The following is a 288,358-nucleotide window of genomic DNA, read 5'->3' as shown; positions in this document are numbered from 1 at the left end:
ATACTCCCTGGAGACCACAGTCTAGTGGAAAACAGAAAGAATGAACCAAACACTTAAGAGACAACTCTCAAAGTTCTGTCGGGAAATTCAGCATAAATGGATAAGTGTTTTGCCAATTACCTTGACGAGAATTAGAATCACTCCATGAGTCAGGGAAGGAGTGAGTCCTTGTGAAATACTGTACGGGAAACTGTATCTGGCTAAAAGTGTAGAAACCCAAAGTAACCAAATGCATATTAAGGGAGAGGGAATGCTAGGAAATTATTCGCTGTCTCTCATGCACGTTTTATCACCCTTACACAGGTATCTTGATCAGTGAACTCCCTTGCCTCTGGATTCACCGGAGCACAACTTGCAAGCTGGAGATTCCATTTATATTCATACCTGGAAAGATGAGCCGCTGAGAGAAAAGTGGAAGGGGACCGACATTGTTCTGTTGACCACCTATACTACTGTGAAGGTAGAAGGAATCAGCTCTTGGATTCACTACCTGTGGGTCAAATCAGCCCGTCCTCCAGGACCTGAAGACGAGTGGAGAGCCGTTCCGGCATGACCATTAAAGATTGTACTGTTGTGCAATTGTATAGGAAAATGAAGGGTTACATATTTTTGTTTCTTTTCCAGATTGTCGGGTGAACTAAGTTTTCCCAAGGGTGGGATTAGTCAGAGGATGGGTGGGAAAATCTCCTAAAAATATTGTAAAATATTTTAAAAACTATTGTGTTTAACTGAGGGAATCTCTGTAGAAGTGTTCACACCAGTAGGAGTGAGTAGCAGGAGTACTGACTCCCCTGCAGCTTTTAAAAAGCTATACTATTATTAGAACTTTTAAAATTAAGATGAATTATGGCCAAATATATAATTGGGGAAAGACTATGTACTGACTTATGCAAAAAAATTAAGAAATAGAAACTCTCAGTAAATAATGATGACCAGAGCAGAGGACAATCCCTTTATAAAAGAAATAGAGAAAAAGGAATCAGAGGAAATACACTTTAGAAGGTCATTAAATGTAAGAATACTTTACAGGATATGTAAGACATATCCATAAGTCTCAAAGTGGGGATTTGTTGTCAAAAGAAAAGGGTTAACAGTCACAAAAATTCCAGATTTCACAACTACGTGGGCTTGTGCAGTTGATGAGTGGAGGGGTGAGGGTGTCACAGCTTGGTGGCACCAAATAATCTCAGAAAAAGAGAATAGGAGTCTTGAGATAGGAGAATGTTAAATATCTGCTTTCATATGTAAAGTTAGGAGTGATGTCATTTACTTTACTGCAGTTTCTTAATTGTTGTTATTTTGTATATAAGGCCCAGCTTATTTCTCAAAAGGTGTGCTAACTTTGTGGAGTTACCACCTAGCACCTGTAAGGGATGAGCCCCAAATGACTGTGCTGTGAGCCTGCCAAAGAGAATAAGGCCATGCCCCGAAAGAAGCCTCCAGAAATCCCAGGGCTGGTCATGGGGAGGGGCCTGGTGTCATTCCTCTTGACTGACTGGTGTCTCAACCACTGCTGGAGCTGGGGAGATAAAGGGTTCCAGAAGTCCAGGAACTGGGGCCAACATATAAGGGCACATCACGGTCTTTTGGTGAATAGCCCTGTCAGCAGGTCTGACACTGGATCCAGGATTGGTGATATCTCTCTCTCCCTCCCCCCCTGTCCCTGGTCATTTCTCTCTCTCTTTTTCTCTCTTCCTTAAAGATATCAAGCTCCCATAACACTGCATAGCTTAGGTAGACATAACTGCAAAAGGGCCAATGTTTATAAATATTTGTTCCTATTCAAGTTAATGTTTATGTTTGGACCTTGAGTGCTATTCCACCTTAATACACACTGAGGGAATTTGTGAACTTTAGTCACTTCCCCCTCCCCACAGGTGCGATATGACAGCACCCTTTTCTGTGCAGAACTGGAATTAAACAACTATCTAGACTCTGTGTGCTTTTCAGCTCTTTGCACACCAGGTAAAAGAACTCTGATTTTTGGAACAACATGCTTAGCATTCCAGGATGGTTATTATCAACCAAGGATATGCAGTTGTGAAAGGGACAAAAAGAGAGGTAGAATGTGTACGTTAAGGTATTTGGGAAAGGGGTCAATGGTAGTCAGGGCCTCACCTCACTTCCAGAACTTCTTCCAGTTCTGTTCCTCTCACAATAATGGAGAGCAAATTCATAGTAGACCTGATGCAGATAAGGGTTGTGATGTTAACTGGGGAATGAAGATCTTGCCTTACGAATGAAGGTCAAGAATGAACAGACTATAAGAAGATGCTGAAGAGAGTTCCTCACACTGCTTTGTACATGTTCTTTTAGAACACTGTATATTCCAGTCCCTCAGTCTCAGAAAGACTATCTTTCAACCACGAGCAGGGAAAGGCTTCAGGGACAAAGAATACATGGAGTCCATACACAAAACCACTGTCTTAGTTTGAAAGACAGGTGTCTGCAGAGGAAGGCAGGAGCCTCCCTTGAAATGGAAAAAAGCAGCCCCCTTCCCTCCAAATTATTATAATTTTGAAATTAAGGGGCCTTCAGGCAAAGATATAGGGAATAGGAATAACAGTTCTTTACTAATACGTATATATATATATATATATATATATATATATAACACAAGACAGGAAAAAAACAAACAACCCACTGGTTTACACTGACAGAGTCAGAAATACAACCTGACACCCTGTTAGGGTGGCAGTAGCAGTCCGATAAGACGATGGCTGCAGTCCTCCTGAAGCGATGGATGTAGTTCTGTGGAAGCAGCAATCAGGTAAAAGAGTCTGGTCTTCCTCCGAAGGTCCAGTGGTAGGTAGGTAGCTCTTGTCCTCTGGAACTCCAGTCGGGGGGAAAAACTCCTCTGGGAATCCAGTGGAAGAAGGCTGCTAGGGTGTTCGAGATCTCAGTTTTTATTTAGCATGGACTGCTTGGCTCCTTCCCCCCGGGGCAGAGCATCTCACAATGGGATGGGGAGTCGTGAGGCAGTTCCTTGCTGGGCCATTAACAGGAGATAGCCCAGGAGCGAGTTATCGATGGGTCAGGCGATAAGGCATTGTTGTGTCCATTAACAGAAGATAGTCCAGAGGGGGGAGGCAGGGAGCACCGCCCCACCTGGTCTCAACAGCTCCTGAAGATGGTAGTAGAATACTTTTTTGGGCACATTTTACACTGTAACCTAGGACAAGCAGCCTGCAGGAACTGGGAGCCTTCAGCCTAGAAGCAACATAACTGAGAGTCTCCTGGGAACGCAGCAGAAAGCTGCACAGGTGGGATCATCATGGTTACAGGGAAAAAGAAAAGGATAAGAAACTTCAGTGTATCTTTGAAAGCTAAAACTGTAGCTACTGAAAGGAACCAGCTTATTGAAAATGGAGACTTAGACGTTTCTTCATGCCACTCACAGAGCCCAAAGTATCATGGATGCTAAAATATAAGATTAGACAGACAATTTCAACGAAGGCAAAAGCAGTTAGAATATTCAAAGACACAGCATGAGGCTCACAAACCTCAATTCACGGATTGCTGAAAGCACACCTGGTCTTAGGCAATTCCTAAGATTCCTCTCGATGATTGGTTCTACTCGCTTCTGATGCAAATTAACACGCAGCCTCTGCTGTAGTCTTCTATTGTTCTCTTTTAAGTAGGTGGTATAATTTGGGTAGGTGGTCTGTGAGTCAGAGGTCTTGACCACTCCTCGAATTGACCATGTATGGTCAGGATCCTTAGCTCGTAGGCTCTTGGCTCGTACCTACTTCGGTCACGATTCACAGATTATACACAATGGGTACCATAATAAATCCTGTCTAGAGGACATCTTGGACTACAACATACTATCCTTGTTTCTAACCACTAACAGATTATTGGTTAATGAATACCTCAGGTCTGGAATTTTACAGCAATATGCTAGCAGCATTGGCAATACAGATTTTATTTTCTATTTGATCATTTATTCCATTTGAGACTTATTTTCCCAATATAATCATTAGTCTCTCCTACTAATATTCACTAATGAGAATTCTTGATATTTAAATCAAGATGGGAAAAGTAAGGTGACTTCTAAGCAGTATCCTAAAATCCTAAATCTGGTGATTTCTGCAACATTTCATATTTTTGTGTATATGAACTGATGTGTTTGCTAACCTGTTGGTGCACACGTGGAAGGAGCTATCCCCTGTGCTGCCCAGTGCTGTAATAAGGAATACCTGCTTAATAATACTTAGTTGTTTTTGAGTTTTCTTTGATTCAGTAGGAACAAGAGCATTTGAGCTCAAAAGGAAATCCAGTACCCCAATCATGTAAACAACTATCAAACCTCATTCAAATTCTATGTCCCTTCTTTACTTCTTCAGTTGTGTTCACTGCCAGAAGGTGGTATTTGTGTGCAAACAGATGTTTCTAATCATCCCCATTCAGTCTAGTTTGCTACCTGCAATCTAGACTCTGTAATATCACACTCATTTCCATGCAAGTGTAACCACAAAACAAGATTCTTGAATAACTGTCAGGATACCTTCTGCTTTTGTATTTTGGACAAAAGTGCTAATGGCCCTCACTCAAGCTATATAGCCACTTCCTCTGCAAGTGGTGAGCCAACAAATCAGATTTATTCAGAGGAAGAGAGAACACAAGCTTCCCATATAGGCAAGTTAGCTATCAGTGCTGTGTTTTGCTGCAATTAGATAATAAGACTAGAAAATGGAATAGTTTCTGTGTAAATTCATGTGAAAATGAGAAGATGTTCTGGTCAAAGCCTGAATTTTGGGGAACATCTCTGTGTGTCTGCTTGCAGTCATAGCTCTACTGCATGAGTTTCCTGGAGTCTCAGCAGGTAAAGCTTATTTTTACTATATGTTTCATTATGCATTGCGGTTTCTTCATTAGCTACCATGATACAGCAGAAGGGTCTCTGCCTGACTTGTGCTTGAAGAGAAGAAGCCCAGGTGCAAAAACAGTCTGTAGAGGAAAACAGAGTGACACAACAAGAAGAAAATATTAGATCATTTTTTTTGGTTCACATACTGAAATGATGCTCCACCTGAAATTCAGTTTTACCTTAACGTTTTCAACAAGACTTAGTGATGAAAAAGAGGTATCATCTGTTGTGCTGAAGTGATTTCAAAAACATTTTGTACAGGCAGCAAGCTACTGATCCATTTTTGTCATGCTGGATGGAAAACTAAGGATAATAGAGTTTTATCATAGAATCATAGAATCATTGACCTTTAAATGTCCCTTCCAACACAAACTATTCTATGATTTTATGATTCTATGATTCTATAGAGTGGTTTCAGTTGGAAGGGACCTTTAAAAGTCACCTAGTCTAACCCCGTGCAATAAGCAGGGACATCTTCAAATAGATCAGGTTGCTCAGAGCCCTGTCCAACCTGACCTTGAATTTCTCCAGGGATGGGGCATCTGCCACCTTTCTGGGCAACCTGTTCCAGTGTTTCACCACCCTCATTGTAAAAAATTCCTTCCTTTTGTCTAGTCTGAATCTACCCTCCTCTAGTTTACCCCTTGTCCTATCGCTACGGGCCCTATTAAAAAGTCTTCCCCCATTCTTCTTATAAGCCCCCTTACTTAAATTATTGAAAGACCACAATAAGATCTCTGTGGAGCCTTCTCTTCTCCAGGCTAAACAATCCCAACTCTCTCAGCCTTTCCTCATAGGAGGGGTCTTAGCCCTATCAGTTTAATACCTTTGATCATTTTCATTGCCTTTTTCTGTACCTGCTCCATGTCTTTCCTGTGCTGAGGAATCCAGAGCTGGACATAGCATTCTGGTTGGGGTCTCACCAGAGCAGAATAGAGGGTAGAATCACCTCGCTTGACTTGCTGGCCACGCTTCTTTTGACGCAGCCTAGGATATGGTTGGCTTTCTGGGCTGCAAGCACTCATTGCTGGCTCATGTCCAGCTTTTCATTCAACCATGCTCCCAAGTCCTCCACAGGGCTGTCTCAATCCTGCCACACCCCAGTCTGTATTGATACCATGGGTTGCAGGACCTTGCTGTTGGCTTTGTTTAACCTCATGAGGGTCACATATCCCTGCAAGGAGTTCCAAGGAATACGGAGGAGTACAAAGCTCAGCCTAAAATTATAGATGTCTGTTATGATCTGCGAAAGAACTCCACAATCAAAGTTGATTGTGAAGCAGGTATGTTTATTACAGCTCTGCAGCGCTGGATGCAGCAAGGCTCACATACCCTAAGGATGCTTGCACCCCCAGCCGTGGTAATTGCATCTTATTTAAAATAACGAAACTTACATATTTACATATTTATCCCTCTGTCCCTCTTCGGATGTAAATTAGATCTCCTCCCCCTTGCGCAGGCACAGTCTTCCCCTTCGGGGGGTCTTTTGGTGGTCTTGGGGAGGAAGTAAGAGTTCCTCGATAGTCTTCATCATGATTGTCCTTTTGAACCCACCCTCCAGAGGGTGCAGTTCAGCCACAGCTGGGCAGTGTCTTGTCCCAGGACCACAGCTCAAGGCAACGTCCCCCTCCGTGATCACGGTCTGCTGCACAAATACACTTCCTCCCCCATCCCCATCTTACCTGAAACAACGAAGCAGGCCTTCGAGTGATCAAGACCCTACTTGAGCACAATGAAGCAGGCCTTCAAGTGATAAAGACCCTACTTAAGCCCTGACAAGGGCAGGGGGGTTACACTCTTGTTTACCAAAGACAAGGCTAGCTAGCTAATATTGCAGAGACTAAAGCATATCACATATTTCAAAAAGAATATTTTCAGATATTTTCTACTTTCCCATATCAGTTATAGTTACAGAGCTATTGCCTGTCTTTGTCTCAACACCTTTCCAGGTTGAAACAATCTGTACTTAACGACTCTATTTAGGTACAGGCTACCAGTCCATTTAGACCACAAGCTGAACTGCTCACATAATTAATCCATAACTTCTTGGGGTACAGATAAGTACCCTAGCAAGAAGTCAGGTTGTTAAAACCTCTGGCAGCAGTAGTGATGAACAATGATGAATAGTCTGCTGCTGGCTAGATGATGCTATGTATCCATTGCCAAATAATAGGTTTTATGCAAGACCATGACACTAAAGGTCTGAGGTCTGAAACGTGAAGTAGGAGATCCTCAAACAAACCAAAAGCCACAAACTCAGCAGTGGCTACACTATGGATATTGGGAAATGCATATTGATTAGCAACTTCAACATAGTCCTAGTGACTCCAGAGGAGCTATTTGTTGACTTCTATCAAGGAGTGGCAGAATGAAGCCTCAACTAAATGAAGGTCTGTGGCAATTATTTTTTTCTGTGAACAATTTTACCATCTCTTTATATGATAAGATCACATTCGGAAATGCAGAAATTTTTTACAGGATTTTAGTGACAAAGCAGTTGTGTAGAAAGGGGCCTAATGCAACCACATGTAACAGTTAAAGAATGTCAATTAAGCAGGATGACAGAAGAGGTCCTGCCCAAAGCTTACTGAGGGGAATTCTCGGCCTGGGCTGTATTACTGAGACCAGAATAAATGATCGAAGTGTTTTCTTCAGTTTTTAAAAGCCTACGGAATATTTCCACATAAAAAAAATGTGCATATCTTAGCAAAAAAAAAATTACAAAGTGGGTTTACATACGGATATGTCATTAACATAAAAAATAAGCATATACTTCATATATATATCCAGCTTGAAACTGGATTACAATTACCTCTGAATTCTTTAGCAGCAGTGAGCTCTTTATGTCAGTCTTTCTTATTTCCCATCCAGTATATATCATTTTTCCTTTCATTTTGTTTTAAAAGACATCTCCTGGAAAGAGAGCAGCCTGAAAAATCAATCAAAAGGACTCTATCTTGTTGACAAAAGTTCAGATAGTGGCATACAATAACCCAAAGTCACAGGTTAGGGCTGGGCCAGCCACTAAGGAATGACAGATGCTCTCTATTAACCCCTCTCCCCTCCAAAAAGGGAAAGGGAGAGAGAACAAGGAGAGAGACTTTACGGTTTGGAAAAGAAAACTAAAACAGCTTTAATGAAACAATAACAATAAAAGAAAAGATAAGAGTAAGAATAAGGAAATAATGAAATATATACAATATGTACAAATATATACAAAATCAATACCGAATGCAACTCCCCCCACCCTGATGGTGATACGTCACCAGTGAGACTGCAGGGCTATCACTGGGGCAGTTCCAAGCTGGACACGGCAGCAGACAGGGACGGGATGCAGGAGCTGGACTCAGGCACTGGATTCAGGGATGCACAGATCAGGATCGACAAGAGAAGAACGGACAGAGTCCTCCTCAGATGTCACCCATTGAAGAAGAGAGACAGACCATCATGATCTCTCAGCTTTATACTGAATACGACATATATGGGATGGAATACTCAGTTGGTCAGGTTTGGGTCACCTGTCCAGTTCGCTCCTCCCTGCAGGTGCAACCTTTTACGTGCTTGCGACCCTTTTCACTTAGAGCATCCCAACATGGGGTACCAGATTTAGCAGTGACCTTGGTTGCTATAAGAACAAGTATAAACAAGGGCCTTTCTGCATCCCATTCCTTGGTACGAACTACAAACATCAGGCCTTATCACTGCTAGAAGCAGTCACTGTCTGGAAAAGCAGGCTGCTGTTTCAGAAAGTGCCGTTAGTTAGAGGAGACTTAACTGAAAATTTAAAGCACTAAAACAGAATTAGTTCTGGTTTAGCCCAAACCAGGACACCCAAGAAAGACAAAATTAAATACACAAGATGCCTATCAAATGCCATGATTCTCTGAAGACAGCCTGCTCCTGCATACCAAAAATCCCATAAGAATGTCAACATCTAAAAGTCTCTGTATGTCTCAGAAGTGAGTCCAACATGTTGGATCTCTTGAACATCTAAACCATACTCTTCCAAAAACTGTAATACATAAGAAAAAGTTCAAGCCAGCATGACAGTCCTTGGCAGGAGTGTCTCTTTTTTCAGGTTTTCTCCCTCTGGAAGACAAGCATTTAAATAGATGCTGGCACTCATTTTTTTAACAGGCAGACGATGAAAGTACTTGCAAAGAGTACAATCTCTTTTCGACCAGTGAGCTCAGGCTTTATACCAGTAGTGGGTGAAAACGCTTGCAAACAACTCCGTTTCCTAACAACTAAATCCAGGGTCTGAAACTGCATGTTCTCTAGTGGCTCGTTGTTTCCAAACTCTAAAATTTATCTGATCTCCTTTACTTGTCTTGCTGGAAGGATAGCCCTCTCAGTGACGTGGTCTGGAGACAGAACGTGGAGCTAATCATGAATCCTTGACAGGATAATATCCCCTGCAATTTGGACAGACTTAGCACACAGCAAGATGCAGTTTAGTCACATAGACATGATTTTTGGTAACATTGCTCAAACTCAGTCTGTTAAAGAAGGACCCCCATACTTGCTTTTGGATATTTAAAGCACACTGAGTTTTCTCAGTTGCAATACTCACAGTATGGGTCTGGTGCTAAAAGCTTCCTGTTAGCTGGAAGGATTTATATGTTGGAATATTATGAAACAAAATTCAGAGCTTCCAAACCCCCTTGCTTTCTAACACTCCTCAACGAAGTGGGAGGCTAGGTGTGGCTGGGTAAGGATTCTGAGACGAAAACTCAATAACAGAGTGTTATTAAGCAGGCATTCTTTATTGCAGTGCTGGGCGGCACTGGGGATTGTTCCACGATGAGTGCTCCACCAGAGGTGTTTCACAAAATTTAAGTACAGTTTACTCCATACATATTCAGTACTTTCCTAGAATTCATTAACGATCTTGGAACATGTATTTTTTTGTGACCCCTGATCTCATGCTTTACTTTTTTCCAAGTTCCTGTCATTTACATATCTTCCAGACATCAAAAGTCATTGTTCTTCCTTGGCACAAACACATGATTAAGTTCCCTATATCTTAACTGACTTCTGACAAACTATGTAAATTACAGACAGGGGAGTTTAAAACAACCAGGCCTGACAAGGTAAATGCAGGAGAATCTTAATCCTATCATTCCCCCCTTTTCTTTAAACTTTGTAAATTCTTTTAACATACTATCAAAATTTTCTGTGCAGAAGGTGAATAGCCTGAGAAAATATCCCACCAATGATGACCTGTATCACTTGCTATCTGGCTTGATAATTTTACTAATTTGTCCTTGGTGATTATTGTCTGTACTATGGCCTCAGTTAGGGTTTTATTTGTTTTCCTCAAATATTCCTCTAATTCTACGGTTTCTTTTAAAAATCCTATTTATTTTTTTCTAAAGAGAGGCTTGTATGACTTAGACTCAAGCCTTCAGGATACCAAAACATACTAGTTTGCTGCTCAGTATAGGCATAAAAGTATCCTCCTTTGTCATTCAGTTACAGTCCTATTGGTAGGAGCTGGCCTCCAGCTTGAACAATTACCACTTACGGTCTTACAGTTCTGATTTGCTGGGCACATAAAATCATCTTGTTTCTGAATTTTGGTAGCATTCACCCATCCTGACAATCCATGCAGGGGACCTGAATAACCTCCTCCTGTTAAGGGCCAGTTGGGGGGAAAAGGCAACTATTCCCATTCCCCACCCTAAAATTACACATACAATTGTTAACTTCATCTCTTAAACAGTCCCACGGAAGTTGGTCCAGTGACTTTGGGTCTCCATGGTGTTGGTGCTTTTTTAACTCTGGAGAAGTGGATCCATGTGGCAAATTTTTCAACCTTCACAGCAGTGTAGGTGGTTAGCAGCACTTTAAATGGTCTGATCCACTTCTCACCCAAGGGAGATCCGGAAATGCTCTTGATGTATACCCAAACTGTATGTTTGGTAAGCCATGTGGAATTTCCACATTATTCCCAAATATTTACTAACCTGTTGAACTACTTGAGATACAAAATGAGGTTCTCGATCCAAGGACATCATTTCGGGTACCCCAAATCTTGGAATAATTTCTGTTAGTAAGATCTTAGTACTTCCGTAGCCTTATTAGTTCTACAAGGAAAGGCTTCAGGCCATCCTGAAAAAGTGTCAGATGTGGTATTTGTGGTATCTGTATCCTCCTCTTCTAGGGAGTTTGAAAAAATCTATTTGCCACCGTTGGCCTGGTACATTCCCTTTTTGTATGTTCCCAAATTTAACTCTATTCTCTGTCTTTGGATTATTTCTTAAACATAGCACACACCTCTCGGTAACTGACTTGATTGTTGTCCTAGGTTACAGTGTAAAATGTGCCAAAAGGAAAAAAAAAAAAAAAAAGTATTCTATTACCATCTTCAGGAGCTGTTGAGACCAGGTGGGGCGGTGCTCCCTGCCTCCCCTCCTCTGGACTATTTTCTGTTACTGGGCACAACAATGCCTTATCGCCTGACCCATCGATAACCCGCTCCTGGACTATCTCCTGTTAATGGCCCATCAAGGAACTGCCTCAGGACTCCCCATCCCATTGTGAGATGCTCCGCCCGGGGGGGAAGGAGCCAAACAGTCCATGCCAAATAAAAACTGAGATTTCGAACACCCTAGCAGCCTTCTTCCACTGGATTCCCAGAGGAGCTTTTCCCCCCACTGGAGTTCCAGAGGACAAGAGCTACCTACCTACCACTGGACCTTCGGAGGAAGACCAGAGTCTTTTACCTGATTGCTGCTTCCACAGGACTACATCCATCACTTCAGGAGGACTGCAGCCATCATCTTATCGGACTGCTACTGCCACCCTAACAGGGTGTCAGGTTGTATTCCTGACTCTGTCAGTGTAAACCAGTGGTTGTTTGTTTTTCCCTGCCTTGTGTTTTATATATATATATATATATATATATTAGTAAAGAACTGTTATTCCTATTCCCCATATCTTTGCCTGAAGGCCCGTTAATTTCAAAATCATAATAATTTGGAGGGAAGGGGGTTGCACTTTCCATTTCAAGGGAGGCTCCTGCCTTCCTCCACAGACACCTGTCTTTCAAACCAAGACAATTGTCTGTAACATATTTCTGGCTACAATTTCTTGAGACAAAAAGGTGTATAAAGCCTCTGTTCCCCAGTGAGTTTTATCATGTTCTGACTTTACCAAATACCATAGAATATGAAAGGGAACTACTATTATCCCATCCTTAGTTTTAGCCCACCTTTGCTGGTCTGTTTATGCATCTAAATTCTTTATTAATTTTAAATCCTTGTCGTCGTCTTTACCTATTCTGGCAATGGCAAAGTTCTTTCGGGAATTAAACTTAATACTTTGCCTTGTTCTGCAGACTTCTTTGTCCCTCAGTCTGCCAACTTATTTCCCAATTGTCAGGCAGTATTACCTTTTTGATGTCCTCTGCAGTGCATAACAGCTACTGCAGTTAGTAACTGCATAGCACCTAACAATCTCAAAATAACATCTGCAAGTTTAATATGTTTTCCTTATGCAGTTAAAAGTACTCTTTCCTTCCAAATACCTCCATGGGCATGTACAACTCCAAAAGCATATTCAGAATCCTTCCAGATATTTATGCTTTTATCTTTTCCTAGCTCTAGGGCTCTAATCAGAACCCTAGAGCAAATTTCTGCCTGCTGAGCCAATGTTTCTTTGTGTAGGGACTTAGCCTCAACTACCTGTTCTTCCGCAGTTACTGCATACCCAGCCATCCTTTTCCCAATTTGAATGAAGCTGTTCCCATCCATATATAGGTTCCATTTGGCATCCTCTAATGGTTCTTCTTTCAAGTCCAGTCTGCTGGCATATACTGCTTCAGCTGTATCTATATAATCATGAACGGCCAATTCCTCATCCTGTTTTTCACTCAGGAAGGAAGCAGGTTAGTTATATTGGTAGGTAGAATTTCAACTTCATCTTGTTCTGTCAGAATAGCTTGGTACTTAAGGAACCTTGCAGGCAACAACCAGTGTCCACCCTTCTGTTCTAGGACAGTTGAAATGTTAGGACTGTGAATGTTTTAAGATCTGTAAGCATAGAAACCTCACCAGGTGATTGAGGTTTAGAAACCAGAGAAACTTGAAGCCTGTTATGCACCAGTGACGCTGTTTGAAAACCCCTTACTCCTCTTATTCTGATTTGAATATCAAGAATTCTAATTAGTAGATATTAGTAAGGATGACTAGTGATAATTTTAGGTAGATCAGTCTCAAATAGAATACATGATTAAATATAAAATAAAATCTGTATTGCTTATGCTGCTAGCATGCCTCTGTAAAATTCCAGACCTAAGGTACTCATTAACCAATAATCTCTTAGTGGTTAGAAACAAGGATGGTATGTTGTAGTCCAAGATGTCAGCTAGACAGGATTTATGATGGTACCCATTGTGTATAATCTTTGAATCATGACCAAAGTAGGTACGAGCCAAGAGCCTGTGAGCCAAAGACATGTTCCCTGACCATACATGGTCAATTCAAGGAGTGGTTGAGACCTCCGACTCATGGTCCACCTACCCAAATTTCACCACCTACTCAAAAGAGAACAACAGAAGACTACAACTGAGGCTGCGTGCTAATTTACATCAGAAGCGACAAAAGAAGAATCAATCATCGAGAGGATGAAATTAAATATGTACTGTATAAACTAAATATGTATGAATTTAATGTATAAATATTTGTTGATTGCAATGTGCAGGCGGGCATCTTTGGGAAGGATCCCATGTCCCCAGTGCACATCGTTATTAAAGGACATCTCTACTTATCTAACTTTGTGTAGATAAGTTTTCTTACCCACTGCAGATTTGCAACACTTGTAGTACGCCATCTTTTGGAGCCTCTGGTGTAGTCAGGGCCAGGCTCAAAGTTTCAATATAATCTTTGTCGGGTATTCTAAACTTGATGTCTCCTTCAAATGTAATTTCTGCATTTAACTGAGTTAACAAATCCCTTCCTAACAAGGGGTTTGGGGCCTCTGGCATATAAAGAAACCAGTGGTAACCTACATTCTTTCCAATCTTATAATTCAGGGATTTCAAAAAGAATGCCTTTTCAGATTGGCCCATGGCTCCTACTACCTTAATACTTTGGTCACTAAGGGGCAATAATGGTTGATTTAATACTAAGAATGTGGCTCCACTGTCTATCAGAAATTCTAAAGTAGCCCCCTTCTTCCCCAGCTGAATTTCTACCAAGGTTCTGCTGAGGGAGAATCCCCTGGTCCCCATCAATCCTCATTTACATTTTCAATTGCAAGAGGGTTTCTCCTGTTTCTCAGCTTTGGGCATTCTCTCTTCCAGTGGCCAAGTTGACTGCAATATGCATACTGGTCTTTCACAAGATAAGGATTACTATGAGGGATTCACACTTCTCCTGAAACCCTACTCCCCAGTCCAGGTCCCCCTGGTTTCTTGATGTTTTTCTGCCCCCTACTGACTTGTAACACAGCCACAGTGGCAGCTACAATTGTCCACCTCATCGCTTTTTCTTTTCTTTTCTCTAATTTTTTTTTCTCTTTTTCAGAACATCGGAAAGGTATGATGCTCTAGACATACAGAAATAGCAGTACTACAGCTAGGCTGAACTAGAAAAGAGTGCGAGTTTAAATGGGTAAATATTATCTAACCTATCGTCAAATCAGAGACTAAGTCTGATGACTTGGTAGTGCTACGATAACAGTAAAAAAATGTTTCCCAGTTGGCTTCCTGCAAGTCTGACTATGGATTCGAATTCATGGTTCTGAGCTATTGGGCAGAAGGACATAGGTCAGTTTAGCCAGCAGAAAAACTGCCAGACAACTCTTAGTCTCTGCTTTATTAATTTTTCAGCTAAAAAAATTATTTTGAAAATGTTTCTCGTTCTCTGATGTCCAATGTGTTGAAAGGAGATTTGCAATCCCAGATTATTACACCTGGTGTGTTCACAGCAGATGGCCATCTGGTTTCATTTTATAGCATATTTGTATTTTTTGAGTCCAGCTGGTGTTTTTCCTTCCAAAGTTACATAGAAACACCATCCTGAAATTTGAATTGTTGTTACATCACATTTCTAGATGCACTACAGTAGCTTTGCTATGTTCACAGACCTCTAGTGAAGTAGTTGCCCGAGGGTATTTGATTGAAGTTCATGGACCACATGGCACAGGAAGAAAATAAGGCCAAGTCACAGAGAACAGATTTTTGTATGTAATCATGTTCTTTGCCCCATTTCCACTCTAACTTTTTGAGAGCAGGTGTGTCCCATGACACCAGTCCCTTTTTAAAATCAGCACACTGAATACTGTTTTCTTGCAGATTAACTGAGAAACTAGGGACCTTGCCCTACCCTCTTTCCATCCCTGCCAAAAAGAATCCCCCTCTTTGTCAATAAAAGCTTCCACACAGTACATAACAGGATATTCCTCCCTGCTCTGGAGGGTATGCTGGGGGCCAAAGTTGGTTAACTGCAGTCACAGCTATAGCCTTCAAAGACAACTACTGGCAAAGCTGAACTTGATGCACCCCACAGGAACAGCACTAATAATAACAACGGGAAGAGCAATGAAAAACTTACAAGGGACAGCCCAACCCCATCAAAGAGCCTGCTGAACACAGTTCAGTCTCCTGAGGAATGTTTCTGTTGTAAGGGGTTAAACTGAAGTTTACGGCATTTACAGAAAATGAACCCCTGTCAAAAATGCTTGCACATTTTGCAATTATCAAACTGCATACCAAACCCAGGAGGATAAGCCTCACACGCAAAGAAGAAAGCACAGTATCTTGTAGAGGCGAGCTTCAGAGGGGGAGGTCTGTCCTAGAGGCGTTGTCTAAAGGCAGGGAGTCCTTTGTGTAGCCTTTGCAAATAACACTAGAGGTGGAGTTTACTAATGGAAGTAGTCTTGGCTACTGTGACCAACAGATAACCTCTCGACATTAGAAAGCGAGCTCAGCGAATGTAGGGGGGGAAGCTGTGTGTTTATCTCTAGATAAGACACCTCAGCCACATACTGGCTTCTGTGCCTACGATTGTACAGTTTAACAGTGAAAGAGAAGATACAGCAGTCCAAGAATTCACGGACAAAGCCAATGGCAGATCCTGACCACACTGTGCAATTCTGACCATTTCCACTTTACAGTGTAAGGTGGTCTATAAAGCAAAATACTAGCAGATACTTTCAATCTTACGCTGTAGCCAGAGCATCCAGGAGAGGCCATTTTATTTGTGGAACAACCACAGCCCATAAATGCTTTGTAAGGCTTAATCAAGATCCTACCCTCTGTGTTCTAGCAGCACATGCTGCAATCAGTGTACAGGAGAGAGCTTAATCTCCGCAGAGCCTTGGGGAAAACAGCACCGATTGCAGATTGCAAAATTCTCATCATGGGACAAAAGAAGGATGAGAATGAGTCTCATGACTCTCATGAGTGAGGGCATACACTACTCTGTGCCACTTGGTGTCTTTGTCTTAGTGCTAGGTGTGATAGCCATCCATAAGGAACTACTTGAAAGAAGAAGAAAAAAAGATGGGGTACCCAAGGAGCCCTCCATGTTAGTACCGACCGTCAGGAATGACCTATGATTTTACAGGTTCAGCAGATCCCAGAAGGAAGATCCATTTGATCAGCATTGGTGTCCTGGGGCTCCCACTGTAGTAATGTTATGTTTTCATTAAAGCTGAGTGTTGTGCCTCATCTGTGAGGGATCCACACCTGCCTTTTCCTTGTCACACTCCCTTTATGTATCAAAAGGACACAATAAGGTCTTCCCAGACCCTTCTTTCCTCCAGGCTGAACAACAAAAACACTCTCAGCCTTTCTTCATAGGAGAGGTCTTCCATCCCTTTGATCATTTTCATGGCCCTCCTCCGGGCCCACTCTAACAGGTCTGTTGCTGTACTCCAGATGGGGTCTCACGAAAGTGAAGTAGAGAGGAATAACTTCTTACCTACCCACCATGCTTCTTTTTATGCAGCCCAGGATATGATTGCCTTTCTAATTTTTCATCCACTGGTATTCCAAAGTCCTTCTCTCCAGGGCTGCTCTTAATCCATTCATCCCCAGTCTGTACTGATACTGGTGTTTGCTCTTACACAGGTACAAGACTCGCACTTAGCCTTGTTGAACTTCAGGACGTTCACATGGGCCCACTCCTCAAGCCCATCAAAGTTTCTATGGATGGCCTCCCTTCCTGCAAGCCTATCAACTGCACCACACAGCTTGGCGTCATCCGCAGACTTGCTGAGGTTGCACTTAACCTGACTGTTTGTGACATTAATAAAAATATTGAATGGCACCAGTTGAATACAGAACCTGAGGGACACCACTTGATCTTCATCTCCATGTGGGCATTGACTGCAACTCTTTGGATGTAGCCATTCAGTCAATTCTTTATCCATCTAACAGGCCATCCATCAAACCCATATCTCTCCAATTTAGAGGCAAGGATGTTGTTGTGTGGGACCATATCAAAGGCCTTACATAAGTCAACGTAGATGACATCACTTGCCCCTCCCTTACCACCAACATAGTCACTCCAGAATAGAAAGCCACCAGATTAGTCAGGCACGATTTGCCTTTGATGAAGCTATGATGGCTGTCTCTAATCATCTGCCTTCTTCCATATGTTTTGACATATGTTTTGACACAGCTTTCTGGAGTATTTGTTCCATGATCTTACCAGGCATGGAGGTGGGGCTGGCTGGTCAGTAATTCCCAGGGTCCTCTTTTTTACCCTTTTTAAAAGTGGGTGGCATTTTTCCCTTTTTTCCAGTTACTGGAGACTTCACCTGACTGCCATAACTTTTCAAATATGATGGACAGTGGCTTAGCAACTACATGTGCCATTCCCTCAGGACCCTGGGATGCATCTCAACAAGTCCCATGGTAGCAGGTACATCACTGCTAAATCAGAGGATGTATCAGATCAACCTTATAACCTTCTACAAGGGGATAATGTTTACCTTGACTTCAGTAAGGCTTTTGACACTCCCAATAGGTCCATAACTGCAGCTGATGAAGTATTGGCTAGATGAGCAGACACTGAGGTGTACTGAAAACTGGCCAGACACAGAAAACGGCAAAAAGTACAGCTGTGCTCTGCACATAGGCAGAGCAGACTAACTCCCTGCTGTTGTGAGCTAATTGTAAGTCTCTCTCTTTCTCCTCCCCAAAGCAGCAGAAAACTGTAAGTCATAGAGGCATCATATAGTCACACTGCCTGCCAAGTATACTCCTTTGCAATTTGTTGTCCTCAGAGTGAGCATGTATGCATCACTGAAATTACTGAACATACTGCAGCCGTGTCCAATAGTGCTAAGTACTGCATAGATATATAGAAGTGTGAAATTCCTGCCCATGGTCAATGGATCTAATAATAAAAATGGTGCTTAGCATCTATGTTAGAGAAGGCAATGTCCAAATAATGGGAAATTTGCATGTGAAAGAGATAGGAACTGGGTTTGCAATGGCATTGGCCCCATGATTTCAGGCCACCACTCATGAAGATGAAGTCAGATCCACCAAGTTTTCCCCCAGCTGGGGTCCTCCTCTGTACAGGAAGATGTGGAGTAGCAATTGTGAAGGACAGTCTGATTTTCCTGCCTTAAACAACCTGGTTTGCAGATTTTATGTATGTGTCTTGAACAAACTTGTTTTACAGTGCAAGCTTTATGTATTAGCCCTAAAAATGGCCTGCTTTGCAGTAAAGCCTACTCAAGGGAAGGAACAAGCCCTGAGAAGCTGAAGCGGTGCTCCCTCCTCAGAGATAAGAGGGTGAAGCAGTGTTCTCCTTCAGAAACTTTAGTTTGGGTGTTCGATAAAGGGGGGCTTCAGTTGGAGCAATCCCTTATCCAAATGGACAAACTGCAGAAGAGGGGTGTTTCTGGACTTGAGGAGGACCACTCCCTTACCTATAGCAGACTGAATCCCCTTGGAAACACAAAAATGTTGAATACTGCGCCTGCATCCTAATTAGCATGGAAAGTGAGAAGAGGATGGGATAATGTGAACAGGACTCATGAATATTAATGAAAGGGACAATAAAAATACCAATAATCCAGACATAGGTGTGCATCCACCACCGAAGAACCAAAGATCAGACCGGACCTGCAAGATATCACTGGACCCCGGGTGGTGATTTCTCTTTCTTTTTTCTTTCTTTCTTGCTTGCTTGATTTCTTTCTTGCTTGTTTGCTTGCTTTCTTGCTTTCTTTCTTTCTTGCTTGCTTGCTTGCTTGCTTTCTTGCTTTCCTTCTTTCTTACTTTCTTGCTTTCCTTCTTTCCTTCTTTTCTTTCCTTCCTTCCTTCTTTCCTTCTTTTCTTCCTTCTTTGCTTCCTTCTTTCTTTCCTTCTTTCCTTCTTTCTTTCCTTCTTTCTTTCTTTCTCTCTCTCTTTCTTTCTCTCTTTCTTTCTCTCTTTCTTTCTGCCTGCTCGCCTGCCTGCCTTCCTGCCTTCCTTCCTTCCTTTCCTTTCTTCCTTCCTTTCTTTCTCTTTTTTTACTCTTTTTTTTGGGGTTTCTTCTCTCTCCATATTATTTGATAGAATTAAAGAAAACCATACCTTTATCTGTTCTGTATTTCTGCTGAAAACAGTGTCAATAATACACGGATGTTTTAGTTATTGCTGAGCAGTGCTTACACAGTGTTGAGGCCTTTTCTGCTTCTCACACAACCCCACCAAGTAGGCTGAGGGTGTGCAAGAAGTTGGGAGGAAACATAGCCAGGACAGCTGACTCCAACTTTCCAAAGGGATATTGCATACCATAGGACATCATGCTCAGCAATAAAAAGCTGGCAGAAGAAGGAGGAAGGGCTGTGGCGGGGGGCGGGGGACGACAGGGGTAGATGTTCAGAGTTTGTCTTCCCAAGCAGTTCTTAGGTGTGATGGAGCCCTGCTTTCCTGGAGAATGCTGAACATCTCCCTGCCAACAGGAAGTAATGAATGAATTCCTTATTTTGCTTTGCTTGCATGGCAAAAGCAGCTTTTTTACCTATTAAACTATCTTTATCTCAACCCACAAGTTTTCTCACTTTTACTCTACGTATTCTCTCCTCCATCCTGCTGGAGGGAGTAAGCAACTGGCTGTGTGGTGCTTAGTTGCCTGCTGGGTTTAGACCTCTAGCTGAAAAACATAGTCAATTCATGCACACACTTTTTTTTTGCAGCATTAATGAGGCAGTTTTGCCAACACTCCTCCACTGACACTGACAGAGCAAACTATGCTCTTGCCACTCTGCTGCCTTCCTGGGAGCTGGAACGAAGTGCTGGCAGAAGTGTTAGCATACCAATAGCAATTGTAGTCCAGTTTGAGCCCTACATGGTTCTATGCACTGTCTTTGCAGCCTTGCCAGGAAAGAAAATCTTGTACGACATGTTGCACTGCAAGCAGTTCTACTTTAGAACCAGAACTTCAGAAGAATATCAGACTTCAGGATCCTTGCTTTTAACAGTGTGAATGAATCTAAGCAGTTGAGTAAGAAGTGTGACTGATTTTGTGTATGTCTGTTATGTTAGCAAATTAGATCAAAGTTATAGAGGACCCATACTCATTCCCTCATATTTTGCAGTTACAGCTGGTAATTGGACAAGGTGGGCCTGTGTCTGACTCAGCAGGGTAGCTCCCACACCTTTTTCTTCCTTCTGAAATCTCCCACAGCTAAGGCAGATGACCTCAATGGATCAATGTCAAATGTATTTTTCCATGTCAAAGCCAATTTCTAAATCTCTAAAAAATGATAAAAAGGGCATGAAAGCATGGACCATTAATCAGCAGTCTAGTCAGCGATGCTGTAAGAGCATTCTTGCAGTTCTGAGCCCTGTTCATGCATTTCTCAGCAAATCCCAAGTGCTTCCAAGAGACTTACAATTGACATCCTCTTTCTGGGCTGTACTATCCACGTGCTTATACACAGCATTGCCAACAGCTGGGTTTCTGTGCTGCACCGGACCAGGTTGTGGCAAAAGCCCTTCATGGCTGTTCTGAAGGTTTGAACATTGAGCAACCATGCTCCTGCAAGTTTCCACTGGATAGACGGGATCACAGCAGTAGCTGCAGGCTTTATAACATCTGTTAAATTATTTTGGGTTGTGCACAGAAAAGGCCATCCTGGATGGCTTTGTTTTTGAATGAACAATTATATAGAAAATGTAGACTCAGCTTATTTTGTCCTCAATGGTACTGCTCTTGTGTTCTTCTAGGACTTCTGTGGGTATATTAAACAGTACCATATACTCCTGAAGAATTTTTCTTGGAGAATTGTGGAATTGTCTTGTTGGTCATTTGCAAAGAGATCTGGAAAAATACTGATGGACCTCAGCACTGAAGTGGCTTAATTGAGTTTTGTGTCCTCACTCCAAATGTGAGGGTCACCAGCTTGCAATGAAGGTTCATTCTAGTTGAGGACCTAAGCCTCAGGCTCATCTGCTCGTCTCATATAGGATCACCCTTATCCTCAAAGGAAGCAGCTATGTACACGAAAAGGAGTGGAACAGCGATACAGCTGTGAGTATGAACCTGAATGTAGTAAGCAGCAAAGATTCAGCTGAATGGGACAAGGCAGTAAAGAAGCAGTGAACAAACTAGGACTGGAACATTTTGATGTTAACTCACCTCCCTGTGCTTCAACATAGCAGTGGCTACATTTAAAGTCTGGGAACACAAGTCCAGCATGCCAACAAAACGCATGAGGAGCAATGACAATGTCAGGAAAGAAAGACAGCTGGGTAATGTGGAGAGGACAAACCTTCCCAAGACAGCACCACACACCCTGGGAGCTCAGCCCCTTCCAGGGAGCTTGTGCAACTGCAAAGATGGTCCCCAGCACTGAATTCCAGGATGTCTCTGCTCCTCACTGCAAAAGCAAAGATAGTGGAAAAAAAGCTTTGCTGAAACAAAACTATTTTTCTGAAAAGCCTCCTTGTTTTGTCTGAAACACTGACTTAAGCATGTAAATTTATTGATACTTATTTCCCAAGTGCCTTGTTTGGAGCTTGGAAACAAGGGGAAAATTTGGGTTTGGGGTTTTTTTTTGGTTAAACACAGGAGCCAGCCCTGCAAAATGGAGGAGATTTGAAGGTGTTTACAGCAATGCAACCTGACAGAAAATTCTTTTCAATTCTTTTTTTTTACAATGTCTTATGCCCACTAACAGCAAGATAAAAATACCCTGGATTGAATTTGTTGCTGTATATGCTTCACCCAGGGTGCTTGCCACACTACCTTCTACTGTAATGGACTTTAGACCAATGTTTTAAGGGATAATAGCTTGCCTTATAATGCAGTAATGATGCAGAAATGGTCCTTGAGCGTGGTTCCCTTTAAGTGAAGCACAAAAGACACAGTAATTCAGGGAGTTTGCCTTGAGAGACTGCAAATGACTGTTTTACACACCAAAGTTAACAGATATTTTTCTCACCATACATAAACTGAAAGCATGATAGGAATAGTCCATAACGCTGCTTCCATTACACTCACAATACTAACATGAAGAAAACTTAAAGAATAGGAACATGCAAATGGAAAAGTGGAAAAAAGAGTAGGCAAGCACAGCCGTACCACTGTGAGGTTTAGTTGCATCCAGTTCTCAGTAAGACATTGCAAATCAGCTACTTACAGCTGCACTAAATACATTCCCAATCCCTTCCCCATTTGGCTTCTGACCATGACAGGATTTGGGATGCCTGGTAACTATTTTCAGGTAAGCTTCTTACTGAAGTATGAGGCAGGTTGTCCACATTCTGATGATTCAGGCACTTTGTTTAAGATTACAGAAGTGCCCCTAGACATACAGGAGGCTAACGGGGAAGGACTGATATAGTTTAATTCCCTTTTGGTGGATTGCTTCCAGAAAATAGAACTCAGCAGCTCTTTCTTTTTTTAGGATGAATTTCATAAAGATTCCTTCTCCATATCATTATTCTACAGATCTCTCTACCAAGTACTGTAGTCCCACATACATGTGGGAAACTCTCAATAATGGACACAGCTTTTAATCTGTCAGTTCTGTGGACAGGAGTTCAGTGGCAAGTTGTTCTTTTGAGATCTACAGTTATCAGTGGTTCAAACCAGCGTAATTTCTGAAAGCAGTGCTTATATCTGGCTCTGCAAATCCAGTGTGCTAAAAAGCATTGAGGGCTCCTTCATTTTGTCTATAAAGCACTGAGGGTTGGATGCACTGCCATTAGATTCCCACTGGCCTTATGAGAGAGTTACATTAGGCATCACTTCCACAAAGGGATTTTAAATACTTTGTACTGTTTGAGGGCACTGTGAAGGGCACTAACAAGATACTATTTCAACACAGAAGGACATTGGAAAGTTGAACACTAAAAAAAGACAGCTAAGTCATTTTCTTGGTCATGAAAGAGTAGTCAAAATGCAATGCTACTTCTTCATATATGGTGGCCTCAGATATAATCCTCAAGTGCTATACAAAATGTTCAGAGTGTTCAAAACAACGAAGAGAGAAACTTTTAGGACCAAAGGTACTGAAAAGGTCCCATTCATGAAAGCTCTTGCATCCCCACATAACATTACACTTGTAAGATGCATTGTTAATGTTCAATGAAGACAGAGAGGGCGAATGATGTCTGAAGATGGCATAGAAGAATGTGAAATATCAATGTGTAAGAGCAACAGAAAAACTGTGCTGCTATAGTTAACTCAGCATCTGTGAATAACAGAAATATGTTGCTTAATAATGAAGCATTTAGTAGAAATATGGTAACATTTTGCACTTTGGTGTTTGTCTCAAGATGTCAGAACTGGTTTAGAAAAAATGGCTTGCAACTTTGCCTCTGGGACAGGGACAGAGCCATTGTGGGATAACTTCAACTGCTGACTCTCATCTCTGGCTAGGTAGTAGTTTGGAGATGGCACTCTCAGCTAGTAGAAGCCAACACAGAAATTCAGAGTTATTCATGAGCACAGTGCTCTTCAGAACCAGGGTTTGCTTTAGCAGCACCCTTTTCCAAACACAAATGAAACAGAGCAGTATCTATCTGACATCTTCTGGGAAGGATTTTGCCAGTCCTGGCATTTGGTCCTGGCACAGGCCTTTCTCTCCTGGAAGGAAAATACCGTATGCAATGCTGTATAACATTGTAGAACATAAGTTCAACCGAGACCAGATTTTCCTGCCCCTTTGCAGGTAAATCCTTCCTCCCATGCAATAAGATGATAGCCAGCCTTTGGAAAAGAGCAGATGTAACCCCATCTAAAACTGTGGAGTCGTGAAGGAGGAGATAAAAACAGTGGAATTGAAACAATCCAAGTAATGGTTGACACCAACGTATGAAGCAACCCCAGATCACTAGCACAAATACTGTAACAGAGTAGAAAGGAAAAAACACAGCTTCTGAGAGGGCACTGCCAAGGACTCTACAAGGTAGAAATACTTGCTGGTGTGACAGCAGAAATCCAGATACCTCAAGGGCTACACATGCAGTATTCAGAAAATGCAAAGAAGATCTCATCTTAATAGAAAACTGAGATGGGGAAGTAGAGGAGGTTCCAAGAGAGAAAAAAAGGACACGAAAAACAACATAAATAAATTTTATACTGTCAGCCCAATAAACTTACAGGGTTAGAGAAACTTGTCCATTGTACATCACCAGCACAGCAAAATGTTCATCCTGACAGGATGAAGGATTGATGAGAACTCAGGCTACTGCTGTGTTATGAATGCAATGTAATAACCATCATAATGATCTGAAGAAAAGAGAAAGTGACAGTCTGATAGTTGTGGAGAAGCAAGACTCCGTATTGCCATAAGCTCAAAGCACATAAACGGAATTTTTGAAGAGCAGTCTACGTGGGAGATACACAGCACACTGGTCAGGGATTCAGAGCTGTTCAGATGACACAGGACAACCTTGTAGCAGAACAGAAAAACTAACATAATTTTATCCTTAAAAATAATATTAAAGCTCCTGCTGTGACTTGGATGATGAGAATACCACACACAGGGAAAGGAAACATTAAAGGGTCTATAAATGAATCTCTGGCTCCACAGCACAGTCAAGGGAGCTGTGCTTCTCATTTAAATGGAGATCTCTGATGGCGAATTTTTCTCTCTTGATGACATTTAATTTGAATTAGTCATCCAAGTGGGGATGAAACACCAGACAGGTAGAGTTGAAAGGAATAGGAAAGAGGACAGAAGTGAGGTGTTTGGATTTAGCTACATGCAAGTCATTAGTAACACCAGTGAGGGCTGTCGTGGTAGAATAAGCAGAAATCAAGCCAGGCTATGAAAAAAACAAGGCTATGTTGCTAAGCAGAGCCATGGAGAATGTGATAATATGCAGGGTTATCTCCAGAGCCAGAAACAGAAAACGGAAAGATGTCTGTGGTCTTATGGAGCAAGACCATGGCAAGTTGAAGAGAACATCTTCTGAAAGGAGGAGACAAATGGAGGTGTTGAGAAACACTGGAAGACAAGGAGAAAAATAATTTGACTAATATTCTTGGCACTGTAAATGCACACAGCTCTGCTGAATTCCCTGGAGCTTTAGTGATTTACACCAAATGAAGTGCCGGCCTAAAAATCAAAAAGTTTAGAGTGAACTTTTCATAATGTGGAGTGAGACATCTCCAAGTAACAAGGGAATAAAAGGCTGAAAGAAGGGAGAGGAGAGGAGAGGAGAGGAGAGGAGAGGAGAGGAGAGGAGAGGAGAGGAGAGGAGAGGAGAGGAGAGGAGAGGAGAGGAGAGGAGAGGAGAGGAGAGGAGAGGAGAGGAGAGGAGAGGAGAGGAGAGGAGAGGAGAGGAGAGGAGAGGAGAGGAGAGGAGAGGAGAGGAGAGGAGAGGAGAGGAGAGGAGAGGAGAGGAGAGGAGAGGAGAGGAGAGGAGAGGAGAGGAGAGGATTGAAAGCTGAGAATCAGATGAAGATTCTAGATTAAGACAGAGAAAGTGAGAATTTTCAAGGACATGAGAGGAACAGGATAGAAAACAACACAGAAAGGAAAAGCTGATGTAGTGGGTCTGTCTGAGCTGGAGACCTCATCATGCTGTGGTTTGTAGTGGTAGCTAGAAAGGTGTTGATAACACACCAGTGTTTTGACTACTGCTGAGCAGGGCTCACACGGCATCAAGACTGCCCCTCCAACATTTCCCCAGTAGGCTGGAGGTGGGCAAAATCTTGGGAGGGGACATAGACAGGACAGCTGACCCAAACCAACCAAAGGGATATTCCATACCATAGGACATCTGCTCAGCCATATAAGCTAGTGGAAAAGAGAAGGAAGGGGGGGAGTTAGTTTTTACATTTGTTGTCCAGAGCAACTGCTATGCATACTGAAGCCCTACAAAGCCCTTTCCTTTGCTTCCGTGTGCAGTCTTTGCTTTTGTTTTATTAAACTGTCCTTATCTTGACCCACATGCCTATTGTTACATTTTCTCTCCCCTGTCCAGCTGATGAGCGTGGGGGGAGTGATAGAGTGGCTTTGGTGGACACCTGGCATCCAGCCAGGGCCAACCCACTGCAGCTGATTAACATTAGTTATATCAATAGACTTGGCTTCATTAGCTGCACAAAGCACGGCACAAAATGAAGAAGGGAGTTCAAGTTTTTGCACTAAAATTATTTACACTATGAATGTGCAGCCAGTATGCGTGGCATGGAGGGAAGGGTGATGGAGGAAATTAACACTGCCTGATACTCTTCCAACAACACCAATTTGGGGGCAACTCTCTAGTGCCCAAACTGAGACAATTTCAAAGGTGTGATTTTCGAGTAGGTCACGTAGGCATTTTTTGAAAGTTGGGCACTGTGAATGTCTTTCTTCATGGGCTGATACTCCATCTTACTTTCAAAAAACAGCTGGGACCAGCAGCAATGGGAAGAGCAGCAGAGGCCATTCCTGAATCAAAGGATGAGGCAAAGATTCCCGGGGCAGCACACATCAGTCAGAGACACTGAATAAAACTTCTCCCGAAAGATGCAGTTCTCTCCACAAAGCAGTGTTTTGTTCTAATGAATGCTTGTTAAGGAAGGGCTTGCAAAGTTCTAGTCTAATTACTGGCCATGCTCCTTATAGCCCATGAAAGCTAACTCTGACTGTAAGAGTTTGTAAAACAAAGACCCAAAGAACACAGCACTGATTCCTGGTCTTGGCGATGTAAACAGTAGAAGTAAAGAATTGTCTTTAGGCCTGCACACAGAGTGATCGGTATGAAAAACAGCATCTTTCTTTACGCAAAGCAGCCAGTGGCTCTGTCACTATCAATCAATGGCTCTAACACCATGAACTTTACAGCAAAGACAATTGCATCTGCAGAGTGGAGTCACAATAGGTATCACAGTATATTTGGAAAGAATCCAGGACACTTTGAGGTGTGTTTCAGCAGTCAGTGAGAAGTAGGACCTTAGGAGGATTAGTCAGCTCCTCACATGCATACCAGTGTGCTGAAGAAATTATCACCCCCTCTGAGTGACAGAAACAGTTTGGACTGCAGCAACTCTTCTCATTAAAGACAGAGATCGAAGCTTCGGCCAGCATGTTCATCTGCACCTCTGTTGCTGAAGTGGTGTCAGCAGGTGGGAGAAGAGCCTAGCAGCCTACACTTAGATTTACTACCTGCTACAAAACGTTCTGAGTCACTCTTGTTTCAATCAGTTGTTGAAATTTAAGCAACCATTGGTTTTAGGGACTCCACAGAATATCCCCCATGCACCACTTTGAACACGTGTCTACATGCACATGCACATTGCACATGGACATTGCACAGACTGTGTGGTGGTCACTGAGGCAGGGGACTTGGCCCCTGTCCCTCTATTCCCCCTTTCCCTCGACTCCCCCTGCCTGGAGCATCATCATGAAGTTTAGACATTGCTTAAGGCTGATTCTAAGTGAAATTACCAGCTAGTCCCCTGTAGGCAGTGATTTTCATGCTTTAAATATGGATTAAAAACAAGCTTACCCAATTTTACACCTGATTAAAAAAAAAATCTACACTGGAGAAACACTTGGAGTAAAATATATTTTCCTTTGCCACACAACCATCTTCCATCTAACAGCAGCAGTAAGTAAGGATGAGACTTTCCAGTAGTCTCCTTCCTAGGCTGAGAAGGTGAAATTGTAGAGAAATTGTGGAGAGGCTGATGCGTGGAAGATTCGCCCTCCCTTTCTTATGCTTTCAAGTATGTTTGGATCTCTTGTCTTTAACATTTAGTGTGTGTGCTAAACTCATACAGAGCAAAGGGATCCTGTTTCTTTCCACTCTTCATATGATGGTGCCAGATTTAACTTTGTAGTGTCATATTAATTAGTGTCAGTTAAAAAATATTCAGTGTTCATGATAAACATTACATTTTATTAGCACTTGTACTCCCCCATTATTAACTTTACTACAGCTGATGGTCTAAATGTGAGAAGAGAGTGGCCCTATTCACATAAACAGTATGCTTAGAGACCATGTGCCTGCTGGTACCTCACAAGATCTCTCAGTGTTCTGGGACACAGTTATGCACAAGGCACCTGACTGGACCTCTCTTGTCTCAGACACATTGTCTCTACATGTTACTACATTTATCAGAACACACAGTATTTACATGTTGTAATAATACATACATGTATTTACAGTAATTTACATCAGTTTCCTCTTTCCCAGAAATTCATTTCACTCCTGGATAGGTTTTATGGAATTGTTCCAGGCAACAAGAAATGGAAATGTAGTCTTGACAGTAGGGCTTCCCAGTGCTGTTAAAATAACAAGAGGAATGGCATATTTCTCGTGGCTCTTCCTCATCTGACACTTTTTTTCAAAACAGAAGCACTCACAAAAGGAGCTGCAGGTCCTCTGCAATGTGGTTGACTGCAGGCTCAGGAATCTGTAGTACCCATGTGTTCTTCCTCCACTGGGTGTTCAGTCAGCCCTGTTCAAATCTTAAGTCCAGGACCCACGTCTCCAGTCACAGAGTGTCAAAGCCTGAGTTCTCAGATAAGCCTAGAAGAAATGGGCATCCAAGCTGACTCTTACCAATGCTGACTTTGTGTAACTCTGGCATTGGCTTCTCTGCAGGGTAAGCCACCTACTCTGCCTTAGATCATTATTTCAAGCACGAACAGAAGGTGCCATTGACTTGGAGAGTGACACAGGGTGATTAGATGTCCCCCATTTAGGTATGTAAATAGAACAGGTGAACACCATCTCATATATGAGGTGAATTTCAGGAGGTCCCACTTCTACTATGGAGATGAGACACGGACATGCTCACTTTCCCCATGCACAGTTCTAAGACAGTGGAGCCCTGAGAGGTACACAGGTCTGTAGAGAATACCTGGATACCAATGGCAGAAATAATAGCTTCAGTGTCATGATGCTGAGTGCACTAACTGCATCCTAGATGTTTGCCTGCCTGCACTGAAAGCTAGCTCTGGTGAGCTGTGTAATGTAGGAAAACCAATGTCTTTAAAAAGGGCAAGAAGGAGGACCCAGGAAACTATACGCCAGTCACCCGCACTTTGCATGGGAAGGTGATGGAACAGCTCATTCTGGCTGTTATCTCTAAGCATGTGAAGGAAAAGAAGATTATCAAGAGTAGTCAGCATGGATTCACCAAGGGTAAATCATGCTTGACCAACCTGATAGCCTTCTGTGATGGCATGACTGGCTGGGTGGATGAGGGGAGAGCAGTGGATGTTGTCTACCTCGACTTCAGCAATTTGTCCATTTTGACCCTGTCTCCCATCACATTCTCATAGGTAATCTTAAGAAGTGTGGGACAGATGAGTAGACAGTGAGGTGGATTGAGAACTGGCTGAAGGAGAGAGCTCAGAGGGTTGTGATCAGTGGCACTGAGTCTAGTTGGAGGCCTGTAACTAGTGGTGTTCCCCAGGGATCAGTTCTAGGTCGAGTCTTATTCAATACACTTATCACCTGGATGAAGGGATGGACGCACCCTCAGCAAGTTTGCTGATGATACGAAACTGGGAGGAGTGGCTGATACACCAGAAGGCTGTGCCGCCATTCAGCTAGATCTGGACAGGCTAGACAGTTGGGTGGAGAGGAACATAATGAGATTCAATAAGGGGAAGTGTAGGGTCCTACACCTGGGGAGGAATAACCCTGTAGACCAGTACAGGTTGGGGGTCGACCTCCTGGAGAGCAGCTCTGTGGAGAAGGACGTGGGAGTTGTGGTAGACAGCAAGTGGACCATGAGCCAGCAATGTGCCCTTGTGGCCAGAAAGGCCAATGCTTTCCTGGGGTGCAGAAAGAAGACTGTGGCCAGCAGGTCGAGGGAGGTTATCCTCTCCCTCTACTCTGCCCTGGTGAGGCCACATCTAGACTATTGTGTCCAGTTCTGGGCTCCCTGGTTCAAGAGAGACAGGGAACTACTGGAAAGAGTCCAGCAGAGGGCCATGAAGATGATTAGGGGACCATAGCACCTCTCTTATAAAGAAAGGCTGAGAGATCTGGGGCTCTTTAGCCTGGAGAAGGGAAGACTGAGAGGGCACCTTATCAATGCTTATAAATATCTAAAGGTTGGGTGTCAAGAGGATGGAGCCAGGCTCTTTTCAGTGGTGCTGAGTGACAGGACAAGAGGCAACGGGCATAAACTGGAGCACAGGAAGTTCCATCTGAACATGAGGAAAATTTTCTTTACTCTGAGGGTGGCAGAGCATTGGAACAGGCTGCCCAGAGAGGCTGTAGAGTCTCCTACTCTGGAGATATTCAAAACCCACCTGGACACGATCCCATGCAACCTGTGTTAGCAGAGGGGTTGGACTAGATGATCTTCAGCGGTCCCTTCCAACTCCTACCATTCCGTGGTTCTGTTATTCTGTAATCAGACCACTGTGGAAAGGAGGGATCTCCTTGCTGCTCTAGGAACCTACAGTTAGGCTGAGACTCTTACCTTTGGTCCTTGTCTAAGCTACATGGCAGCAATGGCCATGCCCAGTTAGTCACCTTGCTGACCCTGGCCCATTGATTTGAACTCCTGATTTGAAGTTACTGTCTTGTAATTACATGTTTGCCTGATCATCCCAGGACAGTGGCTGACCCTGGTAATTGCCTCCCAACATATGCTGCTTTCCTTGCAGTGGTATTATGTGAGTGTGTCACTGATTGGTGATCTCATTGTCTGGCAGTTGTGTGGTCCCTTTGGCTCCTGTCTCACCTTCCCTTGCTGGGCAGCCACTCTTGCTGCTTCATAGAATTATAGAATTATTTGTGTTGGAAGGGACCTTTAAAGGTCATCTAGTCCAACCCTGCCGCAATGAGCAGGAACATCTTCAACTAGATCAGAGCAAAGAAAAAGAAAAAGAAAGACCTCTTTTAATGCTTCATACTGCATTGTGATCCAAACCAACCTGGAGAGCATGTCTGAAAAGAAAGAAGAAAATAGGAAATATTTTTTCATAAGGTTTATCTTTTCCTTTCACATTTTGCTCAGTTCTAACAAAATGAAGAAGACAAAAGACCTAGCTTACCTCAGGGCAAGAGATTGCACTGCTCTGTGACCTCAGCTAAATTGTTTGGCTCTCCTGCCTCCTTGCATGTCACCGAAATCCCAAGGGTCTGTGAGAACAAGAGGGAAAAGTGAGTATAACCCCCTGCTTGATAAAGCTTTGGGCACTGTATTGCTATTCTTACCCTTTATATATAGACGGTGTAAGTGGAGGCCTTCCTTTCTCAGAGGTCTTCTACACATCTCAGTCTAGACAGTGGAGAAGATGCAGCACAGCCCAAGGATGCAGTTAAAACAGTCACAGGACAAATCCTTGTCTCTCAGGCATGTCCCAATAATGATCTATCCCAGCCAGTGGAGCTGCAGCGTTCAGAGCCAACGGCAGTGCAGCCTCACGTTTGCTTAGGCTAGGAAGGGCCCCACTGTGGCGTATCCATCCTGTGGAGCTGTTGCATAAGTAACAACAGCACAACAGACAGTGACAGAGTGGCTCAGCCGCTCCAGTACATTGAGCCCTTTGGTCGTGAGAGTGGGGGCAATTTGACCCTAAACCACCTGCTTATAAAGCTATCATAGGCTGCATCAAGTGTCTAAACAGGATGGCAACAAGTGGCTTTCATATCTGTCAGGGTCATCAATGAGACCCCTGAATATGCACATTCAGTTTGAAGAGCAAAGCTTTCGATGCAGCAACAGAATCCTCTCCTTTGCCCATGTGTACCCAGGTGACTCATATGCTACTACATGGGAGCATACCTTGTCTGATTGACAAGATTCTGAGGTTATGAGAGACAGCTGAGATCATATGCAGGAGTACATGTGAGCTAATAAAAAGAAGATGCAGACTGCAAGGGAGCCTAATTATTCCTAGACTCATTAACTACTTTTCCAGTGTTCTGCCTGATCTTAGTGTCTGCTGGCAGAGAAAAAAAGGCAACCTCTTCCCTTTCTGCCAACAGGAAGATAAATGTTCCCTATAGAGAGCTCTTTTGTTCTTTCTGGCCCTGTGAGGAAGAAAGGCTGGCAAACTCGTAAGAGACATTGCAATGAATGGGATCCCACCGCACAGCTTAGGTTATCTAGGGAGAACATAGACTGAGAATTTAAGCCCTCCTCCCACTATATGCCAGACCAAGTAGGGGAGAGGATATGTAGTCTGCTGTAAAGCCTGCATTTATATCCAAATTTACCTCCTTTCCCAAAGCTACACTTCCCATTTGCCAGCACACCACCTGGGCTTTTCCTGGGACTCAGCTTGTCCTTGTGTTTTGTGTAGCATGATCTTTTGTGTTCTCAGCCTTCTCTTACACCATTCTGGGTTACAGCAGCTCTAACTAGCCAGTTGAATGTAGGCAACCAGCTTTTTGCAGGTTTAACCACTGGGGATGATCAGCTGTCCTCTGCATCCAAAAAGCTCAGAAACTTCAGGGATGTCTCTGCACTTACGGAGAGCCTGACATAGCTGTAAGTTCACAAAGCTCATCTGAAAGATCTCCTTGCTAGAGACACTGCAGAGAGATTCCACATGGACCTGCACTCCCTGTGGGCAAAGGCAGCACTATTCACACTGGTGTGCTCTACTTAACAAAGATGCAATTGAAGCCTGCATACATGCCATGCACGACAAATTAAATAGCTATTGTTATTAGCCCATGTTGAAGCATGGCTGCAAGTGACTGGGGACTTTGGGCAAAATTCTTGCTGTATCTCCTTCCACATGTTGCATCATAGTGTATCAGAAATATATGTAGAATCAACAGAAGACCTCCAAGGACTTCTCTGAAAGCTATGTTTATATTTACTTATTCACTAACAGGGCTCCAGAGCCTGGTTAAAAGTTAAAAGAAATATTCAGTATGCAGTCTTGCACTGTGATCAATTTTCAATTTTTTATCAGAGAGTACCTTTAAATATTGTATGTTCCCAAAAGGACAGAAAGGTACAGAAATGGAGGGAGGAGTGAATAGCCATTTGATTAGGAACAGAGGGATTGTCAATCATAGTGACTGAAGTTCAGTTACAGAGGGAGAAGAAGGTAGGCTAGACTGATGCACTTTGAGCTATAGCATCAGCAGAACATTAGGACTATTTCTTGTCTAGGTAACAGAATTTACTGTCTGCCTTGTTTTATTTTTCACAGGCTTTGTGTGTACATGCCCATCAGCTGCACACTGAAGTAATTTCTCCTATCCCACAATGAAGATTCCTGAAGAAATAAAATCAGAAATTTAAAAAATGGTTTTGAATGACAGAAACTATCATGAGTAACTGTGTGGGTCTGAGGCACAGAGACAATTTACAAGATGTCTACAAAATGAGAACATTCAGAATTGTCAAGCTTTGATTCTCAGTGTCTCTGGAGGCTGCATTTCACTCTCAGGCATGTTTAGCAAGTAGTAAGAGAGATTACTCATTCATCCACTAAGATCAGAAAACACACCTACAGAGGCGCTGATTGCACCATGACATTTACTTCCTTTCTTGACAGATCTACACACTTCATTGATGCACAGGCATTTTTTTGCTTTCACATGCTGCATCAGCTTTGTGAAGACAGTCATTGAGAAGGGGTTCTGCCAAACAGAGAGTGAGGACTTGCTGCTCTAGGAACGGAGAACCTGCACTGAGCTTCCTTCTTTTCTCCAGTTAGACCCCGATATGCGAATACTCATTGGCATATATTCATGTGTACAGAGAAGAAAGCCTAGGATGAGGTGGCAAAGAGTGTTGTTGCTTATTTTACCTACTAGTCTTCGAAAGTTGTGTTATTTACAAACCAAAAAATACTCAATAGCAAAAGTAGATCAGATTTAGATACCAAGTAGATCACATTACTAGCACATATACATTTACTATGGAGTTGAATTAGGCAGAGTCAGAGGCATTTGTTCTTGTAAGCTTTTCAAAAACCTTTGAAATCTTGATGTGATAGAGTAGTTAAGATGAGCTCATCACCTTCTGGGACTGATGGGGAGATTCTCTAAGCAAATTCATTTCAGTGGGTTGATTTAAGTTCAGACTAAAGCTTCTGATGCTGTTTGGTGAATGGATATAATGGCATGTATGTGTTCTGGTTATATATATATATATATAAGTATATATAAGTACCAGCTGTCATGTGAACAAAGAAGATGATATTTGATTCTTGTTGTGTTTAGGAAGAAGGACTTTATATTACTTATAAATAAATAGGTAATAGCTGTTTTTATTGTACTCCTGTTGCAGAAATCAGCACATTTAGGATTTTAGGATACTGCTTAAAAATCCCCTTACTTTTCCCATCTTGATTTAAATATCAAGAATTCTAATTAGTGGATATTAGTAAAAAAGACTAATGATTATATCGGGAAAATAACTCTAAAATGGAATAAATGATCAAATATAAAATAAAATCTGTATTGCCAATGCTGCTGGCATACTCCTGTAAAATTCCAGACCTAAGGTATTCATTAACCAATAATTTCTTAGTGGTTAGAAACAAGGATAGTATGTTGTAGTCCAAGATGTCCTCTAGACAGGATTTATTATGGTATCCACCGTGTATAATCTTTGAATCATGACCAAAGTAGGTACGAGCCAAGAGCCTGTGAGCCAAGGACATGTTCCCTGACCATACATGGTCAACTCGAGGAGTGGTCGAGACCTCCGACTCACGGTCCACCTACCCAAATTAAGCTCCTACTCAAAAGAGAACAATAGAAGACTAAGACAGAGGCTGCACACTAATTTACATCAGAAGTGAGAGAAGAAGAACCAATCATTGAGAGGATGATAATACATATGCATTGTATAGACTAAATATGCATGAATTTAATATATAAATATTTGTTGATTGCAATGTGCAGGCGGACATCTTTGGGAAGGATCCCATGTCCCTGGTGCTCATAGTGCGCATCGTTAATAAAGGACATCTCTACTTATCTAACTTTGTGTAGATAAGTTTTTCTTACCCATGCAGATTTGCAACAGTTTTGGCGAGCCAGCCAGGAGCCTTGCAAGGGGACCGGATGAGATCAGGTTTGGATCGGACTCCAGCCAGCACCGAGAGCTTCTCAGGAAGAAACATCCTCCTTTCCTTAAAAAGCTCCTCGCAATTTTCCTCTGGATCAGGTAAGAAATTAGACACGTCCTATCTGTTTCTGGGTAAGCCTGCCTGTAAGACGGAGCAAAAGTTCCACATGGCTGGGGCTAGGGAATTCCTGTCTGTGGAAACCTAGACGCCATCCGGTATGACGGAGCAAAAGTTCCACAGGGTTGGCATTGGTAAAGGGGTTTGAGTCCCTGTCTGGTAAAGGGGTTTGAATCCCCGTCTGGAATACTGGTAAAGGTACCTTAATATAATATCATCATCAAGCTGCTGGTTTAATTGTTACTTTGATAGTATCATCTTTGTTGATGATTTATTGTGTATGTGTGTGAGTAATAATGGGCCCTTGCTAATTGTGGTTTGAATGAGACACAGCTCAGCTACGAAAGCGAGTGTGGAGCTTTGATCCGTGTTTCTGTTATCCCGCGAGGGGTGTAGCCGGAGATAAGTGACGCGAAAGAATGGTGTGTGTGTTGCAAATATTATACTATATGTGGATTTGTTCTTTTATCTAAGAGAAAAACCTGAGTGGCAAAAAAATGTGGGTTAACTGATTGAGTAATGACTCTCATGATAAAGGATAAAAAGGCTCAGGAGTGTTGCTCTGCATGTACTAAATTAAGTTTGTCTTAATCATTTAGCATTTAAGAAGGGGGGACAGATAGATACAGGTCCTGAACTAGATGTTGCTTCAACCGCCCTGGCAACTCCTACTAACCTCATATATCCCCCTGTCCCAGTACCTTCTTCTGAACATGAATCTGACCCTAGATCTGGCCATCCAATGGGGGAATTGTCCCGGGACACTGATTTAAGAGAAGGGGACCAGCCTCGTCCAGACAGTAGTGGAATAGAGGACAAGGAATATGAAATTGAACCCTCTTCACCAGTGTCCAGGAGAAATGGATATAGTACTCATTTAATAGCCCCTTAAGGTCAAGGGCTGGGAGGAAAAAAAAAAAAAAAGTTACGTTTTTAATAGATGCTGGAGCAATGTTCTCAATTTTGAAGACACAGAAAAGGAATGATAGGAACAAAACCAGCAAACAGTATTGGAACTACTGGAAAAGAGGAAACCTGGCCATTCTTACAACCCCTGGATTTGAAATTTGGAAATAAAACTGTTACACATGAATTTTTATATGTTCCAGAATGTCCGATACCCTTTACAGGAAGAGATCTGTCATCTAAACTAAATGCACAAATTGTTTTTGAAAATGGGGAACTGTTGTTAAAAGTACCTGAATCAAAGATAAGAGAAATTTTAGTGATACAGAAAAACCAAAGGTATACAAAATTCCCCAAAGTGAATTAAGCAGTAATCCTCATAGTATGGGAACCTGATATCCCACAAAAATCTAAATTGGCACAACCTGTAAAAATTGAATTAAAAGAAAGTGTGAGACCGGTAAGGATTAAAAAATATCCAATCAAACCTGAAGCAAAGAAGGAAATTAAAAAGTTAATTGACAAATTTTTGGAATACAAAATTTTAGATGAGTGTGAGTCAGAGCATAATACTCCTAATTTACCAGTACTGAAGCCTTCGGGCAACTATAGGTTAGTGCAGGATTTACGAGCTATAAACCAAATTGTAAAAGACATCCACCCAGTGGTGGCAAAGCCATACACTTTATTGACTGCCCTTAGAAAACATACCAGTGGTTTACAGTGCTTGATTTGAAAGATACTTTCTTTTGCATATCCCTGGAACAGGAAAGTTGTAAATTGTTTGCTTTTGAGTAGGAAAACCCACAGACAGGGCACAAAGTACAGTTAACTTGGACATGACTACCCCAAGGATTTAAAAACAGCCCAACGATCAGTAGCCAACTGGCAAAGGAACTGGAAATATGGACAAAGGAGAAATAGTGACTTCACAACCAGAACATCTACTCCTACACTATGTGGACAACATTCTGACAGCTACTGAAGAAAAGTCATCTTGTATCCAGGTAACCATTGAACTTTTAAATTTTCTGGGACTTAATGTGTATAAAGTGTCTAAGAAGAAAGCTGAGATAACAAGCCAAACAGCCATATACTTGGGTTTTGAGATTTCAAAGGGACAGAGAAAGTTGGGAATTGATCATAAAGAAGCAATCGGTGCCATTCGTGAACCTTGGACTATGCCTGAGTTAAGAGCGTTTTTGGGAATGGCTGGCTGGCGTCATCTCTGGATTATGAATTATGGACTGATAGCCAAATCCCTCTTGCGTGGGGTCCCTCGCAACAGCAAGCCTTCTGAAACCTTAAGTGCATACTAATGTCAGCACCAGCTTTAGAATTGCCTAATCTAACTAAAGACTTCCAATTGTTTGTCCAATTTGTTGCTCTGGGGGTCCAGACCCAAAGGATGAGAAGCTGGAAGAGGCCGGTGGAATATTTTGCCAAGCAACTGGACACAGTGAGTAAAAGATGGCCTGCTTGCTTGCAAGCAGTAGCAGAAGCTCAGAAACTCACTGTGAGAAGAGTCACTACGGTTTATGTCCCACATATGGTTATTACTATGCTGGAACAAAAGTGGGGCATTGGCTTTCCCCTAGTAGAATGATGAAATAGCAAGTAATTCTTACAAAACAAGATGATGTGATTTTGAAAACAACTTATCTTGTGAATCTGGCAGTTTTCTTAAGTGCTTCACAGGAGGGAGAGACCTGAGCACAACTGCATAGCGATTATTTGACACACATATTCCAGTCGAGAAGACCTAAAGGATGTCCCTTTTGAGAACCCTGAGTTGGAACTGTTCACAGATGCCAGTAGCTTTGTACAGAACGGAACTTGATGCACTGGATATGTGGTAACAACTGAAAATTCTGTGATAGAAGCAAATGCATTACTTAACACGACATCAGCTCAGAAGGCAGAACTGATTGCCTTAACACAGACATTGGAGCTAAGTAAAGAAAAGAAGGTAAACTTATGGACAGACTCAAAATATGCCTTTGGAGTGGTCCATGTCCATGGAGCCTTATGAAAAGAAAGAGGATTATTGTCCTCCCAGGAGGCAAATATAGAGCATCAAAAAGAAATAATACAATTGTTATTAGTGGTTCAAAAACTAGCCCAAGTAGCAATCATGCACTGTAAAACACATCAAACAGGAAACACAAAAATAGCCGAAGGGAATAGACTAGCAGATCAAGTTGCCAGGAATATAGCCCAAGGACGAGTATTACAGATAGCACTAATTCCCACCAGAACTGTAACGCTCCCTAAAGAATCTTCAAAATACTCAAAAGAAGATAAGAAATTAACTCAATTGTTAAATACAAAGAATAATCCGATTGTATAGAAAAAGATCCAAATAGGTAAATTGAAAACTGGGATACAACCTGGTGATTACTGGCAGATTGATTTTACTGAATTATCCAGATGTAGAAGGTATCGGTATGTTCTGGTTGGGGATAATACCTTTTCTGGATGGTCAGAGGCCTTTCCCTGCCATAAAAATCAAACTAAAGAAACAGTCAAGTGGCTTTTACAAGAAATAATTCCAAGGTTTGGGGTGCCCCTCAAGATATCATCAGCAAGGGAATCTTCAACTCCCTTACATGGAGTTGTTCTGTTTCTGGAATTCCTGCTTCCAGCCAGTTTAACCAGTTCTGCAGTTAAGGCTTCTTATGCACTGGGCCAGGTCATTCCTCTCTCACAAATGACCATTGCTGAGCAGTTACAATTTGAATTTCCCCTTCATAGCAAAAAACCTCCTTGCTTGATCTGGGAAATCAATCACATAGCCCCAGGCTCCTAAGGGTATGCAAGTGGTGTACATAGGCAACCACAGGGTATGTGTGGTAGTATAATATATTGCCTGCTATGACTTTCAGGTGTGTTAGACAGAAAACAAAAATTAGACTCAGCTGTCCAGTCAACATGTGGAGACAATTATGCAGCCAAGTGTGCAACAGCTTAAGTGTCCCATGCCTTACCCAACTTAACAGTTCTCCCTGTGAACAGTCCTATCTCTTTCATAAAATCATCTCCAAAGCAAGAGGCTTCCTATAGCTTGATCAAAGGAGGCAGGACAGGACTCTCTTTTTAGAGTCCATCACTAACTGCTGTGCTTCAGATATACTTTATATTGGAATTTCTCTTTGACTCAGGTGCCTTTCCCTCCTGGCCAGTACAGCTCTGCCATACCTCTCTCAGAATAGTAGATTTTCGGTACAGATTTGGTCAAACCAATGCCTTTTTGCCTGAGGCAGTTGGAATTACTGTCAACATGTTGCCTAAGTTATTGGTCTGCTTTTCCACTGAGCCTTTTCAAAGCCTCTCAGCTGGGTGGAAGAATGAGACACATTGCAGGACTCCAACTCGTTATTCAGTTACTAAAGTTATATATCAGTTACTAAAACACAATGTCATTTGTGATTTTATCAGCACTTCTTATGAGCAGCATAATTTGATAGTGGTTGGTGGGGAAAGAGATTAAATAGTTCCCACTGCTCAGATGTTTGTTAGAAGTCTTGATTTGCACCAATCTAGAGTGAGTGATACTGCAAGGCAAGGTGTTGTTATAACTTCATGACTACGGGTCTGCATGTAGCAGAACTGGGGAGGATGTATGCTTGTCAAAGGGTTTTTGTGACTGAAAACATAGCATATCCAGACAGTGAGGACCAAATACTCCCAATCATCAGCTTCCACTTATGGATCAATAAGCATACACATCCTCAGGGACTCTGAAGGCAGATTTCCTGTTCTGGTGATGCATAAGATATCAAAAGAGAGTCCAGAATGACTGCAATGGGCAGAAGATTTTTCACAAAGATGAAAGACCTTTGCTGAAATCAAAGAGAGGCTGAGAGTTGGCTGTGAGGATTGGAGAGGGGAGGACAACTCAATTGGTGTTTCACCTTTCCTGGTTTGTTATGCCAGGGAAGACACCAAACTCAGTGCCAATGTCTGCTACAGGGTCTGCCTCTCCAAACACGCTGTTCAGGAGAGAGAAAAGGCAAATTTTGTGGTCCTGAATTAACTGTGTTGGGAAAGGGTTGGTGCCTGGATCAGCTAAAATTCCTGCAGAAAGGTACTCATCCCATGAAACACCTGTGTGGCCAAGTCATCACAATGCATTAGTGCATTTTACCCCACTTTAAGGCCTAAGAGGCCTGACAGCAGCTGTTTGCAGTGAGCAGGGCCATGGGCATATGTAGACCATATGAGAGGGCAGAGAGACAGATCATCCCAGTGTGCAGTGGGTGGATGAGAGAGAAGGGATGAGGTCACCTGGCCATTTTATTTATTTCTGCAATATAGCCAAGAGATTCCTGAAGACAGGCCTGCCTTTGAAATTAGACCTTACTGGGTTGGGACCAAAGAACCTCACTTCTTTGTACTAGGCACTTTATGGAGAAAACCATGAGATCCACCAGGTGCATGAACCCACATGGTGTTTTGCATTAAACTAAGGCATGGGTAAGCAAGAGGGAAGGGCAAGGACTGGTGAATGCCTGAGCCACAACCTTGCCTGGGACAGGATCACAACTATGGTTCCCTGTTTAGGAACTTGGGTGAAAACCTAGCGTCAGCCTAAACATGACCAGCAGCACTTGCATTTCATTCCTTGTGTCTGCCATACAACAGAAAGATCTTGCCTGAATCCGGGGAAGAGGAAGGCCCCCAAACTCCCTCTGACCACAGATATGAGCAAGGATGCTGGCTGTAAGGTCAGGGTGATGTGCCCAAGATGACATAAGATGTCTGTAACCAAGCTAGGATGTAGATCCAAGTCTCCTAAGTCCAATCTAGTATGTACTTGATAATGTCTTCCATTCTACAAGCCTCACTATACCTCACTACCTGTAGGGAAGATTTAAGTGTCGTAAGCTTGATACTGGGACAAGATCCAGAATGAATCCAAACAGTCAGTGCTGCAAGAAGTAAAATTTTAGGAACTCCTCTACGGTTGGGTTGAATAAGCCACAGTCTAGAATTGCTGCTCTGTTGGATATGTCTCCTGTAGGCCAAGTAAATATGAGACTTGGTGTTGGGTTCTCAGAAGTTTCCAGTCACAATCTGCACCCCCACCATCCACGCCAATTCCTCTCTGCTACCATTCATTGATTTATGACATGGAGGAATATGGAGCCTGTGGTACTGTGATACTTGACAAACATTCTTGCACATTCTCTCTCCTTATGACCCCAGCAAGCCACTTAAACACCACCAAGGTGCATTTTTTCTATCTGCTCTCTTTCTGGTGCTATGTGAAGACCTGGTTCCCAATGAGAGACTTCAGGACCTGTGCAGCTTTGCTAAAAGGAGCTCTCTGAAGTGACTTATAAATGTACAAAGACCTCCTCTGGATAGGAGGAAGTACTGCAGAATTCTTTGTTTTGCAGCAGAAAAACGTGAAAAAGAGCCAGATGTCAAGGCTAGATCACACAGAGAGTGAGCGACCACATTTTTAACAGGCAATGTTCAGTTTTTTAGTTAGCTTCCAAAACATCTGGTGGTTTCTTTTGAAGCCTCCAAAATCAGATCAGGTGGTTTTCCTGAGAAAAACTGTAAGTCAAGTGATAGTCTAAAGGCCCAGTATCTTATCTGGAAGCCAAGCAGGAGGCCAGAACTGAGGTCTAAAGTGACTCCCTCTGGTTTGTGAATCTGCAATATGTCTTCACTGAATACTGGATGTTAATGTATTGTGTTGGCAAGTGCAGCTGAGGGGCAGAGCCATTTGCTCCTCTGATCAAACCTGCAGAGCTTTCTGGAGTTATGCATATGCAGTTCTGGCCATTTTCTTGGAAGAACTGCACATCAAGCCTAGCAATAATAGTATGTACTCCTGCTATGTGTATAGATGTGCATATACATATGCACATACACACACAAATACACACAGAAGCATATTTGGACAAAACAAATTCTGAATATGCAGAAACTTCATAAACTCTGAAAACTCATCTGTAAATAAGATGACAATCCTTTTTTCTCAAAAACAGCTTTTGCTTATGAGCAATCATGTACATTTCTAATTGGGACACAAATCCCACTGTGCTGATTGCTGCTTCATAGCTCATTAAAGATGGCCTGAGCAGACTAGTGCTGCTCCTTGCAAAATGTAAATTCCAAATTCACACTGCTGGCTAACTTAATCCTAAGAACCCTAATGCTTTTCATCCTTTCAGCACACAGAAGAACATCAATCATGTAAGTGACCACTGTTACAAGTTTCATTTTGAAGACGTAGGCTGATACTCCCCCTCCTTCTCCTTTCCTCCATTCTGGCCAAGAAACGTCAGATTCTGATTTACCAAAGAGAAACTGGAAGTCATTGAACAGTCCTCACATGACATTTTCATAAGTCTTCCAAGTGTCAGAAGCAGGACTGCATTTTAACTGTTGGAACATTAGAGGAGTAAAGCAGTCCAGATAACAGGAAAAGCTTTGTGAATGTATGTTTTGTACATTTGTGATAATTATAGACAAAAGATGACAAAAATACATTGCTTAATGCTTTGTGCTTAAATTAAGTTAAATTTCTTTAATGGCAAATTATCATCACTTAAAGCCCAGAAAAAAGTTTACAATAAATCTTGCATGCATTAGCACTGGTTCTATAAAACGTACAGATAGCACGATTAAAACCCCAGTTGATTTAAGAAATTAAAATCCTAGCCTTTCCTAGCCTTACTGAGAGCAGCAGGAACTCACGTGTGTGGGCACAGGAAAGCGTGAGTGCCCTTAGAATTAAAATTGAGAAGTCACAAATAATCACAATAAAATAATGTCTCAGACAAATGTATTTAGAATATGATTTAGAGCAAGTAAATTATTAATGCTTTAAACCACCTTCATTTCACCTCTAAAATATTTCTGTGAGTTTCTGTGCAGTCGATGGTGGGCTGCATATGCTTGCTGTTGAATTAAGCTTAAGGACATTTTCACAGCAGCAAACTGTAGAACTGACATCAGCAGCACCCTAGTGATTTACACTAATCAGTAATGTAAGGGCCTAGTTCAGAATTTTTGTTGTTAATTGGATTGTCTTCCATGGAAGGGAAGAAACTGCACAGAAAGAGTATCAATAAGATGTAAACTTGGTTCAAGCATTAGCCATAAGTGCTTACATTCTAGAAGTAAAATTAAAGCCAAAGACTGCTTAATGGACTATATATAAAAAATTCAGAATTTTACTTTCCTCCTTAAATAAGTAAGTAAAGGGGGGGAAGTAAATAGTAGATATATATTTAAAACAATATAAAATTATCTCATGTGGTTTATTCTGTTTTAACTTGTTCCTTGCCAGAAAGGTCTACAGAGGTCAGAACCCTGCTTAGCAAAGAACTGTTCCATTTACAAAGTAATTGTAGCTACACATGAAGTAACACACCACAAGAGAGTCAGTAATCAAAATTTGTGCTTATTGCAGGAAAATGCATAAAATTTAATATGCATAAACAGACATGGTGTAGAACTGAAGTAGCAACAGTTTTAACTGATATACAGAGCAAAGGAAAAATATTCTTTTTTATTGTCAGGGCTTACAGGCCTTAAAGTACACCTGAGAACACGAATCAGATCTTGCTAATTTGTTGAATCATCAATTTGGCCAAAATTTGCCCTGCAACGGAATCATCATATAGACACAGCTTACCTTCAAATTTGACGGCAAACAACTTTGAATAAAAGAATAAAATCACAAGCACACGCAAGTAGAAGTCTCAATTGAAAAAGAAATGCATGAGTAAAATTGAGCAGGTCAAAGGTTTACTGCATGTTAGTTCTTCCCTGAATCATCAAAATTAATGAAGAGGTAAATAAATCATGCTACAGAGAAACAGGTAAATTCAGATGCTATCAGGAAGATAGCTGCCTTGTGATACAGCAGTTCTCATCTCCCAGGTCTGAAGCCTATTCCCAATGTTATTTCCAGACAGGATGCAGTGCTATAAAATGATGGCAGACTGATCCCACAGCTTGTTTCTGTCATTTGCCTCTGGGGGCTTGCTGTCTCATATCAGGCCAGGTCCCCAGCAATCTTACCAATCAAGCAGCCAGGGAAATGCTTCTCTAATTATCCTGCAGGTCTGTATTATTTTGCTTCCTCTGAAGACGCATTCTTGGAGTTTTCTCTCCTCTGACTTTCGGGATATTGCTATTCAAACAGGGAAAACACCCTGCTTTGTGCTTGAAGGATGAACTTAATCAACAGGCAAACCTATGCTAATTTCCAGCAACTGCCAATGTAAGACACCCAACTCTCCGCAGTCATCAGTCCTGGAGTCCATAGCTAACCTATGCTCTTGAGTCAACAGCATGATATATACTTTGTTTTCAGAAGTGACCAGATCTTAACCAGTCAACTTCTGGTGATGGCAAGGGGACACTGACAATATAGTGACTCTTGAGACTGAAATCATCAGCTGATCACTGTCTTCCTGGAACACAACAGCTGTGGACTAAGTCATAGAATCATAGAACAGTTTCAGTTGGAAGAGACCTTAAAGATCATCGAGTCCAACCTTTGTCCTAACTCTATCAACACCACTAAACCATGTCCCTAAATACAACATCTACCTGTCTCTTAAACACTTCCAGGGATGGTGACTCCATCACCTCCCTGGGCAGGCTGTTCCAATGCCTGACAACCCTTCCAGTAAAGTAATACTTCCTAATATCCAGCCTGTCCTACAAAACCAGGATGCGAAACTAAGAAAATACAACTGATTTCTTTAGGGTTATGTGTCTTTGTTCTGCTTCATATTTTGTAGTGCCCTAGACATCGTCTCCCACATTTCCTGGGCACAGCAAAGGTAGACTGCCATCTGCCAAAAACAGAGGCCAAAATGGAGCCATGTACACATCCCCTCTCATGTCATACCTCTGCGTCCTAGGCTGTAGGAGCGGCCAGACACTAGTGTCAAGAAGCCACATGCAGAACCACATCGTAATCATCAGGTTTGCAAAACAGGGACACTGTCCCTGAGCTAACAGATGAACATTGAGGGCTTCCCTGATTGGAAGTTATTGGCTATCCTCAGCTCAGTTGGAATTGGGGGAAACAATTCACTACTCCTTGCTTGCTGTATTTATTTAAGCAGGAAAGGTATCCTGCCAGAAGAACACATGGCACAAACTCCCAACCTGTAGGTCCTACTGCAATTCAGGTTAGGTGAGCAGTGGTGAGGTTTCCTAAAGCTTACTGTAGACAGGCAAAACAAGCTCTAGTCTTTCTATGTATATAGATGTCTTTCTAGATCTTCTATGTCTTTCTATGTATGAGCGCTAGTGCAGTTCATTGTCCTAAAGGGTATGAGAGAGATGAAAAGCATAGTCAGGACCTTAAATTTTAGGGAAGCAAACTTCCAGCTCTTCAAGGAGTTAGTCAATAGGACTCCCTGGGAAATGGCCCTCAGGGACAAGGGAGCAGAGAAGAGCTGGCAGATCTTTAAGGACACTTTCCATAGAGTGCAAAAGCTCTCAATCCCCAGGTCTAAGAAAATAGGTAAGGAGGGCAAGAGACCAGCATGGCTGAGTTAAGACCTGCTTGTCAAACTAAAAGGCAAGATGGAATGGCACAGGCAGTGGAAGCAGGGACAGGTATCCTGGGAAGAGTACAGGGATATTGCCTGGTTGTGTAGAGACGAGGTCAGGAAGGCCAAGGCGCAGCTCGAGCTGATCTTGACAAGGAATGCAAAGAAAACCAAGAAGGGCTTCTACAGGTATGTAAACCAGAAAAGGAAGGTCAAAGAAAGTGTACCCCTGCCAATGAGCAGCAATGGCGAACTAGTAACAACAGACGAGGAGAAGGCTGAGGTTCTCAACAACTTTTTTGCCTCAGTTTTCACTGGCAACCTCTCTCCTCACAGCTCTCAAGTTAATGGCCCACGAGATAGGGACCAGAGAGACAAAGTCCCTCCCACCATAAGTGAAGACAAGGTTCGTGACCATCTGAGGAACCTGAACATACACAAGTCCATGGGACCTGATGAGATGCATCCCAGAGTCCTGAGGGAATCGGCTGATGCAGTTGCCAAGCCACTCTCCATGATATTTGAAAAGTCATGGCAGTCAGGTGAGGTTGCTACTGACTGGAAGAAAGAACACATTACGCCCATTTTTAAAAATGGTAGAAAGGAGGACCCTGGGAACTACCGACCTGTCAGCCTTACTTCTGTGCCTGGGAAGATCATGGAACAGAGCCTCCTACAAGATATGCTAAGGCACATGAAGGACAGAGAGGTGATTCAAGACAGTCAGCACAGCTTTACTAGGGGCAAGTCCTGCCTCACCAACCCAGTGGCTTTCTACAACGGAGTGACTGCATCAGTGGACAAGGGAAGAGCCACGCATGTTGTCTAGCTGGACTTTTGTGAGGCCTTTGACATGGTCCCCACAACATCCTTATCTCTAAACTGGAGAGATACAGGTTCAATGGGTGGACATTTCAGTGGATAAGGAATTGGCTGGATGCTTGCATCCAGAGAGTAGTGGTCAATGGCTCAATGTCCAGATGGAAAATGGTGACAAGTGGTGTCCCTCAGGGATCCGTACTGGGACCAGTGTTGTTTAATATCTTCATTAATGATATTGACAGTGGCATTGAGTGTACCCTCAGCAAGCTTGATGACACCAAGCTCGGTGGTGCAATTGATATGCCAGAGAGACGGGATGCCATCCAAAGGGACCTGGACAGGCTGGAGAGGTGGGCCCATGTGAACTTCATGAGGTTCAACAAGGCTAAGTGCAGGATCCTGCACCTGAGCTGGGGCAGCTGCTGGTATCGATACTGGCTGGGAGAGGACATGCTAGAGAGCAGCCCTGTGGAAAAAGACTTGCGGGTACTGGTTGGTGAAAAGTTGGAAATGAACCACCAATGCACAATTGCAGCCCAGAAGGCCAACCACATCCTGGGCTGTATCAAGAGAAGTGTGGCCAGCAGGTAGAGGGAGGTGATTCTGCTCCTCTACTCTGCCCTGGTAAGACCTCATCTGGAGTACTGCGTCCAGCACTGGAGCCCCCAACACAAGAAGGATGTGAACCTGTTAGAGAGGGTCCAGAGGAGGGCCACAAAAATGATCAGAGGGCCAGAGCACCTCTCCTGTGGAGACAGGCTGAGAGTTGGGGCTGTTCAGCCTGGAGAAAACAAGGCTCTGGAGGGACCTTATAGAGACCTTCCAATACCTGAAATGGGCCAATAAGAAGGCAGGCGAAGAACTGTTCACAAGGGTTTGTAGCGATAGGATGAGGGGTAATGGTTTTAAGCTAGGAAAGTGTAGATTTAGGTTGGACATCAGGAAAAATGTCTTTAATATGAGGGTGGTGGATCACTGGAACCGTTTGCCCAGAGAGGTAGGAAGCCCCATCCCTGGAAACATTCAAGGTCAGTCTTGATGGGGCTCCAAGCAACCTGACCTAGTAGAGATGTCCCAACTTGTTGTAGTGGGGTTGGACTAGATGACCTTCAGAGGTCCCTTCCAACCCAATACATTCTATGGTTCTATGTGGTATGGCAGTACTCTATCACCTTCTATTATCCCTGGCCACCTCTCCTCTGCCTTAGCCCCATCTCGGAATTTTCCCAGGACTCAACGTCATGCAGAAGACTGTATGACTTTCCAGAGCTTTATTGCTGCTTCTCCTCTTTCACACTATAATATTATTTCAAGCTGTTTTAAAGAATAGCCTGTCCTCCTGAGCTCTGTTTGAACGAGATTTCTTCTGGGAGTATGAGGCTTTGACAAGGGCTATAAACTCCGTCTAGTCCCTTTTCATCCTGGCCCATAATGACATGCTGTTGAATTCCGTTCATTATGTGTATATTTACATTAAATTACTGAAAATATTCCTCTGCACGAGTGAGTCTGTTAGTTTGTCAGATCATAGAATCAAACACATCTAGTCAGATAATGTTAAGAACTCTGTTAACTAGAAGTTATAGCAGACCCAAATCCTCCCATTCAGACACTAGAAAGGTGATTTTGGGGATCAGTATCTGGGCTGGACCCCAAATTTTTCAGCTGATCATTATTTCTGTAGTCAGATAGATGGAATTCTCAAACTTGGGCATACTTATCCTGGGAAATACAGATTCAGCTACAGGCCCACCCATCATGATCTCAGGCCACATGCTCTGCTGGTATAGACTGCACTACCTCCCTTGTGAGCTGGATTTCTTTTCCAAGTTCTTGATCCCACAAGCAGCCGAATGCTTCCTTGTCTCAGAGACAAGGGTGCTCAGCACTTCGGAGCACTGAGCCTTGGACTGACAAGCATGAATGATGAGCTCTGCAGCAAATTGTGCTTTACTCTTCCACTGGCAGGAAGGGGAGTCCGACGGGTGAAATTGTCCCTGGCAGCCAGTGACAGACATAGATCTCTGTGACTGTTCCCTGGCCTTCCTTTCTTTAATTTCAGAGCGTGTGACAATGAATAAAGAGCTTCACAAGAGGATTTCTTTACTACCCCTTCCTTAGACCTCAATCACTCTTGACAATTTCTTTCTCTTGCGTACTAACTTTGGCTGGGATGGAGTTCATTTTCTTTGTAGCAACTCATTTGGTGCTATGGTTTGGATCTGTGACCAAAAGTGTTGATAAATCAGGGATGTTTTAGTTATTGCTGAGCAGCACTTACACACTGTCAAGGCCTTTTCTGCTTTTCATACTTCCTGGGCAGCAAGCAGGCTGGGGGTGCACAGGAGATTGGCAGGGGAGACAGCTGGGACAGCTGACCCCAACTGACCAAAGTGATATTCCATACCATATGACATCACGCTCAGCAATAAAAAGCTGGAGGAAGAAAGAGGAAGGGAGGACACTAAGAGTTATGGCATTTTGTCTTCCCAAGTAAACACTAGGCTGACAGAGCCCTGCTTTCCTGGAGATGGCTGAACACCTGCCTGCCGATGAGAAGTAGTGAATGAATTGCTTATTTAGCTTTGCTTGTGTGCATGGCTCTTCTCAACCCATGAGTTTTCTCACTTGAACCCTTCTGATTCTCTTCCCCATCCTGCTGGGTGGGAGTGAGCAAGCAGCTGTCTGGGGTTTAGCTGCCTACTGGCATTAACCCATGACAAAGGGCCAACAAGAAGCTCTGGTCATTGTATCAGATATGGGGAGCATTCGAAAAAAAAACCCAGAAGTTACCACATCACATGGACCTACACTTTTTTGTGATGTTTCTAATTTTAACTTTTAAGTCAGCCCTGTGATTTCCAAGCAGATACCATGACTGTTGTCTGCAGCCAGTTGTGGAAATATTTTGACAGTCTTGCAAACCACTGGCCCCTGGCTCTTCAAGCAATTTCAAAGACGTTTTCCTGAGTAAAAACACAGGTCCAGACTGCAAAGCAGCATCTTCTTTTGCTTATGTTGGTGGAGAATGGCACACACTGTTCACACCTTTTTCATCCAGTTTTTTCAGTCCAATTCCTTCACCTCTGCAGAGTACCCCAAAATACAGCATGTGTGGCACAATTACTTGTTGAGCCTCAAGGCTTAGTATGAGTGTTAAAGAAATAATTCCACAAGTAGCTTCATACATCTGATTGGATTGCATACTCGGGACTGACTAAGAGAGGGCTTTGTAGGCCTGCTTGCCTACCTGTCATTACCTTTGTTCAAAAGTAAAAGATTTAGCTGGAAACGCTTAAGATGCCTGCATGACTCAGGCGTCGAAATCCTGTCCTAGCGATGATAAGGCCCAGATCTTCAAAGGCACACATGTGTGAAGCTGTCATAGATTTGAGCTGGAGTTAGGCACACTGGCTAGGGATTCAAAAGACGAATGCACAGCATCAAACTTCTGACCTTCAGCGATGTCACAGGACTTCGTGAAAATGGCATTTTCAAACTAAAAATGTAACTTGCTACTCCTCTTTTCCACGGTTATCTATTAGTTTTCAATATTTAAAAAATCTGTATAGAACACCCATTTCAGCAAAAATACAGTTAAATGTTTACCATCTCTAGAAATCAGACTTTAATGAGCTCTAACAAATGGAATTAATAATGTTAATCAACATATTTTATGTTTTTAAATAGATCAAAAATTCAAGGCATGATTAAACTATTTATAATAAAAGCCTGCAAAATGAACTGTGCTAAACTTTGGGAACTGGTCTTTGCAAGGCTCAGCATTGTCATCAGAAGTGCAGTCTACCACCACTGACCTTTCCTTTGGCCCTGTACAGAAGTACGTTGTCTGTCATCATGAGATTGCAGATGAGCTTTTTTTTCCTGTAAATGGTTAACCTTATTCATCTTACACGATGGACCTGCTTTGGATGTGAATAATGGTTTCCCCACGCCCCCGCCCTTTTTTTGAAAAGCTTACCAGTGTATGTTTTACGCTTTTGATTACAGTTGCATAAAACCTTACTTCTTCTGTTAAAAATATTAACTACATGGTGCAAAATATTTGCATCTTCTAATTCAGCAGAGATACTTTTACAGTTTCAATGAACACAGGATACATTTGTGGCAGAGAAACATAGTGACACTCCTATGTGTCACTCAGCTGGTTCAGCAAGCTATGCAAAATGTTCTGCATTCTCTATCACCTACACACACCTTACTAAGGAACAGCTGGTAGAATTTCCCTTGGCACTAGGTACAACCCATTCCCTATTTACTTCTGTTTCTGGCTTCTGCCATGTTTTAAATACCTGGTGGTGATTACAGAAGGACATTGCGCGGGCTTCTCCTTCCCCTCAACATGTAAAAAACTCTTGTGGATGCCTTTGGTGGAGCTCTGCATCTCCTTACATGGGAGTTTAGAGTTCAGTTTATGAAATGTTACTAAATGGGAGGCTGAATCAGAAATATTATCAGCATGAACACACCTATAGATAGGTGTATGCAAGGCCATCATATTCTTTCTTCTACTGTGGTCAGACTTTACCTAAAACCATTAAGCCTCATTTTCTTCATCAACAGAATAGAGACACCTTAGCCTGTGGATTATACCTTACAGGTGACTTTTGGAGGCACAATGTTATTTGTATGCACACTATAGTAAAAGAAATTAAGATCCTCAGTGGATGGCGGTTCACAACCACTTGTAGTTTATGATAAATGCAACCAATCAGCAAATCAATGGCTGGGATAAACCACAAATGTGTCTAACAGTGTGCTTGGTAAGCTGAAGGTTTGCCTCAAGCAACAAACAGTTATGAACTCCCAGTGTTACACAGGAGATCAGTTCTTAGAAGATGTGTTGCCAAAACTGGTCCAAAAAATACTGTTTTGGATGTATTACCACAGAATGCAACAGCAGGCTGCAAAGAGAAGAGAGGAGATTACTGCTTGAAGCAGTATTCTATCTGAGCGTAATGTCAACTGCAAGATCGCATCCTGGGTTGCTTCCTCATTTCATTAATAGTTACATTTATTCTCTCAACAGCTGAAGATGTTAATGGCTGAAGATCTGGTCTCTTTTAAAAAAGATATGAATGTTACAGTACTCATGCTGACATTATAGGCCTGGGAAAGCCACGTGCCATCTGTAGTAACTTGGAAGTTAGCAGGTTTAATGGTCTCCCATGACTGGTATTTGCTTTAACAGAATAATGTTTTGGCATTTTTTGCTCCCAAATTAGGGGCTAAGCACATTGCTAGACCACATTCTTGTGCTGCTGTACAGGGGAGGAGATGCAAAACACTTTCTTCTGGCAGCAATTGTACTGTGCTCCATAAATGGGAGGCAGCAAACATGGTTTTGCTTTCTCAGGTAAAGATGACAATGAAGCAAATACAGGTACATTCTCCAGACTGGTAATGAAGAGGATAAAGGGGAATGTGCCTTGCAGCTTAATTCCAACATTAATTCTGTAATTCTTACGAATTCTGTAATTCACAAGATACTGTCTTCCCTGTGGTGTGAAGGTAAGAAGCAGTCCCAGTCCTGCTTCTTGAGAGAAGTGGAAGGTAAGTAGCTTGCACTGTCCAAAAATACCATTCAAAGGGCAGAAAACATGTGAGAAAGAGAGGTGGCTCTTATGCAGTCACTATTTCCTTGGAGAGTTCTCTGAGAAGCCAGGTACTACAGAGTTTGCATGACAGAAAAGGATCAGCGGGAAAAAAATTCAAGTACAAAAAGGTACTGCCATGGATGTCTTCAGATAAGCATGTGGTTCCAAGTATGCGCTTGCTCTTCCATGCAAAGGTTCTGTGTTGAGACTCTGCAATATTTAAAGCACAGAAAGAAGGGAGGAGTGATTCAGGATTGAGCCTCTGTTCTCCAGGGCCAACAGCTTTGAGTACAACATTAGTGTTGCTGCCACATTTAATTCATACCTTTGTTATGTAGGTTGGAGGGTAAAAAGGGGGACTTAAACAGGTAGACAGCATGGTCATTAAGGGGCACCTCCAGCTCTCACGGAAAGAAGCAAAGAGAAGCACTGAGGCTAGTGAGCTTAAAGGAGGGCAAAGGAATTCCCTGGATAGAATTTGGTGCCTACCCATGTCACTTGCCTGATCAGAGTCATGCCACAGACCACTAGAAGCATCAAAAATAATTACATAAAAAGGTCAGGTCCAGGAAATTATTGTTAGAAATCAAATGGATGAGCTACCAACACCAGGCACATGCTGCAATTTATCAGTCAGCTGAATTTCCTATTCAGAACAGATTTTATTATAACTGCTTTTAACTCATGAGCATTGAGAAGATAAAATTGCTTCCATCTCATGTCTTTCCTTCCTGCTTTCACAGTCCCATGCAAAAGGTGGCTTGAATTGCCTATTAGGCTGTGAAGCATGAGGAAGTGTAGCTGGGAGTTTTGAAATGTGATTTTTCCTCTGTTGTTCCCCAGAGCCAGACCTTCAGTCCTTGAAAGAGAAACAGGTGAACAAGCCAGCTTGTAATTACTAAATTTTATTTTAAATCCAACAAGTAATTTTGGAGTCTAATCTCTCTTCTGGGCTACTGTGCAAGTGCACACAATGCACACAGCAGAATGCAGGGTAACAGAGGTGACCTTGACATCCTCTACTCTGTAGGCAACATTAGGTTTCTGGTGAGACCTGCAACAAACAAGGGGCTGCTCTCAGTCCTGCTAGCTTGGAGACTTTGGACCTTTCAATCAGCCTCACAGAGGCAGGTACTGAGACACTACATGCAAGATTTATCTCTCCGCAATGGCACAGTCTTGCAGCACTCAGGCAGTGGACAACAGAAAAATAGGTATTACTGACATGTGGTATACATTTAGGGTAGCTTCAGATGAGCTAAAATAAGAGCTCACTCTAATAATTTAAAGATTAATTATTTGCTCTGCTCATAACACAAGTCCTGTTCAGGTGTCTCAACAACAGCATAGAGTAAAACTGAGTAGAAGCCTATCTGTCACTACAGAGAGCAGCAGGTCACTTCAGCCATATAGACTATGAAATTCTGTTCAGTCAGTCCTCCACTCCTGTGGTGGAATTCGCAAGGGACAATATTATTTATTTTCAAGACATACTATGTCCTGTAATAACACGATCTCCAAAAATTCATCTGAAGCGCAAAAAAAAAAGTCCAGCATTGACAGCTCCATCACTTGGACAACGGAGAACTCTCTGCTGGAGATAGTATAATTTGTGCCAACATCAGAGGTTCTCTAGAGATGGGTGAAAGCACTGGAAGACTTTCCTGTCAAATTAGAATAGAATAGAACTGAACACAACAGAACAGTCTGATTGGAAGGGACCTACAATGATCAGCTAGCTAACTGCCTGACCACTTCAGGGCTGACCAAAAGTTAAAGCATATTAAGGGCATTGTCCAATTGCCTCTTAATCACTGACAGGCATGGGGCATTGACTACCACTCCAGGAAGCCTGTGCCAAGGTCTGACCACCCTTTTGGTAATGTTTTGTAATGTTAAGTCTGAACCTCTTCTGGTGCAGCTTTGAACCACTGCCACACATCCTGTCACTGGATACCAGGGAGAAGAGACTAGCACTTCCCTCCCCACTTCCCCTTTTATATATTGAAAGGCCACAATAAGGTCTCCCCACATCCTTCTCTTCTCCAGGCTTAACAACCCCAACACTCTCAGCCTTTCTTCAGAGGAGAGGTCCTCCAGCCCTCTGATCATTTTTGTGGCGCTCCTCCAGACCCACTCTTAACAGGTCCATGCCTTTCTTGTACCGAGGACAGGGCTGGATGCAGTACTACAGGTGAGGTCTCATGAGAGAGGAGTAGAGTGGGAGAATCACCTCCCTTGACCTGCTGGCCACACTTCTTTTTATGCAGCCCAGGATATGATTTGCTTTCTGGGCAGCAAGTGCACATTGCCTGCTCGTATACAAATTTTCATCTATCAGTGTCCCCTAAGCCCTTTTCAGCAGGGCTGTTTTCAATCCATTCATCCCCCAGTCTGTATTGATACTGGGGATCGCCCCCAATCAAGTGCAGGACCTTCTACTTGTTCCTGTTGAATTCCATGAGGTTTGCATGGGCTCACCTCTCAAGCCTGTCAAGGTCCCTCCGGATGGCATCCCTTCCCACAAGCATATCAACTGCACCACTCATCTTGGTGACATCCACAAACTTCCTGAGATTCCACTCAATCCTACTATGTCATTGATGAAGATATTAAATAGTATTGGTCCCAGTATGGACCCTTGAGGGACGCCACTCACTACCAGTTTCCTCATGGGTGTAAAGCCATTGACTGTTAAGTCTTTGGACACGGCCATCCAGTCAATTCCTTATCCATCTAACAGGCCATCCATCAAGTCTGTATCTCTCCAATGTTGTGTGGGACTGTAGCAAGAGTTTTACAGAAGTCCAGGTAGATGACATCTGTAGCTCTTCCACTGTCCACTGATGCAGTCACCCTATTGCAGAAGGCCACCAGATTAGTCAGGCTTGATTTGCCCCTGGTGAAGCCATGCTGGCTGTCTCTAATCACCTCCCTGTCTTCCATATTTCTTGACATATTTTCCTGGAGGATCTGCTCCATGATCTTATCGGGCACGGAAGTGAGGCCAACTGGTTGGTAATTCCCAGGTTGCTAATGGGTGGGATGTTTCTCTTTTTCCAATCACTAGAGACTTCACCTGACTGCCATGACTGATGGACAGTGGCTTGGCAACTACAACAGCCCATTCCCTCAGTACTCTGGGATGCATTTTGTCAGGTCCCATGGTCTTGTGTGTGTTCAGGTTCCTCAGGTGGTCTCAAATCTGATCGATGTGAGGGACTTCAGTCCCCCAGTCCCTGACTTGAGATTCAGGAGTTTACCAATGAAAACTAAGAGAAAAAAATTGTTTAGCACCTCAGCCTTTTCTGTGTCAGTTGTCACCAACACTCCTGTCTTATTTGTCAGGGGCTTACATCTTCTTTTGTCTTCTTTTTGTGGCCAACATACCTGCAGAAGCCCTTCTTATTATTCTGGTAACACTTCTCCTCTGGTTGGGCTATTACCTGGATTAAGAAATTATCTCCAACGCGATCCAGAGTCTCCTGGACTGCTTACAACTTGCTGTGCTACTTTTCCAGTGGATGTCAGGGTGATTGCAGTCCCCCAATAGGATCAGAGCCTGCAAACGTGATGCTTCCATTAGTTGAAGTAAGAGCACTTCGTTAACATCTTCCCCTTGATTAAGTGGCCTATAGTAAATACCAACCACAAAGTTTCCTTTGCTGGCTTGTTCCCCAATTTTTACCCACAAGCTCTCAACCTGTTCATCGCTCTTCTACAATGACATCTCTGTGCAATCAATCAATTTTTTTACATAGGTGGAAAACCCCTGCCCCTCCTTCCTTGCCTGTCCCTTCTGAAAATTTATACCCATTGATTGCAGGGCTCCAGTCATGCGATTCATCCTTCCACATTTCAGTGTCAGTGATTAGACCACAGCATTCTAGCTGCACAGTGGCTTCCAGCTCTTCCTGTTTGTTACCCATGCTGCATGCATTGGTACAGAGGCACTTCACCTGGACTATTAACTGTTTCACATTTTTAGATGAGCAAGCACTAATTCCTTTGAGCCATTTCACAGCTGTTTCACTGTTGGTTCCTAATACATCAGCAGGCCCTGGCTCCTCTTTGTTGCTCAAAACTCCATCCCCTTCCCTGCTAGACCCATTTAAAAGTTTATAAGTCTGGCCAGCTTGCTGGTAAAGACCCTTCTGCCCCACTTGATCAGGTGAATCCCAACAGACCCAACTTCCCAAAGGAAGATCCATGATCATAGAAACCAAAACCTTGAGTATGGCACCAGCCACACAGCCAGGCATTCACTTGACTGCTCCTTCCTGAACCCTTTCCTCTAACTGGGAGGATAGAGAATACTACCTGTGCTCCAAACCCTTTAACATTGCTGTGAGGGACATATAGTCCTCCTGCTTCTTTTGATCATTAGACCCTACATGGAATAGTAGGAGTAGGTGATAACCTAAAGGGTTCACCAGGCTCAGCAGCCTCTCGGTGACATTCTCTTACCTGACCCATGGGTCCCTGACTCACCAGCTGGTCCAACTTGGTGCTCAGTGCAGACACACAGCACTCACACACTTGTTCCACAGGCACTCTACACTCTCAGGTCCCCCCAAATACCAACACGGACCTTCTGCCTGCCTGATACCCCAGCCCAAACCCAAGGTCCCCCTGATTGCCAGCTGGTCCAGCTTGAAGATTGACAGTGAATACACCCTCCCTTACCATGTATGGCAGGTTTGACATCTACCCCTCCAGCAGCCAGCACCAGGCACACAGGCTGTGACCTGTGGCCCCGCTCCAGCTGCCAGTGCTGAGCCCCTCACTCACACCAGTCCCCTCAGCAGCTGGTTTTCAGGATACAACTGTTCCCACCCCAGTGGCTGAAGTCCCCCCTTGCTCCCATCACTGGCACTGAGGCCCCCCACTCACTCCAGTAGCCAACATCACAGGCCAGGGGTGCTTACGCTCCCAGCCTAACTCCTGCAGCTAGCACCCACACCTCTCACACTGGTCCCCCAGCAGCTGGCACTGAGTCCCTGCAGAACTCGCACGCATGGGGCAGAGAGTGAGATTACGCAGAGAGGTAGTTAAGAACAGACGGGACAGACTGCGGTGATCAGGCACAGGGCCCAGCCGGACAACTCTACTGACTGGCCAGTTTACAGGTGACTGGCCCCTTTCATACACTTGTCTGTCTACTCCACCTCTTTGGTCCTCCCTGCTCCCTCTTCCCCTGCACATTGCCTCATTGGGTGGCATAGTCCCACTGAGCCCCTCCTGCATCCTCAGGTTTGCAACCTTATCCGTGGCAAAGTTCCAGCTTTGCCTGCAGTTTCTTGATAGACCATTAGCTGCTATGACTGATCACGTTTCTTTCTGTAATGACAATTGCTCAGATTTTATGACTATGTTTTTCTCACTCCGTCTTTTTATCATGCCAATTTTGCAAGGTCCTTAATCAGATAATCTTACTGAAAAAGACCCCCAATAGTCTTACACTCCACATATCCTTACCAATTAGTGTGACTGACCATGTTTGTTCTCATCACTCATCACTGATTCTCTTATCATTTGCCAGTCAGGTTTCTGTCTTCGTATGTTCTGATTTACAGCTTCTTTGACAAGATACCCTTCAAGGAATGGACAATCTCTTTCCACATATCCTTCCACAGTGTTCTTCCTATATATTCCACTTTCCATACTTGCTCCATCTATCTTTCAATTCAAGCAGCAAAGCAGTGTGATTCAAAGGTCATTTTTCTGAAGAGCAGCAGATAGAATTACTCCATACAAAATAAGATTAGATTAATAACAATGTACTGTCCTATTATCCGCAGTAAAATCATGTATGCAAATGAGATGATTTCATCTTATAACCACTTCGCAGTTTGGAAAGGCCTACAAGCTTTCTTCTTGTGATCTCTTCAAGAAATGCTCAAAAAGAGAGATTTCCCTTGTTTTTCCTATGAGTAATTCAGGTCGTATGTAGTTTCAAAGACACTATGATCTTGTCTGGGCTTGACAAATTTGTCATATCATTTATCAGGTGGGTGGCCTGGATGTTGTAGTGGTAGTCTGGCTGATTTTACAGACTGTAACTACATCTTTCTTATTTAAAAAAAAAAACCAACCACCGAACAACCTGTTTAAGAATAGTATGAAGAAACAGGAAAAAACCCCACAGAAACATATTAATTACTGTATATTTCATTCACGTCAACTTTGAAATACTTGTCTGCAAGTACAACCAAGTGATAACATTTCCTAATAACTCCTCAGCCCACTCTAACACACATTACATTCATAAGCCTGTTACAAAGGATTATATCCCTTACGCACTGTCATAAGCTGAAACATATTTTCATCTCAAACTCAAGCTAAGGTTGTTCCAGGCCTGCTCAATATTTAGGATATAAGAAGTGGAAGGAAATGAGTCAAATATATAGCAATTGTATCTCACTGTGCTTCATCCTTTGAGAGGAAGCAGGTCTAACTTTCACTTCCAAGACAACTCTGCTGGCTAGAAAGGCAGGGCATGGTCCAGGCAGAACAGACATCTTTGAGACAGTTGGGAGATGAGCAAGAGGCAAGTGTCACTGTGATAACACGTAGAGTTAAGACTATGTGTTGCTTTAACGTATTTATTTGAGGGGCAAGCCATGGTTTGAGAAGGGTTCTTAAGAAAGCATGGACAGCTCTAGTTTGGTTGCCTTCCCAGCCTCCCAATTCTCTTGGCACTGTTGCCAAACGCTGTGCTCCCATTGTACTTTTGCCTACTGGTCAAGAGAGCTTGTCTGAGGTAGCCTCTCTACTTGTCTGTTGAGGTAGAAATCACTATTATTGTGCTTTGAGGCCACTAATCCAAAGAGCTTTGAATCTTGACTTCAGCATAGTTTTTCCACTGGTTTAAGCTGCCCTGTAGGCAATTGACTCCTTTGGCCCCTGCAGGTAAACGGAGAGCAGCAGCAGGGTGTGCACTCTGCTGCACCAGTGTAGGTGTCAGTATTACGCCAAAGCAGTCTCCCATAACTGGAGGTCACACTGGCCACTGTGTTTCTTTTTCTTATCAGTTTAGTTCCTTCAGGACAGTGAAGTCTGACAGGAAGGATGGTTCACCCCTTTATCTGAAGCAGAGACAGTGATGAATGGGAAGAGCTGTAAAATTTTCTCAAAAGGGTTTTGGCTTTGAACGCACATCAGAGAATAGGCACGGCCACCTTAGTAATTTTGCCTTTACGAGTGGTGATCTACTTTATCACTTCATGGTTATCGATGAACAGTTTTTAGTTCAGTGCTTCTGCTGTTCCTAGGCACTGTCAGGGAGGGCAGTGTTCCAAAGTGAAGTTTAACCAGAGGGAGACGGTATGTGTTCAGGCCTTGGGCACAGTGGAGGTTTAACTTCAATTTTTAATGAAACAATATACCAAGTATCACTGTTCTCAACACTGTACCACAGTAAGGGCCATGAGAATCATACCATACAACCGACTGTGGCAGACCATTTGGAGATACAGAAATCTAGACTCAAATTTTATGTTGGTTTTTAGGCAGAATTAGCTATGAGGTTGGAAGAAACAAGCATTCCTGGTCTGCAAAAGAGCTTGCACCAGTGTCAGATGTTCTTGTGATTGTCCTGACTCAAACCAGTGAGGTCTGAATTCACCTGAAGTGAAAAGAAGTCTACAATACTGAGTGCAGTAGTTTTCTGATCATTGCAGTATTTCAAGTCTGTAAACTTTAAAACAAAATAAAGGTCACAACACTGAAAAAGAAAATAAAGAATAAAAAACCTTGTTAAAACTTTTCCCTGGATCTGTTTGATGTAAACGATCAATGAGTTTAACTCTGGACATCCGTCTGTTTCTATTTAGAAAAATGAGTTAAGATATCAGTTATTTTAAAACGTAAAGAGAGAAAATCTTGCCTTTAAGTACCTGAAGACCTTAAGGAGGCCGGAAGAAGGTTTTCAGTACACTGCCAAAAGCTCATCTGTTTTCCAAATGTGGTAATTACCCTAATAAGGCATTAGGCTAAAGGTATTACATCTTCTCATCCCACTTGAGTTAAAAGACACTTGGAAAAAAATCTGAATCTAGCTTTTGTAATGATATTATCTTGAAAAGGCTTAATTTAAATTTAGAACCAACAGGAAAAAGGAACTCCTTACCTCCAGAAGTAAATGAAGTGCAATGCACCAGAACTGTCAGGTTATGTGTCTGCAAGACTGCTGATCCATACTGCATAGAAACAGCCTTCCTGAACTTCCAGATAGCCTGTAGTCTGGTGTGCATGTTAGACTAATAGATGAAGTGGCTTCAGACTGCAGAAATATCTTTTCTTTGCTTATTTCTGGAAGACAATCTAGGTGCAAAAAAGTTAAGAGACTGTTTTAGTTGAAGGACTGATGCTATTTTCACACCTTTTCCTGTTGTATAAAATCCTGTGACACAGGAACTCTGTGCCACAATACAGTCCTATGTAGTATCTTCAGAATGGGAGTAGTTTTAAAGCAACTTTCCCCTAGGAAATGAGTGGAAAATGAATCATCATACAGCAATAGTGGCTCTGTTAATGTCTTTCTGCCACCCGTGTATTGTAAGGAGCTTAATGCAGGGTGCATGTTCTGCCCTATAGCAGCAATCTGAACGAGGGGCAGACACCTTTGAAAGGTGAAGCCAAAGATGTGATAAGGAAGTACCTCAGACCCTTGTGTTCCACAAGATCACAAGATAGGAGCTGTTGAAGTTGTTTCCTGATTCAGGGCTGGAGACATAAGGGGTTAGCTCTGCGGAATTTAAGCAAACAAATTGAGAAAGGCTTTGAATGTCTATATAATTGCTGGGACACAAGAACCATATCAGCAGTAGGCTACAAGTTCCACAGGTGCTAGCCCTCTGGGGAGTCATGGCCACCTTTGCCCACTCTAGGTGAAAACCTCAATCAAATAACATGAAGGAGTGAGGGAAAAGGGTGGCACGGAAGGATAATGCTGGCAAAGGCACGATTTGCGGAAACCTTTCCCCACTCACATCATTGCATAGAAGGCAGCACTGTTGTAATGTGCAAAATGAAATACTCCAGCTGCACATTTAGCTCTCACAGAATTGTTATTCCATTGATGAAAGCAAACGCATCCCTCTAGGTATTAAATTTCGCTAAGTAGTGATTCTTCTTTGGTTATGTAGGTATCTATTTTCCCATTATTTTACTCTTCCTGAAAACCAAACCCAGCTGGATTGGCTTGGCAAACGCCACCGTTTACCTCAAGCCAAACACGCATGCACGCACCTACAAAGACATTCTCATTAAGAGAAACCCGTAGTTGCATTCCTGGCATCCTATCATGCAAATGAATTCGCTTGAATAATGCTTCTCTGACAACAAAACAATAAACCGTCATTCCCGGTTCACTGACATCTCTGATTTTTTTGCATAAACCGGCAGGCGCAGTTTGCCCCTGCACCGTAAACTGCCGGTATCGACCGTGCCCCGCTGATATCTTCCAAGCTGACGGCAAGGTGGGGCGGTCCCTGGTCCCCACACATGCTAAGTGCCTGCTCCGCCCGGGCACCCCTCACCGCCCGGCGCCGCCGGGGAAGAAAACACCGCCCTCCGTACCCGCAGCAGTCCCGCCCCACCCGAAGCCGCCTCTTCCGAGGCCTCCCTCTCCCGGGCCGCCTCTGCGCGCCGTCCTCACGCCACCTTGGGACGAACGCAGCCCCTGCCAATCGCCCGGCCGTCCAATCGATCGCGGTCTTCGGCGCCTCCCGCCGACGGCTCCTCTGCCGGAACACCGTGCCGCTTCGTTGGGCGCGAGGAGGGGAGCCGAGGGCGGGCGAGGGGTCCGCCGCGGGAAAGACGAAGCCCCTTGCCCACCACAGAGGCGAAGGGCCCACGGCTGCGCCCGTGCCCAGCGGCCCGCAGAGGCGGAACACGAGCCAGGGCGAGAATGATTCCGGGCTCTGCGCACAGGGTCTGCTCTGGGCGGGCCCAGACCCGCTGGGCTCCGGGAGGCCCGGCCGATCGCGGCGCGTGCCTCGCTCCCCCTCTCGCGCCCTGCCGAAGAGGCGGCGGGGGCACCGCCACAATAAAGTGCGTCTGGCTGCCGCGCCCGTGTGCTGTCCGTGGGTCGTCGCGTTCTGCGGCAGTGCTGTTGCGAGCGGGCTCAGGCGCACGGGAGGCGAGCGACCCTGGGTAGGCGCCGGGCAGCCGTCAGCGCACTCAGCGCTCCCGCCCGCTGGGCCGCTGGGGCCGGGCCGGGGCAGAGAAAGGGAGGAAGCAGGCGGAGAGACATCTTCCTTCTCGGCAGCGAACCGGCCGGTGGCGGTAGTTTCTCACCCGGAGCAGCCGGCACGGCTTGGCACCGGCCTCCGCTGCCCGGCTGTGCCCCAGTTGGAGGCTCCCCACGTCGCCCATGCCGCCCACGTGCTCCCGCTGGCGCTGACCGTCCCTCCCTTCCCACTGAGGGGTTCTTCTCAGGAAGGCGGGCGCCGCCAGCTGGCCGGAGAGGGTGGGCGATGCCCGTCGCGGCCCGCTCAGCGCCCCATGGGGCGCCGTCCGACCCCTGTTTCCTCACCCCCGCCCGCCGCCGGGAACGCGGCGCCGAGAGCGTCGACGAGCTGCTCCAGCCCCTGTGCCAGGTCAGCGATGCTGGCCGGCACGGCAGATGGGTGGCTTCTTCCGCCGCCCTCTTCCTGCCTTCCTTCTCCTCCACCCCTCCACCGCCCCCCGCCTCCTCCGCTGCCTCCTCCCCCGCTACCGAGGCGGCCGCCGCCGCTTCCACCTCCTCTTCAGCTGCCTGCCTCTTCCCGGCAATTTCCCGGACCCGCGCTCGTTCCCGCTCCGGCTTCCCCGGACTCGCCATGAGCAGCGGTGCTGCTCGCTTACCGCCGCCTCCCGCCCTCTGCCCGCCGCCGCCGCCCCTCCACGGGCCGAGCCTGCCGGAGTCGGGAGCGCGCAGCCACGGCCGGGGTAGCCTCGCTGGCCACGGCGCACCCCGCGCCGCCCCGGGTGCCCGAGGACCACCACCAGGTGAGCAGGAAAGGGGCTCTGGGGCAGGGGGAGTAGCTCTGGGTGTCCCACCCCCGCCTGGCAGCGCAGCCGACGCGCGGGGCCTCCAAGCGGTCTTCCGCAGCACCTGAAGTCGTGGCCACCCCGGGGGGTCCGTCCGCAGGTGGGGGGCGGGCAGCGGGATGGGACGGAGGATAAACTCCCGCCGGCCACAGCAGAGCAAGGCGACTCGCGGCGACTGCCCATAGGCCGTATGTCGCCCGGCCAGCCCCGGGGTGCCTGGTGCCGCCGGCGAGGCGATGGCGCTTTCCCCGCTAGTGGGTATGCCGCGTTGTGAAGCGTCGGCGGCCCGCGGTGCGGGGGCTGGGGATGTCGCCTCCGGTCGTTGTACCTCTGCCAGCGCGTCCCCGCAACCTCGTCTGTCGGCTTGTGCACAATCTCTGTCAGAGATTGTGCTGCGCTGGGAGTCGGTACTTACTCATTTTCGCGGTGGCGGTGGCCGCGTCTCATGCGAGGTGCCCTCGGCAACGCCGAGGCCTGGCCGGCCCTGCTTGCCGTCCCTCATCCCTGTAGCAGCCACCGGCCCGCAGCCTGCCCTCGGACTCCGCGGGGCGCCCGATGCGCCGCGCTCCGGAAAAGTTTTGAGAGGGGCGCGTGTCTATGTGCGTGTCCGTGTCCCTGAACCAGGCGCTGCCCCTCGCAGCGGGCTGCCAGTTATCAGTGGGAATCCACTGTTTACAGTGGCAAGTCACCTCAAGTTCTTGGGTGTAGCTCCAAAAGGCTTTGAAAGTCAGGCTGTCTTTGTGGGAAGCCCGGCTGACTGCCTTTGAGGCCCTCAACAGCTGCCCCTTAAACGTGTTTTTGAGTTTCCTGTTAGAAACAGCCTGCAGCAGGGTCCCTCTGAGGAACTGGTTTTGAGCATGTTGTTCACTTGTTCTGCAGCTACGATGTTTTAAGGACTGAGGTCCCAACACCTGGGCTGATGTACACACACAGAGCTGCTTCCAGGACTCCATTGGAGTTTGCCACATGCTTAAATTTAAACTAGTGCCTGTTTCAGGACTGGGGCCTTAATTTTTTTCCTAAGCTGTTTGTGAATGGCAGCAAGAATGAAACTGTTTATTTATATAAGAAGTTAGTTATTGGGAAGTGGTATGGGAGAAGGACAGGAAACACACTGTTCTTTGGGCCTAGAGGATGAAGAAATGAGATATCTTTTTTTCTCAGAATGGGTGTTCAGTAGTGCTCACGTCTTGGGGACTTGGATGATTTACAGGAGTCTGCAGTATGGGTGTTTATATTGATGGTAATCTGATCTGAAACGGACTAGATTTTATAGACACAATTTATTTCCTCTTGAAATTTGGGGGTGATGGCGTATGAAAGGACTATCATGTGGAAAGTTGAAGAAGAACTTGAATTTTTACCTTTGAATTGTATTACATAGCTCAAAAATAGCTTTTCCTATGCTGAGACCATGCAGCACATGGGGAAGAACAGTCTCTCCTGTCTAGCTATTTGGGCCTTCCAAATAAAATATATAGGAGAAAAACTTTCTTCCAATATAGGTAATATGGAAATGGAGATTTTATTATTTTATTTATTTTAGTATGCTACTGTTGGGAGGTAAAACCTTTTGTACTGCCCATGACTTGTAAAATCTTGTTGGAGAAAAGAACTGTAACCCTTATCATATAATGAATTCATCACAGGCCTAGTGTACAAAGACCTTACTGTTGGCTTAGGAAATGATGAGCTTTTGCTTCTCAGAAAGGGAAGGGGCTTTTTGGGTTTGTCTTGAAGATATGATGTACAATAGCACAGATCCTGTGCTTAATGGTAACTAGAATAGTCAGAACCAGTTTGCTCAAAAGCACTCTTGCAAATGCCCAAGATAAATCATTGTTTTACAACATAGCAGGTGAATGTTTGTTTTAGTCATGATCTCAAAAATATGTAAAATGTTTTCATGTAATATGATCTCTGATTCATCTTCTAATTTTGAGATAACATGTCATAATTTACAGATAAATCCAAGAGATTTCTAGATTGGGAATGAGAAATGTATTTTTTTTTCTCAAAAGGGAGGGACTGTTATTCTCACTTTCTGAAAGTCTACCTGTTTCATTAAAGTGTTTGGCACCAGAGGAAAAAAGTGGTGCACCGAACTCTGGCATCAGGGCTCAACTTGGATAGTTTTGCTGAGCATCCTCTTAGTCATGCTCTTGAAAGCAGTAGTCTCCTATTGGCAGTCCTAATATCTTAACTTTTGATAAAAAAACCTGTATTGTGATCTGGTCTTTGAGGGTCAGTAAAATTACTGTATTTTACGAGCAAGATTTACTATTTCTTTTGCCCCAGCAGAAAACCTTTCAGTGATGCCTTGTTCTTTTTTGTTGTTGTTGTTCTTTCTTCCTCCCAAACAGAAGGGAAAGTCTCTGGCTGTTAAATTAGTGAAAGAATATTGGGGTAGAAAATGCTACACTGAAGAGCTGATTCTTTGTTTCATTAAGGAAATTGATCCTGATCTTAAGAGGCACTTCACCTTCCATAAAGTACTGTGCCTCTGCTGGGGTACATGCATCTCCTCAGTGAAAAAGAGAAACCCAACCAGAAGCAAGATTGTCAGCTACAAAAAGAAAAGTGTGTCCATAAGTGGAATTTCTGAGACCTTTTCAGCTTCACTTTTTTTTTTAAGATCCGTATTAACATTTTGAAGTTTTCAGCATTTGGAAGGGAAAGATGGCTTTTGAAAGCTGCAGTGTACTTAAGATACTGGTGGGATGTCTATAGCTGGGGAAAGCAGCTTTTCTCTTCAACACATTTGTTATGCATATTAGCTTTTTGGATGTCATTTGGTAAACCTTGCGAAATTTAATTAATATTGCTTGCCCTCCTTATGTTGCAAAGTCTTTAGTTAGAATAACTTTAAAACTAGAGTTACTGTTTAAGATGCACATGAGGCTAAGTCCTATCAGAAAATTTTAAGAGGAGTAATGTGAGGTGCTTATTTAGGCAGATAACTAGTCTTTCGGTTTGGTGAGGCTGAAACTGCTGAGGAAAGGATCAGTGCCAGTTTTCAAACATACATGTAACTGCGGAATGTGAGGGGGTGGACTTCCTTGTAAAGATAATACTAATGTGTTGATCAAGTGCAGTAGAAAGCTGTTTGAATTCATAGTGATTCTGTCTGATGTTGTATATGCTAAGCAGTTGTAATATAAGTACTAAAACTCATTGTACGTTCATATCCGCAGATGTAAGCTTTTGTGCCTTTAGCAGTTGTGCATGGTTATACCGTCTATGAAAGGTATGTGTAGTTTTGTTCTCCAACTCAAAAGCAGTTACTGTGGCTTTACAGTGAGTGTCATGCTTAATTCTAGCATGCTTGGGGATAGACACAAGTTTTCTGATTTATGTCATGGTGATACCTTCACAGTTTTATAACCATGTAAAATAAAGCAAGATGGAAAGATTACTTCAGAACAAGTGAAGCACCTTCAGTATGTGGATGTTGCGATTGATTTTTAATAGATTAAAACCAAAGTAACAAACAAACCCTAAATCGGAAACTAATATTTCAGCACCTTTATTTTAATTAGGTTAAGGGATTCATAAGTAAAGAAGTTCATAAGTAAAGTAGTGGCTTGGTAGTACTTCTTGGTTAGAATTACCACAATATTGTGAACCTGTTACCACGTGTTTGTTGGGTAGAACTAACCTGTCTTGGACATTAGTTTGTAATTACCTTTAGTATCTCAGAATTATTTATTATAATGGTGTATTGGTTTTGCTAGTTTGGAGTTATAAAGGAAGATAGAAGGCTTTGTTTTTTACTTGAAGTAGTCATACTCTGAATAGATTCTAGTAATCATGGAATTAATGTTAGCAGACATTAAATGTTTGTTTCAAGAAGTTAGTTATAACAGTAATGAGTTGCATATTTATGGGATTAATTTGGGAAATAAATGCAAATTATAATGTGCAGATAATGTACATACGTTTTAAATCATTTTCTCTGACTATCACTTCATTTTTTTATTTCACTTCGACTTTCTCTGGCAAGTTATTATGTAGTGCTTATATGAACTGGAGACAGTAATTTTATGGCCTGCAATTGTTCTGTGCCATAAATGTACTGTATGAGGTTATTTTTGAAGGTATGCTTTTTAGATGCCAGCACCAACCAGCTCAAGGGAATGCTAGCAAATGTTGATGTTTCCCCCCCTGACATAAATATTTAAAGATTGTGTGAGACCGAGATAAATGTATTTTAAGGACAAATAATAAAATTAATATGCAGATCTTTTAATTGTAGTTCTTGCAGTATGAACAACTTTAGCCTTGCTTATACTGGCATACTTCAAATGTAAAATATGCAGGAGCACAGGAATGAAAAATTCCAAATTGTCTCTACAGTACAAATTTCAGTTTAATAATAGCAAAAATACCAAAGATAAGAATTTAATTTTGAAATACATGCTCTGCTTTGTAACATCTGCTTATGAAATAATCTGAATTATCCTTTTGGTCTATTCCATCAAGATACTACTTATTGTCAGTATCTGTTGATCTGAGCTGGATGACTACTGGAACTGATCGTGCAGCTGTCAGGACTCTAAGTTTGGGGGCTACACAAAAACATAATACAGAGCTGAAATGTACAAACCAAATCAATTGCCAGCTAAACTCACCCATCTTTTGTTAGTTACTGCTTTGGCTGCCTAGAAAATGGGGGAGGGGTTAATTTTCATCAAGAGGGAAGGTTAGATGTGAGTGTGTGTTGATTTTTCTAGAGGTGTCACTCCACAGGCATTAGTGAATATGGTATGGATTTGCAGCTGAAAAGTAATTTAGGTCTGATATCTTGTATAGTTTTTGGTTAGGGTTTGTTTGGTCTTGAAACTGATGGTCTCATCTCAGTTAAAGTATCTAATAACAGATAATTGATGATTCAATGCGCAGTACAGTCTCACTTCAAAGAAAAGGAATGTCACAGAAAATTATTGGTATACATATGTATGTGTATGTGCCTCTATTAGCTTTGTTTGTGCCCTACCAGTTCCCTCTTATGTCTGCATGATTTTTCTGTATTTAATGACAATGCTACAACATTTGCATTTTCATATCCATCTGAAGTTGGCATCCCAGGTGCATTATACGTGCTGTTTGAGCTTTGAGCTATTTCTTCCAAGATGAAAGTACTACAGAAAAAAAGTTAGGCAGCAGAGTGGATTTTGTACTCTCACTGCTTCACCAGTGCTTTCAGATGTGTATAGGGACTGAAACGTCAACGCTGTTCTCAAGATAGTTTGAGAAGTACGTTTGCCTTGTCGCAAAAGGGTTAAAATGAGAAACTACTTTAAAGAATATTAATAAACATGATTGTGAACATTGTAAATTCTTGGAAAAGCTATGCTCAATAAAAAATAGGGGTTTTTTTCTTGCTTTTTATATTTAGTTTTGCTGCTTATACAACCCTTTTTCACTCACAAATTATCTTGGAGAAATGAAATACACATGTGCACAGAATCTTTTTGACCCATGGTTTTTCCCCTGAGAAAGATAGGCTTTAGATCTTTTTCAACCGATAGCATTGCAGCTTTTTTCTTAGTTCTTACACCTCGGGTATTTTAAGTGGTCTCTCATATGACATCTGCTTCATATCAGAAGTTCAGATGGAGATGTGTCATCTAAACATAAGAGTTGTCAGTGTTAATGTGATGCAAGATGTGGGTGGGATAACAACAAGGTAGAGTACCAAAATGTCAGAGAGCACCTTATAAAGTTTGCAGTGGGAGCTCCCTTTGCATGAATGTTCTAATATGACAGTGCTGCTTTCTCCTACCTTTTATTTTCTGTGTTTTGCTTGTTTTGTTGTGGGGTTTTTTCGGTGCCTTTTTTTTTTTTTTTTTTTTTTTGTTAACACTCTCTGGTTGCATTCTTCTGTGCTTGTTCTAAACTACTTTTTTCTTCTTTTTTCTTCTTATTTGCATGTGAATTACAGTAAATGTTTGGTTGTTAGAATTCCATGAATAAGGAAAAGATTCTCGATTCTTGAGGGGAAAACCACTGTTGTTCTTGTGCTCTGGTGACTTAAAATAAAGCTTACTTCTGGAAGTTACTTGATGTGTAATGTAGAGCAATGAATACATGCTTTGCTTTATTTAGGGAAAGATGCAGAAAGTGGTTTTTGAAATAATAAGTCATGGGTATTTTCAGAAGTAATTTAAGCAAGCACCATGTACAGTGTTACTGTTTTCTGAGCTTCTCAAATGCACACACATGCTCCAAATGTTCATTCTTAATACACTCTTCCCTAGATCTTTCTTAGTTGACAGCCTGGCTTCTTAAGCTCCTGGGTTGCTGCTCCCTTTATCACTACCATTGTGTTTAGGTTGAACCTCTGCATCCTCCTGTCATGCAAGCCCTTTGCAGCTATGATGTATGGAAAAGTAACATCTGTGATTAGTCTGTTGGTAAAGTGCGTCAAGACGTTTCTCTAATTTCTCTTGTAATGACTGGGGTGATGCTTTCTGCATTGTCCAGCAGCTGATGTGGTTTTCCTGGACATGGGCTGTCATAATAACCAGCCTTCAGTGAAACATTGTAGTATTTCAGAGCTCAGAACTCTAAGCATTTGGGCTTGGTCACCAGTTTATGGGACAATCCCAAATGTGAAATGATAATCTTAAAAGGTGACATACTCCATCACTTTAATTGGAAAAAAAATCAGAAAAGCTTACTTATATCTTTAATTGTATTTTTGTTCTTTTGTATAATGTACACAACTGTGGCACAAGGGTGTGCAGCCAGTATCAAAAAGAACGTTACTTACACTATTAAAGGGTGTTTATGATTGTTTTTGATATCCCTTATGAATAAGGAAATTGAATTTTTTCCTGTAATACTACTGTTTGTGCTCCAGGGCACTTTTTTTTTTTTTTTCAGGAGGGCAGGAGGAAGGTTGTTAGTTGTGTTATGTATTTTCTGCCAGTTTGTATATTGAGCACTAAAGTATGAATTCTGTGAGTTTTATTAAAATACTTCATAATCAGCATGCCTGGAAAATTGCCTGTTAGGAAGACTGTCCGTAAATAGTCTAAAAATTGCTAAAAGCCATCCACGGTATTTGTTTGCATGACTTCTATTTGTATGAAAGCCTGGGGAGTGGCTGTTAAACCACAAAGTATAGCTAGTAACTTTATGTATATAGAACAGTTGGGTCTGTTGGAGAATACATGGAGCTGCATGAGTGCTGTATGATTGAATCTGGAGCAAGGAACTGCAACACACAGTTTGAAAACATCTGCTGTGTCTTTTTTTTTTCAGCACAGCTGAAAGTTATACCCTTTTTTATTTTTGCTGCTTTGCACCTGGCACATTTTCCGGTTCCAAAGTGAAAACATTGAGATTTACTTTTACAATCTGCCTGGGTTCTTGCTCTGCAAAGTTTTGGGTTTTAGTCACATGGATACTTCTTCTATTAAGAGCATGTGCGAATGGTTGCAGGATCTGAATTGTGGTGGTTTTTTGTTTCCCCTGCCTACAGGTTGACATTTTAAAGTGATTGTTTTGTTCCCCTTATAACTGTGTTTGCCTAATTTTTTAGAATGTGCAAGCTTTCTGTATAGATCTTCCGTGTGGCATCACTTTTTTCCTGTTTGTAAGTTGATAAGGTAGCAAGCCAAGCAGGAGTAAGCAGTAGCTTTTGGAAAGAATTTTTGTGCAGATTTAGTAGTAGGTTATTGAGCCTTTTGGGTCAGAAACCCAGGGAGTGTATGATCCTTGTGGTTTGTGTGTGGTCTTAAGCAAGATTATATAAAGTGTTTATGATATGACCTGAAATTGGTTTTGCAGATGATCTTGGAGGTTGGATACAGGTTAGACTTCTGAGCAGTTTCAGAAATCCCTTATGATTTTTAGAGGCTTGAGAGCGAAGGCTTTTAGCCACTGGTGTGACAAGTGTGTTCAAACTTAAGAAATCTGTGACTGCTTGTAAAGAAGTAGCAAACTGTGGTACATGCTGCAGTGTCGTATTTCATGAAAGTGGGAGTCGAGATATATTTGATATTGTTCTGTATAGGTGTCTGTTGAGTTGGACTGAAAAAGTAAGGGAAACACACCCAGAAAACTATTCCTTTCTTCATTAAAACTTAATTTCCTTTTTAAAACATTGTTAATCTCTTGTGCCTGTAGGGTCTTTCACTTGCTGACTGTGTAATATTTTGGTTGGTCGTCCATGGTGCTAAGCCATGGAAATATGTGTATAAATCCTTGTTTATATCAATAATCTGCAACAGGTTTGATTAATTAAATGTTAAATGCCTTTATTTTTCTTTTCATAATTTTAAATCAGTCTAGGGCTGGGAAAATTTGGTCATCCTGAGTGACCCTGTGTTAGGTAATTGACTTGGTTCTATTCCGAAACCCCCACTGGAGTACTCAGGAGAAGATGTTTAGTGAGTCTGTAAATTTGTAATATGCTGGTTAGCTCCTAGTCTGGAAAAATGGATATTCTTTTTTCTTTTTTTTTGAGGGAGGCCGAGGGCAGGGGGAGAGGAGGAGGAGATGGGACATAAATCTTATTGATCCTGCTTTTGTGCAATGAGATACAAAAAGTGCTTATAATGAAGAATTTGAATATTGAGGAAAAATAACTTAAAGGATTTGTTGCATTTTGGCTGTTTTTTTGTTTTGTTTTTTTTTTTTTTAAAAGGGCATAATGAAAATGAGGGATTAAGGAAGAGCTATGAAAATGGTAAATATGGTGAAGATGATATAACAGTGAATAGGATGGTGTTACCATACAAACTTGGGAAAAAAGCCTTCTATTCCTGGACAACATATCTCTTTGGTGGAATAGTGGTTCTCCAGTTAGTTCACAGATTACACCATACTGGCAGCCAGTCAGTATGCTGGGGGGCAGGTGTACTCTTCAGAGGGACCTTGGCAGCCTGGAAAATTGAGGACCTCATGGCATTCAAGAAAGGTGAATGCAAAGTCTTGCACTGGGGCAAAATAACTGTATGTGAAAGGTCAGGGTGGGAGCTGAATGGGTGGGTAGCAGCTCTGCTGAAAAGGCAGATGCTGACTTAGTGGAGTGAGCTTGCTTGAGGATACCAAGGTGATGTAGGGGCTGGAGCATGTGACCTGTGAGCAGAGGTGGAGGGAACTAGGGTTGCACAGTGCAGTGAAGAGATGGCTCAGGGGAGCTTGCAGTGCTCTCTGCCCTCATGGGAGGATGCAGAAAATGTAAGAGGCAGACTTTTGCATACTGGTAGGACAAGAGGCTGGGAATAGGACTCAGGCTGGAACACGTGAATTTCTGGTCAGATATTCAGAGGATTTTTTTCACCCTGGAGGAGGGCAAGCACTGGAGCAGAGAACTGGAGACATTATGGAATTTACAACTTTGGAGATAACTCAAAACTTAGCCAGACAAGATGCTGGATAGCCTGCTCTAAATTGGCCTGGTCTCGTCAGGGGGATTGGATTAAGTGACCTACAGCAGTCTCCCTCAACCTGAATAACTCTGTATGATGCTGTAGCGGACATGTTACCCTTGGCTTGGGGACGCCTGTTTCAGGCACTGTAAATAGAGAAGTGACCTGGGTTCTGCTAGGGTAGGGTTAATTGTCACAAGAAACTGGGAGGAGACACAGCCCGGATAACCAAACCAAACTAGCCGAGGGGTATTTAATACTGTACTGACATCATGCTTGGTATATAAGGGGGAAGCAGGCCGGTGGAGGGCCCAAGTGGTGAGCAGTGTTGTGTCTCTGGCTTTATGTATTATTTCGTTAGTATTATTGTTATTACTGTTGTTTTTTCTTTCCTTGCGTTGTTCTACCGATACCTCAGCCCAGAAGGTTTTACTTTTTTGTTCTGATTCTCCTCCGCATCCCACTGCCAAGGGTGGGGAGAAGTGAGCAAGTGGCCATGTGGTGCTTTGTTGCCAACTGGGCCTAAATCACAACAAGAATTAGCAGTAATTTGTGACAAGTTTAGTTGCAGGTGGTCAGAAGCGGTGGTGATAACTCGATTTGCTTAGGCATACAAGTGTCACCTCTGTCTTCTGAGATTTTTTTTTTTTAACCTTGATTTTTTTCACCATTCATCATATTAATATGCTTCCTCCCTGCACACCCAAAACCGCCTTTTGCAATGGGTATTTTTTGTATAAATGCTTTTGGGTAAAGCATCAGTAGCTGTTTGTATTTAAAGGAGTGTCGAAATCAGAGCTATGTTTCTGCCTCTCAACCCTTCTTCCAAATTAATTTACTTGCTGTTTTATGTACAAGCAGTCAGTTTTCTTCTGCCAGACAAAGATGTGTGTTTCAATTTTTATTTTTTTTCAGTCTTAGAAGTGTAGGGGGTGTTGAGCCTTGGTCTTTGCTGTCATACTTCGTACACTTTCTCAGAAGGTGCCAGATAAGTTAATTGAGAGATATGCTGTTCAATAATGGAAGGGTTTTTTCAGGCTTGTAGGGCATGTGAGTATAATATGTACAAATAAATACAAACATAGAAAATATTCACTGATGTATTTTCATCTTTTTCTGTTGGTGTTTACCTAACCAGTATTTATGGTGTGATAAGTCTACTAGAGCATAAATCTAGAGTATTTTTAAGGAAAAGTAGTACAAACAAGAATTCAGTCAGTAACGTGAAATATAAGCATAGCACAAAGTAGGCAAAGAGCAAAAACCTGTGGTATATGACTTCCTCAGTTTGCCTTCCCATGTAAATGTGAAGTTGGCATTCTATGTGAAGCCGTCACACTTGTTCTTTTAGTCCTGTTTCTGTGTAAATAGCTTCTGAGTTGAGAGAGGCTTTTTAATTTCTTAAAAAGAATTGTAAGAATCACTGGTTAAATAGCAGATAAATTAGTCTGCGACCTGAAGAAAACACTGTGAAGGGTGCTGATGCTGTCCTCTTTGGCTTACTGAGCCATGGACATAGGTAGTTTCTGGGCAGTTGGCCAGTGATTTGCTTCCAAACAGCTGCAGTGTATGGCCTGTCTTATCCTCCATTCTTTCTTGTGTCTCTGTATCAAGGACTAGGGAAACCAAAGGAGTTGCAGGGAAGGGGAATTGTAAAGACTGGGTTATTGTAGGCAGGGAATGTAAAAATACAGAACAAAAATCCATGAAAACCAGTTTTCATTAAATCTGCTGCTCATGTAACTACTGATTTCTTTTGACTCACTCTGAAAAGATCTATGTCATAGAAGAGAATTTTCAAAGTAAATGAGTTGCCCGTACTTTTATGGACTTGTTTAATGTGAATTAACTGAAGTGTCATCTGTATCTCTTGTTAACCGTCTGTATGGCAAGGCTGGTTAGTGAGGCCAAAAAAGGCTACCAGAATTTTCTTGAGTTCCTGAGTCTCCAGTTAAGTTGGGGCAAAAGTGACCTTAAAGCATTTTAAAACAGAAACTTGTGCCTTTTGTTTCATTTATTATTCTTTAACATTGTTTCTGTGTTAGGTCAAATGTTTCCTATCAGTTATTTTTTGGATGCTACATTTTCTGTTGGGATTGAGGTCCCAAAGAGACAAAAGTTTCTAGTAGCTTAGTTCTTCCGTACCTTTGTGCTTCTCCCTTTTCTGCTGTTTTACCCTTTTGGGATTTTTTTCCTCAAGTTTAATAATTTCAAAAAGAGGAGTAGCAAAGAAGTTTAATGGTCTGCATCAGAAGGCAAGACATAGGAAATTATTCTGTCATTGTACAAGGCCATAGGAGGGCTTTGTTTTCAAGGTCCATATTTAGTTTTGGAGGCCATTTGTATCTCTAGAGATTTTCAGATTAACGTGGATTGTCCAGCAAAGAGATAGCAAAGTGATTGCCTACTGAACTAATTTTTTTTTATTTTGATGTTCTGAAGATCTTGAGTTTGTACAATTTGGACAAGAAATTCTGGCTAAGGTTTATTGCATCTCTGTAGAGAGTGGGACTACAATAACCACTAAAGATTTTATGATCTCTGTAGACAGCAATAAGTGAAAATACTTCAGTACTGTTTAGTACAGTTGGGATTACTATTGTTGAATGTCTGTGTACTGACATGCTTTGATGTTTATTATCCAGCATCTTTGGAGTTACTGCTTGGGGTTTGTCTGTGCTAGAAAGTTACGCTATGCTAACTTAGTCAGTATAGCTAAAATGGCAAAGATGATCTTCTCAGACACAAAAGTGATTTTGAATTACTCATCCTGGGAGAGATTGTCCTGTTCTGAGAAACAGGATATATCACTGATAAGAATATTTTGGCCTGATAACCCCATTGTTCGAGGGTTCTGTAACACAGTTCACCTAAAGAATTGCTGCTTACAGATACACTTGCCTCTTCCCTTATGTAGACCACCAGCTCACGGATGCTTGAAATTCGAAGTTTCTAACAGTTATGTTTGGTATTGAAAAGAAATTTCTGGTCATGTTGGAGGCCCATGTGGTGCCTTTTTGGAGTGCTTCAGCCTCCTTGTCCTGACAGTCCATGTGATGAAATTAAGAGGCAATTTCCTACAAAATACTCGTGGTTTATGCCTTTATTTTGCATTGCCTAACTTTTGCGTTCTTTGTTTTGTTGCTCCTTGTGTTCAAAAATTTTGTGCTCCTCAGCTCATTTAACAAGTCATGTTGGAGCTTCTTGGATTGACCTCATGGCTTTTGAGGCTTTTTCTTTGCTTTTGCTACATCCTGTCCCAATTAAGGATGTCCTTTTCAAGGCTGTTGCTGAAGGAACAAATATGAAAGTGTAATAAAAATACTTTGGTCAGCTGAATTGCACCTCTTGCAGATTATTTTGTTCAGCATTCTTGTGGCCACTGGGGCTGTTTATGTTATCATAGGAGCAATGGCTCCAAAATGAGAGAGCTATCATACAGCCTTAGGAGAGGGGAAACTGGGACATGAGGGTATCTGTTCTCTAGGGCAGTCCAGAGGGCTTGATGGAGAATACACTTAGCAGGCTGAGGTGGAAAAAACACCTCTGGGAGACATGTTTCTGGGATGTGGAAGTGATTTTGAGCTCTGGTAAACAAAATGCTGTCTAACACCAACTGCTTGGATTCCCTGTGAGGATTTTGTATGAACACTGGCAAAACTGGGCTTAGACGTCTGTTTTGGTAGTATTAACAAGGAACGCTTTTGCACGTGAAGAAAACTACTGTTGTTATGAATTTATGACTCACAAAAAGATGATGATCTCTAGTTATGTCTGAACTGGAGTTTTGCTCTGGATATGGCATATTTTGTGTTGCAAAAACTTGGGTAGTGAGAGCTTAAATTCTAAGTTTACTCACCCAGGCAATGCAGATGTTACTTCCCAAAAAACATTGTGAAACAGAGCAGGTGCAGGCAGGTTTTCAGGAGCAGATTTGCTCTGCTGTCTTCAGAGGTGTAGGTATAATTCTCATCATTACCCACATACACTTAGACTTAAACTTGGCAAATCAGTTATCACGAAAACAGACTTGATCGGTGATCTGTTGGTCTGTGTTTGTTGATTTCACTGTTTATGCCTATGGTAAAGGAGATGGATGTGCTCTTGCTCTGTGAGGTCTGCATTTGGAAAGGGGGAGGCAGGAGACATTATTCCCATAGACTTCCGACAGTCCAGTGGCTGATCTTCATTACTATGGAGAGGCTACTAGAAGGCTTCCTTTTGCTTTTGGAGATGTCCCAGAGGCTGTTGAAGTAGGAGCAGCCCTGAGAAAAGGGTAGTGTGCTGAAACAAAGATGAGTATCTCATAAGTCTCAAGGTTGTTTTTCATTCAGTCTCCTTTAAATATACATTTATGTTTCTGTTGAATATTCTCTATTTTCCACTTGCTATTACTGTTATTAGCATACTGATGCTCTCAAAGAAGTGTTTAGAGTTCAAAACATGCACAACTGGTGATAAATTCAACGTCTTAGGTTCTAACTTTCTTTTGCCTTGCATATTTTCAGTTGTTCGATTTGCTGCTAGTAACAAACACCCTGTGCATGTGGGAATGCTCACAGACAGACACATGAACTTACACATCTAAATGTCTAAAATAGTCACCTCTGTATCTCTTAAAAAGATCTATATCTTAGCAGTGGTCACATTCTTTGACTTTTGATTACCTCAGTGCATTATTTAAGGTATAAAAAGAGGTACTGCTGAGGAGGAAACTGGTCTAGAGCATCCTATATTTGTGTGTGTTGAATGCGTTGTAAACTTTATGGGGTTCTTTTGTGAAACTTGTCTACAATATGTAACTCTGCTTGCTAATGGCTTGCTATTGGGCTGGCTGACCTGGCTACTTAGATACTTCTCTTCCAGTTTTACACTTCGTGAGATCTTGGCTTCAACTGAAATATGCCTAAACTATATATGTATTTTTAAATCTCTGTATATGTATTATGCGTGTATATGCATTGTGCATAACTATGAGAGCCCTCTGTTCCGAATTGGATAGAGGTATGCCTTCTTTAAAAGCAAAAGTGGTAATGTGTTCGGTCTTACAAAATACTGGTAATAGCAGTCCCCATCAGAAGAAGTTAGTCACTTAAAATGACCATATAGACTGGGTATAATTGCAGAAACTTGCCCTCTTTCTGAAAGTTTTCGTGTATCTAATAGACTTTGAATTCAAATGGGTATTTTTGCTGTTAAGCTGCTAGATGAACAACTGAAAACTGCTGAGCTATGTGGATATGTCATAGGTACTGGCTGACATGCATCTGTGTTGCTGCTTTTGCTTTCAGATGTTACCATGAGTATCAGTTGGACAACAAGGAGCTATGGTAATAGGAGTGTTTGGGAGAGCTGGGTCTTGTTTACTTGAGAAAGGTAAGAGTGTGCTGGGATTGTGGGAACTCCTGATGGAACAGTGTGAGAGTGGGTGATAACTAGCCAGACAAGACCACCAGGAAATGAGATAACATACCAAGTTTGAAGAAAAAAATATCAGACGTTGAGAATTGGCAACTACAGAGAAGGAAATACTGAGAAATCTGTTAGAAAGAAAAGTGAGCTGATTACTCCTGTAGCCTATTTCTGAATTAGGAGACATGAAGAGAGTTCCCAAGTGTGGTTTGTTTGTGTAGAATATAAAAAATAAGAAACTGTGGAAACTAAAATGAAATCCTGTGGAGAAAGAAAGTTATCATGTTCTGGTCATGATGCCAGGTGCCCACCAAAGCTGCTCTGTCACTCCCCCTCCTCAACTAGACAAGGGAGAGAAAATACAACAAAATGTTTGTGGGTTGAGATAAGGGTAGGGAGATCACTCAGTAAGTATGGTCACAGGCAAAACAGAGTCGGCTTGGGGAAATTAATTCATTGCCAAGCAAAAGTCAGAGTAGGATAATGAGAAATAAAAGCAAATCTTAAAACACCTTCCCCTCACCCCTCCCTTTTTCCCAGGCTCAACTTCACTCCGGACTTCTCCACTTCATCCTGCCAAATGGCTCAGGGGGACAGGGAATGGGGGTTGTAGTGAGTTCATTACATGTTGTCTCTGCTACTCCTTCCTCATGCTCTTTCCTTGCTCCAGCATAAGGTTCCACCCATGAGAGACAGCCAGAAGACCGGCACCAGTGTGGGCCCCTCTCCACAGGGCCACAGGCCCTGCCAGGAGCCTGCTGTAGTGTGGGATCTCCATGGAGTCCAGCCTCATCTGGGCACATCTGCCTCCTCCAGTGGAGGGCTCTTCCACAGGCTGCCACAGAGGTGGATATCTGTTCACTGTTAACTTCCATGAGCTGCAGGTGATTAGACTGCCTCACCATGGCCTTCACCATGGGCTGCAGGGGAATCTCTGCTCCAGTGCCTGGAGCCCCTCCTACCCCTCCTTCACTGACCTTGATGTCTGCAGAATTGTTTCTCTTGCTCTTCTCTCTTGACTGCTGTTGTGCAGCAGTTAAGATGGGGATCTTAAATATGTTACAATAGAGGTGCTATCATCATCGCTGATGGGCTCAGCTTCAGCTGGCAGCGGATCTGTCTTGGAGCTAGCTGACAGTGGCCCTGTCAGACATGAGGGAAGCTTCTGACATCTTCACACAGAAGCCAGCCCTGTAGCCCCCAGCTACCAAAACCTTGCCATGTAAACCAAATACGAGATGGCCCGGAATAAAGAATTGTTCACACAGATAACCAATGCAGACAAACATTGCCTATCTGTGTGGGTTTATCTTTCCTTTGACTACAGAAGGAATTTGAGCTTTGTCACAACTCCAAGACAGGTGCATGAAGAAGGAAACACAACTACTTTTCATAGGATATCCTGGGGGAAGATGAGATGTATTAAGAGCTGGCTGAAAAAGCTTAATATAGAGGAACAGAGTGTGAGTTCAGCACCTTGTATTCCTTTGTTTGTGATTACTTATGACTTAAGCAGTTTGCTGCCTAGGGGAGTTCTACAGCTGAAAAAGGCCATGTAGTTGACCCCAAAGACAGGTTTTTCTGGGTTCCTCATGCTATAGCTTGCATCTGAAATTGAAAACAAGCTGCATAACAGCCATTATTTAGAATAAAGAAATGTGTATATACAGAAGGATCTAGATAAAGGCTATGAATGATACTGGTGTTCCCTAGATTACTCACTAGTCAGAAACATTAGGATACTGTATGTACTTGTAAATTTGCCGGGGGGGGGGGAAGGTTGGGAATTGTAAAGAAAATAAAATTATCAAATTCAAAATTAAATGCTTAACTAAAGCCTTTTGATATATATATATATAGATTGATAAGTCTTTTGCTTAGCTTTTGGGGGATTTCAGATTTTTAAATTTACCCATAAGGCTTCTGAAAAGTTGTGGGGGTTTTGCGGTGGTGTGGTGTTGCGTTTTTGGTTTTGGTTTGTTTTTTTTTTTTTCAGAGAGAAAACAACTGCAGGACTAACAGAGATGCAGAAATAATCCAGCTGTATAAAGTGGATGTAAACAAACAGTAGTGTTCAGGTGGATCTGTGATTTGCAGTGAGATCAACTTACGGGTGACCTGCTGCTCTGTCATTTGATAAACTTGCTGCACTGTGTCTATTTTTTTGTAAATGCAGTACCTAGATTTTTGTGTATATTTTTGCAAGAATCTTTTAAAGTGCATTACATCTGTCTTAATACCTATCTTGTGGACAAATGTCGATGTCTGTGATGTTCACATTAAACTTCAGAAAGCAGTCACATCCATCACAAGAACAGAGGGAGCTTTGTTATGTATTTTCATGTAAGGACAGAGGTCAGCAAGGTTGTTGACAGGAACAGGGAGTAGTAAACCTTGCTCATCAGTGAAACCATGTCTTTGGAAGAGTGCATAGGGTTTATGAGTAAGGAGAAAGGGAAATGGCTTTTGTCTTTCTGTTCATAAGAAAGTGCTCCTTTCCAAGCAGCATTTTGTTCATGTATGAAGAATAAATGATTGAGAACTCTTGTATTTGTAAGGATCAGTTGGTGTTGCTCTAGGTGACCCATTTTGTATTTTGTACTATGGTGAAAATTGGCCCATTTTGAGCCTTTTCAAAGTGCTGTGGCTTATCCAAGACATCAGTTGTTTGAAGAAAATTTTATTAAATATGTTTGAAGGGATCAATTTTTCTCTGGAATGGGTGGGTGTGGGACCTTTTAATGAACTCTTAGGTAGATGGGCCCTCCAAGAAGTTTTTACCGTGATGATGCACAGTCTCTTCAGTGAAGAACACAGTCTGCATGTATTGCTAGCAATGTTTCAATATTGGGCAGTCTCTTCGTATTGAGCACGAGGCTGTGGGACCTTTGTGCAAAATGGGAGAAAGGTGAAATCAGGACATGCTGCAAGAGCTAGTTTAGTTTGTGAGGTTTTTTTGAATGTTTGACTGGCATTGGTTGCATAAAGGTGGATAAGGACAGCTTTGGTCTTTCTGGAGTTCATAAAGCACTTGGTTTGTGTGTTGTGTGCGTGTTTTCTCTAGTTCTTGTCATGAAGCTATGAATCAGGCATCTACCCCTTTATTAGCTATCTAGAAACAGCATAAGGAATGTCCTAAAAACTAACTGTATTTCTAAGATCATAACTTCATGCACAATTAAGCTGCAGCTGGAACAGCAGAAAAAGCTGCCCATTATCACCTGGCTGACCACCTCACTCCTAAACTGGATGAATGAACTGCTGCAATTTAACACTAGCATTAGGTGTTAACTGAGGTGAATCACTTGTCCACATTCACTCGGTGTTCTTGCAGATGCATACCTACAGTATGTGGGAGGCCTGGAAGTGTTTCCCTTGGTGGCAATCCTACACTAACATGGGATCAAGAAATGAAAGTGAAGAGGTTACAACCACTTCTTTTCAATCTGCATAGTAACTTCTAGGTGATACTTGTCTCTGCCAGTCTTCATCCATTGTACCTGTTTGGTAAATTGCTAGGAGTACTGGGTAGCAGGGAGGGCTGCTAGCTGCCACAATGTTGAATACAGAGATTTTTATTTTTTCAATAATCTGAAGGATGACTTGCTGTAACTTTAGGGGCCTGTTAGGATATACAGATTAAATTTTGGACAGACCCAGACAGTGAACGAGTGCTTTGTAAAAGTAAGTAAATAGTAAAGGCACTGATATTTTTTGCTGTTAAAAAATTCCCCATGTGGAGGTAATGACAAGATAGAGCATCAGTGATAAAGGAATATATGCTTGAGAACTTGAGAAGAGGAGAAAAAGAGAATAACTTGCTATTCCAGGAAGAAAAGGCGTTCTTTTCTGTTGTGTGAAGCTCTACAGTAATGCAAAGTGAATGAAAAATTTCACAGATGCAATGGCCTCCTTTGAACTTTACCTTCATGTATGTGGTTCAGTTTGTTAATGAATCAAAAAGGATAGCTTAGTTTCCACTCTGTACCTGTACCTGAGTAATCCTCATTATTCAGGAGACTGAAGCTAGAGGGCTCTTAATTTGAGGGCAGTGATCCTTCCTGCCTAACCCCTGATGATATTGCAAAGTGTAAGCTTGTGGGCTGGTAGACAGCCAACCTCAGCTGCTGAATGTAATTTTTACCAGGCTCTGCTGCATGGTTTGCTCATACAGCCCCAATGCTTTCCTCTGGTGCTTACAGTACTAGTACCTGTTTGGTGGGTTTTGCCTTATGTTTGATGCACAGGCAAGTATGGTGTAAACTGTATTCAAAGGATGTGGTGAATATTAGATGACTTTTCTTTCTTACTCAGTAAAAATCAGAAAAACTGAATGGCTCTTGTCACCCAAAAACATGTTATCATTTCAGAGAAAACCACACATACTAGTATTTATTTCCTTAGTACTCAGATCCTAACTCCTAATAATGTTCCTCTACATTCCAATTTGTCTTAGTATCAGTCACCTCTGGGTGTCTTGAGGAGCAAGAGAAACAAAGACATCATTTCCAGAGGATGTACTTAATATTTTGCTTGCTGCTTTCTTCTCTCTTGCTTATCCCGCCCTAATCTTATCTGCTGTTCTTTCCTCTAGTTTCAGTTTCCAGGTACTGGAGCATAGAAGGTCTCTCATGTGCTAAATGTTAGGCAATCTAAAGAAAGTTCAGACTTTCCTCAGTCCTTATATCTTGCCAGAACTCAACATCTGACCCTTGGTTATGTTCCAGGAAAATCACAGGCTTGGTACCTGTCTTCTGAACCAGGAAATAATGTGCCATGCTTTATTGCTTAATGGCGCAGAATCTTTTTCTTACATTGCTGTTGTGTTCAGAGAGGCTGTATTTTGCAAAGTGCTGCAAATGGATAGTGCAAAAAGAAAAACTGATAATCAGGCAGACTACTTTGAGTGGGGTGCCAGGAGGTTTCTTTTTCCCTGTTCAGGCACTTACTAGTTTGTGATAGGAGTGCCAAGGCTGTGGAAAACAGCTTGTGCCCAGTAAGCACAATGTCTGTTGATGGGTTTCCTACATTGTCAGTCCTGATGGCGATGTCCTGTCTTGCAGCTTTACTAAGGCCCCACAAAAGTACTGACGTACTTTCCAAAACCTGGAACCTATCTACAGCTGAACTTAAAAGTCTGGAGGGATGTTTATGGAAGGTGAACAGTGGTTTTGGAACAAATTGTTCTTAAATTGTCAGATACAGCTTAGTCCTAGGTCAGTCTGGATTGTACCTGGTTGCTGCTCATGGCCCTCCGTGGCTGCTTAAGAATGAGTTTGAGTGAGGCACAAACTAAATCATTCTTCTCATTGTATTACCCAATTTTCCGCAAGTCCTGGTTAGGGACTTTCTGAGCTGGAAGTTATATCAGGCACACTATGTTCAGTGGACAGGACTTTTTTTTTTTGAGGCACAGTGAGTAACTTTTCTTTGTTCACGTTCTCTGTGGCACTCATTCACTCAGTCATCTAATTTCTAAGCTGAAGAGTCCAGGCCTATATGTTGTCTTCCCCCTGCTCCCCTGCTATACTTTGTCACTGTTCTGTGACTTTACTTAACAGGCCCTTAAGAATGCAGTTTTCGAGGTACTAGCAAACCCTGAGTCTACAGCATTTTCAGTCTTATTCTGCAGTCCTTTTCTGCTAATTCTGAATGTTCATCCATTAATTCTATCAGAAGCTTTGCAAAGAGACCATTTCCATTTAAGGGGAGGAGTCAAAAGGAAGCTTTTTGGTCCACACGTGTAGCTGGGATTATTTTTCTCCTTGTTCTTTTGTAGTTATTGGTGCTGAATTTCATCCGTTGCTTTATTTGCCCCTCCTTTGCTATTGTTAAATCCTGTCATAATTCTGTTTTATTTATCTTCCATTTGACTCCAGGTCATGTCTTTTACTGATCTTAGTAGACTAGAAAATGAGGATTGCTTTGAATCTTCTAAGGCCTTGTCCAATATTACAGAACTGTGCTAGACGGATGAGGATTAGCACCTCTTAGTTGAAAAGTTCTGCCCATGCTTCTTCCAGCACATTTGCCTGTCTGTGTGGAACAGGCTTGGTCATATCTCCCACATTTGCTTTACTGGCAGTGTGCTACTCTGCCTGCTGCTGAACAGATGCTGAGGATGTTCTGGAAATGTGGAGGCAGTGCCCTGGCAGAGGACAGAGGTCTGCGGCAGAGGTAGTTCCCTCTGACTTCACTCATGTTTCTGTCTTCTTGCTCCCTTTTTTATCTACTTGAAGGTATTTTTTGGCCCTCTCCTTGCTTTTGCTTATGAAATTACTTAAACAATTTTTCCTCTTTAAAATGGTAAGTAAACTGGATTTCTGGTCAACAGCCTTGATTTTAGTTGCTATGAATAATTAGGAAGCTTTTATAGTAACCCCTTACTGCTTCTTCAAGATGGTTTGTGAATCTACTGATCCCTCCTTCCCCTGCTTTCTGGGATTTGTAAAAGTCCATTCCACTGCTGGGATTGCCTCTTCTCCATATCATTCTTGGAGACATCCTAGCAGATAGTCTTGCTGTCAAGCCAGAGTGTAAAAACCTGTAATTTCACTAGAGTTGGATGGAGATTGGAAGATCTTAAAATGCCTGCACAAATCTAGTGGTTTCCTGTGAGGACTGCTTCCAGCTGTTTGCTCTATTCCAATTTTAGCTTGTGTTTTTGCACCTGCTTGGGAAGTTTGGGTTCTATCCACTAACTAAATCAACTTACTGCTTCCTTGAAGTTAGCAATACCAAAAAGTATATCTCAAATCTGCTTGGTTTGCCTTTTAAACAGAGAGCGAAAGAATCCTTTCTATGTGATAATTATCCTGAGACTTGTGTAAATTTCTTGAATAAGGTTTAAAGAATGCTATTAAGGAAATGTCTCCTGGATGAAGCTGAATGTGGTAGTGGCACACTGTGGGTAGTCTGCCTGCTTGAAGGAATTTGTTTTTCAGAGGCAAAGTAGACTATGTTCTGACAATGTTCTTGTGAATATATTGACTTCTCATTGAGGTAGTGTTGCAAAAGCAGGATGGGTTGAGCCTTTGTGGGCTTTTGTAGTAGTGGAAATGCTGGAAACAGAATCCATGTCTTACATCTGCAGTTGAGCTGGTGGGAAGAGAAAAGGATACGCCCTGAGGAGCTTCTGTACTTAATCAGTGTGGTTTCCCAAACAAGCTTTCGCTGGAGTTCTGAGCTTTCTGATATATGACACCAGCTTGCTGTCCAACTTGGGAAATGGGTGAATATTTGATTTTTTTGATAGATGGGGAAGCTGAAGTGTCCTGTCTGGATAGCATTAATACTTTCTATTGAAAAGATGTCTTCAGTGAGATGTAGATTATCATTAGCATGCCTGTTGGCTTAAGTTACTGGCTGGATATTTAACTTCATGCTGTCAATCTTGTATTAGTTGGCAGTATGCTTCAGGTAGTCAGTAATGCCCACGCTGAAAGGAGGATGAGTGAAATAAATAAGTAAAAGTTCTGCAGTGAAAGAAATTGCTGTAATTGATATTTTGCTAATTATGTTGGATGGGATAGCACATCTAGTCATAGTAGCAAAGAATTCTGGCACACTTGTGGTTAAAAGAGGAAGAAAACGGAACAGTTAAAGCAGTATCTGCGGTGCTGAACTACTGCATGCTTAAAGGGTCAGCTTCCAAGAATGCTCAAGAAACTTCTGTAATGTGGTTTAGTTTTTGGTCTAGCCATACGAACATAGGATAGCTTTTCTGTTTCTTGGTTCTGGTTAAGAAAATACTATTTAATGAACACAATTCAGCTCCTCAGTGTTAAGGCAGTTACCTGACCTTTTTTTTTTTCCACTGCTGTTTTTCTTCTGCGAGCAACATCAGCAGCTTCTTGTCCCTATAAAGTCTTTAACTTTTAAAACATCTTGAGTAACTTAGGAAACTGCAGGCTAAATACTGTGACGTGTGATTATCCCAGAAATTGTTATAATGTATTGCAATCTTTGTTATATAATGTTATTTAACAATATAACTGTTATAATCTGTATCTCATGCCAGATATCCTTTGTGCTTTTTCCAATTCGTCCTGTATCAAAGCTCCTTCTGGGTAATTTCTTTTAGAACTTTGCAAAGTTGCTCTCCTTAAGTTATGTTTTGCCCCTTGACCTTTTGCTTTTTCTACTGATTTGTCTTTTCTGTAGTTTTCAGAGACAGTCTTCCCTGCTTAATCAGTGACTTTCGTGTTGTTATCTAAATGTACTGCTCTGTGACATGTTCCCATCATAAATTTCTGCAGCAATGTGATTTATGTCTATGCCTTTCATATAACTCAACTCTGTCCTGACTTCTGAGTTTTCAGTTTTTCTCTTTGAAACTTGTCTGTTCCCTGTCCAAGGACATACAGGACACCACATATGGCACTAGTCAAGTCAGTGTTGTTAGTATTTGTAGGGACTACAAAGTCTTCTATGCAATTAGATTATTTGTGCTGTCTGTTGTGTTAATGATATTCAAAACCATGTTTAAAAAACCAGAAAATCTTTAACTGCTGCCTTAGTTTTGGTTTTAGTGCAATATTTTGATGATAGCAGCTTTTGTATGTGTGTATTCTTGTTTCAGTATTAGAATATTACACTGTTAAAAGGTGCTCAGTAGCAAAAACTTGCCTGCAAGATTATCTTGTAAGGAGTGCAAACAGAAATATGACAGCATAGGGAAACCGAGGGGTGGGGGTGGGGATGCGGAGTAAGTGCGGAGGTATTGTGGTTAGATTGGCAGCACTTCCCCCTGCCTTCGCAGAGACTTTGGGGAAGTGCTGGACGATTAACCTGTCCTTGCACAGGAAAGGGATGAGGTAAAAAACTTGTGCTTGGTTACTTGTCTGTCAGAAGGTAGGCTGTGGCTGGCTAAATATCATGATTGTGTGATGTCATGATTTCAGAGCCTGCCTGACAGCGATGGTGAGGACGACAGTTTAGGCGTGGTAAGCGACATCATACTGCCAGTACAGCCAGCGCTCTGTATTGCAGGAGTGGAACTAGTCCTTAGTATACAAAATGCCTTGATCCTTTTCTTCTGGCTTAGTTGATTGGTGTACAGTTTTATATATTTTGCTGCCTTCCAAGTGTCCAACTTTAATGACAACTCTTGGACTACTTCACTGAAAACATAACTCCGGGAAGACAATGCTGTAGCAGTTGGACTGTGGTGGATTGTGCCCTTTGCTTTCTCTGAACTATGCTAGTCTTGGATCTTAAGCTCGCGTGCCTAAGTATGAAACATATTGTGAGCCTTCACGAGACAGTGGGATGTTTTGCATTCTCGTTCACTTTTATGAGAACTCAAACTGTGATTTTAGTAAGATTGCAAAGTTCTTCAGGGAATGAAGTTTCAAACAAATCGTTCTAAGTGTTGCGTATTGAAATGTGTTACTTGAGTCTGGACAATGGGGCCAGAAGTTGCCATATAATGAGATGCAGCTTTGCAGAAGGTGCTGTCGTGATAAAAGCATTAGTTCTTTGTGGTGACTACTGAAGAAACAAAGGAATTTAGGAATAGCTTTCTGGTGGAGAATTGAGAAAGAGACTGTAAGAACAGAAACAAGGAAGTTCAAAGACAAGTTGAAAGAATGGTAAAAGGGAGAGGTAAAAGGGTCCTTTTGAAATTTTTCATTTCAAAACATGTTTCTTCCTTCTCAGTTAAGCATCGTTGGCCCATTTCAGGGGTGCAGTTAAACTCCTGTTACACATTTGTAGAAAACGAACTGGAAGTACCTAGTGTAGTTTTGGTTTAGATTTCATAATTACTACTTACAGGAGTAGCTAAATGCTTTAACTATGCTTTTCCTTTACACTATTATTGTTTTTTTTCCTAAATTCTGCATACTAGTACGTATTTCTTATAGGCCTGTTTTTCTATCCTCTGTGAATGTTGCTTAAGAACTTTCGTTATGTAATTTAATTTTTAATTTTAATTTATTCACCATTGAAGAAAAACTACATCAACTGTAATTTTCTGGGTACTCAGTATTTCTTGAACAGAAAGGCTTTGGAGAGCTGTTCTTGTGACTTTTCCCTTGAAGTCATAGAACAGTTGTCAGTTAAATCAGAGACTATAACACATGGTGGTGCCTAGCCTTTGGAGTGCTTTAAGATTCCAAGATGCAAAATATCTGGGTTCTTGACGTACAAAGCTCATGACAACAATGTTGGATACTGAATCATCTGCATATAGTCTGTAGTTGCTGCACTAAGACAAATCTTTTTTCATGAGTCACGAAAGTTATTATTTATTTATTTAAAGATTTATGTAAAATTTAACTATAATATTGCAGATTTTTCCCCATGCCTTGCCTGTTTTATTGCATGTACAGTTTTAGTCCAGAGATTTTTTTTGTTTAATTTATCAGAGCAATTTTTGAACCATTTTTTTGTGGAATGGCAGGAACATTCTGATAGTAATCTGAAAATGTTTTGGAGTTAAAAGCTTCATTTCTAGTCTTCCATGCAAAGCAGTAGACTGCTTCTATGGTACATAATCGTTTTACTGTGATAGCTATGCTGATATTTTGACAGCTGTCATGAGAGAGTTACTTAGTTTGAAAGTAGAGAATCACCTCCTGATTATTCCTTTCAGTTTCCACAGGCACATTATGTGGACAGCTTAAGAAAAACATCCTGTACTGCCTTTTCTTCCTTGTTACATATATTCTTACAACTATTTCATTAAGAATCTGTAGTGTCTCACCTGTTGAAACTGGTAGTGGGTGGGAGAGTTAGTATGAGAATTTTTACCTTCAAATGAAAGTTTGATGAGGTTATGAGTATGCTCACATGTGCTCTTTGCTGACTTGCCTGCTGCCTACTGGCATGCAGTCTGTATAGCTTATAAGTTTGACTGCATAAGAACTAGTGAAGCAGCATTAATTTTTTAATTGCCTGGGTTGAAGGAGCTCTTTTATTCATACCGCCTGATCCTGCAGAGGGTTACAGTCAGAAAGATGCACGGGTTTTGGCAGAAGGACAAGACCTTCCTGTAGCCATTAGGTAAGATTCTCTTTCCAAAGTTGGGTTAGGAACACAATTAGCTGCCTAGCAGGTACTTATGAAGGTTTTACTCTTTTATTCTTCTGTTCTGTTAGCTGATCACTTGCAACATGCTTCTGTTTTACTAATTTTCTGTCCCTCCCTTGCTGGCAGACATCTTGAGCTGGGACTCTGTGTGTGTGAAGTTGACCTCCAAATGAAGTTCAGCACTAGAAGCTTTCAGTTATTTTTCGAAAAGTCATGCACCTAACATTGCATCCACTTGGGAACAGACAAAACAGAAAATGTTTAAAATCTTTGCTAGAAAATATAGAGGTTGATGTGATAGTCTACTGTACACATGCTTTTGCTTGGACATACATGCACTTGCTTCCTTCCCCCCATCTCCACCATGGAGGAATAAATGAGACGCAGGTTTGTCATTTGGTACCAGCTCGTTTGGGAGCTGATCAGCTTTTGAATTAGCAGGTGTGAAAAATGTTTAGAAAATACAGCATTTCCCATGTGCCTTAAGAGTGCCTATTAAATGTGCAGTGTAGAAGAATGTAGGCTGTTCAGTTGTACATAGTTCCTTACAGCTGTAAAGCTGAACTACTACAGAAGTAACATACCTCACAGTCTGCTTTGTTCACTGGAATTCAGACAGAGCACCTGGCTTTGGCATGCACAGAGACATCTTTAGAATGTTTTTTAAAAAACAAAACAAAGACCAACCAAGAAATAAAATCCATTGTTCTGTCTGTCTTTGTGTTTCCTAAACAAGGCAATCCAAACTTCAGCCTTCTGCTTAAGGATGATTTGATGGCTAATCATCTGAATTCTGCTGTAACAAACAAGCAGGAACAGAGAAAACCTGATGCAACTGATAGCATTACTCAGTCTTCATGCTGGCAGAGATAAATAAAACTGGAACATTAACTTGTGAATGACTCAGGATTTCCAGTGGTAACAGAACTGTTCTGGGGTTGGCACTCTGTAGAGTTCGTATTTTGAGTAAACCACATGATCCAGCGGTTGGAGAAAAGTGCAGGCTGCAGTCCCCACTCTATGAAAGTTGAGAATTTGTGCACAAGGAGGCTTAATTTGCTGTTCCGTTGGAAGACTGTCTTCAGTCCAGGAATGCAACTTTATAACCTCTGATCTAGTTCCCCCTCATGCCTTTTTAAAGGTATTTTATGGTCTCTTCTGGTAGCCATAAAAAATAATGAAAAAAATTAATGCCCTTAACAGCATCTGGTGAGTAAGTTTGGCAGGGGAGTTTCTGCAGGCCTTACTAAAATGCAGTGGTTATATTATCACTTATTAGTTTGGTCTATGTAATTGTTTCACCTGTTGGGAAGCAAGAGCAGCAGTTTCTGTGTTTTGATAAATGGGCTGAAGGCTGTCTCTTTTCTCTGTAGCACCTGTAACACCATCTCCTTTGCTGTAACAGTAATTTGTAATAGTAACACTACATTCTGTGGATTTTGGAGGAGGGTCCAGCTGGCCTAGGACATCAGTTGAAGTTCTTGTTGCTTCTTCCTTGACAAGAATCCTGGCTTTTATGGATGCTCAGGTGATAAGTGCACTGTTAACTCAGGTGGGCATTGTAAGCAGATGCAAATCAGCCTGACTGCAAAAGTGTCATGCCTTTCTCAAGAGTGCTGAAGTTGCCAAACCATTGTAGAAAGATAAGTAGTTTGACTTTGGGATTGACTTTGAGTAGAGTTTAAAGCAGAATTTGAGCAGTTGCTGCTTTTCTTTTGGCATGTGCTGGCTGTGGCTGTAAAACAGTGAGATTACGTCTGTTACCTCTATTTGTGTGGGAGCAAAAGACCATGAGTCCTTGGGCCAGATCCCTCTTCCTCAGTCTTTCATTTCACTGAGTGGCAACTAGTGGATGCTTCAGGAGAAGCTTAGGACCAAAAGAAGCAGTGAAGGATCCTTTCTTGGTCTGTGCTTCCAGCTTTTGACAACTAGTAATGGATGGTGATGTCATGGTCTATGATCATTTTTGGTCCACAACTGTCTGTGGCATCCTATGGCAAAAGGTTCCACAGCTGAGATAGGGATGTGGACAAAAATTATGACTTAACTGTACAACTTCACAATGCTGACAGATGTCCTGAGAGAAGTAGTGAGTAGTTGTTCTCTACTTATTTTCATCACAGAAATGTTTTTAGGCTTAAGTGTAATGTCACTTAGTTGCCTCTTTAAGCTGCAACGTACTGGTCTTTTTGTGATCTTTACATGTTGATCATTCTTTCTGCAAGTCTCTGTGCTATCTGCCAGGTTTGAGTCATAACCTGGTTTATGCCTTAGACTCTTGCTGATCTGCATCTGCCTCCTTGACTAATTCAGTTCTGTTGTAATCACATCTTGTTCCCTGGAGGCTGGTGAAGGAGAGAAATATATTCATGTGTAATTGGACTGTGTCATGAGCGTGTTACTTCTACCAAATTACTCTCTCCTACCTTTTAACCCTTGCTCTGGCATCCTTTTTGAACTGTTAAAGCCTTCTAGTGAATATGGGAAGCTGTGTTACCCTCAGCTAGCCTATCCTCACGTAGACTTTGTGTAGCATGATGTCTATCATGGGTATGCTGCACTGAAAACAAGATGAATATCCTGTTACATATATAGGTGTTTGTCCCAATACCTTGACAGTTAACTTCATTAATTATACTTTTTTTTTTAACGTAAGGAGTGATTCAGAAAGCATACTAATTCTGGAAAGGTTACACAATTGGATTCTGTATGTTTCTTAGTTTCCTTATCAAATGTAGTCATTTGGAATGCACAAAAACTTTCTTGACTGCAAGTAAAATTCACCCTAAACTCAAATTGAATTCTTCCTTCATTTTTCCTCATAATAAATAATGAAGGCCAGATCTGTGTCACTCATGTGTCACCTCACAACAAAATTTTGTCAGTCTGAACTAGCAAATAGTGTGTGCGAGGAATAGCACTTTACTCCCTTCTGTGAGCAGTGTTGACACTGAATCTTTTTCCTGCTCTTAGAACACGATACCTTCAGGTTTTCTGATTGAAAATAATAGGACTTTTAAGCTCATGAGAAACAGAATCTTTGGTGCAGGAGTCCACCAATATATATAATTACTTTTAGAAGAGAACCGTTTTTAATCCAGAAAACTTACTTTACATGTTTCCAATAGTTGTTAGTCCATATATTGGATCACTGTGTTGAATGATACCTTTTCAGACAAGAGTGTACATAGTGAGCAGTATTGTAATGAATTTCCCTAATACAAATAAGTTGTGCCACAGGTTTTATGAGTCTGCAAGAAGAGTATTTGGGTATGTAAATTCCTTGTTTACATTGATTACATCTTTGGCATTACATCTGGTTTTATTTTGCAGTCAGTTATATAGGGTCCTCCAGTTGGTACCTGTGGTGCTCTTACTTAAAACTCAACAGAAATCAGCAAGGTGAGAAAAAGGGAATATTTTTGGAAGGCGTTTATACGGTGTTCAAGTTCTCTTGAACAATGTTGTTCAAGCTTGGAGCCCCACCTATTTCTGTCACATACATGCCAAAATTAATAGATTCTGCGTGCTTAAAATTGTGGATTCAGAATTTTTACTACAACCCAGTAAGGTCATCAAGTTTCTCTCAAATTATGCTTTTTTTTTTAGAAGGAAAAAAGAATTGAGGCATAGTTATTTCTAATTCTGGCATTGGACTTTGCTAAGGTTAAATTGAGCAGAAATTAGAAACATTTTTGTGAATTCAGTTTTTGATTGTGTGAATATGTGTAGTTGGGGAACTGTTCTTTGACTGTACATTTCTTTTCCTCTGGTATACTTACCTCCTACTGAAGATAAAAATGCTCTTTTATATTTTGATTTGACTGTATACTAGGAACATTGTAAATGAACATTGAAAGAACTGCTGGATTTTCTTCCTTATTCTCCAAATAGGCAGACAGCACTGTGGTTTTGGAATACTTTCATTTTCTGCTGCCTCAATATAATATATTTTCTCACCCTGAAATAAGTGGACAGTATATTATGTTCTTGCATCCTCATCTTGAAAAGTGGCCATAACAGCTGATATCTGGAGGAAAACATAATTGTATTGCCATCAGTTGAGACACCTCTGGTTGTGGGATTGAGCATGAGAGGCAGCAAGCACAAACCGAAACACAGGAGGTTCCTTCTGAACATCAGGAGAATGTGAGAGTGACGGAGCTTTGGCACAGGTTGCCCAGGGAGATTGGGGAGTTTCCCACCTTGGAGATATTCACAAGCCATCTGGATATTGTCTGGGCAACCTGGGCTCTAGGTGGTCCTGCTTGAGCAGGGTGTTGGACAACATGACCTCCAGAGATCCCTTCCCTTTCCAACTTCAAGTATTCTGCAATTCTTCAGCCTTTTTCACAGCAAAGACTTGTTTCCATAGTAATCAGCAATCATAAAGGACTGTCAACAATGGAAAGTTGCTACCTTCAGAAATGTTCTTTCTTCCAGAAATGCTTTATCTTCTCATAGTTGGAGGTGATATTTAAGGCATTTCAAAGAAAAACGCTTGACCAGGAATTGATTTAACTAACTTCAGAAGGTAAAAGTCAAATTGTTAAGTTTCAGCTGAAGACTGTAGATGAAGATCAGTTTAGGTAGAATGTCCCAGCTTTGTAGTTGGAAGCCCTCTTGCAGAAGAACACCTTCTGCTGCCTCTTAACTATATATACCTGATTGTAATGGCAGATGTGGAAGGTATCTTCCTGTAATAAGCCCTTTGGAGGAGAGGGAAAATTGAAGCAAATACACACTTCTGTTAAAGCATTTTACCAAGGTAATATATTTGGTTATGAATTTAATTTTTTTTTAAGAATGTCAACTGCTGTTCTAATTTGGAATGTAAATAAAAATTGACAGCTTTTCACAGACCAGAAATACTGTTTCCTGACTGTCTCTTGTAACATACCAGATGAATTTTAAAGGAAGGTGAGAGGTATGCTTTCATTTGAATGGCTGGGTTTGTCTTCCTGTTAATAACTTTTTCTGTTCCTGAAAAGCATAATCCCTCTACAGCTTTGCCAGCAGGCAAGTGTAGCCTAACTTTTAACCTCTGTAAAAACTCCTCCTCCATAGGGAGAAAGAGAGTGATGCAAGATTTCCTACAGCGATAGTGAGAATTACTCCTTTGGGTACCGCAGAAACCTTGGAAGCTTTTGGCTGGGTCAAAAAACAGGTGGCTTTGTTGCAGAAGCATTTTGTTTTGTTATCACAGTCTTTTTGAAGGCAAGGTGATATGTTTGCTTTCCCATTCTGGGTTGTCAAGAACTAGGTGGCGTCTGTGTCTGAAGTTTTGCAAGGTTGAGCTTATGAGGGTTTACGACTCTCTAGTTTTACAAGTGGAAAAAAGTAGCTTTGAGGAAAGAGAAAAAAAGAAACAACTGCTTTGAAGAATGAGGTATTTCTGATGAATCTATAAAATGGAAACGCATATTCTGCCTCTGGTGTGGCAAATAGATGAGGTGGTCCAACCAAGGCACACATTCAGATTTGTGAGCAGTGTAAATTGCTGGTCATTGGGGAAAATCTGTTCGTTTTTCTTTAATTCAGTGCTGAGGTAGCACTTCACCTTGCAAGAGCTTTCTCCCTTCTGTATGAAAGAAGAGCTGCTAGAAAAAGAACGCCGTGCCATTCCAGAGAAATGTACAAGACAAAAAGATCTGTTAGGCCAGTTTTTAACTACTATCAGCAATCCACATAGCTTTTGTGAACTACCATACATAAGATTTTTAGGGTTTAGAAGCAAAAATGCTTGGAGGGGGGTGGGGGATGTGGGAGGCCGTTTGCTATGTGGAGTTGGCATGGGCAGCCTGTTCGTTGGAGCTTTCATAAGGAAATGAACTCTGGACATTCTTGCAGAGCTAGCCCGGGACACTGACAGAAGAGTACCTACACAAAAGCGGAGTTCTTCAGAAAAATTAACCACATCAGACCTTGCAACAGCGTGCAAGGTCTTGAGTTGTAGAGATCATAACAAATTCACCTTAGTTAGTGAAGATGGTGTTGCTGAATAAGGTGAACACCTTTCATGTGCTGTGGAAATTCACTGGTCGCTTCAGGCCTGGCTGTTTTGTGCCTGGCTGTTTTGTGCATTGCTGCCAACAACAGTATTTGCTGGAGGCCATGTGTTTGGTAATTGGCCATTGCATCTATTCTGAAAGTTATTCAGAAAATATATGGAAAACACAGGGTTTGGTTTCTTTCGTGTGTGTGGTTGTTGGACTTCAGCTTGTGATATACCTCTAACTTCTTGGTATGGTTAGTTTATGTAATCCAATGTTGGGAAAATTGGAGAGGGTGAAGTTTGTGTTAGAAGTAATCTAAAGCATTTTATTCTTTTTAGAAACCTAATATTCATGTTTTGCAACAGCTTTGATAGTTTATAGCAAACTGCTCATGCCCTACAGTAGAATGTGTGCTGTGATTTTGAAGTCAAGCAAACTGAAATAGTTCCTAATTTTGTTATACCAATATTTTCTTTGAGCTCTCACTCTAACAACATGCTACCAAAATTCTGCACCAACAGTTCAGCAATATTAATTGCCTTTTGGCTAAATTGAAGCTCCAGCTGACTGGGAGTGCGGTGCCAGAGGCTTGACTGAGCTCTCTCAAAGGCTGCTCCCTAAGGTTTTCCTGCCCACCAGCATGTCACATACATGGTTATTTGATTTGCAGTTAATGTTTCTAATGGCCAGTGCCCTCCTTCGCACGGTAGATCCACTTACAGGTTTATCAAGCCATGGAATTTCCAGCAGCTTACTGCAGGCTTGTGCTCTGGAGCTGCTGTACAGTGACTCACTAATGCCGTAGTATAGCAGCTTTAAAAAGACACTGCTGCAGATGGAGTGCTGTGTGTCCTATTATATTTAAAAGGATTTAAAAGCAGATCATATTTTTGTACAGCATTTATTGCTACTTAGCAATACAGCCTCCACTTCTTTCAATGTTAAGTGTATGTGTCTTGTATTGGAAATGTTACTCTAATATCCGAAGCGCTCAGAAAGTGTTAGTGAACGTGAAAAACACCAGTCTGGGCAGCATTACTTAAGAGGTATTCCTGATACCGTTCTGTGTAAGGGAGGAGCCTTTTCTAATGCTCTAAATTTTTGCTGGAGTGAAAGGGACTCTGTCCAAACAACCTAGGGTGCTGCCAGTCTAGCTTTAGGATGTAAGCACAGAAATTCTTAGTGTTTCCTGAAAGGTGAAATGTACTTCTGCTGTTGGAATATTTCGTGAACTTTCTACATTGCATGGGATGTTTTTTCTTAAGGGGTCAAAGTAGCTAAGAGTAGGAGTTAAATGTGCACTACCTTCCATAAAAAAATTTCCCCCTGCCGTTACAAAAACAACTTGCCCTTCTCCAAAAACAATTGGAAACTTTTCTTTCCCTTTCACATACCCTCCTGTCTGCAGATGTCCTCACTCTCTAACTGGTCAGATAGTGTTGCTAATAGGTATCTCACCAGAGTTTCCCTTTTACTTTGTACGTGTTTGTGTTGCCACACTTTGGAGTTTTATGTGTGCAGGGGTTTTTTCACCTCTTGCCTTACTTTTGCTCTTAGTTCTGAGGCATGCAGAGGCAGGGATGACAGTAGGGGCATACTTAGATGGTAGTTTCTGTGTCATTTGCTCCCTAATCAGGGCTGTGGATGCATTGGGGAGGGGTAGGTTGAGGTTTTATGGAGGATTCGATTACTGCATATTTTGTGGATAGATGGGAGCCTCAAGGCAGTCCTGCAAGTGGCCCCAGAGACACAGCCTGGGAGTGTCGAGGTCCAGACTCCTGGAGAACCTGGCTGGCAGTCCACCAAGCAGCAGGGGATTACTGTGGTGAGAGAGCAAGGGAACTTACTGAAGCATTGTAAAAACAAACGATGGCTAATCAGCAGATTCTGGTTTAAATAATGCTGAATGAGAATTTTTCCTAATCTGCTCTACTTCTGACTCTCAAATTATGCTTTATGTTTCCTTGTCTTTAATGTTCTTTTGGTTTTGATCTGTTCAAACTGACTTCCAGTGTCCCTCTAATAATATATGGGGGGTTTCTGTCTATGTCAGCTGCAGTATTTTGCAACTCTTAAAGTCGTTGCATTTTTTGTTGAAGTCCTCATTTTTATTTTTATTTTTTTTAAACTTAGTGTTTTCTGTCTAACAGAAAACAGGAAGAATCTTAGTTGTCACTCATGTCTTAGCTGAGTGAACTCTCCTCAGGCTGGTAACCATCCCATGGGTTTATAAGTTATTCTGAGAACTGGGGTGGAACAGGGTTTTCTGTTGTTCTCGTTAATTAGAAGTCTTGCTTTTTATTAACAGGTTACTTTATGGGGAAAAACATTTAAAAGAAAAACCCATGGAGATTTGCATAAAGCGGAGCTATAGAAAATCTTTTTCAGTTGTTTAAAAGATAAATATGCTTGACAGTATAGTTGTATAGTTCAAAATAGTGTTGATTTTTCTTCGGAGAACACGCAAACTAAAAACTAGGAGGTCAAGTATGTGTTTATTGTAGAAATCTTTGCTTGTACAGGGAGTTCTCACTCATTACAGGGCAGTAAGTGAGCAGCCTCCCCAAGGGGCTACTGGGCAGGTTGTAAACCTGGTGGTAAGCTCTGATACTTCTTTACCAGAAGGTTTTAAATACTCCCAGAGTGCCAGTAAAGCAACTTATACGGCTTTACGTGTATACTCTAGGTGCATACCGTGCAGGGGAAGATTGAATAACTGACCCCTGTTTTCCAGAGTTAGTTAAAGCTGTGAGTGAATTCCTTCACTCACAATGTGTGCTGGCCAAAAGCAGGCATTCATTCCTCTAAATGCAGACTGAAAACTAAAGCATAGCAAGGTCATGTTAAAGCTCTGCATGATACATCACGAAAAGGCAGAAAATACCAACAAATACAGATTCTGTGAAAGTGTGGGAGGCACTGATTTAGAAGTTATAATGCAGTGTTGGGGAGTCTCCTTAGCAAAAAATTTTTTTAATTGTTTATGCATGACAGGTTTGCTTCTGTGATCATGCAGGTCTCATAAAACATCTATAACATCTCCTTCATCTAGGATGGAGAAAGAATATCTTCTCTCCCTGTGAGCTGGATCTTTGAGCTGTGAAAAGAAATGGAACAGTATAGTAGTCCTAATTTTTGGAAGAAGTAAACTATATTGGCCTGTGTGGAATAAATCCTCTTGGAAGCCATTTCTGGGTACATGAGGGAGTAAAGGGATAAAACCAGCTTCACCAACCTGGTTGTCTTCTGTGATGAACTGACTAGATGGAAGAGTAGAGGCTGTCATCTGTCTTGATTCTTAGTAAGGCTGTTGCTGTGGTCTCCTATGGCATCCTTGCATCCAAGCTGTAAGGTATTTTTTCACCCATCTGGATGGGTGAAAATCTACTAGATGAGTGAAAAACTGGCTAGATATTTGAGTTCAGAAAGTACTCACTACTGGCCTCCAGATAATAATATCACAGTCTATCCTGGCATCTCTTTAATGTCTTTACATCTCCTTGTCGAGGCTGTGGATAAGGCACCTCGTCGTCTGTGAATGACTCCAATCTGGGTTTGTAGTTTATATACTTGAGGCAAGGGCTGCCATCCAGAGCAAACTAGACAGGCTAGAAGAGTGGACCAACAGGCTTGTAAAATTCAACAAAGACAACTGCAGCAGGACATGATATTTCCCTGAAACAATACAGGCTGAGGTAGGGTGGCTGGGGAGTTGCTCTGCCAAAAAAGCTCTTTGAGATCTTTTCAGTGGTGCCCAGTGACAGGACAAGGAGCAATGGACACGAACTGGAGCACAGGAAGTTCCACCTGAACATGAGGAAAAAATCTTTACTTTGAGCGTGGCAGAGCACTGGAACAGGCTGCCCAGGGAGGTTGTGGAGTCTCCTTCCCTGGACATATTCAGGGCCTGCCTGGATGCAGTCCTGTGTAACCTGTTCTAGGTGAACCTGCTTTAGCAGGGGGGGTTGGACTAAATGATCTCCAGAGGTCCCTTCCAACCCCTACCTTTCTGTGATTCTGAGTGACAACAACAGGCTACACATGAACAAGGAGTGCAGTCTGGAAGTGATGAAGGCTAACAGCATCCTGGGCCATATCAGCAACATAAAAAGCGAATCAAGTGAAGTGATTCCTTTTTACCTTGCACTCATGAGATTGCATCTGGAATACTGCATCCATTTTTAACCCCCCTAGTATGAGGAAAAATGCTGAAAAACTCAACTGAGCTCAGCAGAGGACCATCAAGCACTGCAGAAGCTGGAGCGCTTGCTTGCCCTCTGAGGAGAGGCTGAGGGACTGGGGCTTATTTGACATGGAGAAAAAACAACTATGTAGCAGAGGTACGTAGTAGCAGTCTGACTGTACCTGTAAAGGAGTTACCTAAAAGATGGATACAGGCCCTTTACTTGGATGTGCAGCAAGATAATGAGAAACAGTGAACACTAATTGGATCAGTTTAAACTATTTTTAATAATAGCTTTTCATGCTATTTTTAATTTTTTTTTTTTAATAACAGCTTTTCATGTGGAGTTGCCTATAAAGAGAAATGGCAGGCTTTAAAATACCACATGATGTTTGCTTGGGATAGTGTAGCTTGTTCTGGAGTAGGTGGCTTTAGTTAGCCTAGAGTAATCTCTGTCAGTGTATAGAGATCACAAAATATATGAGGTTGTAAGGCACCTTTTGAGATCATCTAGGCCAACCTCCCTGCTCAAGCAGGGTCATCTAGAGCAGGTTGCTGAGGACAGTGTCCAGTTGGATTTTTAATATCTCTGAATCTTGAAACTGATTTCAGGATAGATGCTGCTATGAATTTTGTTACGGAGACAGGCCTCTCTGTGATAGCACAACTTTTGTGTAAAAATGATGAATTATGTGCTAGAGAGACAAATAGAACATACCTTCACAAATTTTGATTCTTCATTTGTATTGGACTCTCAGTAATTAACCCCATGTTTTTCCACAGCCTGTAAGTCTAACGTTATGTATGTTTGACTACCGCTGAGTTCTGTGAAGGCAGAATGGGGAGTTACGTGCTCTTTCTCCCTGAGCATGTGAACAAAACACATTTTCTGCAGAATGTTCCTTGCTGATCCTTGTGGAGTGATGTGGATGAATGAAATTCCAAGATCAAGCAGTCTTTGTGTTACTGAACTATTCTGTATAGATCATGGAAATTTTTCTTAGCTTCCTTTTTCTTCCTAATGGGAGAAGCATGTGATCCTTAACAGTTAAATGCTGTCAATTTTGCACAGAAAAAAATAGTGGAGTATCCTATACATTTTAAATTCAAGTATTTTGAAATATCTGTATTCATAGTCATAACTATCGTCAGCGATTTTGAGGTGATTATAGCCCTTGCCTGTAAGGTAGAATTAATAAATAAGATGCCAGTTTTGGTATGTTGTAGTATAAGAACTACTTAAGAGTCTGGTAGTCCAAAAGTTGTCACTTGGGTCACTATTATGGAGAAAAAAGCAAACCAAAACAAAACACAAAACCCAACAGAAAAAAATTCCAAAACAAAATACAAACAAAAAAAGCCCAAACCAACCAAACAGAAAACCCCCACATACGTATCCGACTTCTTCAAAAAAAGGCATGAGAAAGGATAGCTATTTTTCCTCCAAATCCTTATGCATTGCACTACTGTTAAGTCTGATTTTTAACTCCTGTTTGTTTTTAAGTGGGTGTATCCTTTGTGTTATATAGGCAGAATACAGATGGTATTTCTGTGACCTTTACAGGTTGCATTTCATTGCACTGTGTATGAACTGCTATGTGTAACATTTAAAATTAAGAAGTCTAGAAAACACCCAGGAGAGTTTGAAGTATTTTACTTTAAGTATGTGATGATAATTGAAGTACGGTGACTTACTTTTCACTGCTTCCATCTACTTCAGTGGATCTTTTCTGATGACTTCTGTGTGTTTTTCATGTATCTGTTGAGCAAGGAGAATGACACTTTCCTGCTTAACTGCACAGTCACAAATCCTGCTAAGCAGCTGATGTAGATGACTGCATAAAACCTCATAGCATTTTTCACTCAGTCTTATCTAATTAGGAAGAAAATTGTGTGACATTTCTTAAAATGGTGTAAATGTTTTGTTTTAAGGTATGATCAGAATTTAACAGTTGAAAAGACAAGGATTCAAACTTCCTTACTGTTCCTTGTCTAGAGAGGTAATGAAATGGGTAGCTTTGTGCTTAACTCAAATAAAAGGGAGCCTGACCTTAATGTGTAGATCTGATTTACTGTCATTTTCTGACTTTGCAACAGGAAATTAAAAGGAACACTACAGTGTGCTTGCTGCTTGGGTTGTGTGTCAAGTATGGGTGTGTTACTACAGGACCATTTTACTGTTAAGGTACCTACCGACATACAGGCTGCTGCTTGTACACAGAGCATGGAGAATTTTGAGGGCTGTGAACTCTTAGCCCCTTCAGCAGCAATTGCAAGAGGTTATTCTTCCCCCAAGAAGATTAAATAAAGATGTGGTATAAAATTCCAAATTGAGACGATGGATATGTTTGTTTAAGGCTGCTGGGATGAGAAGATAGTGACCAGTTTGATTTAAGTTAGCTCCGAGGTAACAGAGAAGGAAACGTGACTGTTTTGTTCTTGTTGCAGAAGGAGTTGGGGTGTGATCTAGTAGAGATGCTGCGTTTACTTACTTTATCTGTTTCATGTATTGCTACAGGAAGGAATTTCCAGATCTGCATCCTCTAGAGAACATCTTAGGAATAAGATCTGGTAGCAAACATAATTGTTAGATAAAAACAGATGTTCCTTCAGACTGCTGTCACAGATGCTTTTCTTGTGGGAGACAGAAGCCTTCTTTAAGATGCAGGTGTAGCTTTTTCAGTGGGTTTCTACAACTTCACGTGAGCTTTTTGACTGCGCTTTCTTAGTGTGCGCATTCAATTCTGGTTTTGTTCTTGTTTTATAGCTGTGTCCCCATGCTTCCTCATTCACTTGGAAGCTGTGCTGCATTGTGTGTCTGTGTAGCTTTCAGTCTTGCTGGCCCATGGTGGGAAAAATACTGAAGATGTCTTTGAATTGTCTTTGGCTAAACAAAACTTCAGAAAAGTGAAAACCCTGAAAAACAAGCCTGCTGGTGGCACTTAAACTGTGAAATTTCTGGCTAAACCCATTACCTTATGTAAAAACTGAACAGCCAAGTACTGTCCAAAGCTTTGTTCTTGAATGTTGGAGATACTGGTTTCAGTCACCATGTTAGCTAGTTTTTGTGATTCTCTGCCTTCCCAAATAATGAATTTCCTTTGGAAATGCAGTTTAGTGTCTTTTAGGCTAGTTTTTATTAGCTAAAAGTCGGGTTAATTGTTAGCTTTCGCTTCTTTAGGAAGCCAAATAAAATGTCCTGCAGCTCTCAGTTTGTGTTTTTGTGGTTGTGTATGAAACATTAGCAGCAGAAGTCATATTGCTTGAGGGACACCATGTCATGCATGTAGCAAACGGTTAAATTAACATTTTACTCTTTTTCTCTTTTTTTTTTTTTTTCCCCCCTTTTTTGGTGTGATTTACTGGGCATACAGTTACTCACTGAAGACGTTGTACATTGTAGTAGTCATGGCTTAAGAGAAGCTCTGTAAATGTACAGAACTTGCTGGGGAAGACTTTTCTATTTTTACCAGCGTATAATTCTTTAATTCCTTTTCTGTTTTGTTTAGCATCTGGGGTGTGTGGGAGTGATGTCATTTTAAGGTTTGAATGTTAGTTGGTTTTCATTCAGCTGTTCTGAGTAAGCCAGGATGGTAACGGTGGTTCATAGTACATAGCCTACTGCAGCTGGAGTCCCTAAAGGTTTAGTTTTCTGTTTTGACATCCAGTTTCTGTTGCTTTGATTAATATACCTGTGCCTGGATCTACTGTGCTTCTAGGTTTTTTCTTTGGTGCTATGTATGATAACATGAGGGAGAACTCTCCCATCTTGGGCCTCCCTTTTGTAATTATGAAAGAATCATTTGCACTTGATTGAAGAGGATAAGGTATAGAAACTATGAAAATTAATCAGCCTGGTTAAGATAGTGACTTTTGTGTCATTTTGCTCATAGTAGGGTGTTATGCACAGAAAGCATATGTGGGTCCCTCAGGGGTGAGGTACAAGTGAAAACTTTGGTTTTAATGAAAGCCTAGTGTTACCACAGTGGGAGCCCTGGGACATCAGTGCTAATCAAATGGGGACCCAATACAGTGCGTCCCTGCTCAGGAGTAAAGCTCAAGGGAAAGCGCCACAGGGATGAATGATAAAACTTGTGCCTATTAACCTATCATACTTAATACAATGTCCTGTTTTGCTCATTAGCTACTACTGATGTAGTACAGGTGCTGTTGTCTGAATTCCAGACAGCTGGCAGCTGGCCTTCTTCCTTGGCACCTGTGCAAAACTAGGTGCAGATGGGGTGGGCAAAGTGTCTGGGGTTACTATGACAATGAGATAAAATGTGCTTGGGACTACACGCTTGAATGGGATGGGAAGAAGCGAACTGTCCCAGGTTACTGTAACAACAAGGTAAGATGTTCTTGGGACTCTACAGACTTGGACAGGGGAAGCGAACTACCTTGGGTTACCATAATAAAGTTTTCTCGTGCCCTACATGGAGTTACAGGGTTTTCTTGCTTGATCTCGAGTACATCAGGAGATCTCTTTACATGTCACGCTTACTGCAAAAAGCATCTTTGTTAGTTTCATTGTTCCATGCAGACTGTGTGAGAGAGGCAGAATACCACACTTCATTTTTACTACATGTTTTCTGTGCTTTTTTTTTTCCTGGTCTTTTTTATTCCTGTTTGGTTTTGGTTTTGATGTGTTGTTTGTGTTTTTTTCCCATATTTTCATTCAACCTTTGGACAGTGGGGGGAAAAAAAAAGAAAAATAAGCAACCATGTGCTCACAGGTATTTTTGAGAAGTGGTATTTTGAATTCATTCTCCATTTTTCCTTTCTCAAAGTCAAGCCTCAGAGAGGCATCAGTCCAAAATATTCTGGCTCATATACAAATGATTCTCAAACTTCACTGCAGTTTTACTGTTTGGCAGTGGTTGGTGGGTATGTTCCTTTTCCCCATGCCACCACCTCTCCAGTTGGTAGTGAAATAATTTAAGTGGAAACCTTGGATTTGCTTTTCTGCTCTCCAACTCTGCCAATCACATACTGGCTGTCCTCACACACAGCAGCAAGCCTTTCCTCTCCATAAAAATTAAAGAGGATAGGATAGAAAAGGAAATAATACATGCACTCTGCCAAGTTAGTTCACACTGGCTGGTGTGTTTTGGTAGTGACACTGTACTACATAACAAGAACTTAGTTTTGTAACTCAGAATGTGTAACCTGAGAATCTGAGAGAGAAAGCCCTGCAAATGGGCTCCTGTTGTTGTATTCTTCTAGGGCATAATGTGTGAAACTCTGGTTTTATGCTGTGCACCTTCTTATTGCAGTCATGTTCAGATGCCTTCCCTTCTGTGGGTGGGGTAGTCTCACCTGCTGATTATTTGGGGCATTAACAAGCTGATTGCCTGGGAATCCTCTGCACAATATCTATTTCACAGGTGAACTATAATGTGGATGCTTTCTCAGCCTTAGTCATTTGAGTGGTAGACAATGGGATCCATTCTTAAGTGTGCAATCTGATACCTTGTAGTCTGCACTGCTTTTCCTGGCCTGTTGCTTATGCCACTCCTTGTCCAGCTGGTTTGTGCATCTGCTGAGTTACCTGACACCACATCTGACTCCCTTAAAGTGTGTGGCAATAGTGACTGCTCTAGTATGCTGAGATGGCAAAGTGCTTCTTGGACAAATGCTGCAGTAACTACAAATCTTGTCTGTGCAGAAAAAAAGTCAAATACTGGTAGAGAGATGATCCTTACCCGAGGTAATTGTGCCAAAACCAACAGATAGAATCTATGCAGCAATACTAGCAAAACTGTTTTACCAAGCTGATCTATGTAGCCATGCTGGTGAAAAGGTATCACGTAGACCTGATCTCCAGACTCTCAGCTTTTGCCCAGGCAGGATGTGTTTGCCAGCAGAGGTTCGTTATAGCATCAGTTCTTTAGACCTCTCAGTCCTCTTGTGGCTTGAAATGCGTATGCTAGATTCATGCACTATCTTCATATTCCCATGAGAGAAAAATGTGTGATCTAAGCTGCCTTATGTTTTGTGGTTCCTAACTTGGCTTCTGTTGATGTTGTGAAACACACATTGGCATGGTTTGTGGCCCTCTCTGTGGCCAGGATGCTGAGAATGTAAATCTATTGAAGCCTGACTCAGAGATGTGTGTCATAACCTTGGCTCTAACAGCTCCATAGAGCAGTCTCCAGTGTATACCAAGGATGGCAGCCATCATTGGCTGCAACCATGAATTCATGTGAAGCCTTGAATACAGTTGTATTCAATGGCTAAGTTAAGCTTTCATAAACAACTCAAATAAATGCACATAGCACCCATGGAATCAGTCTTCTGAAACTGTAGTAAAAGAGTGCTTCATAGAACTGGCAGACTTTGCTTCACTTCTAGGGAGGTGCTACCTTGGGCTAGGCAGAGGTAAGAGACTTTGAAAGGGATGTTGCACTACAGCTTCTTGGTGATCTGAGCATGGGTTTTCAGTAAGTGATTTTAAGTCAATCTGATAGACAAAGCAGGGCAATATAGAGATGGAATGAGAGAGGACCTGTATGAAACTGCAGATTACTCAGAAGTTTTACTGAATATTTGTGGACAGTAAAATTGTAATGTGGGAGAAGCTGACATTTGGAGAATGCAAACCTCTTCTTTCTGAGGGGTGGTCTGTGTCAGAACACAAGGAGTACTGTCATGTCATGCTTTGAGACTAGGGAGGATGCTGGTGCTGAGGGCCAATCAGTTCCGGCTGAGTTCTTCAGAGCTTCAACAGCAATTTTCAGGAACATCTGCAAATACTTCACTGTTTAAAAAGGACAGCCCTTTCCTTCTGTTTAGAAGGTGTGTTGGCAGTTTGGATGTTTGTAGTTGGTGGATATCAGTGGCAAATGGATTGGCTTGCAATAATAGTTACAGGGCAGACAGGAGCTGGGTAGCTTTTTTTTTTTTTTTTGCAAATGATGGTGGGCTGTCAGCACGCTATTCTTTCACCTTGCATTGTTTTTGGTAATTAAAAGAGCATTTTCTTTTCTAAATACTTGAGATTCGCAAATGTTCACTGTTCACAGTTACCTTTCCATTTGTATGTTCAGAAACATGCTCAAAGAGCACTCGCTGCATGATTTTGCTGAGAATCAAAATGAGGCTGACCATCCTGCAGTTGCCCAAATTGTTATTTTGGCCTTTTTTTTTTTTTTTTTTTTTTTTAAGATTGGTGCAACATTTTCCTTTTCCTAGTCATCAGGGACCTCCCTGATCCTCATGATACTTCAAATGTGAGAGAGAGCAGCCTTGCCATGGCATTGCCCATCTACCTGTACCCTTGGATGCAGCAAGTCTGATCCCATGGTCTTACATGGATCAAATTCTGTTAAGCAATTTCTGACTAAGTTGTCATCAACTGATGGCCATCCTTTCCCTCTGAACCATGTCTGTAAGAACAGACACTGGAAGACCTTGCTGGTGAAAAATAAAAGCAAAGAAGGCATTGAATACCTCTGCCTTATCTGTTGTCAGTTAATCACCTAATTGATTCAGTAGCTGTCCCACATTTTTCCTGTTCAGTCGTTTACTGTTAATGTAGCAGTAGAAGCTTTTCTGGTATCTTCACGATGCTTGCAGGTCTTAGCTGCAGCTGAGCTTTTCATTTCCTGATACCATTCCTGCATGCCCAGGCAATGTTTCCAAATTTCTCCTTGGTAGCCTAGGCTTTCTTTCACTTCCTGTATCCTGACTTTTTACAGTGAAGTTCTGCCATGGGTTCCTTCCTTGGCTGGACTGGTCTCCTGATACATCTACTTCATTGCCTTGCTATTAGGCTAGACTGTGCTTGGAGAATGTCCTTAAAGACCTGCCAGCTTTCTTGTGATCCTTTACCCTTCATTGGGCCTTTCAAAGGGGTCACACCTACCATGGTCTGTACTCTATTACTCTTCTTCCTCTCTGTCTTTAGGATCTTGAACTCCCTTATGTCATGGTCACTACCACCAAGGCTGCCAGTGATTTTTATATCCTTAAGCAGTACTTCCCTGCTAGTAAATAGCAGATGTGCTTAGCTGCTCCATCCCAGTTTAGCCTATCCAATACCTATATGAATCACAGAATGGTAGGGGTTGGAAGGGACCTCTGGAGATCATCTAGTCCACACCCCTGCTAAAGCAGGTTCACCTAGAACAGGCGAGCCTTGAATATGTCCAGGAAAGGAGACTCCACAACCTCCCTGGGCAGCCTGTTCCAGTGTTCTGCCACCCTCAAAGTAAAGAATTTTTTCCTCATGTTCAGGCGGAACTTCCTGTGCTCCAGTTTGTGCCTGTTGCCCCTTGTCCTGTCACTAGGCACCACTGAAAAGAGCCTGGCTCCATCCTCTTGACACTCACCCTTTATTTATAAGTGTTGATAAGGTCCCCTCTCAGTCTTCTCTTCTCCAGGCTAAAGAGCCCCAGGTCTTTCAGCCTTTCCTCATAGCCCCCTAATCATCTTAGTAGCTCTCTGCTGGACTCTGGCCAGTAGTGCCCTGTCCCTCTTGAACTGGGGACCCTAGAACTGGACACAGTACTCCAGATGTGGCCTCACCAGGGCAAAGCAGAGGGGGAGAATAACCTCCTTCGACCTGCTATACATGCTCTTCTTAATGCACATGAAGGACATGTTTTTTGTAGAAATATCCTTGCCAGTGTGTGTTCCCCTACCTGCTCCGTTGCCTTTCCAGCAGATGTCAAGGAAATGAAAATAATTTGTAAGAACCAGGTTGTGATCAAGAGCAATCCTCAAGTTGTTTAGGGTGCTTCACCTACTTGGGAGGTCAGTAAGAAAGCCATTTCTGCCATGATGTGGCAGTTACTGGCCTCTTTTCTGATGTGAACCCATGAACTCTTACTCAGGTGTTGTACCCTGATAAAGCTCCATATATCCAAACTGCTCTTTCCCATAAACCACCCTTTCGCCTTCATTTTTCTTGTCTGCATTTCCTGAAAAGCATCTGTCTGTCCATTACAACTTGGTAATTCCTGCCGTGTCTCAGTTATTCCAGTCATGTTGTGATGGGATGCAGAGCTCTTGTTCCTCCTGTCTGTTCTCAGGCTGCATGTGTTTGTGCATGTACACTTCAGACAGGTGACCCTTCAGCCTTTAATGTTGCTCTTGAAGTGCATCTTGTTCCTGTCACTCTTAGTCCTTTACCTTCTACTGCTGTCCCCCAATTCTTCACTTAACTGTAGGACAAAAATATCCTTTTCCAATTGGAGATAATGTGAGTTAAAGTAATTTAACCGAAAAATTTGATGTATTGCCTTCACTGATGTTCCTGTGCATAGAAGTAAGTGGAAAGCATAATATCCTGCATCCATTCACACCAGCAGCCTTCTGCCCTTTGCATCCACTGATACTTCCCTTGCCAAAATCTTGCTGTGTTGGTTTGTTTTTTTGTGTTTGCTGGTTTTGCTGTTTGGGGGTTTTTTAAGACTATTCAAGAAAAGGAGGTGAGGAAAAATGTTTGGTTACAGTTATAGAAGAGTCTGGGAAAACCCTCTACTGATTCATGAGGTTCAAACTTGTCCCCTTTGCTTTCTAAACTTTCTCTCAGAATGTAGGTGCAGCTGGATCCAGTCCTACCTAGCCCCTCACTGTAAAGAAGAGTTCGGATCCTAGGTTCTGCCACAGTATCAGTTTATTTCAGCTCAAGCTGGGACCCTCTGAGAGGGACCCCAAACAAAGAAATCCCTGGGCAGTTATAACTTCACAATCTTAAGTTCTCCTCCTCTCATGTGGTGGTTCAGTCCAATAACAGTATTTGGATCTGGGGTCTTTCTGTTCTTCATTGGATGCTTTTTCTCTCTCCAGCTTTTCCTTATCTGGAGGATGCAGCTTGTGTTGAGAATACGGACACCTTATTTTCCACAGGATGCAGTTTCCGCTGAGAATGAGGCTACCTTGTTTTTCCCAGGATGTATCTGTCTTGAGGCCTCCCTTCATACACTAAGTTCAGTGTAAGTTCACCACTTGTGGCCTAAGGCTTCAGTAAAGCTAAGAACTTAGGCTAAGCAAAGCAAGACAAGTTTCGGTTTAACCTAAATGTAAGCGTTTACACAATTAATTCTAATTAATTCTAATATTCTGCAAGTAAACTGTTTTAATCCCTGACAGTTATTAAACTCAAATCTTAAAACAGAATTAATTGTTTCATGAAATCTGTTAAAAGCTGTTCACATTGCTAGTACTGTAGTTGAAAATTGTTGCTGCTACTGTAACCTCATCCATGGCAGAATTTATTACTTTGTGGTGAAAACATACCACAGGCAATAGAACTTGGCTTTTCTGGCCAAAGCCCAAGGAAATGCTACTGTTTGATTTATTTGATTTTTAATTCAAAAACATTGTTTCATTTTGATTTGGAAGAGTAGTAGTACAGAATAACTACAGTAGTGGTAGTTCTACAAGTAGTAGAAGTTCTGTGGATTCGCCTGGTGTTTGTGGTTTCTACAGCTGTGTTTTGTTTGTATAATAATTGATGGGTTATTAACTCAATAATGTGATCTAATTTGTTTCCATTATATGTATACAGTGTTAAAATTTTACTTGAATGTTTACTGTTAACTAACAGTAGAACTTAGGTCAAGAGAGTATCTTAGGGATTTATTTTACACCTGTTTGAATACATTTTAATCCTTCCCTCTAAACACACAGACACAGAAACAGACTGCACATGCGCACATAGTTTGCGGTAGCTGGAAAAACCAGAGCTGTGCCTTTGACAGCTTCAGCTTGCCTGTGTGTGCTCTCAACTGATTTCAGTGAGTCTAATAAGATAGCTTAGGCTTCCTGGACTGGGTCTCCTGCCATGTGAGCTTGTTCTTGTTTATGATTATATTTCATTCTGTTCAGCTCTTGCTGTAGACATTGTGCAGTTATCCTAGTGAGTCAGGCAGGTGATTAAAAGGAAGTCTGTATTTGTGAATTACATTGTAAGAGGGTGATTTTTGAGAGATGTCTATTCAGCAGGTATTTACTATACAGTTGTAGGTACCTCTGCATCTAGTTCCACTTTTGCTTGCTAGCTTCTACAGGTTTGGAAAAGTGCAGGTGAATACTATGTACTCTTAGTGGGGTTTAGAGACAAGGTTGTAGAGAAATAGCTGGAGTAGGACTATCAAAAAGACTTTGTTTTGTAGTGAGTTATAGCGATGTTGTATGACAGAGTTTCACTAGTATGGCTTTACTGGTATGATTAGGAAACCAAGTCCCCAGCACTAAGGCAGTTTGTATTGCCATTAAAAACTGCTTCAGTGTTATATATAAAAAAATCTTTAACCTAGGTTTGCTTTTGAAACAAAGTACTGTATATGAGGGGGTTTTTAAAAAATATGGTCACATTTATACAATGTTGCATTGTCCCTTAAAGCTAATGGTAAAGTAATAAAGTTATAATTTGTGTTAAGCTGTGCACTGTGTTCAGGCAGCTCCCCAAGTTTTACAAACCATCAAACAGGCAGGTGTAGTTATACACACACATTTAAAGGCAAAAAAAAGTAAGCTCACTGTAGTCCATTTAGGATTTTATTTCACATGTTGGGTAGCTGAAGGCACTTTGCCTTCTGCCTAACATCTGATACACCTATCTAGTATAAACCATAATACTCCTAGTTTTACTATGTATTTTAGTTTCCTTATAGTGCCAAGCGGAACAGCACTGGGAAATGTTCACAGGTAAACTCTGTGCTATGCATGTTTTATGAATGAAGGATTTGCAGCTGCTTGATTTTCTGTCCTTTTGTTTTTTCGAAGAATAATGAAGTGGCAAGACTGTTTTAATTACATCAAGGGACAGTATTGCATTAGGAGACCTATGTTAGTCAATTCCTTTAGGTTATATACTTAAAGTCAAAGTGGATGTAGTCTTTAGGACAGAGATAAAAATCTTTATACTGAACATACTTACGATGCTTAAAAAAATAAATAATAGTTTAAGTTATTCTTCTTATAATACCTCTCTGTATAGCAGTTGGTAAAGAGGGTGGAGGCAGGGGGGACACGTTGTTTTGCCCATACGAGAGAGCTGGACTCCGGTAACTTTTGATCAAAGTTGCTCCAGATGAGACAATCTCATTTCCAGTTGAGTTTGGTAATGTTAAGTCAACTTTTCAGGTGATATCACTTTTGGTCAATTGGCAACTGCTCAGCACAGAGTTGCATGCTGTCTGGGAAGATGGGTGCCTGGAGAGGGATATTTGTGCTGTAGCATGAGGAGTCACCAGGCAGGTCTGTTGGGGCTGATGAAGGAAGTTAGCAGCAAGGTCCAGGACTTTCTGTGCAAATTCTTGATCATAGATCATTCTTGTCATAGTGTGCATCCCAGGTTGCTTGTGCTGATGGCTGTAGGAGGAGGTATGAGGCCGTTAAGAAAGTCTCAGGAAGTGTCTGGTGCCTGGACTTATATGCGTATGTACTGGTGCATAGGCATGAGTGTATCTGAGAGGAGGCTGATAAGTGGAAAAATACTCAAATATCAGTCATCTGCAAAGTAAACGTTTAACCTGTTTAATCATTTAAGTATTTTAACAGGACCTTTTTTAACAGTTAACCTGTAGCTGCCTAAAGGTAGTTGTGTTGTGGTCTCATAATTGCTGTATTTGAAGGTCTGTTTGTGGTTGTGCTTCCAGCACTCACCCTGCCCCAGCAACAAACTAGCAATTTGCTAGACGTTTCAGGCAAACAATCCAGTTAGGTTTTGAAGCTTCATACCTTATAAATAAATGCTGTCCTAAGACAAAATATTCCTGACTTTGTTTTTACTTAGCATATGTTCATGCCACCATGCCCTATATCTTGCGTATGTTGAATTCAGCAAGATTGTGAATGACATTATGGTGAATGCGGTGGAACTGAGGTAGAGGGCACAGCTAGGCCGCAAGCAGGCAAGTGCATCCCATGCAAAATAGCAGGAACAGCGGGCTGGGCGCTCAAGTACGGAGGTGAGGCCCGCCCCGTTGGCGTAGCCCCGTGGCCGAGGGCGCCCCCTGGTGGCAGCGAGTGGCCACACCCGTGGCGGGCGGTACGGCTCGGCTGGGACCGCGGCGGGCGGGGCGGGGTCAGGAGCCCTCGGCTGGGTCCTGCGCCTGCGCCTCCCTGGCGGTGAAACAGCAGCCGCGCGAGCGTGGGGAGGGAGCGCGGGCTGGGCGCGCTGGGTGAGGGACGGCAGTTCCCGCCGTGTCACCGGGGGTGTTACTGCTCTGGCTGAGGCCGGTGTACCTCGTATCACTGCTAAATTGCCAACAGACCTTACACAACGGAGAACAGCCTACCAAAATACATAAACTAATGGAGAACCACTTCAGCACTGAAAGTAATTGAAGCATAAAAAATAGGGGAATGAAATTAGAAGATTCCTTGTGTACATCCAACAACAAATACCAATTTGTGCGTGCATTCTGTCCACCTTCGAAGTGGGGGGAAAAGCCCCAAAAAAACACTTAGACCACCACACAGAAACATCTTTACATAAAAACTAGGCTAGATTGGTTTTAATTAATTCAAATTGCCAAGCAAGGTACCTATTTGAATTGTGTTTTTCAGTTTAACTTTGGAGCAATCATCTAAAGATAACTTGAATTTTAGTAGGTAATAACTATTATGTTTCCAGTTGAACAAAGTTTTTTGTATTTGCTAAATTTTGTGAGGAAAGGAGGTAACTGACAGGCACACTTAAGTAACTTACACAGCGTTATATTTGCCGCTTATATTCTGCATTTTAGTCATTTGGAAAAGTGCATGGGTTTTGTTTTGGTTGTTTTTTGGGTTTTTTTGCCTTGACAAGATTAGTTTTTATTTTTTAATTGATGCTGAGCTCCTCTTGAATAGGAACATAATGAAATTAAATATAGATCACAAACTTTTTAAAACAGTCTTAAAAGACAGACACGTTTACATGTCAGTATACTGAGAAAACAGCTTAAAATCAGGAAAATAAAAACAAAATTATTTGGAGTTGTGAATTTAACAATTTTTTCTCGATATGTAGTATTTGTACAACTAGTGATTTGGTGTTCACTTGCGCTTTCCTTCCTTGTTCCAATATATAAAAATTAGACTGTTTTCGCCTACAATTTTCTAATATATTTCCTAACTTTGAATTAGTAAGCTATTTAACTGAGAGAAATTGCTCTCCTTTCAACTGAAAGAGAAAAAAAAAAAAAAAAGGCTTCAGCTTTTGAAAGAACAGTCTAAACAATTCTACCTTCATTTGGTTAGCCAAGAACTTTCTCCAGAGGCTTGAGTGATCCTAAAATTTCAGGACTAACATATACCTTTTGAAATATTCAATTACTATTTCTGGGGTTTTTTTTTGTTCTAGACAACTTAGGTTTCAATTCCAAGTACATTTTAAAACAGCTTTGATTATGTTTAAATTCAGTGTCTTAATTTAAATATATGTCTTTTTACGTGCTAGTTTGTGATGTACAAAGGCTCTTCCTTTGATCAGGGATTGGAGTCAAGGTTGTGCATACGATCTTTATTTTTGTCCCTCTTGATTTGTCTTAGGCAATGTATTACTACGGAATTTCATTGTTATGCATTTTTCTTGCTTTACCGTGAAAGGGTTTGGAATGGAGATGCACTCTTGAGAGCTCCTGAGTAGTCTTATCTTTTAAAATACTGGTAAGTTGAATATCCAATCCAAAAAGAGGGGCTGTGTGGTTATTTGATTCTCAGGAGACCTCCAGATAGAAGAATCTTTCCGTGAATTAATGAGGATCTGCCTATATGCTGCATATTTTACAGAAGCAAAAGGGACCGTACCTTTAGCCTTGGTACCCACCCTACTGATTTTGATCTTGGTAATGTTAGATCATGTAATTCCAAATTTTTAACATAGATGAGTGCAACCCAGGCTGTGTTGCTCAAATAGAAACTTGGCAGAAAGGTAAATTAAATTTTTGATGGATATTAACTGCAGTGATTTCAGAATCACCTAAACCATTTAATTCTGAATAACTATGAAGTAAATGAAAACTTAGACTTCTTTATAACAGCATTGCTTTATCACAGGTCAGGTTTTGAGTTCTGCATGTCTTTAGCTGCTTAAATTGATAGCGTGTTTAAGAATGGAGAAAAGCATGTTAGTCAGAGCTGATTTTTTTTAATGCATTCTTTCCAAAAAATGATTATTTTCTGCTGAGAACTTAAGAACCTTTGTTAAGAACCTTAGGTGAGTTTTGGAAGAGGCAAGGATTATCAGGAGGGAAGATTTGAATGAAGTTCAAAAGCAGGGGGCCCAGAATGGTTGGACAAATCCATGAGGGATGGATCCATCACTGTTCATTAATCAGCATACACATGCAACCTGCAGATTAGGAATCCCAGAACTACTGTTTGTTCTGAGCTGATAGGCTGTGCCAAAAGAAGGAGAAATGAAGTGCACTCTTCTGTGCTCACTCCAGGCAGATTTGTTATTGACCTGAACTGGAACAAGACTGGGATTTAGACAAGCCATCTACCTCACCTTGAGAATTTGTTCTTAGGTAGGAGGCTTCCAGAGTGCACTTACTAAATACACGTGAAATTTTTGTTTAGTTTCTTGATTTGCTACAGTTTACAAAATCAACCCATTCCATGGCTGACAGGTTTCTAATGTATGTGTTCTATCAGAAGAGTGCATCTATTAATGTTTAATAAACTTGCTAAGACTTGGTAGCCTATGGAAACAGGAAGGATAGGCCAAAGAATTTCTGTATTTTTAAAAGAGAAAAGGCAACAGCATGCAAATATAGTGACTGACGTAACCATATTGAAAAGTTGCCTTATTGCTATTCAACAGGGCAGTGCGGGGGTTTTGCTGACACTGAAAAAGAAGCCTATTTAACCCTGGAAGCTTTTCACCAGCACCCTAGGGCATATGGTTATTTTTACAGCATGTATTCAGACAGGTTTTTCTGTTTGTTAGTGTTCTGGAGAATGTAAAGTGAATTACCTGCTCTCAAAACAAGGGAAGAAATGGTATGATGTTTGAAGCAGCAGGTCATGGTGTTTGGTGGCATGTGCATTAAATGTTGACTGGCTGCCTTTTCAAACATCCAGTGAGGTATTATGGGAAAACAATTAAATGTAGTTTGTTTGATTTTTTTTTTTTTTTTTTTTTTTTTAAATTCTGAAATTGAATTACAAGTTGAAATAAGGAAGTGGCGTTACTTGAAAAGAGAGTTCTTTGTGTAAATGGAGTATGTGTCTAAATCCATGATAGCTAAGCTGGTAAGAGTGCAATCATTCCCTGAAGAACTGAAGATAGTGTTCAGTTTTTTCATAGCTTTTTTCCCAAATTATGATGTGTTAGATGGAATTTTTCCGGCGCAACATTTGGGAAGACTTCAGAAGAAATGTTCTGCTGTCTCCAAGGTCCAGGACAGACAGAAATGCATTTTAGTTGTTTAGGTAAGTTACTTGGAGTGTTGCTTCATGAGAAATTTTGTAGTTATGTAACATGCTATTAGGATTTGAAACTTGACAGAGGCCTGGACCCTTTTACCAATGTTCTGACTTCCCATCCCCACGGAAGTCCATTTCAATTAAAGAGCAGCCTTTAAAAATGAAAATAATAAAAATATAAATTAGAATTCAAGAAATACTGGAAATTGAAAGCAACAAACATGGTGCTTTTTGCTTATGTTGTTGCTGGCTGATTTACTTGTAGTTTTAACTACAGGTTCCAACTTTAATTAAACTGTGTCCCATATTTGCACTGAAGCTAAAATTAGGGACTCTGTATACCTGTTGGTGTCCTTCCTCCTCAGAATAGACAGATTGGGAGAAAAAGGTTTTGCAAATGAGCATAGTGTACACAAGAGCAAGTGGGGTCTACATGGTGACAGGCTCTGGGAGCTGTGGATGTGCTAGGCAAGTGTAGTTAGCGGGAGCAGTTGGGAATGGAATACCAAGGCGGGACAAAGTATGTGATAGTGCATCTTGGTTTTAAAAGCCAGAGAAGAAAAAAAGAGTTGGAACATTTCCCCATTAGAGGTACAACAAATTAGCACAGAATTGCTGTGCTGTAAAGCTTGTTGTAATTTACTTACTGAATGGTCCTCCAAAAAAGCAGAACCTGGTTTTCCAGAGAATCATTCAGCTGTGTAGGTACTGAATTTGGTTCTTATTTTCTTACAGTCTTTGCCTCAATTGATTACAATGATACTGCTGCTGGTGATGAAGCAAGGTGAGATTCCTCAGAAAGTTTCTGTCTTCATGAAAACCTTATCAGATTGAGACATGATATACCCAGAAAGGGAGGAAAACTGGTATTGTGGAATTGAAATCTCTATTACGATGCAGCACTGGGATAAAAGAGGTGTGCTGTCAACCTTCTCTTGTTTTCCTTCCGAGTAACCTGGGTATTACCATCATAACCTGATTTGTTCAGGGGAAAAAATATTAGTAAATATTTCTTTAATTTTTAAAAAAGTTGTCATGGTGTTTATGGCTGCTAATGGCCTTCCTCTGAACATATAAGAAAAAGACAAAAATAAAATGGTGAACTTTAACATGGTTCCTTCTTGGAAGCAAGACAGGGACAAGTGTTTACTAACTGGAGTGAGACCAAGAAAGACAGGAAGAGAGATAGTTATTTCATGGCCTGTCAAATATAAATTAACTTTTTCATTTTGCCTGGGCAAGTCACTCCTCCTGATTATTAATGTAAGTTCCAATAGTAAGCGCTTAAATCAGCTGCAGAGAGAGAGGGGTTGTGGAAAGCTCATAGACAGTAACAAAGTACTAAAATCTGCTTCTCTGAGAAACCAATTTTAATTGTGTTAGGTTTTCCCATTTTAGCAGACAAACTGTCTTTAGAGAGAGCTTGGGCTTTCCCTTGAAATAATTTCCTAGAGATGGCTTGATTGTACACACCTTTAACCATGTTTTCAGAATTGATCCTTTTTCAAACAGATATTTGCAAGGTCAGTTCCTAAGTAGACAGTGCTTCATGGTTACTTTTTGCTTTATGGCTATATTGAACATGTGGGGACAAGAAAAAATAAAATTAAAAAAAATAAATTGAGGAATATTTAAAAGTTTGGTTCTACGATTTCACTGACATAGTTTCTTGATAGAAGTAGGAAACTGGGAAAAGTTGATCAGAAATGCATGCTCTGGATTGCTGTCTCCTGTCTGTGTTAAAGGGTGCATAAGTCAGACAGCACTAGCAACATTTTTACCACTGTAGCTTTCTCTTCTCCAGGCGGGGCTATGTGGGAGCTTTAAGGCTTTTATATGAAAAAAATAGTTGTGCAAATTAATGCTGGGTTTGCTGGATTGGTGGGTGGTGCCATAAAGAATCAGGAGGGAGGCAACGAGCTAAGGTTTGGAGTTTGACATTTAAAGTTGTGCTTCTGTGCGCTTTTTTGTTGTAATGATGACAACAAGTTTATGTTGTAATGGTGACAATAAATTTAAGCCAAAGAAAGCACTTCGTTCATTGCATCCAAAAAGAAGCTGCTAGACAGTTTGCATAAGCAGTCTTTGATTTTTTCAGAGTTTTAATGAGATTCTCAAGAGAAGATGAATTTCAAAAAGGTCATTTTAATAGTGTAGTTACACGTATAGAAAAACAAATGGCTTGAAATTTCAGGTAGCTTTGGGAAAATAACTTACATTCAGGAGACTCAGAAACTCAAGACAGCTGAATCTTCAAAACCGTTAAAATAAAGTCCTGTAAGGATGGGAATAGAGCCATGTTAAGCATATCCGTGTGCTCTGATCTGCTCATACCTGGCTTTTAGTGTAGTTGTGTTGGGTATGCATGTGCATCTCTTGCTTCAGCTCCCACATAGAGGATAATAAAAGCTGAATTCCATGACAAGATTAAAAGATTTTTTTGTTTCTAATGCTTTGTGGCTTATGAGTAATATTATTTGTTCTAGGATTGATTTACTTTCAGCAGAAACTCAGCCTTAAGTTATTGAAATACTTGTTTTCTTTCCTTCTATACCTATTTGCATATGCTTTTAAGTAACTCTGTGTATCTTCTGGGTTTATGGTACTGCTGTTAGCCTCCTTTTGTAAGATGGCAAGAACAGGAAGAGTGTTTCCTTCTTTCTAGTAGATACTGAACTTTCTGGAGGAGAGGCTTTATCTGAAAAGGCACTGCTATGTTTTGGCTCCTGGATAGTATCTTCTGTGGTGGGTTTCACCCCACTATGTATCTGTATAAATGAATGTTATGCTTCACTCTGGAACAACATCAAATGTGCATGTGCAGGGTGAGAGCATCCTCTGCGAGACTATACTTGTGCAGGAGCACACCTGATGAAATAGCTACAGGGAGACTGTGTTACTAACCTCCAAGCAAAGCTGCCGCAGGGGCCGGACACCATCAGCTGGAAATGCTGTTCAGAGTGTGTTTGCAATAGTGTCAGTCCCTCACAGAATTTTAATGCAGAAAATGAGGTTCCCTTTAGTTTGTTAATAAATTATGAATTTGCTTTTATACTTATCAGAGAGAATTCCAGTATAGGAGCTGTGAATCTTCCTGCACAGCAGAGGAGAGGAGAATGGAAAATAAAACAAGGGTTGTCTTTAATCTGTGTGTCTTTAAAGCATCAACCTTTGTCTCCCAAGTATCAATTTCTTGTAGGTAAGTCTCGTAAGTTACACATGTTCAGTGGTATTTCTGTATGTCCAGGGAACAGCTGAGATGGCTCAGATTCATGTATATTTTATCAGTAATCCCACAGGCACTTTTATTTCTTGGCTTTCTTTTACAAATACCCTTTTAAAAAGGGTAAAAAGAAGGACCCTGGAAGTTACTGACCAGTCAGCCTCACCTCCATGCCTGGTAAGATCATGGAGCAGATGCTCCTGGAAGCTGCATCAAATCATATGGAAGACAAGGAGGTGATTAGAGACAGCCAGCATGGATTCACTAGGGGCAAATCAAGCCTGACTAACCTAGTGGCCTTCTGCAATGGGGTGACTGCATCAGTGGACAAGGGAGGAGCTACAGATGTCATCTGTAAAACTCTTGCTACGGTCCCACACAACATTCTTACCTCTCAATTGGAGAGATACAGACTTGATGGATGGCCTGTTAGATGGATAAGGAATTGACTGGATGGCCGTGTCCAAAGACTTAACAGTCAATGGCTTGAGAGGAAACTGGTAGTGAGTGGCGTCCCTCAAGGGTCCATACTGGGACCAATACTATTTAATATCTTCATCAATGACATAGTAGGATTGAGTGGAATCTCAGGAAGTTTGTGGATGTCACCAAGATGAGTGGTGCAGTTGATATGCTTGTGGGAAGGGATGCCATCCGGAGGGACCCTGACAGGCTTGAGAGGTGAGCCCATGCAAACCTCATGGAATTCAACAGGAACAAGTAGAAGGTCCTGCACCTGGTTGGGGGCGATCCCCAGTATCAATACAGACTGGGGGATGAATGGATTGAAAACAGCCCTGCTGAAAAGGGCTTGGGGGACACTGGTGGATGAAAAATTGGATGAGCCAGCAGTGTGTGCTTACAGCTCAGAAACCCAACTGTATTCTCGGCTGCCTAAAGAGAAGTGTGGCCAGCAGGTCAAGGGAGGTGATTCTCCCACTCTACTCCTCTCTCATGAGACCCCACCTGTAGTACTGCTCTGGGGTCCCCAGTACAAGAAAGGCACGGACTTGTTAGTAGGTCCAGAGGAGGCCCACGAAAGTGATCAGAGGGCTGGAAGACCTCTCCTCTGAAGAAAGGCTGAGAGTGTTGGGGTTGTTAAGCCTGGAGAAGAGAAGGATGTGGGGAGACCTTATTGTGGTCTTTCAATGCTTAAAGGAGCCTTATAAGAAAGATGAGGAGACAATTTTGACCTGTAGTGACAGAACAAGAGGCAATAGTTTTAAACTGAAAGAGGGTAGATTTAGGAATGTAAGGAAGATAGAATGAAGAAAGTTTTTGTGATGAGGGTGGAGAAACACTGGAACAGGTTGCTCTGTTGTGGATGTTGAGGAGAAGTTGTAGATGTTCCATCATTGAAAGTGTTCAAGGTCAGGTTTGACGGTGCTTTGAGTAAACTGATCTAATGAAAGGCGTCCCTGCTGATGGCAGGCAGGGCAGACTAGATGATCTTTAAAGGTCCTTTCAAACCCAAATCGTTTTATGATTCTTTGAAATTAGCTTGTGCCTTATTGAAAGTAAAACACAGTGGGTTTCCCCGGGCATTACTTGAACTCAGTCATCTGACACAGGGCTTGCTGTTGCAAAATTTTTAAATGGTCTCCTACTCTTGATTTACTGGCAATCTTCAGTGTTTGACACTGCATGAGATAGACAGAAACAGTGTGTTTTTTATGAACTCAGTTCATCAGAGACAGGAGGATACAAAGATAACAGAGAGGGAAGGTCTAACTCTGTTCTGTAATCAAACCAATCTTTGAACAGCTTCTATTTATAAACAGTGTATGTTAAATACTTATGATGTAAGTTTTACTCCAGAGTGGCAAAGCAAGTGGGAATGATGTTATAAACAGTGTCACATTGTATCCAATTTGAAGAAATGGCTTTTAAATCTCTATTTGAAACTAGGCCTTGATTGAAATATAAAATGTCATTTGTGGGGGATAGCGTATACCTGTTAATACATGCATAATTGTGATAGCATTTTTTTAGAATAGCCTTATAATCACAGATTAGAACTTCCGATATGGTATCACTTTAGGAAGATCACTTCTTAGTCTCAGATCATAGAGGTTGTCCTCAGAATAGAAAGTGACTTCCTACTTTTGGCCCTATGATTAAATAGCTTATTTGACACAAATAGTGCTTTTTACCTTACTGTTCTATGTAGTTATTTTTTTCTCTGAATGTGTCGTACTATTACAAACTAGGCTTAACAACCTGCTAATGGATTTTGTTGATGTTTTGCTGTGTAGTCTCATCAGTTACACTTGATTTCTTGACATTTTGAGTACTAAGAGTGCCAGTAAAATAGTGGTACTGTGTTTATGGGTGTAATAGTATTTCTGCATCAACCTAATTTCCTGAAGTTTTATTGCTGCTATAAAATTCTTCCCTGGATGACTTCTTGCTGAACTGCTCCTTGAATAAGCAGGAAAAACTGGTCCTCAGAGCAAAGCACACAGCTGTCAATAAGCTTAGGAAAATGTTCCTTACTTTTGTATATGCACTGTAACGATAACAAAAATACAAACTTCAAAATACTAGTTTTGCACTTGCATGAAATCCAAAATAGAATTTGAGTAATATTTGAGATGAAAAAAAGCTAACAGTAAGGACTTACTTCTGATGTCCTTCAATAATTTTTTAAAATAATGAAGTTAAATGTTGAAGAATGTTCCAAAAGTCTGTTTCTCATGTACAATAATTTCATTTTTGTATGTACTTCTACAGTGCATACAGACAGAATTTATAGAACTAAACATGAATTCTTTGATTTCAAGAGTTCTTTAAATGTTGGATGGAATGTTCATTTTATTTGAATCCTGATGGAAACTGATTATTTGCCCTAGACATGCTGGTTAGTGTAGTTTATGCATATAAATCTTCTATGGAAATTATTTTAATAATTTGGTAATAAAACTTCATATGCTCATTGAAAGCCTTCGTTTATCCAGTAATACTGCACTGTTAGTTGAGGAAAAATCTTCTGATGTTGTACTTGATATCTGACTTTAGCTACAAATCTAGGGTACATGGGGGAAGTATGTTGCTGATAGGTTGGATCCTTCAGACACTTTAGTGTGGAAGTGACTCGGATATCTGCACAGATAAGTGCTTAGCTTGAAAATATGCAAATTCTTTCAGAATTTGGACATGGCAGGGTGAAGTTGGATGGCTAAAAAAGCAGTGGCCTCTCTCAATGCTAGGCTACTATGAAGAGGAAACAGTGTAGCTGAGCCTGTGGATTACCAGTTCATCTGAAGTGTAATTGTTCCCACTCTTCACTAGAAAAGATGGAGCTGCTAAAGTCCGTGCAGAAGGAGGACGGCAACAGCTAAGCCACAGCGGTTTCCTCTATGAGGTGAAGGGGCCATTATTATAAGCTTGTTTGTAAGCACAGGAAAAGGGTACGTAGATGTGGTTATATTTGGACTGCTGCTGTGAGGGCCATTTTGTGGACAGTTCCTGGAGCAAGCAGTCCAGTTTGTATTTTTAAATTTAAATTATTACATTTAAATCATGTGTTCTTTGTTTGAAGTAAAACTATTTATGCAGACTTGTAGAGACACAGCAGAAACCTCACATAAAAAGGTCTTTCCTCAGTGCTGATTTATAGATGAGCTCTGTTTATGATGCTTAGAGGCCTCTCTCAGTATTCAGGCCTTTTGCTATGTTAAAGTAACTTTCTTTATTCCTTTTTTAAGCTCTGGCACTGTTAAAGTATATCAGACTCAAGTTTTTAAAATACAAAATCTTTCCTTTAGATTCCTCTCGTTTTCTTCTAAAATATCTGAGAGATGTCATTCGGGTCAGAAGTGTGACTGGAAGGTACTTATATGAAATAAACATGTGCCCAAATCTCGTCATGAGCTTAGTTGTGTAATTTCATCCCATTTCCTGCTGATTATTAAACATGCAGCATGTTCCCTGATAGCTGCAGGAAAAGGAAAAGCTGAGGGAGCTTTTCTTGCAGACTCTTAACCATGCTTTCTAATGCTTACAAAATACAAGTTTTCATTGGGTATGTGGAATTGAGGACAGCGTCTCTCAGCTAGGCATTGTGGGGAAAAGGGGCTGGCAGGTTTACCACTGAAGCTGCCTAGAGCCAGAGAGTGGAAAGGGAGACCAGAAGTCAGAAAACACCAGCAGACCTACACTGTCTGCAGTTAAACAAGAGCTTGGCAAGTAGAGGAAGCAGGAGGAAGGGAAGGAGAAGTTCAGGAGGCATTTTGCTTCCCCCCCCCCCGTCTCTAATGGCTTTAGGCTGCTTCCTGGCTAGGATGCCATTCACAGTTTTATCACAGTCTTAGATATATGAACTCTACGTTCAGGAGTTGCTTGAAACTTATCAATGGTGTGCCATACCACACAACTTAAAAGTGCTAGCGCTTCCCAGCGTGTAATGAATTCTTTCCACAATAGAAATTAAAGTGAATGCAAACCTCTGGGAAACCTGTGGAATTTCAATTTGTTGGAGTTTATAAAAAGAAGAGTGGAGGAAAAGAGGGAAGAGTGGCAATCCTAATATGCATTATATGCAGCTAGCATAGCTGCAACTCCCAGGCTAGATGCAACATGTTTCTTGGTCAGATTTGCATGCGTAGGAAAATGGTATTGGTAAGTACTATAGTACAGTTAATTTGCAGCCATCTCTTGCTTGGGCAGCCTAAGTAGCTGTATCATCTCTTGAAATTATGTCTAAATTCTTCGTTGCAATAGCAAAATATTCTCTTTACTTGTTTTAACTTCTTTACTGCAGTTTGAAAAGCTCTTGAATTAGAAGGAACATGTAAATTCTAAGTAGGGGTTGCAAACAGAGGAGCATTGTTGACTAGCAGATGATAAACATCTGCAGGAGTGGTTTGCATTACTTTTTTTCAAAGATGTTCATAGATCACAGATATTTTAACCTCTTTGTTCTCTTCCTTCAATCTTTTCAAGTAGACTGGCGATCCATGGCCGTATCTCACCAGAATATGTATAGTCCACTGAACTTACAGGCTTTGTAAAGGGAGCAGCTGATTAAGAGTAAACTCTCTCTAATTCAGACTTTTGTTTCCATGCATTTGCCACTTTGCAAACTCTAGTCTGCACATGTAATGCTTACCCCAAAACTCTTCTGATTCATGCTAGTTAGTGAGGCTCAACAGCATCACTCTAGATAAAGAAGTTTAATGGTGCAGGTGGCATACACAAATGTTTTCCTGATCGAACTGGTGCTGAGGAGGGGAGGCAATGAGTGTACTTATCAGTATCATTCATTTAAACAATGAGATAATTCCAGATAATCTGAAATGTTTGAATTAAAAGGATTGAACTCCCACCTCTTTTTCCCTTGGACAAGCATTGTGTGAGTTTGGACTGTTTAATATTGGTAGGCACAAAGCAAGCCATTTAAACCTGATGTTGATTTTTTGATTGACCATGAAATTCTGAAGATTCTTTTTGCTGTTCAATTTAATGTATGGGTTTAGAAGGAAAACAACCTCTTTCCTATGGTATCTGGGGAACACAGCACTTCTTCTTTCTTGCTTATTACAAAAGAACTGGTGTTTTCCCGTAGTTCAAGACAGAATGTTAAGCAGGATGTCTCACTTTGATTTGAAAAAGTGAAAAATAATTTAACTGCATTTAAAGAGGTAAAAGGCAAACTCAAGTTTCTCCTGAAGTCTTTTGAGACTTTGTGCGTCTATATTACATAGAGATACGTGTACACACACAGATACATATATACATGTTATGTGTGCATCACTTGAAGGGCATTACTCAGTACCCTGTCTTGATACTGGTAATGCTGAAGGGGTTGCTGATCTGATGTTTCATGGATGCCTATTGTTTCTTGGAGGCGTTAACTCAGGCTACAGTTTTGTTACCTAAGTACTAGAAGCTGTGAGTCTGAGTAAACAAAGTGCCCTGTACTTGCACAGCAGGGAGTCTGCTTTGGCTCCTGGGAGAGAGAGTTCATCTGGGATGTTGCTGGAGAAGACAATGGGCATTAGACCTCACAGTTGCATCCCCTGAACACTGCAGCAAGGAAGTGCATTTGGGAAGTTGTTGTAGGCAGTGGCCCATGTGCCACATTAGGAGTCATACTGGCATTTTCCCCCACTCTGTCAGCTTTGTAGCAGAGGTAATGCTTCAGTCAGTTAAAGCCTTGCTTTTAGTAGTCCTAGGATCTTCCAGCCCTAAGGTGCAATTAGGCTTGTTTTGGTCTGAAATTCAGTGTAAATTTGGGATATGAAGGTAGTTTAACTGAGTTTTTACCTGCTTGCAGTCAGGGCAATGTAAATTGGCTTATAGGTCCTTTCAGTCCTCTGGCATTGTTTCCCTATTAAACCACAGTCAAAAACTGTTTGGTGATGCAGATTAGAAAGCTGTTGAGGTCATCTTTGGGATTCTGACTCTGTTGATCTTCCTTGCAGGTGGTTGAAGGGTGATTTCTTCAGATTTGTCTCAGTGTAAACTGTTTCTTGGAAAGAAAATGCTTTATAAACATGATGACTCAATTGTTAAAAACTAGGTTTTTTAAAAAAAAAAAAAAATTAAAAAAACCCAGGCAAATCCATCAGGATTTCCTTGCTGCATAACTCAGTATTATAGATTGCACTGTTAGGAAGCAGAGCCTTTAGCTGATAATACTCTTGTGTCAGTGTCCCTTGATCTGTGGCTCCATTCAAGGGACAAACCCTTTGCAAAGAAACCCTTTTCCAAGGCTGCTTTTGGTGAGGCTGTTAGTGAGATCAGCCAGCTAATGGGTGCAAAGCAGCCAGGATGTCTGTAAAATCTTTAATTTTGACAGTTAAGGGACTGTGTCTTGTACCTTGCTATTGTACTGTAGGATATTAGTAAGTATTTGACCAGAAATGAAACAAATATGATCTGAAGCCCATGAAAGATCTTTATTTAAAAATATATATATATAAATAAATAAAAAGAAAGCATTGCCATATGCTTTTCTAACTGCCTTTTGTTGTCCGTGGCTCTGTTAGAACAGTTGAGTATGGGCTACCCAGGTATCCTATGTTGTATTTACTAAGTGAAAGCTGTACTGTTGCAGCTGTTGTATCCATTACAGCTAGAACAAAGTCAGCTGATTGTGATTGTGTATGTGATCACTGTTCTTGAAAAGCCTATCTGTAAAGCCTATAATGTAGCCTGTAATGCAAGGTCCACATTTATGAGTTTATTTTTGTAGAGAACAAGTCTTAGGTGATGTTGAGGTTAGATGTAGGCTCTGCACCACCTCTGGAAATTTCTTTCATTATCTAAATGCATAGATGTCCCAAACAAGTTTGTATGTATTTGTTGTAATTTGGCAGAACTTAACTATTTTCATTATTTGCTGCATATCCTTTTTATCTTGGACTAATCCAAGAGGTCATATTTTACTTTAGTTCTGCGCTGGGGTAATGGGCAGAAAGCTGTCAAGCCTTATCCTTAACACTGTTCTTTTTGGGTTTTTTAGCTTGCCTTTGAGCTTGAATCAATTCCAAATTTCAAGAAAGCATATGGAGTGTTCCTAGTCAAAACACTTGTGTTTTGTATAAGACTAAATCAAATGGGAAGGGAACTTTGCATGTTTTGAACAGTTTAAAACTCATCTTTTTTTCCCTTTCCACCTTGAAACTAGTGATTTCTCCTTTGCTCTCCCTTCTTAGAAAAATACACAGTATGAGCATGCTCTGCTGCTGTCCGAGCCAATACAGACAGAGTCAATGACTCCTATGGCCAAATAACTTTTTCTGAAGTGGTAAGTCAGAAAGAAGCAAATTTTATGAAGCTCTGTGTTTGGGGGCAATTTTTTTAATTTTTTTTTCCCAAAAAGAATAATTGTCCAAAAATCAGCTTTCCTTTTTTTTTTTTTTTTTTTTTTTTGGTGTCAAATTTTTAGTTCTGTCTGAAGAGGCCAGCTAACTCACTAGGAACTTGGGAACCTCATGCCTTTAATGTGTCTTAGCCAATCTTTACATCTGCATTGATAAAAGTTTCACCAAAGAATCTAACCTGCATTCCTTATGAATGACAAAAGTTTTGCTTATGTCTTGGACTATATATTGATAAATTTGCAGAGTGGAAGTTGTGTTTTGTCTGAGATTATCAGTTTGAGGTTAAGTGATTTTATTTACCTCACCCTGCCCCCTGATGAAAAGAACTAAATCCATTTTCATGTTTGCCTAAGAATTATGGAAATAATTAAATCAGTTTCATGGTTTTTTCTGTCCTGTTGGTTATGTTACAATCAAAAATGGCCCTCAAGCTGACTGTTGTTGATTCTTCTTCTCCAGGATTCAGTTTATTGTTTCTTTCTTTTCTCAGTGCATTATTTCTTAAACTTTCTTGGAGGCTTTAAAGTGACTCTGGCTTCTCAAGAAGTGCAGAGTAGTGCAGAAGTGCAGGTGAATTCTCAGAAGCCGGAGTTTTCCTGCATCGTGATCTTCTGCAAAAATTAAGGAAGGTTTAAACAACAATAGCCATAGCTGGCTGCCTGCTCAAATGATTATCTTCTTCAGTCAGTTCTGGTCCAAAACAACACATGGACTGCAAAGCTTTATGACAAACTTTTTCTGTGGAATTTGTTGCAAATGTGAGAGAATAGGACTACTAACATTTCAAAATTATGACAGAAAGACCACAAGAATCTTGTGGAGGAAAGTTCTAGGAAGATCTTCCGTAAGGAAAATCAGGAAATGGTGTAGCTTTATAAAGAATTCTTTTTTTTTTTCTCCTTTTTAAAAATTGTTTTGCTCAGTATTTGCAGGAAGAAGTCATCTTAGGGAAGTGTAAATTCAACAATAGCAGTTATCCCACTCTACTTTCTGAGCAAGGAAACAGCACATTAAATAAAACTTTACATTGTGAGTAAGAGTTTTGTAAATCTGTTTGAGAATCTGTATGGATACAATCAAACTTCAGTTTGTCTCCCTCATTGGACAGAAGTTTCAGAACTGGGGTTAGTCTTTGTAGAGGTGTGCTGTTCCTTTTTTCCTAGGCATAAAGAAACATGTGGAAAGAGCTTAAGCAGGCAGATATCCCACTGCAAACAAAATGGGTATCATTAAAACTTTTCTGCTTTGACCTTGGATTTTTCCACTCACTCTTAACATATCACTGGAAAGAGACTGCTGTTTTGTGGCTGAAAACTTGCTTTAGTAAAGGATATGGGAAAAGGACTACACTGCCTAAACATGAAGTGTGTAGCTACTTATTTATATGTGTGCATATGCACTTCACTGCATATGTTTGTTTTGGATTGAACTAGTTCTAATTTTATTCTGTTTAAATGTTTAGAAAAAAATAAATGTGAAGACATTGATGGCATATTGTGCAAAATGTCTCTCTGATGCTTATTCCTTGTCAGATGTAGGTGCTTGGCAACTAAATCTTCTGTGTGGGGAAAAAAGAATGTTTGCTAGATTTGTCTTTATTTTTAGCATTCACAGGAATTGCATTATCATTTTAATGATTTTTTTTTTTTCTCTCCCCCCCCCTTTTGTAGGTAGCATTGGTACATCCTTTCAATGCCACTCAATCCATCAAGATCACATTTGTAATGATGACAGTGACAAGGTGAGGCTTACATAAATGTTTCCTTCACAAGGTGCATATGCTTTGGGGGTTTTTTATGTATTGTTTTTACTATACAAAGATTGTTTGTTTTGCAGGTATAGCAGTTGATTTTCAGAGTTACTCTTTGAACTGTCTCTAGCATATTAAGAAATTTTACTCAATCTTTTAGTCAGTTAAGGAGAAATTTGTCTTTAGTACTGTGGAGTGGTTTTTTTGCTTGTATTCCTTTGCTATTCTAAACGTTTGTGATTTGCCATAATGACACCCTCAGTTAATAAATAACAGCAATGTTTTTGCTGTTTTTTAAGTAAGATGGAATGTCTTGTTGCTTCTGACTTCAGAGGTTAGAGCCTGGCTAAGTGTTCAGAGCCTTTTTGCAGTAGCTGTATTTTCCTGTTTTGGAATTGGGAACTTAAGTTTTTACAGATGGGAAGCTTCCATTCAGTGCTGCACCCTTAAAATACCAACCTGTCTAGTAGTATGCAAGCGTTTTCCTACGCTTTTTTTTTTTGACATGTTCTCAGATTAGCTTGCTTTGAGTCACTAGAGTGCTGGATGTTAAATGTTCAGTAGTATATCAGTAGTGTAAGTGTGGCATACAGAAGGGAAGAGTTTTGACAATGAACTGCTTGTGAGACTTGCTTTCATATTCCTGTCTGTAAATAATGCACATTGATTAACATTAGTTCAACATGTAACATGTATTACATTGTTTGCAAGTATGACACTTAATAGTAAACTTTTTAGCTTGCCATACCTGGGAAAGGGCATGTATTAGTCAAATTTTAAACGATCTTTCTTAGGAAGTGGAATGTGACCTGCATGGCAGTGCCTTGATAAGTGCACAAAGTCTTGTGTTTTCAAATTCTGAGCTAAGTTAATTTTATAGTTGTTCCAGCTTATCCTAGAGCTAAACTTGTTTTCAGTGCAAGTTTCTTTTACTGCTCTACTGCCTTGTTTTCTTTTTTCATTCTCACTCTTTTTTTTTTTTTTTTTCCTAAAATTTTATTTTATTTTTAGGTACAATCCTAGATTTGTGTCCTGGTTTAACCTACAGATATTGGTCAAATGCTCTCTAGAACATGGCAAAATTATTTTAAGTTTTCAGTTGATTGACTGGTTATCCATTTTCAATAGTATTCACTGTTTTGTTTTTTTTGGTCCTCTGTTTCTGGAAGATTTTTGGGTGAGGAGCAGGTGGGGGAAATTTCCCGTGCACCAACTTAACACTGACATTCACTTTTAACATTATTCCTTTTCTGTCATTACATGGAAGATCACATCTGTGTTTGATTGTCTTCCCTTCATTTTATTTCATACCAGGGTAATTAAAACTGCTTTAGGTCTTGTTGGAAATTCTGTTTGTTAGGTGCTTCACAGGTTTAAGGAGAGACTAGCTTACCTGACTTAAATTTCAGAAGAGTGCATAGCCTTTTGAGTTATTTGGCACACTGCCTGCCTCCATATTAGTAGAGGAACTGGCCCACAACTTTACTTTTTTGCACATTTAGGGATGGTGGGAGAAAACGATCTTTCTCATTGGTATTGATTCTTCATCAAATGACAACTCTCAACTGTAAAAGCTGACTGAAATGGAACTAATATAAAAAGCAGAAAGTGTGTTTTGTTTGTATTTCAAAGATATGTTTTCCCTCAAATGTCAGTTTTATTTGGCAAGAGCTTTGATTTTTCTGTGAGAATACATGAAGCTGTTTGCCTTGCGTTTTATAGGAAATTCTAGTTGAACCCTTGATTAAAATGACCACTTGTTTGGAAAGACAGTGAACGTTCTTCAGAACAGACATCTGTGCTCTTCTGAGATGTGTCACTGAACTCTGTCCTCTTGTTTTAAAAGAGAAGATAGAGGGCACTAATGCTCCGTGTCACTGGGGGCATAGGCTGACTGGATGTCTGTTCTGGTTTTTAATTTTTTTAGGGGCTTGTGTATATGACAGATATACTTTTTTTAAAAAAAAAAAAATTGTAATCAGTGCTTCCTAAAAGCAGCTGGTTACAGTACGAGGGTAGATAATTGCAATTCTCTACACTTTTTGCTTGTATTTCACATATGCCCGTATTTTTGTCAGGTTTCTAACTGGTTATTAGTTTCCGGTGTGAATTACTTTTAAAATGAAAGTTCTGATTTATTCTTCCATTACTAAGAGACAGCACCTGTTCATTTTGGTAGGAATATATTTTAGAGATAAAATGCAGGGTTTAATTGATTTATTTTTCTAAATTTTTTTATTAATTGTTGGACTTTTTCATATTCATTCTAGAAACTTTATTAAAAGCATGCCTTTAGAATAGTTTGTCATATCTTTGATTGGCCAATACACGTTTCAGTGAAATAATTTACTGTTCTGTTTCTGACCATGTGTAACCCATTTTTGCATTACAGGAGAAATGTAAGGGAATAGTATTTGTCTGGCAATCTGCATATATTTTACAGTAGGTTCTCCACAAGCCCAGTCTTTATTTCCTGGAGAGAAGTTGTACACTACACATGCTAAAGGAACATTGCAATCTTAATGAAAACAATTCTTAGGCTTCCACCACAATTACTTGGTTTTGTTGACCTGGCACATGAGAATCTTGAATTCATATTTCAGTGATATCAGGAAACCAAAGTCTTAAGATTTTTCATGTGTGGCCTCACTGCATTATGAAGGATGTGTCATTGTTGAGAACATTATTATGGTATTAAGAACCAGTTTAATTTCATAGCACCAAAACCAGTTCTTTGCCTCCTGTCTTATAAAAAGATCAAGTATAGTGTGGATACAGAGTACATTTCGCATTTTACTTGGTGTTGCAAAGTGATTATAATTGAGATACATATTAAAATAATGTTGCTTTGGAGGTGGGCACTTTTTTAAGCCTCAGTGCAAGAGTCAGGGGACCCTTTTTTCATGTTTCTCATTTCTTTGATTTTTCTTTGAAGTATAACATGCTGTGTATGTTTAATACCTATGATTTTTAAGGTAATGAAATACTTAAAGCTGGAATTGTCATAAAATATTAAATAACGGAACTAAATAAATTTCTTTGCAGAGCACAGCATTTAAGGAAAAGTATCTGTAACAAAGAACTATTCCTTGGAATGTTAATTTGCTTTAATGCCCAAGCAATGGTTTCCTGGTAGTGTTAAACAGATAGAGAGAGGCAAGTATATTATCCTGCAGAATCTTTCAATCCTATTCAGTTTATTTGGCTTTAAAAATTTTTTTTGTTCTTTGGGTGGTTGTTTCACCAGTGGTGTACTTCCATTAATTTGAAGCTCAATTTGAAAAGAAACTGCAAAGATGCAAGTTTTAACTACACTTGGGACATCTCTTTTCAGAGATCTCATCAAGTTATCTGTTCCTTAATTCTCATGCAGTTAAAAACCAAATTGACCAGTAGTAATGAAAAAAATTAAAGCACCATGGGAACAACCCAGTGGATTTTTTCACTACCACTGAGGGGTTGGAAATTATAATTATTCTCAAATATTTACCTTGCTTTACTCCTTTTTAACTTATTTTAATTTTACTTTTATAGTATTACTCCTATTAGATTTGCTTTCTTAATGTATGTAAGGAATTCCTTTTTATGACCCAAATACCTAACTACAAGTTTTGATTCACTACTTCTAACCTTTAAATTTCCCAGTTATAGTTAGTACATCTTTCATGTCTTTAGTAATTTCTTGTTCCTGAACTTACTCTCATTTGTCTGTCTTGATGGACACCCAGTTGTCAGTCTGTAATTCCAGAGGGCTGTCAGATGCTTTTCACAAGAGGAGACATAGTTTTATAAATTCTAATCTTGAAAAAAATTATACACTTGTTTTCCTCTTTGGATGCTGCAGAGTCAGGTGGGATAAGCCTAACAGACTCATCCATAGCTGAACTCAGAATGATTCAGGAATTCAGATATTTTAAGGTCCATCACATTTATTTGTATATGATCTGTAAAGTAAAATTATATGCACCTGTTGTGGAGAATGTGTGGGCAACAATACATAGAAAAATGGGAATATTAGAAGGAATTTCTTTTGCTCCCTCCAATTTCAAAACTGGAAAAAAAATTCTTCCTGTCTGATTAGGACAGCACTAGTTCATTACTCTTGGTGTATGTCATCTGCCCCCCACCCCCCTTAGTTTCAGTTAATTCTGCCTGTTCTTACCAAGTAGATTCATGCCTTTTTCATTTCACATCTGGCAGCTGGAAGGATATAATTTCCTGGTTTTAAACCACTTTCATGCCTAGTGATTTGTCTCCTTTAGAGTGTTAATTCTTTGTATCTACAGCAGATAGTTTATTTTGTTTTCCTGGATCAGGTTTGGGAAAACTTTAATTAGACTGAAGTACAGAGAACGGAGGCAGGTTTGAAAGGTGAAAGTAGTTGCGGTGATGATACCTTTTTTAAGGGGAATAGCTTTTGTAAATCAGTTATCCAATACCTCTGAGAACTGCTGAGCAGTTCTGCATGAAGAGAGAGTCTGGCTGTGGTACTGGTAGCAAAAGGCTGATGATGTTTGTCTAATGACTCAGCAACAGGTGACGTTGCTCCTCTAGGTTTTGTTGACGATCTCTAGTCAGTTTCGTCCCCTCCTGCTTGTCAGGAAAGCAGATGAAAATCCAGAGCCCGTACGTATGCAGGCGGCCGTTGTTGAGAGCTCGATGGCTTTTGTGATGTTTCCTTTTTTGAGTAGAGAGCCCCTCCTGCCCCGCGTTGCGGTGAGTACCCCGCCGGTGGCATCAGCGCGTACCCTCAGGCAGGCCTCTTCCCGCCCTCTCTCCCGGCAGGACTGTTTCCTTCCTCCGTGCGGCTGCCCGCCCACCAGGTTGCGCTGCAGCTGGCAGCGACTGGTTGCTCAGTTTCGTGTTAAGCTGTGGGGACGAAGCAGTGTTGGGACGGGAATCCGCCGGCCGGCCCGAAGGCCCAGGCGCAGGCGTTGCCCCCGATAAACCGAAACTAAAAGGGGGCCGGGGCCGTGCCTCCCTGCGCCTGCGTGCGGGGCTCCGCCCGGACCCCTGGCGGGGGGCGGGCGGGCAGAGCGGCTTTCAGTCCAGTGCGCAGGCGCGCAAGCTTTTTGGCTTCCCCAGGCATCGCGAGCGCGTGGGTTGGCTGTGTGTCCTCCTGTTTCGGCTGCGTCCATAATGTAGGCGGGCTGGCCTCCGTGCTGCCCCCAGGTGCGCGCAAAGGACGACCCGCGTAGCCGTCCGTGAAGTGGGGTTAGCTCCTTCGGCCCCGCCCTACTCGGGGCTGGGCCGGCTGAAGAGCGACGTCAGCGGTCCCCGGAGCCGGCAGGGTGCACGCGGGGCCGCAGCGACCAGGAGGAGCGGAACATGGCGGGCGGCGGCGGTCGCAGGCCACGGGAGCGACAGACAGCAGCGCGGGCAGAGAACGGGCGAGGCCCACGCGGCGGACTCACCCTGTGATGGGCGGAGGTCGCCGGGCCGACGCTCCCGGAAACAATCGAACGGGCAGGCGGTGTAGGCCCCGCCCTGGTGGCAGCAGCGGGGCCCCTGGCCGACGCGACCGGAGGCGTTGCTGGAGCTTTCACGGTTACTGCGGGGCCCGCAGAGGACGCGGGAACGCAGCCCCGCCGCGCCCGGCCGCCGCAGGTACCGGCGTGGGGACGGCAGGTAGGAGTGAAGAAGGACGGCGGGCCCGCTTGAGGCGGGGCCTCACCGGCACCGCCCGGTGCCAGCAGCTCGTCAGCGTTGAGCGCGGCCGCCGCGGCGGGGAAGGGGGCGATCTCTCGGCAGTAGGGCAGCGAGCGTCCTGGGGCGGCTTCGCGCCGGATCCGGCTTACGTGGGCCGCCATTCGTAAAGGGCGAAGGAGACCGCGCGGCTTGAGCGTGAAGTCGCCGCTGGGAAGCCGGAGCTGTCCCGTGTGCCTGCATGGAAGCCGTGCTTCCACGTGGGGTGGCCTGCAAGGTGGACGAGAGCTCGGCGAGGTTAATTCGGGGGACATAAGTATGTGATCCTGCTAAAATTGCTTTACCTGCTTTGGTAAAAAGTAGAGCTGAAACCTAAAAATCAGATGATTTTCCAGGACTGAATTGATGTGTGCTGTTCTCAGGAAGACAAGTGGTTTCAATGCTCTGCGTGCAAAGAGATAGCAAGTTTCTGAAGCACCGAACAGGTGATTGTCCCCTCATTCTTATAGTGAAATGAAGTTTCTACGTACTTTAATCCTCTCCAGTTAGTTGAGAAAGAGCAACTGTTCAAGGAAACATTGATGTTAGCAAGCATACATTTTAGATCATTCTGTTAGTATTTTTCAGTATATATGACTTAATTCCTATTTTTATAAAATATGAAGATTTTTTTATACTTAGGCCAGAAGGATGCTTCTTGTTTCCTCAAGAAGTGTATTTTAAAGTTGATTATGCATAAAGATGTTTTCTGGAGACATCCATTTTAAGTTGTAATTGTTTATAGCAAGTAGTTTAGTTATTACTTACACGGAAGTTCAGTGAACTGTAAGTCATGAGAATTTTGCTATTTGCTGGCCCAACATGCTCCTTAACTCCTCTGCAGTACTACAAGAATGAAAAATACAAACCTTTTTTTCTCTTCAAGGGGGTATTGTAGCTGTGGTATTAGAGACTCACTGTTCTGAGGAAGAGGAAAAGACTCAATTTGGATACTTACATGTGCAATAAGGGAAAGGAGGGTGCAGTTGTTAGAGGGTTAAGTATGAGACAGGAGAGCAAATAGGTGCCATGGCAGGTTTAATGGCTATCAAAAGTTGATAATGCTTAATTGCCAAATCTCTAGAAAAAAACATTATGCATACATAGAATAACAATGTGAAGAAGGTTTCCAGTGAATTGTTACCAGGAGATAGTACATATTAAGAGTAGTAATTGCTAGAAGCGAAGCGGTGTGTAAATAAACAGGGCTTATAAATCTAATGACAACTTGTACAGAATCACAAGATTCTCCTATGTAAAACTTACTGTGTTGTACATCTTCCTGACCTATAGAGCAGTTTAGACTTTATTTGGTTCACATCTGGTTCACTTTGATTTTGTTTTATTTTTTAATAAAAGTATATTAAATACTTAATTGATGTTGAAGTTGATCGGTCCGTGCTTTGCACCTGCAGTGGCATGGGAGTCATGGTATATAATTGTATTGTCTTTTTCTGAAAGGTATGGTTTTGTCTTGGAAGATGACATCAGTGTTGCCAGTGCTATTGTGATTTGTGAAGTTTATGCATCAGCTTATCTAAATATTTTTTTCAGTATGGTTTATTGATAACAGGAGATAATTTATGTGATTTAAAGTTATGTTGATGAAGTCATTACTTTTCAACTCATTACTAAGAAAGTCTTTTAAGAATTAATGGTTTCTATGTAAGCTCCTGTTAAAGTATTAAAAAAAGGTGGTTAGGAAGACAAGTTACTTCTTCAGGGCTACTATTAAATTGAAACTTAAATTGTAGCCATGTTGCATTTCAAAGCTGTCATACACGTCTGTCCATGGAAACTACGTGGGCTACATTACTAGTGAATCTAACAAGAGTTTGTCCAGAGCAACTCTTAGACTTGTAAAGGTTTTCTCACTTAATCTTTGTATGTAGCTCCACCACCACCACCTCCTGGCCCAGAGGGATTTGAAAGGTAGGAATAAGGGTGCAGGTAGGATGCAAAATTTATTTCTTTCCTGTTTTTAATCAGAGAGTTGATCTGACTGTGTAGGACTGATTCTTGAAACTTCTGGAAAGATACATGTTTGACTTAACCAGTTCACACAACTACCTTTCAAATACAGTTTGTGGTCGCCTTCCTTATGTAAGCATCTATATCAAGTTAAATAATCTAATACGGCATATTTACATTCTGTTGTGCGCAAAGCTTGTCTAGGTCTCTGATTTACAGGATGATTTTCAGGGTTTTTACGCTTTAGCTTTGCTTGGGAGTGGGTAGGTTCCTCTTCTACTAAGCTCTTGAAACAAGGAAACTTCCTTTGCTTTTTGGTGCCCTCTACTGATTTCCCTTTGTCAGAACATCAAAAGCTGGGCGTTTTTTTTTGTCTTTAACGGCAGTAAAATGCTAACAGCAGCAGCTTTTTAAAAACAGTGGGAAGGGAAAAGAAAGAAAGGAAGCCCTCTTGCATCTTAAGTATTTTGCTGATTGCTGTCCAACCAGTTTGTCTGGATTGCAGAGGTACTGTCCTTACCTTGTAGAAAAATAGTTAAGCAGCAAAATCTGCCTCACCTTGTGTTTTCTGTAGACATTCCAGCTGTAAAAAGACTGATGCCTTTGCTCTTACCATCTCAGAAAAATGGAGACTCTCTTCTGTGTCCACAGTTCCTGGTTCTCAGTGAGCACCTTTCAGATTTGCTGTCCTAGAACACTTTACCTCTTGGTTCACTTGCAATAACATTGCTTTTTGTATTTCCCATTGTGAGCTCAAATACTATAAAAAAGTGCGGTGATTCATGTAAGCAACACTGCATATGCTGAGTTTTCCTTGCTTTTTGTTTAAATAGCCCTTTCATCACATGAGTCTTGTAATTTTGTTCCTATCTCTGAAATCTTTGAACACCTCTGTCCTGGGAAAGCTCAGCAATTGCATGAGCTGAACTCTATCCTCTCTCCAGAGCCTGTTATCTTAGCCTTCTGGTCTGTCTTTTCCAGCTCTGTTAATTTCTGTGAGAACCTGCCAGATTTTTTTTCACATTACAGTAAGAGTAAATCATGGTGTGAGCAGGACTGAGAGCATTTGTGGCACAACATATAGTGCTGCTGAGCAGATGCTCTATGTGGCAGTCTTAATGAAAGCTTGGGAGATGGCCTTCTCTCTAGAGAAAAATTAAGAACTTTTCTTCCTTGTTCAGGTTATTTCTTTAGATGATCTGTGTTGGGATTGTTCATTAAAAAAAGCTATGATGTGCTGAATATTTTTGATGAGCTGCATTTTCGAAAACTGAAAGTGGATGAATATGGATTTGAGAAAAGTGTTTAGGTGTTGTTATAGAAGCGCAGTCCAAACCCTGGATTTTCTAAAGCAGAGTTTCAGGCATTGAATCTTATAAAAATAAATAATTCAACAGAGTGGTTGTTGAGTATTAAAGTAGTTTACTTGTAGACTATCAGAATTAATGATGTAATCGCTTAAATTTAGGCTGAATTGAAACTTATTTTACTTTGTTTAGCTTGAGCGACTTCTATTAGTATGTGTTAAGGAGTACTAGTCATTCAGCTCAAGTAAGCTTTACATGAAATTAATTGCTTGGTGTGGTTTCATGTAATACTTAGCAAGTAGCTAGATTTACTGAAGCCTTAGGCCACAAGTGGTGAACATAGGCTGATCTTACACTTAATATATGAAGGGAAGCCTCAAGACATATACATCCCGGGGAAAATAACGTAACCTCGTTCTCAGCAGAAACTGCATCCTGTAGAAAATAAAGTGTCCGTGTTTCTCAACAGAAGCTGCATCCTCAAGATGAGAAAAGCTGGAGACAGAAAAAGCATCCAATGAAGAGCAAAAATACCCCAGACCTGAATATTGTTATTGGACTGAACTGTCACATGAGGGAGGGGAACATAGATGTGAGAGTATAACTGCCCAAGGATTTATTTGTTCAGGGTCCCTCTCGGAGGGTCACAGCTCAAGCTGAAATAAACCGACTCTGTGGTAGAACCTAGAGTCTGAACTCTTCTTTACAGTCAGAGGCTAGGTAGGACTGGATCCAGCCGTACCTAGACTCCTCTCTGAGAGGAAGTTTAGAAAGTAAGGGGGTCCAGTCTGAACCTTGAAGCTTGGCATAGGGTCTCCCTGGACTCTTCTGTAACAGTGGTACAGCGACAGGGTCAGCTCAAGCCAGTTGCCTCCAGAGAGGGACCCCAAACAAAGAAATCCCTGGGCATTTATACCCTTACAGACTATGCATGCAATCTTCATGCGCTGTTCACATGTCCTTTGCTCCAGTGTTGATTCTGGCCTCAGATCCTCCAACACCTTCTGACTCCTTATTTGATTCCTATTCCACTGTCTCCAGGCAGGCCCTTATCTTGACCAGTTGCAGCTGCTGTTGATGAGTGTAGTCTTGAAGGCTCCTTATCTTCAGGTTTGTGCTGGCTCTGGAGGCCTTATCGTGCTTGAATGGATACAAGTTCTGTACACATCCAGTAAATCTAGGCAAAAGTTTACAGCTTGTGGCCTGAGGCTTCAGCAAATCTAGCTACTCATGGTAACTAAGTAATGCTAAGCAAACAGCATACTAAATCTCACGTTATAACTCTGAGTGACTCGTTCTATTTAAAACTTACTTATTTAAGCTAAATGGCTAATATCCCTTAACAACGTGAATACAAAGAGCCTGGCAAGACCAACATGCATTTGGTCGTTTTGTACGTGAATCTCTACTGAGCATAGGTTAAAGATCATATATGAAGCTTTCTACCTCTATTTTCATTTTCCTTATTTTATCAGAGAACAGTCAAAGCACTCTTTCTCAAATTCAAATATAGAGACCTAGTATAGTGTTTGTGTTATCTGGTGCTGCTTTCAATATGTGGATGTTTACATATATCTGTAGTTGAAATGTGGCTTAACAGTTCATAGCTGTGATGATGACTGTTCAGTGTAGGGCAGAGCTTGAGGCTGTATAAAAAAAAGTACACATCTCACTGAGTTTTTTTCTGAGTAAAAATGCGGGATGAGGTTTGAGAAGTAAGTTGGCAAACCATGTTTATTTGGGGGAGAGTGAGGCTTTTCTCTTTCATCATCTGATACGTATGGTGTCTTTTGTTTGGTTGTTGGGTTGTTGGGGTTTTTTTTTTTAATAAACTTACTCTGACTTTGCCTGAGAATAATCTTGTTTTCTGAAGTAAATTAAGAGATTTACACAAGTATAAGCTGCTTCTTGAAGTTGAGGACCTGCAATGTTTTCGCATATTCTTCTTTTAGGTTAACTTAGTGGAAAATACCAATTCTTTTGGTTTTGCTGTCTCACATGATTTGTCACATAAGAGGACTGAGTTCTCTAGCCGCTACATCCCATTATAACAATTATATGCATGTCCAGATGACAGTTAGATGACAGCCTAACAATATGTGTATCTTGTATGGGTAGAGGAACCAGCTACTGTTGCAGCAGTTAGTATGTTCATAGGGCCTGTGGTGAGTCTGATGCATACAAAAATAAAGTTCTACAAGCTTCTGAAGGCAAAAGGTGTGTTCAAATCCCAATTAATGAAGAATAACATTTTTTTTTATCCTCAAGCTTTTTAAAACAACTTACATAAGCTGTTAGTAAAAATGAAATGGATCGTATAGGTTTAAAACAACTACTCAGTAATACATAGCGCGTGGTCTAATATGATGAGCTTTAAAAAGAATCGTAGAATCATTTAGGTCAGAAAAGACCATTAAGATCATCGAGTCCAACCATTAACCTAACACAACCAAGTCCACCACTAAACCCTAAGCACCAGGTCTATGCATCTTGTAAATACCTCCAGGGCTTGTGACTTAATCATTTCCAGTGCTTTATAACCCTTCCACAGAAGCAATTTTTCCCAATACCTGATGTAAACCACCCCTGGTGCAACTTGAGGCTCTTTCCTCTTGTCCTGTCACTTACTGCTTGAGAGAAGAAAGCAACACCCACCTTGCTACGACCTCCTTTCAGGTAGTTGTAGAAAGCAATAAGATTTTCCCTGAGCCTCCTTTTCTCCGGGCTAGACAACCCCAATTCCCTTAGTCGCTCCTCATAAGACTTGTGCTCTAGACCCTCCACTGGCTTCATTGCCCTTCTCTGGACACACTCCAGCACCTCAATGTCTGTATTTTATTGAGGGGCCTAAAACTGAACACAGTATTCGAGGTGTGGTCTCACCAGTGCTGAGTACAGGGGGATGATCACTTCCGTACTCCTCCTGCTGGACACACTATTTCTGATACAGGCCAGGATGCGGTTGGCTTACTTGGTCAGCTAGGCACACTGTCAGCTCATATTCAGCTGGCTGTCAACAAGTACACTCAGGTGCTTTTCTGCCTGGCAGCTTTCCAGCTGCTCTTCCCCAGCCTGTAGCGTTGCATGGTGGTGTTGTGACCCAAGTGCAGGACCTGGCACTTGGCCTTGTTAAACCTCATACAATTGACCTCAGCCCATCAATCCAGCCTGTCCAGATCCCTCTGCAAAGCCTGCCTATCCTCAAGCAGATCAACGCTCCCACCCAATTTAGTGTCATCTGTAAACTGACTGAAAGTGTGCTTGATCCCCTCCTCCAGATCATTGATAAAGATATTAAACAAGGCTGGCCCGAGTACTGAGCCCTGGGGAACACCACTTGTGACTGGCTGCCAACTGGATTGAACTCCATTCCCCACAACTCTTTGGGCCCAGCCATCCAGCTAGCTTTTTACCCAGCAAAGAGTAGACTCATCCAAGCCATGAGCAGACAGTTTCTCCAGGAGAATGCTGTGGGAAACAGTGTCAAAGGCCTCAATTTACTCTGTTTACTAAAGTCCAGGTAAAATACCACTTAAATGGAATCTTAGACCTGTATTATCATTAAAGATGGTTCTGCGGTGTATAAACACATGGTATTCAGCAGTGTAAATAAATCCATTTTAACAAGAAATTCGTTGACAAGATGCCAACAATAAATTATGCTCAGTGGGCATACCAGTGTGTTCAGCCATTTGTAGGTGATACAGAGAGCAAAGTAAAGCCTTTGCATTTGTTACAGCTGTGAAAATTTCCTTCATGTGGTAAATGGCCTGGAAGATGGAAAGAACAAATTAAGCTCGGAAGTGAGAAGCAGAGAACTGAAATACGGGGTGAGAGGAGCCCTGACACTGTTGCAGTTGTACTGTGTGCAATTTTGGACATGTTTTCTGCCTTATTCTGTGAGATCTCCCCAGAGAAGAAGGGAATAGAAAAAGGTAGAACTTAGAGTGCCTTATTCTTAGAATTAAGTATCTCGGCCCTTTGAATTTTCAGGCCTGTGTTTTAAATACAACTACTTAAGTTTTATGACAACTCTTTTTACACTAATACCAGTGTGCGTATGTTACAGTATATTGAAGAACATTCTATATTTACATGGCAGTTTGGTTGTACCAATGAGGTAGGTAGATTGTTTTGCGTATTCATTGTGTAGTTTCTAAAATGGATTGAGTGTTTGTTGACACTTTAAATTTCTAGCAATATGGAGAGACTGAAAGAATGTAGAGAGTTAACTGTGGTACAATCCTGAAAAAAATTAGATCTTTACTTTCCTCAGTTTCCGAGAACACATAATGCTGGATTATACACAGAAATTTTTAACAGTGTGGTGTGCCGAGTAGAGATGTCTTTTGCTAACACAGCTCCATGTTGTAAGGACAAGCAAAGCCTGTGTAGGCAGCCAAATGCGAATATGCTCTGCCACAGTAGGTGTAGGGTTATTATGCTAGTAGTCCCTTTCCTAGGAACAGATTTCTAGTGCTGACTTGCCTTGGTCCCCATCGTGGTAAGGACATCAGTTACAATAGTGTAAGTAACATCTGTATCACTGTAAATGTCATCTCTTTGGGGCTGAAGTTTGGGGAGGATTGATTTAAATCATCTATGTTAATTGCTGGCTGAAATTTATTCTTCTATCAAAAATTGATTCATGTCTTCCTAAATACTAGTTCAGGTGTTTAGGTAGCAGTATGCCTCATTTTGTGTTTTGATATTCTTTAACACTTTGTCAACAAATATGGTCAGTGTAACATTAATTTACCTGAATAAGAAGTTTTAGTCTGCTGAAAGCAGTAGTGCTAGCTTATCCATTTATGTATATTGTGTCTCATATATGTGTGTGCATACTATTTACTATTATTATACATAGTTTAATGTGGGGAAAAAATTATTTCAATGGCAAGAGTGTTACTTGTTTTATAACTTACCCCATTGTTGATGTACCTGTATGTTAGTTTCACATGCCTAAATGAAAAAGTCAATAGTAAATACATGATGTACATTCAAACTATATGTAGAGAAGAGTTTAGTATGAAGATAACTTAGAGTCAGGCTTCTCTTCAGACTCCTTGACCCATCAGCTAAAAGAGTGGAATTATTTTTTAAGTTGAAAACTTGGATCTTTTTGAAAGGTGGCTATATCTGAACACCTTGTGTTGATTTCACCACTTTCCTTTTGCCCTGGCATCATTTTAAGTATATAAATTTCAGTATATTTTCTGACATTTGAAGTAATTTCTTTCTTGTAATGAACATATTGTAATGGTACACATGCGAAATGTTATGTGTTTCAGCCTTGTATATAGGGGAATTAGCCCTCTTTTTGTAGCTACAAATTTGCGTTTTTAATTAAACACTTACCTTCTCTTGTCTTTATGTACCAAAATAGGAGTTCTGTGTATGCTAAAAAGTTGCTTTTAGCACCATCTCCTGAAATGGCAATTTCAGTATTGTGTTAGGGGGTATTGGTGTCAAAACATTTACACTTTTAACTCAGATCTCTTGGTAGGCAATTTAGAGATGAACTGGTAGGAAATGATAAACTGAAAATATTAAAAAGAAAGTATATTATTGGATAGTAGTACTATTTGTTGCATAATTTTTAAACTTTCCAGTTTTAAGAAAGAAAGCTTACAAATATTTAGTGAGATACTAAATGTGCATAACAGGTTTATGCTTACTACCATAGTGCAGGCTAACTGGAGGAAACATCTATAGAAACAACACGAATGGTTTTGAATTTATTATCACCCACACTATGGACAAAGTTGAGTTTGAAACTGAGACCATAAATTGGAATTTTAAAGTAAAGTTAATATTTTCCCCACAATTTTGTTCTTTAATAGGGAGAGAGGTATAGCTGAGTTTCTTTTATTGAATTTTGGATTATGAAAGGTAGCGATCCCTATTTGGAAAAAACACCTTAATGTGATATAAAAATTAATACTGTCTTTTTGGTGGGTTTAGCAGCATTGAAATTGCTTTGATTCATTTATCTGAAAAATGATTGCAAAATCTTTTCATATTTGAAAGGATTCTTGTTTGCATGCAGCAAGCACTGCAGGCAATAGCAAATGCTAATAAAATTGAATTTTAAGAACTTTGAGATGGGTGTGTGTTTCCTTGATTCTTAAACCTGCTTCAGTATTAGAAAAGGAGATGCTTCAGATGGTACATATGCATCGCATTGTCTTTTCTGTAGAACTTTAAAATAAGAAGCGTGTAGTCCTGCTAACACAAATTACTTCTTTTCTTCTTGCTTTTGAGAGTGCTGCAGTGTGCCAAATAGGATGCTAAGATTTTTACTTTTTTTTTAATGTTCTTGTGCATTTTAAATTTGTGTGCCTCAAAGAAATATTCTGGCATTTAATATGAGAAATTGACACCTAAGAATCAAATTTTTAAGACTGTTTAAAATATTTACTGTGTTCTTTCTTGTGTATCCTAAACACCCTTCAGAGAAGAAACTAACACAGAGAATATCCTGGAAATGGCTGTTAGTCTGGTGTTGAATAAACAAATTAAATATTCAGGTTATTAATGTGTTTTGATCATAAGTAAAATGAAGAGATGCATTAGGTGTGCTGTTGGTATGTGATTTACTGTTGCATGCCTCTGATCTTTTGCAGAAACACTTTGCCTGGAGGATTCATTGTCAGTTCTGCTCGCTGAAGAACAGCATTGACCATTGTGCTCACTATCAGTTAATAATGAATTAATCCTGTTAACCATGAGTGAATTATGGATGACCTGGAAAGATTACTGATGAGTGTTGTTAGTACAGTTACTAGCTACAGAAACAGTCTAATTGATATATACCGTTACAGGTTTGAAACACAAAAAAATTAGATGGACTTCCATCCTCTTTATACCATGTTTTATAGTGTTGCTCTTATTTTACAAATTATATTGCTTTTACAAAATACTCTGTAAATTTTGACTGTTTCACTATCAGAAGGGCTCTTTAATTCACAGAAACTATTAAGAAACCTGCTACAGGAAATTTTATACTAGCAAGCTGACATTGTTATTGTAGATTGGTTTCCATTTTAAGATGGAGTTATTAGGGTGGGGGTTTTTTTGCTTCATGGTGATATTTCAAAAGCAAGTTGGAAGAAATATTGTAGGCTTCCTTTCAGAATGATGTGCCGTGCTAAGGACTATTCTTTCTCTGGGAATTGAAATATAGAATATTTTCTCCCTAATCCCACAGAGAGGGCACCAAGAGGAGTTTTCCTCTGAACTACTATTTTTTTCTGTGCATTTTAGAATAGCCATAGGGAAATGCTAGTGTCATGCTTAGTGTTTCTTGATCTCTATTTGTGGAGTTTTCATCCCAAGTACTAGTTACCTGTTGCTTTTCTTAATTCTTGATAGTCTTTTCTGAAGTGCATAGGGAAATGGTATCCCATTTTAAATACTTAGGTTTATCTGGTGTTCAGTGGGGAAGCATGTACGCTCACAGGGATGCGTTGTGTCTCTAGGGTGGCTTTTGGAACTCTGCCCCAAAGTACTATGTGAGTTGTGCTTTGCTTCTTTCAGAGGAGAATGCTTCTAAAAGCCTAGTGTTTAGCACAGAGTGAAAATCATTTACTGCTTTCCTTTGTGCTGTCACAGAATCACAGAACAGCTGAGTTTGGAAGGGATCACTGGAGGTAATCTGGTCCGACCCCCCTGCTCAAGCAGGGCCACCTAGAGTCAGTTGCCTAGGACCATGGCCATGCCACTTCTGAAGATCTCAGGGAGATCCTCTCTGGGCAACCTGTGCCAGTGCTTGGTCACCTTCACAATGAAAAACTTTCCTGATGTTCAGGAGGAACCTCCTGTGTTTCAGTCTTTGCCCATTGCCTCTTGTCCTGTTGTTGGGCACCACTGAAAAGAATCTGACTCTGTCCTCTTCGCACCTTCCCTTCAGATATTTGTACACATTGGTGAGATACTCCCAGAGCCTTCTCTTCTCCAGGCTGAACAGTCCCAGCTCTCTCAGCTATTCTTCATTGGAGAGATGCTCTAGTTTCTCCATCATCTCTGTGGCTCTTTGTTGGACTCTCTCCAGTATGTCTGTGTCTCTTGTTCAGGGGAGCCCAGAACTGGACATAGTACCCCAGGTGCTATCTCTTAAGACTTTTGTACCTACCCCAAGAATTGGCTTTTTTTGGCCTTCCTTTCAACGACCTGATTTGTTTGAGCCAGCTTTCAGATTTGGGATGGACTGTATTTCTTGGCAAGTTTTCATTGGACCCAATTCAGAGTGCTTTAGTGTTCCTTTGTCAGGAAGTTGTCTTGTATGGGCACAGCCACCCATGCTTCCAAGTTGTCTATTGGTGACAACTCTGAAATCAAAGCTTGGCTAAAAAGAAATGGCTCTTAATGGTAGTGATGGTTTTCAGCAGAATCTGAATGGAACTTAGAAAAGATGTGACCCATTGTTTAAAGCAGTTGTCTTGAATGTTTCGATTCTAGGGCTTATATTTGATATCTAGAGGATGCAGAGTGTGGACAGCAATGTTAGAATTTTTATTTTCTCACCATGTACCCACTTCACCTCCACTTTACCACTTTGCTGTACCAGGTTGTTCTCGTTATCAACAGCCATAAAATTTTCCAGTTCTTACCAGAGAAGTCATGGTGTCTGTTCCAGATGTTCTCTTATTCATGAGAAAGGTAAAGTGGGGATGTGAATGGTGGTGAGTTGAAGCAGAGGTTCTGAGTCCTGCTTTACACTGCAGAAGTTGAGCAAGAGTGTTCTGTGCTTTATCTGAACCAGTGCACAGTTCACAGGATGAAGAAGATTGCTACATTAACCAGAGTGACTAAGCCAGGAAATTCTTTGGGCAAACCCAGTTGTACTGGCAAAAGATTCTTGTTGCTGATATTTATTCTGTCAGCTAAAGTTCCTCCAAAGTGCCTTTGCCAGTAAAAGCTGTGTGTTGTCGCAGTATGATTCTGCTGGCAAGTCTTTATACCTAGACAACTCCTTTGTCGTGCAGCCTGGTGTCCAACTTTTTTTAATTTTGTCTTGGAAAGAGCACAGCAATTAGGCTTGGAAATAGTCCCATCTTTCCATAAAATATGTAACTTTTTTGCCACTTGTGCACAGGGCTCTTAATTTCTTTATAACTATAAATAAGAACATTATGAGACACAAACTTGACCAACAAAAAGTAAAGCAAACTGGTTAGTCACAAACCTGGTTAGCCACTAATTGATGAGGGTATGTGGAATGTTGGAATGTTTGTTTCAATGAGATTATTTGATAGAAGACCTTGTCTTCTAAAATAACCGGCATTATAAGGAAAGGAGAGAAGCTGTAAACAAAATACATAGAGACAAACCTGGCAGACAAACTTAATGGAGAAAAAGACAAGAAACAAACCTGGTCAGTTACACTTAATTGATGGGCTACATGGAAGATGCATGCAAACAAGGACTTTGTGACTGATAAGGATGCAAACTTGAGGGTTGAGGATGTTGGAGGGGATCAGTGGGACTATGCCAACCAAGAAGACAGTGTGCAGGGGAATGAATCAGGGAGAGACAAAATGGGGCCAGATGGAAAAGGGGCCAATCATGTGTAAACTGTGGCCAGTCTTTACACTTGTCTGGCTGAGCCCTGTCCCTGATCACTGCAGTCTGCCCTATTTTATTAGAACTTTTATTAACTATCTTTCTGTGTAATCGTACTCACTATACCATGTGTGTGAGTGCTGCAGAGAATAAGTGAGACCAGCTTGAGTAGAGCCTAGGCCAGCAACTGGAGTCTCACACCACCAGCTCTGCAGTGCCCATAATGGAAGCGAGTGGGGGTTTCAGTGTCAGGAGTTGGAGGGCCCCCGCTCTGGATTATCTTGTTGGTTTTCTGCAGACTACTGGAGTCAGACCAGGGATGTGGGCACCCTGGCCTATGTCAATTACTGGAGCAAGTGGGGCCTAAGTACCAGGTACTGGGGTGGGTGAGTGTCTCAGCTGCCAGCCCATGGAGCAAGAATGGTGTGTGTTGCCAAAGCAGCTGTAGGAGGACCAGGGTGATTGAGGGTCTCAGTGGCCGGAGTGGGACCACAGGTCACAACCCGTGTGCCTGGTGCCAGCTGGTCATGGGGTTTGAGTGTCTGTATCTTCCCCAAACCTGCTGTGCGTGGCAGGTGGTATGTGTCTGTGTTTTTGTATTTGCTGGCCATCTTCAAGCTGGACCAGTTGGCAAGCAGGGGCACTTTGGGACCAGACTTGGGGTGTCAGGCAGGCTGAGTGTCCACACTGGTATTTTGGGGGACAGGTGAGTGTGGGACGAGTGCTGTATGTCTGCAGTGAGCACCAAGCTGGACCAGCCAGCAATTTGGGGACCCATGGGGCAGTGGGTAAGGGGGCCTGGGATTGGGGCAGGTGTGCCAAGTGGGCGAAAGGGGCCGTGATGGTACTTAATGATATCCACAAACTTCTGTGTGCTTGTGAACCTTGAGTGTCATGTATGTGTTGCACTAGTGACCTGTCTCTGTCAGACCACAAGGAGGAGGGGACTTGTCTGTTGGTGCTTGTGTTTATGTGAATCCTGTATGCAGGTGCTGTTGAAGGCAGCGTCTTATCTGTAGCAGTGCATGTGATCAGCCATGTCAATTCCCTGTGTGTGCTGTGTCTCTGGAATACGTGCTCAGTTTTACTGCTGGTTGAACCTGCAAACAGGAAAGCAGGAGCTGTGACCCTCAGACTAGAATGGAGACACCATGACCACCCTGGGCAGGAGGAATTCCTGGGCCCAGAGGAGGTGCTTGCTTCTCACATAACATCATTTAAGTTTCTTTTCCTGGCTGTTCAAAGAGGAGATTTGCTTCTTTTATTGCTTTGGCATCTGATGCTTATATTCATAGTCTCCAGTATGCAAGGGATCAAGAGCTCTGTGACCATGGTGAAAAATTGTGAGATGTGTTAGCATAATGATGACTCGTCAAGACACTGGAACAGCAAGTAGTACAAGTCTTGTTACTTATTTTTAACTACAGGTGCCTTCTCCAAAGTACTTTGTTAGTTAGGCTAAAGATACATAAAGATCGAACCATATTTCTTGCGCAGTTAATACATATGCGGGCAAACGTGGCAAGGAAATACTATTTTGGAGTGGTCAGAGGAATGCCCTTTGAAAGTGCATTTGAGGGGACTGATAATTTTGGTTGATCAGGCTGATAATCGAGCTGATGGCTTAGCTCTGGAAATTACATACTAGGCAGTGTTTCTATGAAAGTGTTTAACCAAAATTTCCTTGCAGATCTAGATAGCTGGCTTTTGTAAATGGTTGGCAGACTTGCTGGTGTGGACTGGGGAAAACAGACTTAAGATTATTTTTATCTCTCTAGAGGAATCTGCTTTGGCTGGCAGAATAGAGAAGGATGGTGTAATTAATTCTTCAGCTTTTGTGGCCTATGTTATCCTTCATTTGCTATCGGATTAAACCTAACTTTTTCACACATTAAAGTGGAATGAAGTGCGGTTGTAGGTAGGTAGGAACAGTCTTCTAATGAGTACACCAGTCACACACAGAAGCTGACATATAAAATGCTGTTTCCTTGGTCATAATAATAAGTATTAGTTACATTTATCCTTATTGTAAAAATTGAAAAGTAGAAAATGTTTTGATAACGTTTTCTGATTCTCTTGTGGGTCTCGATTCTGAATGCAACCTTTGTATGTATCTGAAGGAAACCTCTGCTTTCTTGGAAAATTACAGCTCTAATTTGATACTGTCACAGTATAATACTGGTGTGCTAGCATTGATTTTTCAAAGATCTTTGTTCATGTGGTGGTGGATGTCTGTCTCAGATTGTTTTTATACATCTGTTCCTTTGCATCCTCCAAATAAATGGGTTTGTTACAAAGCTTGCTTCCTCAAAAAATCTCCTATTATCCACCACACTTTAATGTAGAAACATCTTTGGGCATCACTGTACTCTTACTCTTCTCGAGGCTAATACAGTAATTGGTAAAAACAGCCTATTACATCACTTTACATGTATGTATGTCACCTGTGACATGCTTCAAGGCCTGAGGTAGTGAAAGCTGAAAGTTTGAGGTAACTGGTGATTGTGGCTGTCAAAATATCTGAGCAGATAATAATCGTTCGGGTTATTGCATTGGTTACAGCATATTACAGAGCTAACCGTCTGTGGAAATGTTCAGTGTGAACTGCTTCTGAGTGATATTTAAGTAAGGTTTTGAGAAGAACAGAGTATTACTTAATTACTGAAATGCAGATGTGGGGTATTTGTTGAATTTACTTTATTGATTTTGTAATTGTTTTAAAAAGAGGTAAAAAACCCAATCAATGTGGTTTGTCTTTTGGTAGCTCAAAAAATGCTTGGAAATCCTAGACAAATACAGAAAATCCTCTTGGTCTGTGAGCTAAGTTTTATGCAGAGGACTTTTAACAGAAGAATTAATGTACAGTAATTCTGTGGAAATACCTAACTGCTGTCGTTCTTGCAACAGAAATAAAACATGTTTGGAAACAAGACTCCAGTGTTCTTTGCAGCTTGATTTGTGCTCCTGCTTCTCTGATACACAGACTACAGTAAAGACCAGAGCTCTGTCTCTAATGCCCATTCTGGTTTAGTTTAAAATTGCATATACATTTTTGTTGTTGGTCAGTAAGCATGTGTTTATCACAGTATGTAACAGTTGAGTTTTGTGTACCTTCTCCTGAGTGGAAATAACCACTTCTTTCTTCCCCCTTTACCAGATATTAACGTTTTGTCATAAAAGGCATAAAAGGTGTCAGAATAGCTTTTTTTTAAAAAAAAAAAAAAAAAGATTGACTGATTTCCGTTGGGGCTAGTTGATGGGTTCATAAAGTTTTGCAAGGGACATACTAGTGAAGAGATGACATCTTTCGTATTTCTTCGTTGTTGAGAGTAATGATAGATTAGGTGAATGGTTAGACATTGTAAGAAACAAAACAAAGCAAAAAAGCCAACAACCTGAACAAAAAAAAACCCCAAAACAACCACATCCAGGACATGCTATGGTACGGAGACACCTGATGAGAAAGAATCTCAGCTACATTGCATAGTGCACTTCCAAGAGCAACAGTTTAGTTAAATACAGCTCTCCCTGAACTGGTTTGTAAAATCTTTTAATGCCACACCTAAGTTAAACTTCTGCCTCTGCTGCTTTCTGGGGATGAGATGGAAGAAGACAATAACTGTTACAAGACCATCTGGGCCTTGATGGTTCTATCTATTCACATAAGTGACTTTCTTTGTCTTGATTCTAGGGTCGTGGGGCACAGCTCTTCCAGAGCTTACTAGATGTCAGCTATATGATGTACTTTAAACGAGTGTAGTCCTGGCCTGTGGGTAAACCACTGCATTTGGACACAACTGTCAGTTCAGCCCAAGAATTTACTATTGTTGTAGGTATGATTAGAGCATTAGAAATGTTGGAATGTTAATCAGATCACTGTGGTTGGAGTGTATCAGTCCTTTGCAGGTGGGATATGCAAAATGCTCAGTTTACTAGCCCATTAGATGCCTACAGTTAAATTTGAAAATGCATATAAACATTCATGTTTACTGGTTCGTATCACAGGAAAAATCATTGCCTTTACATTATGCATTCATGAAGAGGAAACATGCAGCTGCAGATTTCCAGTCACCCTGGTAGGATTCTATAGGGTGTACCCATCAGATTGTACCTACTGTGTAAGACTTTCTAAGGGAAAGGGTATGCTTGAAAATCCCTTCAAATATTAGTTGATTTCTAAAATAAGGATCTTCATGGGCTGCAGAATAGATGTAGTTTATTCCCTACATTTGGTATTGAGGGAATGGAGTAGTTTCTTCTTGTACTTCCCAGGACTGTTAAGTGAGAATATGCAGAGGGTTGGAGAGGAGCATGATTTTGAGATATTGGCAGCAATTGTTTTGGTAATAATTCCCTTCTGTAATGGTTGATCATCTATGTGTGTGTACAATCTTTATAAATAGAATGGAAAAGAAATACCTCAAAGGGTGTTGTCTTGGTGAGACTATCTAGTCTGTCCCAAATTAAATGGTACAGTATTTAGATAAAACACACAGAAAATTACTGCTAGAAACATACACAGAAGTATAACAAAAAATTTAATTTTTTTTTTTAGTAGTATGTTTCTGTAGAGGATGTTTCACAAATGGGCATACTGTTAATCACCTTTATTACCATTACACTGTGAGAATTACAGGATACAAAGATGAGAATGGGGCAAATGGGGATGTCTGTGAAACCACAGAATCATAGAATACCGGGTTGGAAGAGATTTCAAGGATCATCTAGTCCGACCTTTCAAGGTAAAAATGTAGTTTAAATGATATGGCCCAGCACCCTGTCAAGTTGAGTCTTAAAACTGTTCAATGTAGGGGAATCCAGCACTTCCCTTGGGAGATTATTCCAATGTCTAATTATCCTCATGGTGAAAAAGTTTCTTCTGGTGCCCAATCAGAATCTCCCCAGGAGTAACTTGTACCCATTACTGCTTGTCTTTTCTATGTGACTCCTTGTTAAAACGGAGTCTCCATCTTCTTGGTAGCCACTCTTTTTGTACTGGTACATGGTAATAATGTCTCCTCTAAGCCTTCTCTTCTCAAGGCTGAACAAACCCAGTTTTCTCAGCCTTTTGTCATATGGCAGGTCTTCTAGTCCTCTGATCATCTTCGTGGCCCTTTTCTGGACCCTTTCCAGCTTGTCCACGTCTTAGGGATGAGATTGTAGGTTTTAGTGTCCTGACATAGGTTACTTCTTTTACTAGGAACAATTTGGTGCCTTTGTCCTGATATTGTTACCTTTCAGTATGAAGTAATCTACATTTCTGTTTATCATCTTTTTTTTTTTTTAATGAATTAATATTTAAAATAAGGTAGAGCTTTTACCTGGTTAGTTAAAAGCTAGATACAGCGTTCTTGATAACTGCCAGGCATTCTATTCTTGTTGCCTGTTGGGCAGGAGAAAAATACATAGCATAATGGCTATAAAAAGCAGCAGTAGTCCCAGAGAATGTTGTGAATATTAGCAAGGTGCAACTAGAGTGGTTTGATGATCTGGGGAGCTACCAGCATTGCTGAAAGTATCATATTCTACAAATAAACTGTTGAACTTAATGACTAGTAATAATGTAGATTGCAGAATTATACTGGCAATGTCTAGTTATTCCATATGCTTGTTGAAAAGGACATGAAAACAAATATTACAAATTACAGATTACACAGGATGTGTGCAATTAGCTCCCTGTACCACATGTTGGTATTACCTTACTACAATCATCATATGAGAAGTGGCTTCTTAATAAAAGCTAAGGTAAAACACCAAGTCTTCTTTGAGTTTAGTTTTCTGTTGGGTTTTGTTGTTGGTTTTTTTAATGACATTTGTTGGCAAATAAATTTGGCTTAGCTTCAGGTTACTTCTTTTTCAGTACAGAAAAAGACATCATAACATTTTAAATCTATACTTATATGTAGTTCCAAAAATTATTTTATTTTCTGTCTAATGGGAAAAAAGTGAAAATACTGTTGCTTGGTGCAAAGGGCAAGTAGCACTTATTACGGAGTTTGAAATAGCTGTGTGAGTTAGTAATTTGGAGTGATAATGAAGGCTAACTGCTTAGCAGTTTGCATATCCACTGCCTTTGAAGTGGTGCAGTCCATGTAGAAAGGAAGAATAACCAAAGAACTGGGCCACAAATCATCCTTCTGAGTCATTCTATCATAACAATAAAACATGTTGAATAAGCAACTCTGAATGGTGGAACAAATGTAGCATAGAATCACAGAATGGTAGGAGTTGGAAGGGACCTCTGGAGATCATCTAGACCATGTCCCCTGCCAAAGCAGGTTAGCCTAGAGCAGGTCACACAGGAACATGTCCAGATAGGTTTTGAATATCTCCAGAGAAGGAGACTCCACAACCTCTCTGGGCAGCCCGTTCCAGTGCTCTGCCACCCTCAGAGTAAAGAAGTTCCTCCTCATGTTCAAACAGAACTTCTGTGTTCCAGCTTCTGCCTGTTGCCCCTTGTCCTGTCACTAGGCACCACTGAGAAGAGCCTGACCCCATCTTCTTAACACATGCCCTTTAGATATTTTTAAGTGTTATAAGGTGCCCTCTTAGTCTTGTCTTCTGCAGGCTAAAGAGCCCCGTGTCTCAGCTTTTCCTCGTGAGAGATGCTGTGGTCCCCTAACCATCTTCATTGCCCTCTGCTGGACTCTCTTCAGTAGCTCCCTGTCTCTCCTGAACTGGGGGGCCCAGAAGTGGTCACAGTACTCCAGGTGTGGCCTTACCAGGGCAGAATAGAGTGAGAGGGTGACCTCCCTTTGTCCTTTGACAAGGGTATCTGAAATCTAATGAAATACATATTTTCACAGAGGCTTTGCTCTCAAGGCAGTTCTCGGGTATCTCTTCCAGTTTTTTGATGTTGAGCTCCTGAGGGCAGGCAGCCTTCTGGAAGGGTCACCCTTTGCTTGGACATCTACTTTCATGAGCCTTCAGGTGCATATCTGTCTTTTGACCTATTTTTCTCCAAAAATCCAAGAGCAGTTCATTAAGAAGTTCAGAAGAGATTGAGCAACATGTATCATCAGCCTGTTTCCCTAAGGAAACCGTGCTAATAGTTCTACATCTAACAGATGTAGAATTAAAAATGGACGCCCCCATTTACTTTATACTTTTGTTGGGGTTTTTTGTTGGGTTTTTTTGGTTTGGTTTTGACGGTTTGGTTTTGACCTTTTTCTGTTCCTTAATCATTACTAGTGACTGCTTGAGATAAGGTGCAGTAGGGGGAAATGGCAATTTGTGTTAAACTATTTGAAAGCAGGGGGCTGAAAAGGAGTGGAACTTAGTAAAAATGTCCACAAGTCAAAAGAGAGGAAAAAAATCTTTTTTCTCTTAAACACCTGGACAAAACTTTTAGATGTTAAAAAAAGAATGTGCTTGCACTGGAAATAATGCTGGAGGACAAGCTATATGTCAGTGGTAAACCACCAAGAAGTAACTGATAGTGTTCAGAAAATGATAGGCCTTTGTAAAGCTAAGAACCGAAGAGGTCCGTAGAGTAGTTGCAAATGAATCTGAAATAAGACTTCTAACATTCAGTGGATTACTGGGCTCTTGAGAGCGGTAGTTTAGTAATACAAAGCCATTGCAGACAAATTCAGTTTTCTCTGCATCAGCCATATGCAATTAAATGCAAATTTGGGGTAACTTTGTTTAATTGAAATAACTCTATGGTGGACTGCAATGGAAGCAGTGGAGCAAGTGGGCAAGCTGGAGGGCAGCAAAACACTACGATTTGGCTTGCATTATGAGTGTTCTGTGAGAGAAATCTATGTGATGTTTGGACTCCAGGATGGATCCAGTGTGGTAGTTGCATGTGTTGCTTTTAGTTTTGTGTGTTCAGTTGGTGAGCTCTAGAGTACAACTTGTATTTTTCTATATTTTTCAGTTGTTATGCTTGTTAACAGAATGATGTGTTACAATTTTGACAGAGTAGTAGAATTTTAGTGAAGTACAAGGACTTCAGCAGAGATTGGTGATCAGGTTTTTTTGAGATTATGTTCTTTTCAGTGACCGTCACTATACTAAGAAGGATGAAGCACCTCTGTGCTGAGCTAGCAGTATTAAAATAGGCTGCAGTACAGAGCAAATGTCTGATTAGCTGTGTAAGTACAGACCTGATGGGAAAGGAACACAATGCAGAGCAAAAGCTCTGTATGATATCTGCTTACTGACAAGTACGGATTCCATTGTTGTGAAGACTGTGCTTATACATCTTTTCATGCTTCTGTAGCCTGTAAATGCTAGGGCAGGAGAGATGTAAAATAGCTTATGCCTTATTTTCTTCATGTTATTCTCTTTTGATACAGTTTTGGTTTTTTCTATGGATGCTAGAATTTTTATCTTTGAATGTTGCTAAAGTACAATTTGGTGGTAATTCTTGTAGAGGTTAGGGAGCCATCACAAACCTGTGTTATAAAGATAATAAATAGGCAACCACGTGCAGGTGTTTAATTTTGTGGTGTTTTAGTGCGGTCTTCAATCAGTCACTCCTAATACTAGCTGCAAAGCAGTACTGAAGTATGGATTGTAATTCGCTCACCTGGAGGTGGGTTTTATCTTCATTTTATTTTGGTTTTTTTGCACTGGCGTAGAGCGAAGACAGTCCTAGTCGCAAGCGACAACGCCTTTCACATTCAGTCTTCGAGTATACAGGAGCATCACCAACCCCATCATCACCAATGCGACCATGGGAGATGACATCAAATAGGCAGCCTCCTTTGACTCGACCCAGTCAACACCAGTTCTCAGGGGAACGATGCAACACACCTGCACGAAACAGGAGGAGGTAAGCCAGCTGTGTAGATTGCAAAACAACTTCTTATTCTTGATTTTGGCTCAAGGGAGGTGTATTTCAGGCAGCACTGACTAGATCACATGGTAGACATGTTAATATTTCCTTTGAGGTATAACTAACTGTAGTTGTAACTGAAAATTTGCTAGAAGTAATTCAGGTTGGTGCATCATCCTGTAATTTGTGTGAACGGTCAACTCAGGGAAAGGAGTGCTTGTTAACATATTTAGTTATGAGCTTGGTTCTCTGTCATTCTGCACTGGAGTGATAAGCATTTAGGAAAGTGTGAGGAAAAATCTTTCTCATCAGGGTACTTATAAAGGTATTAAGAGTTATTGATGTAGTACCATAATTTTCACTGTAGTCACAATTATTTTCGTGTGTAAAAACAATATAAATAAAGATGAGGGATACCAGCTGGGGCAAGTGAGGAGGTTAGAATAATGTCAAATGCTGGGTGATTCACATATAATAGGAGTTAGATTGTTCATGTTGGTTTTAGCTTGTGGTTCATTAACCTTTCAAAGCAGGGATTTTGCAGTAAATTCCTCTGGTCATGGAAGATTAGAGATTGAACTGATACCTGGATGGATGATAGTGTAGGAAAGCATAAAAGCAAAGACTGCTTTACTATTCTGGTTTAAGTAATTATCCAGAACACAAGTTTTTATTGCCTCACATTCTGCCTCAGAAATGCTGAGTCATCTAATGCAAGTTAAAACACGCTGTCCTTCTGTTTGCTTCTGAGAAATACTTTGGCTTGTTTGTACTAAAACTGAAGTGTCTGCTTTTTCATTAATTTAAAATATTAGACTTAAGTAATATATAACTGATTTTCTTCTGATTCCACAAATTTGTCAACTATAGTCAGTCAGGGCTAGTTTTGAGGCAAGAGACTTGTAAAACATGGTAGTTTTGTATCTTTGCTTCAAATCCGTGAATCTGAAAGCTTTCAGTCAATGGCATTCAAAATACACAGTGCTCAGAACAGCTTGAAAAACTTATGACAGACATTGAATTGTGAACTTGCAGGGTTATTGTGAAGACAGGGTCATAGAATGGTTTGTGTTGGAAGGGACCTTAAAGATCATCTCGTTCCAGCCCCCCTGCCATGGGCAGGGACTCCTTCCACTAGACCAGGTTACTCAAAGCCCCATCTAACCTGGCCTTGAACACTGCCAGGGAGGAGGCAGCCACAACTTCTGGGAAACCTGTTCCAGTGCCTCACCACCCTCACAGTAAAGAATTTATTCTTAATATCTAATCTAAATCTACCCTCTTTCAGTTTGAAACCATTGCCCTCATCCTATCACTGCACTCCCTGATAAAGAATCCCTCTCCATCTCTCTGATAGGCTACCTGTGAGTACTGGAAGGCAACTATAAGGTCTCCCCGGATCCTTCTTTTCTCCAGGCAGAACAACCCCAAATCTCTCGGCCTGTCATCATAGGGTAGGTGCTCCAGCCCCATGATCAATCTTCGTGGCCCTCCTTTGGACCCGCTTAAGCAGGTCCATGTTTTTCTTGTGCTGGGGACCCCAGAGCTGAACACAGTACTGCAGGTGGGGTCTCGCCAGAGATGAGAAAGAATTACTTCTATCGACCTGCTGGCCATGCTTCTTTTGATGCAACCCAGGATGTGACTGTTTCTCTGCTCTCTGAGCTGCAAGCACACATTGCTGGCTCATGTTCAGTTTTTCATCCACCAGCACCCCCAAGTCCTCTCCATGGGACTGCTCTCAATCCAGTCATTGCCCAGCCTGTGTTTGTGCTTGGGCTTGCCCTAACCCAGGTGCAGGACCTTGCACTTTGCCTTGTTGAATTGATGAGGTTTGCACCATGCCTGTCAGGGTCCCTCTGGATGGCCTCCCTTCCCTCCAGCATGTTGACTGCGCCACACAGCTTGGTGTTGCTGAGGGTGCACTCAGTCCCACTGTCCATGTCCCCAACAAAGATGTTAAACAGCGCTGGTCCCAATACCACCTCCTGAGGAATGCCACTTGTTACTGCTCTCCACTTGGACATCGAGCTGTTGACCATAACTCTTTGAGTGTGGCCATTGAGTCATTTTCTTCTTCACCAAGTGGTCCACCCATCAAATCCATGTCTCTCCAGTTTGGAGACAAGGATGTCATGTGGGACAGTCCAGGTAGATGATGTCAGTTGCTTTTAGATGATGTCAGTTTCTTTTCCCTTATCCACCAACACTGTAACCCTGTCATAGAATGCCACTAAATTTATCAGGCACAATTTGCCCTTGGTGAAGACATGTTGCCTGTCACCAATCGCCTCCTTTTCCATGTGCCTTAGCATAGTTTCCAGAAGGATCTGCTCCATGATCTTGCTGGGCTCAAGAGGTGAAAGTGACTGGCCTGTAGTTCCCCAGGTCTTCCTTTTTTTTTCCTTTTTGAAAATGATGTTTATGTTTCCCCTTTTCCAGTCAGTAGGAAGTTCGCCAGATTATCATGGCTTCTCAAATATGATGGATAGTAGCTTAGCCACTTCTTCTGCCAGTTCCCTCAGGACCGGCAGATACATCTCAGCAGGTCCCATGGACTTGTACACCTTCAGGTTCCTTAGTTGGTCTCCAACCTGATCTTCTCATACAATGTGTGGTTCTTCATTCTGCCAGTTGCTGCCTTTGCTTCCTATGACTTGAGCGGTGTGGCTGGTGCATTTGCTGGTAGAAGACTGAGGCAAAAAAAGTCATTGAGTACTTCAGCCTTCTCCATATCCTGTCTAGCCAGGTCTCCCATTTGCTTCTGGAAAGGGCCTGTATTTTCCCTAATCTTCCTTTCATCACCAACATACCCATAGAAGTTCTTCTTGTTGCCCTTGGTGTCCCTAGACAGATTTAATTCTATCAGGATTTTGGCTTTCCTAACCTGATCCCTGGCTGCTCAGACAATTTCTCTGTCCTCCTAGGCTACTTGTCCCTGTTCCTGTTTCCACTCTCCTTGTCCCTGTTTCCACTCTCCTTGTCCCTGTTTCCACTCTCCTGTAGACTTCCTTTTTTTTTTTTTTTTTCTTTGAGTTTGTCCAGGAGCTCCTTGTTCATCCATGCAGGCCTCCTGGCATTTTTGCCTGACTTCCTCCTCATTGGGATGCACTGCTCCTGAGCTTGGAGAAGGTGATCCTTGAATATTGACCAGCTTTCCTGGGCCCCTCTTCCCTCCAGGGCTTTATCCCATGGTACTCTACCAAGCAGTTCCCTGAAGACCAGAGTCTGCTCTATTGAAGTCCAGGGTAGCAAGCTCGCTGTGCACTGTTCTCACTGCTCTAAAGATCTTGAACTCCACCATTTCATGGTGACTGCAGCCAAGGCTGCCCTTGAGCTTCAAGTTCCCCACCAGCCCCTCCTCGTTGGTGAGAACAAGGTCCAGCATAGCACCTCTCCTCGTTGGCTCCTCTGTCACTTGGAGAAGGAAATTATCATCAATGCATTCCAGGAACCTTTTGGATTGCTTGTGCAATGTGTGTTGTCCTTCCAACAGATATCAGGGTTGTTGGAGTCCCCCATTACGACTAGGGCTTGTGAACATGTATAGAAGGCCTTATCCACTCAGCCTTCCTGGTCAGGCAGCCTGTAGCAAACTGCCGCTATAATGTCTCCTGTCTGTGCCCTCCCTCTAATCCTGACCCATAAGCTCTCGGTTGGCTCCTCATCCATCCCCAAGCAGAGCTCCATGCACCCCAGCTGGACATTGACATAGCCGGCGACAGACCCTCCTTGTCCTCCATGCCTCTCCTTCCTAAGGAGCCTGTATCCTTCCATTACAACACTCCAGTCATAGGAGCCGTCCCACCATGTCTTTGTGATGCCAATAAGATCATAGCCCCTTAGGTGTGCGCACATCTCTAGCTCCTCTTGCTTATTCCCCATGTGAGGTGCATTTGCATAGAGGCATTTAAGTTGGGCCCACATGAAGCTGAATTTCTGACTGGAATTCCTTTGTTCTGTTCTTCAGGTGCTGTCCTGTACCATTGCTGCCTCACCTTTCATCTGTGCTTCCTTTCCTCCTTGTCTTGAATGTAGTTCTGAACTAACAGGATTTAAGAATATGTTACTGCAAAGAAATCACCCTTGTTAGAAAATACTAAGATCTGTAAATACATACTGTGCAGTTGTGGATAACTTTTGGTGGCTATTCCTACCTGAGGGTAGGAATTCCTGCAATTTTTTCACCAATTCCGTCTTACCTCTTTGTTTTAACTGGGCATTTACCATGTTTATGCTATGCTTATAGAACCAGAGGAGGCTTTTTGTGAATGTTTAAGTACTCCAAGCACAAGTTCATTACTGATGTTAAATAATAGTTTAGACCCACGTTTTGATAATTCTTCTGAAGTCATTTCCAGTAATTAAGGAAGCACGTTCTACATGCTATGTATCTGGATGCTCTGAATTTTGCTGAATGAAACTTAGTTTATAACTGCATAGGAAAAAATCCAGTTTTGTTTTTTCAAGAGAGTGATACTCCATTCATTTAAAAAAATCACTGCAGAAGTTTCTCCAGCTTTTGCTGGCTGTGCTTTTTTGTAATTTGGGTTTCATAGAAAAATAAAGCCAAACCTTTTAACAAAGACAGGGGTAAGAGTAGTTTTATGAGAAGTTACCTTGTCTGTGTGCTGGTGGCAGTTAGAGAATTTGTGTTCTTATTTTTCCAAAGCATTGGAGCTGTCTTTTTTTGTAACTTTCCTCTATTCTTGCAGCTCTGCCAAATCCTCACATGGCCATTTTATGTTAAAGTATTCAGAGCATTGCTGTTTCGTAGCAGGAAATAGCAACTTTAAAGCAACCTTAGTACTTCAGAAAAATAAAATTTCTTTTGCATTAATAGCTCTGTGGTTAGAAATCATATATACCAGTTCTATCTAACGAGAATGTAACAGGTGTGTCATACTTGTAATACAGAGATGGAGAGTGCCATGAAAACTCTGGGAAACCAGACTGGAATTAAGACATACATTAGTAAGACTGTAAATTTAGGTTCTCAGTGCTTAGAAGAAAACAGAGCTTGTATGTTCTGACATGGTAATTTCTAAAGATGAAGAAGGCTATGCATTTTTGTTGTTGTTTATTTTAAGAATGCTGCGTTATAATCTGGTGTTATGCCTTCTATCTGACTTGTGAATTAGATCTGTTTCAGTTCTAAGAAAGGCTATAATGGCATAATGTCCCTGTGAAGTAGGACAGAAAAATAGTGGCTTGAGACATTGTATCACACAGTCACAGTAGCTTCTGAGTAGCTGGTAGTGTGCTCCTCCTTCCCCAGAGTAAGTCTGTCTGACGCAGCACAAAAGTTGGACTTAACTTGAGGAATGTCTAGGATTTGCTAGGTTTCATGTTTATTTGATTTTTTTATTTGGTAAGAGCAATGGGAATAGTGAGAGTGAAGAATCTTTAAGTTCTCTTCCACACACTGTTTGAGAGGATATGTTCTAGCGGTTGCAGACCCTTCTCCTCTACTCTCTGCGGTTTGGTTCCTTCAGCCTTTTCCATAAGTGGGAATCCATTTCTTCCCGTGCAGCTTTAATTCGCTGATGCCTCTGGGACCTGTAATTTATGGGTTGTGGAGGTTGGAGGGCATGTATTGAAAGTCCTGAGGGATGGCTTTGTGCTTTCAGTTCTTTCCACTTCCAAATAAATGAGAAATCACTTAATCAAAACTTCTAATAGTGAGTTTATTACTTGTGTGTACGTAGTTTTCTCAGTGTTGAACCTGAGCCACTGGTCTCTGATTTACAGAAGTCTCAGCTCAAGATAGTAGCAGCTCTTCTTGGTACATACACACAATTATATAAGAATACATAATCAAATCCTATCAGTTGCTCAAACAAAGTGGTTGTGGTGGTCTAATTCAATGTACACAATAGTTCTGCGCTGTGAAAAAGAAAGATTACCACAATCACAATTTCCTGGGATCTTCTGGGGACAATTCTGTGAGGCACTCAGTTATTTAGCGAACATATGAGACGTGAAAAATTAATGTTTCTTCAGAGGAGTCTACTGCTTTGTCTGCTACCACTAAGTGAGCAACCATTCTGTGCCCTGCTTGGAGCAAGGACCCTGGGGAAATCTGTGATCGTGTGAAGGATTTTTACCTAGAATAAACGTATGGAAGTCTCTTGGAAGTTTGCTGTCTTGACTGAGTATTTGTCCTGGCAATCCTAGTGCAGTTTTTTTAACAGGTTAGTGTTTATGTAAGAGTTCTTCTCTTAGTTTCTTTTGCAGTATTAAGCTATGCTCTATTAAGACTTTTATGCTGAAAAAAGTGTCATCTCTAAGGTGTTCAGTAGTTTTTTCAGTAAGAAGTTTTACTCCAATCTAATAAACCTGTTCTAGTAAAATTTTCCGGCATAAAAAAAATCATGCTATTCGATTCTCCTGTGGTTTAAGTTACTAAGAAGGATTTGTCATTTATATAATCTCTTAACTTTTTTGATGCGTTTCCAGTCCTCCTGTTCGACGTCAGAGAACAAGGCGAGATCGTTTGTCTAGACATAATTCCATTAGCCAGGATGAAAACTATCACCATCTCTCCTATGGACAGCAGCAAGCAATAGAAGAGCCCCGAGCCTTTCACCCGCCAAATGTATCTCCTCGTATGTTGCACCCAGCTGCTCACCCACCACAGCAGAATGCAGTGATGGTTGACATACACGATCAGGTAAGACTTTTAGAGTGCAAACAGAAGGGTGTTGAAAGATGTGGGGTTTGTTTTTTTGGTTGGTTGGTTGATTTGTTTTTCCACAAATCTTCAAGATCCCTCTTCTCCCCAAATTAGCTGACAATGAAAATCACGTAACAGCAAATTCTACTTGCCCTCTTACAGGGCATTTTTCCTGTTGAATGTTATTCGTATATGGAGCCCTGCAGTAGGCGGTGGAAAAAAAAGGAATTCCACTTTAATTAATAAGGAAGATTGATATTTAACAGTTTGACAATGCGTTTACTGGCATAGTTCTGTCGGCCTCTGGCTCAAACCTTTGAAATGCAGTTGTTTTGCTTCTGAAGTTAATTTAATGTGATAAAGATGTGATATGATAATTAAAAATTTATTCTGTTTCATGTGAAATACCTCCCTTAGCTTATGAGTCTTTAAGTAGTTAAAATACGTTATTTAGAAGTGGAATTTACAGTGCCTGTAGTTGGTTGCCTACATCACAGCAGAACTTATGATAGCATTGTCACGTGACCAAATAAGACATCCAAGCCTAATAAACTCCTCCTTAAATAACATGAAAAAATTAAATATGTCGTTGGTCCAGAAAGTAAATAATTCCTCTCTGCAACAGCAGTTGTATAGAATTGTGTAATTGCGGACCTGTAAAAGAGGTTGTCCTATGGAGGTAACCTTTTTTGTGGTTTGTAGTTAAATCAGCAGGCTGCAGCACAAGTACGTTAGTTACTACCTGGTCTTGAACTGGGAAATAAAACTGATTTTCTGGATGTCCACTTCTCAAACTGCATAGAATCCAACTCTAACATCCCTGCTTAAAAACTGGTTTGCATTCAGTGCGGCTGCCTACCACTGGTGTGTTGTATTAAGTGTGCAGAGCAGTTCTCAGCAGGGAAGTATTTGCATTTGGGTCCAAGTGCAAAGGGTGGAAGTTAATGCCATTCTAGCCATCTCACAACCTTACATGTTGGAGAACAGTTTTAATGCTGCAGCATCTCAAAAATTCAAATCATGCTCTTGCTTTATGTTGCAAGATTATATCATGACAAGCCTGGATAAACAGTTTTTCCGTCCCACTGCCTCTTAACTTCCGAGGACCATCTATGATCAGATGTCAGTGTATCCAGACCGAGGTCCTCCGTGGTGATGTTTTATATTTCAGGGACATAACCATTTTGAGAGGTCATTTTTTATTATTACTCTGAACAGTAACATTTCAGATTCACACCCAGCATTGCACTGTATGCCCGACCTTTGTACCCAAGCCAGAACTGGGTCAAATTCAGTGTCTCTCCTGAGACTGGTTTCTGTCATTAGTGATATACAGGTCAAGACTTTAAATTCTGTTCAGTAATCTGTGTTCTCTTTTGGCCTCTGCCTATGACTGCTACCAGTTCAGTAAGTTAACTGTCCTTATGCGTTCTCACCTCCCTAATGGGCTGTTCTTACTTACTACATTTAAGCAAGCTAGTTCCATTTTAGCAGATCATGAAGGAAGGGGGAGTTTCCTTGAAATATAATTACTTTTTATTAATCCATCCTCCCTGACACTTAAGCCTTTTCAGTTTTGTTAAAGCATCAGATAGTTCTTGTTTAGTGTTTAAAACAAAAAAAAAAAATAAATCAAGTGGTTTTGAGGTCCAGAATACTTTTGGATCTTAGTTTGATGGTTAAATTCTAGCGAGTATCACTAGCTAGAAAACTGGGTTATGTGGGTCTGTTTCCTAATATAAATGTGGATACTTAGGGTCTGCTTAGTCATGTTTACTTTTCCTTTTCAGCTTTCTGGTTAGTTGTTCTGTTACATTTAGGTTAGGAGACTTAGCTTGAGTGTTGGTCTGACAGTGAGATTGGTTTCTTTGGAAGAAAGAAATTCTACACCATTTTACTGTTCTTTAAAGATACAGGGCTCTGAGTTATTATTGAATCAGTCCTTTCAGAGTTGCGAAGATTCTTTAGCTACTCTCAGATTAGATTTTATGTGGGAGTTACTGCCTTCTTATTATGTAAGGACTATCCTTAGAGTTGGAGGGGCAGGCTTGATAGAGTCTGAGATGCTTCTGAGTGACTCTAAGGTGCCTTTGAAGTTTTAACATTTTAAGCTGAGAGCTACCTTTTGGCCTTGCCCAGAAACTGGTGATCAGTAAGTAATATTCCATTGAGAAGAATATTTTAATGAACAGCAATTACAAGCATGTGCCTCCTTTTACACCTTCACTGTATGTATTTTTTTTTTCTGATATGTAGGCAAAAACTTGTTATCTTACTCATCATTCTGTACAACACTTAGGAGTTTACGGTAAGTTATTAATTTTTTTTTTGCTTTTGCTGCAGATTCACCAAGGTACAGTTCCTGTCTCATACACAGTGACAACGGTGGCTTCACATGGGATACCACTTTGCACGGGCCAGCACATCCCAGCCTGCAGCACGCAGCAGGTCCCAGGGTGCTCAGGGGTTTTCAGTGGGCAGCATCTACCAGTTTGCAGTGTGCCTCCCCCAGTAAGTGGGTCTCCATAATTACACCAGCTTCAATCCTAGACATAGGAACAGCACCTTGGAGCTTCAGTGTCTGTGGCTTTAATGGTGTTGGAAATAGCCAGGTTTTTTTCCTCTGTGGTAGATCGCAGTGCATAGCCGTGTAGCCTTACAGCTGGTAAGCATATGGTACTTACCTACTGTCTTTATAGAGTATGATTGTATAGAGTCCTGATGTTTTTTAATTCAAACTAAGTGCTAGTTTAGGAACTGGCTTCGATCAGCAGTTACTCTGCTTACTTTTAGAGAGGAAGGTTTCTAAGGCTTTATTATGCAGCTCACCTAGAAAAAAAAAACTGAGTAGAGACCTTGTTCAGGGATTGGTTATACAGAAAAAGGTCTGATATTCCACAGTCAGTTTTCTTCTGAGAAATAATAAGATCCTGAAAGATACCTAAAAGCTGAGATGGGCTCTTTCATCTCAAAATGCTTTCATGAAAGGAATCAAAATATTCCTTAATAATGATCTCTCTATGTACCTTTCTGGGAGTATAATGAAGTGCCTTGACTGGCTAATTTGTGAGCTTTAAATTCAAATGAAATTGAACTGTTTTCTCAGAAATATTTATGTATCAGCTCAGAGATACCACTTTCCAGGTCATGGCATTGTGATGCTACCGTTCTGTGGAAATTTTGTCATTAACAGGCACCAGAGCTGAAGAAGTGTACCCCAAGAAGTTTCAGCTGTACAAATGAAGGTTGCAGAACCTGCTGGAAGTCACAGTTTCCCCCACCCCTCCTTTTTCTAGTATAAGTCTGTAATATCATATATAAATATTTTATATATTGCCCAGTAACAGTTTATAATACTGGTATAAACATTGGTCTTTGCCAGCAGTGTGTAACTCATTTTGCACATTCTGTGACCTGAGGACATGAACAAGCCTGTGACACTGAAACAGAACCCTTGATGTGACCACCTATTCCTTAAGCTGCTCGTTGAAGAGTGAGGGTAGTTTACATTCATCTTTTCCAGGTGCCATTTATGCCCATGAGAGAAAACAAGGTCTGCAGCATACTGCTGGCCAGTCTGGGATATTTTGGGGTGATTATTTCCCCTTACCTTTCAAATTGGTGAAAATCTGTTACATCAGTCGGTGTGTATCCCTGAGGCAGTATGAGAGACAACTTTTTTCTTCTGTTTAATGGTGGTGTTAGTGGAGCAAAGCAATCTTAGACTGGCTACCTAGTGACTGGAACAATACTTGCATAGTAACTTCAGCAGGGCAAGAAAGCAGTATGTCATAAGAGACAACAACAGAGAAAAAGCTAAAATCGTATTGGGGCTTAGGGAAATTGAAACAACAGATACTAATAATCTTACCTGCTGCTTTGAACAAGTATATTATGTGTGAAATTCATAGAATGTTTTATAATTCAAGAATGCAGCTGACCTTTAAATATTTACAGGAGTAAAGCTCTGACCAGGTTGTTTGGACTGAATGTACAACAGTTAATTGTGTTGAGAGAATTGATGCAGTACAAGTTAATATAAAGAAGTGAGGTTGAGTTTATGTAACATCAGTAGGCCAACTTCATGCTTTCTTCTGTTATGTCACAGAACTGAGGAATAATGTAAGTTAGAAGGGGACTCTGGAGGTCGTCCAATGGTCACGTGCTAACAGCAGTATGAGTTTCCAAGCATGGAGATTTTACAGCCCCTCTGAGCCTCCCCTCCAGTGTTTGACTATCCTTGTGGTGAAGAATTTCTTCTGTATATTTTCTGTGCTGCAACTTGGTCCCATTGGTCCTTGTCCTTTCGCTTTGCCCCTAAAGGAGTAGTCAGGTTTTGCCTATCCACTCCCATGAAATAGCTGAAGACAGTGATAAGATCTTAACGCTTAGCTTTCTGTTGTTAAGGCAGAACAAATCACGTTCTGCAGCCTATTCTTTTATGCAGTGTGCTCCAAGTTCCTGGTTATCATGTCCTTCAGTGGACTCATTTCAGTATGTCAGTGTCTGTCTTTGGCACTAGGGAGGCCAAAACTACACAGGACCTGAGATAAGAGTTTTACAAGTTCCAAACAGGGAGGTGGAATCACTTCACTGGACCCACTAGTTACGTTCTTAGTAATGCAGCCCAGTGTGCAGTAGGGCTTTTTGACTGCAGGAGTACACTGTGGCTCTTGTGTACTCCTATTCGATGTGTCCACCAGAACCCAACTTTTTTTTCTGCAAATCTGCTCACCAACGAGTCACTCTCAAAATATCCTGCTCCATGTAGTTACTCTTTCCCAGTGCCAGACTTCACAGTTTGTCTTTGTTGTACTTCACATGGTTCCTGTCAGCTAATTTCTCCAGCCTATAAAAGTACATATGAAAGGTAGCCCTGCCTCCAGCATGTCAGCTTGCTCGCCACTTTCATCTGTGAACTGCCAAGTATCCTTTTGTTACTTTCACAATATTTGTGTCTCTCACTGCATGTGTAACTATAAAATAAATAAATGTAATTTATGAAGTACCTTCATTGGTTTTAAAACTTCTTGGAAGCATATGTTCAAACAACAGAAGTTTTTCAAAAGCCTGAATGAATAAACAGGTAGTTTTTATTTCTTTCCACTTGAAAGATAATGCAGCTCATTTGCTCTAACTTAAAAAGTGCCATGGGCATAGCACAGAGAGTTCCAAACATATATTTGAGCTAGTAATCCTTACCACACAGAATCTTGGGATGAAACCTATTCCAATATGTTCCCCAAAGTACCTCTTGTTTCAAAGAACACTATGTGAAGTTCTACCTGCAAATTTATTTTCAGTTCTTTTGGAGAACAGCTTTCAATTTAGTAAAATACGATTTAAAATGTATTTTAACAATAGAAACACTTGCCTGTTGTATTTCTTTTCTAGAAAAATGATGTAGCTGAGGGTGAAGAATGTCAGCATTTAAGAAAAAACAGTAGTCAGATCAAAGTAGTCTGTGACTGTTTCAGTGCATGTAAAGATTTATGTTTGGTCATGATCACAGTAAATTGAGGTGCTAGTTCCACTTCCACTACTGTAATCTGGTGTTAAACTAGATCTCTTTACCATTTTGTGCCATTATAGTTGGTATGCACAATATATGTTTCATGACATGACTGAAAAGAAAAAAGAGGTCAGAACTGGGTCCTCTTTCTTTGAAGGTTTGATAACAAGTGTCTTATTAATTGCTCTTTTAATTGTCAAAAATGTAACAGAAATGCCATTCTGGTGGTGGATCAAAAAGCAAGAAAAAGAGAATGCAGGTTTTCTTGCTTCTTCATATCTAGAATTGGAAGTAAAACTGAACACTTCCACAAAGCGCATTCCTGCTCCTCTCCAGTGCCCTCATCACTTTAGCATTCAAACTTTAGTGCCCCAAGTTGCTTTTGTGTGATGAATTTCAAAGAGGAGAGAAAAAGGGCTTTTTCCCACAGTAGCTGTCATTTAGGAAGTTGCCTTCAGAGCATGGGGCTTCCCTCCAAGTGCAGAATTGAGCAGAGCTAATGAATTATTCTTAGTAGATGAGGCAACAGAGGTTTTAAGGCACAGTCTGACAGCTGGGAGTTCCTCAGCTCCATCTAGAGCTTAAAATGGTTGCAAAGCCATTGCTTTGGCATGTCATTTTGGAGGTAATGTGTGGGAAAAATAAAATTAACGGGATAAATATATCTGCTTATCACTTAGGAGTCTGTCTAATACTGGAGTATTGAAAATCCTTGCTCCCACTGACTTCATGAGAAGTGAGAGCTACTTTGCACCTTGCAAATGTCACACTGGTACTTCTAGAGCCTGTTCTGTACTAATCACTTCGCTTGTGTATTTGAATGAGTTACTATTTTTGTGTGTTTTGGAGGTTTTTCTAAGGAGGCAAGAGAACTGCTTTGTTTTAATGATATTTTTCCATAATAAACGTAGGATGTTCTGTAGGAAGCGTTTGTGTTAGAGAGAAAAATATCTTGTTTTCATTTTATTTCAGATGCTCCAGGCGTGCTCAGTCCAGCACCTACCTGTACCATATGCAGCTTTTCCACCCCTCATTTCTAGTGATCCATTTCTTTTGCATCCTCCTCATATCTCTCCACACCACCCTCCTCACTTGCCTCCTCCAGGACAATTTGTTCCTTTCCAAGCACAGCAGTCACGGTCGGTAAGTAATGCTTCTTACCACCCTCTCCATAGAATTGGTGGGGCTGCACGGGCAAATAGTGCTGATGCCTGATTGAGGAAACAGAAGGATTTTGTTTAAAGTAATAGGTTTTTGCACTTATGCTTCCTTAGCAAGTCTGTAACTACTTAGAGTGAAGATGAAAAAATAATGTTAAAGTTCGCTATGTTTCCCTTCAGATTTCATCAGCCGTTGTCTGTGCTATTTTTCCATAGGCCTTCTGTCAAAAAGATGTATATTTGCTTCAATAGCTATTCCTTCAGCCATTTCTTTCTCAGGAAGCAGAAGAGAATCTAGAGGAGGTTCTGTAGTGCAGAAGTGGTCTTAGAGACAAGCTTAGCAGAGAGAGAAGAGAACAGAGAATGTTACTTTCATTACATGCTTCTTTTGTGTTACTTCTCAGTTAATTTTTAAATGACCAGTGCTTTTCCTAGAACATAATGACCTTAGGACATCCAGACATATTCAGGAGCCTACAGTCTCACTTTCTCCTTTTTTTTTTTTTTTTTTTCTGCCCCCGCTTACAAAAGTTATTGGTGCCCTCTGATAAGCAGACTTGCATTAGTGATACGGACTATGCAAACATGGGAAAATGTGACCCTGTTTCGGATTTGGGGGGAAATTAGATTTTCAATTCTGGCCTACAGCTCTTGCTGTAGAGTTATCTGTATACTCATGTTCATTTGTTTGCCCCTCTGACTAGAAGGTGCCAGTATTTCAGGAATGCAGAAATAGAAAACAGCTTCATTGTTACAAACAACGCTGAGACTTCTGTATGCCATGCCTCCGGTGTATACAGAGTTTAATCACTTTGTTATGATGATGGGATAACAGCTGGGAAAATATGCTTTTCAGTGGTAATCTTTACAAGACTTTCCTTTAGAAAATGTATGGGCTCAGATCTTAGCTTGCGTTGCTTACTTCGGTTATTGACTAGGCTTGCCTGTCAACTTTCAGCTCTGGCAGAAAAACCTTCTGTCTTAGTGGTTTAAGAATACATTGTGTTTACAGTTTGCTCTGCATAACAGGGAAACAAATATTCCTTTAGTTCCACAAGGTGGCTTTGAAATGGTGGAATTCAGAGTCAGGAACAGAAAGGTGTATTAGTGAAACAATGACAATTCCTGATTATTTCTTGAGCACTTCTGGGCCTGAATGATGTGCTACAGTTGACTAGATTATAATACTGAACTGGAAACTCATGCTTCTGAAACCTCTGGACTGCGTTGTTCTTGGTAGGGCTACTTGCATGACCTTCCTAGGAAGACATCTGCTTGATTACTGAATATCATTAGCAGTTTAATCCAACGGAGTTGCCATGTTTCCTCTCCACTTTTCAGATTTTCTGGCACAATTTCAGTTCTTGTCTATGGTTGTTTATTTTTTTCTCTCGCATAGTTGTACAGTGAGAGCAGCCTGGCAAGAAGGAGAGCAAATATTTGTCCTGAAAAATGCAAGACACAGGAAATTACAGCCACTCCTATATTTGCTAGATCGCATAAATTCCTGGTCTGTAAGCATGGCTAGCTGGAAAAGGTGAATTTATATCAAATGTGTAGTGTTGTCTTTGCTTTTTGGTTAATGACACAGGAATTATTCACAGAGTTATTATATGAAACTGAGTACAATTATACCTGTAATTTTTTAAATTTTTTTACCCTATGAAATTGATCACAGCAGCTCAGAATATACCACTGGGATTGCGGTTCTTTATTGGGGAAAAATTGCATCTCTACTATTGCAACAAAGCCTATCTCTTTTTTTTTTTTTTTTTTTTTTTTTTTTTAGCCACTTCAAAGGATAGAAAATGAAGTAGAACTGCTTGGAGAACATCTTCCTGTAGGAAGTTTTACATACCCTCCCTCATCCCATCCAGCAACATTACCTCCCTCAGCTCCGCTCCAATTCTTAGCTCATGATCCTTTACACCAGGAGGTGTCATTTGGTGTAGTAAGTATTCTGTGCTACATTCTTGTTAGTGCTGCATTAACATTTTTGATTTTTGTTGAAAAATGTCACTTCTTGCAGTTGTATTCCATTATTTGCTATAGCTGCATACAGTGGTTATAGCTGCATACATCTTTAAGCTTGTTTTAATCAAGTTAAGGGTGACTTAGTGATATCAGCAAATGATTTCTAGTAACAGAGCATCATAGCAGTTACTTAGAAAACATTCCATGTTGCCACACAGTCCAGGACTTCTACTGCAGAAAGTAATTAGTAGAGTTTAGAAAAGATGCTGTCACTTTTAGCTAATTCTTCATCGTACGTTGTTTCCACAAGTCAGGAAACCTAGAATACTTTAAAAATAGTTCTTCTCCAGAGTGTTTGCAATTTGCAGGCAAGCAGTTGTATAGAGTGCTTCCATAATTTAGACTGCACCACGTTATAGTCAACTTTATGGGGATCTACAGGCAGTTCAACTGCAGCAGCACCAAAAAAAAAATTAAACTTGGTGCAGGATAATCAAGTCTGTGCTGAATGTTATGCTTCTGTGGTGTGTCCAGTATCCGTGCTACCTCTAGGATCTTGTGGTACACTTCAGTCTGCAATTCTGTTAGTGCTGAGATGTCTTTTGTTGTTGTTGTTTTACATGGTTTTTTGGGGGGGGGGGGTTTAAAAAACCTCTCCTGTCTGTGCAATGCTTGAAGAAATAACTAGAAGTCAGGTATAGGCTCTGAATTTTTTTTAATGTTTGACCTGTGCATGAGGTTGACAGAATGTTTTAGAGGCATATTGTTATTTAAAATTTTAAATGAGAATGAAATTTTGTTCTTGTAACTATAGAATATACAGATAGCTTCTCTTTAATTAATCTCCTTGAAATCACACAATGCTTGTTAAATGCTTGCTGCAGTTTTTATAAAGGTTCAAATAAGTCTTCACCATTTAAAAAAAAAAAATGTTCAGCTCATTGTTAAACTAAAGGTATGCAGATTTTCAATGAAGTTTTGAGTCACTATGAGACACTCTGGAGATAAAGACACTTAAGAACTATAAACTGCTTGCATTTTATTCAGTATGCTTCTTAGATGAATTACAGTCTAATCATAAACATCTTGGTTGGAGTGAGACTTTCTTGATTTTGAAGTTCAGTCTCTAAGATAGATTAGGAACAAAATACCAGTTTTTGCACGTTATATAGCATTTGTGTTCTCTGATGCTTCAGTTCTGGGTTTTGTATCACTGAGGAGTAGAATAGGGGTGTATTACAAATATTCATACAGTCTTTTATAAAGCAGTCTTGATTCTCTACAAAATTTTATTTATATTAAGTTTATGATGGAATAGCTGTATTTCTAATTCTCATTCAGTGAAGACAAGAGTTTCTAATTATATTTTTGGATTGCAGAATTCACAAAGCAGTAAAATTGTTATTTGCTACGTCTAGTTTGAGATCTTAACGTCAAGAGAAAGACCCTGGCTCTTTTGCACTGTGATTATATTCATATGTAAATTTAATGTATAACCATGGCTACCTATTAATAATCTTTCCATTGTAAACTTAGGGAGTTTTAGCTTAGTCATCGGTGGTGTCGGGCTTTCGCATTTTCTTAAATTTCAAGCATGGAAGAATCAAAACATGTTAGTAAAGACTTTAAGCATTCTTTGTTTCAAAAAAACAATCGCAAGGCCTTGCAAAATATGAGTTCAACAGTGGTAATGAATTTCAGTTTTAAAAATTACTAAAAAAATTTCTAATACTTTGACTATTTCTGGGCAAATATAGTTTGCATTTAAGTGGAAATTTATGGAAATTTCCACTTTATGGAAAAAAAAGTACATAGCATGTATGTCCCCGTTTTAGTAGAAAATGCAAGGAATTTTGAACAATTACAATGAAAGCTTAAATATACAAGTAAAGTCTTAGCATGCAAATGAAAAAAAAGTACAACAAAAAAGCCCTGATTTATCCAAGGAAAGAATACATTGAACCTTTGGGCTTGATTTTCTCTAAGCATTGTCCAGCTTCAGAAACTGGTACCAATTAAAATCTGCACGTACACTTGAAAGGCTTCAGCCCTTCTTTAGCATAAATGTAAATATACACCACTGCTTAAAAGTTTGTTTTTTAAAAGACTTGGGTTTTTTTAAAATAATTTTTTTTTAAAAGGCTTCTTTACTCAACCTCTTGTACACAAGCTTACACAATAGCACCAGGCCTAAAGCCTGGGGGTTTATATTTACAAGAGAGTCAGCAGTTGAAGTCCTTTTTCCCAAAGCAGCCTGTATGTAGACTAAGCACAGAAGGCCTTGCAAGGATTTCTCTTGTATATTACTACTTTTCACATGGAATGGTGCAATTGCATGTTAGCAATGGGAATCATTTCAAACTGAGGCTGGGTTCTTTTGGATTTGAGCAGAGGCTGGATTTTTTAAATAATGCTTTATTAAAAGTGGATTTAATATTCAGATTTCATTGATTAAGAAAACAAAATGTTGAATCGCAGAGACTGTATGAGGTTGGAAGGGAGGTCATCTGGTCCAATCTCTGTCCTCAAGCAGGGTCACCTAAAGCCGGTTGCCTGGGACCATGTCCAGGAGGCTTTTGACTATCTCCAAGGAGAGAACCTCTACCACCTCTCTGGGCAACCTGTGCCAGTGCTCAGTCACCGTCACGATAAAGAAGTGTTTCCTTATGTTCAGATGGAGCCTCCTGTGTTTCAGTTTGTGCCCATTACCTATGGTCTTGTCACTGGGTACCACTGAAAAGAGCCTGGCTCAGTCTTCTTTGTACCCTCCCTTCAGATATTTTTGGAAGTTCATAAGGTCCCCCTGAGCCTTCTCTTCTTCAGCCTGAACAGTCCCAGCTCTCTCAGCTTTCCTCATATGTGAGATGTTCGAGTCCCATCTTAGTGGCCCTTCATTGGACTCTCTCCAGTATGCCCGTGTCTGTCTTGTGCTGGGGAGCACAGAACTGGACACAAGTTCCAGTTCTGCAAGTTCCAATTGAAGCTTATTTTCTTCTTTCTTGCAGCCTTACCCACCTTTTATGCCTCGAAGACTCACAGGGCGCAGCAGATACCGATCACAGCAGCCAATACCACCACACCCTTACCATCCCAGCCTATTACCTTATGTGCTGTAAGTTCAAAGTACATTTGCTTCCATGTAGGCTATTAAGAAGTCACATGACTTTCAACAAGAGTCTCGCCACTTTTCATGGTTGGACTCTGCCAGAGAACAGGCATAGGTCAGCTGTCCCAGAGTGGAGGAAAACTTTGTTTCTGTGTAAATTTTTCAGCCTATTTTAAATAAAATACATCCTAGAGCAAACTAAAATACAAGTGAACAATTTTGTCCAATGTAGTTTGAGAGTTTTTTGAGGCATGGTAGCCTCTTGTTTCTGAACTCCTATAACATCTTCAATCAATTCTTGGATACTCTTAGAGAGTCATGGTTACACTGTAGAATAAAGTCCTGGGAGTCTTCACTTACGGAATAAATTCATTTTGTTTGGTTCTTAATTATGAAACACAACGGTGGGAGCTTTCTCTGGTGAGTTACTCTTTATTGGCTGAACTGCTGTTACAGCTGTTGAATTTCTGTTCTGCCTTTGATTAGCTGTTTCTGTAAAAGATGTGGGTCAATTAACATCTAGGAATTATCTGTAGTGTGTTACGGTAGACTTTCTGTGGGGGATTTGGGTATATGGCATGAGATTTATTATGCTTCTATATTCTGTTTTGGAAGTAAGTATGAAATGCTTGGAAAACAAAGATTATTGTCTGGTGGCAAAGGTGACATTGGCAAGGAAATAATCAAACATTGGCACCAGATCTGTCATTTCTCTCTGCAAATTTGGATGTGTCATGGAAATGGTTCAGAAATATGATCCTGTGAAGTTGTTCAACTTTGCATCTTACAGTCTGAGAGTAATGTTGTGGCTTCTTGCCTGTCCATTGAGGACATGATGTGGCACAGTAATGCCTGATGACTTCAGTGGTCTGTAGTATATTTTAGAGCTGTGGTTTTGTGATTTCTCTGTCTTTGCATTAAGTTTTTGCCTATAGTACTATCTTGGGGGATAAAAACACTCGTTGAATATAAAAGCAAAAAACCATCTCTCTCTTGCCTTTCTGTCTGAAGAGATTCTACTTTAACTAACACCACAGTATGTGAGAAAATGAGTTTGTGCATGCCTTCAGTATGGAAGTTGGTCCGGTAGCATAATCCTATTTATCTTCATTGTGTGTTTAAGGCTTACAAAAGGTTCAAGGCTTTTGTATTGGAGGCCTAAGTGAACTTAGGGTTCCTTTTCTTTGTTGGTATTTTCTCCACTTAAAAAAAAAAAATTAAAACCAGAATGTCAATTCATTGTCAGTTTTAGCTCTCCATAATCTGTGATAATCAAGCAATTAGTTTTTGTAATAATGCTGAGCCTGGTTGGAAGTATCAGTTAAGATATGCATGCAGTTACAAAAGGCAGCACTCACAGTATCAGAAAGTGGCAGAATCAGCTTTTTTCTTTGACTCTTTCACTTCAAATGTCTGTTCTTGACTTCGAACTTAACGTTTTTACCAGTTCTGAGAACTTCCTGATTTAAGAGGGATCAGTAAGGTAACTTTACCTCTGCCAGATGTTTCTGTGCTTTCCTTCAGCAAGATCCTGAACCTTATCATTGTTTGCTCTCATGGTAGATCAGTGCTCCCAGTGCCACCTGCAGTTGGACCAGCTTTCAGCTTTGAGTTGGATGTAGAAGACGGAGAGGTAGAAAACTATGAGGTTGGTATGCTAACTACAACTACTTTTAAAGAACAGATGTTAGCTCAAGCAATATATAAAATTTTGTTATATTTTGCTTTTAATCCTGCTTTTGCCTTTCAAATAAATGTAATGACTAAGAATCCAGAAACCATCCTTTCAGATTTTTTTGCAATATTGGATATTAGCAGTGCTTAGCTTTATTTTTTGTCTATTGCTCCTCCCAGAATCCACCCTTCCAGGCTAGTAATCATTAAATTGTTCAGCTTTTATGTTCTGCATGATACTCTTCTCCTTTTGAATTTGATTGGTTTTAAGTATCAAACAGAAGTGAAGCACTTTCAAAAGAACAGGGTAAGTTACTGGTTTTATTGTAACTTTGCAGAATAGTGTTAATACAGAATAGTGTTTATGTCGTAGGATTAATTAATCTAAATGTAATGTTTATGAAATTGCCTTACTGCCTTTTTGTCTTGGCCCTCAGGAGAGTACAGTAATTCACATCTATAGATGTAGAACCCTCTTTAATATTGTAGATAATTATGGGGCAGTCCTAGGTGCTGTGTCTTTGCTGGTTCTGAGACTATTTGATTTCTCTTCAAATAGTCATCATCAGCCGTTACTTTTGTATCTCTTTGCCTGTGCTCCCCTTACGAGCTCTGTGTAGTTGCACATTTTCAGTTTAACAATGAGCATTTCTGTAACAACTTCTGTGCTAGTTCGTAAGAAGTGTCATCTTACTTCTGAGAATTTGGGCCTTAGGTTTGACAGTATTAGAAATCTCTTTGCGATCAGTACTGTTTGAAGCTTTCACCAAGTCTTTTAACTTCTGTGTGCCTTGGTTCTCCATCACATTTATAGTGGTATTTTTCCTAGGTACATTGTGAAGGAGTAGAAGTTATGTACATGACAGAGTATAAATTATTTACGTGAGAGGCTTTTAGTTGCTTGGCTTGCAGAAAATAAAATAAAATTTATGCACAAAAAAAGTGCTTAAAGCTTGAGGGTATGTGTTTGTTTTCCAGATTCAAGATAAAATCTCCATATTTCAATTCAGCTAGCCCAAGACGTGGAGTGGGAATCAGAACCTGCCCCATTAAATTCATGGTTTCTCTCATGAGAACAGACTTGCATATTTGTAGGAGGCAAATTTGTGGATGGTTTTTTCTGGTTACCAGCACTATTAATTTCATAGTGGGGTGAGGGGATCCTTCAGAAGCAAAATACTTACCAAGCTGTGCATGCGGCCACAGGACTAATGGGTAGTTGAGTCCTGGAGGTTTTGAAATCCCAAAGAGAACATCTTACATAATTAGAAAGATAACTGATTTTGGAAAGACTTCCCATGGGGCTTGTGTTGTAGGGGAGAACTGAGATTCTAAACATTTCTTGATAGAAGGGTGTTTTGTCCTACCAGCTGGGGTAGTGAGGTATAATGGCAGCCCCACCTCTAGTGGAACCAGAACCTGTTTGAGCAGCAAATTTTTAAATGTCCAGTTTCTGTGTTTTGCAGGCGCTGCTGAATTTGGCAGAACGTCTGGGAGAAGCCAAACCACGAGGACTGACAAAGGCGGACATTGAACAGCTTCCATCTTACAGGTTCAATCCAAACAACCACCAGTCAGAACAGACATTGTAAGTACATTGGTTTCTCTCAAAGGTCCCTAATTCAAGTGACTGTATCTTCATTTCTTTAACTTGCAGCCTCAGCTAGGCCAGAAGGGCTTTAAAAGCAGTTAGTCAGTAAACAGTTTAATTTTATCTTTTTTCTTGGATTGCTTTCCAGATCAAATACTATTTATCCTTCCTTTAAAACCTCTATCTAGTCTTACATCATTTAGCTATGTTTCAATTTAGTTGCTCAGTATTTAAAAAATCAAAGTGAAAGAAAGGTGTTCTAGGTTTTGTTCAGCATACTAGACATTAAGGTGACATTGTCAATCAACTTGGAATTTAGCCTGTGTTAAAATAGCTTTAAGTGTTGAAGTTTCAAGTGCTCCTGATAGAGCTTTGTCAGTGGTTTAAGAGTGCATCTTCTTATTTTTAAAACACATTGCCTTACTGTGTTTGAAAGATCTGCACAACCAAGTAGAAAGGGCAGTATAGATATGGACGTAGTTAAAGTGACTTAGTACCAAATGCTGTCTAATGTTTGAACTTTAGTGTAAGGATTTTTCTCTGATAATTGAAGTTTCAGTGACTCTCAGTGGGACTTAGTAGTATCAGTAGGGAGTGAACTTTATAGATCATTATATCTGTCATTTTTTGTTTTGATTAAACATCTGTTCTATTGGTTGGGTCTGTGAACTACTGTGAGCAGGAGCACTTTCTTTATGATTTGAAAGCACAGGGGAAGAAAAAAAATACAAAAGCAATTCTGTTAACATTGTCACACTACACATCTTCAACCACAGATAGATAATTGTAGCTACCCAAGGAGCAAAAGAGCTACCGTGTGCAGTCATACCTGTAAGGTTTTGTATGGAATATGTATTTATTGTTTTTACATAGCAGATGCATTTGAACTTTGTTGGTTTTTTTAGGTGTGTGGTGTGCATGTGTGATTTTGAGTCAAGGCAGCTACTTAGAGTCTTACCCTGTAACCACGAGTTCCATGCCAAGTGTGTCGATAAATGGCTGAAGGTAAAAAAGAAAATAAAAATCCTATCTTACAGGGAAATCCTTAATTAGTTTTGGGGGAGGGGGTGGAGGTATTGTGCTGTTCTACTTCATCTTGTTTCACGTTTCTAATACTTAGGCTAGAAACGCCAACAGAGTGGAAGCACTGCCTACTCACGATATTTTCTAACAATTGATGAAGGGTGCTTCAAGGAAAAATGAATATGAAGATAATTATTTTCATTGGCAGATCTTACTATATTTTCCATTTGCACAATGCAACGACTCTGAGTTCAAGTAATATGTGAAATTAAAGACTTGAAAACAAAAATGTAGCACAATAATATAGGAAGTATGAATTAGAGTTTCTGTGATGATGGTGGCTCTGTTTTACATACACTTCATAGCAAGAATGAGTACTAATACCTTCCTCCCTCACTTTGCTATTAATGTTAGGTTCTGGGGCAAATAAAATGTGTTAGGTGTGTACCTATATGTGTATGTATATATATATATAAAAATGTAATATATAGAAATAGAAATTATGGTTTTACAACATTCTGATACACCCTTCGAAGAGAATCAGGGCAGTCCAGTAAAAGGACATAGAAAATAGCAGCAGTACAGAAGGTGTGAAGAACAGGAAACAGAAATAAGTAGATGATGATACACAGACATCTCTACAAGATCGAGCCAGATCTACTGCCAACAAGATACTGATTCCCAACTTGCCTCACCTTTTTTCAGTATTTTATTCTATTCAGCTTTAGCTTAATCTGTATGTAGTGTGTTGTGTAGAGCATTTGAAACTGCGGTGTTCCTATGTCAATACAGGATACAGTCCCTAGAGAATCACAGATGTCTGCTGTTTCAGAAAAAGAAATTAAAACCCCTTGCCTTTATGGCTTCATAAAAACAGGAAGGTGCATGTTGTAGCAATACACTAAATATTCAGTGCAGAGAATGAAAAAATCAAGTCAATATTGACAGCATTCTTTTGGCTAACAAGATGTCAAGAATAATGCGACGGATTTAAAAAACTGGGATATCAAATTGCTCTTAGTACCCACATTAGTCTAAAGCTTCTACAAATCTAAGCCCAGTGTAACTGTTTCCACAACAATGCACATAACTTTCAGTAGAACTGGTGTTCTTCATTATCTGATTCCATGTGTATACTTCAGAATCAGCAAGAGGAATGTAAACACGTAGTTGTTTTATTGTCAGATTAAAAAGTCACATACACACACCACACCCCCACCACATAATATTATCAGTATATCTATACTAGGTGTATGCTGTTTATTCAGTGCCTGCAAATTAAAAGTAGATTCTGTATATTCATAGTGGTATTCTCCAGTGTCCCCCTATTCCTCTCAAGGAGTGTTCATACTAGATTTACCAAGTCTCTTCATTGCATGAAACTTCATAAGTCATTTGGAGTGTGGACAGAGTATCCAGGGATAGTATTCACTCCACTTTATGAAAAAAACTAAGATCATTTGACACAGCCTGTGTGAGATTGTGGGTGCTGTAGGTTTACACAGATTTTTAAAAAGGCAGCTCTTGTCAGGCTGTTAATGCAAAAAAAATACACCTCTGATTCATAGAGCCCTTGATCTGCAGATTGCTGGAGGTTAGATGATCATGTCAAGGAAGTACCAAGCATGCTTGTCCTGTTCTTATGCTCTTTCTTACCTGACATTGGTCTCAAGAGTCAGACAAGTATGGTAAATTAAACTTTTTTGAGACTCCATGTGGCAGTTCTACAGTTAGATTTAGTACTTTTAGCTGGTAATGAACTGGAAATCGAATTCAGAACAGCAAAGTGAAAAAAGCGGATTTAAGATTAGTCTTTATTTTCATACGCGTCTTAGATGTACTGTAGTAGTGGTGAAACAGCTTTTTTCTGATCTTCCTGTTCCAGCTTAGGAACTATGTATTTCCTAACAGATCTTCAAGTGTGGTACTTTCTAAAGGTTGTCTTATCATAGAAAAACTCCATGAGCATAAGAATGTCAGCTAGGTGGAGGAATGAGGTGAAAGATACGCAATCTAAACCTAAAGAGGATGCAGTTATACTCACCTATAGCTGCTTGTATTGATGTCATGTATTGTGGATCTGGATGCAAAACAAGCTAGACAAGGTTAAAGCATAATAGTGTAGGATTGCTAAGGCAATATATTACACCATGTGCATTTAATTAGACTGGTATGAAGATGGTATGGAAATAAAGATTATTTTGCTTTGCAAACTATAACAAATTTACCTGTAACAACAGCCTATTTTACTTCCAGCCTCTGTATAAACTTGGTTACAGTCAAGCAGTAAACATCTAGAAGTGAGGATAACTGGAAGATATTTTGTGCTATAGTTTCGCTTCTATCCATTCTTTTATGTATTTGACAGCTTTTTTTATATGTTGATAGTATAATTATGTCCAAATCAGCTTAATTCACATCATCCAGCCAACATCATGTTGGTAAATTCTGCAAGGGAAGGTAAAAATCATAGCTTTCAGCACTTGTACCTTTTTTTCCACAAGGTAAAAGAAGAAAAAAGTTAGCAGTTTGTCCCTATGTTTTGCTGATTTAATCTTGTCTCTTTGAAGAAAGTATCTGCTATGTAGGAGTATTTCTAGAACTACAGTGTCAAGCTGATTCTTTTAAGTTTCACCACGTTGATAGTGAAAGATGTAAATAAGAGGTTAGTGATCCAATCTGATTATTTAGAAAAAAAATCTTATTCCACTGCCTGATGGTGATGATGGACAAGAAAAAAGGTATCTATCTAAGAAAGTTTTGTGGCTTGTCTATGCATGCTAGTATAGTGCTAGGTACAGTATCACTGTTTTAGGTAGCGTGAGCAAGTGAGAGGAAACATTCTTTTACAGTGCATTAGGTTGCCCACTTTAATTTATACTTCCCTGATTAAGCAAAGTTAAAGATTGTGAGAGAAGATGTAATACAGTAGAGGAAACAGAATTAACAAGAGGGAGGTTATCCTTTTGCTTTTCATATTTCACTGTATTTGGTTATTTCTTAATATCCGAAATCCTTTAGTCAAATATGAATACATGAGAAATCTGTTGTTTTGTAAAGTAAAAGTTATTCATCATTCCAAAGGGCAGCTTGAAAGCATGACCTGTCTTCACCCTGAGGGTTTAGAACCAGATAACAAGGACAACTTGCCTTTGTATTTAACATTCTAATAGGTGATGTATAATCTATGAGAAAAGACAAACTATAACTATAGTTTAACTTGGTTCTGATGGACTAACACCAAAGTAGTGCAGTGATTTTTAGAGGATTCTGGTAGCCCTGCAAGTTTCATTATTCTAAATGCAGTTCAGTTTAGCTATAAATTTCTGTAAGATATAAAAAAATCAGTAAGTTTATTGTGCAGCTCTCTGTCCTTATACTACAAAAAAGCTTGCCTGAAAGAGTAGCTAGTTAGAACGTTAATATTACAAAATTGTGTCCACCTTACTCCTCCTTTTGCACCAGAGTCATGTTAAATGCCAGGAAGGGGAAATGAATTTCATGAAAGGCACAGGACTGCAACTACATTTAAAACAGATGTTCATGTAGGATGTTGAAAAGTTACTTAAAAAGCAGTGATGCAATGTCCATGAGTGTTAATTTTATTCTGGCACAATAGATTTATTTCTGCAACTCCTATTAGGAAATTAGTCCTACTGAATGCTCCAATTCGTGCTACAAAAGGTAGATATTTATTTATTTATCTGAGTGAATACCTCTTGATTCACTACTCCATTGAAGAACATGCCTTTTTAGGTATTATATAAGCTGAATTATGTCTAAAATAATGCAAATACAAAGTAACAATTAAGAAATGGCATTGTTCTCAACGAATTTCAAAACTGCTATTGAAAGAGCAAGAAATAAATTTTTAATTGATTCTCCAATCCATGCTTTAAAAAAAAAATAAAGCAGTAATAACAATTATATAAATGATAAAACAGTAATAACAGTAGTAATTGACAGAAAAAAATATACCCTCATTTTAACTTGCATTATTAAGTAATGTTTTCAGTAATAACATGTTACTTTAATTGGCATTTATTGTTTGGGTTTGAAATTTGTGACAATGGTTTCTGAACTCTGGCCTGCAGAGCCATATTTCTTGATGCTCTCGCTTGTATTTTCATTGAAAAATTTGGCTACTTTAGAAAAACTTGGAGGTTACAGTGATTGGTCCTGTAATTTTGGGAACTATGAAATACAGAATTTGGGAAAGGGAGATGTTCTTTTCACTCTGCTGTTGACAAAGGAAATGTTTTATCATAGATGTTACATGTTTGTTTTGGGCTTTTTTTCATAATTTGCTAAAATTAAATTAGCCTTTATTTGAAAAGGAAACAGGAAGAAATAAATACTTTCCCAGTATTTTCTAGCTTAAGGAATGTTAGTTCTCATCTGTCTTATCTTTTTAAGGAAGCTATAAAAGTAAAAGAGTCACAGGACATATATTCAGTGAGTACTGTACTGAAGGGCTAAATATAGACTTGCTTGTGTGTGTTACTCGAATCCCTGTTTCATCAGGTTGTCTTCTCTCTCTTTTTTTTTTTTTTTTTTTTTTTTTTTTCCCCCCCACCTTTTTTTTTTTCATTGTGGTTTAAGCCCACCCAGCTGGCAACAAAGCACTACATAGCTGCTTGCTCACCCCTACCCCCTGCCTCAGTGGGATGGGGATGAGAAAATATAACCAAAAGGCTCGAGGGTCAAGACAGAGGACGGGGAGGTGCTCACTCACCAGTTATGGTCACAGGCGAAAAAAAGAGACTAGAGTTGGGGAAATAATATCAATTTAATTTAAACACCAACACCAGTTTGCAAACCAAATCAGGGTATTATAATGAGAAATACAACTAGGTCTTAAAAACGCCTTCCCCCCACCTCTCCTTTCTTCCCAGGTTCAGCTCTGCTCCTGATTTTTCTGCCTCCTCACCCTTAGCGGTGCAGGGGGACGGGGAATGGGGATTGCAGTCAGTTTGTAATGCATTGTCTCTGCTGCTCACTGCTCCTCAGGGAGAGAGGTTCTCGCAGCCCTCCCCTGCTCTGGCATGGTGTCCCTCACATGGGAGACAGTCTGCCATGAATTTCTCCAACATGAGTCCTTCCCACGAGGCCACAGCTCTCCACAAACTGCCCCAGCGCAGGTCCCTTCTGCGGGCTGCCGCCCTCACAGCAATGGGCTGCTCTAGTGTGAGCTTCCTTGGAATCACGTCCTGCTTCAGGCCCAGTCCCCTGCTCCAGCCTGTGGTCCTCTGCAGGCTGCAGGCCGACCTGTGGGCCACCGCTGATCTCCATGGGCTGCAGGGGCTCAGCCTGTCATCCCTCCATAGGCCGCAGGGGAATCTGCTCCAGCACACCTCCCCCTCTCCTCACTGACCTGGGTGTTCCTGTGGTTGTTTCTCTCACATCCCTCTCCTCTACTCCACTCCCCAAACAAGGAGACTCGCCAAACAAGTTTTCCCCTCTTATATATGCTTATTCACAGAGATGCTGATTGGCTCAGCCTTGGCCAGTGGCGGCCTGGGGAGCCTCCAAAAGCTTCTTACAGGAGCCACCTCTGTAGCCTCCTCCCCCACTGCCAAAACCCCAAAAGCAAAAACCCCACCACACACAAACCCAACACATTTCTGTCTCTTTACTAAAACCACTTCCCTATTCTTAACTTAATAAAAAGAATATGAAGATCTGATCTGTAGAGCTTATGACAACATGACACCCTCATTCAGGACAGCAGCCCAAGGTTGCTAGTCTGGTTTTGGTGGGTTTCTCTGCAGCACACAACGCAGCTTCTTAGTTGCTTCCATCTGGTTGCAGTATACTGTAACTGAATCTGCATTAATAAAACCACCATCACTTAGATAAAGCAAACCAGCAAACTAGGCTTTACCTATGAAGATAAAGTGCACAATTTTTTTAAACAATTTTGATTGGCACAAACTTAGCACAGCACTCTAACATAACTAACTAAAAAAAATGCGTAAGCACACTTTGTCTTCTCTTGTTTTGAGTATTGTTGAATTGCTTTTCAGTACTCACAGATGTCAGTGTCATATACCCATTACCTTAACAATGTATTTGTTAGTACAGTAAACCCTCTTTTGTTTCTCGTTTTACAGGCAAATCGTACCTGCCCAATTTGTAGAGCTGATGCTTCAGAAGTGCATCGTGATTCAGAATGACCAATCTAAGAGCACAAATCTGGTTTGGGTGTTCCTGGTCACATGTATATATGAACTATCTATTGAACTTACCCATGTGGCTTCCAGCCTACCCTTTACACAAAAGGGTCGATGGACCTTACTTTGCACTGTGTGACTTAATCAATTATAAAGCTTATAACTAGTCTTCACAGTTACAGGATTGTTATACTAACAGTGTGATTGGAACTCCAAAGATTATTTTTTTTAAGCTTAATTTTGTGTGTGCACTAACAATTCCCTGGTTTTTGTGTGATCATTCTGAGTGTTGCTGCAAGATTACTGTGGATGTGATCTTTTAGCATGTGCTTTTATATAAAAGAAAAAAAAAGTGGTAGCTCCAAACAATATAGCAATCTACCTTATATAGAGCCTTCAGATACTGTGAGTGGGAATGAATGGTGTGAACGTGTGTTTGCTTGCGAGAGGGTGCGTGAAGTGTGTTTGTGACTGAGTGTGCCTGTGTGTTTGAGAACCTATATACCAGCATGTACTGAGAACGTATGTGTGTAGTAATAATTATGCTGCAATGTATAATCTTGTGTGTTATTTAAACAGTACTAGTACTGTACACTGGTTCCTTTCCTTGTGTTTGCAGTTGCACACTGAATGTGATGGGTGCAGCAATTACAGACATTTAGTATTTCCTCCTCAATGTACTTACAGATAGAAAGACCTTTCTACCTACTATTCAGACAGCCGTTACGCTTCCCATTTGTTGGAGGCTTTAAATGTGTACCACTAAAGAGTGCATTGATTATTCATACATGAGTAATCCTGGAGTTTTTAGCATATGTTACAAAGTCTGGATTTTTAAATGGCTGATTTACAAGTTATTTTATCAATGTAAAGTTGCAATATCGGACAAATCATTTAGCAATATTAACATTTTCAGTTGCTGAGTACCAATGCTTTTCTGTTCTCCTTTTAAATTTTTCTAGCTGGTTTTGCCAGTTGTGCGCTTCTTCCATGAAAGGAAGCAGAAAGGATACTGAGAGTCTTGTGCAACAGCTTTTCACTCACTCACTTGCTAAGGACAGAATCTTTTAGCTTATCAACATTGGCTTTAATCACATACATTCTTTGTCATTTACAAGGGTGTTTGCATACAAATAAAATAACTTCTAAAAGGTTACAAAGTTATTCCTGCAACTTCTTGAATAAAATAAAATTTTTAGCATTTTCTCACAGAAGTAGCAAGTTCTGATTTTTTTTCATTGTGTCACAAGAGCAGGTGGCTTTTGGTCACTAACTAAAGAACTTGGTTGCCCTGGTGCTGCTTCTTGCCCTTCCTTATTTTCATGATGAGTGTAATATGAAGGAACTCACTTGGTTTTTGTGATCAAGTTTCCAGAGTGCTCCACTAGGAGAAAATTGGAACAGCTTCCAGAACAGTGCTGTGAAATACAAGGTGATAACCTCTATTTAAGTGCTCTGAATAATGTTTTATTTGGGCTATTGAAAAATAATTAGCTTCATTTATAACATTCAGACTGTTAATATCTTCCAGTATGTTCTAGCAAAATATTTAGGTCTGCATATACCGTAGTTATTCAAAGGATGCACTTTTTGCAGCAAAATTCTTCTACTAAATTCAGTGTCATTACATTGGTTGTGGCAGCACAAGTGGCCCAATTAGCAATATTGCCACAACTTGCTGCCAGTCTCAGCTTTAAGTTTATTCTTTATTATTTCTGATGCTTTTGTATGCTGCTATGCTTTAGTATCAATTATAATTTCAAACAGTGTTAAATGTTCTCTGTGGTTATTTCCCTCTTTGAAGATTCTACAGACCAGTCACAGCTCTTGATGCAGATAAAATTAAAGCACAATTTTGCCTATTTCAAAGGCTTTTCCCTCTGTTTAGTTTGGGAGGTAGTTCTCAAAAACAGTGAGTCTTTCCATACCTATCCATACTTAAGAACACTAAATAAATACAAATGCTGTTACATCAGCTTCAAAATATTAGAATTTCTCCTCTCTTCCAGTGGAGTTAAAGAATAGGCTTTTCACAGTGACACCTAGTAGGATAAATTACATGTAATAAAATTTATTTTTTTAACAAATAAAATCATGTTGTTTAAAAAGCATATGCCACATATGTCTAACAAAACTTAGGCTCTTTTATGTAACTAAAAAAGAAAAATTCTGTGTGCACAGATGTAAACATAGCTAACTACTGCTCAGTATTCAGTTTGAACCATGGAAAAGAGGGTACTTTTCTAAGCTAGTTACAAATGAACCAAGACGCATTCTTCTGAAGCCAAGGGAAGGTAGTCCTCTTTCTGAATTGGAGAAATCTTGATGTGTAATGTCCCTTTTTCACCAGTAAAACTCTGTGAGGCAGTGGGAGATTTAGGGGATGGAGTTGGTAAGTTGGTAAAATCCTGAAATTAATTGTTGCTCTCCTGTGGCTCATCTCTTCAGGAATGGTTCTTTCGTTTGCATGGGACTCTTGCAGATGTATGTGGACTTGTTTCCTGTGGTTAGTGTGTATAAATAGCACATGTGCATATGTTCTGAAGCAGCTCAGACAAGCTACAACCAAGTCCTCTCTGTTGTGGCTGTCAAGGGAGGGGGATTCATATTAAGCTGTTAACTGCCATGTGTTATGCACATTTGTGTGTAATTCTACAGCCTGCCATGGTACCTGGCAGCACCTTAATTCAGCAAGACTTTTTTTATGTTCATGGCCTTTCTGCTGTCGCCTGGCTCCTCCTTCTCCAAAAAAAAACCCAACCAAACAAAAAAACCCAACCCTGTAGTATGTTTGCTTTATCATATTGGCACTGCTATGTTTTTTGCATAAACTGTCAATTTAATTTGACATTTTAGTGGATATCAAGGCCTACAGATAATTCCAATGTCTCATTTTGTGGCTTTCTTAAAAAAAAAAAAAAAAAAAAAAAGCCTTTTATTGTATGCCATTTTGTACAGGCTCTTGAATGTGATTTTACAGCTATTAATACATTGTGTAATACTTGGGATGAGATTTACCAACAATTTTAATTGTAGAAAACACATTTTTGACTTGAGTTATCTTTGGGCCTGTGTGAAAGCTGTGGGTTTTTTTCTTTGGTACATTGTTACCTCATTTTGCTACTTGTGTTTCAGATTTGCTGATGATTATGAAAGCTTATGGATTTTGTTGGAATCATATTTTGTCAAGTGTTTTCTTTAAATCATACACTATTGTGTCATTTAACATGTAGTTTTAAATGTATTATAAATATCTGTAACCAAATCATTTGAAGGCTTGATAAATTTTTAACAAAATTTGTACATTTTTTATGAGAGTTACTAGTAATGCTTTACTAGGTAGTGCAATGAATTTTTATTTTTAATCCCTGTGCCCAATTTTGGAGTTGAGTTGTTCAGTAATAAATGTATGATGTACACTCACACAATTTTGTCCTGTTTTTCTCTTAGAAAGAGGTGCATTGTTTCCTTTCATTACTCTGCGTATTTCTGTGTATGATCATGCAACTCTAGATATTGGCAACAGATGCTTGTGTTGTAGGGGGAAGTTTTGCCACCTTAATTGTAGTGCATGACAGCCTTCTTTTAATCTATTTTGGGAGATCATGATATGAAATGTTTTGTACCGTATTTTGAAATATTTTGGAATAAAATAACTATTAATTCATAGAACTCAAAGCCTTGCCTAAAAGATCAGCTTTCTAAAGATGTTACGTAGTCAAAAGATTAGGCAGGGATGGAGGTGCTCCTTAGACATACTGTTTGCACTGTGTCAGCTGAAGACGTGTTAATTTGTAGTGCCCTAACAGTGGTAAAAAAGGCATCCTGAGTTAAGGATGAAACTGAATTAGAAAGAGTTCGATTAGCCAGGATCACACAAGAAGCTGGTGGTGAAACAAAGAAAAAAATATTTGTTTGATTTTGCTTTTAATGAGTTGATGTAAACTAAGTTGACAGATGCAATTATTTGAAAGGTTTTCGTTTACACAGAGCATTTAATAGTTTCATCAATAGCACATGTTCTTGGTAATCAAACATATTTGAAGATCCGTTGGTACAAAGATTCATATACATGTCTTTTTGATTTATAATCCTGGATAACAGCTAGTTTGCCCTCTTTCATACAGCAGATGTTAAATATTACTTACACTGTTGAAAATGGACAGTGCTGCCAGTAAGTACTTGAAAAGCTAAGGTACTGGGCTGTTCAGCTTCAGTGGCGATAGGGGAACTTATAAGTACTGGTGAGCCTGTACCAGCAAGGCCCTGAGAGTAGAGCAGGGCTTCCAGGTAAAGATCATAGAATATCTTGTGTTGGAAGGGACCCATAATGACCATCAAGTCCAACTCCCTGCTCCTGACAGGACTGCCTAAAACTAAACCAGATGACTAAAAGCATTATCCAGATGCTTCTTGATCTCTGACACGCTTGGTGCCTTGACTGTTTCCCTGGGGAGCCTGTTCCACTGACCCACCACCGTCTCGGCGAAGAACCTTTTCCAGTGTCCAGTCTGAACTTCCTTCCCTTGAGGCAGCTTCATTCCATTTCCTCATGTTCTGCCGCTGGTCACCAGAGAGAGGAGAGCAGCACCTCCTCCTCCTCTGCTGCCCCCCTTGAGGAACTTGTAGCCTGCAATGAAGTCACCCCTCAGCCTTGTCTTCTCCAGGCTGAACAAACCAAGTGACCTCAGCTGCTCCTCCAAAGTCTTGGCCTTGAGACCTTTCACCATCTTGGTCGTCCGCATGTGGACACGCTCTAATAGTTTGATGTCCTTATATTTAGGCGCCCAAAATTGCACACAGTACTCGAGGTGGGGCTACAGTAGTGCAGTGCAGAATGGGACAATCACCTCCCGTGACTGGCTAGCTATGCTGTGCGTGATGCACCCCATAACACCGTTTTGGCTGCCAGAGCATGCTGTTGACTCATATGCAACTTGCCATCAACCCAAACCTCCAGATCTCTTTCCATGGGGCTGCTGTCCAGCCTCTCATCCTCCAGCTTTTATGTATAACCAGGATTACCCCTTCCCAGGTGGAGAATCTGGCACTTGCTTTTCTTAAATCTCATATGGTTGGTGATTGCCCAGCTCTCTGTCCTATCCAGATCTCTCTGTAAGGCCTCTGTACTCTCAAGGGAGTCTGCAGCTCCTCCCAATTCAGTTTCATCAGTGAACTTACTTAGTGTACATTTGACTTCTGCATCCAAGTAATTTATAAAAATGTTAAAGAGCACTGGCCCTAAAATTGAGCAGAACCACAATAGTGACAATATTAGCCCAAGCAAAGCTGACATAAGATGAGCTGCTGCCTATGCACCAGGATTTTGTCCATTTCCCTCTGGCAGCTCTTGCTTGCCAGCACCAGCAAATACATGTATATGTACTGCAAACAACCTCAGCACCAACCTTTGAGATTCTGAGCACCAGGTTATACCCAGGCAGCAGCCAAATCTGTAATTCACACGAGCTCTGCTGAATTAGGCAGTGGTCTCAGCAACAGAAAACTAATCTTTTTTGCAACAGAGTTCATTAAAATTCATTGTGCACTACGTGTACAGACTGTATAGTTTGTACCATAGCAGGGGCATGTTGTGTAGTATTTTTCAATGTTTGTGCACCCAGGAGACCTTTGGCAGAAAAACAGCTGATACCTAGGTAGCTTCCTGCTGTAGCTTTCCATGCAAAAGAAAGGATGATTGACTGGCTGGGAGTTCTGTGTGGGGAAGTAAGGCTCAGAAAACATACTTGTCAACTGGTAGGTGAAGGGCCAAGTCTGTTTGCCATGTCAGACAGGCTTCTCAGTGCCAAATCTGTAGATTTTCTGCTTTTGTTTCCTGTTGAGTATACTGCTCTGCTGTCCCCAACACAGCCACTTTCAAAATATTGAAACAAACACCTTAATCTTGAAACAAATACCAAGCCAAACTCCAGCCATATTATAAATCCGTGAGTAGCATGTACCTTGTAACCCACCAGTTGTCCTTAGTTTTGGCCAGCAGTGAAGTTTTCTTCCCCCTTACCTCCTTGGAAATAGTGTTTATGAACCTACATCTTGTTTCCCTAGAGTATTTTTCATACAGTACTTTGTTGGAAGCAATCTCTCCACTTCTTGCAAGCTGGCCAGCTTGTGGCCTCAGTAACCACCATGACTCCAGTCTTAACTGTCTTTGCAGATACAATAAGCAGGAAAGCACTGATCAGAAGCTACTATATCCTATTTCATCCATGCAGCTACTAGGCTAAGCAAGTATGTGTCTGTTTGAAAAATATTACATATTCTGTGTCATCTATGTATTCTTTGGCAGCCTTGTTGCTCTACACCATTGTCAAAGCAGGATTTTTAACTTGGGTTGTAATATCTGTTTGTTATCTAATAGCTTATCTCAGTTGTTATCAAAGCTGAACACTTAAGCACCCCGAAAGGTTTTATCAAGAACTTTGTATATCAAACCATTGCTTAGTAACCTTGGTAGATCTCAAGTGTTAATTTTGCTGGAGGCTTCTATCATCAGCCCACTTGCTGCTTTTCACCTTTTCATTTTAACTTTCCAATTGGAGAGGAGGATTTAAGAATGCTATGAACTTTCCTAAGCAAATAAGCTTAAGCCTCCCTTCTGTGGTTAGAGCAGCTTTCTGGTGTCTGGCAGCATCAAGTTATGCAGAGGAGCCATCACAGGGCGGAGAGGTAGCTGATGATGGGACTGTAGAAGGAAGGTGTAGAAAGGAGTGGAGGAAAGGAGGCCAAGTGCAAGGTCCTGCATCTGGGTGAGACTAATCACAAATATCAGTACAGGCTGGGTGATGGATGGTTTGAAAGCAGCCATGCAGAGAAGGACCTGGGGGATACCGGTAGATGAAAAATTAGAATCGAGCTGTCCATGTGGGCTTGCAGCCCAGAAAGCCATCCATATCCTGGGTTGCATAGAAAGAAGTGTGGCCAGCAGGTCGAGGGAGATGATTCTCCCCCTCTATTCTGCTCTCGTGAGACCTCACCTGTAGTGTATTGCCTCCAGCTCTGGGGTCCCCAGTACAGGAAAGGCATGGATCTGTTAGAGTAGGTCCAGAGGAGGGCCACAAAAAGGATCAGAGGCCTGGAAGACCTCCTATGAAGAAAGGCTGAGAGTGTTTGAGTTGTTAAGCCTAGACAAGAGAAGGCTCTGGGGAAACCTTTATTGTGGCCTTTCAATACTTAAAGGGGGCTTGTAAGACTGAGACTTTTTACTAAGGTCTGTAGTGACAGGACAAGGGGCAATGGTTTTAAACTGAAAGTGGTTTAGATGAGACAAGAAGAAATTTTTTACAATGAGGGTGGTGAGACACCAGAACAAGTTGCTCAGAGAAGTTGTGGATGTCCCATCATTGGAAGTGTTCAAGGTCACGTTAGAATCTTTGAGCAACCTGATCCAGTGACCCTGCCCATGGTAGTGGGGTTGCACTAAATGATCTTTAAAGAGCCCTTTCCAACCCAAACCATTCAATGGTTGTATGAATTGTATCAGTAAACTACTTGAATAAAAAGCCCAACCATGCCTTTTTGTCCTCTGTAGGACATGATTTACACTTAGCACATACTGTGTCATGGAAGTATGGTTCTTAGATAGGAGAATCAGCACACATGTGAAGGTGTTCCCATTCCTGGTAAACTGAAGTCTGTGGACTGGCTGAGACTATCAAAAACCAATTTGCAAAGCCAGCAAGGAGAGTTACTTCAGCTTCATAGAGAAATCATATGTATTAGTTGGAAGAGGTCATCATTGTCAGGGTAACACCTGCACTAGAAAAGAGAAAGGTATCTATCTGAGCTCAGACGCTTGCAAAGCCACATTTGCTGCACCCAAATATTTTGCTAATCAGGTTCCAGGAGTATCCGTAGGTTGGCTATGATCAGTCCTAGCCTGAAGAGCAGAGTTGCCCTCACATCTTCCTTTCCTGATCTGCTCGGTCCTCCCACTCCCTTAGTGTCATAGCATCTCACTCTCTTCCTCAGCCTATAAAGTGGCTGTCTTTGCTGATCCTGCTTTACCACTGCTTCTGAGTCTTCTGCCATTCTCAATAATTAGCCGACAATTTGTGTTACTAGATTTTAGTAAATCTTATCACTGCCTCCAGATTCTGCATCCTGTATGGTTTTTTGTGGTACTTTTCTCCTGTCTTACTTTCAGCTACTGGCTACAACTCTAGATAGTCTTATATGTCTTCTGTAACCCTCCTTCCCTCACAGCTCACACCGTGGTGCATACAACCACATGATCTTCAGCTGTGATACCTCCTTGCATCAGATTCATGTTTTTCTTCCCCACAGTGCTTATCAGCTGATTTAGGAATGATAGTATGCTTGAGAATAGATGGAGTTCTTTATTCCTAATTTAGTCTTATATGTGCTAAAGATGACCTTGGCTTTTCAGGGGCAGAGGCATTACTATAGCTTTCATCCAATTCTAGCCTTTGCTAACCTTTGTAAGTTTAGATTGCTTTATTTAACAGCATAAGGATCTTCCCTTGTCAATTACAGCATCCACAAAGGTCTGTACTTTTTCAAACATGCGAATAGAATGTGAGTCATCCATTCTAATATACATGTTCTGCCAAATGTAGTCTTATGTGCTGGTTTGCAGTGGATTGCACTGTGCCATTTGCACCCTACTATGTCTCACAGTGCAGTTTCCCTTTCTGAAAAAACTTGTGTACCACCAGGCTTCTGGCACCTGGAATCAAATTTAGCAGATTTTCATTTTGAAACAAACAACTGTTGGACAACGTGGAGAGGTAATGCACCATCCTGGCACCACTAGAAGAGTCCAGGTTAACAGCTGTGCAAATGCCCAATTGAGACAGCAGAGGCTGATGGTGTGTTTTGTGTTAGACAAGCAGTGTTAAGCTACCTGGCTGCATTCTGACTTAATAGCATTATAAACCTTTCCTCCAAACCTCTAGTTAGCACACTTCATTTCAGGTTTACTACCAGCTAACGAAAGCCTTGTGATAGCTCATTTTGCTGCAGCAATTTGACCAGCTATTGCAGCTACTGTGGTGGAAGAAGGTGCCATGTTTGATAGACATGGTGAACCTTCTAACTACAGCAAGGATTACATGAAAGATTTGTGGTTACTCCATTCACCAAGCCCAGTAAGGCTGCTGTTGGGAGGTCTGGCAAAGAGACAGCAGGAAAAAGTAGAGGACTTTTTCAATAATGTTTCCAACATCTCCCCCATTTCTTGCAGCCATTTATCCCTCACCTCACCTTTATTTTCTTAGTTCTTCTCACACTTCATATGTGACATGTTAATAGTTTACACATACACACAGAGTAATTTCCCAACTGGTATATTGAGCTGCATTTGTACTTTTTTATGTTATGCATAGAAAAATAACATACGCAACTATAACTGTGCTTCATCTAGCAGGAGTAACTACCAACTAGATTTCTCAAACCACTGTTTTCCTGTTTTGTGTAATTACCCTGCTTTTATATTACAAATGATCTTTCATAAGTCGTGATGATGCAGCAGAAAAGAAGCAATAAACCTCAAATAGCACCACTCACTGATGTCAGTCCATCCTGGTATCATAGTAATGTCTGCTGATGTGGCCTTGGGAAAGCAGTATTGGGTCAGCAGTATTACCCAAGATGTCAAACTCATTTGTCTGTATGATTTGGTAAATCCTTTTATATGTAATTAGAACTCAGGCTGGCCACTGTTGTGAAAGACAACAAAAAATGTTTCTACAAATACATTAACAACAAAAAGAAAACCAAGGACAATTTGCATCCTCTGTTGGATGTGGAGGGGAATATTGTCACCAAGGATGAGGAAAAGGCTGAGGTACTTAATGTCTTCTTTGCCTCAGTCTTTAATAGTCAGATACACAATCCGCAAGGTAAGCAGCCCCCTGAGCTGGAAGATGGGGACCAAGAGCAGAGTAAACACCCTGTAAGTCAGGAGGAATCAGTTAAAGACCTGCTTTCCCACCTGCACATCCACAAGTCTATGGGGCCGGATGGGATCCACCCGAGAGTACTGAGGGAGCTGGCAGAAGAGCTGGCCAAACCACTCTCCATCATGTATCAAAAGTCGTGGTCAACAGGAGAGGTCCCAGGTGACTGGAGACTTGTCAGTGTGATGCCCATCTACAAGAACAGCCGGAAGGAGGATCTAGGGAACTACAGGACAGTCAGCCTGACCTCAGTACCAGGGAAGGTTATGGAGCAGTTCGTCTTGAGGGCACTCACATGGAATGTGCAGGACAAGCAGGGACTCAGGCCCAGCCAACACGAGTTCATGTGTGCTTAACCAACCTGATCTCCTTCTATGACCAAGTGACCCACCTAGTCAATGAGGGGAAGGCTGTGGATTCATCTACCTGGACTTCAGTAAAGCCTTTGACACCATCTCTCACAGCAATCTCCTAAGAAAGCTGGCAGGTCATGGCCTAGACAGGTGTACACTAAGCTGGGTTAAAAACTGGCTGGATGGCCGAGCACAGAGAGTGGTGGTGAATGGAGTTAAATCCAGCTGGCGGCCAGTCACAGGCGGTGTCCCCTAGGGCTCAGTATTGGGACTAGTCTTGTTTAACATCTTTATTGATGATCTGGATGAGGGGATTGAGTGCAGATGACACTAAATTGGGTTGGAGTGTTGATCTGCCTGAGGGTAGGAAGGCTCTGCAGAAGGATCTGGACAGGCTGGATTGATGGGCTGCAGACAATGCTATGAGGTTTAACAAGGCCAAGTGCCAAGTACTGCACTTTGGTCATAACAACCCCATGCAGCACTACAGGCTTGAGGAAGAGTGGCTGGAAAGCTGTCCGGTGGAAAAAGACCTGGGGGTACTGGTCGACAGCCAGCTGAACATGAGCCAGCAGTGTGCCCAGGTGGCCAAGAAGGCCGACAGCATCCTGGCCTGTATCAGAAATAGCGTGGCCAGCAGGAGTAGGGAGGTGATTGTCCCCTGTACTCAGTACTGGTGAGGCTGCATCTCGAATACTCTGTGCAGTTTGAGCCTCTCACTACAAGAAAGACATGGAGGTGCTGGAGCGTGTCCAGAGAAGGGCAACAAAGCTGGTGAAGGTTCTGGAGCACAAGTCTTATGAGGAGCAGCTGAGGGAACTGGGGTTGTTTAGTCTGGAGAAGAGGAAGCTGAGGGGAGACCTTACCGCTCTTTACAACTACCTGAAAGGAGGTTGTAGTGAGGTGCGAGTCAGTCTCTTCTCCCAAGTAACAAGTGATAGGACAAGAGGAAATGACCTCAAGTTTTGCCAGAGGCAGTTTAGATTGGACATTAGGAAAAACTTCTTCATTGAAAGAGTAGTCAAACATTGGAACAAGCTGCCCAGGGAAGTGGGGCACTTCCTGGAGGTGTTCAAAAAACGTGTAGATATGGCACGTCAGGACATGGTTTAGTGGGCATGGTGGTGTTAGGTCAACAGTTGGACTTGATGATCTCAAAGGTCTATTCCGACCTAATGGTTCTATGATTCTAGGATTGCTATTTGAATAGTTTTGCTAGAATGGCTCCAAACTAAAAAACAGGATGATTTTCTGTATTGGTGTTGCTTTTACATTTGTTGCTGCTGCTCTTACGTGCAAGAAGCTGGTAGGCTTTGGGGAAGCATAGTTTTGAATGTATCCTACTTTCTTTGGCTTAGAGCACCTACACCAAATCTATGGAGAGAAATAGTAAGATAGAAGGAGATTCATGGGGTATCTCCCATGACATTTGTCATGTAGACTGTGCTGAGGGATGCCTGAACCAAGTCAAATTGGGGTCCTGGGTGCAGTCATAAGCTCAGTTGGTGCTGGCAGGCCATGGGTTAAATGTCAGAGGAAGTGCTGCAGCACAGCCACTGTGCAAGAACAGTAGAGCTCCTTTGCATCTCCAGAGGAATGTATACTGAGAAGCAAGGTGCCTGCAGCATGCAGAAAGGCAGGCACCCAGAGATTTGCTGAAAGGTGACTAGTGTATTCTAGCAGGAGGGCCTTTCATATAAATCAAAGGTTTTGAGAAAATTGGGGGAAGTGATACATGAGTGCCCTACACTTAAGGTGGTGGTAAGAGCCTGCAGGAGAATCCCATTGCAAGAGCACAATATCCCAGAGAAAATCAGCAGGCAAGAACAAATGAGAAAGTTGTGAGGTGGATGGATTAGGCTCTTATTGTTCTGAAATAGGCAATAGCATGTACTAATGTCTGTTTGATTTTATCAGAAATAGTCTGTTTGATACTTTGGCATTGAAGACAGTGACTCCACAGAACTGCTGCCCCCTGTGGAGCTTCATGTCTAAGAGTCATGTGGAGATTGGCATTTGTGCAACGCAGTATTTCTAGTAAGAGTGAGCTTGCTGCAAGTTAGCCAGCTGTCATTGCTGAGTGAAAAGCATCCAGTCAAGAAAACAGGTATCCAAGTGTTTTTCAGTCGTGTGGTGTTATAGATAGGAACTGAGGTAAAAATAAAAACACTTGAACTGAGGTGGTCTGACACAGAATAAGAATATGCACCACTAAGGAGAAAACTTAAGCTCCTTTCAGGTACTGGAACTGATTAAATCTTTTAGACAGAACTGAGTTTATGTGGCCAGGAGAAACATATTCACTGAACCATGTTTGCCAGGGTTTGGAGGATGTTTGGGTTTTTTGGAGAGAGGGTTATAGGGAGTTTATGGGGAGAGAAGTTAAAAAGCAATTCAGAGCGTATTTGAGTACTAGAAGCCTGGGCCATTATGTAGTCTTGTTGAATAACTGAAGATAAACTGCTTAGTTCAAGAGCTGAGGCAAACAAATGAAATGAGAATGAATATACTCAAAACAAGGAATGGAAATTTTTCATGCAACAGACTAGTAATGAAATGATGTATGGCTTACCATCGTAAAAAAAAACCCAAACCCTTAATCATTAGCTGTGATAGTTTTGCATAGCAATTAGAAAGTATTTTTTAAAAAATCATATAATAATCATGTTAATTGAAGGAGGTAATTATTCCTACTGGTGCTGTTAGAGCATGTGGTTTTGCAATATCTGAAGTATTAGTTCTCTTTACAATTTGCTCTTTCTTTGCGCTTTACTGACCTGCTGTTGATCATAGGCCACATCCCTTCTGTATACAGAGGGCTATTACTACTCTTTTGCAACATATGCTTCCTTTCTACCTAAATCAAGTCCAGCATGGAGATCCAGGAGCACTTTGGGCCTGTGTGATTTCATGATGTGAACCAGTTTGCCTGGCCTTATGACAGGTTGCTATGTCATTTTACTTCCAAAGAGCAAGGTCAAATAATAAAAAAAAATACTGCAAACTGCCCTTCATCTTCCTCTACACTGTGGCAGCTTGAGGCAGCATCAGCAGATTTAAGGAAACATAGCAGGGAAAGGAGGTTGCAGAGCATGAAAGGAAATGGTTGCTCTTCGTTTTTAAGACTTCAACATGGAGAATGATCAGCAACAAAAGGAGTAAATGCAGTTGAGAACTACAAATGATACAGCATCAAGAAATAAAGATGTCAACTTCAGACTTGGATGATTGCACACTCACATACTAAAATAATTCTATTACCAGACCATCTGTCTGATTATTAACAGGGAGTCTAGTTCAACAAGTGAATGGTGTTAGCATAATATTTAGTGACTTTCTGCAATGCACAGTCATTAACTGTACACAAAAGGGCAGGAAATCATATAACTCTTGTAGGCTTGACATTTACTGACCAATAGCAATACCAGATGCTGAGAAAGTCACAGAGAATACAACAGAAATATTCACTACAATAATGTATTTGTAGGTCATCCAATTCTGCATACCCTCATTTTTGTATAATGTCGTCAACAAGTCAAGGTTCATCAATTTATTGATAGAAGAAGAACAAAACAAATAGCGAATTGTTGCGTGAATTGAATTTACCCCAAGGGACCGGGGCAGGGGGAAGAGCCAGAAGTACAAGCCTTCAGGTTAACCAAAGGTCACTGTGGAAAGATTAACTGCTGAATTCATCTTGAGGTGCAGGTAGAAGTGCTATTTTGCAAGAACTCCATACCTGAAGTGAAAGGTATAATCCGCCCTAAACCATTAAGAAAAGAACTGATGATCTGCTTTGGCAAATCTTTCTCAGGATATCAGAAATTTGTAGCACAGACAAGATTTGCTAATGCTGATCAAGGAGCATATTCCTTGGGAATCCTTGTGTACCAAACACCCTTGGGCTACATGCCTTCCTGGGGATTGCCTCAAATGTGGGATTTTGTGATTGATCTCTCCGAAGTGAGACCATAATTTTGCTCCTGCTTGATTTTGCAGGAACTGATGCCAAGGAGAATCTCAGCATCAAGTGTCTTAGTTCACAGCATCCCTGAGCTTCAGAAACACAGCTGGGTCTGTTGGTGATACATGACAGCTTGGTTGCTGGAATTTCTGCTCTCAGTTCATGGACTGTTAGGTAGATGGCTCTGTAGGAGAGGGGAAATGGAAAAATACACTTCCATTTTGATCTTATTTTAGGACATGGATTAAAAAATGAGCCAAATGATGGCTGAGAACACTTGCACACAGACACACCAGGCCTCTGCTGCACTGTGTCTATTGGATGAGGCAAAATGAGGCTTCTAGCCTCCCTAAGAACTGCACTAGCTAAACAGAAATTCAACAGCTAAAGCTTTCTGGGGAGATGGAGGGAGCATTCACTCCGCTGCACTGTGCATCTGGCTGTGTCTCAGAATTGCAGTCTCATAACACAAAACCTTCAACAGCTGAATGAGTTATACTCCCACTCCTCCTCCTCCCCTTTGTCTTGCCCCCTCCAAACATGGTGTGGAAGAGATCACAGGTTATTGCCAAGCTGAATCAATTTCTTGGCAGCTGCAGCAATGAGAGCAGAGAGCAGACACAGCTAAGGACAATACTCGTGCCAAATTCCTCTCCTTGTGACACTATGGCTGTGCAGACAGCTCTGCCTTGCTGACAGATGGTACTGCTGGTAGACTGGGGGAAACCTGGTGAGATTACCATCTCTAAGCTGTTTCTTAGAGACCTACATAGTGTTCATAGATGCTGTTAATTTTGCAAAAAGCGTTGAATCTTTTACAGTCCTGCTGAAGTTCTGCAGCACAGCCATGACATTAGGTAATATCCTTCCACCCCAGATACATTATTTGTCCTGTCATTACTATTAGGTGAATGAGACTGGGAGTGCTTTTCTCCTCAGATGGGGCTGTGCAGAGGGACAGTGTCACAGTGGCAAAACTGGACTGCAAATGTTGACAGCAGAGGGACTGTAAGGCACATTGCTCAAACAGAGAGAGTGTCTTGCTTGCCATCATCCTTTCTGCCCCATAGGTACCAATATCCATGGAAGCCAGACTCTGAGAAGGGAAGTGTAGGAGGATATTTCACTTGAAAGGGCAGTTTCCATGTGAATTGTACATGAATGGCATTACTTCACTGACAGGGCATCTCAATTATGGCAGATCAAGATTAGATGTAATGGTTTGTGTTTGAATATAAGCAAGACAGAACTTTACATTCTGACCTTGGTGAGACAGGGAACTGTTCCCCTGCATGGTTCACCTGAGTATATGCAGCCGTGATTGCCATTATTACATGGTGCTTCACAACATCTTACACCTCAGGTGGTAGGTAAATGGTACCTACCTACCTGCTAATATTTCTGGTATCTTCTTCCCAAAAGCTGCTCTGTGGGTTGTTATCTACCACAGCTTAGTGGGGCCATTTCCATTTCCCTGGAAATTTTCAGGGGACATGTATAATGTGCCTTTTGGGTAGCAACTCCAGCTGCTGTACTTTGGCCCCTGAAAGACAACTATTTGTTACTCAGGCAAGAAGCTCCTGCTCTGCAACTGTCAGTGTTGTGCAAGTATACGAGGAACTGATTAACAGTGGAAACATGGATAAGCAAAGGGCAGAGGATACAGAGAACACCTATTCTTCAGAAAATCTCCATTCCCAGTGAATACAGGTAGATTTCAGTGCTACCTTTGCTGGGCTGTCCTAGGACAGTGTTGTTGATGCAACAGATGCATCAACAACCTGGTGGACAAGCAAAGTAGAAAAATAGAAAGTAAAATTAGAATGTTGTCATTAATAGAGGTAGATGGAACCAAAGCTAGGTCTCTGTCTGTTGCCTTCTGCCAGGTCCACACAGAAAATTTGGAGAAATGCAACCCTAGCTTGCAGAGAGCTTATGAGACCCAAAGTCAAGAAAAGTGTCGTTTCACTTCAAAATTAACAAGTGACATCTGAGCCCCATTCTGACCCCACCAGCCCACCCCACCCTTCTTCCCCAAAGCTTTCATGATGAGATACTGCTGAAGCAGGAAAACACTACAACTTCATGTTTTCTCCTTGATATAACTCTACTGTGCTGGAAGATAGTTTTTCCTGGCCAAGATCTCCCTGAAGCAAGCCCTCAGGCATTAAAACCCTGTTTTAAAAGCTTAATGGAGTTTCCTCCAGAAAGATGAATGTGGGAGCTGCATGCAAAGAGCAGGGTCTCCTGCTCTTCTGACCTCGCAAAACCACAGCGCGGGAGCGTTTTCCCACTTTGGACAGTAAAGTACCGGGGTGAAAGTACGTCTGGTTTTAGTGCATGATATCAGCACCCGGCCACCTTGCCAGCGTTTCCTACCCGGCACCAACCGCTGAATCAGGGCTCAACACGCCGCTGCCGCCGCGGCGTGGGGGGGAGCCGTGGGCCGGCCGCCTGCCGCCGCCGTGCGACCGACATGCCCGGCGCTCTCTTCGGCCGCTCTGCGAGGACCGCGGGTGCTGCGCCCGCGCCTTCTGCCCGCCCCGGGCAGCCCCGCGGTCGTCGCTCCTGCCCCGCCCCGCTCGCCACCAGCTGGGGAGCGTCGCGAGCAGCAGCGGGCGACGGCCCCGGGGCGAGCCCGGCCCGGCCTGTGGCTCCCGCGGAGCCCCACGGGCCTTGCCGCGGCGGGGACTTTACCTACGAGACCAGCTACAGCGGCGCTGGGGGACGGGACTGGGCTGTAACCGGGGGCTGGGGGGCACGGGCCTTAGAGCAAAGATCTTCCTGATTTGGTTGTGTCCTGCCCGTTTTTTCCATGTTTCTAGGACTTGTGCAGCTGGGTTTTCTTTTGCCAGGGTGAGGTGGTGGCAGCAGCTGCATTAGTGCAATGAGCAGCAGTAGGTTGACTATCTTCAGCATTTGGCCTTGCTTTGCTTATCTTATGAAACAGATTGTGGAGCTCGGGTTTTGTTGTCACATCGATTTTGTAGGCTGTACTGGCTAGCAGAATAAAGTTTCTGTACTTCAGCGAGTGCTTCTTAAATCCCATATGGACAGGGATCAGCGTGCTGTCCACAGCACAGTGCCATTATGAGTAGAGGCACCTGTCAGACAAAGTGACTGAGCCTCAATTACTACTTTGGGGAGAGGACAGACAGTCTGGCAAAAAGCTTCACTGATGAAAAGACTCAGCAAGCCCTCAAAGCACATGATCAGCAGTTGGAGTTCTGTCGAGGAAAGCTTGCAGCCCTGGAGACCTTCTCCTGTGATAGAGCTGTCCCTGCTTTGTGGTATATGGGAGCTGGGAGGGAAGAGTCCATTCATGTCACTGTCTCTACTAATTGGAGAATTTTGCTTTCTGCCCTTGGCAGTACACAGGAATCGAGAAGGAAATTCAGGAGCCCAGGTGCCTGTTAGAACAGCGGCATCCAATGCCTCTCTTGTTTGAGCGCATAACCATTATAAGCACTTTGTGGCAGTTCTTCAGTCCATTCTACAGAAACCACTAAAAGATGGGCTTAAAGAAGGTACTGGGAGAGAGCTGCAAATTTTGCTTTCTCCTGCTCTCCTTTTATAACGTGTGGTCTTAAGTAAAAGCAGGACTTTTTACCAAATCAGGTGCGGAAAACAGCAGCTTTTCAGGTGTGAGGACTGTTCTCTGACAGCATTGGTGTAATGTTTCTATAGCAGTGGTGATTTAGGAACCAGGAATTTAGGAAGTTTCTCTTTCAACTCTGCAGCTGGCTTTTTTGCCTTAAAGTTTGCTGATGCCTTTTTTTCCAGCTCTATATGTTATTTCAATACAGCTTACTTCCTCCCACACAGCTCATCTTGCTTATATCCCTAGACCATCACACATACACATCATAGCTGTTCTCTCCTTTGTCACTGTTGGGTGTAAGTGCTCTGGCAGGACATTTGGCAGGCGTGGAACATTGGGTGCCTGTAAAATTTGAAAGATTTTTCTAGTTAATGTGCCTGGTGATCTTCATGTCTCAGGCAGTCTGAAAACTTCTCTGGATTTTGGTACTTTGAAGGTGGGTTAATGTGTTTTGCTGAGAGATTTTTTTTTTTGTCTTTGAGCTGGTATTTCATTCTTAAGTGACCTTTGGCGTGATTAAGGTAAGGAGTTTCTTAATGGGATGCAGAGCTACAAAGCCAAATAACCACGGGGAAGCACTGCAGCTTGTTGAGTTACAGATGAGCAGGGCAACACTGGCCATCACATTTCACCCAGCTACCTTTTAATAATCCCTTTTCTGAGAGATGCCACCAAGAACAGTATAGCAGGGTGCTGGGGAAAATTGTCAGACATGACCTGAAAGGCCACTGCAGGGTGTGTGGAGAATTGCTGGACAGTACCATGCAGGTACTCTGTAGCTAGCATCTGAAGTCGTCTCCAGCTGCTTGATTCTCTTCTCATCTGACAGAAGGGTTCTTTTTGAGGAATGGGAAGTGTTACTTGGGGTTGCACTCCACTGTGTAGTTCCTTGGCAGTACTGGATCTAGCATCTCCATTCTATCCAAAGGTCAAAAGCATACAGGGCGAGTAGCCCTTCCCCAGCAAAAGTAATGCAGTTTGTCCCATAAAGTTGGAAAATGGAGTGTGACAGTATAATGTTCCCCAGAACATGGGTGGAATTCACACCAAAGATGCGAAACCCAAATACCCTGTCCAGCAAAATTGCCCATGGTGTTTTATTTTTAAAATCTTGACAGTATACCAGTGTTCTTCCATCAGCAGACCCCCTAAACTGTCCCTTTTCATTTCTGCCCAGGCATTTTCAGTAAATACTACTGCAAAGAAGGAGACTGAAAGTGTTGAAAGTCATGTCTCCTGTTGATTGGTTGCTCTTCTTAAAACGTAAATATGGTTGAACAAAATTTACAAGCACTCCAAACGCTTACAGCTCAATCACTGAAACAGACAATGAACGTGTGTTGCCACTGTTAAAATTTTATCTTAAAAGGGTTCTGATGTTTACATTGTTTGCAAGGAACAAAGGTTCTGATGTTTACAGTGTTTGCTCACGGCTGCCTGAGTGATTACCTTTTTTGTATGCCTCAGGTTAGGAAAGAAATTTTACTTTCTGCCTGTGAAACCTTGATCCTTTGTTTCTATTCAGAACTGCCAGTGTGTGAATCAGTTAGTGGCTAATTTAGTTTTTGAACTTTTCTATTCTCCAGATCATTGTGGTCTGTCTTTAATTATATGTTCATCATGTAATGTGTTAAGAGTCAATCTACAGGTGATCCTTTCCTCTGTTGTTGGTAGGAAAGATGTACAGTGAATTTTCATCTATCTGATAGGATATTTCCTGTGGCCTGCAAGAGATGAGGGCTGTAGCTATTTTTAATCTAAAAACTGCAGCATTCCCTATTGTCATTGTACCTGGTGGCAAAGGCCTGTTGTAAGACAAGGTCTGTTTTCTGGCCTGAGTCCAGCGCAGGGCAGGCTGTGACTGTAGCCAAGTGAACACTAGATTTCTGTTATTCAGTAGGGAGGGCAAGGGGAGATGCTGTGCTGGTAGAGTGCGTTACCTGCTGTCCCTGCACCTATAGGTTGGTGTGTTCTGAGAGGGGCATTTTTCAGTGTTGGAACCTTGTCTTGTTTTTATTCTCTCCTGGGTGAGCTTTTAAGTCCAAACACAGCAACTTTTTCATTCCAAACAGGTTATCTCAACTGGAGACGAGCAAACAGGTGTTCTACTTGTAAATGCAGATGTTAAGAAACCAGGAATGAAACCAGCAAAGTCTGTCTTTTTGGCTGTGATGTCATGTGTCTTCTCCCACCTGAAAAATTTCTGCGCTGTAGGATCCAGACTGAGTCAGTCACTTCGTAACCGGAACCTGTTAAGGTGCTAGGACAGCCAGTCCACATGACTGAGCACTTGCTACTGAGAGCACTGCAGCAGCATCTGGCTGGCAGTGAACTACGGTTCTGAGTTTCATGAATGCTCATCTGTATCTGCTTCAGGCCGCCTCTGTATTTGCTTCACATGCGAGCACTCACTTTAAGGGTTGAAAAGACAATTTCTCAATTCTGTTAAAGCTAAAAATGACAAACCACCTCATTAAGAACGATGTGCAGCTGCTGATAGGCCAGTGAAATTGTCAAAGCTTGGTCATAAATATTTGGACTTAAAAGTCACTTAAAATTTTAATCACTTAGAAGTGGAAGAATTGTAGTCCTCCAATAATCCAAAGAACTCTAGCTATTTTGCATTATTTTTCTAGTCAAATTCACATTTATACTCTCCTAGTGCATCTTCCAATGGATTTCAGTGGAATGGGATCTCACAACCCAAGAGTCTGCTCCAGTGCTCTCTGAAGTAGTTAGGCTGTAATCCCACCAGAAGCCTCCTGCATAAAGTGGAAGCTCTCAGTGTTTGTTCCCTACCTAGATGTATTCATCTTCTCATTTGTGAACCATGCATATACTGACTTGCCGATTTGTCTTTTACTGACCTGCTTTAAAGTCTATGCAACTTTAAAGCACCAGTGCATATAGTGCAGTGCTTTGCTTTCTATTAAAAATGTCAGGTTTTCCCTTGCAAAACTGCAGGTTCCAAGACGCTGCCAAATGTGGACTCCTTTGCAGGTTTTTTCTTAAGTTCGACTTCTTTCAAGAGTCATGATAAATGTAGTAAGTGTTTATGGTTTTGACTGCAGATGCAAGATCACCAACCTGGGAATATGCGAGTCTTCACCCAAGGCTGAAATTGTCTGGTGATCACCTTGTAGTAAAATGTAATTGAAGGAGGATATTATACCCCTGTGGTCCCCAGAGATCCAATAAGTTATGGCAAGTCCTAAGCAGAGATGCATTCCTCTCTGGGAGCCATTGCTGGGAAGCTGACCTGCTTCATGCTGGAGCAGAATGGTGGATTGGCGCAGCCTACTCTTACTGGTCTGGAACAGAGCATCTTGGTGCCTTAAGAAGTTTGATTTTGAATACTGGTCATTTCAGAAGGGGAAGAGAATCCCCATCCTGATAGAAGATTACCCTGATCGCACTGGCACCTTTTTGGATTATGAAGCAGGAATCCTTTCATTCTCAAATGTTAATGACAGCATGGCTTATTTGCACACCTTCTGCTGCAACTTCACAGAACCAGTTTACCTAGCCTTCAGGCTCTGGGAAAGGTCTATTGGAATATGCAAACTAACATAAGGAACAAAGCAAAATAAAGCCCACTACTTCATGCTTTTTTCTATGAAAGCCACTTTAGCAATGATCTACATGAATTGATCTCTGTCATACAAAAAGTTGTAACTGTGATGCTTTTAGAATGTAACAGTTAAGTTGAAGACAACTAACAGTAATTTTTAATGTATATGCATTTTTCAGTGGGGGAAGGTGATCTGGCTTGTATAAATTATGTTGATGTACCACCTAAAGAGCCATATGAAATATTTTTTGTACTTTTTTTAACATGGAATATGAAAAGCCTGGAGGACCCACAGGTGCAATAAAAATACTTGGTCAGTGGGTCACCTGTGCTTAATTTATTTTTGTGTCCTATTTGCAAAGTCTCTTTATCTGCAGCTAGATAAAGGTATGCTCACATAAAACTAGGAGAGTCAGCTTGCAAGTTGGGATAATTTCTTTTTTTTCACAATATGTTAATTAAAGTCCTGCAAATTTTTGTAGCCTATGTTTACACCAGCCTCTAGGACCATCCCTGTTGGAGTGAAGAACCACTGCTACTTGAAACAGCTCAGGTAATCTCACAGTGTTCAAATACTAAATGCCCAGGAATCATCACTGGTGCTGGCAAAGGCAAGGTCTGACCGTAGGCTGAAATGCACGAACAATAGCTTGTTGTATAAGCTAAATTTATTTTTCAAAGTTGAAATTTAAAAAAAAAAAAATCTTTTAAAAATTGAGTAGTTTTTTAATGTAAGGCAAGCATACTGCATAAGTCAAGAGCTCACATATGGTCAAGCACATGATTCAAAGAATCTCTGCTTTCCAGTTTACAGATATGAATACAGTTTCCTCGGAATTGCAGGAGGGTAAACATTTTGAAAGTAAACAGCTCATAGGTACAGAAACACCACGACCAAATTCAGGATACTTCACCAACTTATGACCAAGAGGTGGCAAGTTCCAAATAACCATCACTAGTAAATGATTCCACCACAGAAAAATGAAGATGCATTACACCAAAGCAGTTCTGTGTTAACCAAGCTAATTGAGGAATGCCTGGTTTGCAGCTGCTGCCATATTGCTCCTTCCTGGACAAAGGGAAAAGCAGCAGGCTGACAGGAATGCATTTCTTACTTGAAAAGTGAGAAGCTGATGCAAGAGCAGACCACACAAGAGGAGCACTGACCATCATGCTTGAAGCACAGTGTTGTGATCTAGTCAAGCAGCCAGCCTCAGATCTAACACTGGTGTCGGGGGGAAAAAACCCAAGCTAATGTATTTCCTTGTTAGTACAGGAAGGAGGCTGCTCAATCTTCACCAGCATTTGGCTTCCTACCTGAGAAGCTACCCCCAGGTACGAACAGAGGTATCCAAATGCACTGCAGCATTGATTCCACATTCCAGGCTTCACTCAGCTCGCAATAGGTACTTTTGACGTTTTTTTTGAAGCATAGGTTAAGTCTATTTCCACTGATTCATCTGTCTGGCTTGCCCTCTTGCCCATCAGTCCGCAAAAAGGCTCTTTCTCTTGCCCCTTAGAAGGGACCTTTCTAGATATCCCATTTGCTTCCTTTCTTGGTACTGTCTTTTGAGAACCTAGCTTTCTCAAGAAGCTAATTTTCCACAGAGTGCAGCTTCCTGCAACCCACTGCTTTATGCTAAGGCTTCATCTTGAGAAAAATCCATCAAGTTGCAAGTCTAGTGTTCAGTGTATCTGCATATCACAGGGGTGAGGAAAATGGCAGAAAGAGAGGAACATCAAAAGACACAGAGTTAGAACAAAGTATAGACAAAATTATTGTGATTTACTGTATTCTTATGAGAAAATGGAAGCTTTTATATTTGTTTATATCCACTTGCTGCAGAAACTTCCTGCTAATGAGAACCTGAAAATTCTAACCTGCTTGGATCCTCGTAACTACACCCCTTTCTTCTAATCTACCAGGCTCCAAATATGTTGTGCAGCACTATATCATGAAATATGGAATGGAGTGCTTTGGTTTAGCACTTCACTTTTTTGACACGATTTTCCACTGCTTGCTCAGTGATGGTTTCATCTTCTTTGATACTTTTTTTAACCTTCTGGCCCACCAGATCAAAGATGGCTTCTGGGGGAAATCCCTTAGGCTCTCCCACCTTCACTGTCAACATGTCAAGTGTCAGTACTGCACCTTCAGGAATTGTCACTTTTGCCACAACAGACTTTCCCAGCTACAGGGGAGAAATAAAAAATAAGTTAAACAAGTCAAACACATTCCTAGGCTTAGTACACCAAAAAAGGCTATAAAATATTCTGCAGTTACTTAGGAACAGCTTGTGTGGAACTGCCCTCCCTATTACTTCTTATTCCAAATGAAGGTTGAGTTAGCAAAAAAACCTTTACTGTAACTAGGCTGCCAGCAACATCCAGATCCTTTCTGAAATCAGATAATGGCTCATGGGAAATTTTCAGAATCAGAATGGAGGGAACCTGCTTAGACTGACTAGTATTCTAGCTTAGCGTAAAAGCAGCTCATATACAGTCATAGAGACCTATTATTACTATTACTGGGTACTTTGTACTCAGCACTGGTGAGGCTGCACCTTGAGTACTGTGTTCAGTTTTGGGCCCCTCACTACAAGAAAGAAATTGAGGTGCTGGAGCTTGTCCAAAGAAGAACAACGAAGCTGGAGAAGGGTCTAGAGAGCAAGTCTTATGAGGAGCAGCTGAGGGAAGTGGGGTTGTTTAGCCTGGAGAAAAGGAGGCCGAGGGAAGACCTTATCGTTCTCTATAGCTACCTGAAAGGAGGCTGTAGTGAGCATCAGTCACCAATCCCAAGTAACAAGCAATAGGACAGGAGGAAATAGCCTCAAGTTGTGCCAGGGAAGGTTTAGATTGGATATTAGGAAAAAAATTTTCACCAAAAGGATTATCAAGCATTGGAACAGGCTGCCCAGGGAAGTGGTTGAGTCACCATCCCTGGAAGTATTTAAAAGACATGTAGACATGGCATTTAGGGTCATGGCTTAGTGGTGGGCTTGGCAGTGTTAGGTTGGACTCGATCTTAAGGGTCTTTTCCAACCTAAATGATTCTATGATTCTACTCAACTTCGTTAACCACTGGATGATATACACAGAACTCCATTAAACTCAAAATCGCAAACATTATGCTTTGGTAAAAAGAGTTACTGACTGACAGAAATAGCAGTTCATAGAAAATTACAGGTCAATAGTAACATTGCAGTAGGCTAAACATAAACACTGTACATACTGCTACTTAGCAGCAGAATTTTTTGAGTGCAGAGGCAGAAACACTGTGGCAATAACAATTAGCAAGCTATTTTTCTGAATATAGTTATTAGCTATAGGTCTAAATAAGTTTCAGCTGTACATGAATCAAAAGCAAAATTTACCTTTTCATTGCAAGCCATTTCACAGGGCAAGAGTTGCTTGACTGGAGAACCCATTGCTTTTTCCACAGTACGAATGGCTTTCACTAACTCTGCCAGTTCATGTGGCTCCAGGGATGCTTGGTGGTCACTTCCTTTCCATGTTTTGTCGAGAGTCACATGGCGTTCCACTACTTTAGCACCCATAGCAACAGCTGCCACTGAAATGGCTATGCCAGTTTCATGCCCCGAATAGCCAATGGGGATATCGGGAAAAGCCGACTGATACGCCTTGAATCATGACAGAGTTGGTCTGAATTACCAAGGTAGCAATTTCAAACACAAAGCAAATTTAACAGTGATAACTGCAATAATAACCATGGGCAATTACTGTGCCACAAAACAAGCAGTTTGTTACGCTGAGAATGTTTTGGTTTAGTTTGGTTTTTTATATTCAGTAAGTCACACTGCATTACCAACCATCACATTCTAAGAATTTCACTAGGATTACCAATACTGACAAGGAAAAGGAGGTTTGTTCTACTCTACTACTTCTCTTACACTTTTCCTTTTAATTTGGTTGTACTCTTCAAGGTCTTCACAGCTTACATCACTGTAAGTTACAGTAATAGAGTAGTGCTCTATTTCTATCCAAGAACCCAGTGGACTCATTAAACTTAACCTGTACCCAAAACAAATTTCTTCAACCTTGTACTGAAAATCTGAAGCAATCCTTTCAGCCATACATAGGAGACAGTTACCCAATCCTAAAAGCCATTAAATGCACCCATGTCCCATTTTACTAAAAATAATATAATATGTGTGCATAAAGCTAGGCAAGTCCTTGAACACTGGCCAATTTGGGAAAATCTTGCATCATTATCAGGCATACCCAAGTAATATTTTCAGCAAAGAAAACTATACAAGGGCCTAATCTTTTTTCTTCATTGCTCTGATACTCACATGAAGCATTTTTAACAGAAGTTTCTGGTCTAGCCCCTTATTTAATTCTCAATTCCACGCACCTTCTTAATGGTAATAGTCTACATAATTTTCCCTTGCACCACAAAGCACAGGGTTAACCTGTTAGCCACATGTCATATTTTCCTCTGTTTAACTGTGAATATTCAAGTAATATCCTTTATCGTATTTCTCAAAGCTGGGTTCTGCTAAAAGAGGATCCAATGGAGACTTTTACTTCAACACTAGTATGAATTAGAGGAACACGATACATCTTCTAACTTCTCACAAGCAAATTCCAGTATGCATGGAAATATGCCTCAGTAAAAGCGCATAGCCCTTCTCTGGTACCCGACCCATGGCACATTCTAGGTTATTCACTGACCGATATAACACGAAGATTGACATCCTCTGGCTGAAGCGGGTATGCACTGGTGCATTGCAGGAAGCAGAAATTTTGGTTGATGGGCTTCACAATCTGATAAACCTGACGCATTGTGTTCATTGACTGCATCCCACTGGAAATCACCATTGGGCGACCTAGCCATTAGAAAACATGCACATGATTTGTCCCAGGTCTGTCAGAAAGCTACACAAGATTAAATTAAATTCTTGAAGTAAATGAATCCAATTAAACTAAAAAAGGAAGCTGGGTGAATCTGTTTTTTTCCAAGTGTGAGGATGATTTTCTTCTAAAGGTACTTTAGATTTTTTTCCAAAATCAATTGGAGGAAAGATCTAATAACTGATCTACTGAGACACAGTGATGTTTACTAAGACAGCTCAAAACAAAATGCTTACCTTTCTTTGCGGTCTTTTCCAAATACGGAAAATTATTTGTATCTCCTGATCCTACTTTGAAAAATGGAACATCTAGTTCATGTAGAAATTCCACAGCCATCTACAAGGAAAATAAATCACTGCATTTTACCACATTTCAGCTGTATCAAAGATAAAGAACAACACTTCAAAACAGAATAACCAAAGTTTAATTAACTAGGTCACATACACAAATATATATATATATATATACACTGCTCCAGAAACAACATTTACTATTCCAAGGATATTAGTTTCTGACTTCCTCCAGGCGAAGTATTATTGACATGTCTTCTTTTACACTTCTACTACAAAAGCAGATTTTCCACAGGTTTTTACTGGGATCCCTGTCTCAAGGCAGTTTCTTTGGTCTCCCAGCCTTAGCTGGTCAAGCCAGCTGTAGGTACAGCTGCTTAGTACAGGTGAGCTCCACTGCTCCTCTAACTTCAAGACATGCTTATGGACCACAGCATTCTCGCCTTTTTTTTTTTTTTTTGGCACTTTCAGAGAGAGTAACCACCTGCAGATAGGAGCTTGCCTGTTGAAGGAGAAACGTACTGCAGGCACGCAGCTAGTGACACACTTCTGTGACATAACTTCCTGCAGGTCAGAAATACTAAACCACAGAGTTTTTAAAACTACAGGTAATTTTCCTGAATACATCTGTCACTCTGAAAAACTCTATATGTATACTGAATTAGCACCTGAAAAAAAACGTAAGTGCCCAAAAAGGGAACTCAAAATGAATTTGCTAGGAGAGAGACTAGAAAATAAATATAAAATATGCCAAAGAAAAGATTATAAAACAGTTTATTCAAATGTTAATTATACTCTGCTTTCTTCTAAAAATGTGTGTGCTATATTGAAGACAACTCAGGAATTATTGGAGGCTCCATGAAAATCAATCAGTATTGCATCAGTAAGTGGCCTTTTAAAAATTAGTACTTTTAAGGAAGAAAATCCCAAACCTATCACAGGCAAAGAGATATTGAAATCCTCCATTCACATTGAGGGGAAACAACAAAATAGTTACCTAACTTCGTCCCCCTTCAACCACCCACAAACACTTTTAATTTCTTCAGTTCATTCCTTGTTGCAGTCAAATTTACTTAGTGCCAGAGAAAGAGTGCTAATATCCAGGAGAGAATCACATCTTCTTCAGTCTAATTTTTCTATCATTATGATGCAGTTTCAATTTCTTGTACCTAGGATGCATAATATCTTTTAAATATACTTTATTCACAAAAATGCAGTGCATGAAGAAAACAAATACACTCTATTAAAAAGCCACAGATCTAATCTGAGGAGACTGCACAAAACGAAATCACAGACCCAACAGAATGGGTTGGAAGGGACCGTAAAGATCATCTAGTTCCAATCCTCTCTGCCACGAGCAGGGTCACCTTCCACTAGACCAGGTTGCTCAAAGCCCCATCCAGCCTGGCCTTGAACACTGCCAGGGAGGAGTCAGCCACAGCTCCTCTGGGCAACCTGTTCCAGTGCCTCACCACCCTCATAGTAAAGAATTTCTTCTAATATCTAATCCAAATCTACCCTCTTTCAGTGTGAAACCGCTACTCTTCATCCTATCACTACGCTCCCTGATAAAGGGTCCCTCCCCATCTGTCCTGTAGGCCTCAAATATGACAGACAGACCTCATATCTAAGGCCACTCTTCATTAGATAAATATCTCTTGAAAATTAGCAGCTTTTCTGTAAGAGATTCAAGGAGCAGGAAGTAATCTCAAATAATAGGGAAATTAAAGGGAGTGATCTCAGTCGGATCCTGTTTTCTCTCCAGTACACACTGGAACAGTTAGATAAAGGAGTTACTCATAACCTTTTTATTTACTTCATGCATCACTTCATTGATTGCCTCATATAGTTAAACACACAATTTAATCTCTTCAACATAGCTGGAATTCCAGAGGTTACATTCAATTTTCAGAAGTTAACGTATTCTCAAGAACTTATTATTATGTCAATTTATGCAATGTTTGCTCTATGTCCCACACCAATGTCTTGCAGAAATGCCACAAGAAATCTTAGGAGCTGTGTAATGTAATTAAGGCACAAACATGTATCATCAGTACTGTTAATTAGCTGATGAGGAGAGCACAAAGGAGCATAGCATCTTGAAAAAAAGGGGGATCCCAGAGGTGGAAAGTGATCTTAGCTGCTGCATATGAAACGTGTTCTGCATTGCACTATAGCCTTTAGAAGCTAGAGGTTTTAACATCAAACAAAAAGTGTAATTTTTTTTTCCCCCCAAAGGCATATAGGTCCAGATACAGAAGTCCAAGACTACTGGATTTACTCTTTTCTTAAAGGAGCAGTGTTGTTCAGCAGGTCTCCTAGACATGAAGATAACAATTAAAGAAACATCACCACACCCTCTTTTCACAGATCTATTTCTGAGTCCATGGCATCAGACTATTGCAATACATGCAAAACATCTTTTTATCTGTTGGACATCTGACGTAACTTTTTATGGTATCTGGTGCTCATATCATCTCAGCTGGGGCACAGCAATTCAAGGATTTTGGTCAACAGGACGAAAATAAGTTGATAGAAGCAGTGAGAATGGCCAGAGGACTAGAAAAGACAGCATTAAAAGGCTGAAGGTATTGAAATTGCTTGGTCCAGAGAACACAAAACCAAAAAGAGATGTGATAACGGTGTTCAAATACACAGAGAGGAGATAAAAGACAAGTATGAACTATTATGTCAGATGAGACAGACAAAAAATTATGAGAAAGGAGATTAAGATACATCACGAACTCTCTCTGATGGTAGAGAAAGTGAGGCACTGAACAGATCACCTTAAAACATTAAATAAATCCCATCTTTGTCCCATCCTGGATATGGCTACTTGCAGAAAGACAGGGACACTGCTGTGCTGGCTTTACACAGGAGGGGCTAGCTTACTTCTGGAAGGTCTCTTTCAGTTTGTGTCTCTGTATTTTCTAAGCCACAAAGAAAAGTAAAACAATCTATAATCTCAGATCTATATTGAGGTTTAACCCTTACCTGATCTTTCCAGTTTACACAATTGTATACTGATTTTGGTAATACTGTAACTAACATAATTTTGGGGTAGCATGCAAGAGTTAAAGCACATGTCTCTTAATGTGGAACAGCAGCAGATGAGCTTCATGGAGTTTACAAGCTGGTGACTGACTGTTTGAGAGCCCACTGACAAAAATCAGTAAATGCTTCAGGAGTAACAGGGCAAGGTGGAAACCCTCTCCAGGAGATTAGTAAAAGAAAAAGGATTATAAGCACTTCTGCTGCTAAGAAACATCATCTGGGGTCTAGTAAACAGCAGGAAGAAAAAAAAAAAAAAGAGGGAAATAATAGGGATTACGTTGAGAAAGGAATCTGGTTTAAATACAGGGGGAAGTTTGAAATGCTTGGAGACAATATACCAAACAACACCAGATAGCAGTCAGATTGCAGTCTTGATCTAAACTCTCAAAGCCTTGATTGTTTATGGAGTTCAACTGATGCCTTTTCTCCAAGATGATTTTCTTTGTATAAATACCTAAGCATACATGGCAGGTCTTCCAAAATGTTCAGCCAGCTACTCATCAACTGTAGAGACACAAGTGAACTGGGAGAAGTACAATTACTCTAGTTGCCTCACTTAGAAATTCAATGTCCAAACATATTTAGTATTCTTTTTATGTTAAGAACTATCACTCCTAAGTAATAACCAACAGACACAACAGCTGGACTCTGCTTGTCATTCCAGCATGGCTTACATACCTCATCCATGCCAGAAGCTGTGAAGAATATGCCAATCTCCTCTGCATATTTCTTTAGCTCTCTATATTGGTCATGACTAAACTCCAAGTGGCGCTTGTGCTCCCCATAGGTCTTTCCCCAGGAGTGTTTAGAGGTGTAGGGCCTTTCTAAGGCTTTCTTGTTGAATTTGTACTCCAGTTCACTCTTCTGGAACTTAGCACAGTCTGCTCCGCAGTCCTGCAAAACACACTGGTGCACACTGAGTGGAAGTGCAAGTGAAACTGCACCAATGCTAAGTTTGAACACAAGGATTGTACAACTAATGTGCTCATTTGCAGTGGAGTTTTCACATTATCATCATAGCAATCACAGAAAAGGTACAAACACAGTGACAGAGGATATACATGAGCCCCTTTATTTCAAAATGCCTGAATACTTAGGACAGCAGCAGCCTAGCAAGAAATCATACTAAAACTACCAAACTTGAACTGCCTCTTGCTTTGCATAATGCTTATTTGAAGAATTGATTTCTGTGGCGTCTTCCAAGCTCAGCTGTCACATGATAATTTTACATGAAAACAAGTGACAGGATTCTGTAGAACAAGGAGTATGAAATTTGTTTGAAGTGTTCACAAATGGTGAGGTTAAATTCTGACTATACTATTTTGCACTTATACCACAGCCACAGGTCTGAATGCATTATGCCCCTGCTTCTCCTTCAGCGATGATATGCCATTTTCTAACAAGTATATCTAATGTATGTAACACTAATTTTTAAAACAGCTTGGCTATCTTACTGGATGACACAAGCATTACTGCAAAAAAACCCTGATGCAATCAAATCAAATTGGAAGTTCATCAGACACAGTTCAGCAGTTATCTGATTTTTCCCAGATTCACCGTTAGCTTGTAACGCGGCTGAAGGACTGCTGTAACCCGTCGGAGACTATATAATCTGCCTGTGTACGCACAGACGTCGCCGTGAACGAGGCCGGTGCCTCCGGAAAGCGAATACGATCTGATCATAGGCTATGAGGAACAGACCAAAGGCTATAAAGCAAGCACCCGCTTTGTGGGCCCTCGCCACGACTGTCTTCTTGCAGCTACTTTATTTTAAAAAATCCTCCTGTAAAGCACTCCACTTCTCCCGCTACCCCCCGGAGACAATGCTCCCCGACCGCAATGCCCCCCGCGGTGAGAGCGTAAGGCTTTCCCGGCCCCCGCCGGTGCCCCGGGGCTCTCGCTCACCCGCACCTCGGTGCCTGCCTCACCCCAGTGAGAGAGCCTGCCCAGCCGCCGGAGAAGGAAGCGCCGCGGGAGACGGGGTAGCGCTGTCCGCCGCGGCGCCCCGCGAGCCCGGCCACGCTCCCTTCCCCGCGGCCAACCCGCCCACCGGGGGCAGCCCCGCGCGCACCTTGGCCATGCGGATCATGCGCTTGGCGATGGCCAGGTCACCCTGGTGGTTCTGCCCGATCTCCGCGATGATGAAGCACGGCTGTTCGCCGCCGACGCGGCGCCCCGGGCACAGCTCGAACTCCCGCGACATGTCGCCCTCCGCACCGCCGCCTGCGCGCCACTGCGCCGGCGCTCCCCAGCCCCCGGCGGCCCCACTGCCTAGGCGGGCAGCCAATCAGCGCTGCGGCGGGCGGGGCCGGGCGCCGCCACCTTCCCCCTCGGCCACCTCCTAGGAGGCGGGGGGGGTTCGGAGCTCCTGCCTGGGGCGCCGCCAGGTGGCGCCGGGCGGCCGGAAGTGCTGGAGGGAGGCGGCGGTGGCAGCGGGGCCCGGAGGCTTGGAGGCGTTGTAGCGCGGGCGGCAGCAGAGCGCGGGGAGCGTACGGGGGGCGTGGGCCGCCTGGCCTCCGGCCTGACTTCCCTGAAGGCCGCGGGACCGCGTCTACGTTCTGGCGAGAGCGAGTCTGGCAAATCGGGCCGGGGTGGCTCCCGGCAGGGTTCCGGCCGGCGGTCCCCATGCTCGGGTGTGGCGGGGGTTTCCAACGTGGCGCCGGTGACAGGCAGTTGCCGGCAGCTCTCGGCCCCCGCCCTGCCGGCGTCTCGGGCTTCGGTGCCGTGGAGCAGCGGCGCCCGATCGGTACTTCAGCAGTGTGCCTCGGAGCGCGGGAAGCGCTCGGCCGTGTACCTGCCCCGGGCAGGGCTTGCTGGAGGTTGGCTGGTGCCGAAGCGCCTGCGCGAGTCTCCCCGCCGCCAGAGAAGAGTTTTCTGTGGTGGGGGAATGCAGTTTCCCAGAAAACCCAAACCAGTTCTGGGAACCAGGTACCCTGGTTCCTCCAGGGCATATATGGCTTACTTTCTGTTTTACTCTATGTCTTCCATGCTTTAAAAGATTAAAAAAGCCACAGGCCTGTAAAAAAAAACAACCTGGAAAAATCTCTTGGACTCTATAAACATAATTTTGTAAACGCTCAAGAGTAGCATTACTGGCACCCATGGGAGATAATCAGACAGCAGCCACATCTCATGGAACCAGCTACATAAAATCATTTACCATGGAGCTCTCCTTCCAGTGAACATTTGGAAGGTTATTAATGGTCACTGTTGAGATTGTTGAGGTATTCCTCTCTTTGATAACTAAAAGGTAATATCCAGGTGCTGAATTAAGGACAGGGAAAGAGCGTAGTGGCTATCTGACCCAGGCTGCTGGAGAGCTGCAAAGCTAGGTGTTGGCGGAATAGACTTGATCAAAAAAACCCAGAAGTTAAGAACTAATGTTCCAGATACGATGGAGGTGTTTAGGTAAAAGAGAATTATCACCACTGGAAGCTGCTGACTGTGTTATGTAAGGAGCTCAAATTACTGGTTATGCCAGTTCACTGGCAATCAAAATCACTGAAAGATAGGAGAATTCTCACAGTACTTTCTGTTGACATATGTCATTAACCCCTGGTATGACCAAAGAACAAACACAGACTGGAAGTATTTGGCTCCTAGAATGGAAAGGAGACCATGCCAATGGATTTCTGGTGATCAGAGTAAGGTTAAACTTGGAAATGAGACAGTGAGAATATCAGGAAGGTCTCCATGTACTGGTGATATAAAACATAGGACTGCAGCTCTATCAGCAGTTCTGCTGCTGCAAGTCCCAATATTGTGGAAAAAAACCCCAACCAACCCTGCTCCTACTCTCATAAAGTAGGAAAGGTGAGAAATTTTCATTTTTTTTGGCACATATTTTGGAAAGCTGAACATATCTGACCAGAAGATGATCTGCATTTTTACATCCAGGATGTTCTTGCTTGCCTCAAGAGCAGCAGTATACCATGACACATCAGTGCTAAGTGACAGAATACATGCTGTCTTTTATAAAGCACTGAGACCCGTAAATGATGGTGGGAAGAGGACGGTATATAAATACAATTTTTTGCTTTGTCTGCTGAAGTATTGCAGACAATATAAAAGGCAGGAAAGTGTGTGTCCATACAAAACCAACTACTTCTCTAGAAACAGGTCAATTTGGAGGCTGTTTCATAGCCAGGAAAGTTTCGTTATAACTGAACCCGTATTAGACATTTCTACTGGTCAATTACACTGACTACAGTCACAGGTGGATACAAATGCAGGCATAGCTTATTCTGGGGGTGCTGAACCACAGTCACAGAAAGAGCTGAGTAGAATATAGTCCCTACAAAAATGGTTACATTTTGTGTAACAGGCAATACATACTTTGTATGTATTTCTAGATGTCTTTGCATGTGTTTCTAGAGACAGAATAAAAAGTTTAAAATATGTTGCAGGTATTATTAATATACCCCATAATGGGCCATAATAATATAATTTCAGGAATTATATAGGGTTGAAAGCCATATCATAGTCTGTTGAATTTTAAGACTGTAAAAATTAACTAACCATTATTAAACCACCTCACACTTATTACTGGCTGTGCAAAACAACTTTTGAGTGTAACTTTAATATGGAATGCAGATAAATGCTGAGAATAATTATAATGAAGTTTCCCTGAAAGTTATCTGATTGAAAGAGCAGTTCTTTAAGAAAATACTTCTTAACTGTAATATTTGAATCAAGTCTCTAATGTGCTACAACTCACTGAATTTTAGTTTACACTGTAATATACTCTACTTGCCTATGAGACATTTCTCCAACTAAACAATATGGCTTGCAGCCAAAAGCCCGAATTTGTTCCTCATAGTCCCTTAAAGTGCTCTGTGTTATTCCTACACAAATGTTTACCACCAGCTACACAAAACAGACACATCCTTCTTTCTTGAGGCAAGTTTTTCAACCATCAGGTAAAGAAGCAGGAAAAAGGTACCTCCAGAACAAATAATTAACTTCTGGAATAATTTTACAATGGCAGAATACCATTTTGCCCATCATAGTCTAACATGACAGAAGACTGAGTTCCTGTGCTTTTGTTTATCCTGTATTAAAGCAGTAGAATTGGAAGTAAGAGGTTATGCAGCTATACATTTATAATTCTAATGTAAAGCACAAAAGCAAGAAACAAAAAATAAAAGTACAGAAACTATGGAACAGTGAGAGAACTATTCCAACTCAGGCAGTTTTATTCTACCTACCACGTACTTCCTGATGAGGGTGTGGCCACAATAATTCCAAAATTGAAACTCTGCGTAATGTCTAAAACCCTGGTTCTGTTGGAGGTTTGTCTTTTATTTCAGTGGGAGAACCAACTCACAATGAGGATTTTATGGGCTGATCAGGGTGCAATAATTGTCACACTGCTAGCTAGCCAAATTGAATTTACATGTAGTAACGTTTTATTCAGGAATTACAGAGCTTGAGACAATAAATGCATGTAGTTCATGCGCTCAGACACAAAGAGACAAATGCAGTCCTGGAGCTTGGCTGGCATGATACAGGACCTTCGAAGAGTCATGGTCCTTGAAGCAGGTAATATGCTTGCAGCTTTGACATAGTTTGTAGGAGAATTCCATCATGATGCAGTCATGATAAGCATTTGCCAGCAGCAATTCCTTTCGAATATCAAGTCCATTTATAACATATTTGAGTTTCTCAGTGCATTTTAAGTATTTGGTCTCCTTTCCTTGGACTGCATGCTGTGCAATGCTGATGAGTGTTAACTTCCCCTGGCCACACCATTCGCCTTGTCCTGTTCTTTGACTGCTTCTTTGTCCTCTTTGTTATGTCTAAAGCAGTGTTCCCAGCTCCTAAGGTTATAGATCTTCAATAACCAGAAGCTGAATGCCGGCGAGATGTTTACAGACTTGTGGCCTCTGTTTTCAGTGTCTGCACATATTTTCAAGGTCTCTGGTATTATTCCGCACTTAAACTCCACATCATAACAAAAGACACCTGGTACCAAGCTTCAGTTTGCACTGCAAATTCGTACAAGTTGATAACAAGCCTAACATCCCATCAGTTCTGTGGCCTTGCAAGCCTAGCATTAGTTTTATTACTAGCAATGATGGTACCATTTTTACTGGGCTGCCCAGTCAACAGTCACAGGCAGTATAACTCCTTGTGGTGACAGCAAGAATTTGTCTTCGGTAGATTTTCTCTATGTCAGCCCAGCATTTGGACTTAAGATTCCACTAAGTTCTGACTAGCCAAGATCACTAGCATATTTCCCTTTTGCTCTGTGCAGCTTCCTCTTGCAACCCTGTGTATTTTGAATGAGTCTAGAAATGCTGGCGGTTCAGTAATTGTTTAAATTACTTCCACAGGGAAGAAGTGGGAAACTGAGACTGGATAAAGTATTTGGAGGGGGTGGCTGGGATGGTGTGAACAAGACAACTCTGACTGACAACCAGTTGTTAAGGGTTACAGAGGTGGGAAGGAATTCAGAAGGGAAAAGATATAAGGAGAACCTAGAGAAAAGTGAGAGAATAAAAAGGGGCACTTGCTGATAGTGGGTCAGTGAACTGGGGAGAATAGGATTGTTACCGAAATATCAGATCAATAACTCTCTAAGACCAATTTGTAGGTATAAGAAAGCAAGGCACTCTTTTATTGCAGTGCTGGGTGCACACACAAATCACTTTGCAAAGGTAAGTGCACCCAAAAGTACGGAGTGGCATTCTATATACAGTGAAATTATACATATTCATTATTTTCCCTGAGAGGTGTATTTTTTTTCCTGGAACTCAGGAATATATTTACATGTTTACATGTTCCTTCCACATGTGCATTTATGTTGAGTGGTGGTCTTAAGGGGTCCTCTGGTGGTCATTGATAGTCTTCCTTACCGTGTCCGCTGGTTGACCTCACTACTCATGCATGCTTACAGGGGTGTTCTAGATGGCTTGCACATCACCTTTGCTCATTAGGGTCGTTTGTTCTGGTCCTGCTCATTTATCTCCAAAGACAAGGTCCTATTTGTCATATTTATTACCTCTCTGTCTTCAAGTTTCCTTCGCCTCACAGTAGTGCTATCCTCCCGCTATCCTCCAGCTGCACTTATGTAATTCTAGGGATTGCTTCACTTATTCTATTCTCATCATCTATTTCATTCTTTTAGCTTCATTTATTTCATTCTTTTGGCTTAATCTATTTCATTCTTTTAGCTTACAGGATGAAGCCCAAGAGCTGAGGAGTCCAAGAAGCTGGACTGAAAGGAACTTGAAGGAGACTGGTTTCATGAGAAATGCTTCTGGCAACAGCAGCTGAGGGGACTGAGTCATGAAACTCAAAAAGCCTTTCCCTAGTGGGATAAATAACATGACACAAATGGGACTAGGAATAAAGAGTTTGCATGAGAAAAAGGCAGGAGTGAGACAGTGATGGATACAGAACAGATGATGTTAAACTTCTTTTTCCTAAGAAGTCACAGGTGAAGGGTTGTGATCCATTAGAACACATTCAAAATTTGAAAGATCTTGAATTTAAGCAGAGGCCTACCATCAGCCTATTTTCTCCCTTCTTGAACACAACTATAGCCTCTCCTTCAGTTATTTCCTGTGCTGAAGGAGCAGAGATCTGTATGTTCCAACCCTGTGTGTATCACTGGGACACACTACTTTTTGATTTGACAATGCGCATGACTAGGGCTATAAAAACCTCAGAACTGCAGTTTTAAGATTGTTTTTCAATCATAATTTTTGCTTCTTTTTGCATACATAGAACAGTCAGCAAAATATCCCTCCCAAAAGGAATCTTGCCCCAGGCTGTACCAAGTGTAGTGGAGGTGACTGTCTTAAAGTCTATACGTTCTGTGTTTTAGAACATAGCAGGCTGATGGTGATCAAAGTTTTGGGGAAGAGAAAAGCTGGTCCCTAAATTGAGTCAGTTCTAATGCACTCTGTATTTGCTGCCAAGTTGCTGAGTGATACTGAACAAATCACTAAAACAAACTTTTCACATCTAATTGCCAATCTGAATTCTTTATCTTATGGCTGGCTTATTCAAGGCTCTATGATTTAGTTTATGGAAGTGTTGAATTCTTGTAGCTACCAATAAGTAGAAGTGTGCTGAACCAATACAATGTATATAAAGGACTTGGGTCTGTTGAAGCAAGTCCAGAGGAGGGCTGCTAAGATGGTCGGAGGGTTGGAACACCTTTCCTATGAGGACAGGCTGGGCTTGTTCATCCTCGAAAAAGAGAAGGCTCTGGGGAGACCTTATAGCAGCCTTCCAGTACCTGAAGGGGGCCTACAAGAAGGCTGGGGAGGGACTTTCTATGAGTGCCTGCAGTGGCAGGATGAGGGGTAATTTTTGGAAGCTGGGAGAGGGCAGGTTTAGACTAGATACAAGGAAGAAGTTCTTCACCCTGAGGGTGATGAGACACTGGAACAGGTTGCCTAAGGAAGTTGTGGATGCTCCATCCCTGGCAGTGTTCAAGACCAGGTTGGATGGAGACTTGAGCAGCCTGGTCTAGTGGGGGGTGTGCCTGCCATTGCAGGGAGGTTGGAACTAGATGATCTTTGAGGTCTCTTCCAACCGAAACCATTCTATGATTCTATCATTCTTTGATCTCTAAATTGGCATTGGGAATAAATAGACACTGCCCAGTCTAATCTTCTTGTACTTCAGCTCTACTCTGTAGGGGCAGAGGAGGGAGAAGTGTACACTCTGTAACAATTGAGGGCAGAGAGGGGGAGGAGTAATTCTCTCTCACCTTCCTGAAAGGTGTGTAAAAGTAAATTATTACTCTAAAAAGGTTACAGAGTCTTGTAAAAGGCACAAGGGAGAGCCATAGCACAGAAATTAGTAAATCTGTTGTCAGAGTAGCAGCTCAAAAGCATGTGGTGCAGAAAGCCTGGGGTGGCACACAAAACAGTGAGAATAAACAGTGTCATGAGCCGAGTAGTCCCACGTCAGCTTAGCCTGGAGCTGTCAGTCCTGCCTCAGTGGTGCCAGTCTACACCTCAGCCTCCTGGCCTGCCTGGCTTTTCTCCAACAGATCAGAGGGCACAATGAACAACAGCTTCAGGTCCTTACATACACTTCAGGCTTCCAGCCCTTTGGAAAGAAATCCTTGTGCACTGTTGCTCTTGGAGGTGAAGGTCAATTGGGCCTGCTCTTTGTGGACAGATGGTGTTTAAACACCTGTATGGAACAGGCATGGAGGGGAGAGGCTGAGACCATACCACCTACTTCAGAAAAGCACCTGGCATTCTTGAGCCAGCTGAAATGCATATGATAGCTGGCAAAGATGAGATAGTCTGAGAAGCTTAAACTAGCCGTATTTCTGTTCAGCACTCAAAAGATGCTTGTCAGTGTTGCAAGGCAGTACAAAGTAGAATTCTAGCAGATATCTCGCTTATTCTGCATCTTTAGAGTCCTATGTGGCCTTTCAAAATCCTAGTATTTCCTGGTAAAAGTAACATACTTAGGTAGATAACTTAGCAAACAGAAGACAGGATGTATTTCCTGCTAGCAGTTACCTAATAAATTTACTTCTTTGGGAGGCCAGCACGCACAGTCCCTGCTGACACTGTGCCAGATCTTGTTCTTTCCAGTGTTCAATCTGTGCTCCCAACTGTGGGGCAGTACTGATTTTCTCTGACACACTACATATAGCTCTAGTATTTTACTCCAGGCTCTTGAGAAAGGAGGTTCAGAAAAAAGCTTCATTTTATTTTCCTTCTACCTCTTATTTGACCTATTCCGTGTTCTCATGCTAGAACTTTACTGATAGCCCTAGCTGATAGATTGTTTTCCCCTCAACACTTCAATACCTGTAAACCATAATGTACTGTGTTCTAGAAGCTGTATTTTATGACACCATGCATCTCATCAGAACAATTGGTGTCTGAAAGCTCATACTATCATCTCTGCCTTTGATTTGCAAGACTAAATGTGGAAAGATGCAGTTCACAGAAAAGAAACAACATACCAAATCATATGGAAGAACTGCTGAAAGTGGCACTGTAGTTCAAGTGTGATTCTGTGAAAGTTCACAGCGTTAATCCTCAGGTCCCTTGTGGAAAAAAGTTGCCTGTTCTACATGCTCATACCCTACATGGGTGAGCTTAAAGAGATTGTGAACAGAGCCTATGCAAGGACTTGTGGTTATTTCAGAACTCATGATTAGCCTATGTCAGATATATGGCACGCTCCTCAAGAAGGATGACTTCCATGTACAGAATGAGAACCAGGCTTTCCTGGCCCTGATCTAGTAAGTGAAATTCAGGAAAGAAGAAAGATGAACATATTCCAATAAGATTTTTGCCTATATCCACTTACCTGGGGTCTCAATCAACACACTGGTTGCTACCAGCCATAACATGCTGATGCTCAACAGTCATTCTGGCCCTCGGGCTCAGATGGAAATGATTTTGAGTGACAGGAAGCAAGAATGTGCTTGGAGATTGCTTTCTTTTCTAGAGGAAGGGCTTATTAATTGACTCTAATGATTTTAGGAGGCCAGAAAAAGGATATAAGGTTTAATGATGAGGAGTTTGCTTACACTTTTGAGCTTACATATTTTGTTTACACGTGGCTGAAATTGACAGAGATGCCATATAAAGCAGCTGTTCCTAGTGCAGCATTAGCCATTAGTGTCACTGGAGGAGTAGCAGACCAGCTCACTACCTCAAAGACAGCTCAGAGATGTGACATAGAAAACAATTCCTGCATAGAGGTACTGCCTATAGGTTTTTTGGTCTTCCATCATGGTGACCTGTGGAGGAATAATGTACTCCCTTGGGGATTGTGCTGATGCAAAGAAATATGTCTCTAACGCTTGCAAGTACGGTAATGGGAGGAAAGAGAACTGGACTCTGACTGGGAAAATAAGCATGACGATGGATGCTGCTGCCTTGATCACCAAGGGAAAAAAGCCAAGTTAATTTATATTGTGACAAGGCAGCTGAATGAGTACTTGCTATATGTTCAGATGGTAGATTACTTTGACACTCAGACAGGGAAAGTGGTGTAGTACCTCACCTTCTGTATTGAATTCAACCATAAACCTGTTGTCTTTTCAACAGCAGAACATCCTGAGTGTGCACAGCTCCAAAAAAAAAATTTGGATATCAACTTGCAGAAAAAGAAGTGAGCAAATTAATGAACATGGTTGTCATACTACCAAATACCTTCACTTCAGATTTGTTGTATCCAGTGTGCTCAGCTGGAGACCACAAGGAGGTCCCTCCTGTATGGAGGCATTGTTTATGCAGATGAAAGATGACATCAGAAATATTCTCTCAGTCCAAATACCTTCTGACTACAACTGAAAGGAGGGAAATGGGAAAATTCTGGCAGATCCTTCAGAAGTTCTTGACTACTCAGCTTCCCATACAGTCAAACTACCTTCCAAAGTTCTTCTAAAAATTGCAATTAATTTGGAAAGGTGAAAAGAAAAATCCCTGTCAATAAAGAATAACTTGTCACTTGTACCGAAACCTTCTTCACTTGACTTTGTCACCTTGCAACAGTCTGCAGTAAGTTATGATTTCTACTCAGTATGTACATCAAGTGGTTGTCATTCATTTAGGGTCACTTAAACCAATTTGAAAACATCATACTTTGAAAAATAGTTTACAGCAGAAATAGAGTCAGAATGAAAGAGTTATTTGTTTTCTTGCCTGAGCTGTTTCAGATTCTTCTCTGGCATTTGTGACCTGTGTTTGGGCAAGGTGAGATACTCATTCTGCACCTCATGGAATGTTTTTCTGTCTACAAATTAAACCAAGAAAAGGCCACTGCTTTGTTGTTTCTAAGAAAGCCAACAGGAATATAGTTCATGGAAGAAGTTACTACATTAGAAGTTGCAGAGTTTCACCATCAGTGATACTGAAGGACTCAGAGTGCAGTGTGAAGAAGGAGCCTCAGGAATCCAATCTGTAGAACAAATGTATAACAGAGATTGTCCAGAAAACTTGATGGAAAACAATATAGTGAATAATTATTTTATATGCTATTGAAGGCAATTTTTTCACTGAATAGTTCTTACAGTGTTGGGGGAATTTGTAATTTCTGCTGTAAATTAAACAGATCCCTTCAGTTATGTCAGAGAAGGTGAGGCTGAGGTCATAGAACAGAAAGACAGGGGCTTACTACCTGCACAGTTACAATGAGTTTGGTCAGACATGCTAGGAAGTTATCCTCTGTGGAAAACTATTTTTCCTCTCAGGTCAGTTCTGCCAGGCAAGCTGAAAAGTCTTCCTTTGGATGGAAGAACTTGACATGCAGGGCATTCTAAAAGGACAAGAAACTATGAAGTCAAACATACATATTACTGCTCTGCAGAACCAGGACTTTTGTGTTATCTTTCACAAATGAAGAATTCAAAAGATTTTTTTGTGAACTTGTTCTTGAAGATATGAATGACAATTACTCTCTTCCAGTCTTAAGGAACTCTCCCAATGGCCATGACCCTTCAAAGATGATTGAGTGACCTCACAATGACATCAATCATCTTCTTCATTAGCGTTGATGCCAGAAGAGATTAAACAAATTTAATAGACATGGGATTTGGGGCTTCTTACAAGATTCAGCTGTTCTGCATGGTGAGATTTTTTTTCTTCCTGCTAATGAGCCTTTAACCTGAAAAGGGGAATAGATCAGCCGACTTGCAAATGTGTTGCAGAAATGCCTGCAAATAGGTATTTTTTTCTTCTGTCTCTACATATAATTTCTTCTTCCTGATAATTAATGGGGTTTGTACCAAGAATTAAAATGGACCCTTTAAGCACATACTCTGTTGTTACTTATTTCGTATAGCTCTCTAATAACAGCAGAAAAATGTCGACCTTCACCATCTTTATGGAAATGGAACATGCTATTGGCGTAGCTTTTTTCTGTACATTTCCTCTGATTTTGCCTCCTCCTTTCAGAAAAGCAGATGCTTTTAAGAAAATGAATGGCAGTGGCATCAAAAAGCCAGTCCTGATTTTCCTTATGCTTCTAAGGAAATATGATCCATAGGGAGACACATGCTGTTGTTTCACTCTCAGAAAGACACCTATCTCTGTATCTGCATCTAAGTCAGGATTTGTATGCAACTAAATCACACTCCACCTTGGATTAAGAGTGAATTTGGAGCACTGTATTAGGACTGCTGTAAGCAAATGATCCTACCCTTCAGGGGCTCTGCAAACCAGAGAAAAAAGTCTGGAGCAAGGAAGACTTAACCCTGGGTGGAGGAGGACCAGCTTAGGGAGCACTTAAACAATAACACATACAGGTCCCTGGGGCCTGACAGGTTGCACTTAGCTTCACAGTATTGCTTCTTCTGTAATTCATATTATTTCAAGTATCTTGTCCCCATATTTGCAAACCTGCCTCTTTATACCACTCCTCTTGTCATATTACTTCCTACTGCTCTGCTCTGATAGTCTGTCCCTCTGCTCTGTTCATCTTTGTGCAGCTCTGTGCTTCCCTTAGGCATAGAACAATCTCTATCCTCTCTTCAGATTCTATTTGAATACCAAGTACTGCTGTGATGATTACAGATACAGCTGTAATAGCAACAAAAGGTAGCAGCACTGTACCACATGTTTATTAGCTGTAGGTACATTTATTACTTTATCTTCTAATTCTGGGTGTTCTTTGGAAAGCAGCTGTACCTATTATCTTGAGATGTTTGTGTTTAACATGGCAGACACTACCAGCAGTGTTCCTGTTTACTCCATCCAAATTCTTATGGCAACAAATCAGCATGGTAAACTGAAAGCAGTATTGGCTTGCTGTGGTACTGGAGGCCTTGTAGCAGAAGACACACGTTTGTCAATATGTGTATGAAGTAAGGGTGAGACCCTTCAAGACCACTCACCTAGCTGGTGAGTCAGTGCTTCCCAAGGAGTCTCTCTCATGAAACAACTGCCTGGTTTCTGGAGATGAGAACAACATATATTTAAAGGCTAGCCTTTCTTGGGTGTTGTAGCAATAAACTCGTGTCTCCAGTTTGATTGTCTGAATGTGTGAATTGCTCCCTGCTCTTCCAGGGTAGGCAGAGTGGGCAGCTGGCTTATTCAAGCTGTTAGTGTCAATATGAGTTATAGACCCTGGCTTAGCTCTAATTCCAGCCCTGTCAAAACAAGGTGAACAGCTGCAGAGTGTGTCTGTAGTGCAGATGGGCTTAAATTGAAGGACAGTGAAGTGTAAGCATGTTTTCTTTGTGGGTGTTAGTCTCCATAAACCTATTTAGTAGAACTGTTAATTGTAGCTCCAGCTGCCCACGTCACTGTATGCACAGCGATCTCTACAAACCTGCTTTTGGGGAGGTTCCAGGTTGGTGTTAAATGATACACAGCGTTGCTGCTGTGAAACAGACAGATGTTGTGGGCTTTACATGCCTCTCAAACCAGGTTTTTTTGGCTCTTGTAACTTGCAGACGAGTAGCAATCAGACAAAGTAGCTACCATCATTCAGATATAGGAGTCTACTTATAAAATACTAGGTTCTCATTACTGAAAAGCCAAGTTTTTTCTGACTTCTGTCTGTTACTTGAAAGTCTCTAGCCACAGCAGTTTGAGACAACCTCTTAATTGATTTCAATGGACCTGGACCAGACCATAGTCATGTGTGCTTGCCTTCTAATTGCTGTTAGCTGTTGGCTCTCATGCAATGAATTTCTAGTTAGAGAGATTTCCTGAGATGTGGTTCATGTTCACATGTCAGTTGTAAAATACCTCTCTCATCTGCATGCTTCCACACAGTTGGAAGGACTTGCATTTAACTTTCCTGTTCTGGAAACACCTGTTCTACTAAATATTTAATTTTGTAAATAAAAAACATTCTGAAGGAGTCAGTAAAAATCCCACTATGCTGTTGCAATGATTTCCTTAATGTTGGAAAAGCAGAACTGCAATCCCATATTTTAAAAAAAGCTTGAAAACATCTTTTTAAACTACTTTTAAAACAGATCTCAGTACATTTAGAAATTGCAATTACATGTCTTCCTCTTTCAAAAAATGAAGAGAAACAAACAGAACCACCCTGAAAGTCTTTTGCAGTCCGATTGCCTTTTAGTCTTTCCATGAAGGTTTAATTATGTCATATTCCTGTAATAATTTCTTCTTCTCAGTGTTACACATCAACAAACCACTATGGATGAATTAGGAAGGGTACTACTCTTATGTTCTGTAGTGGTCTCTAAGCAGTGACATCTGCCTTTAGAAAAGGCGGTATCTTGAATTCTTTTGCAGAGTAGGAAACCAGGGAAAAATAGTAACTTTGATGGTGCAAAAGTATTTCACGATGCACCTGAATTATAGATAGCATATAAGTTTTGGAATTCATCATCAAAACAGATCTAATGACTTGCTGTATTTTCCTTTGCGTTGAAAGCCAGTAACATTAAGTTACCCATTCTGATGGAACAGATAACAATTTTCTTGGGCCATTTGCAAACTTGTAATTCTGCTTATAATTCATATTCCTTTGTCCCTATTCTGCAATTTTAAGACAAGCAAGTAACCATATTTGCTTTTCATTTCAAATCACAATATTCTATTTGTCTTTGTGGCATTAAGTTGTCAGAAATCCCCCACAGGGCTGAGAGGCAGTGGAAGAGCAAAAGAGGAAGTTGCTAGGTTGTCATCCAAAATTCACTATTCACAGTTAAAGGGAAGCAGTGAGATGTTCCACTTTTATTTACATATAAGGAAAGTAGTGATGCAAATGCACATGGGACTGTGTTAGAAGAAATTAGGGGACAGTCATCAAGTTTCTGTGACAGCATGGCATAGACGACACGATGGTGTTTCATTTTTATAGTCTCCTGTTGCGAATTATGGGCCTACTTACTGCTGTTATTCTTAATTCTTTAGTTTTCCAGTGGCTGCTGGAGATTATTTAAAATGAAAATACTTTGCTGCGTTTCTCCTAGAAGACAAAATTCAGGGAAGTCTAGCCTCCTGCCATGCCAGCTTCTAAGCCTTCACGCAGAAACCAGGCACATGTTTTAATTGACTTAAGTGAGGTGAAGGGAGCTTTCTGTCATATGGCATGAGTTTGCATGTTTGTTTTTCCATAGCAAATGATGCTCACAGTGGGGAAAAGTTTAATTCAACATGCAGTTTATCTCACACTGTTAAATTCACACGGGAAACAACTAACTTACAGAGTTAACATTTCTCTGAATTTGGCCACCTTCTGAAACATGTTTGAATGGGATTATAACATAAACCTGGATGGCATACCTCTAATATACCATGAAAGATACACGTGGACTTACAGGCAACGTGTAAGTGGAATTTAACAAGTACCTCTTGCAGCAACTGCACTAAAGAGCTACAAGCATAATTTTCTCCTTTCTACATCATTTTTCCCTCTCCTTACTCTCTGCCGTCCCAATAAACTACTTGCAGAGCTGTATGATAAACGAGATACAGAAACTCATCAAAGTTAACTGTCAAAAAATCATGCATATCAGAAATTACTGCCTTTCAAATAAACACTTTTGTCAATATACGGTCAATGCAATACATGGTACTTGGAATTACATTAATTTAAGTGTAATCCCAACACCACATTGAAACCACACAAAATCACAGCAGAAAATAGCTTATGTTTTTATTGACTTATTCTGCAGTTTCAGATTTGTCTCCGAGGTGCTGATGGGTCGATATTGCGATGGCGCTGGCATTCACACTGATCAGTGTCTTGTCTGCACCGGGTTCAACAAGAGCAACTGTCATTTGGCAGTAAGCCAGCATAGCTTCACTGAACGGGGCGGTCCGACATAAATGCAAGGCGGCCAGTCTCTGCCGCAGACCAAAGGCTGGCCGCCGCCTGACGCGGGAGAGCAGGCCTGTCGCTACCGACGGAGCCTGCCGGGCCGGCCTCTGCACGCGCAGGACCTAGGCCCGAGGCCAGGACCCCGGCCGGACACCGAGGCCCCGACCGGACACCGAGGCCCCGACCGGACACCGAGGCCCCGACCGGACACCGAGGCCCCGCACGGCCCGCCTCCTCCCCACGCCGCCAGGCCGGTGCTGCTAGGAGACCAGATAGACGGCTGGGCCGCCTCCCGCCCGCACCGACGACACGCAGACCGCCCGTTCTCCCGTTCGACCCTCAGCACCGCCCGTTCCCCCGCTCCCACAGACACTATTGGTGGTGGTTGGCTCGAGCCCAACACATCACGCGGAGAGTTCCGTTAGCCCCGCCGCCGCGGCTCGCTGACTGGCTTTACCGCTGGGCGGTGCTCGGCTCTCATTGGCAGAGGCGGGGCGCCCTCCCCTTCCGCGCTGATTTCTGGCGTAGCCGCAAGGTGCGGAAGCTGTAGCTGCTTGCCCCTCCGTGTCTCTGCCGCTTCTTGCACCCATGGCCGACCTCGAGATCTTCGGTACTCAGCAGCAGCCGATGGCCGCCACCGATAACGGGGCGCTGGACGGAGCCGAGGAGGATCCTGCCGCCGCTTTCCTGGCGCAGCAGGAGAACGAGATCGCGGGCATCGAGAACGACGAGGGCTACAGCATCCTGGAGAGCGGCGAAGTGCCGGCAGCGCTGCAGGTTCCGGAGAGCCTCGACTCGGGTACGCGCGGTGGGCCTGCCGAGGGAGGCGCGGTGCCCCGTGGGTGCGGCGGGGAGGAGAAGGGTCCCGGCCTGGTGGGGCTTCGCAGCTTCCCTTTCTCGGAGGCCCCGGGAGGGGGAGGTGCCGGCGGGTCCTTGCCTCGGCTTTCTGCTCCGAGCACATGCTGCTGTCCGGGGGTGGTCTTGGGCCTCGGTGCTGGTCCGTGCAGGCGTGCTGTGTTGGTTATCCTGTGTGTGGTCTGCCTTTTGTAAGTTGAATCCCTGCTGCCTCAGACGGGGTGGTGTTTATATTTCGTAAAGACGCCTGGGTGCCCAGGCCTGCCGAAGTGTAGGCTGTTGACAACGCTGCTGGGTAACTCTGATCTCGAATCCAGGAGCCTGCTTGAGATGAAGACCCACTGAAAGCAGAATAAGTCAATATGTTGTCTTCTGTTGCTTATGTTTCTGTCTTCAGAGGAAGTGATCTTAAGTCTTAAAGTATTCTGGCAGTTGAGCTAATGTTTAATTTTAGTAAGTCTCTAGCCTTTGTTCCTTGGTAACCTTTGTACTGAATGTGGGAAAACTGACACTGCAGAACACAGCGTTACGTTCAGAGGAAGGCGGCAACGTATGTTAACTAGAGGTTAGTGTTTTTTTTCTATTAGTCTAATGGTAGCTAGAGCAGCCTGAATGAACTCTTCTGATTATGAAAGGTTTAGAGTTTTTAACTGAAGTCTGAGTGGAAAGGGGTTGTGAATGTAGGATGATGTTGTGCTTAACTGATATTTCAGTGTTCTCGGAAGACTTCTCTTGTCGCTTTGTCACTTCAGGAAGATGCTGCTCTTCTTCAGACTAAGTTGAGTAACTTTGCTCCTCAGTTTACTGTTGGAACATCTTTAGAATTAAACCTTTATTATGCCACCTGATTTTTGAAGTTACTGGCATATCTTACATATAAGGATGCAGGTTCATAGTGTCTCTTGGAATAAAACCCAACTAGGGGATGGGGACTTGCTGCTTCCAGTGCTTATTTAGTGGTAGTGCAGCCCTGAGTCAGCTCATTCATGAAGTTCAAAACATACAAACTACAACCTATAAAAAGGGTGTGCTCAAGCACTAGAACATGAGGATAACTGTTATCAGAGCACCATCCTGTTTTGGTATCAAATGTACCTTGACTTCTATATTCTATGTATAGTGCAGAAACAGGCATAGTGGACACTTCTCCTCTTCCTTTCAAAAGCCGTAGACAAACATTATGCCTCATATGGTCTTTACATTCCAAACAGACTCTGGAACATTAAAGTAGCTGTTTGAGGGATAATTTCATTGGAGAAAGTTCTGACGTTGGCCTTTCTCACAAGGTGCTAGAACCAGCCAGATCCGTTCTTTCTCTGTGTGCATACACTGTGGCTATTGCAGAGTGATTCCTTGTCAGAAAGTCAGCTTGTTAAATACTTCTAGATTGGGTTATATGTAAAAGTGGTTATTAAGCTGCTTTTCAAGGCTGTTTTCTCAAGTCACGTAAGTTCACTTGTCAAGGAATGCAAAACTGTTATTGGAGAACTTTCTATGGAAAGAGTTATAAAATAATATGATAATGTGATCTAAGGATCTGAGAAGTCTAGGTGTGATCTGTATGTCATCTTGCTTTCTTGTATGCACTGAGGTTGCATTTATTTTCTGGCCTGTTAAATAGGCGTATTAGATTGTGTTTGTGGACTTGGTACCATTTTTTAACAGAACATCCATTTGCTGACTGTCAGAGGCTGTAGTCACTCCCTCCTTGTTAGAATGTGCAGACTGCAGCAGTGCAAAACATACTGGTTCAGGCATGATGACAAATGATCTAATGACTTCTATTGACATTTGCGATTGAGTTTTCTTTTCATCTGATCAGTATCCTGACAAATATTAGACAGCTCTAGTGGATATTAGTTTATTAAAGTGGTTTGTAATTAAATTAAATAGGTGAATGCAAAATTCTTCTTGAAATAATAAAAATTCTTATGTAAATCCTTAAGCCCTGTGATCAGGGATTTGTGGATTTACTTTTTTTAACCCTAACCTTTGTGAACTCATTATTTACAGGTTTGACAAAGTTTTTTTCTGAACACTGCGACGAAAGTCATAACTCGGGCAGCTCTCAACTGAGTTTTGAAGATCTTAACTTCAAATATTGTGAGAAGCAGTTGCCAGCTTCTTGAAATACACTTATAAGAAAGCTGGTGTCTCATATGACAAATGGTTTTTAAATTGCAGCCTCTTAAAGGTTAGACAAATACATAGACAGTAGTGGACTTCATGAACTGTTAACATCAATATCAGGAAACTGGTATTAGTGTATTCTGTTAATTGTAGTAATGGTGGATACTGGGTGAGTATGAGGAGAATGGCAGAATGTTGCTAAGCTCATGTGTCTCACTAAGCAGCACTTCATATTGCTATGGTCAGGGTTGGAATACTGGCGTGAACCAGTAGACTGTTTATAATGTAAATAGCTATCCTGTTCAAGCTTCCTGGGCATGTGAAAACTAATCTTGCTTCCCTTGAAAGATAAGCGTAGTCACTGGCTCGGACAACAGGAAGTACTGGGTAAATCAAGTAATACAGTGCTGTTGCCTATTTGTTAGTAGCTTGGTCTTTTATGAGATTTCCTTTTCAGTGATAAATCAATGCCTGTATTTATTTACAGTCAAATTCTTCAGTTCTCTCCAGTCTGACAATACTAGGTCTTCAGGTTATAGCAGTTCACTTGATATGTCCTCTGAGCAGGAGACAGTTCAGGTTGAATTGTGTAGCTTCTAGAACTGTTATTTCAGTATATAAACCTTGTGACAGCTTGTCAAGAGCTTCTTATGGAGAATTATATCCAAAGACAAGCAATTTTATATGTTAACAACCATGGAAATACACACAGGTTTAATGTAGGCTGTGTAGCCTCTCAAACATTGCCTTCACAGTTTCAAGCTCTGTCATTTTTATATGAACTTGGATAAATGATATTTCTCCCATCTTCTGAAAAGTCTCATGAGCTTCTCTAGCAATTAAGAAAACAATTGCATTTGGTGGTTTGTCCATAAATCATGTTTGATAGCCTTTTAGTGACTGAATATCAATTCGCTTGAAAATGATTTAGGAAATAATTGTTTCCTCCTGTGTTTCTAGTTAGCACCACAGACAGGGTGAGTTACTTGTTTGTGACTAATAACTTTTTGATTGTTGAAACAGCCATTGTTCTGGGTTTTGCTGTGCAATCAGTATCTTAAGGCTTCAGAGCACTGTAAGGTAGCACTGAGAAAGGTGTAAGAAAGGGATGGTATCTGATTAACTTTGTATTTGCTATTCATGGTGATACTGCACTGTTGTGAAGCTCATGGCAGAAAAAACCCCTATTTTCCTGTCCCCAAGAGAATGCTGTATCGATTGGGAAATTACAGAAGCTTTTATGGCACAGCATTATTAAAGAGAGAGGAAGGTGTGGTCTAGTACTAGCCTATTGAATATATTGAAAACAAGGGAACTCTAATGGATTTTGGTATGACAGGAGATTAGAACTAAAACACAGGAAAAAAAGCACTCTTCGTGACCTGCTTGCTTTTATTTTGCACACAGGCATGAAACTGAGTTATGGCTAGAAAACCTATTTCCTCATCAGTTTCTTGCATAATTATCTAAATAAAAAGTTTGGAGAAGATTCTTCTTTCTCATCCTCTTATGGGTGAGAGGTAAATGAAGGGGAAGTGTGATTTGTGCCCAAAAAAAAAAGGATGGGAAACTAGGCCTTGAGTATTGAAGTCACTTAACCTTAAGTGAAATTTGGTTATGTTCTTCTGTTGCTTTAACTATAGCTACTAGTTCACTAAAAATAGCAATGAAGACGTAGAGTACTTACTGTTTAAAAGAGATGCTGAAAGTGGATAATTAAAAATAATTTTATGTATGGTCATATTGGAGTTCATTTCTCCTACATGAAGATATTGTCCAAAACACAACTGCATAGGAAGACCTCAGGAGGAACTAATCCATACATTAGGAAATGGTTGGACTTATGTCAGAAGAGCTAACTCTGCAAAGTCCTGCCTCTGACTGTTCTGATAGACGTTGTCTTTCGCATTGTAAGACTTCAGAGAGGCTCATGAACAAGGCTAAGCAAACTTGATTTTATGCCAAGTAGTACTGAGTCTGTTATTAGTGCAAGTATTTGTCTTCAGAGTAGTTGATCATCATTGTGATAAGCCTCTGAAGCCATATGTTGTCTTGTAGGACTGAAGTGACAAAACTGTGGTTGATTTACCTTCAAGCTAACCAACCCTTCCTTTTGTAAGCTGTAGTACATGTGGGGGGCACAGATTATAGCGCTCTGTTTCTGCCAAGCTTGGCTGCTGTTTCTCTCCTGTGCGAAGTAGCTGATATGGCTTGTCCTTTCCAAAGCCTTCCAGACTCTGAAAACTGGGTTGCTATGTGGAAGTTCATTCTTACCCTGTTGTCAGCACATGCTACAGAACTGTAGATGTTTGGACATGTTCTTTGCAACAGTATATTTTTAGAAATAAAGCTTGATCTTAAGTTCAGAAGCAAACACCGAGGAATATCGATCATTACTACTAAATGTGCAATGTTAACTTCAAGCGCTTCAGGATGCAATACTGTGATAGAATTGGATGGTCTCGTAAGACAGTAGAGCTCTCTTATCACAGAATCACAGAATGGTAAGAGTTGGAAGGGACTTCTGGAGATCATCTAGCCCAACTCCCCCACCAAAGCAGGTTAGCCTAGAGCAGGTCACACAGGAACATGTCCAGATAGGTTTTGAATATCTCCAGAGAAGGAGACTCCACAGCCTCTCTGGGCAGCCTGTTCCAGTGCTCTGCTGCCCTCAGAGTAAAGAAGTTCCTCCTCATGTTCAAGCAGAACTTCCTGTGTTCCAGCTTCTGCCTGTTGCCCCTTGTCCTGTCACTAGGCACCACTGAGAAGAGCCTGACCCCATCCTCTTGACATATGCCCTTTAGATATTTGTAAGTGTTATAAGGTGCCCTCTTAGTCTTGTCTTCTGCAGGCTAAAGAGCCCCAGGTCTCTCAGCCATTCTTCATATGAGAGATGCTGTGGTCACCTAACCATCTTCATAGCCCTCTGCTGGACTCTCTCCAGCAGCTCCCTGTCTCTCTTGAACTGGGGGGCCCAGAACTGGGCACAGTACTCCAGGTGTGGCCTTACCAGGGCAGAGTGGGAGGATGACCTCCCTTGATCTGCTGGCCACACTCTTCTAAATGTGCTTCAGGATGCCATTAGCCTTCTTGACCACAAGGGCACATTGCTGGCTCATCGTCAACTTGTTGTCTACCACAACTCCCAGGTCCCTCTCTGAAGAGCTTCTCTCCATCAGATTGACCCCCAACCTGTACTGGTGTATGGGGTTATTCCTCCCCAGGTGCAGGACCCTGCACTTGCCTCTATTAAACTTCATTCGGTTCATCTCCACCCAGCTCCCCAGCCTGTCAAGGTCTTGCTGAATGGCAGCACAGCCTTCCGCTGTATCTGCCACTCCTCCCAGCGTCGTATCATCAGCGAATTGGTTGAGGATACACTCTGTCCCTTTGTCTAGGTTGTTGATGAATGTATTGAATAGGACAGGCCCTAATACTAACCCCTGGGGAACACTGCTGGTCACAGGCCTCCAGCTGGACTCAGCACCCCTGATCACAGCTCTCTGAGCTCTGTCCTTCAGCCAGTTCTTAATCCACCTCACTGTCCACTCATCTGTCCCACACTTCCTAAGCTTACCTATGAGGATGTGATGGGAGACGGTGTCAAAATGGACAAATTGCTGAAGTCGAGGTAGACAACATCCACTGCCCTCCCCTCATCCACCCAGCCAGTCATTTTATCATAGAAGGCTATCAGATCAGTCAAGCACAATTTCCCCTTAGTGAATCCATGCTGACTACTCCTGATAATGTTCTTTTCCTCCGTGTGCTTGGAGGTAACAGCCAGAATGAGATGTTCCATCACCTTCCCAGGAATGGAGGTGAGGCTGACTGGCTGGTAGTTTCCCAGATCCTCCTTCTTGAAGATTGGAGTTACATTGGCTGTCCTCCTGTCCTCAGGCACCTCTTCTGTCCTCCTTATCGTTTATGGCCAATGAAAACATGATGGTAGCAGTAACAGTGTTTAGTTTTTTTCTGTGGGAAATCAGGTATGAAATTATATGTTTCTGAGGACAAAGAAATTTGGTACACAACTAGCATTGATTACTGATGGCTGGTAAGGAGATAGTTTTTATAGATTTCATTCTGAATTATGCAAACACTAAGACTGGAGAGCTGAAATAACAGAATGTTTGACTATTGGTCTTGTTCCAGTTAGCGTACTTGTATTAGCATAACAGGATGCTAGTACAGTGCCATTTCCTCTTCTACTTGCAGTATGCTCAGTCAGCATGCTGACTCTGCATCTTAATCACAAGTTCTAGGGAGCTCAAAACAGATGAGAAGTTTGTTTTATTATTTTAAATGCTTCTGACCTGGGTGCCCTCTGGAAACACTTACCTCTATGCCAGTTAGTGGCTGTTGCGATGCAAAAGAAAAGCAGCCCTAAGACAAACACAACTGTTTTCTTTCAGCTGCAGCCCTCAGCAATGAAATTGTTCCTTTTACCTCACCAGAATACCAGCCTGAGTACTGAAGCCTTAATGAATGTTTTTTGGTGTAACAAGAAACTTGATCATATTATCACAGTTCTTGGAAGACTCTTCAAGACTTGTTAGCCCTCTTATTTAGCTGGTGAGTCAGTGCCTCCCAAGGAGTCTCTCTCATGAAACAACTGCCTGGTTTCTGGAGATGAGAACCACATATATTTAAAGGCTAGCCTTTAAATGTGAAGCAGACAGATGCTGTTAGCTTTATGTGCCTCTCAATTTTTTTTGGCTCCTGTAACTTGTAGAGGAGTAGCAATCAAAGTAGCTACCATTGTTCAGATATGGGAGTCTAGTTATAAAATACTAGATTCTCATAACTGAAAAACTAGGTGGTTTTTTTACCTTGAGTCTTCCCCTACTGAAGTTAGTAGCTATGTTCTTGGAGACTAATATCTTCCAACAACTACCATGGTTGAACTGATGACTTTACCATCTTCTACCAGATACAGTTAATGACTGCTATTCGGGGCTCAGGGATAAGGACTTAGTAATACTTGCCTGGTCCCCTGATAAAGGAATATGAAGAGCTCTCTGTGTGCCATTAACACTACTAGTGTGAAACTGGGGCATACATAGCCACAAAGAAATAGAGGATACAGCAGCATAATGCTCTTAGTTTTAGGTGAATTAGCTGTCTTATTTAAGGATGTGGTGCAAAATAATTTTCTTACTATTGGATGACTTTGATACAGTCTTCTCTTTCATTGAAGAAGGTATTAACATGGCAGAAACGCTTTGTGTGATGTTTATCCATGGTAGCGTTATGGATGACACAAAGGTAGGAACATGTCGTCTTGTTACATCGTGCAGGCAGATGTTATATAGTGCTGTTGCAGAGATGCCTTGCTGAAGGCTTAGCAGTTCTTGAAAATCTTGGTGTGTTTTGCATAGTCTGGAGATTTTTTTAAAGAGTTTCACAAATCTAAACGTTGTATCACCACTGACATACGTTCCCTATGACTGTGTTTTAATAAGATGAAATTTTAGGGTACTGTGGCAAAGATTCCTTGGTGATCCTGTTTGACCTCTACTGTCAGTGTCACTTCAGAGCGAATAATGCTGCAGCTGAAGTAGGAAGCTATCAAACATGGCATTGCAGAAGGAAGCAGAAAGGTGACTTTGCTAGGAATGTTAGCTGTATCTTTTGAGCTGATTAGGAACTGGGAGGTAATCAAACTAGGACAAGAGTTACTAAGTGTTGCTGCAGCATTGTTATTCTTCCAGGTAGAGACTAAAACAGTGAAAGTCATGCTTCTTCTGAACAGTTGTCTAATAGTCAGCTTCTAAGACAGGGAGAAGAAAATGGGAGTAGCTTTAGAGTACAGTGTTTAGCAGCTTCTTAGCAGCATCAGCTCTGCTGTTTTATGTAATCTGAAGCATGGCCTGATGATGAAGAAATGACCTTATGTTACTGGTTCTGCAGAATAATGGCTCACTTGGTGTCTTGAGCCTATCTGAAAAAGTGCAGAGATATGGAAGAGACCCTGCAGGGTATCAAGTAACACTCATTTGTATAACTCCCCCATTAGATACTGTAGTAAAGCTTTCCATACAAGTTACTGAAATCAGTAAATCTGGCTGTTCTGTCTTTTCTCAAATGACTAAACTACAGTCACTTCTTTACAGGTGCTGTTGATGGAGTGGTTAATGGAGGTGTCTATCAGGTAAGATAGAAGTATTCTGTACTTAGAATGTGTTGTTCTACTCTGAGAACTTTATCTTGATCTAGGCCAATACTTCCCCATTCTTGTCACTAGTGTACTTTTATCTTATCTCTGAAGAGGAACTTCTGTTCTGATAGCTCATCTCATAAAGCTGTTAATGCTGATGATATGCCCCTCTTCTGAACTTAGAGGCAACTTAAAGCAGCAGGTCATTTTTAATTATGGCTTAATAGAACATAACCGCTGTAAGCAGACTGACAGGCTCTGTGGTATTACTTAACATTGATTTACCACTGGCTAATAAGCTGAAAGCATGCTCTGGCTACCTAGTTTAAAGCAGAGTTTTCTGAATTGCTTGTTGTTTAAGGATAATTTAGGTGTCCTGGTTGTCTTATCAAGATTGGTCTTACAAGGAGCTGACTGAAAACATTATACACTTCTTAGTTGCATGAAATTAAGCTAGTGGCTAAGTAGCTTAATCATAGCATGAAAGCATGTTAGTCAGCCATGGTAATGACAAAAGGGAGGAGATACTTGCTTTATTAGTGTCAGGGAGGAATTATAGAATCGTTAGGTTAGAATAGACCTCTGAGGTCGTCAAGTCCAACTGTTCACCTAACACCACCATGCCCGCTAAACAATGTCCTGAAGTGCCGTATCTACACATTTTTATGAACATCTCCAGGGATGGTGACTCCATCACTTCCCTGGGCAGCCTGTTCCAATGTTTGACTGCTCTTTCAGTAAAGAAATTTTTCCTAATGTCCAATCTAAACCTCCCCTGGCACAACTTGAGGCCATTTCCTCTTGTCCTATCACTTCTTGCTTGGGAGAAGAGACTGACCCCCACCTCACTACAGCCTCTTTTCAGGTAGTTGTAGAGAGTGATAATGTCTCCCCTTAGCCTCCTCTTCTCCAGACTAAAAACTCCAGTTCCCTCAGCTGCTCCTTGTTAGACTTGTGCTCCAGACCCTTCACCAGCTTTGTTGCCCTTTTCTGGACATGGTCCAGCACCTCATTGTCTGTCTTGTATTGAGGTGCCCAAAACTGCACACAGTATTCGAGGTGTGGCCTCGCCAGTGCCAAGTACAAGGGCATGATCGCGTCCCTACTGCTGCTGACTATGCTATTTCCGATGCAAGCTAGGTTGCTGTTGGCTTTCTCGGCTGCCTGGCAACACTGCTGGCTCATGTTCAGCCGGCTGTTGACCAGTACCCCCAGGTCCTTTTCTGCTGGGCAGTTTCCAGCCGCTCATACCCAAGCCTGTAGCGCTGCATGGGGTTGTTGTGACTGAAGTGCAGGGCCAGGCACTTGGCCTCGTTAAATGTCATAGTGTTGTCCTCAGCCCATTGATGATGAGGCATGCTAAGACAGCTGCTATGCTGTAACTGAATTTCATGCCAGTTTGGCTAAGGCATTGTCATTGCCTGGTATCAGAGTTGGCTGGGTAGCCCTGATTAAATGAATGCATGGGAAGGGAGCAGCATATGAGCTACTTTGCCATGGAGTTTTAAGTGAACACTGAGCTTTGTGGAGACACAAACAGCTTTCAGTGCTGCTAAGATTTTTATATCCTCACCATTGCTCTAAGATTGGTTGGAAAACTGTATCTTACTGGCCCTTCATGCTTTCTTCTACAACAGAAGGTAGATGAAATACCTTGATTTTGTTTGCAGTTCTAAGTGATTAGCTGCTTTGATTGAGCTTCCTCTTAATGAGGAAGAACAGACTGAATGGGCTATATGTGACTTCTGTTTTAGCTACATGTAACTAGTTTGGACCTGCAACTGGCCAATTTATTTTGTTTTGGATTGAATGTGAAGGCTGATGCTGTTGCACCAGCCTAGCTCCTTATCTTTGCATTATTCCTTCATTGAGGGCTACAGGAGGCCCAAAGAGGGGAAAGATGCAGCCAAATCTATCTTAAGGTGTAATCCATCTGGTGCTGTCAGGAGTGGTATTTCTTAGGTTTGTTAAGAGTGTGGTGAACCAATAAAAGTGGTTGAACTCAGCGTATGCCCCGTGGCAAATAGTCCAATATTCATTAGCTTTGCAAATCTGGTGTATTAATGATAGCCTTATTCATTGCAAGTCTTTGAGCTATTGTATAGTAAAAAGTATGCTAGTACTTACACGGTTTTGATGCTTAAATGTTGAAATGCCTCTTCTGTTCTAAGCTGCATACAGCAATCCAAATTCTGTAATGTCTTTAAAGGACATTGGCTTTTAATATAAGTTATGTTTGCAAATGTCTCTGAAGTAGACAAATAAGTTACAGAGAAAGTTTTAAACTCCTATGCACAAAATCATAAAAAAAAAAATTACTTTCACAGCAAATATTTAAGGGGAAACAAGCTGGAGGATCTCTAGGCCTACAACTGCTAGGCGTTGTCTTTTGCTTTCTTCAGAGCTCTGGCACAGTTTGACTTCCCAGTCAACTGAGATTTGTATTTGATCCTTGATTGCTAGAGGCAGTCCTGAATTAACCTGCTTCCATCTTGCTGTAATTTGTGGCAAGATGTTTTTCGTATTAATGGTGGAGATGAGGTATAACATCAGAATAATGTGTTGTGTGCTCAGTTCAAATACTCTAATTTTGTGTAGCTTGCAGGCTAAATATTCAGTTGTCACTTATAAATCACATTACTATTCCTTCCCTTGAAGGAGAGTAATGGTCCAACAGACTCCTATGCTGCCATATCTCAAGTAGATCGACTGCAGTCTGAACCGGAGAGTATTCGTAAGTGGAGAGAGGAGCAAAAGGAGCGCCTGGAGCAACTTGGTAAGGAGGGTGTTTGTTGCAGTAGTGTTCTTGCTTGTAACTTAGTGATGGCTTCTTAAGCAGCAGAATTCTTAGCTGTGGCTTTTGGGAACCTAACATGCTTCTTAAGTTTGAGCAGCAAGTCTGGATAAATCTTCCAGTAAGCAGAAGGAGTCAGCAAGCAAGTGGCTCTCTGAACCTTAAGAGTATTCATGTGGCCTGGCCTTTACTTACAAATAAGGTGACAAGAACATGAACAGCTTTTGTCAGCAGAAAAGAGTGAATAAATACTGCAACCATCAGCATTTTTTTTGAAGGATAAAGATTGCTCATTTTATTATTGCTGAGGCCATCTGTTGTAATGTGGATCTTAAATCTAATAGCTGAGTTAAGTAATGGGCTAGTAACTAAACTAAATACAGCTATCAAATGCTACCTGTGGACAGCTTCTAAGAGCCTAAAAACTGGTATGCTTCCACGTAGATTAGGGAGAAGGCTTTGCCTGAAAACGTTGAGACAGAAGCTTCTGTGCAATGTGATTCTGGACAGAACTGAGCCTATTGCTTCTCTTTTGGGCTAGTTACAGCAGGTGAGCTTGTCCTGAACTGAAAGCTTGCTATAGAGTGTAAAAGTATGCAGAGTGCTATGCTCACACAGTTTGTCTAAGAGGCTTTACTGAGGTTCTAGCACTAGCATAGCAAGGTGACTGTTGCTGGTTTTAAACAGTTTGCAGGCCAACAGACTTACTGAATCTGAGTTAGTCTACAAATGCTTATCCTAAACTGAAGTGAACTGTCCCAGTTATGCAATGCAGGCATTGCTTTTAGGTAAATCTTTGAATAGTCATGGTATTTGGAGTTCTCATGGCCTAAATCAGGAAATCTAACACTTAGCTGAGTAGATCAAGCAACTCAGTGCACTAGAGTGCCATCAGCTGAAATGTTAGCAAGATCCAGCTGGAACAAACATGACTAACAAATCAATTCTTAAATCTTCAGATGCAAACTCACGAAAACAGGAAGCAGAATGGAAAGAGAAAGCAATAAAGGAGTTGGAGGAGTGGTATGCAAGGCAAGATGAAAAGCTCCAGAAAACAAAAGCCAGCAATAGGTAAGATTTATCCAGCAATCTGAAGAACTATGGTACTGGATATGAAGGTAATGGAGGAGGGAGGTTAGAATACTTCTATTATGTCCTGAGACACTAGTCCCTCAGACACTAAAATAACCTTTCCTACTAAGGAATGGGTCTTCAGTGGTAGACTGTCTTTTTAAGTTTTCTTAGAATCTAGATTAAATGTCCAAGAATAGCAAGAGAAAGGATTAAGATAACAAATCAGAATTACTGCCTTAAGACACAGATTTTGGATGTGGCCAGAAAATGTTTTAGTCTGCCCACTTGTTTGCATGCTCCTAGCTGCACAGGTGACTGTAATTACCTGCCTTGAGACTAGCAATCTTACTTGCTGTCTTTAGAATGTGTGGAAGTGGCCTTCTAATCAGTCTTTGCTACAAGTTATTTCATTAGGTATCTTAAAACTTTTGGCCACTTCTTTTGGAAGCGTTTGAGAAATAACCTGACTCAGTTCTGCTAGTGAAGAACTCAGTGGTGACTGTGTCTGTGCTGGGTTTGAATTGTGTAATTATCGACCCTGGGGTAGAAACTAGTGACTTGGCTGCTGCTCGAGTAAGCTCTTACACTTAGAGGTTCACTGTGGAATTTTGACTTAAAGGTAGATGTGATGGTACTGACTTAATACCACTTAGATCTCTGCTTCTGACCTGGGGTTGCCAGTGTCCTTCTGTCCAGGTGTCATCAGGGCTGTTTTATACTTTGGGAACCACAGACTTCAAGATGAACTGATTTTTTGAAACACCATTTTTCTTACCAAAATGGCCATCAAGTTTGTCTTGAGTAAGTACAGTCCTAGACAGACTCTGCTTCTTGCTAAAGGAAGGAAGGAGGCCTACATTTCCTACAGAATTATGGATTTGACACTTCCATTCGCCAAGGTACAGTCTTTTGGTTGGGCCAAGAAAGGGACATAGGATTGGCACTCTTATAGTTGGTGGCCAGAGCTCATGATACCCCCATAGCTTTATTGTGTCCAGGATATGTATTCTGGAGCAGGGTCCATTTAACAAGTGTTGCGCAGAAAGAGTGTTTGACCTCATCAACCTGGTGAGATCTCTTTCCTAATGGTACTTTCTGTCTGCTGGAAGTAGACTTATGCTGACACTGGGACTCTAGTCCTAAACAAGCTGATCCCAACTTCTAGGATGTAGCAGAGCTTTTGTTGCCCCTCTGAGTCAATGACTTAATTGACACGTTCCATATGATAGCTGCTTTCCTGTTACACTAAGTCTAGGTGATAAAAGGTTAATGTGCTTGTTAAAACTGCCTTCAGCTGTTTTGTACTTCTCATCCTTATCTCTTTTCTCCTGCCTGCTTGCCTGCCTGTTGGACTACTTGCTACCTAGGGTGGCAGATGAAGCTTTCTACAAACAACCCTTCGCTGACGTGATTGGTTATGTGTATGTTGCTTAACTACTGATTTGCTTTGCTAGACAGTAGGTAATGATGAGGATCAGAAATAGTGCTGAATGTCTGAAGGTGACTTCTGAGTATTTCAGGGCAGTATAAGCTAATATAAGTAAATAGCCTTTACTTTTTGGACTGACACTGATTTGCAGTATTAAATGAGTTTTTCCTGTAATGATCCCGTACTCTGCACAACATCCAGCACTTTCAGATTAAGTCATGTAGTATACATGTCACTGGAATTTTGATAATGACTTCAGTAGTCTTTAAATGTAGGGGTTCACAGTTGTTTCCAGGTCAGTGAACACTGCTTAGCAAGAAGCTTTGCTGGGTGTGTTGGTGTTTGCAGTCTCTCATGGGTGCTGCATTGAGTCACTTCCACAGAGAAGCACAATGTTTAACTCTGCATTCTCTGTAACAGGCATTGAGCTTGTGATCTGTGCTTATTTGCCTACATAATCAGAAAAATATTCAAGCAATGCTTACATGTAAAGCTTTGCAAGACAAGGAAGGTAGAAAGGAATCACCTGCTATAAATCAGGATAGAAGTGGGGTGTGCATATAGAAATAGGATGCTACTAGAGAAAAGATGAAAAGTACAAGAAGGTGGCATTGGAAAATCAGCATTAGCTGCTGGGAGAACATTTAGGAGCAGCTCGTTGTAGACATTTTGCTAGCCTAATGGATCAATGAAAACACAGCCATGACTTTCAAACCCCAATCAGTATGCTGGTTTCCATGGGGTGGAAGGATTGCAATGTTCATTGGCTTGTTCGTGTATTTTAATTTCTTCCCTTAATATGTAGATGTGAATGGAAAGATGGCCATGTCACAGATTCTAAGGTGACATCTTTAGAAGGTGTATTGGTCAGCCATGGTGTGGCTTTGAATGTGTTAATATTGAAGATCCAGTGTGGAATTAACTATCTACCTGTAGGTGGATGTAAACCAAGACTTGTGAAATGATGGATTTACAGGTGGTGTTTGACTTTTCTGACGTCTTCTGGAGTTGATTTTGATAGATCTTTCCAATAAAGCCCTTTTTTGCATACATTCAATGCAAATGTGCAGTATAAGTGCTGCAGAATAAAATTGACAGCCTGTTTCCTGAATGTAGGCTAAGCTACTATGCATGTTCAGTCAGCTGATCATCTGCATTAAATTCATTCTCATTTTCTATATCTGACTTAAACTTTCTCTCCTTGTTTCTTCTTTTCACCTTTAAGCACAAACATAAATCATCCTTGCTACAGCCTAGAACAGTTAAGTAAAAAAATCTTCGCTGCCCCTTAAAAGTGTCATGTCACATGAAGTAGCAGTGTTGTAGTGACCCTTGTCTTCAGTGGTGTCTGTAACCTTACCATCCCTGTGAACAGTGCTGAACCTTCATGGGAGAGTCATCTTCACTGCTTTTTCTGTGCTGCTTGTTGGAGTAGATGGATTTGGTTTATCTCTTGATGCTTACTGCTTTTGCACTCCAGGCAGCTACTAGGGCCCCACAGTTCATGATGCTGGAGTGTTATCCCTGCATTGAAGCAATGCTCTTGGCAGCATAGCAATGCCAAAAGGATAGTTGGGAAGCCACTGGCATTAACCTGTACATAATGTACAAAGCCTCCTTAGAAACTCCTTAGTGTGAGAGCAGGGGAAATGTGTTTATCCTGTGAGGTGAACCTCAAACAAGTCATCCCCTATGCTTTTGTCTATAGCACCCACAAGCATGGGATTCATGACTTAAATTCATATTGATTCATGCTGTTTCACTGCAGCATTGAGAATCATCAGCAGATAGTTTTATGATAGTCTGTAGGCCTTGGCACTGATTTAAATCTTCAAATGGAATCTGTTTTAAGACATGCTTCCAGGGAGTTGTAAATTTCTAGTGGGCAAGTGTCCAATATGGCAGAGGCATAATAGTTAAGACTTGTGTATTTCTCCATGAAATGCCTACATAGGAGTACCTTACTTCCTGGTTGTTTGTGTGGTGACTCCTTGGGCAAAGACTCAATTACTGTTCTTAAAACCAAACACCTGTATTCCAACATTTTACACAGCAATCCTCTGCACTGCTTGTGCATAGCATACTACTGCAACCTACTTTCATCTCCAGGGTTGGGACAGTGGGAGCTTAAGTAGCCATAATGTCCACAAGCAGCTGTCAGGTCACATTTCTTAAGAAACTGCACCCGGTAAGAGGGAAGGAGTGTCTTATATGTTGGGCATTAACGCAAGGTGCATTGCATTGCTTTTAGGGCAGCTGAAGAAGCCTTTGTGAATGATGCAGAAGACATTTTTCCGGGCACTGAGTGGGAACGTGTGGCTCAGCTCTGTGACTTTAATCCCAAGTCTAGTAAGCAGGCAAAAGATGTGTCCCGCATGCGTTCGGTCCTCATCTCACTCAAGCAGGCTCCGCTGGTTCGCTGAAGGAAAGCACAATGGAAACACTACAAATGCAATATCTTAACCTTACTCAGAGAAGCTATGTTTGCAGTAATTGGATTAATTGTTTCAATGTTTTTTTTTTTGGACCAAACCTCATGATTTATCTAGAGCTGATCATTGTTTGATTGCATGTTCTTCCTTATGTTTCCTTTCTGTGTCTGAAATGGGAGAACCTCCAAAACTGTAGTCTCTGTGCTGTTGTGCGCTGAGATGTCACTTCCCACATTACTGATATTAAAGATCTATTAAACAGCAAAATGTGTTGACTTTGGATGAATTAAGCTCTCCTGCTCCCTTTCAACAAGGGGGTCTTTGAATTGAATGTGAGCAGATGTTTCTCTTAGCTAGTGATTTCACTTTGGTGACTGACCAGCCAGCAATCCTTCTGGTCTCTTGAGAGGGAGTCCTGCTTGTCTCTGTAAGCTTTCTTAAAGCTCTTGAGAGCTTTAGTTTAAAACCTGCTTTGCTATCCAATTTATCACACAAGATAGAAGCTCTAGGAAACTGGAGCAGCAGGCTTGTTAAGGAGCTTATCTCACTTCTAGTGGAACAGGACACTGCCTTCTGCAGGTAAGCAGTTCTCTAGTTTTCTGCTGTCACTCCAGATGCAGATCTTAGGCTAGAAATAAGAGTACAGGACACTGAGTAGTTAAAGCCTTTGATATTCTGCTGCATATCCTGTTCTGATGTGCGTTCAATGCTGGCTTCATACACAAAGTCCTGTTGTGCAGAGGCTGTTTGGGTGTGTTTGAACTGTGTCCTTGTCCTTACTGACTTTTGCAGACACTTTATCCCACCAGGGCGGTGGAGATTTGGAGAGCAAGAGAAGGGGAGACTTACTCTTATTGCTGCTTACCTATTGGGTTGGAGCTCTGTCTGCCAAGGTGGTTGAACCTGAAACAAACTGATCCAGAAAGCTGCTGTTCTTCTGACTCCTTGGCTCTGTAATCTTACCCAGCAGTCACAAGGGCTAGCCTTGTATTCTAGCCTTGCAATGGTAAGACTTACCTTAGCTGTCTATCTTGTAAGAATAGTCTGTTTAGTCTCGTACATTATTTCACCATTTTTATCAAAGATACAATAGCTTAACTAGTGCGTAGCAGAATTGCTTTAATAGCTTTTGTGTACAAGCTGGAAGGTTAGTCCAGGCAGTCTGAAGAGGGCTGCAGATGCAGATTAAATTACTAAAGTACAGGGAGTTGCTGCACAGCAGCTGTCTTACTAGCAGATCTGTCCCTTTGGTGGATAAGATAAATAGAATAAATGGTTGCCAGCTGGGCTTCAACAGTTAAGCTGTACCTTACTTTGTCTAGAGTGACTGGAGCTATTCTCATGTTTGCAAGTGTATTTGCAAGCTACTGAGTGGTGATGAAAATGATAGCAGACTACAGGTCTGGAAGGTGAATTCCGTAGAAGATTAAAGCAGGAAAATATTTTCTGAACTGCACAGAGATACCACAGGTGAGTTTAATAGGGCTGAAGGACAGCAAGTCCATACAATACTGATACTCAGTGCTAGCCTTGACCAATTATGCATGCACCTTGACTAAGAACTTCCTTTCTTCCACTCTCTGCAAAGCTCTACAAACAAAGGCTTGTAAAATGAATTGGTAATTTAATAAAGAAAACTCCACTGCATTAAATATACAATGTTTAAAATGTTAATTTGAATTTCTGGAATTTGAAAGATCAGCACATTAGACAGGAGAGTGAGTTATGAAACTGATTAATCACCACATTGTCCTATCTCATAGGACAGTTTATCTGTGCAAAGGGTGTGTTTTTGAGCTGCAGTCTTGAGAAAATAGCCAAAGACTCTCAAATTCAAGGCCAAAGCAATGTTACAGAAGTTAAAGCAGTGTTTTATAAGCTGGGTTTGCAGGGGCTAACAACGTGTCTGCCGTTTTTTTTTGTGTACACCATCTAGCTGAAATGCTTAACAAGCAGCTCTGGTTTTTAGTTACCTCCTCTAGCTCTTGCGCTGAGATTTTGTAGATTCTCTCTTCTGCCTTAAATTTATGTTCAAGTATGCTAGCTCAGTGTTTCCCTCCTGCCTTCTATTATCAGTGCTGTCACAGAATCACAGAAAGGCTGAGGTTGGAAGGGTGCTTTGGAGGTCATCTGGTCCAACCTCCCCAGCTCAGGCAGGGCCACCTAAAACTGTTTGCAAGGACCATGTCCAGGTGGCTTTTGAACATTTCCAAGGAGGGAGACTCCACCACCTCTCTGGTTCAACCTGTGTCAGTACTCAGGCATCCTCACAGTAAAAAAGTGTTTCATGTTCTGGAGGAACCTCCTGTGTTTTAGTCTGTGCCCACTGCCTCTTGTCCTGTAACTGGGCACCACTGAAAAGAGTCTGGCTCTGTCATCTTTGCACTCACCTTCCAGATACTTGTACACATTGATGAGATCCCCCGAGCCTTCTCTTTTCCAGGCTGAAGAGTCCCAGCTCTCTCAGTCTTTCCTCATAGTAGAGATATGCTCTAGTTGCCTTATCTTTGTGGCCCTTTGTTGGATTCTCTGCAGGATGTCCATGTCTCTGTTGTGCTGGGGAGCCCAGAACTGGACACAGCACTCCAAGTGTGGCCTCACCAGTGCTCTGCTCAGACTTCCTGTGTCTCTTGATACTTTGACCTTGTGACACTGAGTGAAAGAATACTCAGCTTTTTTTGGGCCAATCCGAGCCCTTGTACGTGCTTCTGAACACTACCTTGTTTCCTTCAGGAGTCAGCATCTCTCACTTTTTGTGACTTCATGTGACAATTCTGTGCTATCTCTGGCGTTGTTGAGGGTACTCATTCCTGTTTACTGTCCTTAACTTTTCAGTGGTGCTGCTTATCTCCATAGCATGTAGCTGATGTAGAAAACTGAGTCAGTCAGTGGAGTCTGGAAAAAAACTCTGGACAATTCCTTCAAACTAAACCTCAGCTGCATGTGCATCTTTGTATCTTATGCAGCATTGAGACAGAAGCTACGGACTCCTACTGAATACACCGTGGTGTAGAAATTGCTTTCTTTAGCAGCCAGCACCCAGCCTGTCTGAATGATAACAAGCATTTGTAGAGAAGAAGGGAATGGAGAGAAGGTCACGGGTTTGTTAGAAAGCACAGAGCCTGAAAATGACAGCACTGCACCTTCATCCTTAGATTGAGGAATACAAGTAACAGGTTTAAGCAGCTGTAAACCCACATGGTATGGCTTGCTTGTTTCTTTCTGATGTTCTTTTCTGAGCAGCTGGTAAAAAGGGAAATGTATAGTTTACTGGCTTGTATTTTAGAATGGACAAGGTGGGTATCTGTTGTGTTTGCCAAAGAGGATTCCTTCAGTAGTACCTGTCATGTGGGCAAGCTTGTTTCTCTGCAGAACAGTTGTGCTGCAGCAGCACACAGTGGCACTGGGTGGAAGTGTGACTGGGGCTGCACCAGATCTGTAGGCTACTCAGTTGTTACAAGGTTACTGATAACCCAGGCCTTTGTGGGTTTTGTAGGGCATGGCACATGTAAGTGTTTGGTACGTTCTAGTCTGAGAAACAAAGGGCTCCTCAACACTGTTCTACAGGGAAGTGTTTAATTAGGTCTTGCCTCAGTAATGCAAGTTTCAGACAACTATGTGTGACTAGAGTGTTGTAATGTCTTTTGCTACAGTTCCAAGCGCACATTTAATCTTTTGCTTCATGTGGCTGTTCACTGGTCACAGCTGCTTACCGTGTGCAGAAATTTTATCCAGCTCAAAGCACGAGGTAAAATCTTAGTAGCTTTTTAAAAAAGTGCTATATCCCTACTTATCACAGGATTCTGAAACTGAAATTAAAAACAAAAGAACCTTTGGAAAAAAATAAGGATATTAAAAAACCTTAAATAGAGTCTTCATACATTTCCTGTTTAATTAAGCACAAATTTGGCACTTTATGTGCATTTAAAATTTGTGTAATGTGCTTCATGCAAAGAAAAGCTGAAAGACCTAGTAGGATACAGAACACCTACAGGTAACAGTTACAGCAATGGTGGTCTAATAGTACAAACAAGGCAAAAGTGGTGTGGAGATGTGTTGTCTCTTTTTAGACAAATGGAGAGAAATGTGTGCTTTCAAGCATGCAAAGCTTTCTTCAGCTAGCAGTAACAGCCTAACAGTAATTCATGATTTGTTAAGGATATAACCCCTATCTGTGTGAGGTCAGAAGGAGGGTTGAGAACCCAGAAGCTTTGCTCAGTTATGACAGAAGCAGAAAGAAATGGCTTATTACTTGTGTTCTCATTGCCTTGCTCAATCTGAAAAAGCAGTCATCTTTTTGATACTATACCAAACTGCAGTGAGTGGTTTGGGCACCACAGCAAAGTATATGGTTTGATCTTGTTTTGTGTGAACTTGCAAATGAACCAACCCAGAAGTGCTAGAAATGTGTGAACTTAAGCAAGGCTTAAGAATTTGGCTCTCTGTGTCACCTTAAGAATCTCGTAAGCATTTTTATTTGTTACTAAAATACATTATGTGCCTACAGTGCAAAGCATCTTCTTTCAGATTATGAAGCAAACGTAGCTTGGTGCCACACTAAAACTACTATACTAAATGCTTGGCTTTAGCACCTATGCTTCAGCTGCCAAAGCACTAGTTCTAATGTGCCTTTGACAAACCATTTTCCAAAAACAATTATGTGGAATGGTCCAAGGGGTGTACAGTCCAGGTGTTTTACCCGTAATGGCTGTGAACTCTCCACAACATTTGAAATAGACACAGGGATTGGATTTCACTGATGTAGATTGAATCAGAGTATAAATTGTCTGTACCTTACTATCTGTGATGTGTTCTTGTGATACAAACTTGACATTGTCTCTGTTGGTAATATGTCCAAGTTTCTGACAATTTTGGAGGCAGGACAATGCTTCAAGACCACCAGAAGGCGAAGGCATTTGAATTCTGAGTGTCTGGAGGCAGATCAAAGAATCTCAGGAGACCAAAAAGGAATTCCAAACCTGCATGCTGTACTGATTAGCTGTGTGGCTTGCAAAGCAGCAGCAATGATCTGCAAAAAGGTAGCTAGGCAAAACTCAGCTGGCCTCCTCATGGTCTCATGTCCTGGCTGGTTGGGTTCCTAGCAGTTGTCTTCCACCAGAAGCAAGAATGAGGAGCAATGTGGTATAGGTACTGGTAGAGGTCTTACATTGGCTATCAGTTACAAGCTACAGCACTAAAGCTCCAGTTTTAAGTCACCTTTTGGTGACTTTAAGTCCAACCTTTTGCCACTGTGTTGTTTAAGTACTGCTGATACTTGCTTATGCAATGTTGATTATAAACATGCATGTCCATGAAAGGGTCTCCTCCTGCCCAAGCTCTTGAGTGTCATGCAATTCTGCTTAGAGGGCAGATAGTGGCATTCTTGCTAAGGCTTCAGCAGTTAGGATAGTGCATCCACTTACCAGTGACACTGCAAAACCAAACCTCCTCCTACAAGAGGTAGTATTAGGTAGATGCTGCCAGTGCAGGTAATAAGAATGCACTGCTGCTTTAGGCTCTGAAATGCTGGGAAAGATATTTCACCTGTTGTCTTGTGCTTTTGCTCCCCTTCTTTCCTCCTAGTAATGGATATAAAGGCTGGTTTGCCATCACTGGAGCCCCATGACTTTAATGGTATGGGCTGCTCTGAGGGACATAAGGCCAGTATCAAGCAAACAGGCAGCACAGTACTGCAGATGTTCTGTGAACATCTGATGTTTGCTCCCCCTGAGACTGGATGCAATTGTGAGCTACTGTCCCTGAAACCTCTGGTCCACAGTGCCTGGAGTGCAAGAATGAAAAGGACAATCAAACAAATAAAATCACTATTATGTTATTAAATGATTTTTAATTCTTTGATTTTATAAACTCACAAACTTCTCAGGGAAGACTGCAAGGACTTCTGCACCACTTGCATGTATGCAGTAGGTTCTTGTCCAGTTGACAGAAAAAACATTTTCAAAAGCATTTGAAGAACCACTTAACAGGACTAGATGTTAAAGGTGTTTAGGGTAAAATTTTTCAAATGTGTTTTAGTCTAGCATGTTTTCTCTATGCCTGCACCCTCCCTTCAGCTGCTATGGAAAAATTATCTGGAGTCTGAGATACTAAAAATGCAGAGCTTTTTTTCCAGAGCACTGGAAAGCAAAAGCCTGGTCTCCCTTTTAGTCAGGCACTCCTTATGATGCTAGATGGAAAAATAAAGTGACAAGGCTCCTCTGTTAGAACCTCAATACTGTTACTCCTGACCTAAGCTATTATCACCGTAGAGCAAAGACTATTTCTCCTTGACCTGCTCATGAAGCTACTGCTCTGGTATTGAAGTTAGTGGGAATCACCAAGTAAACCAAAACACATAGGAAAGAAACTAAGAACCCCTGTTGACATAAAGCCTACTACAACTTTGCAAATGGTTAAAAGCCAGTATTTGTGGACTCTGAGAAAAACTATGATATAGAGGCTGCACAATTATTCCTGGAGACATCAAGGAGCCCTGGTGGTGTTTCTAAAATCTACTGTGAAGATATGAGTTCTCAGTAAGCATTCCCTGTGGAAAAGAGGATGAAGTGAAGGTGACTTGTGTAGATTATATCCCAGAATTAGCTAGTAGAGTGGTTCACTATACTAACAGCTATTCAGTCCAAGTATTGTACAGCAGAAGGCAGTGGTTGCAAAAGATTGTTTCATTTTGGTTGGAGAAAAAGTTCGAGTGTGGATACAGCCCCTTTTATTCCCCTCTACTGGTGCATTACTGGGTTTCTAAGAATATCATCAGTGGCTGAGTTAGATGCTAAAATAGGCCATTAAATGCAGGACAGGGGATGGTCTTGTGACTGTTCCTCCACAGGTACCTTTTTTTCTGGGATAGCTTATCAATTCAATGGGTCCATTTTTCAGTTTATCCTTCTGTCAATTAGTTATTTCTACAGTTTCTTGAAAGTGTGCTAAAATGTAGATTGATAAAGACAGAGCTATGTATCAAGAAGGACTAGTTAAAGAAACATAAACTGTGGTTTACCTAGCCAAGCCTTCATTGGTATTTGACATACTTTGCTCCCAGGCTTCTGAATGTGTGGAAGGTGAGGATAAGGCTCAGATTTTAGTTTCCGTCCTCTGAGCTAATGGTGAATGCAGGACTAGAACAGTGTACTTTCAGTCACCAGCAATGTACTATGTCACTCTGAAGTGGAAGAGTGTTCCTGAAAGGCAGAGTCTTATGATCAGATATGCCATATCTGGCTACCAAAGAATAAACAGTCCCCTGTCTGGTAATTTGGTAAAGTAGTAGACTTAAGTCCCTTGAGAAACCTCAAACAATAATTTACTGTTGGCCATAGCCAGAAGACAAGGATGCTTACTGCTGTACTTGTCAGTTTGGACTGCTCTGCAGGCTGTAAGCTCACTAGACCATGGTCTTTTTTTCTTTGTATGCGAAGCTTTTAAAATGGGACTCTGCCCTCTAAAGATGATATAATAAATAACTGCCTCCACCCACTCCATCATGAACCACAATTTCCAGATGCAGCCTTTTTGATTGTAGAGGCAATTTCCCTCATTTCCATCCACTGGAAATTACTACCTGCTATTGGTGATTACATCGTATTTGCTTCACAGGTGGAAGCCTAGAAGCTGAAAAGCTGGTCACGTTGTAGACTTCTCATTTCACATAAGTGGGAAATGAGATATGGATCCCCAAGTGTTAGCTATAATTTGACACATCATACACATATTACCCACCATATATCAAGATATGCTCATAAATAATTCAGCTACACTTAAAGCAACATATGGGTGATAAAAACCCAACAGAATTGCACAGTAGTTCCTATGAAGTCAGATGAAATTTAGGAAAAATACAAAAAGATAATACCTCAATTAGGAAGTAGTCACTAACTATTCAAAACACTACTCTGATTCAGTAGCTGCTCTCAAAGAAATTCCCTCCACCCATTCGGAATCTGAATAGTCTTTTTCTGTAATTCATCCAGGTACCTAGTATATTCTACGTGTAGTATAATCCAGTACCAGGCTTGCAGCCCCAAGAAGAGCAGGATCTGCTAGATTTGAGACCACCACATCCACAGTTTTAACAGAGGACAGAGCCTGTCGATTTATCACATCTTTGACAGTATTAACGTAGTGGCTAGCTAGAACTCCAGAAAGGATCACAAGAGAGGGGTTCATGGTGTGCAGAATGTTCACAACTCCAAGGCCTAATGCCATCCCAGCTGAAAAGGTAAAGTAAAAAGAAATTAATTAGAATACTCAAAGCAGTCCAGTATCAGTAGTTGAAATATGACACTGTCAAGGAAGTGTTCTATTCCATACACCAGTTAGTTTTGAGTTTATGTTATCAGGCAATAGAGTTTACCATTAATTTTTCTTCCAAAATTAAAAGACAAAAAAAAAGGCAATTTTATTGCACAATAGTGCGTTATCCAATGATACAGATGAAAGACAAAGCAATGCATTACCACACTTGTAAGCTAAAAGAAAATAGGAAGCATTGCTTTACCATCTTAGTGCTATCAGCTACATTTGAGAGGACTGTGTTTAGTAAAACAATAAAATATTCCAAGTAATACGTAAATTGCCATTGCTTGCTCAAAGCAAGCATTTGTTCATTCACTTGCCAACAATGTCCCCAAATGTTCCAATATAAGAATGTTGAGACCTCACTTTAAGCTGATCTTTGCAGAAGCTTTTCATCTTACTTATTGAACAGAGACTTTTGATACACGCTTCTGCTCACACTTCCTCTAGCATTTATATTTAACATTTCATTACCATTAGTAATTTTAATATAGAGAGGTCCTCAACATGTAGAGTTGTGTTTGTAGTGTTACAGTGCATTACCATTTCTGTATTCCCAAAAATATAATCATGGGAGGGTTCCACCCTTTGGGCTATGTTCTCACCTGTTCTGAGAATGCTGTCTGCTTTTGCATTCCCAAGTTTAGCTGCTTGAATGAGATGTGCAGCACTAACCACCTCCTCCTTCTTCATTGACATTCCTTCTACTAAAAGCAGATCCTCTGTTTGAAGAGGAGAGAAAGGCAGAGAAAAAAAACGTTGATGTGGTAAATCAAGAAATGGAAGGTGACAAACAGTTAAGAGCTTTAAATCTCTTTTACTTGCATACTGAAGCGTGAATCCTGAGCAATCTGTCCAACCCTGAGTTTAGCCAAAGCAGTCAAGCAGTCGTATCCATATTATTCAGGGAACTACTTGTAGAAGCAGGGCATCAAACTCAAAACAGTTATAGTATGGTAATTCACTAGTCTTGTCAGCCCCAAAAGTTAATAAAATAAAATATAAATGTTCTCAAACTTATCTAAAACTGAGAAGCTATTGCTGAAAGACAATCTCTGTGAAACCAAACCCCACAGAATACCTGTCAGCACACTTTAAAAGGAGAGACTAAACTCTACTACATGCTTCTGGTAATTTTGAGTTCCTAATGTGGCTTGCCTGAGTATTGCAATTACTGAAAAAGAACTGTATTGTAGTACACTGGTTTTGGCAGCTCCTGAGTTGGCCATACACAGGAATCCTATCTGGTTGCCTGTGCACCTACTCTTGTCTCCTCCTAGAAAAAAGATGGCAGGTCTATTTTTCTTAATATCATCTTTGCAATTTTCTTCCTGTACTGTAATTTAGTAATCAGTTTTTCAAAAATAAAGTACATAGATACCATCATGCAGTTTCTTAGCTTCTCTCTGTAATGCTATTCCAGAGGCATATGCTTCTATACATCCTTGGCTACCACACAGGCACTCTGGTCCGTCTAAAGATACAACAATATGTCCAAGCTCAGCAGCACAGAAGGAACTGCCATGGATCAGTTCATGTTGATGAACAATTCCACCTCCAATTCCTGCAAAGATATGAAAAATTATATAATTTTAAAAAAAAAAAGATAACATACAGTTTTGGAAGGCCCCAATTCTGTAGGACATTGACATTTGCTTATTCTAGTACAGACAAGATAAAATATGCGCATCAGTGGTCTTCTATACTGGAAATCACAAATTACTGGTTATTGAAGAACTCTTCTCTGACACACCTAATAAGCAAGCTCATAGGTCCTTCCCATTCATACATTTATCAAAATGTTATATCATGCTTCTCCTTTCTTAAAAAGCCTATGGATGGTACTGAACTACTATGGACAGATCTTTTAAGCTTCTGAGTCATGCTTTTTATGCATAAAAGTAACCTTTCAAGTGGCCTTAAAATTTTGCATTTCAGAGGAGATGTTTTAATGCTGTATTTACACAGCTAAACCTGTGTGCTAGAGCCAGGACATGTAAATCTGCAGTCCTCTGCTGCCCCTTCCCAGACTGGGTGGGGATTTATCAGTTTGTTATTGTCACCATTCTGAAGGACTATATACTTAAATGAGAAAAAAGTTACTGCACATTTGCATTTGAGATATAATAAGCATTATCTCTCATATTCAGTTGCTTAACTTCTAGATGCGTATACTGATCTGACTTGTATTTCTGTAGCTGAAAGAAAATTAAGGTATAAAGCTGAAAAAATCAAAATTATTCCAGCTAAAGTTGCTCAGATTTTCCTTGTTTTGAAAAAATTATTTGCCTGCATAGCTGCATCAGAACTTCTTTTATCAAGAAGCTTATACTATGCAAACAGTTTAATTTGCCTGAATAAATTAAAAGTACCCTAAAAGAAACAAACAGATATAGAAGCAAAAGGATTTTTGGTTTAAGAACCATTAATATATTAGGGTTTTCCAGGCACAGTGGTCGTGTTTATGCTTTTAAGATCTGCTGACCCTCTGAATGATCATGCTGGTATTTTGACGTTGACTTTCATTGAACTATAACATACCCACCTGTACCAGTAATGAGTGTTACAAAATTTTCTATTCCTTTTCCATGACCAAATTTCCTCTCTGCTAGAGCAGCACAGTTTCCATCATTGTCCACCCAGACTGGGAGGTGCAGAGCATCAGATATTGGAGTTCTGAGATCCACAGAGCTCCACTCCTGAATGAGTTTTGTTGAGTGAAGCACAATCCCTTCTCGGGCGTTTACCCGTCCACCTGTGGAAACACCTAAGTCACAGAAATACAGGGCAGAAAAATCAAAACTAAGTCTGTGTAATACTTGAAGTAAAAGATCTTTTTTTCTCTTTGCAACGACAAGTATTTTTATTTCTAATACTAGGCTTTGAAGCAGAGCATGAACGTAAAGATTTCTAGTTACTACTGGCAGTACAATTTCTGACATGTAAAGATAATTCATAGAACTCCACTGCTCTAATCACAATGCACCCAATATCTTAAGACTAACTAGATGGGTAATGATTAGTGTTTGTCAGAGAATTAATGTTCCTAATTCAGGCAGGATTGCAGCAAATCACTTAATACTTGTGTTTCTTTTTAGTCATGTATGAAAGACATACAATAGCAACCTGTACAAAATAAATTTTTCAAACCCTAGAATAGTAAAGTGTCCTGAAATTTTCTGTAACTGTCAAGACTTAGAATGACTAAAAATAATCACTGGACTTTGAGTAGTGATTTCTACTTAAAAATACACTGTTCTACAGAAAAATCAGGACTGTGTTCAGAGATTTGTCTACTGAACAGAATAGTGGCTAATAATAGGCACTATTAGCCAAACAAGTTTTCTCTAGTTGGAGAGGCTACCAAAATTAATGGACTCTGTCAGGATCTTTGAAAAGTAGGCCACTCTGATATGGAGGTATTTAGCTCTGGACAACAAAATTTGAACGTTTTAGCTATTATTCTTGTACAGAGATTATATAATTGTGTCACTTATCTAAAGATGTTCAGAAAACAGAGTCCCATGGTCAACATTATAATAGAGAACAGCCACAAAAGCTACACGGCAAGCAGCTGAATTGAACATTAAAGCTGTGAGATCCCAAAAAATCTCACTTTGTAAAGAAAAACTAATCTGAGAACCTGTCAGCAAATACCTAATACAAACGACATTCCCAATGTCAATCTGTGAAGGTCTCCCTAGGATTTTAAGAACCAAATGTTTATTATAATAAAACCTTATTTAATACTTAGTTGCTAACTCAGTGATAGCTAAGTAAAACATGTCTACTTTTTCTAAATGCCATAGTTCTGTAATTGATGTAAACAACTATGGGAATTAGCAGAAGCTATCTCTTAATCCTCTTTTCTCTACTGTCAGCTCCAGAAAGAACTTAAAATGCTGCCTAATAGCAGTAAATAGAAGCTCTCTAGCAAGTACCTCTATGCAGTATTTGTGTATAGATGTGGGTCTGCCTTTGGTTTAAGAAGTGTGTTTTGTAAACTAAAAAAATTCAGTAACAGCTGCTAGTGTTCTTTGGGCCTAATAGTCTTTACTTCTCCCTCATTTTCATAAAGCTGTTTTTAATATAAATGCTTTGTTTTAAGTGGAAAAAAAACCCAAGAAAAATAACAAAATTGAAACTAACTGCAGAGCTGTTGCAGTCTGGACTTATTTGATCAAGACAAAAAGATACTGGAAATGGATGATTCTTTTTTTCAGTCTTTTTCAGTTGTACTTTTTAATTGCTCTGCAAACCTGTTTTGTATTAGTGGGAGCTCTTCAGTCGAAGTTATGCTCATGTAGCTAGCATTTTGTGTGCTGACAGCAGTTTATAGGACTAAAAGGAAGAAAACATTTTTTTCCATTGCTTTCTGTTAGTAGCTCTTTCTCCTCATTCATTTGCAGTGAGTATTACTTTTACCCTTACCTATGATAGCTGGAAGAAGGACAGTGTTACTGAAAAGAAATCCAAGATTAAGTCCAACCCTTCTGCTCAGTCTTGCAAAAATTTCTCCAAAGTTACAGGAACTCTCTGTCTTATGATTATTAGCATTAAGGAAACAACCATAGTCTAATACATTAATTATTCCCATAGGAGTTGTATGGCATTCTTTAAAGAGAACTATCAATTTCAGCTAGTATTCTGATTCAAACTATGAGTCTGAATGAGGCAAAGAGCAGCTAATAAAAATAGCTAGGCAAGAAGCTTCTTACTCTGTAGCACAACTTTTCCCCTCATTACTCAGTAATTGAACAGTAAGCAATCAGTCACAGAAGGAAGGGGGCTGAAGAATGAATAGAAATGTAATTCTTGTAAAATGACAAACAAAAGGAATTTTTTTTCCCCATATATAAACCTCTGTAAACCAGTTTATGGTTTCATTATCCTAATAAAAATAGCTGACTGTAAACTGTGCTTAGATACTTGCAGTAGTGACTACTGCAGAGTTTACCATCTCTTCTACAGGAACTATGAGGCTTTCAAAATTTAGCATTTGGACACAATAAAACAATCTGGATGTGTAAGTCATGTATTACCCAACAGATAGTCTGAAAGATTTGGTCTGGCGGACTGACATGTTTCTTCTTACAACTTTGTACCTAACGTTGTTTTGAAAAATACTTTTAAAAGAAGTTCAAATTAACTTTTTTTTGTACTGTGTGATTCAAGTAAGTTTTGATCTGGAGCAAACTACTTTTCTTTTGGAGGATTTCTCAGCTAAAATGAGGACTTTATGTCCTCCTTAAAAATCCAGGGCATATTCATTGACACCTTCATCAATAACTGTAATATCTAAGACCAAAGCTCCCAGTCATCATTAAACTGAAGAAGTCCTGTCTAGTATAAACACACGGTTTAACTTGGAACTCTACTACAGTATAAATAAACAGGAAATCAACAAAAAGTCTGCTTTTGTCTGTTAGCCACAAATTTAATCTAGTGTTTTAGCGTTTTTAGTCTGCCCTAGTGTAACTTGAGAATTCTGCTGCATAGTTGATCCTGGCCATAAAGAAAGGCTTACAGACAAGTAGAGGAAACTTGAGTCAGCTGCAGTTGTTTCAAGAGCTGTTTCAATACACCCTAAGCATCTGACTCAATTCTGAGACTGCTGGGAGCTTCAAAATCCACAAAATCTATATACCACACATTTTAGATACAGTTTAGATATAATTTAGCAGATTGATTTCATGGCTGTTACAGACTGGGGCAAGTTCAGTCTTTATAGTCAGCTTCTCATTTTCACAGACATTTTAAAAAGTTTTTCTGTTAAGAATAGAATTTAAAAGCTTAAAATACACAGGATCTGGTTTAGAGTGGTGTTTTAAATTATTCAGTAGTGATTTCATTTCATGTTGAAAAACTTAGATGAAAAGACAAAGTATTTATTAACTTACCTACTCCCAAAATTCTGCAGTTCACATTTACTGCCTCTGATGCAGCCTCTACACACATCTTTAGAATTAATTCTAGCCTGTCTTCGTAAGTTTTAGGATTGAGCTGGGTATACTTCTTAACTATTTCACCCTAGAAATTAAAAACATCAAAACATGCCCCACAGAAATGTACTTATGATGAAATTTCTCTTCAATTTAAACTATAGGTCTGCTTGAAAATGGAGAGTTGTAACTTCTCTCTTTTAAAAAATACACATGCATGCCTTAGATCTTGGTCCTACAGGCTGTTCTGTGCACGATTACTGACAATTCTGGGGGAAAACTTTGCAAGATTAGGCATTACATTCTGCTTCTGTAATCAACTTCTCCTGAAATAAAATACATATTTTAAGGAACACATGGATTGTATAAGGGAATTATCACAGGAGCTACTGGAACTGTTGTTAGGAGCAAACCATGATACAGCAATGCACTTAAGCTCAATACTAAAGTTAAAAAAAAGTAAGAGAGTAGTAATTGCTACAAAAGACAGAAAACCCATAGTTCTTTAAGAATAAAATGTTTCCAATTTGACGGCATGACAGTTTTGCATGGTGTCACAGACACTGCTGTTTTACCAGCAGGAGGACAGTCAGCCACAGAGAAATGCTAGAAATTTCAATGCAAAATTTTCTTTCCTTTCAGAAATAACTTTTCTATTAAGCAATTATACTTCTGAGTCACTTGAAGTATTTCTGGAGTACCATCTACTGTGATCTATGTTGTACAGTGAAGCGAGGGTCCAGGAGGAAGAGATTATTTTCAACTCTAGGAGTCATGCGGTGGTAATAAAAGCATTCTTTATGCGTAGCTGAATCTGTGGGTACTAAGGAACTAATCTTAATGTAATGTTAATATTGCAGGATTAGGCCAGGAAACTGCAGAAGATCTGCTGCTTAGCAATGTTATTCTCACTAATATATCCCCTGTACTCTACAATATAGCGAACAGCATTGTATTAATACAACTAAGCAAAAAGGATTAACAAAGACAGCCTATATGCAACATAGCTGAGTCATTGCCAAAATAACTTAGAAAATTCCAAGATGTCAATGGTTTGAGTATTAGAACCCACCATCTCAGCATCACATCAGCAATAGGGTTTGGGTTTTTTCCTGTTTAGTTTCCTCTTCTCTTTTGGTTTGGAGGGGGAGGGGAATCAGCAGAAGTTATTTTGGAAGGCAAGGCTGCAGCAAACATTATCAGAAGACACAACAGCTTTTAAAAGGAGCTTTTGAAAGCTCAGTTATTTTCTTCATGAAAAGAAAACAACACCTTCAACTTTGCCATTCCCTGTTAAATGCTTATATGTTGTGTAAACTTTATTAGGGAAGTCTCATCCTTTTCACTCTGATTTGCTAACATTTCAACTGTTATAAATGCCACTTCAAGCTAGGCCCTGCAAAAAGAAAAGGGTTTGTAAAAATTCATTTATTTTCCAGGCTGTGTTGGCAGCAAAAGCAGTGTCAATTTTACTTCTAAAAAATTATACTTTTAAAAGTTGTCTTTAAGAGCTTAAAGATCTGCCAGACTCCCCCTTTTAAATGAATGCAAAGATTCTGGACCATATCAGTTCAATTTACACAGCCCTTCATCTTTTTGCAAGCAACTTACTTTTCTTTCCAGGTAACCATGTCTAACTGATCTAGCTGGAAATATGCAGTGTAATGGCAGGAGTAATTGTCCAATACTGTCGAGAATAAAACCCAAAAATTTCTCAACAGAAGTTTTATTCACATCTTTAAAGTGCTGCAGAGTTCAGGATTTTTACTCTTCCCTCTTTTCCATGTCTGTGTTGTTTTACCTCCTGGTTCTGTCTCCAATTGGTCTACATCTCTGTGGTGTAATGCATTACAGTGAACACTGTTCCAGCTGAGGCTCAGTTCTATCTTACTGATTATGCTTCTATGCAGGAAAATACTGAGACTTTTTTATTACTGGCTATTCTTTTGGTAGAACAGATGCAAAATTCTGTATCCTGAACCCCCCCACCATGAACCCACCACTCTCCCTCAGTAAAGTGCTTTGCTAGATGTCACTCAAAATGGTTGTGTGTGTCCATCACATGACTGTGTAAGGCAACAGGGAAGTAAAAAGACTGCTCTTGGAGCCTTTCAGTTTTTTGCTTAACATACAAAAAGTTGCAGGGTGAACTGAGTCACATTTTAAGGGAAACCAACGCATCTAAAAAAGTTGTCCTATTCTTTGAGGTCTGTATGACTTCCCACAGAGAGGGAGCAGCTAGGACCATGCACCAGCAAATGGGCTTTGCTAGTTTGCAAGCAGTCCTAGAAGAACAAACCATCAGGTAATTTGTAGCAAGACTGTATGAGACGTGCAACAAATGAGGAGAAGCCTACTTTACCCCTCAACAGCAGAAGCCAGTAGTATTGCTTTCTTTTGGAGCTCTTTTGCATCAGAAGCCCATATCCCTACTGTAGGAACACAACCACAAAGCCCAGTAGAGTTTGCAGAATATCTAAAAGCACAACAGAATATTTACCTTCATACTGACAATTGCTACTCGGAGATTTGTTCCACCTAGATCCACAGCCAGAGCACTCTGTGTCTCTAGAATATGGTCAATATCTTGAGAGATATTATCTTTGACAGGAGGAAAACAGAATTTCTTTTGCAGTGGCTCTTTGAGGTCAATAGATTTAAGGAACTTCAAAATCCGTGGAACAGCATTACCATCTCCATATATTTTTGAGCTGTAATATGAAAAAAAAAATTCATTTAGTTGGAAATAACACTGCAATCTATGAAGTTCTTTATATGACAGAAGGCTGTAAGACTGTGTCATTACAAAATCGTGATATGGCTACTATAACAATTCTGCAGCTCACATTACTCAAGTCTGTCATGGGATATGGTAGATAGAAGAGCACACAACAGATTGTGTAAGTTTACCGTTAGCTTCATTTTGGAATACAAAACATGGAATGTAGAATACTGGAAAGCTAATGATACAAAAAAAAAAAAGTTTAGTGAAAGGACCCACATAATAAACCCCTAAAATTATGGGAAGTTTATGTATGTGCTACAAGTCCAGACAAGATATACTTATCACACAGATGACAACCACATAAACTCTACATTCATGTTAGTTTTCAACATGTAAGTCTGGTTTTAAAATACCATCATACATGGTGTCAGACATTTGGTATTACAGAATTCAGTTTTATTACTCTGTTGAGGTTCTTAAGAAACAGACTTTTAATTCTTGTCCTTAATTAGACAAATATTATCTCCTGAAGTTTATGACAACTTTTATGTTAAAGAACTGAGGGTCAATATTGTATGGCTGAAGAATAACGAAAAGCATCTTGCTATAATACTGCAGCTCCTCTGGAAGCATGCACTCAGGACTCTCTATGTATCATGTCTGAGGTCAATCTAGCTATAAAGTAGGGTGTCCTTCAGGCATGAGTCGGAGGCAGACACACAGGATGTTCTCCCCTATTCTGTTACTATGGAACGAGCTCTCTTAATCATGCTAGTCTAAGCTAACATATGAATATTGTCCTCTTGACTTTCTGTTGGATGTTAAATTACTATTTATATCAAAACATTACTAGTAACATTTTGCTCTACAAATACTAATCTGCATACTGGACATTGTACTATGATTCTGAATGAGGTATGTGAAATGAAGAAAAATTTGTAGCCTCAGATTAGTGCATTATAAGCACTCCAACCAAATATGATGAACTAAATGCCTTTTACTCTACTGCTTTAACAACCCCTTCAATGAAGCAAGAAGTAAGAATGTACTTACCATGGATACTGTTTACCAAACTGCAGCTGTAGAGCATGCAGAATCTTATCCTGTGTATCAGCATCACGAACATGAAGAACATTTTCACCTAGATGATAAAATTTAACATATTAGGACAGGTCAGCTCCTCAAATTAATTAGAGGATAAGAACTGCTTCAGAAATGAAGAAATAATTATTTTTGTTTTCTCTGAGCAGGAAAGACTCCAGCCCGATCAACATTGCTCTTCATCTATTATGTGCCTCCCCTTCCTCCCAGTAATGCAATGGTGACTCCTATGATATGCTGTCAGGCATTACAAAACACTAGAGAGTAGAATATTAGCCTTCAACAGAAATCTATTATTAAATTAAAAATGCATGAATGAAAATGGGATAAATGGCTATTTGTGTCATATCTGCACCTCTGTGAAATACCACACCACTTCCTGAAGCAGTAAAGCGTTTATATTTTTTAAAGTGAAATTTTAATACATGTCAAACATCAAACTAGCTATAAAGGAAAACAATTCTTTGCCTATTCTGCTAAATGGAAGCCACTGCAAATGGAGATATATTTTAACTTGTCTATAGATAAAAGCCTGATTATCTTACATAAAACACCAAGCAGCACTAACACAATACAGGAATAGCCAGTGAAGCTTTAAAATGGGTCAAAAATTATGTTGCACTGATATTGCAATATAGCCCCAGTCAAGCATTCATTTGACTTTATCCAGTGGAAGAAAAAACCCTCAGAACCATGAAGAAATTGAAGTAGTTAAGCAAACATGTACCTGTTTCTCTTCCTGTCTGACGTGTCCCCAGGTTGATGACAGGTGTACCAAACGCACCCACCTCTCTGACACCACAACTGCTGTTACCAATCATACAACCAGCGTGAGCAACTAGCTGAATGAACTGGTCAAATGGTACGTGCTTTACTGCCCGAAAATTGGGATGATGTTCAATGCCCTTCTTCCTCATCACCCGAACCATCTCTTTGCTTCCTACAGAAAAACAAGAGGTAGAATAAATGATTCAAGCTCTATCATTAAACTGAAAGTCCAAACATGCAAAGAAGCTAGTACCTGTTGATTGAGTTGCCAGCTCTGAGTTGGTTTTGTTCTTTTTTTATCCTCATAGTCTAAGTTGCAGAGCTGGGCACATAAGCCCAACTTTGATCCCCAAATCCACTGCAAAAATCTTTTTGTAGTTTTTACTTAATTTAAGAGGCATCAATATTGCTTCTACATCTCACATGGTTTCCCTTCATCTTCCTCCCCACACTGAAAAGCTGAAATGTCTTCTAGCAATGTGAACATGGAGCTGCAGCAGATGCACATGTGATGCTGAGACCACCCAGCTATTTCCATCTGGCTGGAGGTTCTGGGATAAAAGCATTCCATAAGAACCAATGTATGCTTTAAAGACAATCTGTTATGTGTCCCTGTGTGATGGAAGTATTTTACTCACCTGCATCCACATTAGGGAATAGAACAAGTGTTCTTTTGTTGAAGGAGATGAGTGCATCTAGTGTCAGCTCAAACATCTTTATGGAATGTTTAATATCTGTGGTTACAGGATGTTGCAGAGCAACTATATAATCTCTGGTTTTGACATCTTCACCTGTCCAAATGGAGCCCAAGAAAAGTGTTTTTATTGGCATAGAAAAGTAAGAGGAAGGGAGGACATATTTTTGAAACTGGTGTGAAAGCCTGAACAGCCAAGGCACTGAATGGGATATCTAACACATAAATTTCAGAGCTGCAATAAAACTCAAGGGAGTAACAAGAGGATCTAGCTTGTTATGTGCATCTCTAAGCAAGTCTTGTAACTTTAGAGACCACTACTTAAACCCCAATAAACTGTTAACTTGCAGGCCTACATCTAAAGCTTTGCAAGACTATACCAGGGTCAAAAGCCTGTTCTCATAGCAGCGTAAATCTGGAATAACATGAAACCCCTGAAGCTGCTCAGGTTTTCTATCAGTTATCCATCCTCAAGCAAAGACTTCATTCCATTGCTTTAAAAAAGTCAGTTGTACTTGTTTTAGTACATTCAATAAAAAGGTTTATCTGCAAAATATTTACCTAGTGATCTAGAGGAAATTCCAGCTTCCAGCTACACAGTTTAACGTGCCATATAGGATATTGCTTTGTCAAAGATAAAAAGCAAACATAAAACCCCATTGTTTACAGGAATTATTTGTAAGTCAATGAGTATGAAACATCAACACCTTTGGCGCATGTTGCCCTGTTGCAGTGCATTCCTCAAAAGAATGTTCATAATATAAATTCCCTTTGATTTTTTTTAGATTAGCCCTGAATAGCTTTGATTCTACTTAAATACATCCTTTACACCAAAATAACTGTTCATATCAGCCTGTTCTGTTTTTAAATCGTTCAGCTCAGAGAAATTACCCATTTAAGGAGTTATTTTTTTCATTTGGCAAAAGACCCAGATGTGTTTACTAGGACAGATTTGTAGCTCTCCAGCTATACATGGTAGAACACAGAACAAAAGAAAAATAAAATGTACAAGGGAAGAAATACTAGATACTATTACCAAATATACTATTTTTTTGAGAAGCAAGTTGATGCTTGATAATCATGTCCAATTAAGCAAACTTAAACTTACTAGCAAGAAGTCTGTCTCCTTCTTTCCTGTAGTTTTCTCAGAGCCACTGCTCAACATACCCCACAGACTGACAACCTAGTTAGAGTTTGTCTAGTGTTGAAAGTCATATGAACAACATAGAACATCAACTGCTCACCTAACCACATGCGTATAACACTCATGTAGTCCTTATTTTTGGCAGAGAGAAGCTTGTCATATGAGGGACAGCCTGCTAAAAGGATGCGGTCATGGTCTTCACACATGGCTATTAAATGCTGCTCTGCACTCCTTGTGCAGCACACGTGGTAGTGGGCCAGTTTGGTTATCGCATGTCTAATAGAGTCATCAATGGTACCACTGACTTCTCCACCTTCAATGTGAAGAATGCGAATATTCATCAGGGCTGCAGATGTGGCCAGGGCCAAAGCGTCAAATCTGTCCCCATGAACTATCATTATGTCAGGTTTCAGGCGGTTCAGGACATCCGGTAACTTGACCAATGCAAGGCCCACCGACTCCACCATAGCTGCCTCATCCTCCCCCCTCACAATGGTGTGCAATCTTGTATGAATATCGAAGTCATCTTGTTCAATCATACGATAGGTATTACTGAAAGTAAGAGGAACAGGGTAAATACAACTTGGTTTTACAGCAACATAGCTTGACAAAATAACTGCATATTAGAATAGCTGTACTGGGTTTGAACAAAGTCCTGCTTATCACATCTCCTTCATTGACGAAACTAGTTTTTAAGATTTAAACAGAAGTTTATGAAGATCTTCCCTCATATTCCAAGCATCAAGTTTTTCTAGACACCTTTAATGAGGAGCTTCACTGAATGTGCTCTGGAAATCCTCAGAAATCAAACTCTTTGTTCGTGTGTTTGCAGAGCCTTTTGGAGAATAGATATAGCAAGATTTCTTTTCAGAAAAGGCATGTTGACTTCTCATGAATGTCTTGACTTTGCTGGACAGATGTATAAATATAACAGATACGATGCAAAGCTGAGGCCTGTGTGTTCAAGGAAAACCTCCTGCAGCTAGCACCCATTTTTCAGATTCTGTATTTGAATGTAGCAAGACTGAAAAACTCCTAGACTTTAGAAATCACTGCACAAAGAGGCCTTAAGTTCGAAGGAAACGGGCTTTCACACTACAGAAAAAAAGTTTTTCACATATACTACCAGCTTCATTCCATAATGAGAAAATTAAAACATTCCTTGAATATTGAGACTTGTTATTGTTTACAGTTATGTATTTGAAATATGAAAGATCATCTGTCTAAGATTCCCTATTGTCCACATTCACTAAACCTGACCTAAGTAGTCTGCACACTCTGGCTGGAATAAGAGAGAAAAAACCCAGAAGTTTTCCAATGTTGTCTTCAACCCATCTGACACATTCACTATTTTATACAAAAGATTACACTTTTAAACTGATTTAAATCAAATGTAATCTTCATTAAATCCACCTTGCTACTCACTCTCTGCAAATGAAAATCTCACAATCTGCAAGCTGAGCAAAGACTATGAAGTGCTCCAGCTCAAGTAAAGATGCAATCTCCATTCTGCGTAACTAAAGAAAACCCTATCTATCTATTCAACTTTTCTCACTGCTGTAACACACAAGATATATTCCTACAAATAACTTTGTCAGGTAACTTGTTTTTTTTTTAAAGGCAAATGCTTCTTTTGTGACCAAGTGAAGTGGCTCAGATTTTTACAGCATATACTGCATTACATTTCCAACTCTGTTTACTATTACCCTTCATAGATCTGCCTTTTTCCCTACTATGTGCATTTATCTCAAAAAACTTTCTTCTCTTTTCTTCTATATTCTTTCCCTTCTGAAAGGTCAAAATCTAGGGAAGAAACAAGAATGCATTTTTTGGTGTTCTGTTTCTTTTACTATCCTCTGAAGCTTTCAGTAAGAAACCTCTCACAGGATCACTATCATTTGAATTCTGCTACTGTTGATTACCCTACTCAAATCACTAGAACACATACGACTGGAGGACCCACTAATTCTCCAGAATCCCCCACATTAAAGAGTGCAAGGCTAGGTCCTGAAAAAAACCCCAAGCAGTAACAGGGTTTAAGAATACTTGCCACAAAGCAACTAACAGCAACAACATTTGTCAGATCAAAATCTCTGTTGCTTTGCACATTACAAATCATTTACATGAGAGAGACAGGTGTTAAACACCTTGGAACTGGAAAAGTAGTATTTCATATTACTTTGCACAAGTCTTGCAGACAGCAAAGGATTCAGGACCATACAAAAATCAGGGCCGTGTTTCTCCTTTTCAGCAAATTAAATGGGATTACCTTATTTCTCCAGTCAGACAGGATAGAATTCAACACCTGGCAAGAAGTCTGAATGGGTTTTTTCTTTGGTTGTTTTTTTACATCAGGTTAGTTTTGAATTCACCTTGCCATGTTATTATATGTAAACAACGTCCAGTACGAAGCAAGGAACAGAGCACTATACTGAGAATGGGCAGCAATCAAACTTCCCCACCCCCTGACTTATAAAGTGTCAAAATTTCTCATTGGAAAGTCCAAAAATTGTCTTTACTTGAAGAAAAAGTTCAACAATGCTGATATGCTGCAACTCTTTTGCTGAAGTCTGATTTTTAACTGGCAAAGTAAGCATCTTCCTATCTATTTCACTTACTGGGCCCAGCCTAGTAAATGCAGCCTTAGCACAATGAATCAACCAACAACCACAACCCCAGCAAGGATATGCATGGTGTTCCTTATGGTGTTTCCCCAGCAAATAGGAGAATATTCACCTGGGATGTGGTAAGTCCTTCCAAAGGAACTGATTTAGACCAAGACATTCCATGCTTCCAGGCAGGTGATCTGACTGCCTACTTATAGGGTGTTAAGAGGGGACCCTAATCTCTCCTGCCAAACCATACCTAACATATCTATCAGTTACTCATTTTGTCAGAAAGAGACAACCATCCTTTCCCTCCTCCACAAGCCTGGAAGTAACAGTATTCCCCTGGCATATGGAATAAGTAAGTACCTGGTCTAATACCTATGCAAAGCAGAAGAGCTGCAACTTAACATGACTGAAGATTATATTTTCCCTGTGAAAATTAAAAAACTGTAGCACATTTTCATTCAATAATTACCAGATTCTTATGGAAATCTGAATGAACCAAGTTTCTCACTTCATATCGTCCATGATCCTGCTGAAGATCTGTTACAGCATTTACACAAAACTTTCTAAAATGCCAAGATTGGTTGAAAAAAACCCAGAAATATGCAATCTCAGAAGAAGCAGCGAAATGAAATAAAATCTGAAAAAACAAATTTAAAATTTTCTTGTGTACATTCATCATGACAAGTATTTTGTTACCTAATGTTTATGATGTTATCCCTAACATCCCAGAAACAGATTGGCAGAAATACAAAAATCCACCTTACCCATAATCATCAATCAGGTGGGAACCAAGCACTACGACATCAAGCTCAAAGAACTGTGGTTCTGCTTTAATACCAAACATAATAGGAGCTAATTTTGAATAATCAGCACGGTTGCAAGTAGCAACACAAACACGAAGTTTGTGGTTGTTTTCATTCTTCTCCATGACTTCCTTTTGTTTCTGTTTTGAGAGATTCTTGAAATACACTTCCTGAAATAATAGGGGGAAAAAAAAAAAGAAGCAGCTTTAATAATAACCTTTATATCAAGTAAATGGCATACTTTGTGAACAGCATACACAAGTGGAGTCCAGAACTGTGGACACATACTAATTCATCCATTGATAACAGACAACTGATGGCTTACAGTAGCTACCATTAGAGGATTTTTAAAAAGGGCAGATTCTTTTTTTTTTTTTTTCAGTTAAAACTAACTTAATACCTCTGTTTCTCTAAATACTACATAAAAATTCTATGTAACAATTCTATATAACCAATATTTAAGTATTATGAAGTTCAACTGTAATTAAACAGTAAAATTACTTTTTGCTGTTCAGATAGAAACTTCTGTAAAAGTGAAAAAATTATTGATGCTTTGGTACATGAAAGAAAGCAACAGCACGGAACAAACTGCTAAAAGATACATCTACTGACAGACTGTATGATCAAAGAGAGAAAGTTTTTGCCCAAGTCAGTTTATGTATCTGTTAAACACACTTTGGTGAGGTAAAGTGAATTAAACATTGACTTTGAAGTCCTACCATACTGTTTTGCAGGCCAAAGTACATAAAGGTATTCAATACTACAATATTACGTTACAATAAGACAACAACTTTTGGAGACAAGTAGATAAATAAGCATCATGATTACCATCAGGCAACTTGCAGCCTATTGAAAAAAAGAGGTTTTCTGACAATAGAAATGCCACAGAAACTGTTTGTTTGCAAGGAACATCAATAGTTACTGTAACAAGATGTTTTCTTCAATCCAGTTTTACAGCTTGTTTAGTAGCTGATTAAACTATGTAAAAATTTTTAATGTTTACCTACCCTCCACCATTTTGCCTTGCTGTTTTTATTGTGGTGTTTTGTTTTGTTTTTTCATTTAGCAATTGGAAAAAAACATTTTAGGAAAAAAGAAGAGCCTATTAAAAAAGGATACAGCAATAACTCCCCCAAAGTAACGCAAATTCCCTCTCCCCCCAAACAAACTACTAAGTTGGTAGCACAGGGTTATCAAACCAGCTATTTATTAAGTTCTTTTGTTGTTCTCCTTCCGAAAACAACTGTATTTTAAGTAAGTATCCTTTCAGTATGAAATCTAATATTACCTCAAATTTTTACTCCAGTTTAATGGCAAGTAAACTTTTTCCAGATTAATGCACAAGGACTACTCATCTCTGACTCTGATAGAGCAGTATCAATCTGTCTACTGGTTTTGACAGCTAGGGAAGCTCTTTCTGAGCAGCTGCTATACAAGCATGACAATATTGACATCCAATTTCATGCTCCTTTATATTACATTTGTTTTTTTCAGTTATTTTTCTAAAAGAGAGGCTATTGTGACATCCCACTCCTACGAAACTTAAAAAAATTCAGCAACTTTATAAAGATTTCCCTATTTTTAACATAGATTAGTTTAGGTTTTATCACACATAATGAAACAATGTTTTGGTATAATAGTAATGTTAGGGTTCATTTGAATTTACATTTGAACCTTACTTCAAAAGTAGTATGTTAATTAATTACTGTTACACACTTTCAAAGGGTCTGATAATAATCCTTCAGGCAAAATATTTATTTCCTCATGCTGAAAACATCTGTAGTTATGTGCACATATGATGGCTGTTTTAATTTAATCTTGTCTTTCTTTTTGTCCAACAGGCTTGTAATATTTTAAATGTATATAAGAAATTCAGTACCTCATGTTGAAAATGTAAAGAGAGTACTTTGCCGGATTTGAGATGCTCTATAAAGGTAGGTCAGACAGCATGTTACTCTCTATCACTGAGTGAAACCTGAAACCACATTAGCTAGACTCAGATCTAACAGAACCACTGCTTTCTTATTTCTAAAACAACCTCTTTTTGGAGATGGTTCCGAGCAGGACATCCTGTCATTGCATATGTAAAACAGCCACTAATTGAAAAAAAAAGTCATGTTCAAGATGTGAAGACCACTTCTGACATCCCTATAACCTGCATGAATAATATCAGTATAATTAGAAACAAACCTCTCACAAGACTCTCCAAGCCAGCCACTGCTGTATACATACACTATATAATCTGAGAAGCCAAAGTAAAAGGCCACAGAATAAGGAAGTGACAAAGTGAGCTTACCCAAAGTTTGCTTACTCCAAGCTACCTGCCTGAGCTAGAACCATCACTTCCCCTCTGTAGTTTCTTTTCTGCGAAGCAGACTTTTAAGAAGCAGAATAGTTTTCTGTCCTTCTTGATCTTCAAGCAGTGTCTACAATTCTAGAACCCTTCAATCCAAATCCAGAAAATACCATCTCCTAAAATAGTAAATCTGTAAATTGTAAAAAAAAAATAAAATCTCATGGTTCATCAAAATTACAGATCTACCAAAATTGAATCTCTAGATCACACATCTTTCCGCTACGATTTTAGAATTCATTAACAGGTTTTGCAGGCTAATCATCTGTTTTCAGAACTGTCCACTGAAATTCTTTTAAATAATTGATCACTAACAGATGCCTCTTAGTTTCTAGGTGTCTGATGACATACTAAGTTTGATCTACACAGCCTTGCTAGTCTGGGATCTTCCTGTTCCAAGGTCTACCTCTTCTACCTTGCTGGGACTAGTAATCTTCAGCAGAAAGGAGAAGAAATAAAACAGTGCTCCATGAACGAGTACTTGAAATAATGCATCTCTGGTTGTTTTGATCTACTGCTCTTCCATATCCCATCTTAAGGCTTTTACACTATTGGAGGTTCAAGGACTTTTTAAGATTGGGGAATTCTGGGTCAGATTTTACAGGAACCAAGCAGCTGCTATTTCTGTTAGCAGTCTCAGGGGCATGAGACACCCCTTTATCAGTGCTTCACAAACAAATGATACCACCTGTATATTCTACATTCATATTTCTAAAGCGATGATTTTTAAAACCAAAGAACCTGGAATATTCCTCTTGTAAAATCTCTACAGTCTGCATATGCCTGTGCGCTTGTGGAGCCATACAATCTTCCCACTTGCTTCACTGTGTTGTATGCAGATGGGTTAATCTGCCCCAAACTCTTCCCACACCACGTACTAGTACGCGTATACGTGCCACCCCTCCTTACCCATGGAGCCATTGCTCCTGTATGCAGCCACATCCGGGGCCTGTTCCTGCACCCCTTATGCAAGTGACAATATACAAAATCAAGTCTTTCAACAACCCCCTTGAATACATCTGTGTGAGTGCAAAAAGCATTCTATCACCGCGCAGATTTGCTTCTTGTATCAACCTGTGCATGTATTACCCCATGCTGAGGCAAAGAAACACTTCCCACCGTTTCCCCCTATGAATGGGATCAACCTCTTCATTGTCCCCATCCTTATTAGTATGGGGGATCACCCCCTCCATACCTGTGAAGTATATAGATACATTTACTACCGAAGTGCAGCATCTGCGTTTCTGTGCATCCTTTCTTCCCCACCTGCAAAGTATGGTTCCTGCTGTACACCTCCAAGATACACCAGCGCTCACCCTCACATGGAAAAACCCTTCTGCCATGCCACATGCATGTGCGCGCACAGCCGTGTGCAGCGTCATTTCCTCTACAGGCCTGTTAATCCACGTGTGCACGGCCAGTCCGCCAACACACCCCCGACATGCAGAAGAGCACACTTGCCTTTCCGCAGACGGGCCCTCTGTCCTCCCCGATTTGCACGCGTGCGTACACCCACACTGACGGCCGCTGCCTTCATTCCCCCGGGAAAGACCCCCGCGCACGTTCCCGTTAGCAGGGATCACAGAGCCCCGCACCTCCCCGGGAGACGCACGGGCACACGGCCCCTGGCAAGCCCATTCCCGCCGAACTCCGCAACTGCTCGTGCGCCCACCCGCCCGCAGCCCCGCTCTACTCACATGCCGCTGCACACACGTGCACACGCACGGCCCGCCTCGCCCAGCACAGCAACACCCTGGGTGCATGCGCACCTGCACCTCCCCCCGCCCCCGACGCAGCTCTTCCCTCCCGATGACGCGCCGGTGCGGAGGCGCGGCCACCGGCAACTCCGCAGAGCTTCCGCCCCCATCCCCCCTCCCCAGACTGTCAGCCGGTGCCGCGCGTCCCTCCCCGCCCCGCAGAACGACCTGAGCGGCCTCGCTCCCTCTGGGCGCCCAGACACCCAAGCAGGCCGGCCGGGCCAGCGCGGGGTGGCCCCAATGCGCCGTCACCTCGCTCCGCCGTCACCGCGCCCTGCGCCGAAACCGCAGCAGCGACGCCGGAGTACGACACACCAAAGGCCGAGCGGGCACGAAGGCCCCGCCCCAACAGGGCGGTCCCGCCCCGCCCCCCTCCGCAGAGGGGCCTGGGGAAGAAGCGCCGGCGCTCCGTGGGGCAGCGGCATTCTACCGGGTTGCAAACCGTAGCGCTGGCTGCGCGCCCCGCTTCGCTGGGCCGGCACCTTCTCTCCTGGCCTGGCACGGCGCACCTTCCGCCGCTGGCGTCTGCAGAGTGGCGGAGCAGCAGCTGGGGCTGAGTACGGGGCTGTCCATGGTGGTGGTTGTAGGGTCATATGCTCGTTTGCCTTCCTAACGAGGAACCACATCCTTGGGTCAGGACAGCCTCTTACTGTTGGTTTATATATGGAATAACGTGATGCAATATGCATAAAAGCAATACAATTGAAATTGCTGAATGATCTCACAGCTTCAGTTATGTCTTAACCATCATGTTAAGCGCTTTTAACATGAGGGCTGTCTGAAAACTGAGAGCTGTAAGGTTGCCTCTAGAAGATGGGAGGACAGACACAGCAATGCATGGAAGAGTAAGGGGGTTGCCTGCTCTTGCAGGCTGTGAGGAACTATAGCTGTCTATGGTCACAGCATCTGCCTGTAGCTCATGAAGAGTTTCTGGGTGTGTTGCAGAATTCTATGACTTCAGTGTTAATTCAGCCAATGACAAGACTGCATTTCCTTAATCAACATTTCCTGTTGATTTCATTGGCATGTCACACAATCGAGAAAGCTGTTAAACTAGCTGTCAAGTATTGCTGATCATGACTATGTTTCAGTTGATCGTAAAAGAGATGTGTCTTGTTTTCTCATGCTGGATGTGTTTTGGGGGCAAAGTGGCCTCATACTACATTACTGTGACTTGGATCCTAGTTCAATACCCGAGGCACCACATGTAACCACAGCAACCTATGCACATATTTTGCTATGGAAGCACCTAAATAAAACATTTTGGTAGCTGGTGTCACACAATCCTAGTAAAATGAGAATTCTTCATCTGTTTTTCTCCCTCTGATAGCTCTCATATTTGTGTGGCTGTATCCTGACAGTCTAATGTGGCAGGGCCATCCACCTGATCAAGCCTGTGCCACATTCAGCTGTTCAGTACCTGCATTCTGATGAGTTTTTCAGTCCAAATTGTATCTTTGTTCATCCATATAATATCTGAGGTGTCTCAAATTGCTGCTTTTGCCCTCTACTTTTCAAAAAAATTAGCCTTAATAGTGACTCTCATGTCTGACATACTTTAAAAAAAAAATAGATAAAAGGAATGGGAATCGTTGCATTCCTGTCCTTTACTAGGGAGAAAAAGTTAACTTTCCTAGCAGTGACAAATATTTGTTTAGAAAGGTTCAAAGCCTCAAAGGAATAAATACTGAAGTCTTCAACTAAAAAAAGATCTTAAATAGGAATTATGGCAATGTAATTTAAAAAGTCAAGTAAAATCCTTTAAGACTTGTCCTTGGGAATTTAAAATTCTGAATTGACTGTTTCCCAAAATAGAAAGAACATCTTATAGTGATGTTCAGAAAGTCTTCAGACAGCTGTGGTCCAGTGAGTCATAGCTTCTCAAAGCCTCAGTGTTTTGAGGATATTGCAGCACACCCACTTCTCAAATTACCAGAGATCCTAACTTGAAATACTGACCAGAGGTAGTAATAGCAACTGGAAGGCACCTTAGGTTAATTCTTTTCTCACTTAAGTTGTTTTCATTGCATGACTGAACTTTATTTATGCACATTGCTTAAAATGTGCATTCTCGAAATGTCATTATAAGTAAGTTTGAATTGTCTCCTGCAAATGCTTTTGGGTTATGATAAGGTCACCAGTGTACCTACAGGTGGTTTCACTGAAACAAAATGCTGAGGAGGAATCTGAATCATATTTGAGCATGAGTGTATGAAAGTGTGTCTATATTTACAAATTCTGAATTGTACTTATGCAGCCAGAAGCAACTGCATTGAGAGTTAACTATTCTTACAACAGCATCAGCACATCTCTTGATGTATTTTTTCCAGAAATGTTCTAATGGTGTTTCAGTATCTTGCAGCACAAGGTGCAAAAGAAGGGGAAAAGTTTATGCTCCTTTAGGTTATTTCGCCCCCACAGACCTCATATATTACATAAATAGGATGAAATTTATCTTGTGTTACTGAGTGAGCCCTGCCCTAAGTCTCTCCAGCAGAGAGATAAATGCTATCCAGAAAGATGAGATGGGAGGAGAAGTCTCAGCTCATAATCTGCCTGCTCAAAGTCAGCCTTACCCTTTGCTGCTCAAAACCTAATGACATTGTGAAAATGGCCTGCTATCCTTGCCAAGCCCTGAGGCAGTACTGGAGATCACCAGAGGAGTAGAGTCTCAGTGTTCACATTAATTCATTGGTCCTCTCCTCATCAGAAAGCTATGCAGAAATGGTAATAGGCATGCAGGGACTAAGGAGGCATTAATACACAAAGTCTTGGGAAACACTGGAGATGAGGAGCGTACTTCTTTCTAGAGAGGTCATGCTACTTAAGATTTGAACAGAAGGATCATCTGGTTTGGTTTGCAGCTGGCTCAAAGATCAGACTTTTTGTAACCCCATCCTGGAAAAGGTGAAAGGTGCTAAACTGTGGTCAGACAAGGGATTTGTCAGCGCATGACTACGTCCAGCAGACAGATAGTGTGGACAGACAGTCAGTAGCACTGTGATCTTCTGCACTGGGGCTAAGCACCAGGTTGCTTCTTCCCTCCTGAAAGCAAAGCAATATATCTTTTTAAATCAATATATACGTAAGGCAGAGCTTTAATTACTTCTTTCCTTAAGTCTTTATGTCAAAACTAGCTGCTGAGTGTAAGAAAGTAAAAACTTGGGTTAAGATTTTCAAAGCTAACTAGAAGCAGTTGTCCATGTGAATTCTGTACTGTCCAGCCTAAAACACCTGGAAGCAACTTGAATTTTAAGGATAAGGGTCACAGTGCTTTCAGAAGAGCAGGTCCTTTTGACACAGCCAAACTAATAGCCAAATAATCTTTTGAAGAATCTGGCACAGCAGTGCTCAGCTGCTGTGAATGCACTCCACTATGAATATCCCTTATAGGAAAAGATCATGTAATATCTACTACATGATATAAGGAGAATATAAACAGATACACCCAATAGGGAAGCATAACAAGTTATTACCTTCCTGCATTTTCCTGTTTGTTCTTCCCAGTTAAAACTACCAGGTGAGCTGTACAGTGAATAGCAACTTGAAGCAACCACAGCAGTGTGTTAGCTAGGCCAGTAGGTGTTAGCTTGCAGCTTGTATCTGAAGTTTCAGAGAAAGGGAAGAGATGAAGGATAACACAATTATATACATGCTATGCAAAGGGAAATCTTGGGGTTTATTCTCTCCTCACCACAATATAGATCTCTCACATCTTTGTTCAGTGTCATATGCTAACACAAAAAGAGGACCTACATGCAGATAAGATTGTTAGGCATAGAATTCCTGGCCAAGGGAGAGGAAATCCAAAACTATGTGAAAATTGGCTCCCTGTCTCAGGGAGGATATGTGTCCAAAGAATAGCAACAAAGCTGGTGAAGGGAGCTGTCCTATGAGGTGCAGCTGAGTGAACTGGGGTTGTTTAGCCTCAAGAAAAGGAGGCTCGGGGAGACCTTATTGCTCTCTACAACTACTTGAAAGAAGGTTGTAGTGAGGTGGGTGTCGCTTCTCCCAAGTAACAAGCAATAGAATGACAGGAAACAGCCTCAAATTGCAGCAGGGGAGGTTTAGATTGGATATTAGGAAGAATTTCTTCACCAAAAGGCTTATCAAGCATTGGAACATGCTGCCAAGGGAAATGATTGAGTCACCATCCCTGGAGGGGATGTAGATATGGCACTTAGAGACATGGTTTAGTGGTGGACTTGGTAGTGCTAGGTTAACGGTTAGACTCAATAATCTTAAGGGTCTTTTCCAACATAAATTAATCTATGTTAAAATCAGGTGCATCAAAACCCCAGGTAACAAGCAGAGTTGTGAGTCTCATTGAAATAACTAGGAACAAGCTAAAAAATGTCATATGCTTTTCTTTAGTGCTGACAGAGTTTTATAACAGATTAATAGCCTCTTCTTACTGGAAAGATGGCATATGCTGATGTCTGGTGTACTATGATGTAATTGCATTTGTCTGTATTGTATAAAATTTTAGTCAAATTTCCAGGAACTAGTTAGAGTTGTAGGATGTGATAGAGGCATGGAATGAAAAGCAACCTCCGTTCTAGAGGATTCCTTGGTCAGGGAGGGGGGAGCTGAGACAGTATCCATCTGAAACGCATGCAAAGCACTGGAAAGAGTGCTGGCAATCTCAGTAGGATTTTTTTTTCAGTTTGTTATATCTCTGACAACTTGAGCCTTTATCTTAATTTCAGCTGAAAAACCCCACAAAACTCTTAATTTCTCCCTCCCTCTCTCTAAAAACAAAATAGTGGGACTGACCCACTTTTTGCTGTCATCATGTGATTCACTCTGCTTGTGTGATCTGTTTAATCCTTCAAAAAGGTCTGTTTTCTTTACTTGGATTAAAAGCTCTTAAGGTTATGGTTTGTCTGTTTCTTCTGAAGCTCCACTCTTGTTCATATTTATTCCTGCTGGAATAAATATGATTGCTATTGCTGATTGTTGACACCCATCAAACATCCACTGGGGAATATGATGCAGTTCAACATACCCAAGCTGGCTTCAAACTAGTTGGTCTTGAACAACGAGGGCAGCATAGGCTTGGGTGATTCTTGTGGTTGAATTCTTCCTCTTACTGTGCTGATGCCTGTGCTGTGCACCTAAACCCCTTGATTGGTAGACATTATTTCCTTAAAACAACTTTGGGTATGCTTAAACAGGAACAAACAGAGCTGCTGTACATACTCAGCGTCTTTTGACAAAAGCCAGTGAGGAATCACTTGATTGGAAGCTGTCATCACTAGCTAAGAACAGTGGTTAAGTTTGCCAAATACTAGATCCCAGTTTTCACTTCAGCTATAGGGGGGAGAATTATTTGTTATGTGTACTTGGTTGAGGAAAGCATGCAGAAGAAACAGCCAAGTTATCTGGATGCAAATGGCTTTAACATGTGAAAGACCAGAAAGCAAGTTCTGGTCACTTCGGGCTTTTATCACAAGTTGTTTAAATTTCCTTAAAGAGGCAAGTCTGGAAGACTGAGCTTAACTCTGTATCCAGCTTTTAGCAGAAGCTAAACCTATGTTGTTCTGTTTCATTCCTACTGTATTATCACAATTTTAAAGATGGAAGATACCAAAATTACTGTGTTCCAGTAACATTGTTGTTCTAAACTTGTGTTCTGCTCTGCACCATGCAGCCCTCTGCCCCCACTCTAATCTTCCTTTCAGTGGGTGCAAAAACGGTGGATTGTGATGTCTGCCCAGACAGGAGCAGTTGTGCCTGTGGGCCTGTGAAGGCTTGCAAGCTCTAATAAAGGTGCAAGCGCTCTGCTGTCTTGGAGCAGGAAGTCCGACAGGTCAGAGGCTGGGAGAAAAGCAGGGGAGGAGCTAGAAATGGTCATCTAGTGATAAGAGTGCCTAATTTTTCAACTTAAAATTGACATAGAGTGTTGAAAAGAAAGTTAAATGGCTGGCAGTAAGGAGGAATACTGCATCAAACTCTGGCCTCTTGTCACTATTAATAAAAACCTCCTGTGTTGCAAATAGGTCTAGAGGTTCCTATTTGCTCTTCTTGTCCAACTAATATCTCTTTTCTGTCATCTTTCTTATCCCATCTGAGGTTCTATAGCATCCTACTTTCATGCAGCTGTGTTTTCAATGTGACTGTTGGCTGCATTTGAAATACTATGTCTTCACTGGTAATTCCCAACTTCTAATTTTAAGGGGTACTAATGCTACTAGATAATTAAAAATAAATAATAATAATAAAAATAAAACAAAAATCTGTTAAGCAGAGATCTAATATCAGGACTAAAGAATTATAATAGTAAACATGTATTTCCACCTTTTTTCCATATTAAAATAATTTTTGTCTGTAGTTTGCGGACTTTTACTTTGGCTATTAACTGCACTAAGACAAAATATGTGATGAAAGAAGAAAATGTGATTGTAAAGATGGTTACACTACAAAGCATATAGTGTATTTACAGCTTCAAAGACAGATGAGGAAATTTTGAGAGACAGAGAATATAAAATGGGCAAAGAAGTCTAGCTGTAGCTGTTCACTAAGCAAAGGGTAAATCCTCCTGACTTGGAAGCTTGTAACACACTAGGTATCATTAGCTGAGTTATTCAAATATCTTCTTTAATCATATGACTTTTAGAGCAATCTTAAATCCTAAACAATTACATGGCTATTATCACTCCCTGAAACATTTTTAGATTTTTCATTTGAAGAAGCTTGCAGAGATGTAATGAAAGGCTCATGTGCCAGTCAAAAGTGTGTTTTCTGTATCAGGCATTACACAAAAGTACATTTTTGTTTTTAATTCTGTGTCAAGAATAAAACTGTCCTCATTTTTTGTTTGGAGTATCTATAGCCCTTATTTTCATTACCAGCAATCTCCAGAAACAGTTTTGGTTTTCCAAACAAGAAACAAAAGTCAAGGAGAAGTAAAAACAAGCACACAATTTTAAAAGAGCTGCTATCTTCATGAGTGCATAGAAAGCCTTCAACCAACAAACCTTCTGTAAATGTGCTTTACTTAGACTGGAAGCCAGGACTTTGTAAATGATGAAGAGTAAATGTCTGGAGTTCAGGATGACATTTAGGAAATGAAAAACCCCCCACATGTTAAATGGCCATTTACTTCTTTCCTTCCTTCTTTTTGATGCTTGATACTGGAAAAAAAAAAAAGTCATGTGAAGAGTGTCTGAGTCAGCTGTTATTCTGACTTAGCTTTCATGATAGTCTAATTTTGTCGGCTGGATTTGCCATTCATGTTCTTTTATCAAAGCTTTGATTTAGTATCAGATGTTTTAATGAAAGATGGTCCAGAATTACAAAGAATTAATAGCAACTGCTAAAATATTGCCGTATTTTGCAGGAAAGGCAACTCTCCTGATAGATGTTCTAACTTCAAAACACATGTCCAAAGGCTATGCTGAGTCCCTCTGGGAAAGACCATACCCTGTTAAGAGACCAGCAGTCTATATTCCCAAGGCTCTCTATGTGCCAGGATGGTACTCAAAATCACGTGGTTACAGATCACTTTCTGACTGGCCTGGCTGCTGAGGCAGTATTTATTAGAAATTCAGTCTGAACGTCTCTGCCATTTGGCCAGTAAGACTCAGCATTGTGAGAGGCTCTCCCTCTTACTTTTTCTGTGCTTTCTGAAACCTCCTTGTGCACCTGTGAAAGGCAGTTATGAAATAGTGACAGTGTGGCATGCTCTCATGCTGTATTTTCTCATACAAAGTTCTATGATCCATCTCAATCTTTTACAATGAAATTGTAAGAACAAACATCCAATCTGAACAGATTTTCAAAAGGACATTTTGTATTTTCAAACCTAAGTACTTACTGGGAAAATCACCGTGATTGGCTTCTACCACATGAAATCATGGTTTGTGGAAAAGGTAACAGGGATCCTTGAGTCTGCCCTCGTCTCAATTTTACATAACGCATAAAAATACCCTTTCTCTGAGCAGCACACCATTGACGGGAATCTCCTTTCCATAATTATTTCCCCTAGCCTAGCTGAAGTTCTCCAGGCTGCAGGTAGACTTGTTAAGTATGATATGCTAAAGGAGCAATGCAGCAGAGGTGAGAAATCTTCTGGTAGAAGGGTGCTCCGAATTAAAAAAGTCCATTTAGTTTTTGTGTACTAACATTCTGATTTAAAGCCTTGGGGGACATGCAAACATTCTATAGTTTCCATCAGCACCCTTGATTTCCTTAGTATGAATGGGAAGCTCTGTTGATTTTTACTTCTGTCCCTAAGCTGGTTTACTCTTCAGCATCTGATGTGCTGACACAGTGGTGTCATGCATGGACTTAGAGCACCATAGGGGAACACGGCTACAAGAGGGCAGAAAACATTGTCAATTAATTTCTTACTTAAAAATAAGGACAATGGATATATTTTCAGTGCTTGTTGGAAATCCATTTTGTTAAAGCCTAAATGTGATCTTAGATGGATGCCTTCATTGGAGAATAGCTGAGGCAATGCTATTTCTCAATACCTCCTGATCTCAGGGAGGACCTGGAGCCAAATCTGAAGTCAAAGCTTGCTGGGAGGCAAGAGGAAAGGGAAGGTATGTAAAGAAACACTTCAGAGAAATACGCATTTCCAGCTGACACGGTAAGACATTCAGATTCAAATGGCACAGGCCTTCTTTTCATAATAGGCCCACACCTTTTGTTTTGTATTTTGGCAGACATCACCTCTGCTGCCTTTTCCACACCCTTCCTGAACTCAGAGAGCCATATCCCCTGGTAGCTTAAAACAGCTGACAGGCAGCCACCAAACTTGCTCAACAGGTGGCAAAGTGAACATCCTGGGGCAACTGCATCAGCAGAACTACTTCCTGCAGTGGGAGTGCTGGCCAAGGGGCAAGGAATCAGGACTACCCTGGCTGGCTCCTCGGCCCTGTCTCCAGTGCCACCTTTCCAGCCTTTCTGGACCTGCTGCCCTTCTCCTTGCTGTAAGCCTCTCCTTTGCCTTTTCCTCAATGCTGTGTTCACAAGCGACTGTTGGTTGAATGCCTTCTGAGAAAATCTACCTAAAAAATTATCCAACAGAGCTCAAGCCCTCTTCTTACCCTGCCTGCATTCACACCTCTTCTCCCAACTCCTGTCTATATCGTGCTTGGACGTGAATCCTTTGAGGGTCTGTGCCCTTCTTCCCACTGTGCCTATACAGCACCTGGAATGGCAGGGCCATTCCTCATTGCCACTGGTACAGCAGCAAAATAAAACTGCTTAGTAATCCTAAAACCCTGCCAAGACCAACCTCCAGGTAGCACTCCAACATGGGTGAGTCCAAAACCCAATCTCTCATCTCTCAAATAACAGACAATGAAGTCACGGTGACAAGGAATAGAGTGCTAGCTTTGGGAATGTCACCAGCTCCCCATAGCTCCCTATGGACTGAATAAGGAAAAGAGAATCCAGAGAGAATGAGCACAAATGAGCAACCATTTAGCACCGTTCTCTGGAGAACTTCTGAATGCCCGGCACGTTAGCCAGCACGGCCGCAAACCCCATATGCCAGCTGGAGAAACGGAGATAGAGACGGGTCCCGCCTTGGCCCTGGAGGCGGCATCTGCCGTGACATCCTCGCCAATCGAGCAGGGAAGCTCCCTCCCGGGGTTCACCAGACGCCGGCTGCCGGTTCGCCCCCTCCTGCAGGGCTGCCCTGGCCCAGGCCGTCTGCAGGCACGGGCTCGGCTGAACGTCGGCTCCTCTGGGGAGGCCGCGGGCCGGTGGCCGCTGCCCGCCGCCGCCGCTCGCTAACCCGCCTGGGGGGCAGCCGCCCACAAAGGGCGGCTCCCGCAGCCCCCGCACGACGGGCTTGCCCGCAGGCGATCACCCGACCTGCGCCGCCGGGCCCTACCCCCTCGGGACACCCGCCGGCGGCGAGCGAAACCGCTGACTTACGTGGGGGCCGCGGGCGAGCGGCTCCCGGCGCGGCGGCGCGTTGGTTCCCATGGCGGCCGGCGGGTCCCCGGCGCCGAGCCGCTTCACGAGTGGCTTTGCTGCCGCCAAGCCGGGGCCACCGGGCTGCCGCTGGAGCGGCACCCGGGGCCGGGGCCGAGGCCACACCAAGACCGCCCCGCGCCGCAAGCACCGCCTCCGCCCGCCGCGGGGCGGGGGCCCGTCTCGGCGGTGGAAGGGGCCGGAGAGGCGGGGGATGTCGTGCTTCTGCTAGGGCTTCCGGCTGTTCTGTGATGAGCTTGCGCCGAGCTGCGGCGGGGGTCAGGCATGCTGGGGGCCAGGGAATTAGCACTGCAGTTGTAAAGGCCGTGCCGGTATCGCTGCAGGGCAACGTTGGGAACGGGGCCCTGTACTGAGGGTGCCTCGCGCGTTAGGCGGTATTGCCTCCCAGTGTGCTCCCGCGTCTCAGGGAGCCGTGTCCCTGCTGGGTACCACCGGTGCACACACAGCAGTTAGGAGATGCAGGCAGCCTGACTGCTCTTAAGCCTACTCTGTGGATGTTATCTGCTGGTATCAATGAAGCCTTGTGTTTTTAACGTTGCCAAGACTATTCAGATCCGTTCAGAAAACAGGAACCTGCAGCTGTCTCAAGGTGAGGAGCTTGGGAGGCATGCATGACACCTGCATCAAAAAAGCGAGTCTTCCAAGCACAAGCCTGGAAGACAGCAGCAGTCAGAAGAAGCTCATTTCAGCTTATTCTTGCCTTCACATACACCAATTCAAGGCTGAGTCTTGGTGTGGCTTGTTTGCAGCTGTACCTCTGACCTTTTTTAGGTCCTGGGGCTGACATATTTGCCCTGTCCCAAGGGAGCCCTGCAGTTTTCCCCTTCTCACACAGAGACCTGAGCTGCTGTAGGCACCTGTGTGACCCCTGACTTTCAGGGTCATCTTGGGATACTTGCAGTTCTTTCCTGTCTTAACTGTCTTTTGATTTCTGATACATAGGCCTCAGTGTTTGCAGAGAAATTACTTGTCTGCAGCCATTCTGTCCTTTCCTCCTTATGTTTCCTGAAACTCACATGTTCAACCTAACACATAAATTTATAGCAGAAGCATTCCAGTAAGGAGGTCAGTGTACAGCACCTGTAAATTTTACTGATTGGCCCTTTGTCTGGTACCAGGTTTACACCTATATGCAAACAATTCAACAGTAGTGGCCATGACTGTTGCCAAGCGACTTTTTTCGCTTGTGGTCAATGTGCTGTGATGATACCTGTTTTAATTCATCTCTTTATAGTCATGGCAGTTTATAAGTTTTTGCATCTGTTAGCACACTGTATTTCTAGCTGCTCATTTTATCCTGTTATATATCTACAAGGCAGGCTGCTGAATAAAGCATAGGGAAAGGAAGAACAATAAAGCAGCAACAAAAGACTTCGAAAGAGCAGGCACTGGTAGAGTTAGAGAACAAGGAGGTACTTCATTAGTTTTCTGTGAACTGTATGTTGCCATATTTTTCCCTGTTTTTCACATACTTACATATCTGTGCTATTCTTCTTTCACAGTATATTTTAACTGTGAGCTCTTTCGCTGTTAAGTTCTTTCTTTGTCTCAGAAAAATACCTAATTTTTGCTGTCTGCAATCTAATCTGAAACCCACCAGAGTTACACTGTTTTACTGGAGTCACATCCTCCACACACATGTGCAGCTTTACTGCTTCTTAGCATTGAAACACTCACTTAACAGATTTTCTTTTCTGAGGGGCTCATTAGGCACGTGTATATGTATACACACACACGTGAATATAGATGCAGGTATATGTTTTTTAAACATGTTTGCCAGTTGTGTGAGATTTCAGATAACAAGCTGTATTCAGATTTCCCTGTATCAGATACTTGGCTTCTACAATTTCTCCATTGTTGACAAAAAAAGGACATTAGATTTGAAGCTTGAGTTTTTTCCCTGGGACAACTCTACATAGAAAGAAAAGCCCAAATTCCCTTGGGCTTCCTCAAGCTCAGTTCCCTTCTTACTGTACTTTTCCACATTAGCAGACATTTTTCATCCTGCTTCTCCAGACCTCACTGATCATTTGTCTGGCATGGGACCTTTAGTTCCTACTCTCCTGACAATTAATCCACTGCCAGAATGGTAGGCCTTATTTTTGGATTGCTACTAATGTAAGTTCATTTATTTAACTCAATTGTTCTTTTAGTACTGTGTTATGTAGCACTGTGGAAAATTTAAGTCTGCCAGGAACTGCGTCTGCTGGGCCACTTCTGTGTTAGCTTTACC

The 288,358-nt window shown here is 41.3% G+C and overlaps 6 protein-coding genes across 14 annotated transcripts; 4 read left to right on the top strand and 2 right to left on the bottom strand.

The window, feature by feature from the left end:
* Nucleotides 1-62,758: 62,758 nt before the first annotated feature.
* Nucleotides 62,759-185,803, top strand: RNF38 (ring finger protein 38). The gene is made up of 12 exons (XM_086479107.1): nt 62,759-63,272; nt 128,416-128,486; nt 155,611-155,804; nt 162,267-162,480; nt 164,827-164,994; nt 168,968-169,138; nt 170,945-171,106; nt 174,135-174,241; nt 175,799-175,883; nt 177,376-177,497; nt 178,406-178,505; nt 184,637-185,803. Exons 1-12 carry the CDS (start codon nt 62,759-62,761, stop codon nt 184,697-184,699), a joined length of 1,971 nt encoding a protein of 656 aa, XP_086335233.1. The 3' UTR covers nt 184,700-185,803.
* Nucleotides 185,804-201,427: 15,624 nt separating this feature from the next.
* On the top strand, nt 201,428-206,125 carry TRIM14 (tripartite motif containing 14). The gene is given in 8 exon segments (XM_086480103.1): nt 201,428-201,691; nt 202,050-202,109; nt 202,111-202,227; nt 202,299-202,416; nt 203,671-203,764; nt 203,766-203,815; nt 205,624-205,854; nt 205,857-206,125. Coding segments are annotated over 8 exon segments (1,203 nt in total).
* A 725-nt stretch (nt 206,126-206,850) lies between these two features.
* On the bottom strand, nt 206,851-216,545 carry NANS (N-acetylneuraminate synthase). Of its 2 annotated transcripts, none has more exons than XM_086479568.1 (6): nt 216,414-216,545; nt 215,021-215,248; nt 211,235-211,334; nt 210,819-210,973; nt 209,498-209,764; nt 206,851-208,315 (listed from the first exon to the last, which is right to left on the bottom strand). In XM_086479568.1, exons 1-6 carry the CDS (start codon nt 216,543-216,545, stop codon nt 208,106-208,108), a joined length of 1,092 nt encoding a protein of 363 aa, XP_086335694.1. In that variant the 3' UTR covers nt 206,851-208,105. The 2 variants fall into 2 exon arrangements, with proteins under 2 accessions (XP_086335694.1, XP_086335693.1); XM_086479567.1 differs by having other exon boundaries at nt 215,021-215,236.
* An 8,250-nt stretch (nt 216,546-224,795) lies between these two features.
* CCIN (calicin) lies at nt 224,796-225,452 on the top strand (the record flags this gene model as incomplete). The annotated part of the gene is given in 3 exon segments (XM_009959904.2): nt 224,796-225,064; nt 225,066-225,240; nt 225,243-225,452. Coding segments are annotated over 3 exon segments (654 nt in total), but the record flags the coding sequence as incomplete, so codon positions are not given.
* Nucleotides 225,453-231,624: 6,172 nt separating this feature from the next.
* CLTA (clathrin light chain A) lies at nt 231,625-248,203 on the top strand. Of its 6 annotated transcripts, XM_086478965.1 has the most exons (8): nt 231,625-231,847; nt 231,983-232,008; nt 240,034-240,065; nt 240,196-240,218; nt 242,883-243,000; nt 243,978-244,089; nt 245,460-245,513; nt 247,773-248,203. In XM_086478965.1, exons 1-8 carry the CDS (start codon nt 231,668-231,670, stop codon nt 247,942-247,944), a joined length of 717 nt encoding a protein of 238 aa, XP_086335091.1. In that variant the 5' UTR covers nt 231,625-231,667; the 3' UTR covers nt 247,945-248,203. The 6 variants fall into 6 exon arrangements, with proteins under 6 accessions (XP_086335091.1, XP_086335092.1, XP_086335089.1 ...); XM_086478966.1 differs by lacking the exons at nt 231,983-232,008; nt 240,034-240,065; nt 245,460-245,513 and adding exons at nt 238,624-238,661; nt 239,843-239,862 and having other exon boundaries at nt 231,625-231,838; nt 240,181-240,218; XM_086478963.1 differs by lacking the exons at nt 231,983-232,008; nt 240,034-240,065 and adding an exon at nt 246,747-246,782 and having other exon boundaries at nt 231,625-231,878; nt 240,181-240,218.
* Nucleotides 248,204-253,838: 5,635 nt separating this feature from the next.
* GNE (glucosamine (UDP-N-acetyl)-2-epimerase/N-acetylmannosamine kinase) lies at nt 253,839-272,211 on the bottom strand. 3 transcript variants are annotated; one of them, XM_009952155.2, is made up of 11 exons: nt 272,020-272,211; nt 268,741-269,192; nt 267,441-267,593; nt 266,762-266,974; nt 265,987-266,074; nt 264,709-264,919; nt 262,167-262,296; nt 258,812-259,033; nt 257,648-257,830; nt 256,872-256,988; nt 253,839-256,181 (listed from the first exon to the last, which is right to left on the bottom strand). In XM_009952155.2, the coding sequence occupies exons 1-11, from the start codon at nt 272,181-272,183 to the stop codon at nt 255,946-255,948; spliced, it is 2,169 nt and encodes a 722-aa protein (XP_009950457.1). In that variant the 5' UTR covers nt 272,184-272,211; the 3' UTR covers nt 253,839-255,945. The 3 variants fall into 3 exon arrangements, with proteins under 3 accessions (XP_009950457.1, XP_009950458.1, XP_086335086.1); XM_009952156.2 differs by lacking the exon at nt 258,812-259,033; XM_086478960.1 differs by lacking the exon at nt 267,441-267,593.
* Between the last annotated feature and the right edge of the window lie 16,147 nt (nt 272,212-288,358).

The sequence above is a fragment of the Leptosomus discolor genome, chromosome Z (assembly GCF_034619465.1).
Source record: "Leptosomus discolor isolate bLepDis1 chromosome Z, bLepDis1.hap2, whole genome shotgun sequence".
In the NCBI taxonomy this organism is placed as follows: Eukaryota; Metazoa; Chordata; class Aves; order Leptosomiformes; family Leptosomidae; genus Leptosomus; species Leptosomus discolor.
The sequence above is the reverse complement of the archived record's forward strand: the minus strand, read 5'-3'. Positions and strand labels throughout refer to the sequence as shown.

Bases quoted from the DNA above. Each gene is read 5' to 3' on its own strand.
- NANS (XM_086479568.1), bottom strand. From the start codon at position 216,545: ATGTCGCGGGAGTTCGAGCTGTGCCCGGGGCGCCGCGTCGGCGGCGAA. The intron at 215,249-216,413 runs GTGCGCGCGGGG...AGTGTGCACCAG, and splicing joins GCATGATCCGCATGGCCAAG to TGTGTTTTGCAGGACTGCGG. The intron at 210,974-211,234 runs GTAAGCATTTTG...TCTAATGGCTAG, and splicing joins GGAAAAGACCGCAAAGAAAG to GTCGCCCAATGGTGATTTCC.
- GNE (XM_009952155.2), bottom strand. From the start codon at position 272,183: ATGGAGAAGAATGAAAACAACCACAAACTTCGTGTTTGTGTTGCTACT. The intron at 262,297-264,708 runs GTAAATATTCTG...TTTAATTTCTAG, and splicing joins TAGCAATTGTCAGTATGAAG to GGTGAAATAGTTAAGAAGTA. The intron at 259,034-262,166 runs GTAAGTTAATAA...TCTGTGACTTAG, and splicing joins CTGCAGAATTTTGGGAGTAG to GTGTTTCCACAGGTGGACGG.
- RNF38 (XM_086479107.1), top strand. From the start codon at position 62,759: ATGCCCGTCGCGGCCCGCTCAGCGCCCCATGGGGCGCCGTCCGACCCC. The intron at 169,139-170,944 runs GTAAGTAATGCT...TTTTTTTTTTAG, and splicing joins AAGCACAGCAGTCACGGTCG to CCACTTCAAAGGATAGAAAA. The intron at 177,498-178,405 runs GTAAGTACATTG...TGGTTTTTTTAG, and splicing joins CACCAGTCAGAACAGACATT to GTGTGTGGTGTGCATGTGTG.
- CLTA (XM_086478961.1), top strand. From the start codon at position 231,668: ATGGCCGACCTCGAGATCTTCGGTACTCAGCAGCAGCCGATGGCCGCC. The intron at 243,001-243,977 runs GTAAGGAGGGTG...TTAAATCTTCAG, and splicing joins GGAGCGCCTGGAGCAACTTG to ATGCAAACTCACGAAAACAG. The intron at 245,514-247,772 runs GTATGTTGCTTA...CATTGCTTTTAG, and splicing joins GCTGACGTGATTGGTTATGT to GGCAGCTGAAGAAGCCTTTG.